This window comes from Lytechinus pictus, chromosome 5 (assembly GCF_037042905.1).
Source record: "Lytechinus pictus isolate F3 Inbred chromosome 5, Lp3.0, whole genome shotgun sequence".
Lineage (NCBI taxonomy): Eukaryota > Metazoa > Echinodermata > Echinoidea > Temnopleuroida > Toxopneustidae > Lytechinus > Lytechinus pictus.
Window position 1 is genome coordinate 27,504,511 of NC_087249.1, and position 250,023 is coordinate 27,754,533.

Consider the following 250,023-nt stretch of genomic DNA (forward strand, 5'->3'; position numbering starts at 1 on the left):
TACTAATTTGTAGGATTTATGCATTTTTTCAATCAATATTAAAGGAAATCTGGACTTCCTTAAAAAATTGTATGAGCGTGAGTGGAGCATATACATTCATTCATCTATCAGAAATTAATGCTTTCCCGCTGTTTCATTATTTTCATACCAATCAATAATGACCCTTCTGTTTACCCGCCGAGCCTGCGTACGTTGTTCCCCTCCAGTGCTCACGGTTTTTAGTTTGTTCCCCCCCCCCCCTTCCGTTTCACAAAAGGACCCGAACTGCTTCTTATTGTTTACATCTCTGTTTATCGATTCGTATTTGGCGGGCCATTCAATTTAGCTACCCCCAATGCATAGGATATCGCCATAATATCGGTGCAATGAGGGAATGTCTTCTCCGTTTATAGATTGAGATTTCCCGGTAAAAAGATACCTCGGAATGGCGCTTCTACTATATTTAGTTTTCGAATAATAATCCTGACCAAACCAATCCATTATGTTCCTTTTTTTTATTTGAAATATGAATATCCATTATGGCAATGAATGTTAACAGCTATCACGCTTTTATAGAGAGGCTCTTAAGAATTAACCCAACCCTAAGTTTACACATTACATAGATTAGAAAAGGCACTAAAAAATGACATTAAGACTAAAGAAAAAAAAGAGGATAAACAATTTGAATTCTTTCTTGAAGTTTGGGTGGCTCTGATAAGAGCCGTTGGGGTGGAGCTGAAAAAGCTCAATACACCAAGTGGCGCTAAGAATTTACTTCTTGGCTGCCTTCTTGGCGGCGGGCTTCTTGGCTGCCTTCTTTGCTGGCTTGGCGGCCTTCTTAGCAGCAGGCTTCTTGGCGGCCTTCTTAGCTGGCTTCTTAGCGGCGGGCTTCTTGGCTGCCTTCTTGGCGGCGGGCTTCTTGGCTGCCTTCTTAGCTGGCTTCTTGGCCTTGGCGGCGGGCTTCTTAACCTTTTTGGCGGCCTTCTTTGCAGCCTTCTTGGCGGCTAGTTTCTCCTTCCTGGCCTTGGTCTTAGCAGCCTTCTTCTCCTTCTGTTCCTTCTTCTTGGCAGCAAGCTTGGCCTTCTTGGCGGCAGCACGGGCCTTCTGGGCCTCGGTCTTGCCAGCCTTGACCTTGCCGAGCTTGAAAGATCCACTGGCTCCCTTTCCTTTGACTTGGACGAGGGTACCATTGGCAACACCAGCCTTCAGGGCACGCTTGATGAAAGTAGCCTGCTTGTTGATGTCAACCTTGTAGTTGGCAGCGATGTACTTCTTGATGGCCTGGTTTGAGGAACCACCACGCTCCTTCAGGGCTGTGATAGCAGCAACTACCATCTGAGAGGTAGGTGGGTGTGCTGGGGCAGCACGGGCCTTCTTTGCGGTTTTTGGCTTGGCGGCAGACATGGTGAGTGAGATAGATTCCGGCCGTGTTGTCACTGAGCGAGAAACGTAATGTTCAATTTCCGCGCTATCCCATACATATATCGCCTTTTTGCGGACGTGGGGGAAAACAATGCAGTCAAGTCGCCTATAGGGTGTGTACAGCCCGCTTGTTTTGTACATGTACCGTGTATTTTGGCAATCGTGTTTTTGGATGTGTTAGTAAGGTGTTGGAATATATCGTTTTTCTTTCTTGTTCGTGCTACGGTAACGAGAAAAAATACCATCAAACGAAAGAGGAGCTTTCAATCTTTCACTTGACATCTTAAAAAATAACCATGGTTATTCTATTGGAGAGTAATTCACCTCGAAACTTACACTTTGACAATGGCACTTTAAAATCCAAAAACAAACGCTGAAATCTTGTATAAAATAATATTTTCCTAGAAAAACAGATAGATAACATCAGAGAACATATATTCATCTTTCATTTCATTTAGATATCCAGTTGTTATAGTGTTTTTTATTACGATGCAAGTCGATTGAAAAATAGCTTGCAACACAGAGCCTTCGCAAGATTCGCCGCTTCTCGAAGCCAGAATCGATGTGTGCGCTAACTGAGCTTTACTTCTGCCCAAACTATTGACATCAGAATATCACACAAATTTACAATTTTTTAATCAAAATAACACTTTAAAAGTATACATAAGACATTCACTTGATATGAAATGATGTGATATAAAAAATTTCCAGATAAAAATGGCATTTCGCTGTAATTTCCATAAATTACTATAGGAAAATAAAATGGCAAGGGTTTCAGGGCTAAAGCACTATAGTGACGTTATTTTGTTTGCCACCTCAGAGAGGTTCCCTCGAAAGTCAATTCGTAGCAAGACAAAATATCCTTAACATTCCTAAATTTTAATCTGTATGCAGATATTACGATTTTCATGTGTTTTGTTTCAATTAATTTCATTTCATATTTGATTTATTGTCTCAATTTCGACGCGTGAAAGACGACTACTTGATATTTTGACGAGATTTTCAGTGGAAAAATACAGAAAGTGTACAGTCGCGTCATTGATTGTCGCTCGATCGACTTGCTTTTCAATCGATGAAATTTATTTGTCCAAATGGGCAATGTCACGAAAATGTTAAAACAAAACAAATTTTTATCGGGGTTATAAGGTCCCATGGTATTTCTCTTTATTTTTTTGTATCAATGCTTATGTATTATTTTTATGACAATCCGGACAGAGGCCACAATTTGCTTATATTAGCCTATAGATTTTACAAATTTTATAATATTTCAGTAGTGTAGGTCTAGGGTGCATGTTACGTAAAATCTATGTCCTTTACAAATTTAATAATAGCGAAAGAAATTGAAAAATACGTGCATGGCAATTCCTTTCCTTAATTGTAGACCTAGATTACCAAATCTATGAAAAATTAATATAAAGATAGAGGAGAAGGATTCTACGTGAATGCCAAAATATAGAAGTGTAACCAATCAAAGCTGATCAACTATATGACATGATTAGATGATGGGTACACGGTTACGAAACCTTCATACCCACTATTATATATAATTCCTTGTGTAATTACATTATTTGAGTAAATTATGAAGAAAAAAAAGTTCCGTATGGTAAATATATAAACAAACAGGCTGAAGCATTTATTATGATAGTCTTGAATGATAAAAAAAAACTCGGAACACGAATGTGATTTTCTTCTATTAATATTTAACAGAACTTAACTGAAAAGTAAGCAGTTATCTTTCAAATGATAATAAATTTTATGTATTTTAATTCGTTGATAGACATCAAATGGCCTGTAGGAGAGGGAATGATATACCTCTTTTTTTTTTTGGGGGGGGGGGGCATTCGTCCCATTCTTATCATAGGCTTATAATGTTCTGGTATTCAAAAGAATAGACCATTTTGCACTTTTAGGCCTATATGCATGCAAGCGAGGACGAATAGTGAATTTTATTGTGCCTAGTCGATAGACGGAAGTAATAATAAAGGTGAAAATTCGAATAAATGTGGTTCTGTTCGTATTATTCATATTTTCAATTCTTTTTCCGTCTCATTGTTCTTTTCATTTCACGTTCTTCTCATTCTCATTCACTTTCTTCTCCTACTCCTCCTTCTTTTTCTTCTTCTACTTCTTCTTCTACTTCTTCTTCTTCCTCTTCTTCTTCTTCGTCTACTTCTTCTTCTTCTACTTCTTCTTCTACTTTTTCTCCTTCTTCTCCTTCTCCTCCTCCTCCTTTTTCTTCTTCACCTCTCCCTCCTCCCTCTCCTTCTTCTACTTCTTCTCCTTCTTCTTCCTTTTATTCTTCTACTTCTACTTCTTCTCCTTCTCCTTCTTCTTCCTTTTCTTCTTCTACTTCTACTTCTTCTCCTTCTACTCGGCTTCTCCTCCTTCTTCTCCTTCTTCTCCTCCTCCTCCTCCTTCTTCTTCACCTCTCCCTCATCCCTCTCCTTCTTCTACTTCTTCTCCTTCTTCTTCTTCCTTTTATTCTTCTATACTTCTATTTCTTCTTCTTCTTCTTCTTCCTTTTCTTCTTCTACTTCTACTTCTTCTCCTTCTACTCGGCTTCTCCTCCTTCTTCTCCTTCTCTTCCTCCTTCTTCTTCTCCTCCTCCTCCTTCTTCGATCTTCATCTTCTTCTTCTTCACCTCTCCCTCCTCCTTCTCCTCCTTCTTCTACTTTTTATTTTTCTTCTACTTCTTCTTCTTTTACTTCTTCTTCTTCCCTCCTTCTTTTTTTCTTCTTCTCCAGAATATCCTTCTTCATGTTCTTCATAACGATTACATTTTCTTAAACAAAAATATTTGTTCTAAGTTGGCTTTTTTGTTCACTAATAAATCGTACATTTTTTAAAGTTCTCAGATTATTTGCTGATTATTATATTTTCTTTATTTTATTACTATGAATGCAATACCTTGTTTTACGTTAGGCTTTATTTTGATAATTATGAAAAAAGAAAAGGGACAATGTATCGCCTATAGACCAAGAGGAAGAGTTAAACACTGTTTCACTAAACACATAATGACGAACTTATTTGTTATTTTATATTTGAAAATATCTAATCACATACATTGGTCGACCTGTCTTCCCCCGTCCCATCAACACAACAACGCTTTCTGAATAAACATAAATACAACAACCAATAGCTCTCTAGAGCATTCGAAAACGAAGATGACCGCAATATTTTTTCTATACGCACAAACTCCGATAATTCATGCAATATGGTGATGAAGTTGTTCCATTGGCTTTTGTTGAAAACACCAATCCTAATAACATAATAATAGGGGATGAAAAAATAAATAAATGGAAAGTGAATATATGACGCGAAGGTGCATCTCTTGTGGAGCGCATTAAAACAACACTTGGTTGGTCGATATTTCTCCTCATGTTACTGTCGGTTTTTAAAAACATAAGCGTTTTCTTTTCTAAACCGATAAATATCGTATATCTGATAAATCAGCACTTTTCAAGAATATATTCTCATTTACACATATTTACCTTATCAGAGGCCACAATCCAATTTCTATTATATTTTAGAGAGAAGTTGGTAATTTTAGTAGAAATTACTTAGTATATATATCAAGTCCTCCTGCGATAGAGTACGTGTATATTCATATTTGACATGCTTGAGTAGAGGGGTAGGCCTATATTGTTTTAGAGTGAATGAAATAGTTTGACACTGTTTGGTTGAATATTTTTATCATACCCATAACTATTACTATTGTGCGTCGAACAAAACAATCGAGCGAGCGAATGTACTCAAACTGAACGATAGAAAGCAAAGTGCACGTTGCCATGGCTACACTTCAGGGCCTAAGCGTCCCTACGCGATAGCGGGCGTCCCCTGCAACCCTTGGTGGTGTTTTTGATTGGTGCGTAGTTTCGGATTGGAATATCAATACCCCCATTCTCTGTCGCTCTCTCCCTCGCCCCCCCCCCCCCTCTCTCTCTCCCCCTTCCCGGGAGACCTCTCTCGAGTTCTCCCGCTCTCTCTCTCTTTCAGTGCACTATTTTTCTCTCTATGTCTTGATTACAAGTTTGAATACATTATTTTCTTTGCAAATGATGCAAATATTTTTCTCATGAGTTTATACGCATCTATGAAAACATTGACTGGATGGACCTGAAATTTTTTCTTGGTTTTGTCTTTAAGCAAAAAAGAATGATAGAGGGAAGAAATGAATAATCGGAAAGAAAGAAAAAAGAGAGAAAGAGATTAATAAAGAAAGAAAGAATTAAATAAATCAAAAATAACGAAAGAAAGGAGGAAGGAAAAAAGAAAAAAAAGGAGGATTTTTTTCGAAATAACGAGAGAATGAACAAAAGGAAAAACGAATAAAAAAAAGAAGACAAATTAGAAAGAAAATAATGAAAGTAGTCCTATATGTATGAAAGAAAGCTAAATAAACAAAGAATGGAAATGGTGAAAGGAAGGAACGAAAAGAAAGAGAGAGAAAAAAACCCGAATGAAATAGGAACGATCATCTTGATATTTAAAACCGTGTATTTTTCAAAATAAAAATTCCTGTTGTTCTTTTAACTTGGAGAACAAAACTTTAAAAGTCATATCGAAGTTTGTTTTTTTAGGTAATCTACAAACAGGGAACGCGGAACAAATTTGAGAGTGGCTGACCATGAAAAAATAAGCGGTCGTGTTTTTAGTACAATAATATCATTTACTCTTTTTCACCTTCTCGTACATGGTCACTGGAAAAAGCAAGGGGGTTGAAGCACCCCCTCCCCGGGCCCCAGTTTCGTGGCATCTGATAAGGTCAGTATCATAATGAGACACAATAGTCCATTCGTCAAGGTTTTGGATAACAGTTCACAAGGTGCATATATTTGCTGGTATATGCATTGAATATTGTAATATGATATGTGAAAGCAGAAGCTTATCAAAAACGGGTTTTCGTTTTTTACTTTCTATTTCCTTTCCTCAAAACGCTGCTCATGTCTTTTGTTTTTATCTTGCCTTCAAATATTGACATTTCAGCAAAGAAAATAATTTGAGCACAATTTTCAATTTTCAAAAACTGCAAAGTGCAGACATTCCGGGATTTTTTTTTTTAATTCTTACAATCGCTAATCCAACTGGTTCATCTATAGAAAACCCGTTTAACCCTGCTTTGAGATCCATCTATAGATCAATCGATTCCAAACAATAGCAATTACGTAATTGTTACTTTTGAAAGACGCCCCAGGCCTACTTCCTGCGTGTAAGAATGGCATGCTCTGATAAGCAGGAAGGTTGAAGAGGCTCGGTGACTGTTCGCTACCTGACAACATCATTGTTATGCATCATGCCTTTCTTTTGAAAGGAAAACAGAAAACAAAACATATTAACAAATATCAGACCTTTTGTGTATTATTCTACCTTACCAAAAGACACAGTGACTAAAGTAATGCTGGATTTAAAGAGGTATTCCCTTGGTAACTGCAGGTTGAGATGGATTGGACGTCCAGACAATTGGGGAATATAAAACCTCCTCCATCATGCATAGCACAGATCACATTACTTTCGAAACATAATTGTTAGCATAAATTCTGAAAACCTTCTCGTCTGGATTTACAACCTGTCTGAATATACAACTGCATTACACCCATCGTGTAGGACTACTAATAAGTGATGTAAATTTGATTTACCTTGATGTTGGGCATAAAGTGTAGGATAGTGTCAGTCCGGTGTATAGATGTGAAGGGATAGTATGTGAAAATTGTTCTAGCAGAAACCTAATCAATTTTCCAATTTGAAGTTATTACCACCAATCTCGCAATTAAAATATAGAAGGTATAGTGTGAACACCACCTGATATGCTGTGAAAGTTGTAGATGCATGCATCCTGGTATTGCTTAGGCAACAATTCCTAGTGTAATTATGCCATAGCTGAAACTCTTTTGGGGAAAGGTATATAGAGATACATCATAGGAGGGACGGGGTGTATTCGGATTTGAATCTTAACAGTGCGGAGTGGGGGAGGGAGGAGGGTAGTTATCCCCAGACATTTTTAAAACTTACGTTTTTTACTGAAAATTTTCACAAAAATCACCAAAAGTGTAAAGGAATCCTTCAATTTCACTGTAGAAAGTTCCAAGTGACCACCCCCATGACAAGTTCGGTAGCTCCGCTCTCTCACTTTTGAGTTTCTTTTAAAAGTTTATGCGTCTTGCTCGGAAAAAAAATCTGCGTACGGCCATGTCTAGGATTTACAAAAACGGGAAGCAAATTTTCATGAAAAGAAAATAGAGAGAGAGAGAGCTTAGATGTCATCACAACTGGAAGCACTTTCGCGTCGAAAAAAAAATCAGACAAGCCATGGAAGAGGGAAAATGAAAAAAAAAAGTGTTCTCACTGGGGGAGGGGTGTCCAATCCTTGTGGATCCACGTCTGACCAAATTGTCACCAAATCATATTCTTCACGCCTGCTCCCACTCTTAGATACTCTCTAAAGTTCTTATGTTGGAAATATAACAATGGATTGGTCACTTTAGTCCAGTTGAAAACTCAAGATAATTATTGTCGCACAGATTAATTAATTAACTCCTTTGTAGTTCTAATAATGGTGTGCATTTGAAAAAAAGTAAATATAAAATGGAAGCATGCACTGGGAGAATTATTTGATGTAGGAGTGATTTTACCCAGATGTCTCACATTGTCATACCCTATCATGCACTCGCTGGAATGACTTATCCCAAATCGATGACTGCTATGGTAATCATAATTCATAGCTTTTATGCTATTGTCACCTATAGAGGTCGATGCATGGGAAGATAATTTGTTGATGCGGAACATTGTGTGGTTTTCGGCCTTGCATGCAATCAAGGTATTTTCCAGGCCCTCCTCAATGTCAGTCTATTGTGTATTCATAATATTTATAGCCTCTTTGGGCGAACCTTTTTTCTTTTTTAATTTTTATAAAGGGGCAGTATTATCGTGCTTTACTGTATTCAAGAGCTCGTGACTTATTTCCATCTTTACGAGTACCATGCATGTTTTCTCAAAACAATAATTTGGTCTTTAAAAGGCGTTTGCTGATACCTGCTCAGTCGTGTCAGTATCGTTTCTGTCCATGAATGAGTCCAGGAAGAGTTCATTTTATTGTGATGACACAATTATTGAACTTGAGTTATATGACACCATGTAAATATCGTGTAATTTTACTAAGTAAACGCAGTCATATTTGCTCAATGTATAGACATGCAGAATGAAATTATGGCATAAAACACTGTGCCCAGATTTGGTTCAATAAATAACTTGGGTTATGAAGGTCACCACATAATGATTGAAGGGAGAAGTTTGTTCATTTTTCAACGGGAAAAATCAATCTAAAATAATGAAAAAGCAAACAAAAACTGGTTCCGTTTCTTTGGAAATCGTTCAGGCATGGTCAATGGTCGACGGATGGTAGACAGAATAGAGACACAAACTATGCTACTTCGTTCTTAATTTTGTATTCACTCTCTCGGCAGACATTTTGAAATATTGGCGACACGTTTTGGGTGTGGATAAATCTGATATGCGTGCACAATGCCATCGTTTCTTTTTTCTTTCATTATTATTGATTGTTGCTGAAACTAGACTTGCTTATTCAGCTCGCGTTGATTGATGGGTAATAATACTTTTTCTTCTTTACCGACGTCAAATCTTCCTCAAGTCACCCGCCATCATAATGACCTCAACTTTCTAGCAGTATTAGAATCATTAAAAATATCAAGCTTCAATAGGCTAACCATCAGTTTTCAACCAAAAATTAATTGAAATTAAAAACAACTGGAATATACTTTTTAAGAATATTATAATCGAAATGGAATTTGGAATCGAACAACTGTATGTGGAATGGATCTTAATTATTGGAATGGAACTGGAATGTTATTTTAAAATTCATATTCATAAATTACGAATTTACACCGAAACCTCCGGTAACTGACTTGACACAAGACTAATGTCTGATATTGTTTTTTTTTATTGGAACTTTATTTTGTATATTGTTTTAATTTACATTTTTACTGAGATGGTTACATAATGTAGTTCATAGTATATCTAACTGACGAATTCTGTATTCGTGGAAAGGTTTGATGAGAAGAAGTTAATAAGTTTCGTTTAGTTCTTTTGTGTGTTTTCAAAAGAATAGATACTCCATTACATCTGTATGAATGCTTTATAAATAGAAACAACATCACTGATGAAAAGGGTAAATAGCTAACAAACTACGTCTACATGATACCGATTTGTGAATTTGATACACATCTTTGACTAATAACCTTATTTCTTAAACGATATTTGTATGAGTATCATCATTGTCCAAATCTTATTCTAGACCTACTCTCTGACCCATATGAATAAAAGTATTGTATGTATGCTTATACGACTCACACTGACATAATTTCACTGAGGAAATTCATATCCACATGATGTCTATGGTTTTCCACAAAGCGACGTCTCTTTCTTATGCATGGGTATTCTTGGTAATTAAATAATGATCATGATGCGGCTTGATGGAGTCTAATTAATGACACTGGATAGAAATATCAGGCCTTTGCCTTGAACTCTACCGTCTTACAAGACACAGATTATTATTCAGCTAGAGTAATGTATTTATGGGCTACTGTTTGTTTACACTGTGTGCAGTCACTGTACAACCAGAAGATCAAGGTTTTGTTACCATCCGTGGATGGATTGCAGTAAATGCACTTGATGTCATCCGCTGATTGTACACAGATTCTTATTCAGAAATTGAATGAATTTCTTTCTTTCTCAATCATGCTTGATTTATTGAAGATTAGATATTGAAAATTAAACTTTGTTGCTTAAGATTTAAACACTTGTTTAAACTGTTTAAACAATTACTGTAAGGTTCATATAGTAAACAGCGTTGTATATTTTTTACTGTGTAATAAAACCCATGGTTGTTGATCTAACCGCAAATTTAACACTAGAGTCTGGAATTTAAAAAGCTGGTATGTGCACCAGTTAACACTACAATATAGGCTGCTCGATTCAATCCTAAATTCGTGAATTTGGTCGAATGTATAGAATCTTGATATGTATTCAAGTAAAATATTTGACCCAGAAACAAGAGTGCATATGCAAGGTGTAAAATGTAACCGCTATACCACTTTTCTTCCTTTTCAATGTAGGACAGAACTAACGTTATGGTTACAAGCGTGACGACGATAATGTATTTGTTAGTTTTCGTTGAACTTTATTGATATTACTGAAAAGGTGATAAAACGGCTGCTCGATATGAAATGGCAACATCGCCGTTTCACAACGACGACTGAGATGGATTGGGCATGTCACTAGAATGGACGACGGCCGTATTCCGAAAGACATATTGTACGGCGAGCTAGCGACCGGGACCAGGGCTGTTGGAAGACCTGTCCTCCGCTTCAAGGATGTGTGCAGGAGGGATATGAAGACCAGTGAAATCAACACTACAAACTGGGAAGCCCTAGCTGCAGATCGCCCCAAATGAAGACATGCTGTGAAGATGGGCATCCAAAGGAGCGAACAGAGAAGAGTAGAACAATGGGAGGAGAAAAGACAAGAGAGACAACTAAGACGACAGTTAGCCATGGCTCCAACAGCTCAGCCACAAGTGACATTTGTATGCAGCAACTGCAACAAGACCTGCCTCTCAAGGATTGGACTATTTAGTCATCGCATGAGCTGCACTTTATGAATTAGGAACTAAAAGAAACTACCAGCGCAAACTCTATTGTCTCTCGAGACAGACAGATGCCAATGAATGAATGAGTTTTTGTTGAACGCCAAGTGTAAACGGGTATACTGTATAGGAGCTTATATTTATTGTTTTATTCAGAAGACTCTATCATCATGATAATTGCTTTCAGTCTCTTCAAACTTTATTGATATTACTGAAAAGGAGATAAAACGGCTGCTCGATATGAAATGGCAACATCGCCGTTTCCGTTCGTCGCAAATATGGTGTACTTGGTATAAGGGACTTCTATTTCCCGTTCTGTTTCCGAGTTCCAAGTCAGAATCTTTGTGAAACCGACGCACGTAGAATTTCTCCTCATAAATTGAAGAGTTATTCTTGGTGACAAGATTTAGGACCGATACATAGTTTGCTTTCCAAGTAGTGTTCCAGTATGCTCGTGAACTCTTTCAAACAGAATGCCCCTCAGAATGCAAGCAAAAGTTCATTGACTCTATAACGGGGAATTCGTGATTTTGTCCCCCTCGTCATCCTCTTGGATGGAGGGGGCGCCTGTGTGCTCTAACAAACCTTAGAACTAAAATCATTCATTAATTTTTGCTATTTATCATTTACTCTTAATTCTTGAATAGATTTGGGGCTGACTGAGGACTCGAGACGGGACGATGAATAATTCATGACGATTGTTGTTTTCCCCCAAGGGGATTTTTACATTACGACCCCTTAATTTTCTAGCCTGTGTTGAAATTAAAATATTTGTACATTTTTTCACAGGTACATTTTGATTTTCTTGATTAGTGGTAAACTGTTTGGCGGTTTTATTGTGAAAATGTTGATAATGGTCACATGTTTGTCTCGTGATTCAGCTTGTGAAGGGAAGACCCTTAGCTTCCGGTGTATAGACTGTAACCCTGTTGGTAGGCGATGTCAAAACGATGTCCCTATTACTTGTTCATATGCTCAAAGAAGCATGAGGATTTTTTTTCTCGATGTCATCACCTATCATCTCCACTCTCTTTCCTCTCTTCGTGATTCATCAACTAAAATACAATACAAAATATCAACAGTATCAAACCCTTCTGAACTTCCACAGTGGCACAGCATTGTCAACTAAGGCAAATTAAAGTAAAAACACTTGTTAATAAATGACCAGTCAATAGGATTCACAGGTAACGTTTGCCATACTATTCGATATATAAATGGGGGTTTGCAATTTCATCACACTTTCAATGGCGACTCCATTGAATTACCACTAGGTGAACATAAAAAATACGCCCTCTTAATATAGGTCGTATAAGTACCTCAAATAGAATGCCCAGATAGATGCGGAGGGCTTCTTCATAATAAATCAAAGAAAAGATATCAATTAAAGTTGGTTTGTTTCCTTTCACTTGTCGTAGGGTATATAACATTGCACATAGCCTACCTTAAGAATATGTCTACTCTCGCAAGAACGATAAGAAGAACATTTTCTAAAATTCTAGTTCATTTTATCAAATATTAAGAGGGCAATCAGATACGATATCCGGTATACTTGTACGACCTATATATTAAAGGGATAGTCCGGGCTGTAAATTTATATCTAAATAAATAGAGTAAAAATCACAAAGCAAAATTATGAAAATTTCATCAAAATCGGATGACAAATAAGGAAGTTATTGAATTATATAGTTTATCATTTTTTTGTGAAAACAGTTATATGCACATAGTCATGAATATTCATTAAGCTGTTAAGTGGGCTGATGATATCATTTACCCACTTTCCTTTTTCTTATGTTATTACATGAAATCATAATTGTTCACTTTTTTCATAAATGTGTAAATGGTGTGTCTCCATCATGATGAAATAAGTTGCGGCAATAAATATCCAATGTACTTAATCAGTTGTCAATCCAATTATTTTAGTTAGGGTAGAATTTTTTTTAATTAACCTAATTTCATATCATAAAATACAAAAGTACAAATGGGGATATGACACCATCAGCCCATCTAATGAATATTCATGAAGACATGCCTAGAACTGTTTCAACGGAATTCTGCAAATTTTAAAATTCAATAACTTCGTTTTTTGTTATCCGATCTTGATCAAATTTTCAGCAATTTACTCTGTGAATTTTACTCTATTTATTGAGATATAAAAATCTCCAGCCTGGACTATCCCTTTGAGAGGGAATATATTTCAATAACATGATCATGGTGATAGCAGAGAAATAAAAAAGTCAGTATGGAGATGAGGAAATATGGGTAAATTCTTGTCTTTATTAATGGTTGATTCTATCGTATGATAGTTACTGATACCAAAATGTTAAAGGCTTCCTTCATCGAATTCATTCTACATCCTCTATTTCCAACTTCAAGAATAGCTTTTGAAGCTTTGCGACCCCTTATTGGTTTGAACAATGTTTACTAAGCTGGACACACATAGCATGCCTTTAAGGGCTACTCTAATCTCTAAACGCCCTTGCGCCTGCGCCATGCCCACCATATCCCCAACCAAAGTAATATGATGAAGATCTTTAGCGCATACACCATTATAGAGACATGGTCCTATATTGAATCCAGTAGCATATTACGAGGTATATTGCATAAATTATCAGTTAATTGCTCGGTTTCTTTCATCACGCAGTATAAAAGCTACATTGATAAGAAGTGATAGCATTCATAAGTCGGTGTAAACTGAGGCGAATCACTTTTTTTGCATTTCGCAGGCGACACTCTTATACCCCTGCATGCACTCTTAATGTTGCGAACCAACAAAATATTATATCATGTAGCCCCTCTGAACTTGGCATCTTTTTTTATTACAAATATAAGTTTTTATTATCATGATCACTATTGTTTATGCATTGACTGTCTCTTATCTTAGTTTTTTTTTTATTTGAACACAAAACAAAATGTATGTTTGGTCATCTTTCAGTAAAAAACCCCATCCCAAGAGATCATGAATGGTAATGAAAAATTTCAAATGCCATTGACCATCACATGAATAAATAAAAGTCTTCTATATGACAAAAATATACAAAGGTGTAATATTTCAAGAAGAAATAAACTTTTTGATACGAAATAAATTATTGTTTATTGTTTGTCTATAATGAAAGACAAGTGACGTGATGAGCCAAAATTTTGGGAGGCACAACATGAAATATGGGGGCAAAACTTCTAATGAAAAGTCGCCATAAAGCAAATCGAGAGAGCAAAATTGTTGACCTTTTTAAAATGAAAATTTGATTTTGTGAGACTTTGACTTAATACATATAATATAAGGAAATAATTCATTGTTTATCCCTTTTCATTATTTTGCTATCATTTTGCCTTGTCCGTATGTCCCTTTTTTATATATATATTTTCTTTTTAAATTAGGGGTCCAGTGCCACGAATCTCCCTCCCATTTATACGTCAGTATAAGTGATCATATACATGTATATTGTGTAACCTCTCTGTCTTGTATACATTCCATTACAATCGAAAGCACACATACTTTCCAGCAATTGCACAGGAATATGAATATATTAATCAAAATCAGGGCGAAGATGAAAACTCGAATAAATCGATACAAAGGGAACGAAACTGAATTGTAATTGAATAATGGGCAGGGCAAGATCTCTCGCACCATATAGGGTCCAGTCTCGCAGATTGCACTCCGTTCAGGATTCGCTATCTTTCTCTCTGTTTTTCGACGGCCATGACATTTCTTAATTTATTGATTACCCTTTTTTCCTCCACGTCACAATGATATTCCCATTTTTGCCTAGATATGCAATCAATCTATAGCCTCGTACACAGATGTCACGTTAGTCGAACCAGTTTGATTTCATGTTTAAAAATTCAAAATCCCCCCCCCCCCAAAAAAAAAAAAAACTCAGATAGTGTGCACTCTATCTCTCTCTCTCTTCTCTCCTTCTTCTTCTTCTTCTTCCTTTTCTTCTTCTTCTTCTTCCTCTTCTTCTTCTTCTTCTTCTTCTTCTTCTTCTTCTTCTTCCTTTTCTTCTTCTTCTTCTTCCTCTTCTTCTTCTTCTTCTTCTTCTTCTTCTTCTTCTTCTTCTTCTTCTTCTTTTTCTCCTCCTCCTGTTCTTCTTCTTCTTTTCTTCTTCTTCTTCTTCTTCTTCTCCTTCTTCTTCTTCTTCTTCTTCTCCTTCTTCTTCTTCTACTGCTTTTTCTTTTTGTTCTTCTTCTTCCTCTTCTTCTCCTCCTTCTTGTCTAATTTAATTATTCTATCTAATTCTTCTCACCATCTTCTTCCTCTCCCTTCTCGAGAGGGCAAAGCTTATGCAATTTGAAGATCAATTGTGGAATTACGTACGACCAGTTATCAGTTACGTATTTAGACAAATACAGGCGTTGACTTAAAAGATGGATCAGTCCAATTTAACATCCTCTGGTAATTGGAATTAAAGTATCCGACGATTAGGTGATAGTGACTTGATCTCATACAATTTCAGATGTTTACTAAACGAATTTTCTTGGCTTAAAAACTCGGTCGTACAGTTTGAATGTTTCATAATGATTATGATATATACAGTCATCGGTCCATCTAGCTCTAATTATCACACTTCTTATTAGTTCGACATGTGACTATTGTCCCACACTCTTGACTCACCAAGGGTCATAATAAGTCATAAAAATACATAAAGATAAGTACGGAGAGTTAATGTACAGGGGGTGAGAGATGAAGAGGGAGAGGCGGAGAATGGGTGGGGCAGACAGACGGATGGGAGGGGACGGACGGTTTATATCAAATCGATCTGAATAATACATTCTCAGAAGTATTTGCTAATTAAAAAGAATTGCTAATTTTCAAATTGTAAATGAAAAATGTTTAATCGGTATTCTAAAGTTTGATATAAAGAAAAAGTATGAATAAGGAGTAGCTTAGAATAAAACATGACACCACTTAACATGATTATTCAAATCATTTTCATTTTGGTTGAAATTATCAGTGAGGATTACAACAGATCATTATCTAAGCTTGGAATATCGACGTATATTTTTATTTATGAAGAAATTAATTCATGCTGTATTTAATCACACACTCAAATATATGAACTTGTTCACTTTTCTTAACGCACAAATGGAATTCGTGTCTTAACTTAGGAAATAGGGAAGTGACCTATATTTAGTTAAAGCATGCAGTATGACTGATATGACATCTTCATACTACGATATTACGACAAGCTTAGCATTATGTTATATCATAGAGCGATGTGTACTTAACTTTGTATAGAGATAGGCGATGTTAGCTTGGTTGCGGTATAGTCCAATACTCTAAGGTGACATTTTGATTATTTCAGGTGCCCAGTCAGCGTGACCTGGGTGTCAGTTTGTGCTTTCCGCCAGCTTAAAAGATCGTTCACATATACGCAATTCATAGAAAGATACTATCCATTTTCATATGCCCCTTCTCTCTTTTTCTCTCTCTCTCTCTATCTCTCGTCATACTACGGTTGATTCTTGATATTTTCTATTCAAGTATTAGAACATTAAAAGTATAATAAACATCATATCTTATCACATGATTATACACGAAATACCTAAATTATAGAGTAATAAAAGGAATGCTATTAAAAACATTATTGAGTGCATCACTAAAAACAAATCAATCAGTCCAGAAGATAATTTTTTTATGAATGGAGATAATTTTGAAGAGCCAATTAGATCAGGAGAAATATAGCCTTTACTGGTTGCTCCGGTCATCAAGATCATTTTCGACGTATAAGAATGTATTGAATGTATGGCAGTGGTAACAGACCTATGTTGGTGAAGGTAACTTGAATATTATTCGTCCATGTGGATCATATACATGTATATTTGTTAATCATTTTGAAAATTAATGAAGTCGTTGTTTTCCAGGTTTATGCATCAATATGAATAACAGTCTAGGAGGGCCTATGTTGTGTAATTATGGTAAATGAAAATGAAATTACGATTAATTATAATTATGCTATCAGGCTAACAATGTAGAGGAGCAGTAAATTGTTCTTTAATGCTGAACAAGCTTGATTTATTTCTTTATAACACGTGGTCTAAAAAGAGACACACCACTATTACTGTAAAACAGATATACAAATATACATACACGTATAGACATTTTGTTACTTCCACTTTTACCATGTTTACATGTTGGATGGTGCAAATTCCTTTCCTTCGATCAAAACTTGTAATTGATTTCACCAACATAATGGAGCTCTAAATAGGACTTGATCGTGAATGAAATACTGTGTTTTAAAAATCAACATCATTATTTCACTGTCAAAATAATGACTCACTTTCGCGCTATCAATCGAAAAGAGCATTTTGAAACAGTTACAGTATCATTAGTAACGTAATTCGTCATTGGGGGCGCTAGACTTATTAATTGACCAGTACCGTGATTTTAGGTCGGCATAATTACGAGACATCAAAGCCACCTTTTTAGGAAATGAAGATCACGGTATGTATCTGGTTTTAATAAAAACATCGAATGTCTCATAGCATTTGAAACACAATGATGCTGATATGAATAATTATTTTGAAAACTTAACCCAAGAAGGCCGTAATACGCATAAATACCTTTCGTTTACTTTTGCAAAATTATAGGTTGTTAGCATTACCATTATGTTCCCTTATCGTGGAATCTAACAAGGAAATACAATTTTTTCAAAGCCTTATGTTCATTAATTTCATTAATGAATCGGGTAGAGATGAATGATTTATTGTATTATGAACTACTTCATAGGAATATTAATTAAATCTAAATATAGTCTTTTACTACAATTGGGACGACATTGACGCCAGAGGCGCCAACTTGTGCATGAGAAGAACTCAATAAAATTCACTATCAGGTAACTCAAATCGTGTAGACACGTGTTGGAGTATTATTATAACTGAATATAAACTACTTAAAAGGTAAGATGATCATGTTTGGTGAAAGGTCGTTTCAACGCTCCAAGACAAACCTCCTTTAACACGAGAAAATAAAAAATCGTCCTCTTCTTCATTTGTTTGTTTGCCATTTTATAGAAGAGATATAAACAGATAAATATGAACTATACCATTAGATATTGCTCATCTTCATAATTATCTGACGAGTGAATTAATATTTTCGTATTCTAATAAAAAATGACAACCATCTTAGTGCTTTTAAATCAACTTCACACACACAACCACACACGGGTGTCAATCCCGTGTTTGGTTTGTAGTAGTGTTCCTGCAATTTAGAATATTAAGAAGATCTTGGTATACCTTAAACCATCCTGAGATTTAGAAGAGTGAGAGAAAGAAAGAGGGTCACTTATTACTATCAACATTTGAATTCTTATTGGTGTTTTTTTTTAAATAAATATGTATCAATATACATCAGGTTCAAGTTAAACACTGTTCATAATCCCTTGGAATTCGAATATTAGAGGATCTCTTAAAATTACTGCTCATGACCTTTTTACTATCTAGTGTACGCCACGCGGTATATTACCTGACAACATTACACTTCTTCGTGAGAGAATGCATCGCTCTACACACGGCACGGTAAGCAATAAACCGTGTGAATATTTCGTGGGAAAATCTCGATCTGAACTCCAAATAATCAACAGTGTCGCGTGAAATTACAAATCAATGATATAGCAGTGTCTTCATTTCGATATCGAAGTGACGAAGTGGTGGTGGGTGTTTTGTTTTTCCCCCCTATACCAATCGTGGTCGGGTGGCGCGACAGAATCCGGGATGCCGTCTAATCAAGGCTCTAGTTTGCTTGGTTGATCTTACGAAAAGAGGGCGGGAGACAGAGAGAGGGGGAGGGGAGGGGGAATAGAGAGATGTGTTGTGTGTGTGTGTGTGTTATGTATTTAGAGAGAGGGGGAAGAGAGATGAGCAAGGGGGAGGTGGTCTAGAAGGAACGCTATAGAAGAAGACGGAGAGTGTTTAACATATCTTCACCAATGGCATTATAATTGAATGAATAAATAAACAAAAATATTTTTTTTAAATAAATAAATACATACATATACACTCTGAAAAACAGCCACTGACATTTGAAGAGATAACTTATAAGAAGGGCACTTGAGAGAATTTTTATTTTAAAAAATGAAGACTTTGTTGTTAAAGTAACAAGAATTCTTTCATTTTTTGTGAATGTTGACATTCATTTTTTGTTAAGCTTACTTCATAATATTCCATATTGAACATTCTCTATACCACACAATTTTAATGGATCTTTTCAGTGGTAGTCTTTCAGTCAGCCACTTTGTATGCTTCGTTAAAAGAAAATTAACGGTTGTGTTGACACTGTCAAGTCAGATTGTTCTTTCGTATAGAACACACTAGAGTTTTCTGCTTCAAGTTCATTTTCCCGCCGTTTACACAGCCGTCGTCCGCTCCACTTATGTCCAAATGCATTCAGACTCTAGGTTGGTCTTCTAGCTGAATATATCCTTTTGAAACTTAACATTATATGTGCAGACCACCAGACCACTATTTTGTCTAGGCATGCGATTTCATTTCATTGTGAAAATTGAAAAGAAATATAAGGCGCTTTATATTTTTTTGAGATTATTCTGCAAAAATAATGTATGAAAAATAACGTTTTCTATTGCAAAAACTATTGCAAGAATGTTTGACAAATACATTTTCATTTGCCCCTTCCGAAGCTATATTTCATTTAACTTTCAATATAATTGTATTTGGGGTTTAAAAAAAAAGGAGTCTTTATAATAAAAGATCATATATAATGATATGAAAAAGAAATATATTCATTTAACATAATTGTTTATGTGGAAAATACAATAATTAGTATTGTAGATAAGTACTTGTATCTTGGTATAACACAGAAAGAAAGCTAACAATATCGACGTTCCACTTATTGAAAGAAACGATTGTATTATGTAAATCTTTAAACGTGGGAGTTATTCGAATGAAACATCATAACATGGTAATAAAATAAATAAGAATGTCATTGTCATGGCTGTTTGAAGGCCATGGTTAGGAACAGTATTACGTCTAAACCAGACAGAAGACTGGGACCATGTAAAAGGTCCCTGGTCTGTGCACTCGTATTCTATCTGATATATGCATTCACATTCCATCCATGCATTGCTCAATGTCATCCACACTCACTCACCTTGCAAGATATGGAATATGACATGATGATTTAAGAGAGAGAAAGAGAGAGAGGGGGAGATCAAGGAGAGAATGGAGAGAGCATGGGGGCAGGAGGGGTGAGGGAGGGACCAGGTGATAAAATATATTAGCAGTCGTAGTAGTAGTAGTAGTAGTAGAGTAGTAGTATTGGTAGTAGTAGTAGTAGTAGTAGTAGTAGTAGTAGTAGTAGTAGTAGTAGTATTAGTAGTAGTAGTGGTAGTAGTGGTAGTAGTAGTAGTAGTAGTAGGAGTAGGAGTAGGAATAGTAGGAGTAGGAATAGTAGCAGCAGCAGCATCAGTTATGTTGCAGAGGCAACATTAGCAGTATCGTAAGTAGTAAAAATAGTAACGGGAGTAGCAGGAGTAGTAGAAGTAGTGGTAGTAGTTTTGTTATCATGTTCAAAGTCATCTTAAACGTTATCATCATCTTTAACATTCAAATTGAAAAGAATAATTTATATCATTATGCTTTCTGTAGGCATATCTTTTTCATCCACACCAATTAAGGGATAATATGCCTACTTTGATTTTTTTTTAATTTGCCTTTCTCTAACACTATGAACATCGGTCTGCTCTGTGTACCCGGTGGCTGATCTGTCTTCCATCCGTCTTCCCGGTTCAGTGTTCTCCAAAATATATTTTGCCTGTTTTCTCCGTTACGTTACCTTATCCCTCTAAACTGCCTAACTTGAATCTGATCTGTCTTTATACCATGAACATCAAGACAGGACTATTCTGTATGTTAATGTTAAACAGCTGGTTGGGTGTAATTTGAAGGAGTGGTTCACTGGCAAGTTGCGCCTCAATCGATTACAAGTCAATATTTTATTTCTTTTGGAAAGGACGCCCTCCATTTCGAGGAGTTGGAATCAATTATTGTAAGATTGCATCCAGAGGCCCGACCCCTAAAAATCAATGTATAGATTTTCTTAAGACTTACTTTTCTTCCTGTGAGTAAGAAATGTGGTGCGTTGTCGAATATCTAATTACTTTAAGAAATCCTACACCTTCGAAGCAGTACAAGAATCATATTATCCCGTAGAGCCGGCCAAATCCATGAGCCCGTATACCCCAAGTGAACTTTTCTAATTCTGCGATTGCAAAGAGCCCAGTTTTATAAATCGTTTTCATCGATCATGATAATATTGATACAAAGGACAGATTTCAATGACAAAATCGGGACGAATTTCAGACAACAAAATGCTTATAAAATATAGAGTCGCAGAAAATGCCTATGAGTCTGCCTGCGTACTCAATGTTAACACTGGATATATGCTACAAAATAATTACTGTTGAATGCATTATAGCTGTGTGATTGAGAGATGAGCACTATAATGCATGGAGAGTTGGCCCCCTGCATTGAAAGGCGTTGGGATTATTAATGAGAATATTGAACTATGACACGATACTCAGACGTATTAATGATGTAGGGGCCGTCTTCAATATTTTTTTCTTTGGAATATCATTAGTTTTCCTGTCTCTGTCTCTCCTTTCTTCTTCTCAGTATGTCTGTCTGTTTCTCTCGCTCCCTCTCTCTCTCTCCCTATCTCTCCATTTCTCCCCTACCCATTGATTCATGAATACATTTTGTTACTGATTGAAGATCTCCTTTTCTTAAAAAGTATTCATGATTTAATTTAGAGTACTTGATTTGTCATTTTTTTCCTTTTTAGAAGTCCCAATTCGTCTATATTTTCTGTATTTGTATACCCCTACACTGCCCTAGTAGCATCTTTCACAGCAATTTCTGTGACATTAGAACGATAACGATTACATATCAAATAAATGAAGTCATGTGCATGAATTGTAATTTGATTCTATGCATAAACATCTCTCTTCATCGGTAGAGTCATATTCCTACGAAAAGAAAATTTAAAAAATCACCCTAAACTTTGATCATCTTTGTACAGTTGCATATAGCATTTGAAACCCGGCCCAGGGACCTGTCTTGTGTAGCCATCTTTGCTTACCAAGACAATAATCTTGATCAAATCAGAGTTCGCCTGGGCACCTCACCTTCAAATCATCCAAGACGAACTCCAAAAGTGACTCTTCGATCGGAAGCAAACAGTGGAAATTAGATAATGGCCATCAGGTTTTTACCAAAATAAAGGAATGCGTCTCCGCATGTTGGCTTATGGAAAGCCATAATGGGGTTGGAAATTGACGTGAATTAGCATGCAGTGGTTGAAGGCATAGCTATACTGGGATGGTTTTACGGGACACATACCATCTTAAAGCCCCATTACATTGGCTGTGAGGATGTTAGAGACGTACTCAAATCTACGAGTATGGCCATTCAGAGGATAATGATAAGTGGCAATCACAATAAAGGACGCCATGTTTAATTTCAAAAGTCTCTTTTTCCAAGTCGAGGAGAGCGATTCTGTTCGATGAGCAGCGTGTTATTGGACGTTTCCAGACCTTTAACTATCAAATGCAGTTAATAAAACAATATAGAGTTTGGCAGAATAGCAGTCTAGACTCGGAGAAGTCATGATGGGTAAACTCTCAATATATTTTTCGTTCTAATGGTTAATATTTCAAGATTATATGAAGAGCGTTCACATACTTTAGGTTTTTCATTATCTCCGGATTCTCCGAATATAATTCCAATGTCCTTTGAGATTGGTTCGAGTGCAATTACTGATATATAATATACTCTATATCATTTAAAAAGAAAAAGAAAGGATTGTCAATTCCTTTGCCGTATACACTAAATGGCTCCAGAATGATATTGTTACATACCATATTAGCTGGATAGATGAGGTAAAAACACATGCGTCATAAGAACGGTGAAAGTAAAGCAACACAGTGTGCTATTGATAATTGATCCCAGTAAAGAGATGAAAAATAATTTCATAAATCGTTTTCAAATGTTGCAACAATACTTTATCCACCTCCTGCGAGAATATGCCTTTCTTATGTGACTGTAATAAGAATAGAGGGAGATATATTTTTTTGTTGAACATCATTTTTTTAGATTTATTACACAACTTATACTAGGTAATTCATGCTGTGCTTAAGAGCCGTTCCATTTAAACTATATACCCCATGTGTGTTTTTAATCTTCTACTGTCGACTTTCTTTTTCGTCATAATTCTAATTCAATTATTAATCTTAATGAATGTAATTTACAATGCACATTGTCTGAAGCTTGAGGACCACTGAAATATAATCTTAAAACTGTATATCTATGTATTTCAGACAGAAAGATAGGGGTATACGATTTCAAGATTATATTTCAGTAGACTTCATGCTAGCTTGAAGTGAACAATGGTGTCCTTTCAAAGCTTCTTTGTCAATTAGATTTAACCCCCATCATAAAATCAAGAATTGACATTGACATTTTTAGAGCGCCCGCAATTCCAACCAGTTCAGTCACTGCTATACACGTAATATGATGTCGAAATTGAGTGACACACAAGAGACTTGAAAATATATATATAAATCATAAACATCTATAAAATTCTTACCTTATATAATTTTCATCATAATTTTTATCATGAATTTCCAATTACATAAATATATGTCTTATGTTTAAATCTATATATTATAAGACTTTCAGTTTCCAATATAATTTAATTCGTTCATGATCATGCTAACTAAAGATAATTATGTTTGTAATTTACACGTAATATACTATATACTTTTTATATGATTGGAAATTGAGATTGATTTGCACATCCGGTGATTTTTTTTTTACGAGGACAATAAGGCCTTTTGAAAAATTAATATTGGAACGAAATGGATCTCGATCTTACTTTCAATGTAAAAAAGAAACCTTCATAGGTTCTTATTTTTAAAATTATCAGAAAAGTTTAAGTGAGTATAAAAACAATTACCATTGAAATGATACATTTATACCTTTAAAGGGAAGAAGAATCCTGTTTCGAATCTGCTTTCCAAAGGCCCTAAAGAAGAATCCAATAAAAACTGGATAGAGCTGAGATGGAAATCAATGTTGTTTGCAATCTATAAATGTAATCATCCCCTCTCTACAAATCAATGATGCGAAGACATATGCAAAGAACATTGATTCCAGATATAGGAAGAAAGTGTCCTTCGAATACTATTACTCTTGAAATTGGAAATTATTTTGCATTTTAGATTGATTAGATTTGCACTATATGACAGCCAAATTTGGTTTCACTGTCTTTTTCTGTCATTTCTGTCCACTCTGTCCACCATCCAATGCGTCCTACCCTTCTTTCTCTCTCTCCCTCTCCAACTCTCCCTTTCTTTCTTCCCTTCTGTATTTTTTTTGTTCTTTTCTCTTTCTTATTCTTTCTGTCTAGTTTCTTTTTTTGTCATTGTTCTTTCTTTCTCTCTTTGTTTCTGCGTCTTATTACCGTCTATCTTTCGTTCTCTCTCATTATTCATTATTTTTTCTCACTTTTTCATATCTCTCAATATTAATTCGACCCCGCCTCCCCCTCCCTTTTCTTTGTCTCTCTTTATCTCTCTCTCTCCCTTTAGATGTCCGTCTCCGTCCCTCTATGTCCTCCTCTTACCCCCCCCCCCCTCCCTCTCTCTCTCTCTCTACTTCTCTTATCCATATCCTTTCTTCGTTGCCATCTTCCACCCTTCTCAGCATCCTATTTTATCCATGGGCAGCCCGGGGGGTGCGCCATTAGAACCCCGTTATCGGGGCGTTAATATACCCCTAAGTTAATTTGATGATAGTGTACTCATAATATCCTCCCCCTTCTAGAGTTTTCGATCAAGAAGCGGAGTACATTCTCTCAGTACCCCCACACACGATCAACCCGTCACCTGCGCATCCAAATAGCCCCAAGCCAAGGAAACGTATTTGTATTTCAAACATTATCTACATCTTTAAGTGGTGTTACCACTCCTGATGAATTTTGAGGTCGGGGTTTTTCTCGCTCCATGTCGTATAGTTATGAGAAATAATGCAATAATATTACTCGTATACTCAAATGCAATGAGACGCCACGATATGTATACGTGAATTACAAAATTATTATCATTATAACAAATACTTCTTATTCATAGATGATATTATTTCAGATAATCATGATCGTAATTATTCAAGTCTTCTTCTTTTATTTTTTTACATTATTTCGTATGATTCACTGTCCACAATCATGACAATATTTCGGTGGAATGACTTATCAACAAATTTTTTTTTCGGAATGTTTATCCTTTTTATTTATTATGCTCTAGAGGCATTTTTCGAAGAAATGAATTGAATTAACAAATTAATACTGGCCACTTGATTTCAATTATATTTGACATAATTAAGGTATTTGTATAGTTCCCATGTAGTTATCAATATATTCTCCCATCATTTTACGAGTATCTGATCTGTTGTTTCATTTTGTTTTAGTATAAAGTTTCAAAATTATTCGTTCATTCGTTTGTCTAAATATGATATAGATCCATTTATTATTATGATAAGTCATGTTATATGTAAATTTTTGTCTTTCTACACAATCATGATAAGGCTTTCCAATCTTTCAAATGGCAAGGCCGTGTTTTTTTTCGATTGAAAAATAACATAACGAATGCATCTATGGCATTTTCTAGAACACATAAAACAGTGCCAATGTGAATGTTGTTTAACCAGACATAATCGGCTGTTCTCTATTACAGTCATATCATATGCATCTGATACACCTAACACCTTTGCACTAAACGCATCGCTTACACAAATGAAAATGATATGAATCGGTATCGACCCACGCTACTCACTTTTCTATTCAAAGACATCATAAGGAAACTGACACTCGTTTGTATTATTAGAAGACTATAAAGTGTGTTTTAAGAATGAAATTAGGGCGCGGCGAAAACGAATTTGCAAGAAGCTGATTAATGTATGAATTAGGAATCACATTATTACTAGAGTCAAGTGCACTTTTTTACCTCTGGGCTATTCCTGTTTGAATGTGTGTTGGGCTGGCCAGAGACAATTTGACTATATATAGGAGTAGATAAAAAAGAGGCATTCAAATGGATTCTCATGGATGGAAAGTATCGAAGGGTTCCCTGTATATCAATTAAGGTGAAATGAGGAAATTTCTCTCCTTTTCAGAGTAAAACTAGATTAATCCTTTTAACCATAATTTGTTTGTCTTCTCTTTTTACCCCTTTCTCACTCGCAGTAACGTCGAATCAAGTAGAAAACCCTGGTAAGTATGACCAGTCTAGTCATTGATAGCAGTCGGGTGTGTGTGTTGTAAGGGTTTGCAGGTAGGTGCGTGATTAGAAATAGATGAGCTGAAAAAAAAAATTAATGTGCGGTAAAAAAAAAAATCTATAGCGTATTAGCGTAAGATGTTCAAGATATTATTCCGCTCTTTCCATTTATACTTTCATTAAGAATAAAAGAATAATCCGAATTATGCAATCCGACATACCATCATAATCCATATTTTCATTTTTTTTTCGATCCAAAATATGCATGCAGTATCATCAATATATATCTCAGAAATTGTCAGTACTTATGCATCGGCCCACATCACTGTAACAGTCATCAGTCTTTATTAGGGGTGGTTTGAAATGTGCTTACCCCCTAATCAGGTGGGTGTTTCATAAAGTTGTTCGTAAGTTAAGAGCGACTTTAATGATGATCCTTTCTTGTGGAAAATCGTGTTTATTGGCGATGGTTAATCGCGTAAGAAAGCATCACCAGTCGTTCTTAAAGTCGCTATTAACTTACGAACATCTTTATGAAACGGCCCCCAGGAGTGAATATACAGTATTATAAGATGAATGGGGGTTGTGGCAAAAAAAATATTCTTTTCAAGCTCCATCTCTTTACCTGGGTCCGCCAGTGTCGAAAAATTCCAATAAAGATAAATATAGGTTAGAAATAAATTTAGCATATATACATAGAATGTTTATTATCATTGTCTTTATATTATTAGTCTTTTTGTTATAATGATAATGCAATCATTGATATTTTTTCTCCAGAAATGAGGGCTGGTTACCATGAACGTAATCTACTGAAAACACTATTCGATGACTTTCCATATCGTGATTTAACCAGACCATCCAACGATCCATCTGAACCTGTATCGGTTCACATGGGAATCGCTCTCCAACAAATCATTGATGTGGTAAGATTAATGTAAAACATTGTATTAATCACAATTGATTTGATTGATTGATTTTCGTTTCACAGTTGTACATGATATATGATAAACATAAAGTTAAAAAATTAATGTTACAATACATTCTAACATAACATAATTATTGAGTTAAGGAACACAATTCAAAAATCAAATTACCTCTGATGATGATAAACAGGAGGGGCTTAATGAAAAACTATATGGTATAGTCACGCAGAGTCTGTTTCGTTGGTGTGACTTCGACATTAACGTCAATTTCATAAAGATGTACTCTCTCCTCTTTCCCTTTACCGCTTTTTCTTCTATTTCTTCCACTCCCTCCCCTTCTCCCCCTCTCTCTTCCTCGATCCCATCTATCTAATGCCTTTTTTTTTCTTTCTCTCACTCTTCCCCTCTCTTACTTCTTTTCCCCTCTATTTTTCTCTATCTCTCACTATCTCTCTATCTTACTGTGTACCAATGTGAATGCATTCATCGTTGTTTGAATTTATTTGTATTGTATTTTAGATATTTAATGTTATAATCGTTATATTACTGTATCAAACAGTAATAATAATGTATTATGATCGTAATGTATAATGTACTCTGATTTATGTATCATGTAATAATGTAAATTTAACCTGCCGGCCAACCTGATAGGTTGCCGGGCCTGGTTTTTGTTATGCTTGATCTTTAATAAAGACATGATGTACTACTACATTAAAGCATTGCAGAGTGATCACTAATAGATTTACTATTTAAAAAAAATATTATTTCTCTGACGCCAATTTTTACAGAAATTATAAACCCTCTCTTTACAGCCTCTGAAAGAACTATTTAATCACACATAAGTTCCAATGCATTGTTTAACCTTTCTCAGTACTATTGACGGCATACTGGGCAAGCTGGCGGCACATTTTTATTTTATTTATTTTTATTTTTTTGTCGAAGTTTCAGTCATAATTAGGTTTCCAAATCAATTTAATTTGAAATTCGAATGATCATGTTTCCTTCCCTTTATTTTTGTCGAATGCTTTTGATTACTTTTTTTAGTGAGAGTGGTTTTGGCTTTACTAGTCAATAATGTAACATGGAAAGATGGTTTGCACGGTATAGGAAATTTGTCCCTAAAATATCACATTTCGTCCGACTTTTATCATACCCCTGAACCCCGCTTGTAATAAAATTCAATATCTTATTAAGATATTTTATAGCGTTATACTTATCACATGAGCGTAAGGAACGTATATCCCTTTAGAAGGGGGAATTAAAGAGAAAAAATCTATGAAACTCTGTTACTATTACGTCGCTTTTTCCAACAGCAGAGGCCTCTAATTCAATGTACTAGACCAGTATTGGTCCAGCTCTTCAGACTCTATCCAACTCCGTCATCTTGACCTTGCTAATTTCTCTGCCTTCAGGCCTTTTATGACGTCATAGATGAACATTTTGGTGTATATTTACGTGTACAATATGGATGATGTATGAATCTATCCACCACGGATATGATGGATGAATTATAATGGCCTCTCAGTTATCTACACTGTGCCCACTGAGTGCATCATTTTGTATGAAACAGATGGCATATACACTCAGGCCTAAATAAACATAATTATACATTACTTTTTTTAAATAGCATTCACTCCGAGAGTTGATGTGTATATCATCAGAAAGTCTACCGAGTTTACATCAATAAATCTTTGAAAACTCCCTATATTCATATTATTGCATAATCATTAATCAAATCTGAATGTATGATGAAACTTGTTTTTTGATAAGTGTTCAGGACAGACATCATGTCAATAACATTGATAACAATGATGATTATTCAAAAAGCAGATTAAAATGGATGGGGAATCTTGAAATATAGTCGAAATAATACGAGCTGTGGACATGATAATTATGTGATTGCATCACAAACTTACTATAACATTGAAAAGAATTGTTAAAAAGCACTTCTCATCGTATATGCTATATCTTAATATTATTAACAAAGGATGTCCCATAGAACATAATGGTATAAAATAGAAGATATCTACGCGCACTGTTCTTTTAATGTCGTTTTTAACGCGAATTCGATCTATGATTATAATACCTTTCATAATCATGAAAGAAAAGTCAAGCAAGTCCGTATAAATTTACAATCTTACTTCCTTCTGGTATGTTTGAATAAGAATGAAATTTCATCTTTTCTATAAAAATCTGCAATTCCATTTTTTTGTCTCAATTATTTACATTATCCAGGCGGCGCCAGATTATTTATTATTTAGATAGGGGAGTCACCTATCTGTTATTCTTAGTTGAACATTACAGGGTCTAACAGCGAATTACACATCTATACCTTTCCTTTTGATGCTCTTTTTTTTAAACCTTTTTTCGGTAAATTGCCAACTCGTTCATTCATCACATGGTCTACCTTCATTTTGTCTAATGCCAGTCCGTCCATCGGCAACATTTCGTCTAACAACCATTTGGTCCAATAACCATTTGGTTCATTCATCATTTCGTCTAATCACCATTTCGTCTCATATCCAGTTGGTCTAATACCCATTTTCTTTTCATTCATTTCGCCCAGTTAACACTTGTTCCATTAGACCAAACGGTATATGGACTAAATGACTATTGGACCAACTGGTTATTAGACGAAATGGTGAATGGACAAAATGGCAATAAGACCATGTGGATAGTGGACGAACTGCTGGTAGACCAAGTAGACGAAACGGAAATGTAAGACTATATCTACATGATCTATCTTATTTTATATTAAGGCGACCTCACACCTTACGATTGGTCTGCGACCCGATTGCAGAATAAAATGTAGTAGAATTTGATGCTAATATTGAGACTTGGAATATCTTACTGTGTTATGTTCTAAATCATCGTAATAATACCTATGTTCAAATCTGTGACTATGCTATCATCCTTCTTAGAATAAAAGCGAATTTAATATCTAGTCGTAATGACGTCATAGCAGTCGTACGATTGGCTACGATTTGAAACTAATTTGGCCTTTACTCCAAAATAAAGGCTTGTAGTCTTTCAAAATGGTTATATTAGTATTCTTTCAATTAATTTCAACCTTAAATAAAATGATATGTTCCATTCATATTTTCAGAAAATGAGCAAAATGCGATTTGTTCCAAAATCGGATCGCGAACAGTCGTAAGGTGTGCGGTGGCCTTTAAAGACGCATTGTCTAAAAATCAATGGGTCGATTCTTTCTCTAGGCAAAATTAATTTTGTATGTGGATGTACATTATTGCTGTAGGGTATATTGTTAGTATGGGAAGAAATGATGCATCGTAAATGAAATTAGGAAAAATTATCTATAGCCAAAAAGTCTTAATTGTTTAAAATGTCATTTAACGTAATGATATTAACACCGAGGGATCGTAGCAGGGGTGCAGGAAGCACGCAGGGAACCCTCCCATGCCGTAAAACCACACCAATCTTGAAAGTCTTGATCTTCTTGCTTTTTTAAGATTAAAGTTCGTCTTCTCTTTCTCCTCGTTCTCCGTATTTCTTAATTTCTCCTTTATTTTCAACCTGAGTCTGAGCATGGACCTACAAGAGATGGTCTGAGCTATCACAAAGTCTGTCGGCGATAGCCCTTTCATGCCTTTTATTTGATATTCAACGCTCGCTCAAAATCTAACGTGCCATAAATTTACAAGTAAGCAACATGCTTACATGTAAATGGACTTTATTTCGTTTCGGAGATCATGCAGAAAGGCCCCATGTTTTCATTTATATCATATCATGGACTTTGCGGTAGTTCCATTATCATATCAATTCTTTATGATTTTCAAAATACACAAACTATGCTTTTTTTTTTAGAATTCAGAGTGATGAAAATAGTAGTAGAATATGTACTCTGAAGGTCAAGCTGGCTTAGCATGTCTGCACTTTCTGCTTTCTTAGTTATCGATTTGTGATCATGGTAATGTTACGCCAATAGCGTCTATATAGAAGTAAAAAAAGAATCCTTCATTACTGAACATCAAACTAAATAATGAAACATTCAATTTGGCGTATTCTTCACTTGATCAAAATAAGATAACGGACTTCATTTCATTGATTGTTTGAGTGTTCATTTTATTTGGCCTTTCGAAGTTTGTCGAAATGTTTGAATGTGTCTCTGATACTTTAAAATAGTTTTGATATTTGTTTTTACTACAGGATGAAAAGAATCAGCAAATGATTTCTAATCTTTGGATGACAGTGGTGAGTGCATGACAAACCTGCTTAGATATTCTTATGATTATGATCATGATGATGGTACACGTAATCTATAGATTTTTATTTTGTCATTTTATTTTATATAACACTAGAGGTGTATATTTTAGCCAAACTTTAAGGCGCAGTAAAGGAAGAGGGTCCTACCTTTACTTGTTTCAAGATCCAGTGTCATCGCGGCAATTATTTTTTCTTACGACACTAAACAGATAAAGAAAAGATTCATTCGAATCACTTTGGAGCGGCCACGCTCCCTGCACTGTAAAAACGCTGTTTAAAATTCTAAGCACGTTGTTTAAGCCCGTCACTCTAACTACTACTGTTTAAACTTTTTAAACAACTGTTTAAGCTTTTTAAACAAGTTGTTTTAACATATTAAACAATTTTGAACAAGTTTAAACAACTTTTTTGTTAGAGTGACAGGCTTAAACAACGTGCTTTTTTTTACTGTGTGTAAAAAAGAGAAATATACTATGTAATATTGAATAATCGTTATAAAGCATGTCGAGTATACGTTCTTTTCTTTTGTTTTTTTTTGTGTTTTCTCGTTTGCTTTTGGTTTGTTTGTGTGTGGGGGTACGGAGAGGGGATTAACGTATTAATGCTTTAACTCTATTCTATATTTCATTTTTGTCCGTTTCCCCTTGTTTTATTTTCCTTCGTACGAGACAGAGATGGGTGGATCCAAGTTTAGCTTGGAATAAATCAGAATACGGTGGACTAGATAAGATTCGTGTTAATCCGGACATGGTATGGCGACCAGATATATTGGTCTATAACAGGTAAGACCTGAAAGAGCCAAGGCTACTTTAGTTCCTTCGATAGACGTAGATAGTCAATGCAGATGCGCAATAGCGCAATGAACCAAAATAATATTGTGGGGCATAAGAAAGCGTCGACGCAAAATTTCTACAAACTCGTAAGCGAGCGGTTATATTTCGAACTTTTTAAGCTCAAACTCTAATATTGGGGGATAGATTTCGACATATTATTCAAAAATGATATCAACTTTTGCCCCTTCTCTGTTCATTTCCTTTAATTTTGTCTCTTTTCTCCGGTTTTTATTTTCTTGGTCGTGATTTTTTTCGAGGGGGGGGGGTCGAATGCCCCAATCCCTATATACGCCAGTGCAAATGAGAATGATATGAGATCAACAATCTGGTAGCTTCAGGAGGGGAATTATAATTTTGAGGGACTTTTATTTGATTATTCTTATGAACACTCCTGGCCTGGGACTAGGGGAGCAATGTGCGCCATTTTTTCGGCAGACGATTTTCAGTTTTTCTTGGGCAACCACCACGAAAAAATAATCTATTGCAAAATAATGTCTGATGTGAATTATATACATGCATTTTTATTATACTTTACTCATTACGATATAAGTTGATCAGCCGTTCGTGTTCACACTTTTACTGTCGTTCTATGTTACGTTTTTCGATAATAATTTTTAAAGCGCCGACTCCAAGTTCGATCCGACGTTCCACACAAAGGTCTCAGTGACAGACGATGGTGCGTGTGAATGGATCCCACCGGGTATCTTCAAGACTTCATGTCCTATCGATGTCAGCTACTTCCCCTTCGATATCCAGGAATGTGAAATCAAGTTTGGATCGTGGACCTATGGTGGTTTCACTGTCTCTCTTAATCTTCTAAATGATACGGGTATGAACGATACCAGTGAGTTCGTCATGAATGGAGAATGGAACCTCATTGGTAAGTCTATTAACTATAGGGCCCCGTAAAGCCAGGATTTTGCTTTCGGTGGATTCAAGTGTTCCCGAATCCTTGCTGAATTTTCTCGCATGCGCGGAGGAAGTACAGAATACTTCAGAAACCATGCGAATACGTGTATTCGGATGGATTCCCAGCTGATTCGGTTCCGGTGTAACCCGGCCTTTACACAAAGGTTAGCGATCAATCGTACGCCTGATTTTCATGATTGATTGCACATTGTAGTCAATGCAATCAATCGTAGAAAAAATGATCTACGAATACTACGGTCATTGCTAGGCTTTGTGGGACGGGCCCCTGAGCGCCGTAACACAAAGGTCAGCGATTAATCGCTAAATGAAATGACCAATCAAGATCATCTTTGTTGCATGCGCATTTTGCCAAGTAGACTGACTATGAACCAATCAGAATTGTCCTTTGAAATTAGCGATCAATTGCTAACCTTTGTGTTACGGGACCTCTTTAGAAAAGCGACACCCGGATATTTTAAAAGGGAGTTGAGGGCAAAACAAAATGTTGGGGCAAGGCGGGTAATTCAAGAGCGTGTGTAGCGTTGTGGCCCAGTGGATTAGTCTTCGGACTTTGAAACAGAGGGTCGTGGGTTCGAATCCCAGCCATGGCGTAATTTCCTTCGGCAAGAAATTTATCCACATTGTTCTGCACTCGACCCAGGTGAGGTGAATGTGTACCCGGTAGGATTTATTCCTTCAATGCTTTAGCGCCTATATGGCCGCTCAGCTACAGCCGGGGTAATAATAATATACCAAGTATATTTCAGCGCCTTGAGCACATAATCAATGTGGATTTGGCGCTTTATAAATACTCTATATTATTATTCTATTTTTTTTTCATTTTCCAAAAATGTATTGGGGCAACAGTTCCAACGAGAGGGGGTGGCTAATACCCCATGTCCACCCCAGGTGCCCCCACTGGCGTTTAAGTGTGCCTACTTTTCTTATTTTTACTTCGAACACTAGAAATTTTCCCCTTTATATGTGTTTTATTTGATTGTTGCGAACATAAGTATTTCTTAGTGCACCCTCTACTCACCTTTGTTTTTTTATAATCCTGGGGCCGCATATTCTAGAATATTTCGATATTTTAAAAACTTTTGATGAATATTAAAACTGATCGTTTATCCAACAAAAATTGGTACATTCAATTACGAATTCTAAAGCCCTCAATTGCAAATTCAACAAAATGAATTAGCAATAGCTGCACCTATATTTCATGCTTATCATATATGCCTGCATAAAATGTATAAGATTGTGTTTGTTTCTCGACTATTTGACATTGTTTTTTAGGCATGCCTGCGGAGAAGAAGATCAAGAACTACACTTGCTGCCCAGAAACGTATCCCTCCCTGCATTTCTACATCACCATTCGTAGGAGGGCGCTATACTACACACTCAATATTTTAGTGCCGTGTTTGGTCATCTCATCCCTTGCCTTGGTGGGATTTACATTACCTGTAGAAAGCGGAGAAAAATTATCTTTTGGTAATTTCAATTATCCATAATTTAAACTTATCATTTGTGATGATGACAACATATAACTTCATTTTATAACATACATGTGGGTATTCATTAAAACCTCTTGATTCTATTCCGACTGCAACACTCACCCTAAACTTGCCAAACGTCAAAAGGAAGAATTGCATTTAATATTGGAAAGGACCACGAATATAGAGAGCGATTCTGATCTAAAATACTTGTGACTACTCAGTGACCCAAAAAATGAAGATGGGTTCGCATTTAAGATCTGACTGCAATTTTTTAACTCATTGACCCTTTCCCTTAATCATTTGCCTGATGATCGACAACATCGTCTGCATAATTCGTTTCTTTATGTCGCCATCATTGACTTCAATAATAACCTTTTCCATGTTCTGCAAACATTTGAAATTTTCCCCCGCAATAAACATCAATAAACGACTTGCCATTAAGGAAAACTATCGCAATTAATATGATAATGTGCTGAGAAATGGATGGAATGGATTTAGTTTGAGCCAATAAACTAAAATAAAATGACTTTTATTCATATTTCCTTTGACAGGTATTACTATTTTACTGTCATTGACTGTGTTTATGTTGCTTGTTGCTGAAGCAATGCCTGCAACATCCGTCTCCGTCCCACTAATAGGTAAGGTTGGAATGGGGTCAAAAATATTAATTTTTTTTCAGTATTAATCATTATATTCAAATGTTCTATGACAGCCTAGGAGTTAGAAAAATATGATTGTTTTTGTGATAAAAGTAAAACAAATTTGAGAGTATATTACTTTACCAAAATGCACAATTTCAATGATAATCGACACTACTAAAACGTTTCCTTCTCGGCATGCAACAGTAATCTTTTGATATCAAACGTTTTGGATATCGGAGTCTCATTAATACTGTTAATAAAAGAAGAGTTGTAAGCTTCAATTAACGATGGCCGCCTCAAGAAGAACGTTAAGCACCCATTATGACCTACAATGTAGATAATAGAAGTGTATTGACATTAATTTTCCTTCACTTCTTGGAATGTTCCATAAAGGACTTACGATTTTGCTGACTTTTGCCATTATGGTATCTACCATGGTAGGTAGTATGGGTCAATAGTCAATAAAAATCCGATTTTTTTTCTTGGTATTTAGCATAATAAATTACCGTTAGTCTGTTGATTCAATCAATCAATCAACCAATCAATCTAAAGAGGGCCTGTTTCGATGTGTATTTATGATGCAATAATTGATTTGTTGGCTCATTTCTTTTTCATTGAATAGTTTTCTATATCTTTTAATAATACACTTGAATTATTAATGTCCCTCATTTTCATGCAAGGTAGTACCATGCATGTTCTTACCGGAATGAATTTAAAAGTCCCATTACATTTATTAATTTTAGTTACAACCGAGCATCGTATTTTCACTGGACTCTTATTTTATTTCATTTTTGTCAGGCCTTTCTTCTCTTTCCGTTGCAGATTCCTTATCCGAGCCAGTTTCTTTTCTGGCATTTTAAATACACTCCAAATCACAACCGTACAGTCATGCACTCTCTTGAGTGCATCCATACAGATTTTTATTCTTCATTTTTGGTTCCACTTGATCATTAAAAGAAGAGGCAATCTTGACGTTTATACAATGCTCCCATCAGGAGCATGGTATGAACGCAAACTGCTCAGGGGCCCGTTGCATAAAACTTTTTACCTGAGAAAACTCAGGTTGTTTTTACCGGAGTTTTTGCCCTGTGTTAAAGTCAATGGCAGAAATCAGACTAACCTTAGTTTTCAGTTTTTACCAGAGTTTTCTCAGGTAAAAAGTTTTATGCAACAGGCCCCAGGTGATAATCCTTAACGAGTATACCGTATGTGATCAGTATGAAATGATTATTGCGGTGAATTTCGCATAATGTTTTATGTTTGGGAAATAGAGCAACTTGGAACTATGATACAATTCATTGCCACTTTCACTATCCAAGCCTACGTGAATACAGGCTAGAAGAAATCTGTATGGACGCATTCTTCGGGTTCTTAATTTGGAAACAATTTCGTTATGAAACGTTTTCTCTAGTTTGGAAACAATTCGTTATGAAACGTTTTATTTGCAATCTTTATGAGCTACATAATTATTACGATGGACATCCATCTATTCTGACATATCGTTCTGTCGCTTCCACACTAACTATAGCCAAATATTTCGACTGTGTGCTATTGATGGTGGCCTTATCGGTGGTGTTTACGGTAATAACACTCAACATACACTACCGACATCCAAACTCTCATGTCATGGCGTCATGGGTAAGATACTCAACCAAAAAATAAGTTCGAGATGTAAAAAGAAGAAAAACACCCAATCCCGCCCGCTATTACTAACCCGTATTGTCTGAACGAGACGCGAATCTCCCTATTTTAAGCATTGCTCAGATAGATTGAAGTTTCGTGGGGAAAAGTTACTACGAGTTGGCTGATAAAAAGATATTAAGCCTTAAAATGTGGTCATTCTTTGAAAATCCAGAATTTGAAATGAAAATGGTCCCTAAATGTTTTTTTAAAGAGGCCATGTTATGTGATACGCATTAATACCATGACGTAACAACTACCATGGTTATATGAGAAGCGATTTTGCAAGTTTGTATCTTGGTCTGAATCACCCTTCCTTTATCTTAATTTACTATTTCGGAATCGTTGCTATGATCATAAATACAGAAACTTTAAAGTACCATCTATTTGACGACGTGGTTGTTATATCTTGTCTTACCAAGTAATTTTTATAGCCTTATCATATAATTCATATCGACTTTTCAACTTTGTAAATTGAGCGACAAAAAAGTTAAGGACAACGTGGCAACTTACCAAGCAATTATGTCACTATGGTAACATGTACATATTATAATTCGACTTAGAAAGGTACCTTTGTCGTCATGGCACATAACAAAGTTCACTAGTCGACAAGTATACTTTGCAAGATGAAATATCTTGCCATCTCGTTAGAGAGATGCCGCACTAAAAACTTCGGTAGTTATTTGATACGAATATCAAGTTAATATCATATCATTAAGTGGGGTAATATAGACCCTGAAACAGTTCGAATATTACATGATTCCTGAGCAATGTTCGGGTAAAGGAGATTCGCGTGTTACTCGATCGAATGAATTCTTTCAAAACAATCGCTTGTGTCCCTCCTCATTTTGAATGCTTTTTCATTTATCTCATGCACCCCATATATACACTGCATCGCATCATTATATGTTTTTTTTTTATTCGCATTCGGATCACCACTTTCATCTTCATAATTATCATTCTTCGTTGTCTTTCTTTTTTTTTACCTTTCATTTCACTTTATGTTGATTAAATTGTTTTTTTAATCGAAAGAACATGATTTCATGACTTTGCAGCCAAGTATTTCACCGCGGTACTATGTATGGTGAGCTTATCAGTAGTGAGTACGGTACTTACACTCAACGTACACCACAGACACCCAGAAACCCACGTCATGGCGAAATGGGTAAGGAAATCTCGCCACTCCGCTTCAAATCTATATAGCTAGTCCATGTAGGGGATACCTCGCGCAAACACATAAATCTGCACTCTAGCTCTCTCTTATCCACGCATAGCTTTCTTATCGTACTGTCCTGTCAATGTATTTAAGATTATGAATATAATACTCTGTGAAAATGATCGCAATGGTTATTCAACCTCCCTGATATACAATTTTAAATACAGGAACAAATGTGAGCCCCCCCCCCCGCATCCTCGGAAAAAATATACTCAGTAAAAATCAAGAATAATGCAATATTTTACTTCACAGTAAAGGGGGTATAGATCGTTTGATAGATAACGATCCCTATATACCTCATTCATTTAAGTGGCCGGGAATGGAAACGTTGGAATGTTTTATAAAATGGAATCAATTACAACGTGTAGTCAATCTCTTCTGCACCTTATTTCCTTTTCTCCTTTTATGTCCGACTTTCTCTCACACACGCTCTTCACATTTTATGCTGATATTTTGACCGATGGCCCGTGCCTAGATCCCTTGTGATTAGTGAATTGGAAAATTAGATAAAAAGTTAGTTAATTAAGCAAAATTCGACCGTACATTTTAATCTTTTTTTTAATCACTGAACCATGACTCTTTGGAACCCCTGTCTTTTCTATTTATTCTTTTCTGGGGCATCTCTTTAAGAAATTTGCAGGAGAATACATATATTTTTCTTTGTGCTGCTATTAGAAACCTTGCACTCGGAATGCAGACTTTCTTGCCTGATTATTGCGTATATAATTTTGATCTAAGAGCAATTTCACTTTGTCATTTCTCATGCATCTTGTTACCTGGATGACGTCACACCAATATTAGGAATGACGTCACTATGCACCATTACGGAAATATGCATAATTGTCTTTGATTTCTGCTTTCAATGAGTTTTCTCTACGTCGAAAATTTAGTTTGGAGTTTCTAAAGTAGTACACTAATTTAGAAATTCAATGTAAAATACAGGTAACATTGTATCTCCGTAACAACGATGTACAAAACGGTGAAGTACTTCTGTCTGATACTAATTTGTTTATATCTCATTCTATCTTTTTGGTTTATCATCTGCATTGCTTTTCGCATTGTGTTTTGCATTGTATCCCAAAATTAACAATCATTTTTTCCTCATATGGTGTTTTTCAGACTAACAACTTTTTATTGATATAATCTTTGTGGATTTAGTGTTCGTCATCTGGTTATCCTTTCTTTTGCAGATTGCCAAATTATTTTCATCGACATTGCTCAAAGTCATTTTCAATGTTGTGCTTTATATCGTGTGAAAATTGTATTTCAAACTAATCGCAATCAGTGTTAGATTTGTGATATTATCTAAAAGTCATTTTTTGGTGAACTTGTTATCTGAAAAAAAATATATGATTTGAATATTATTTTTTGTAGATAGATATATTTTGTTTTGGAAATATCGAGTCATATTTTGTGACAATTATATCTGGGGTTGAATTTTAACCTAAATTTGTTTCGATTATCAGTGTCATAACAGTAGTCATCGTCGTGGATTATGATTAGCAGCAACAGTAACTATAACACTGGAAGTAGTAATAGTAGTAGTAGTAGTAGTAGTAGTAGAAGTAGTAGTAGTAGTAGTAGTAGTAGTAGTAGTAGTAGTAGTAGTAGTAGTAGTAGTAGTAGAAGTAGTAGTAGTAGTAGTAGTAGTAGTAGTAGTAGTAGTAGTAGTAGTAGTAGTAGTAGTAGTAGTATAGTAGTAGTAAACATAGTAGTAGTAGTAGTAGTAGTAGTAGTAGTAGTAGTAGTAGTAGTAGTAGTAGTAGTATAGTAGTAGTAAACATAGTAGTAGTAGTAGTAGTAGTAGTATAGAAGTTGTTGTGATGGTATGAGTAGAAATAGTCGTGGTTCAGTCGCATGATACTATAACAATAGCTGGTCTAAGAACATGAAAGGTTATATAGAGGCAAAGATTGATTCCAAAATATTGGTTTGTTTCAGTTACCTTGTCAATAACGTATCTTAATTTGAAATTGAAAGGGATATTTTAAAGTAAGTATATCCTCTAACATACCCTATCTAATCCTTTAGCAACGCAGCCTGCTTCTAGAATGGTTACCATGGTTACTGTATATGAAGCGACCCGGAAGGGAATGGTCACCGTGTCAGCCAAAGCCATCTCGAGATGACATGGGACCACCGGTCTTTAGTCACGTTGGCCCAAGTACAGAGATACAACTAATGGATCGATCACCGAAGCGAAAGGTCGGCACCAACGGCATGGTCCCACAGGTGGGTAAACTATTTACTTCCCCTCTTTTTGTCTACTCAACAAAGTACAACTTATAATATTGCAAACTAATACTATCTATATACATTTTTGCAAATGAATGATTATTTGTATTTTTTTGTAAAAAGAAATGTATCTCTATTTTTTTCTTTATGTTGTACATTATGTTTGTTAATTATTTCTGTTGGAAAAATGCTGAAATAAAATCAAATCAAATCTAAAATTTTGTTATTATTATCGTTATAATTATAATCATAATCATAATTATCATTATCATTATCATTATTTTTATTATTATTATTATTATCATCATCATCATCATCATAATCATTATTATCATCATTATCATTATTATTTTTAATAAAAAAAAGAAAAAAAAAGCCTCTTTATTTACTATTTTTAATATTATTCTTATTATTATCTGGGTTGGGGTGGGGTATGATAGGACAGATGCGGTTACTACGACCTAAAATTAATTCTTGGGGTATACCGGCCACCCCAGATATATTGGTCAGTCTCTTGTTTCACATATAATATCACATTTATCAAAATTCTTTTGAGAAGAAAAAAGTTACAACTTAGTTAACGATCATTTCGAAAGAATATGTGTACAGTAATATCAGGAGATGTAACGGTTGTACGGTCATTGATGTTGGAGGCTGGTTTGATTGACGTGTTTGAGCTTTTTATACTAACATCAAAATAATGTTTAACAAATAAAAACTTTTCAAGTAAGAGAGGAGGAGTGATATAACATGGCTATAATTATATATACAGGCAAAGTTTGATTTTGATTTGTAGAGTTACGATTGATCACAAAGCTTTCGATCTGCTACAGGCCTCGGATCAAGGTCCCGTTTCATAAAGACTTGTTATAATAACAAATGAACAATATTCTACAACAAATTTTCCATCAAACAATCAGATGAAATTATTTCACTAGCTTTTATCTGTTATTGCAAATTTGTTGTCATAACAAGTTTTATGAAACTGGTCCCCGAAGTATAAATCTACTATCCAAACTTGTACCGTGATTGCACAAAAATGGGACAGGTCTTTTAAATGCGAACCAATAATCTCGTGGGTTTTTTTTTTCACATAACAAACCGAATGACTTGCATTGTGTGTTTCGGTCTATGCACGTTTTGGAACACTAATTCTAATACTATTTTCAAATAATTATAAAGGACAAGCATAAACTCCACAACAAAATTAGTTAAGCATGTGCTATTTCTTTTTTCGAATGTTAGCTCCCTAAATATATGCATATTACTTTTCAAGACAAGATATGAAGAATGTTGTTCGATCTCTACTTGTCTCACCTGGAATGACTTGGAGTTGCTAATACGAAAAGACTAACCAGATTTCGATTCTTTTTATGTCATGTTTCCACAAAGTTTCCTCAAGTAATTATTGGCAATACGTTTTGGAAGATGTGGTGGGAAAATTATCAAATCATCTCCATGAATGTACGTGTGATCATTCCTATATTATCAATAATAGCTTATAAACCATAATGAGATTAGCGTGAATCATTGAATGTAAACTATAGTCACTCTTTGATCAAGTATTTACACTATAAAAAAAAAAGACTCAATACGGATACAGTTTGGGAGTTCATGGTCATGGTCGAATAACTGCATTCCCAAATGGATTAATCCGTGTAGAGGATTGTTATCATCCAAATCGCACGTACATGAGTGAAAACTCTTTTCTCTGATTTGATAATTTTTCCAGGGCACATATTTAAATGACGCAAAGACGATAGGGATCAAGTACGCTAATTATGCACACGAGGAAAGCGAACCGATGATGTTGGATCATAAAGCATGCAAAGAGGGTGGTAACTCACGAGAGGTAAGGTTTGAATCCCTGTGGTTTTAGTCTGGACCCTATAATGGGTAGGACCATGGACCTGGTAAGACGGCCAGTCGAGTGTCCTCATTTGATACACGTTCCGCTTGGGTGAACACAAGCTACATCATGAAATGGCGTTTCCCATTCCTTCCAAAATTATTTTGGATTCTTCCTACTGTAGACATTCGTTGATATATTTATATACAATTTTTATATAGTATAAAGGACAAAAATATGACGCGAAAATCTTTATTACTACAGAAAACGAACAGACGGAAATTCCAACATTCTAACATAGATGTTCACTCTCGCAGAACTTGTCTCCTAAATGAGAGATATTCAATATACTTGGCAAGCGGTTTCATCCTTGGAATGACCTTTGACCTCACTTTGCACCTCTTTAATTGCTGGCGACACTCTTCCATAATTTCATCTTCTTCTGCAACCCATCTTGTTCGGCATGCACATCTGAATTTCGGACAATGTCTTCATTTTCTCTCTTGTTTTATGGTTGTTGTATTTTTAGCTATTAATTCTAAGTATATACGTGATATAGATTGAAGCAAGATTAAAGTTATATGACAGTTTCGTAATGCCGAAATAAGCTTCGGCACTTCGGCAATACATCGATGATGCACCGTCTCCTTCAAAGATGTGCAGCTGGGAATATGATTACCCGACAAATATGAACTTCAGTGAACTTTGATATTGTCGTTTAAAATACGTTGAAAATAATGCATATTATTATCAACTTCGCAGATGTTCAATACATACAAGGCATCGTATATTAACCTTTCTGCCTGTCACTTCACAGACTCATTACTATGGTAACTGCTTATATTCACCAGATTCTGATTGGTTGATCTTCAAGACATTAATCAGATTTAATCACATGGCAAAACCAGATTATCCTTAAAATAGATTTCATTTCCCTGGGGACAAAATAAAACCGGGAGCTGCTGGAACTATATGTGGTAGCAAGGGAGACACGGGGTGAATTAGAGAGGTAGAGATTCATCGAGATCGCCAGGAGGAGTTAAAACATGGTTAAACAAAGTGTTAAATGTAAAATCATATTTTGAAATAGTATACATGACAGAGTGAATAGACCCCTACTATTAAGTTTGAATGATCGAGTAGGCATGATATCTAATGTCACTAAAACATTGCATAATGACTTTGAAGTGCACATTAACGAGATTTTCATCTTTTTTTTCCCCTTTTTTGCGGTGTTCCCTTTCATCAATAGATGTTATGTCAATTTTCGCATCAAGTTGCATTTGACTTTCAGCTGGTATCTATATCGAATGCCCCCTTTCTCATTACCCCTCCGCCTTCTCTACCCCCCCCCCTCTCATTTTCTGTCTCTCTCCCTCTCTTTCTTTCTGTCTCTCTCCTTTCTCTTAGTGGTTTCTTGAATTGTTTTGCCTGTTACACTTATTTTCTCTCTTTCATGCTAGTGCACAATATTTTGCAACCTGATCATAATTATGATTACCATTTTTGTGTCGAGGATTTACAGCAATGTAGACTTATATTTTCATGATTTTTTACATTATCAGAATTTTGTTGCGAAATACAATTCATACTTTTCCTAGTTCAGACCAATAGTATGATTGATTGTTTTGGTTATAATTCCCGTCCTTTTTTTAATCGTTAGTATAAAATTATGTAGGCCTATTCTGTATTATCATGCACACACAAAATTCGGATAAACAATTTTGATACGGATAATCCAATGTCAACATATTCTAGAAATTTAACGACGTATTAAGTTGATTTATTTAGAATGAGTTTTCAAAACACATTATTTAAAATTGAAAATATTGTGTTCATTGTTGTCAGTCATAAACAGGTATTGATCACACGCTTCCTTTTCTTTTGTTTTGTTTTTTTTTTCAACAAAAATGGCCGATGGAATTAATGGATATTCTTAGTTATAATCGAAATCGTAGATACCAAACTCCCTATTTTGCATAGGCCTGTATCTTTGGTAAACTGAATGCATAAATCACATTATCGTAAGAGCAAAGCTAAGATTGAAACACTCATATTCAAGACTGTCATAATCACGATGAAAGGAAAAGGATTGAATACCTCAAAGAAAGAACGAAGGTGTAAAAAAAAGAAAACAAATAATAATAAATAAATTGATAGATACATCATTTAAAGCAATACGTCTCATCGCGCAGGTAAATACGCTTAATTCGCATGAAGCATGAGAGGTGTACTGTTACCAATCCATTGCCAAAGACTGACAAACTTACACGGCCACTCACGAGAACAGGCATGTCAAATATATCTTTTAAAATTAAATGTCCATTATGTATTAATTTGTCTTCTTATTTTCGTCAGCAGCTAGATATGATCATCAGGGAGATACGATTCCTGACCGAACGCTACAAACTCAAAGACATGGAAGACGATGAGATCCATGACTGGAAGTTTGCTGCCATGGTCATCGACCGGTTCGCCATGGTCTTCCTGACGATATTCTCGGTCGTCTCTACAGTCGTCATCCTCTCCGATCATCCCTAGTCAGACGACTAGGTGAACGATGTCGAGGATGACTTGGTGAGATTGGTTTACCATTGCTGATCAAAAGATTTACGATGAAAGGCAGGACCGTTTACCAAGTTGACTAGCGTGCGTCTTGATCTCTGCTTGCCATTGTCGAAGACTACTGCGGTTGATCGTATAATTTTTGTCGTTTGAACTTTTGTCGTTCGGGGCTCAATCGATCAGGACTTTGAAATGCTCACTTCATCTGAGCGCAGTGGAATCACTTGGGTAAATTTTCTTCACGAAGGCTGAAATATTCAGCGCTGCACGTATTCGACCCATTTACAAAGACTTCCATGTTGGCACAACCTAACTAGACATTGTTGAATCGGGTCTTAATGATAGTGGTCTTTGAACGATGTCATCAAGGACATTGAAGCTACTGCTTTGTCAAGGACCGCCCTGAGATATGACGTGTCTTCCAGGCTTCCTGATTGACGAATATTGACGCCTTGAAAGGATGGAAAGAATGGCTTCATCGATTGTTATGTACCTGATGATCTTTTTTATGGTTAAAGACCTCTATATTGCACGTAGTATTGCCGAGGATTTTTCCATTGATACCAACATCGAACTATACGGAAAGTCATTCTGGTAGAAAAATACTGTTGTGTAATTTTTAAATACAAAATGCGATGCATTGTAGAGAATGTATAAAGATTTGCATTGGCTAGTGCTAGATTATCAAACCACATTATATACCATAGCATCTCCACTAGTTTGATGGCTTATAAGATGAAAATAATCATGTCCGTATTGTTCATTGTCTCCTTTTCTACATTCTTCCAAAATGACGAACTTGAACAAAATTGATCTAGTAAAATGTAGAAAAAGAGCTTAGATGTTATGTGCATATCATCATTTGGATGCTGAGAATTATCTTTGTGCGTCATGAAATGTTTATTGTTATATTATACAATATTTCTGACTTCAGTCATAAATGATTATTTTTTAGGGTAATTATTCTTTATTATGCATTGTCTTTTTTTACAACGGAAAGTTTGAAATGATATAATGATTCTGGATTGCAAAAAATTATTGCATTTCCGTACGCTTGAAATGATTTTTACTGAGAAAAAAGTAATCTTCGAAGTGTTGATTTTCTATTGAACTGATTAAATTGTTCTTTGTATAATATATTACTAATAATTTTCATTGTTCTAGATATAGGCCTACAATAACGAAAAGTGCAGAAAAATCATGGGAGTTACAATTTTTTGACCATGCGTCTTATTTATTTTTCTATTTTAAAGTCCAAATTTATGTACTAAATTGACATTGCGTAAATGTAGTTCTTTCTAATGAAACACTGTAACATTTTATATACATGTAAACTTTTCAAAATTGGGAGATAAACTCATAAATTTCCATTTCGCCGGAAGCGATTAATGGACAAAATAGTCGGTGTTCGCTCAAGCATGAAGAAAAACTTAAACTTGTTTTAAGTCAGTCTGACATTTTTGTAAGAAATTTTATCAACACTAATTTGGTGATTTTGGAGGATTTTTTTTTAGTGTTTCATAATTATTTGATACGTAGGCTACTGTATGTTTGTGATGGTCGTCAGAGCGAACAAATTAAGTTAATTGCAAAACGTCTCTACAAATACTTCACTTAACATTTTTAATATAACTTGACAAGTGAAATCAAATGTTCGATAGTTTTGTTCATTTTCAATATCTTACACTTGGCTAGGCATTATGCTGTAATTTGTTGAAATAGGACGAAAGCAGCATTGTTTACGGTCTATAGTTAGTGATCATTATAATCATACTATGTAGTTCAGTATATTAGTTGCCTATATTCAGCAAGATGTGTCTATCCTTGATGATTGAGCGTAATTGTACTTCGTTATCATTCTACTTATAACCGTTCTCTGTATTCCAAAAAAAGATGTGTTTCGCTGGTCGAATATTGACTTTGTAAATGACATATTTTGAACGATGACAAATTATGAAATACAACCATTGTGTCTATAACAAAACGAATAATATTGTACTTGTGGGATTTAACAGAGAAATTTCAGACAAATAGAAAGAACTTTTACCTATATTTTCTATTTTACCTGAAATTATGATGTATGCGTTCTTTATTATGTTGGCAGGGGTGCTCTTGAAATGAATGAGACAATATCGCAACACCTCAACCCATCCACACAAAATAATCCTACCCCACCCCCACAAAAAAGTTGGCTTCTTTTTAACTCAAACGGTATGTCAGTATTTCCTGCGGTAGACTGTAGGACGCTCAGGTATATTTTTATTGAAACACAAATGCTACGTCATTAATCTGTGGTTGTTATTTTCATGCAGCAAAGAAGATATTTGGTTACAAATATTGGTAAAATGATTTTATTTTGCGCATAAATGATTCTCATGAATAATAACAAAAAAATATGTGGATTTTTAAAAAGGTTTTTGTAAATGTATTCGTTTATAGTGTTTTTGCAAGTCGGAGACACGGAAGGTCCCCCCCCCGAAATTGTAATAACTATGTTAATGAATCGTATGTTTTTAATTCATTTTGGACGTATTATAAGACGAACTGAATGTAAAAAATATCGACATTTAATGATCATCTTCTAGTAGTAAAAATTATAGAATGTTCTTGTTTCAAAATCGTGGAATTTATAGTACAAAATATGTCAGGTAAAAAAAAAGAGGTTCTTTTAGAAACTCAGTTTAGACCATCTTAGAAAAATATTGTAGCATCTCTCGTCACCGTTTCAAAATAATTGTTCACTTCTGATTATGTAAATGTGTCATGACCGTGTCTTAAATAAAAAGAATTAAAAGAAATTTAAAGATAGGAAAATGATAAAAAAGTTGTCATGTTTCGTTTGTAGAACGATAGAGATACAGGTATATCACGGCGTTTAAGACTTATAACAACCAATAATACGAAGTAATGTTAGATATTCGCCCCACCCCCTCCCCCTCTTCTATCTCTTCCCTTTTTTTCTCTATCTCTTTCTCTCTCACAATAAAAGCGCCACACCCCCTTTTAAATATATTCATCTCAGCTCTTATATTTCCCCAACATCTTTACTCTCTAAATTAAGGGCCCGGTACAGAAATGGAGCATCAAGAAAACGCAACTCCCAAACGTCATTAATTTTGACCTTGAACTCGATATAGTTTTGTAAAATAAAAAACAACTTGAAAATATGAATTTCACATTGATTCGGCAGGGTACAATGGGTTTAAAATTCGTTTGGTGGAATGTTGAGTTTTGAACAGATGTCTTAATCTTTTAATTACATCGTTCTCCCTGATATACACATACATAGAAGTATTATGGCATAATTATGCCTCCACATGGTCCAAATAACAATGTGCAAAGTTCGTTGCTAATCACACTGAATCAACTTTTACTTTGGAAATGCATCTCTTTTAGCCACTGGTCCTTAATTGCAATAGTGATACATTCTCATTATCATAATGTATAAACAAAAATATTCAGTTTACTTTTTTCAAACATAATCAAACTAAACAAAAAGAAATAGATTTTCACAGAATTAATGTTTTATTGTTAACCATGCATGCATGGGCAATGAACTTTGTTACAACTGTCAAATTAAGTTATCAATTATAAACCAGCTTGCAACCACCCCCCTCCCATAATGATTTCTTGATTACATTCTTCAATATATTGTGATCATCAACTGGTACTCATGGACTGAAAATCCAGAATAACTCTGAAAATAAAAACAAGAGTGTCGCTAAGGCGAGCACATTATACGAGCACATTATATGGAGTTATTAGTCAAGCAAGAAAATTAGAAGGTGGCGACTTCACCTCTGACCTTCTGACCTCAAAATCAATAGGCTCCCTGGGATCCATGCTAGTATCATACACACCAAATTATAGGAGCCTAGGTTAAGTTAAACTAAAGTTATCGCGTTTACAAGAACTTCAGGGTAAGATTAAAACCTGTCACTGCGACCTTCACCTTTGACCTTTTGACCTCAAAACCAATAGGCTTCCTGGGATCTATGCTAGTATCATACACACCAAATTATAGGAGCCTAGGTTAAGTTAAACGGAAGTTATCGCGTTTACAAGGACTGCAGAAGGTAAGGTGAAAACATGTCACTGTGACCTTGACCTTTGATCTTTTGACCTCAAAATCTAAAGGCTTCCTGGGATCCTTAATAGTATCATACACACCAGACTATATGAGCCCAGGTTGAGTTAAACTGAAGTTATCGCGTTTACAAGGACTGCAGAAGGGTAAGATGAAAACATGACACCGTGACCTTGACCTTTTGACCTCAAAATCGATAGGCTTCCTGGGATCTATGCTAGTATCATACACACCAAATTATATGAGCATAGGTTGAGTTAAACCATGGACCTACTACTCTATAGGTCCATGGTTAAACTGATGTTATCGTGTTTACAAGGACTTCAGAAGGGTAAGATGAAAACCTGTCACTGTGACCTTGACCTTTGACCTCAAAATCAATAGGCTTCCTGGGATCCGTGCTAGTATCATACACACCAAATTATAGGAGCCAAGGTTAAGTTAAACGGAAGTTATCGCGTTTACAAGGACTGCAGAAGGTAAGGTGAAAACATGTCACTGTGACCTTGACCTTTGATCTTTTGACCTCAAAATCTAAAGGCTTCCTGGGATCCTTAATAGTATCATACACACCAGACTATATGAGCCCAGGTTGAGTTAAACTGAAGTTATCGCGTTTACAAGGACTGCAGAAGGGTAAGATGAAAACATGACACCGTGACCTTGACCTTTTGACCTCAAAATCAATAGGCTTCCTGGGATCCGTGCTAGTATCATACACACCAAATTATATGAGCCTAGGTTAAGTTAAACTGATGTTATCGCGTTTACAAACTGAATTTATCGCGTTTACAAGGACTGCAGAAGGGTAAGATGAAAATATGTCTCTGTGACCTTGACCTCTGACCTTTGGACCCCAAAATCAATAGGCTTCCTGGGATCCAAGCTGGTATCATACATACCAAATTATATGAGCCTAGGTTAATTTAAAGTGAAGTTATTGCGTTTACAAGGAAAAGTTAACAGACGGACAGACAGACGGACGGACAAACACTGAGCGTGATACCATAATACGTCCCGTCTAGGAGAGGCGTATAATAAAAAGTGTCAAATACCCATCATCAGAAAATGGTTTCTTACATAACTCTGAAGTGTGAAATTAATAACAAAAAAAGGAAGAAAAAAAAAATAGAAATAAGAATGGTAGCAATGCAGAAATTGACATTTATTATAAACATGATATTCATTGATGTGCAACCCTGTCCTTTGTGGAATTGCTCAATTTCACTTTTAAGAAACTTGTTGTACAGAACATGATGTGTCCCTCTTGGACATTGTTTGTGTAAGTACCTTAAAATCTAACAATTTCACTGTGAATAGAACATCATAACATAATCATAACACTGTGTGTATGACACAATTGTATCTAAAGTACAAAAATACAAATTCTCAAATGGAAAACAGTCATCTTAATCAGTCACTATTCACAAGCCCTGTCATTCTGTCAATGAAAATAAGAGTAGTTGACTACATAATTTTGTTTCTCACTTAATAAAGTGGAGTTTTTATGATTAAGCAAATATTTTTCGAAGAATGCAGATGTAGTCAAGTTATATGCTTAAAAAATTTGCCATATTTGGGCGGAGATTTGGAAGCGTTTGTCTGTCACTATTTGAGGAATATAGGAACTGGCAACAAAATTGTCATTGTGGAATTCTGCAAAACTAAAGAAAACAAATAGTGACATTTCTGAAACCCAACGTGTTCAGCAAACATTTTGGAACAGAAAATGCGATTGTTCATTTTATAATATTTTTGGTATTCGCTTCCTTCGCAAATCATTTGCATGCACCGTGAAAACTGAACCTTATAGGTCGCAACTACCACACCAGGTGGATGTTCCATAAAGCTTTTCGTAACTTACGAGCGACGGGTGAACCTCTCTGAGGAAATAAATCAACGCCAATGGAAATCTGGTGTGTATCACTTACCACAAGAAAGGATCACCAATCACTCGTAACTTACAAATAGCTTTTATGAAACACCCACCTGGATCCTGTAACATGAAAGATATAATCAATCATTTAATTGAGCATAACTTTAAGTCAATGTAGAACCATGCACACAAGAGTTACAATAATAATATCTCATTATGTTACGTCCCAGGTGCATGGAACAAAACACCTACTCGAATCTGATTTTATAATACAGTATGAATTGTCACCAAAAGGGCAAGATATGGCTGAACTAAATTTTCATACACCACTTTGAAATGACAAGGAAATGTGAAACAAAATACATGTGAGTATAGCCACTACCATGAATTCCCACATTCATTTTTTCAAGACGTAATATTATGTTGTGCCAAGTATGTGGTCAAACGAAATAGGAGCCCACAACCACAAGAATCATTTTCAATTTAGTTCTTTTTACCACAGTTTATATTGAGACTATAAACAGCAACTGAATTTGACAAAATTATATATTTTTTGTGTGTTGTACTAGTATAGAACATATGTAAGGGCAAATAACAACCCAAGTACACATAAAGTAACAAATAGCAATTACTTCAGAAAGTGCCAAAGATACAATACTAATTCTTATTGCATATTCATGGCACAGACACATGTATAAAAAATAAAGTAACAGACATAGACACAAGATTATATCTCCCCCCACTCCCCCAAACTTAATAATAATAGTATTCCGCTTCTATATAGCGCTATTTCGGAACGACATGTCTAAGCGCTTAAAAGATATATTATTACCCCGGTTATCAGTCATTCCCGCACACGATGTATGCACAACCTCCACTCCCTGGGGAGTATTCCAGTCAGTCACTGGTGAGGCACACACAGTACTGGACAGGCTACAATGACTTTCACATCCTACCGGGTACCCACTTAGCACCTGGGTCGAGAGTGGCAAAGTGTGGATCAACGCCTTGCCACAGGACGCCAGACCGCGGTGGGATTCGAACACACGACCCTCTGTTTACAACGCGAGAGTCAAAACCAATACACCACAGCTTCTCCACTTGTGATTGCTGCTCAAATCTACTAGTATGCGAGAGAGTAGAGTTGTAACTGATTCAGACAATACACAAATCTTTTGGCCCTCATCAAAATATAATGAAAATCATCAGTTATTTATCACACTCTAAAGAACTAGTATAGCACTTATATTACTCTGGTCATCAGATTTAATCAATCTTGCCAACATTAGAATTCATGCAAATACTCCACTACTTTGGGAGAATCCCAGCAAGTCGCCATGTAACCCCATGACAGGGCTGGTCCAAAATGACTTTTGCAGATACCTAAAGATGTACTGCATCAGATGTTCTTTAAGCACTGAAAATATCATACAGATAGGTTAATACCTCAAAAACAGGTATTTTTCATGTTGTTTCACAAATTATGTATGGAGTATTTGTCCAAAACATTGCAGTACCATTTCACATGTGAAAAACAAACTTGCTAGAAATACATATCAAAGTGAAATATTTTTCTCTAGATACGTCTCAGTGTAATGAACTACATTGTAGCAAACTTTACCCCATCCCCATTCAATACCCACACCAACATCATCGGTCACCGAGCTCATACTTGATATCCAAGTTGAATAAAGACTTATTACATGTACATTTATTAAGAATTATAATATACAACAACATACAGTATATAAAATGCCTAATACACTGTTTCTAAACACTGCATGTTATTGTCCCAGCCCCGGGGGGGCACTCAGTATATAATGCATAGTGGGTATGTGCCGCGGAGGGGACCCCCATTTTTACACTCCAATTTCCGTTCCGAGGCATAGCATTTTTGTCTTATTGAGAAAAAGAACAAAGAAAGCCGCTCCAAAGCATAGCATTTTCTTCTTCTCGAGAAAAAAAGAAGAAAAAAATCCGCTCCAGGGCTTCGCATATTTTCCGTTACGCCGTTCCGGTCGCAAATTTGGTGAAAAGCGGCCGCAGCTCGCTTTCCGACCATCGCCTCTGCGCTAGCGCGCCCGGCAGTCGTGCTGCCGGGCGCGCGGGCTAGCTGCATGCACGTTCCATAGGGATGCATACGCACTCGCACGCAGGCGACCCGTTCCAAGGACCCCCGTTTTCACAAACATTTGTAGTTCCGAAGCCCGTTCCAAGGACCCTCCTTTTTACAATAAGCCCGCTCCAAGGCCCCCGTTTTTTGTCTCGCCCGCGGCACATACCTACTACTTTTTTGGTCGAGTGCCCCCCCCCCCCCCGGGTCCCAGCTTTAGCGGGCTTCCCTGATTGGGTGCTCCAGTATTAGAGGAATTGCTTCCTCCCGGGTACCCATTTAATACACCTGGGTGGACAGAGGTAAATGTACTTTAACGCCATGCCAAAGGACAGAGTCTGAAGATTTATCCACTGAGCCACAACACCTCTGCATATTGATTGATTAATAATTTTACATTCAATAACAATGCAAGCATCAATACATGTACATTGTACATGTAGTTCTAGTTCTCTTAATATCCCCTTAACCCCCCCTCAACAGGCAGCCAAAATCAGAAATTTGTCATTCCGAACCACATTTGTGGGTTAATTACACAACTGACATTGTTTTAACCAGATAATGACCATCAGGTTCATAACAGACAATGTAGTTAACCTGTATACATAGTATGACAGCTACTGAACAAAAAATAATACTGATACACTACTTGTACAAATGAGATAATGTGTCTAAGCCCTCAACAGTAGTTTCCATTCATCTGATTCAGGGGGCCTATTTCACCAAACTAACAATTTGAAACAACAGTTTACAGCTACTGAAATGATTAATTTTGATTGATGGATGAACCAGGACCTTGGTCTGTGCAGAATATACCCGTGCTCACATTCTCCACCCCCTGGTAGAGTGTTTAATACTATCTTCATAGGCATAACACTCACACAATAGTTGCTCCATAGGTGAACTTTAGATCAAAGATAAAAAGACAAACCAAATGCAATGAACCACCCCACCCCCCCCCAAAAAAAAAAAGACGTTTACAGAGCTGCCAAGTTGTATTTTGCATTTTCAGTATTCTTATCCCCCAAAATCAGTATTTTGACAAAAAAATCAGTATTTTTACCGTGTGAGATAAATATTTTGTATTTTTCCCCCAAAAAGTGTATTTCATAATAAAATGCTTGGCGCACTCGCCCATCACGGCGCTCAAGCTGCATGCAAGCTAAAATGTGCACTGCTCTTGCGGATGGAAAAAAAAAACATTGAAACTTGTGTATATCTCACCCTGGATTTTACAAAATGATTGAAAAAAAAAAACAAGTTACCTGAAATTACATTGATCTTATAACCATATTTGTGTACGTTTTATGAAATAGAGACATATAGAGATGATTTTTCTCAATAAATTTCGAACTGCCGTATTTTGGTTGCAAAAACGTACTAAATACGAAAAAATCGTACTACTTGACAGCTCTGCCTTTACAGGCATGTTATAAAGTTATAAAGATCCATTGCACATGAGCAGGTTAAAAACCATCCTAATCTCATACTCTTCTTCAATGTAAATGAATGGTTTCTTTGGACACCACTTCAATACTTATAATTCACACATTTTACTTCTTAATAATAATTCTTGTCCTTATTATTATAATTCACTTTTTATAATCTTTAAAAATAGCATACCTTCATTTCCCTTTAAACAATTCATATCTTTGGCTAATTTCCATTTTCTAGTACATGCAGTGAGGGCTGAAATAATTTGGTCATGCCCTGTACAGATATTCCAACATGTAAACATCTGAAAGCCAATAATGCAACAACACTTCGAACAGCACCAGTTCAAGGCATAACCTATTCATATCTAGTTGTTAGAAAATTACCCAAAATGCCACATTTTTATCACGTAGACTTGTAATACATGCCCAATCAAACGATAAGTAGTTTTTGCTACTCTTTACAACATTCATACCAAAATATTTGTCACGAACAAAAATGTTTACAGTATGCCTGGTTTTCAAAAAATATTGATCGGCCATGAATTATTTTTCAACCCGAATTCACAATATATTTCAGATTGTTTCTTAAAAGTTTTCATGATTTTTTTCCTAATGCACATACTATAGGTCAATGTCGGATTTACTGTGAGATAAAGCTGCATTGACTTCATTTCCCTTAAAAAGGCTCTCTCTGTTAACTTAATACTTCCAAAAAATATTCCTTTCCAGGATCTTGTTATGAATTGTAGACCAGGTTTCTTATACCTTTCCTGGCTAATATGGCCCAAGATTTTAATTCCAGTAATATTTTCAACCATCAATGTGCATTCCTGTGAAAAACAATGATAGAGCTCTTTGCTACAGAATCAGGCCAGGAATGCAGCGACAATAGCCCTTCACGTATATTAAAAGTGGCAGTGATGTTTAGCCAATTTCAGACAGTCACTCATACCTGACACTTCATTGCTTCAGATAAATGCTCATCTTGCTTCTAAAACTGGAGTTGCACTGCAACAGTTGAATGGAGTGAACAGATTATATTGTTACACACATTGAGAGTTGAACTACTTTATTAGCATAAAAGTGATTGGATCAAGATCTTGTAATAAATTTGGTATATTATTGCACTTATTCCTCTCCATTTTCAATTGGAATGTTTAGAACAGTGATGTTATCAATATTGATTGTATGAGCAGATAACCAAAGGAGCATTCTTAATCAATATCCAATAAACCCTACATTTAACCAGCCCTGCCCTACAACTCACACTACGCCCCCTTCCCCCATTACCCATCGAGCCAATGTATAAAGAAAACAATAACAAAATTCATGGTACCACCACCATCATCATTATCATTGTCATAGTATAAGAAGATTCATCAAGGATTCACCATCATCATTAGAATAAAAATAAAAATATAATAATAATAATAATAATAGCAATAATATTAATGACAATAATAATAGTAATAATAATAAATAATGATAACAATAATAGTAATAATAATAATAGCAATAACATTAATACAATAAACAATTCTATTGTGCTCTTACATAACTAAAAGTCATTTCATAGCACTATGCAAAGGAGTTACATACATATATGCATATTCATTTGAGAGATTTCTTGCATATTTTCATTTAAACGTTTTGTTTAAGTTTTCATACAAAAAATATATATCAATCTTGTAAAAGTTTTAATCATCAGAATATGTGTATGTTATCTTACATGAAGGATTTGTATATATTTTTTTTTATTCACCACAAGTGAATACTTGTACATCCATAAGATATCATACTAAGCTAATGAAAACTTAGCTCTTTTTTTTTATTAAAAAAAAAATATAACTCGCAATAATCTTTTAATGGCAATAACAAATATAATGCCCCAGTTTTCAGCCACAAAATTTTGGTAACAAATTACAATTTACGTGAATACATGTTAAGAATGCAGTCAAAAAAGGCACATTCTTCCTTTTTTCCATGCCTTTTAAAAGATCATCATAACAACCTTCTACATCACATTATGCCAAAATAGCATACGGTACTAGTTGTTTCGAAAATAATCCTTGTAGAGTTCAAATGACACTCTTCTAATATATAACAATTGGACAACAACGAAAAAAAATAAATGGTTACAAATATTGAACTTAATATTGGTTGCTTTGGCATCACCATGATACATTTTTCTATAAGCAAGATTTTTTAAATGACAAAAAATATATAATCTAAGGAGATAGATGAACATATCTCAGGTAAGAGAGTCAAACAAATTCAAGACAATTTCAACTTGCCTATAGACTTTTAGCTTCAAGTTCAAGGTTTTTCCATGCACACTTAAGCTTAAATTCATTCTTATTTTGTTGAAGTTGAAACATCAATGCAGAACTTGAAACAATGTGGAGCTTGACCCCCCCCCAAAAAAAAAAAAATCAAACAAAAAAACACTGACACAAAGCTGTATATTAAACATAAAAAACGCAAGAGAAAAATAACTCCGTATATCTAAAAAAATATAGTTTGGAGCCTTTATGGTTGACAAACCTCAGTTTGAAAATGCAGTAATTATCAAGTATGTAAACACAATTCTCTCAGAGTCAATTACTGTTTGAAATGTAAAAGGTGTAATTTCTCCACCATAACTTGCTTCTCTCTCCTTAATTGGATTAGTATACATTGTTTTAAAATATGATTTCTGTAATTCTCGAATTTTTTTCCCTGGAAAGGAACATGCATTTATCAGAGCAGAATTATCTGCAGTATCCAAAACCCTGATAACGGGGTATTGTAAATCACTGTGTATATAGCAAAACACTATTATTTTAAAAAATATTCCGGGAGAGGCATGCTTATGCTACAAATGTTTATCACATCACTGGTTATTGGACGATATAAAATGTGTAAAATTTCTATTTATAAGAAACATTATAATTTCCTTTTGCAGTAGAATAAATATCATCTTTTGTGATGATGAATAGTCAATAACAGAGAGAAAAAAGAAGAAAAAAAATGGGAAAAAATAAAGTTACTAGTATTACTTGCCTATTCATGACTGATTATGATTTAAAAGTAAATGCATTTTAGAAAGAACTTTCCATGCATATTTAAGCTATAGACATGTATCCTTTAACAGAAATAGCCAGATTTTTAGAAAAGAATATAGATATATTACAGAACTAAATTATTGATATCCAGGTGAAGATATACAACAAAGTAAATGTAATAGACTTTCTGTTTGACTTCAGTCACCAGGAAATATTGATTTAATATCTCATATGAGCTTTCACTGTCCATGCAATTTAAGCCCATTGAATTCATGTATAATTATGTGGAGAAATGTGGCTTATACACAGTGATTTACAGCATCCCCATGTTTTCCCATTGCACACAAACACATCTCACATCAACTGCTAAGAGACATCCAGGAGAACAAAGAGTCCCCGGCTAAAGGGGGACATGTAACGGATGCCGACATTGTCAAACGCCTTCTTGGGAATACCTGAACTGCAGAGGTACAACTCTCCAACCTTACTGGTGTAGTCAAGAGGAAGACCTACTGCGACACCCCACTGGCTTGGAAATGATTGGGTGTTGGAGGGGTCTACAGAGAGGATGGGTGCCTTGTTGGTGTCCGAGAGCCACTGCAGGATACCCCTATACCACGCTTGGTCTTGGGTGATGGTGTCATTAGGAGTATCCAAAGCACAGATCACCATGTCAGTCAGGTCAGTGCTCTTGGGAAGATCTGAAGAAGGGATATACAATATTATACACAAGATAAAACTTCTAGGAAGTGTTTCACACAGGATTGTAAGAATGACTTACAGTCGCATTTAATTCCATGTATAAAATGCACCACCACTTTGGTCAAATCATGCTAAGAGGACGCGTGCTACTGCGTATTGGGCCTTATATATCATATGTGACCTGCCACCCCAAAAACCAACAATAAGTCGACCAAAATGAATATTGAGATTTTTGTTGAACTTGAAAATTCATTTCCTAAGCTTTAAAATTATATTGAAATTGACCAACAATAACCATTAGAAGTACTTGATTGAATGCAGAGGAAATTCAGCAAGAGCTTAAAAAATAAGGAGAAAACAAGGTTTGAAGTTTGGGGTTCACTCAAGCATGAGATGTGCATACTGTGTAATCTCAGTGAAATTTCCAAGCAGTCTGAAAAAGTAGTGTCCAAGAAACTCTTGTATCTTTTCTTTTATTCAACTTCACAATTTTCACAGCATGAGGAAGAAGAATCGCTCTTTCAGGTAAGCTTTTTTTTTTTGGGGGGGGGGGGCTAAATTACTATTTTGGCTATTGACAGAGAACCTTACCTGGCGACTTATTGGTGGTTTTGGGGTGGTAGGGTCACATATACAGCGCATCCCCAAAAAATGTCCCTCTGACATAGGACTGAATTAATTCTAAAATGTGGTAGGATTCTCAAATAAATGTTCATGAGTAGAAAGCTCATTTCATGATCTAACTTCTATGAAAATTTCATAAGTCCTGCTTCTGCGGTTTTGAATACACACCCTGTTACGTAACAGTGGTGCATTTTAGCCCATTCCAAGTTTGCAGCATTGATGCATTTCTTCATTGTCTATGGCATGTTAACCCCCATTTTTACATCCAGGATCTGAGCAGGGACATTTCCCTAATCATATCCAGGCTCATCAAAATATAAACTTGAGCATGTTTAGAAGGACAAGAAACATTAAAAAATAAAGTTTGTTTGATGATTGATAAGGGGAATCAGTGCACCAACTTGAAAGAAAATGTGAATGATGGATGAGTAAAATAAGCTGAAAAAAGGTGAAATCCACAAGTTAATCACCCTTTGCGAAAAGGAACTTTACCAAAGAAAAATTTGACTTTCTTTCTTTTAAAAAGTTACATTGAATTAACTTGACCTCAGTAGCTTATTAACTAAAAACAAAGTAATGAAAACAAAAATGCAGTATTAGGCATGAATTAGGTATGAAACAGACATGACCTGTTGTCTCAATCACTGTGCATCCCCATTATCAAACATGAAATGAACTGTCAAATACTGTTTTTGCCCTTTTGAACATGCTCAAGGTTGTGATTTGATGAGCCTGGTTAGATCATGGAGATTTCCCTGGTCAGATCAGGGAATTCCTTGGTCAGAACAAGGAGATAGAGGTGATATCTCCTTGGTCAGAATGGTCAAAGGGGGTTGATATGCGAGAAAGTGCAGAACCAAAACAGTGCTGCATGCGTGCAAACTTGGAATTGGCTGAGAAGCACCACTGTTACATAATAGGCTGTGTATTCAAAACAACTGAAGCGAGACCAATGGAATTTTTATAGAAGTTAGAACATGAGATGGGCTTCCTAGTTCGATACATTTCTTGAGAATAATTTTTATTTTTGGAAGTAATTTAGCCGCATATCAGAGGGCCATTTTTTTTGGGACATGCTGTACACGTCACCATTAAAGCTTGACTCAAAGTCATACTTATATCCTTGTGAAACACCCACCAGTTTGTTTGTTTGAACTGTGAAAGGCTCTCTGAAACTGATTAGGAAAGGATATACAGGTGTATATCATGCACCCACGCACCAGTGTTTGCTGTAAATTATTTTAATCACCGAAATGATAATGACTTGGCTAAAAGCTGCAGTCACATACACTGCACAAGTAATGAAGGTATAGGACTAAATACAAAATACCGGTCAAATGGTCTAGCCATTATAAATCAAAATATGAATTTGAGGGCATTTCAAGAGTAATAGAGAGCTCATTTTCTTTATTTCCCCTATTAAAATGTAATGAAGAGAAACTCAAGCTCACACATTGTTTTTTAAATATCTTTCCAACTTCAAAGTGAAACAATCTTTATCATTTCAATCTGATTAGAAAAACTCAAAGGAGTTTTCAATACTCGCAGAGATAATAGGCAAACATTAACTATTGCTGAAAGTGATAGGATAAACTATCATTTGAGGCGATATGGATGTAGCTATCTTTTCAATGTAGTATCCAATGTGAGCCGAGGAAAGAGCATCTAAAGATTCATATCCCAGAGGAAGTGATTAGTTTGTCTCATCAACAATAACTGAAACATGATAATCTACTTTATATTCTACATCAATAATACATCAACAATACAAATGCCAAATGCCTCTCGCATTCTCGACTTTGAAAAGAGGCAAGATGATTTTTTTTGTTCACAATGGGAGAACAAAAAACACTGTGGTAGTCTTCATACCGCAGGCAATAAGGGGGGGTAGAGTTTAAAAACATCATGTACCTTTGTAGCTCTGTAGTTTGAGCCCATCGGTTGCATCAAAGAGGTCCATCTCCTGCCTTAGTTCTTCCAGCATCTTGACAAAGTTGGGTACAAAGAGGGTGACTGTACACCCATGATAGGTAAGATGACGGGCGCAGCTTACCCCCTGGGCACCTTCAAGGTGGGGACCACAAAGGACTACCACTGATGGTTCCGTGGCTCTCTTCTTGCTATGTATTCTGAGATGATGGGAAAAGAGAGACAGGTAATAATCCAAAATCAAGCAGGATATGGATGTTTCTGATTATTTACAAGTTGCTTCAAGTTATTTATACCTGGCTTTTAGAGACATGTTAATCAATTTCAGGGAATAAATTTGCTTGGTAAATTTGATTGGCTATTTTGGTCATAGGAGAAAAGCTCTGAACTAAGTTCTGTAACAGTCTTATGTAAAAATCTGCTTCACAACAGTATTTTGTATAGCAGTCTTTTAAACATGTAGAGCAAATTGTGATGCGATACAACAAAAACTATACCTTGCATATTTCTCTTCAAATCAACCAATTTAACTCGACAAAACAACAGGGGATCTGAGGAGCCATTGTGGAATCCCAAATGAATAAATCCTGCATGCAACAAAGCTAGAGTGTATATCACACAACCTTTGTAAAGCAAGGTGTCGTGAAAAGCGGTGTGAATTATTCAAGGACAACATATTTGCATTACAAGTGACTGACAAGAGAGTCTTGCAGGTAAACTTTAACATTTGTGATGGACAATGGATGGATAGTGGATCCATTGCTATTGCCTTCACATCCAGTGGGACAGACAAAACTAGCATTGTGATTCAGGTAAGAACGGAACTAAGTTTTACCGTCTTTGTTTATCAAGTAGCTGTAGTGCCACCTGAGCCGCACACAGTCCAACTGATTCAAGTCTTCTCTCTACAGTATGGCCAACCTTCGTGGCTGATGACATTAGTCTGGCCTTTAACTCAGGTGATATCCCGGGAATCTGCATGTCTGTATCTGCAAAAAAGAAGGATACAAATGACGATTTACACGGAGTTGCACACAAATTGAGAAAAGCCGTAAATATATACCAAATTTGAATTCTAATGGCTGAAAATGCCATATTTGAATTCTATGGTTGAAAAAAAAACATTCAATGACCCCTTCACTTTCGTAATAGTGGAACGTTGGATGATACTGGAGTATAAGTCACATTACTGATCTTTTACCAAAGGCTATAATGTATCACTACGAATTCTAATACAGTCTATTATTTTCATCCATTTATAGACTTGCCACTGCTCTTGTTGCAGGATCTCTATACTTTGTTTCTCCAAACCAATTAATTTATCTTCTTTTGAATAAATGTTATTGTAACCTAAGAGCAATCAATAGCATATTGCATGGATTTTGTCTTTCTCTTACCTGTATGATACCACTTGCCAGTTGGGTCAGGACATGTGATCCTTTTCCCCTCTTCGGATTCCCTCCTCTCTAAAATGTTCTCATCAAAGCGAAGATTCCTTGGTCCTGGTCTCTTAGGCCGATTATCCCCCATGGCGTCCAACTCCTCATAAAAGTTCTCCTTGTCAAACAAGGCAAAGTTTGAATCAAAGTCAAAATCATCGTTGAGGAAGCTTTCCACAGGGGCACTGAAGCATTCAGCGTTGCGTGAGTTGAATCCTCCTCGGTTGTGCTTGCGGGTATTACCTCCACTGATCTTGACAGGCGATGATCGTGTGTGGTTGCTCTCGTGGTTCCCTATATCAAAGAGCAACATATCAAGTGATGCAATTAGTATCATACTTGCAATGCACACACTAAAATGACTTTCAAAGGAGATTTACTAATCAGGGATGCCAGTGACATATGACTCCAGGGCCTAATTTTTTTTCAGATGGAAAATTATGCACGCAAAGTCCCTACAGCCAGGATCCAGCTCTAGGGTTATAGATGCTCTCTGGCAATCTGAGCATATTTTTTGTATTTTATTTTCCAGCTAATCTGTGGTGGGATCAAAGGGAGAAATGGAAAACACATAGCACTTATGTTAAATTTGAAAGAGACAGAAAACTGGCATTCCTGACTATTGATTTATGCAACACTTTTGGGATCACTGTGCATTAAATCGTCATGTTGATTGCATGATTGAGATTACAAAGCACCTTCAGCAGCAAATAAGAGCATACTATGGATGCCGACTTTATCAGCAAACTACAGTGTAGGACATGAAAACAAATCACTGATTGAGATCCAGAGGTAAAAATTGTTCATTATTTAAATAAATTATCTGTTGGGGAAACATAAATATCTATGACTTTATTATTTGTTTTTAATGTGTACAAGTTGCCTGGTCTCTAAACCAGTAAGACGCCATTGGCATCAAAACAAACAAGGAAATTCCTGGCATGGTATCGCCCAACAAGAGAAAAGATGTAGTCTTACCAGAATAGGTTCTTCTCCTTCCTTTGTCTCCTCCTTGCCTGTATTCTTCCTCATCTCTACCTGCATTTTCATTCCCACCTGATCTACTAAGTCCATCCACGCTATGGACCCTCTGAAACCCTGGTCTACCAGGTCTGCCACTATCATCCCCTTTCCCTTGGGGCATCGAAAACGACGCAGAGCGCTTTGCTTTGAACCCAACCCTCCCTTTCTCCTGGGAGTCTGTTCCTGTGGTTTCATTGCGGTTTGGTGAGTGAAAGGCAGAACGCTGGCTGTGATTGAGATGGTTCTGATGTTTGTTTTTCTGTCCACCTTCTGTACTGGATTCTTTGTACGTTCCTGCAGGGGTTTTTCTGTGGGGTGATTTGCTGTGAGCTCTTTCTGAATTTCCTGATCTCCTTACTGCAGTCAGACTGGGTTTACTCAGCTCCCCATTCAGCTTGTTGGTAGATGTGTCTGTAAATTGAACAGACAGTTTTTATATTGTGGTAAACTCCTTTTCAATTCTTTCCCAATACTTAAAAAAAAAACATACCATCAATCGGAATGATCAGACGAATATCACTTTTAACATTATCTCATTAAATCATATCTCATTAATAATAATTTATTTGCCATTTTAGTCATAAACATGTTAGCAGAAGCAAATATTTTTTGACAGTTCATCATATCAATATATAACATTTGAGCATCCTACAAGTTTTTAGAATAAGTCCACAATCTGGACAATGAGAACAAATATCATTCAATAGTCAATGAAAATCAAGGCTTTTGTATAAGTAACCATTATATGATCATTTTGGCAAGATAAACTGAATTCATGTAAAACAATCAACCTTAATCCATGAACCAAAAAAATCTTCTAGACCGCATTCTAAGCTTCAAACTTCATATAAATTCTTACATGTACCCCACAACTGAATTCAAAACAGATAATACTGTAAAAAAAACTCATATACATGTACATTTTCTATACATAATAGGATTTTAAAAATAACTATGTACAATGTATGTACCTTTGTTATTAGAGATAGCGTCTCCATTTACTGCTTCAGACTTTGATTTACAGCTGACTGCTTTGATGATCGCTCTATTTTTCTCTGCCTCTGCCTTCAAATCAGCACTTGTTTTCAGGATCTTCAGATCTTTGATGTCTGAAGCTCTGAAATAAGAGTGTTTATAATCATTCTTATATATCATTCTTATACAAACCTCGCAAATGCGTACTGGGAGTACCCATTATATCATTTTACATGTTGATTCTTCGTCTAAATTCGTCTAAATTAAAAGCATCCTTTCTATGTAATGTTATTACCTCCCATAAGATCAAAGGACCATTTTAGAATGGATTAATTAATGTAAAGGACCATTTAGAATGGATTAATGTATCAATCAGTATGCTTATGAACTGTTGGAATTTCATCAAATGGTTGAGAAGCGGTATTATACCAAAAAGAAAATAAATATTTAAAGCCTGAACATGATTTCTTTTCATTCCTGCATTTGATACTGAATTTTACTATTGAATATACAATTTTAGATCACATTTTCACACAAGTGCTTTATGAAGTACACGTAAGTTTTGATTGATAATGAATTCAATCTTATAAATGAATAATCTTTAGATTTACCAGTTTACTCCATAAATGCTTTAGAATAGAATATGATTTCATGAATATAAAGTTCAACACACTCATGTCAAATGATATCAAGTTATGTTTTTTTTTCATCAACTTATATTTATAAGTTAAGTGAATCAATGGAAATAACTATTTCAAAATTTCACAAATTAATGAAAACTGCAAGCCATGTCTCTTCAAAATGTTCAAAGTCATTTAAAATAAAGTAGAGACAGAAATTTTTATTTTTCTTTAAGGTCTTACAACAAACCTCATTGTTACTTCAGGAACACCATACTTGACTCCATTCCTGAATGCATTCTTAAGAGAGATAGTTTGTCCTTTCTTGCACACAGAAGAAACTTCACCTTGGAATGTCCCTAGGACCGGCCCGCAGTCTAAGGACAGATAGTTCCCAATGAAGCTTTCACTAGCCATACCTTCTTCCAAGTAGCGATCGACAGGGAACACTCTAAATGAATTCAAGCTCTTGTAGTCTGGCCAAGAAAATCTAGAAAATATCAAAGTAATTGAATAGAAATACTGCATTACTTTGTAGTTTCAAATGTGATATTTGGAAAATATAGATACATGTATTGCCGGGTAATCTTTGTAATCCAAAGTTTTTGTGTATTATAACCCTTACTTCTAGCTGTTATTTTAATATAAAATTCCCTTATTCCTCTATAACATTGATATTACATTGCTATTATTCATAATGATCCAGACCATTTCATATTTCATAGTCAGACACAAATATATATCTTTATTGTTATTCTTTCATCCAATTTTCTATTCCCAACTTGCCACGAATTAATTCATTTTTAAAGTAGAAATATATTGAAAATCATAAAAATGAAGAATTATATATCAAATTAAAGGGGAAAAAAGGAAGAACACGATGGTGTACATCATTTATCATGGAGACCTATGGAACTCACTTAATTGATAGTTTAAAGTTCTCTCTCTAAATGCTTCAAACACGCTCAATTACGTCCGCAAAATTGGGTTTTTTTGATGACGTGTATAAGTGTACGAGAGACGTGATTGGCTCTCCCACGTAAAGCTCCACTTGCATGCAAAACCTGTTGCGAGGGTACGTTTTCTCCACACTGTCACTGAATACTTCGATCACGAAATGAAAGAAAACCCAGAAGTTTATTTAGATTTTGGATTTTCAAATTGATGATTTTGAAGATGAAGAGAATGATGATGAAGTTTCTAGCTCTAGTGACGTGGATGGAGGTAAATTAGGGGTATCACGTCTATGATGATGAGTCTGACAATTCAACTTGCATGCCGATTCGCTACCAACTCATGCAGCTGCTAGTGCAGTGCTGGCTGCACGTAGGCCTTTTTTTTTCAGAGGCGAAATTGCAATCTGCAGCTGGTTTCGCACCGTAATTTTTGGTGAGCAGGAAAGCGAGGTCAAATTGGGCGCGCCCTTTTTTGAAACTTTTGTTCCTGAGTGTTGTTATGGTCGACTATTATTTTAACTTCGAACAATTTCGGATCTTGGAGCTACTTGACATACATGTAGCCATAGAATTTCTACCATGGTGAGGATAATAGCAAGACAAAATAAAATATGTATACATAAGAAAATAATAAGACATCAATTTGTTTATGCTACTGCAGGGCTTCTGGCTCAGCGATGACTCCTTATAACTCATGTTCCTTTTTTTTTAATCCCTCAACATTCATTGTGATAGTGATAGTACTTCCTTAATTTAATATTCACACATGCAAATGTACATTGGTCATTATTAAAACCAGGAAGTTGAGAGGTAATTCCATGGAGGTAAATCCCTGTAATAGAACCATGCAACTGTATTAGCCCGCAGATTTTCATCTCACCGGAAGCATGTACCAAATCAGGTCATTTAAACACGTTTACGATCGTGATCCTGTTTATACTTCCCCAGAAACCCTGATTCTGGTCAAATGTTTAGAAACGCACCTTTTCGTAAGTTTACGATCAGCGTTCTGAAACGTTGTTTAAATGAAAGTAAGAATGGATGCAACAGTGTTTTGGACTAATCACGTATGAAAATGCTGAGTCTGGCCTGAAAAAGTGGAAGCATAAACATGCCCTTAAACATTTTAATTATATACATGTACATGTTCTAAATCTCTAAATGTATAAATATTTGTTTATTTATGTTACCAAGCATTGCATAGGCCTACATGTAGATATTTTTTACTCAGATTTTGATCTTAATTTTGTGTATGATTTGATGATTTTTGTTGTAAATTTTAAGCATAACATGAAAAACACAAAAATGTAACAAAATAAAAATATATTTTTTCTAAATAAAAATTAAAAAGTGGTATATGCCTAGATAACAATTTAATTGAATGACAGATGTTACTGACTTCAACCCATCCTCCCGCTCTGAGTCTACTTCTATATCTACTCAGACCCAGTCCCTGAGACAGCATCCCAAGGCCACTCAAACTACTCTCGCCATTATCCCGCAAGATCTGAAAATCTCGAGGGCATCTCAAACCAGTCTCCCTACTAGCCAGAATACCCAACTCAATCCACTAAACCACTCTAAACAGGATGCTGCTTGTGACCCTCCTGAGGATATGTTACCAATTCCATCTGATTGCAAATGTACCAGCCTCTCCAAGAAGCTAAGGGACACCAAGGATAAACTCGATAACATCATCTTATCAAAAGATGTCCTCCTTGTGCAGTATGAACAAGTGGTATCCAACTTACAACAAGCCAGGTACGAAATTGAGTCTCTCAAAAAGCTCCGTTCAGCAGATTCCAATCACAAGAAGAAGGCACAAAAAACAATAGCAGACCTAACATCAGAGCTCAACGGGAAGGAGAAAGAAATTGTATCGCTCTTATCCTCAAATGATCATCTTGTTGCTATCTGCCTGAACCATGACATTGATGAGAATGAACTTCCGTATCTTCTAGAGGACAAGCGTGCTACTGGACATAGCAAGGTGAACAAGGTGACACACCATATCCCTCCTTATTCTCACCTGGAAACTTCCACCACTCACAAAGTTTCTGTTGCACGCCAAGGAACCCCTGTCTCCACATCGAATCGCTTTAGCATTCTTTCAGACCACCTGAATGACTCGCTACATGCTTCCTTTGCTGGAACAGAGGAGGAACATGGCAATTCTGTTAAGCCTCATCCTGCATCTAATTACTCACAACACACACATAGAAAGTCAGGCCAAATGTCAGCTGAGACACACAGACAGAAGAAGGATGATCCTGGCTACTTCAAGAAAACTGATCAGGATCTCCTCAAGACAAACCATCTTGGACCCTTTCCTAGTGATCCTAACCGTGGAAGCCATATCAAGCCAGCTGACTCTCCTTCTCAAAGGAGAGCTTTCCAAAGCCATCCTAAGCCATTGGACCCTAGAGATTCTTCTTCTAAAAGTCAGACTCCAACCTCTACTACCAAAGTCGATGTATCTTACTCGCCCAAGAAGCGTCTTGTACCTAAGTCTGCCTCCCCTGTAATCTCAATCCATGCCCAAACTTACTCGGCGACCAATTCCTCCCCCCTGAGAGGACAGAATAAGACCTCTACTGGACTGAATGACCGTACCAACCGGGGCAACAGTACCAGATATTCTCCCCAGAGACGAGAGAATAAGATCTCCAATGCACCAGGAGTCACTCCTGCCCGGAGCAACAGATTTAGAGACTCCCCCAATAGAAGACAGACTAAATCTTGCACTGGACAAGGAGTCACGGCTACCCGGAGCAACAGATCTAAAATCTCTCCTTCGAGAGAGCAGAATAAGTCTTCTACTAGCCCAGGAAGTCCCCATCCCCAGAGCAACAGACCCAAAGATGTCATGCCACCTAGGCAGAATGCAGATACCTTTGCACCCAAAACCACTTTCATTCCCAGACTTGATCACCCTACAACACCTTGCCAAATCCCACCTCTTATGGACATCAGAATTCAGAAGAGTCCTACTTCAGCAGCTCAAACGCAAATGGCACCCATACAGAGTCGTGCTTCTACCAATACCGCAGACACTCATAGTCCTGATCTCTTTGAGCCTACCAGTCCTCTTACACACTCTACCAGCTGGTCAAGGAATCCTTCAAAAAACAGTCAAAGAGGCTCGATTACCCCAGGCCAAAAAACTCCTCTTACCAGGTTGGACAACTCCATTACCTCCCAATGTAGTGAATGCTTTGTCCTGTCTCCTACCAACCCTCTATCAGCCACTTCACCACGCAATGTCCCTTCACCTACGCCACTCCTTCATGCAGGAAATGCTCGCCGCCCCTTTGCAGTGCAGTACCCACTACTCCTACCTCCTCTCAGGCTCCCTCAAGGTCTGCTTCATCATATTAACAGCCCCCCACAAACACTTCTCTGCCACATCCCAGTAGCAGTGCCTCTGAGCGGAACCCACCACATCCTCCTCCCGCCCAACGAGTGACAATCCATGCAGCTCCTACTTCATCAATGCACCGCCCAAACTCAACCCCTTCGGGTTTTCATCAGGGCAGAGCCTCGGCACTGACACATGCATCTCTCCTAGAATCACTCCAGTTTGCCGCATCAAAAGCTCTCTACCTTCTCTCCCACCCAAACTTTCCACAGGATCAGGTCGTTCTGTCCAACTTACACGTCCTTCACCATCAAATAATCCATCTAGCTCAAAGCAGCCGGAGTGCTCTACCTCCTGCACGATCAATGTAGTCACGTTCAACTCTCGAGGCAACACCAGTAGCACTCCTTTCATCCAGCACCTTTTATGCACCTCAGATGTTACCTGCATCCAAGAGCACTGGGCAAACCAACATGGGCTCCACTCCCTCTCCCGTCTAGACTCCCATTTTCTCACTTTAGCCAAAGCACATGAAGAGGAGACTTACCCTGGCATTCCCAAATTTGGAAGAGGCAAGGGAGGTCTCGCCATCTTCCTACGCAAAGCACTCTTCATAGATTCCAAAGATCTCAAAAGCACCACACCTCGGGTTCAAGCCATCTCAACCAAGCATGTTTCAACATCAACAAACCTCCTCATCATTAACTGCTACCTTCCTTCAGGTACCTCTCATGATGAAGTGAATGAATACCATTTATGCTTGTCCACTATCTTGTCATTTTTTAGTTCCGTGGACACACGTAACCACATTAAGATTGTTGCAGGAGATTTCAATGCTGACCCCATGCAGACCTCTCCCAGGAAATGCACGGCTGACATTCTCAAGAATTTTCTTGCTTCAGAAGATTTGTGCAGTCTTACTTCACTTAGCTGCTCTCCTAGTGATTATACCTTCATGTCTGATGATGGCTCTAAGAAATCCAGGATCGATGGCTTTATCATCCCCCCACAGGATATAGGGCTCTATTCTCAACATAAAATTATTGCAGAACATCCCCTCAACTCCTCCGATCATTGTCCTGTTCTCATCACAGCAGAACTCCCTACTTCCAAGTCTCCAGCTGGACTAAAGCGCATGCCTGAGGCAACCGCTAACCATCTCACACCAATCCAGAGATACTCCATCTTGTGGCCCAGTGATCGCAATGAAATTGCTTCACTTTACACCAACCCACTGGAACTAGAAGCAGCCACCATCTTCCGAAACCTACACTCACTATCTCTGGACCATGCCACTGTGGATCTGCTCTTTGGTCGTCTTCAAGATCAGATTCTAGAGCTCTCCTTGAGACTCCCTCACAAAGCCCATAAAGACAAGAAACAAGGCAAACCAGTGTGGACTCAGGACGTCAAATCTGCCTACTCCCACTCCTTAGCCCACTGGAAGAAGTGGAAACAGGCAGGTAAACCAGTAGATGGGCACCCTACTTGGAAATCCTATTTGGAAGCCAAAAAGGACTTCAAGAGAGCCCTGAGACAATCTGAAGCCTCCAACAGACTCAAAGTGCAAGGAAAGATAGAGATGGCAAATGACATGAACAGCCCCTTGTTCTACAGCCTGGTAAAGTCAAACAAAACAGGCAAACCCTCAACAGTGGACCTCCCATTCATGGTATACAGGGAGACCCTGTTCCAGGGCAAGGATGTCATCAAGGGCTGGAAATCATATTTTCAAGATCTCTCTTCAGATCCTACTGCTACCAACTACGAAGGAGCCAAACACATGACTGAGCACTCCCCTTACCTGCCCTCCATTCAATCAGAAGGTGCAGAAGAAGTCTTGCTTACTCTCACCTCGCATGATCTTGACACAGCCATTAGGAAACTCAAGCTTCACAAAGCCCCAGGCCTCGACAACATAACTTCTGAGCATCTGGTTCATTCAGGTCCAATTTTCCGTCGCCTTCTTCTCCTTCTCCTCCAAAACTCCATCAAACTGGCACATCTTCCAGCGTCATTGAAGGAAGCAGTGATCATCCCACTGCACAAAGGAGGGAGCAAACCGGTCAGCGAACCCTCTAGCTACAGAGGCATCTCCCTGACCCCAACTCTATCAAAGCTCTTGGAAATTGCCCTAAAACCTAAGATTGAGGACTCCTTGGTTGAAGTCAACACACCTGGCGAACTTCAGTTTGGATTCCAAGCCTCAAAGTCCTGTATTCTCGCTTCACTGACCCTTGAGATGCTTATTGAGCTGAATACATCTCGGAAGAAGCCAACATATCTTGCCCTCTTGGATGCTGCTAAAGCTTTTGATTGTGTCTGGCACCCTGGCCTCTTTCAAAAGCTAGCTGACACTCCTATACCACTGGAGGCTCAGTCTACATTGGTGGAAATGTACAATGGTGCATCCAGCAGAGTACTACGGAAAGGAGATGCCAGCTGCTCCTTTCCTCTTCAGAAGGGTGTGAGACAAGGAGGAATCCTCTCCCCTCTTCTCTACAACATCTTTATTGATGGCCTGATTAAGCTGCTAAGAGACAAAGATCTTGGATGCCACTGCCAAAACCTGTATGCTGGGGTAATTGTTCTAGCTGATGATGTGGCCCTCATAGCTTCCTCAGCCAAAGAACTTCAATGCATGCTGAATCTCATCCATACCTATGCAACCACATGGAAGTACAAGATCAACCCATCAAAAAGTGCAATCCTCGTCTTTAATGGGCAAGACCACCTCAAGCACACTTGGTACCTGAATGAAGAGGAAGTTCAAGAAGTCAGTCAGCATCCCCATCTTGGTGTCACCAAATCTTCAACATCTCAAGATCCTGCGCCGAACATCATTGCCAAGGGATATAACTCCATATTCGCTCTGCTAGGTGGTTCGGCTTCAAGAAACAACTTCTGGCCTCCAACCATTGCCAAGTTGTGGACCACCTACTGCATTCCTAGGATGCTATATGGCATTGCTGCCATTAGAGTTACCAAGAGGTCCAGGGATAAGCTAGACTCAGCGCAGGCCCTTCTCTTCAAAAAGTTCCTAGGGCTCCCCAGAAGCACAGCAAACGAGGCAGTCTTTCTCCTTACCGGAATCATCCCTCTCTCTATGCAGATCGACCTGAACACCTTGATGACTCTCGGGCAACTGGTTGCTTTACCAAGCGATAGGTTTGAGCACAGAATACTTCTAAATGCTCTCGCTGCCGATGTCCCTTTCATCTCCTACTGGAAGCAGCTAATCGCCAAATACAGCTTGCCTGCCATCCTGTCTGGCTCCCTGAGCTTCGACTACCTCACCTGGAAAAGACTGTGCCGCCAGGCCATCTTCAAGAAGCACAATGCTGGCCTAGTTGATGCCACTCAGGAGAAGCACACTCTTGCCTTCTGGAAGCAATGTTCAACGTTTCCAAGCCCTAGCAGTCTATTCCCCCCTGCACTACCTTCACACCTCCGTATTGCTGCAAGACTTCGCTCCCAACTTCTGACAGGCACCTACCTAACACAACAAAGACTGAAGACCATAGGCAAGTCTCCCAGCGCCACCTGTAGACTTTGCTCAACGGAGGAAGAAAGCTCCACCCACTTCCTTGCTTCCTGCCCAACCCTCAAACCCCAACGGTCTGTTCTCATTCAACATGTCCTATCTCTAAGCCTCCCTGCTTCAGTTAGCCAAGCCTTCACCTCTGCTCATCCCCTCATCCTTGCCACTAATATCTTATTACCCTCCTCGCACCTATCTGTCACTCTTGCTGCCAATGTCATGACCCACTGCCTCAGATACATTCTTAAAATTCATCATATTCGCTTAGAGAAATTGCTTCAACACAACAACCAACCTGCGGATAGCCGCTGATCCTCGAATACCGGGGGAAGAACAACAAAGAAGAAGAAGAAGAAGACATCGAGGCGACTTGCCGGAAGTTTTCATATCTCTTCTTGCTATGCATATTCATCAGAGTTAAACTGTGTTGTAAAGGCAGTGATGACATCTTATAAATATTCATATGCGCATGCTCAGAATCTTCTTTCACATGACCACAAAACATGGCAATCTTGCGATAGGGACAAAAGTCTGAAAATTAATGCTCTTTCAAACAATTCCATCAAATTCTCTTCATTTTAAAGATAACCTGGTTTAGGGACAGTTTATCCTAATCATAAGGTTTTTAATTGATTATGATTATCGGTTTTTATATCATATAATGCCAAACATCGCGAAGTAGTGTACTCTGGAGTCTGGTGATATTGATGAGTGGTTGCATTCAGGATAGTCAAGTTTTGTATTACCAGACACTATCATGATCCGGACGCGCATACTATATATTACTGTGTACGAAAACAATGTCGTACCATAGGACTTCCACAGTTCAATTTCACAGAGCAATACATAGAGCAAGATTTTTTTTTAAAAGGCGAAAAATCCAACTTTTACCTTATTTATCTCTAAAATGACTGAAAAAGCTCAAAATATAAAAAAACATAGTTTTGCATTAATTAACAATTGATATATTTTCTGACGAAAATATGGGCCTGATTTGCCAAATTTCAATCTCGTCCACTGAGTCCTTCGATCGAATGTTGAGGTGTAGGTGATCTGATCATTGACGGCTTGTTCTAAAGGTACCGTGCACGAGGTTTACCGTGATTTTAGAGCCATAAACGATCGACAGCGCATCGATAGAACTTGATGAGCGTCACGATACGAACAAGCATAATATTGGAGTGCCATGGAACATGTAGTTAATAAAATAAAATAAAATTAGTTAGCAAACACAAATTTATTACCAACATCTGCTCAGATTCGATATAAAAAAAGCAACCAAAAACTTAGAATTTAGACTGCTCATGATATGATCTATATAGAGAAATTTTTTCACATATAATCTTGGGTTTCGGTCTCATCTATCCAATGAAAGTAAAAGCTGTATCCTCTGCGCAAGCGCACCCGGGCCACCAGGCTAGCTGCATGCATGTACAGTGCATGCCCGTTCCAATGGGATGCATATGCACCCGTTCCAAGGACCCCCGTTTTCACAAACATTTGTAGCTCAGCTCCGAAGCCCGTTCCGAGGACCCTCCTTTTTACAACAACTTAATAAGCCCACTCCAGAGCCCCCGTTTTTTGTCTCGCCCACAGCACATACCTACCACTTTTTGGGCGAGTACCCCCCCCCCACGGATCTAATTCTAAATATAAAATAATTTTATCATATTCATAATTTAATAATAGTTTAATACTTAGTTAGGCTTAGCAAGTGCGAATATTTCTTGATTGTATTTCCTCTAGATCTAGTTGTCATTGTTAAAGCACTGAAAGAAAGGTGTCCAGCAATAGGATACACTGCCATACTTCAATTCAATTCAATTCAATTCATTTATTCTTTTCCATTAAAAAACAACAAAATATGTACATTTGAAATACACATGTATATACAAAAATAGATCAAATACATAAGCATAGTAAATTAATATTGTAAGTAATAGAAATAAATGGAAAATGGAACACCTGTAGAAAGCTTTTTTTAAAAAGCTTGTAAATGGCAGGAGTCCAAAAGTTAACAAAATACAAATATAATAATGATAACAATATTAGATGGCGCATGTATTTGAATTCAACGTCTTGCCCCCTATCCCCACCTGCCCCCTGTCCCCACCCCCCTGTCCCCACCCCCCCTATCCCCACCTGCCCCCTGTCCCACCCCCCTACCCCCATCTCTCTCTCAGGTAGAATTCAAAATTAATATAGGTTAAAATCTAAATTGAAATAAAATTAATATGACAACAAATAAACTTTAAGATTTTTTTTGAAAGTATTCAAAAAGACATTCTCCGTAATCGAAGTTGGTAATGAGTTCCATACTGTGGGCCCTGTATATCTAACTGTTTTTTGCATATACTGCTTATCAATATTCCAGATATGTAATTTTTTACTATTTCGAGTATTATATTTGTGAATCATAGAATTAGTTTCAAACATATTGGCAAGAGGAGGCAAAACGGTTCCTTTGATACACTTGAATACAAAAATGGCAATTTGATAAGTGTTCAATTTATAAATATCTAATGTGTTTAACTGTTTGAATAGAGGTTTAGAATGAGCTAAATAATGCGAGTTTGTACAAATACGCAAGCAACGCTTTTGCAGTAAAAACAGTGGTTTCAACTTTGAAGGGGTTGAATTTGCCCAAACGATATTACCATAGGACAAATAAGATAAAATTAGTGAATTATAAATAGTAAATAATATATTCAGTGGTAAATAGTGTTTAAGTTTTGAAAGTAATCCTGTAGTTTTGCTGATTTTTGAAGAGATCATTGTAATATGAGGCTTCCATGAGAGATTCTCATCTAATAGTATACCTAGGAATTGTATGTTAGATACTCTTTCAATAAGAGTTTCATCTATATATAATGGGGGTACTTCATATATTACTTGCTTTCTATTACTCTGTATTGTTTTGAAAAGAATACATTTTGTTTTTGCTAAATTTAGTGATAATTTGTTAACTTTAAGCCACAATGATACCTTTTTGATTTGTTCATTAAACTGATTAACTAATAAATGTATATTGTTATTACTCATAAACAATGAAGTGTCATCAGCAAACTGTATAAACTTTAAGAAAGGGGCAGAGTTACAAATATCATTTATGTATAAGAGAAATAATAGGGGGCCCAAATTTGATCCTTGCGGAATTCCGCATTCCATCAGCAATTGTGAAGAAGTACACCCATTATATTCTGTAAACTGATATCTATTAGAAAAATAACTTTTGATCCATTTCAATGCTATCCCTCTTACACCATAATTAGCCATTTTCTCAAAAAGTATAGAAAAATTTATAGTATCAAAGGCCTTACTCAGGTCCATAAAAACACCAAAAATAAACTGGTTTGAATAAAAAGCATTAACAATTCTATCATGAACAGATATCAAAGCAGAATCTGTAGAAATATTTCTTCTAAATCCATACTGATCATTATGTAATACTTTATGTTTTGCTAAAAAATCATATAACCTATTGTAAAATATTTTCTCAACAATCTTTGAAAAGCAAGAAAGGAGTGATATAGGGCGATAATTACCGATTATTTCTTTATCCCCCTTTTTAAATATTGGAATAATTTTTGATACTTTTAATTGCGAAGGTACTATCCCTGCGTTAAGTGAAAGATTAACTATATGAGTTAGGGGTTTTGCTATTGCATATCTAACATACTTAACAACGTCGGGACTAATGTCATCCCATCCACAAGACTTACCATTCTTAAATGAACCAATTATTTTGATAATTTCATCCTCATTAGTAGGTTTCAAGAATAAACAGTCTTTAAGAGGAGGACTCAAAAAAGAAGAAAAATAGTTATCACTGTAATTACTATTTTTAATTGAAGATGCTAATTTTGGTCCAATGTTATTGAAATATTTATTAAAAGTGTTAGATATTACCTCAGGATCGCTTAAAGTGTTTCCTTCATGTTTAAAATGTTGTGGTAAAATAGACTTTTGTTTATGAATTACATCATTTATCAATTGCCATGTTTGCTTAAGATTAGTTCTACAATCATTAAATTTTTGATAAAAATACACCTTTGCTTTTCTAAGTTCTGATGAAATATTGTTTCGAATTGCCTTATATTTCTTTTCATTTTCTTTTACAGAGTAGCAACGAAACTTTTTATACAGTTTATTTTTCAGTTTGATTTTTTTTAGCAAGTCAAATGTTACCCATGGTTTCTTTATTTTATTTTTCTTACTTTTCTTAACAAGTAAAAATGATTCATTGTAATGTGTTTGAAATTTAGAAAAAAAGAGATTGTATGCGTTATTAGGACATATGCTTTCATAAACATCTAGCCATTGTTCACAACATAGTTTGCGAAAGAATGATTTCTTTGTCTTGTCGTTGATTACCCGTGTTTTCTTTTGCATCTCACTTTTCTGATACATTGGCATGTTGCTTACTATGACGAAGACCGGTAGGTGATCTGAAACATCAGAGTAAATGATGCCACTTTACAAATCTGAAGTGTATGAATTAATAAAAATATTGTCGATTAATGACACAGAAGTTTTTGTAATTCTTGTCGGTTTACTTATCATAGGCCTTAAACCATTTGAATATATATTATTTAAAAAAGTATTTACCCTAGTATCAATAGAAGACTTTAATAGGTTCAGATTAAAGTCACCTAATACATATACATTTTTGTTTTCTTTTGCCAGAGACTGTAGAATATTATCCAAATTATCATTGAATTCTAATATATTTGAATTTGGTGGCCTATAGACAAGTAATATCAAAATATTTTTCCCACGTGGGACTTGAATTTCGAGAGCAAAACATTCTTGACAATTCGTTATCAGACTTAGATCATTCCGTATTGAATATGTAACAGTAGTTGAGATAAGAAAAGCTAAGCCGCCTCCTCTACTTGATTTTCGATCTAAATGAATAAATTCATAATCTTGAATGTGAAATATAGGGAGGGAATTATCCGAAATCCAGGTTTCCGTAAGCCCAACCACTGAAAACGGATAATCTAAGGAATGAATTAATTGTTCTATATTAGATGAGTTCTTATTTAGGCTTCGACAATTTATAAGCAACAAACCAAAGTCAAATTTATCATTTTTTCCTCTATATTTACAACAAAAATCTTCTGGAAGAATATATTGACAATCTTGAAGCAACGGAGTGAAATTCCTGTCCGGATCAAGACCAATGACATCATCATCCTCATCATTAGTTATGTCATTAAGAGTCTGTGTAACTTGTGTAATCAATTCTGTGTCATCATGTTCAACAGAATCAAGAACATTTTCAATAAATTCTATGTTGTCAGAAATGTGATTAAATGGGAAAATATTACATAGACATTCATAGCATATCCAATCAGTTGGGTATCTTTGATATGCATTTGATACCAATCCACAATTATCTGCGTGATATTTCAAACAGTTAGTGCACTGTATACCATTACCATCTATACAGTCACAAGTACATTCACTGAACGTTAAATTGTTGATCATTTACATACTGATCAAAGTGAATTATTATCCTGAAAGTACCAATCCCAATGGAACCTGTATGGCTACATGTAAATAGAATAAGAACTAATGGAAATGCAGTGAGCATTTTGGGCGAGAAACATCTAAAAATGGTAATAAAACCATATATAACCAAGTCTAGTAATAAAGAAGTGCACATTTTGAGAGAGAACCAACAACCATAAAACAATGGAGATAAAAACAAGAATAAGGCAGTCGAAAGGCAGTACTTAGCTTATAAGCACTACTACTACTACAGACTATTTACAAGTGAACAGGAATATGAAGCTGTTCTTCAGTCTTATGATCTTATTCAGAGCCTGGAGCCTTAAAGGCTTTTACACAAGTTGTTGAGTTGACTTAATGAAGTTATAAGTTTTTTTACTGGCTCACTTCCGTTCGTCTTCACAGTGGCAAAAATTCTTCCGTCATAAGACCATGCGTTTTCAACCATTGGATTTTTTCTCGCGGCCATTAGAAGTTTGAACTTTTCATTGACTAAGTCTTCTGCTAATGTTAGTCCTGATCCTTTCAGCTTCTTCTTGATTAGCATTATCTCATTTCGTTTTCTGTAAGAACAAAACTTTACCAGTATGGACCTTGGTCTAGGCTTATCAACAACCAACCAACCTACTCACACAATCACAATGCACCCTAGACCAAAAGCTACTAGTAGTAAAAGTACAAGTAACTAGTTAGATCCAAAATAGATAGGGCCTTTTTAGGGGCCTATACCAACCAACCAACCTACTCACACAATCACAATGCACCCTAGACCAAAAGCTTCGGTCTCTGTTATGTTGGTTGTTCAGCTGAACTCCGTTGCGTTGGCTTCACTCACCAAATACAGAGACCGAAGTTCTAACGCGATCTGTACAGGGGACTCAATGGCCATATGTTTATGGCCAAATTCGCTATTGTGCCCAAGCGCCATTAAAACTGCTCAGCCCAGTGAAAATTCTTATCGCTAGACGTGCGTAAGAGCATGTGCGACCGGTGTCACACATGACCGCACAATAACAAAGCTCAGTCAGCGGGATATCGGCGTTCAGTGAAGTGGCGTGTTAATGGGTATTTCAGCTGTGCGAGAGAGGGGCGGGGATTAGGGATTGGGGGGGGGGTGAAGGGGCACTAAAATATATTAAATCGGCGGGTTTTCAATAAAATACTATGTGCATCGTATTTTCGTTTTCTTTTTGTGTTTTCTGTATGATACATGGTGGGTGGATTTATTCCTCATTCATTCATTCCATCCAATTTATTCATCATACTGTACATTTCATTTCATATCATATTACATAACACTGTTTTACTAACCTTATTTTTTCTGTCCTTGATGGGAATCGAACTCGAACCTTTTGATCTGCAGTCCAGCATCGTAGTCAGCACGCCACATGAGATGAGCTGACAGCCGAAACTGGTTTAGCGCTCAAGTCGTACGGAGGTTTCCCCGGCGGCAGTTAGCAGGCCAGGGAATCAACGATCCGTGATTTAATTAATTAGAAAATATATATATTTAAGGATCCAGGGGCTATAGATAATGGTACCAATAATTCCAAACAGGATTTTGTTATTTTTTTCACTTCGTTTATATTATCGCTATGTATTTTAACACGATGTGCGTTTACTATTGAGTATATTGAGTCACCTGAAATAACACCCGGAACTTTTCTCTGTTTAGGCAACAGGGGGCCTAAACATGGAACAAAAAACTCACGCAACTAGTTTGCACTTGATGTTCGTAGTCGGCGTGTAGGCCTAAAACTTTATTTTAACATATATATAGCTTCCTTTTTTTCATTCTAAACTCCCAAGTTATCCCCTCTACAGCAAACATCATGTCGCTATCGGTCCGCCAATATACGATCTTCTCGGATATTTTCAAATAAATGTGGCATTTTGGTAGGCACGGCAAAATTGAAAAAAAAAGTATGCACAAGAAATTGTAAATAATTTCATATACTCACGTTTGCGTTATCCTTCTTGGTTATATATAAATGCCCCGTTATATTGAATTTTAACCTCCTTCACTCCTTCCGCCAAAATATTCCAAGTCAACAAATTTCCTCATTTTTTTTTCGCCCGGCAAGCTCATCAATCATCTCTCTCATTAAACCTTTCTTTCTTCACTCTAATCCTCTCAAACAATCCTCACTCTAATCCTCTGCGAAAAGTTGCGCCCTCCATGTCAATCGTGCCCCACTGACATCAAGATGTGTCTTGCCGCATCTCGCACATAATGCATAAACTTTTATGCATGATTTTATATATTCATGAACTTTCACTTTATGCTGTATTTTTATGTTGTTTCTTAATTTTCCTCCTTCGCGTTATTGCTTTATTCCGTAATTGTTAAACTCTATATAGGGCATTTTATTATGTCCAACATTTTTGCGTATCTTTTCTACTCTTCCATCGTCACCCTATCATAAATGGATTTTGTCAATGTTAGCTTATTTTTATTTTCCTCAAGAAAGAGCAAGACGGACTATTAATGATACAGATGTATATTCCAAAGGTGATTAGCTACAAATACGGAATAAAGGAAAAACATATGTTAAAACGCAATTTGATTTTTTTGATGGGCAAATTGATTAAGGTGTTAGTATAGTGACAAACTTCACTAAATACGGGATAAAGCTTATAGAGAAAACGGAAAACTTGGTGAGCATAGGGACGAATCAACCGAGATTCTAATAATTACTATTGACCGGAGGGCGGGAAAAGTGGTGTTCTGGGTTTGAAATGTCTGTCTGGGCGGGGGGTAGAGCGAAGGAAAAGTATATAAGGCAACAAAAATGGGAGGCATATTCGGGTGAGAGTATAAAATCTTCAACAAAATACGTAAAAACCGATATAGTAAAGTTGAAACGCAATAATAGATTTTTTTTTTTTTTTTTTTTGGGGGGGGGGGGCATAATTATTTAGGTGCTAATAAAGAGTGACAATTAAGCTTCACCAAAACACGGAATAAAGTAATAAAGAAAAGTTTGTGGGCATAAAGTACTAATGAATGATCGAGCCAAGATTCTTAATTCTCTATTGCTTTAGTCCGTATCAATTTGATGCAGTATAGAGTGACTGCATAAAAAATATACAGAATAAAGCAAGACAGAAATGTTGGCATATTAAGGTGCTGGTATAAAGTGACAAACTTATCAAAATACGGAATAAAGCGATATAGAAAATTTTGAACACAATTTAATTTTCTGTGGGTATATTAAGGTGCTAGTATAGAGTGACAAACTTCATAAATATACGGAATAAAGCAATATAGAAAAGTTGGTGGGCATATTAAGTTGCTAGTATACAGGCCCAAATTTCTTGAAATATGGAATAAAGCAAGAGAGAAATGTTCTCATTTAATTGATTCCTCAAAAATTGAATATGTTATTTTTATACAATTGTTTTACTAGTGATGATTCTGATTTTAATGTTATTGATATCGAATTTATTCACTATTTGTATATAGAACCTAAGTTACACTTTTATCTTTTTGTATATATTATTTCATTTTAACAGGACCATGTTTAAAAACAGTGAATCTGAGCTTGTTATCCTGTATAAAGATATTTAAATAAATAAATAAATTTGTTATATTTGTTTATAGTCTTCATTCTTTATGGTGTATATTGCTTTATTACGTGTCTCTGTGTCTTTTTTTTCTTCTTTTTTTCATCTGTTCATGATTTTATTTATTCATGAACTTTCACTTTATGCTGTATTTTTATGTTGTTTCTCAATTTTCCTCCTTCGCAATATTGCTTTATTCCGTAATTGTTAAACTCTATATAGGGCACTTTATTATGTCCAACAAACATTTTTGCGTATCTTTTCTACTCTTCCATCGTCACCCTATCATAAATGGATTTTGTCAATGTTAGCTTATTTTTATTTTCCTCAAGAAAGAGCAAGACGAACTTTTAATGGTACAGATGTATATTTCAAAGGTGATTAGCTGCAAATATACGGAATAAAGGAAAAACACATGTTAAAACGCAATTTGATTTTTTTGATGGGCAAATTGATTAAGGTGCTAGTATAGTGACAAACTTCACTAAATACGGGATAAAGCTTATCATGCTTATAGAGAAAACTTGGTGAGCATAGCGACGAATCAACCGAGATTCTAATAATTACTATTGACCGGAGGGCGGGAAAAGTGGTGTTCTGGGTTTGAAATGTCTGGCTGGGCGGGGGGTAGAGCGAAGGAAAAGTATATAAGGCAACAAAAATGGGAGGCATATTCGGGTGTTAGTATAAAATCTTCAACAAAATACGTAAAAACCGATATAGTAAAGTTGAAACGCAATAATATATTTTTTTTTTTTTTTTTTTGGGGGGGGCATAATTATTTAGGTGCTAATAAAGAGTGACAATTAAGCTTCACCAAAATACGGAATAAAGTAATGAAGAAAAGTTTGTGGGCATAAAGTACTAAGTGATGATCGAGCCAAGATTCTTAATTCTCTATTGCTTTAGTCCGTATCAATTTGATGCAGTATAGAGTGACTGCATAAAAAAATAAAATAAAGCAATACAGAAATGTTGGCATATTAAGGTGCTGGTATAAAGACAGTGACAAACTTATCAAAATACGGAATAAAGCGATAGAGAAAATTTTGAACACAATTTAATATTCTGTGGGTATATTAAGGTGCTAGTATAGAGTGACAAACTTCATAAATATACGGAATAAAGCAATATAGAAAAGTTGGGCATATTAAGTTGCTAGTATACATGCAGGCCCAAATTTCTTGAAATATGGAATAAAGCAAGAGAGAAATGTTCTCATTTCATTGATTCCTCAAAAATTGAATATGTTATTTTTATACAATTGTTTTACTAGTGATGATTCTGATTTTAATGTTATTGATATCGAATTCATTCACTATTTGTATAGAACCTAAGTTACACTTTTATCTTTTTGTATATATTGTTATTCCATTTTAACAGGACCATGTTTAAAAACAGTGAATCTGAGCTTGTTATCCTGTATAAAGATATTTAAATAAATAAATAAATTTGTTACGTTTGTTTATAGTCTTCATTCTTTATGGTGTATATTGCTTTATTACGTGTCTCTGTGTTTTTTTTTCTTTTTTTCATCTGTTCATGATTTTATTTATTCATGAACTTTCACTTTATGCTGTATGTTTATGTTGTTTCTTAATTTTCCTCCTTCGCAATATTGCTTTATTCTGTAATTGTTAAACTCTATATAGGGCATCTTATTATGTCCAACATTTTTGCGTATCTTTTCTACTCTTCCATCGTCACTCTATCATAAATGGATTTTGTCAATGTTAGCTTATTTTTATTTTCCTCAAGAAAGAGTAAGACGAACTTTTAATGGTACAGATGTATATTCCAAAGGTGATTAGCTACAAATACGGAATAAAGGAAAGACATATGTTAAAACGCAATTTGAATTTTTTGATGGGCAAATTGATTAAGGTGCTAGTATAGTGACAAACTTCACTAAATACGGGATAAAGCTTATAGAGAAAACTTGGTGAGCATAAGGACGAATCAACCGAGATTATAATAATTACTATTGACCGGAGGGCGGGAAAAGTGGTGTTCTGGGTTTGAAATGTCTGGCTGGGCGGGGGGTAGAGCGAAGGAAAAGTAAGGCAACAAAAATGGGAGGCATATTAGGGTGTTAGTATAAAAACTTCAACAAAATACGTAAAAACCGATATAGTAAAGTTGAAACGCAATAATATATTTTTTTTTTGGGGGGGGGGCATAATTATTAAGGTGCTAATAAAGAGTGACAAGCTTTACCAAAATACGGAATAAAGAAAAGCTTGTGGGCATAAAGTACTAAGTGATGATCGAGCCAAGATTCTTAATTCTCTATTGCTTTAGTCCGTATTAATTTGATGCAGTATAGAGTGACTGCATACAAAATATGCAGAATAAAGCAATACAGAAATGTTGGCATATTAAGGTGCTGGTATAAAGTGACAAACTTATCAAAATACAGAATAAAGCGATATATAAAATTTTGAACACAATTTAATATTCTGTGGGTATATTAAGGTGCTAGTATAGAGTGACAAACTTCATAAATACACGGAATAAAGCAATATAGAAAAGTTGTTGGGCATATTAAGGTGATAGTATAGAGTGACAAGCTTCATGAAAATACGGAATAAAGCAATATTGAAGAGTTGTTGGGCATATTAAGGTGCTAGTATAGAGTGATGAACAAGCCAAGATTCTAATAATTCGTGTTGGCCCAGAGGGCGAGAAAAGGGGTTTTCTTTTGGGGGTATATAAGCAGCGGACAGGGGGATTGAAATGTCTGAGGGGGGATAGAGCGAAAAGAGAAAAGTAGGAAAAGCAAATTTTATTCAAAATTCTTTTGGGCATATTAAGGTGCTAGTATAGAGTGACAAGCTTCATGAAAATACGGAATAAAGCAATATTGAAAAGTTGTTGGGCATATTAAGGTGCTAGTAAGTAGTATAGAGTGATGAACAAGCCAAGATTCTCATAATTCGTGTTGGCCCGGAGGGCGAGAAAAGGGGTTTTCTTTTGGGGGTATATAAGCAGCGGACAGGGGGATTGAAATGTCTGAGGGGGGATAGAGCGAAAATACAAAAGTAGGAAAGCATATTTTAATCAAAATTCCTTTGGGCATATTAAGGTGCTAGTATAGAGTGACAAATTTGATGAAAATACGGAATAAAGCAATATTGAAAAGTTGTTGGGCATATTAAGGTGCTAGTATAGAGTGACAAGCTTCATGAAAATACGGAATAAAGCAATATTGAAAAGTTGTTGGGCATATTAAGGTGCTAGTATAGAGTGATGAACAAGCCAAGATTCTCATAATTCGTGTTGGCCCAGAGGGCGAGAAAAGGGGTTTTCTTTTGGGGGTATATAAGCAGCGGACAGGGGGATTGAAATGTCTGAGGGGGATAGAGCGAAAAGAGAAAAGTAGGAAAAGCAAATTTTATTCAAAATTCTTTTGGGCATATTAAGGTGCTAGTATAGAGTGACAAGCTTCATGAAAATACGGAATAAAGCAATATTGAAAAGTTGTTGGGCATATTAAGGTGCTAGTATAGAGTGATGAACAAGCCAAGATTCTCATAATTCGTGTTGGCCCGGAGGGCGAGAAAAGGGGTTTTCTTTTGGGGGTATATAAGCAGCGGACAGGGGGATTGAAATGTCTGAGGGGGGATAGAGCGAAAAGAGAAAAGTAGGAAAGGCATATTTTATTCAAAATTCTTTTGGGCATATTAAGGTGCTAGTATAGAGTGACAAATTTGATGAAAATACGGAATAAAGCAATATTGAAAAGTTGTCGGGCATATTAAGGTGCTAGTATAGAGTGACAAGCTTCATGAAAATACGGAATAAAGCAATATTGAAAAGTTGTTGGGCATATTAAGGTGCTAGTATAGAGTGATGAACAAGCCAAGATTCTAATAATTCGTGTTGGCCCAGAGGGCGAGAAAAGGGGTTTTCTTTTGGGGGTATATAAGCAGCGGACAGGGGGATTGAAATGTCTGAGGGGGGATAGAGCGAAAAGAGAAAAGTAGGAAAAGCAAATTTTATTCAAAATTCTTTTGGGCATATTAAGGTGCTAGTATAGAGTGACAAGCTTCATGAAAATACGGAATAAAGCAATATTGAAAAGTTGTTGGGCATATTAAGGTGCTAGTATAGAGTGATGAACAAGCCAAGATTCTCATAATTCGTGTTGGCCCGGAGGGCGAGAAAAGGGGTTTTCTTTTGGGGGTATATAAGCAGCGGACAGGGGGATTGAAATGTCTGAGGGGGGATAGAGCGAAAAGAGAAAAGTAGGAAAGGCATATTTTATTCAAAATTCTTTTGGGCATATTAAGGTGCTAGTATAGAGTGACAAATTTCATGAAAATACGGAATAAAGCAATATTGAAAAGTTGTTGGGCATATTAAGGTGCTAGTATAGAGTGACAAGCTTCATGAAAATACGGAATAAAGCAATATTGAAAAGTTGTTGGGCATATTAAGGTGCTAGTATAGAGTGATGAACAAGCCAAGATTCTAATAATTCGTGTTGGCCCGGAGGGCGAGAAAAGGGGTTTTCTTTTGGAGGTATATAAGCAGCGGACAGGGGGATTGAAATGTCTGAGGGGGGATAGAGCGAAAGAGAAAGTAGGAAAAGCAAATTTTATTCAAAATTCTTTTGGGCATATTAAGGTGCTAGTATAGAGTGACAAGCTTCATGAAAATACGGAATAAAGCAATATTGAAGAGTTGTTGGGCATATTAAGGTGCTAGTATAGAGTGATGAACAAGCCAAGATTCTAATAATTCGTGTTGGCCCGGAGGGCGAGAAAAGGGGTTTTCTTTTGGGGGTATATAAGCAGCGGACAGGGGGATTGAAATGTCTGAGGGGGGATAGAGCGAAAAGAGAAAAGTAGGAAAAGCAAATTTTATTCAAAATTCTTTTGGGCATATTAAGGTGCTAGTATAGAGTGACAAGCTTCATGAAAATACGGAATAAAGCAATAATGAAAAGTTGTTGGGCATCTATATTAAGGTGCTAGTATAGAGTGATGAACAATTAAGCCAAGATTCTCATAATTCGTGTTGGCCCGGAGGGCGAGAAAAGGGGTTTTCTTTTGGGGGTCTATAAGCAGCGGACAGGGGGATTGAAATGTCTGAGGGGGGATAGAGCAAAAAGAGAAAAGTCGGAAAGGCATATTTTATTCAAAATTCTTTTGGGCATATTAAGGTGCTAGTATAGAGTGACAAATTTCATGAAAATACGGAATAAAGCAATATATAAAAATTGTTGGGCTTATTAAGGTGCTAGTATAGAGTGACAAACTTCCTGAAAATACGGATTTAAGCAATATAGAAAAGTTGTTGAAGTTCATGAAATACGCAATAAAAACGATCGAATGTTGACCTTTAGAAATAGCACCGAAATACTTCACATCCCTGATCCCCTAAAAAAAAAAGAACCATGATGAGATTCGAACTACAAACGCTTAGTTACCTACGTATTATGCACTGCGCCACGCTCACCTATTCACTCGTCGGAGTGAAATTAAGATTCATATATACCGCGTAAAGCTTTACCAACAACAAAAAATCCGGGACGGGCGCAAAACGCACACATATGAACACACACAGTGCTTCGCTTCGCGAAGCACTGTACCCGTGTGTTCATATGTGTGCGTTTTGCGCCCGTCCCGGATTTTTTACTTAGATGAGCGGTATTAATGGCGGCTGGGCATATTACTAATATGGCCATGTTTATGTACTTAAGATCGGATAAAACGGGGAAGTGAATTTGCGCGACAGCCGAGGTAAGTCACTGTTTTTGTCCTTTTAACTTGATTTTTCTCCGTTTTTGGGCAATTAATGCCAAGAGGGAATATTATTTATTAATTTGCATTTTGGTCGCGTTAATTTTCAAAATTTTTATTCATTAAAGACAAAAATTGAAGAGCCCCGACGGGGGGATTTCGCATTGCAAGTCCCCTAATGGTGGCTGCACGCTAGCGAGCCGTCTGTGTACGAGGAGAATAAAAATTTAAAAAAATGTTAAAAAACTCCTCGAAACAGACGGCTGCCAGCTGTCTAAATGCACCCTCACAAAGTCACACAGCTAGCTAGGCGGCGAGGGACGTGTAAAAATTAAAATGGCAAAGACAATAGTGCAGTATAGGGGAAAATACTTCATCAAATTTCTGAATATACAACGTTAAAAATCATTCAAAATAAACAGGATAAGAATGTGATGGTTTCTTTTCATAAGTAAGAAAAAGAGTTTCCTTACCGATAATCTCTGAACTTGAAATTAGGGCGATTAAAGAACACTGCCGTCGTGATCTCAGTCTCAGACTAGACTCAGCTCAGTCGATATACTAGCAGCTACCTGTTCGATAAACGAACGTAGAGGGCGTCATGTCTACTTTTTCTGGTGAGTTTAAATCATGGCATAAACCAATTAGATCAGTACTTTAGAAATTTGTTCCCTGGCAAGGTTTTGCTATTGTTTCTTTTGTTTTTGTTCTTTAAGATAGGTAAATATATGGGGTAATGTTTTATAGGTATTTCATTTACATTTACTTCCAGTAATTTTCGGCCCTGCCGCCCCTGTAAGATCAACCAGCATTAATGTTAAACTTACCCCATAACTAGGGCAGGTTTAACATTTTTATGACGGGAAACTACTTTGTATAGAAAGGAGACAAAATGTAAAAGCTGGGTTATCTTACCTAGCTGACTTTCCCCTACCGCCAGCACTTCAGCTCATCTCGGCTCTTTTTATTTCAACAAAGGGGCCGTGGGACAAAGGGAGCTCATAAAAAGAAGGCAATTTGGCGTAGGCCTATATCCGTCACTTATACCACCTAAACATCCCACTGGGCAATTTGTTACCGATTACCAATTTTACCGGTTATTACCGGTAATATCACCCGGAAATTTGAGTAACACCAAATATTACCGTTATTACCATGTTATTACCGAAATTATAATTCCTGTTGATACCTGTTACTGTTATCACCCTGATGAAACCTACATTTACCTAGTTACAACAGGGTGATGAGGGGTAATAAGGGTAATGTTGAATGACTTTGATTGGTTATAACATTGCAAACTTTAGTAATAAGAGCAATCTTACAGCAATCCCAGCGAAATTTTCAAAGTCCAAAAAATTACTGTTATCACCCTGATGAAACCAACATTTTACCCAGTTACAAACAGGTTGATAAGGGGTAATGGGTAATGTTGAAACGCTTCCATTCCCAGACAGCAAAGTATCTGGATCACATACGGTTCTTATCTGGGATATCTGGGTCCCATATGGGCCCACATGGAACCCAGATGAAAACATATACTTGAACCCACATGGTGCCCAGATAGGACTCAGATGGAAACGAGACCTCCAACCCATGCGGAACCCATTAATATTGGGTAAATGGAGTAATATCAGATGGTAATATCAGGAAAATGCTGGGAATATTAGTTACTCATGAATATTCATTACTACAATAAATGGCCAAAATTTTAGCTAATATAGCTGTAATAATTAATGTGTTTATGTTTATGCAATTATTCCACCCAGAAAATTTTCAGAAAAATGTGTAGTTTATATATCATATTAGTCATAATCATGACATTAATTTTAGAAAAATGTTTTAGGGTTGAATAATTGTTAACCATAATTTGTCAAGTGTTGTAAACTCGCTCAATATATAGAAGTAAATGACAGGGTTTGGTGGATAGGTGTAGGATAGGATTAGGATTAGGATGTAGGATTTTAGGATAGGATAAGATGATATGGCTTAGAGTATGGAGTTGTAAAAATGTGCTTCAATTACCCTAATGACACTAATTGTTTTTTTAATGAGCCGACATTAATTGGGTAATATTGGGTAAACAGAGTAATATGAGGTGGTGATATCATTAAAATGCTGGAAATATCGGTTACATCATACTGGGTAATATTGGGTAAATGGAGTAATATCGGGTCCGGGTAATAACGGGGAAAGATTGGTCTACTATTTCCCCGTTACTACCCACTGGTGTTACCGTGGTAATAACTACGTTATTACCTGTTACAACCCGGGTAATATCGGGTAAAATGCCCAGTGGGATGGACCTGGGCAACAGGGTCCGTGAAACTTGCCCGATAATGAAGGAGATAACCATCGAGGGGATGGAGCCCTCACCCCGATGCTTTGGAATATGAGGCATTTTAAAGGTAAAAGAAAGTAGTTGTACCAGACAATAATTATTTCATGAGAGAATCTTTTAAATCAGGGTTAATGTCGCCATATTATCATAGATCTAGATATGGTAGGCCCTACATTAACGTAGACTTATCTTTGTGAAATCATGAAATCTTAGCTCAAAGCCGACAATTCTGATGATAACTCTTGACTAACACAGAAAAGCATTGCGTGGATAAAGACCCGGCATTTGATAAAATTCCGTGCTTATTTTGATCATTTCTCAGCAATTATACATCTTCTTCCTGAGCCATTTGGCACATATTTTTTCAGTAATAGATCTAGAAACACTTGGGTGGTAATCTTATTGGATTCGGTTTAAACTTAATTTGATATCGGTACCAGAACTGGCATTTATCTTTAATTAGCCCCAAAACTGTTGTAGTAAATTATTCGACACAGCTTATACTTTAAAGAAAATAAAACTTTTTTCCTTATTAATTCATATCAGCTTTCATGTGCCACTTTGCTGTTCTTACTGTGCTAGACGCTGCATTATAGTTTGCATTACTCAAGTGTCGAAACTACCGGGAACGTAACATCCCCCCCCCCCTCACCTTCGGCCTGCCAAAATGAAAAAAAAAAGCTTGTAAATATAATTTTCCGAGAGCTAGAATGTAATGTTCAGGTTTGGAAGAAGGAAAATGAAAAATGTATATTTTTTCTTCAATTTAGAGTTTTTTGTAGTCCTGAGCGGGGGGTACCTACTTCATGGCGTACCCGGAGAATCTCGTCAAGAAGATTTCCAGGGGTGTAACTTACCTCATTATTTGTTTACGTTGGTGCTTTCTCATTATAATACAGTCTGTTGACAAGATATCATATTTGGGTGGGGCACTTTTATTCATATCGTTGTTGGAGTTGAGGCAAGTGCTCTTTAATCTTGGTTACAGATTATCTGCGCCAATAGCTTTAATTCTGTTCTAATATTGTCGACCTCTTTGCTGGCTCACCTCTGTGAAAACAAATAGTTTCCCACCAACGTTAATCAGTTAATAGCGTTTTGTATTATGCAAATCTTCTTATCGAACATGATAAACATGTAAAAGGTCATTATCATCTTTTAAAATAAAGTCATTACTCATTCACCGTTCTTTCAATCATGTTATTCGTCTTTGTTTATTGTTTGTGTGCGCGTAAGGGGGTCGATTCCACATTCCCATATAGAGCCAGAATGAATTCGTCTACCCTAATGCACCAAACACCATTTAGTCGTGATGGCGTCATCTGGACGGAATGAACTCGTTTCGAGTTCAAAACTTTCAATGGTGTTTCTCATCCTTGCCTTATTTCCAGGCTTTATACAGTGTCGTAAGTCTCAGATGATATCCTTAGTGTGTTGTAAGATATATTTTCAATCAAATGCAAATTTCTGTTGTATGCAATTTTATATTCTAAAAATCATCTTTTGTTGTAGCAAATCAGTTTACGTTCCTTGTATCAAGAAGCAAATCAGTAATCGATTGCAAATATTGTGATTGAATTTGAGACCTGAAATTGTCTTATGATTGCAATATTTTGCAACGCCTTATTATGACGCCGACGCAAAACTCTTTGATTTTTATAAATATATATATATATATATTACGACATGTTAACGTTTTTACCCAATTTATTCATATTACTTTTAGCCGAATATTGCAGCTAAAATGCGCTGCAAAATTATTTTGATATTACAAGCTTATGAATTTCCTCGAAATAGCTCGATCTTAATGCCAGGTCAACCATTGGCAGCAACCTCTTTTATTTTCAATAGAAAAACTTTGTGAAGTATCAAAGGAATGGCAGGGTTTTTTCTTTCCTTTCTCAAAATCTCACATCAACCAGTGCTTTGTTCTAATCGAATGTGATGGTATGCCTTTACATGGCAGAAAATATTTGAAATCTTACATTGAAATTACGGTTGAAGGATAATGGCTTACAAGGTGATTTTCGAAGAATTTTTTTGAGGACATAATCTTTGATTTTTATGGACTATAAACACCAGGTAAGAAGTTCATGATTCCGTTGTGATAAAAGTGTGAAATCATTAAGTGGCAATCATGGATATCTATAATAAACTTTCGTTTAGAGTTCGATTGCTACAATCAGCAAAAATCCCCTCAAAAAAAAAATCAAACCCAAGAGTGAATGCTGCCGAACAGTGTTAATACAGAGATGATTGAGATAATATAATGACCTTCCATATACAATTAAATCATCTAATAGCCTTTATAATTTTTTACAAAAATCTAAATAAGAAAATTCAGTTTTACACTGATCTGTAAAGAATAGTGTGACACGGCGGGTGGGGTGCAGGGATAGGTGGAGGGCAGGTTTCGGGGCGGGTGAGGGTGTCTTACCAAGTTTTTTTTCCATTGTTGTTGTTTTCGTTATTTCTTGTCAAATATCTCACTTGGATTTGGAATTTTATTTTTGTCATGTAGGCCTACATGTCACAACTTTTGTCATGTATGTTCTGGACCCCAGGGAAGAACAGCGTTGTTATATTAAAAAGCTGAGTAGATTTCTCCTGCCATTTCACTATACTTTTATTTTATTATATATATATATATACATGTACATTTACCTCGTATTGGTTTTTTAACATGGTGATATGGAAAATATATGCCAATACCAAAGGAATGGGGTACACAAAAAGCCTGAATATTGCTTCTAGGCATATCTCAGACTTTCTGTGATGACTCTTCAGGCCTAATTCGAAAAGCGCTTCTCGATTGATGTTTTGTTCAAACATGACTGTCTTCTGAATACTCAGAGCATGAATTTTAAGTTTAAAGGTAGTAAGTAAAGCGCGCAACTTTAAAATTTGGGGAAATTCAGCACTCGAAACGTAGATTTCAGGGGAGAAGTGGTAGAATTTGTTTGTATGAGAAGGAAATTTAAAACAAACTTAATGCCGTTCATTGCTTTTATTCAAAGGAAAAGGAGAATAGCAGAAAAGGGGAGATTATTAATAATCAAATGAAATAATTGTGATTGTTGTCTTATATTAGTAAATTGTGTTTTACGTCTATTATGATATTGATAAAACTAATAAAATTTCGAAGATATGTCAAAGGAAATGATTTTATGAAAATCAACAATGACTCGTCATACCCTTTCCTTAAAGCATGGGGTATATTATATACCACCCCTCCTCCCTGAAATCATAATTACATCGATCGTTACCATCCGAACAAAGGTTCAAGTATTCTAACTAAATTTTGAATGTTTTTGGAATGTCACAACCCAGAAGTGATTCACTATGATAAAATTTATCTTGACCATGGTGATGCAGTGTTTGTAAAACAAGGCCACATGCACAAATTCATCCCGACCAAAATGAAAAAAAAAACATCTAAAAGTATTTAAGGACTGGTCCATTTTAATTAATAATTATAACCATCAAAATGGTAAACAAATTATCTTCTTTTTTCTCTTGAAAAGCGTGTGAGTGTGTGTATATAGTGAGTAACAGTCTATGCGCCTCATTCCCCCTCCGAAAAGCGAGGTGGTAATATTCCCCATCGCAGCCCCCCCCCCCCCGATTTACGGCAGTGGCAATATCCAATGTATAATTGAAATGTAGCTCGGATTGGGGAAGGTATGATTCAATTCCAACTCTGCATGGAAGATTTTTCTTTTAGTTTTCTAAATCATTTTGAACTTTATATCTGGTTTATTCGTGTCCCACCCCCACCCCCACTCCACAACACTGCTTAAAGGGATGGTCCAGGCTGGAGATATTTCTATTTCAATAAAATAGAGTAAAATTCACAGAGCAAAATGCTGAAAATTTCATCAAAATCGGATAACAAATAACAAAGTTATTAAATTTTAAAGATTTGCATTATTTAGGTGAAACAGTTCTAGGCATGTCTTTATGAATATTCATTAGGTGGGCTGATGATGTCAAATCCCTACTTGTCCTTTTGTATTTTATGATATGAAATAAGGTTTATTCAAAAAATTTCTACCAAGAACTAAAATAATTGGATTGACAACTGATTAAGTGCATTAGATATTTATTGCCGCAACTTATTTCATCATAATGAAGACACGTCATTTACACATGTATGAAAAAATGAAACATTTATGATTTCATGTAAAAACATAAGAAAAGGGAATGTGGAGATGTGACATCATCAGCCCACCTAATTCATGACGATGTGCATATAACCGTTTTCACAAAATATTTATAAATTTTAAAATTCAATAACTTCTTTATTTGTTATCCGATTTTGATGAAATTTTCAGCATTTTTGCTCTGTGAATTTTACTCTATTTATTTAGATATAAATGTTTTCAGCCTGGACCATCCCTTTAACATGATCCCAGATTTTATAAATGTACTCACTGATTGCGGGGAACAATATGATACGTGTTCCATTACTTTAAATGAAATTACTTCTTAGTTTATTTTGGGGTAGATATGACAACAAAATATGATAAAGGTATCTCTTTGGAAGTAATACAATGTTCTCAGCGGGAGTAAAATGGGAAAGCACAATGTTTTGTTTTGCTATTTAATTGCATGTGAAGCGAGGTGACGTGAAAAGAATCATGTCTGTGTGCATTGTGCGTGCAACAGAATGTGTCCATTATTATGTGTGTACGGGTGCGCGCGTGAGTATGTGGGGTGAGGGGGGCAGATATGGGTGTGAGGGTGTGTTTGTTAAGGGAGGGATGAGATGTGGAGTCTGTGGACTGTTAAATTGTACGAAGCACTATAACGGCAGTGACAAAGGTAGGGGCACTAACATGACTAATAGAAGATGTTTGAATGTCATAAATAGACAAAGAGATAGATGCATCGTGGGGGATCTTGACTTTATTTGATAATCATTTCAGAAGAACATTTTGGATTTAAAAAATAGGAGCAAAATTCAAAGTGACGACGGCGTTAACGCAAATGTTAACGATGATGTTAATTGTGGTGATGGTGGCGATGATGAAGATGGTGATTAACATGATGACTATCAAGATAACCATGACTTTTTTTTTCTCAGAAGTAACTTCGCGATTATAAAATATCTTTTAAAACAATAGTTGGCTTTGAGCATTTTTACTTGAGCAATTTCTGGTTTGTCAAAATCTAAAGTAGATATAGAAGTACAGATTCGTCAAGGTGGTTGTTACAATCTGAATTTTAGTAAATTTGTTTGAATGGTCATCCTGACCTATCATCATGGGTATCAGCATTGGTGAATGAGAATTTCTTTGAAGATCTTCCAGGTAAGCAGAAAGAGGATTTTCCAGGCAAGCAAAATGGGTTCCCATTTATCACTCTTTAATCGTGATGATAAATTATTTAAAGGAAGTTATTCGCTTTAAATTTGACATCGGATGCCTTGTTGAAAGTACTTTCAAGAAATGGAACATTTATGATTTGGGCGAAGGTGGAGTTAGCACACTATACCACTTACCATTCTTACCCCATCGTGCACTCCGCGCATGATACTTTACTTCCATCAACCACGTATTGTAACTTGTCTCTTGAAAAATGATTCTGTACAAGTATTCAAAATGAGAGCTTGACATGCAAATTAACTTGGTCAACATAATTATGGTACAAGCTTATTATGATGACAGTCACAAGCAGGGGCCGTGAAACAGATTTGAAAATGGGGGCACTGAATATGAAAAAAAAATCGCTATATTTTTACGTATTTGTACACAATTTTAGCGGTGTCAAGTAAAAAAAAAAAGGCAAAAGTAAAATGGCAGACGTAATAATGGCATGCAGAGGTAAACATGGCTGAGGTAAAAATAACAGAGTTAATAATGGCGGAGATAAAAATGGCAGAGGTAATAATGCCAAAGATAATTTACCTCTGCAATTCTTACGTTAGCAATTATGCATTTGATATATTTATCTCTGCAATTTTTTACATCTGCCATACTTACCATTTTTACACTGAAATATCTCAGCCCCTCCCGATTCTGCGGCTCATGTTAAGGTAAAAACACACAAAATTTGTAAGGAGGCACTCCCCTTCTAATACGGTTACAAAATCCTTTTTTTTTTATTATTATTTCCCTTTTGTTGCTGATTTTTTGACAATCTTCTAGTTAACATTTTTTGTTTTCTTCTTCTTCATCTTCTAATTATCATTCTTCTATGACTTCCTTCTTTTTCTGTTGGGAATATAGAATTATACGGAGATATTCGCCTTGTTGGTGGATACACATCGTCTGGTCGGGTTGAGATCTACTTAAACGGTCAGTGGGGTACAGTCTGTGATGACGACTGGGATGATTACGATGCACAGGTAGTTTGTCGACAGCTTGGATATTCAGGATCTGCTTTAGCAACGACTTATGCTTACTTCGGCCAGGGGACTGGCACAATACAGCTTGATGATGTTTCCTGCGTCGGATATGAGTCTCTCTTGATTAATTGCAATCATCGTGGTGTGGGAATCCACAACTGCTTACATTATGAAGATGCTGGGGTTTATTGCTTGAACGGTAATTATCTTTAAAAACAACTTTGTACCTTTTTATAAAGAGGAACTTTACATAATACGATTCAGTACGCTAGGTCTTTTTGATAGTGGGAAAGACGACCAAAATGTGATGACCTAGAGGTGGCGTCAATCATTTTGCTCAAATGTTGCTTTTCTCTTATATACATCGTTCCGGCGCCCAAAGACGGAAAGTAGGCCTAATGTTAAATCAGCATTGTTGAAGTTTGCTATCCTCTGATTTGATACAGAATAATTTGCACTAATTTTTGGCTTGTCATAAATACGGATAATTTGCTTTAATTGCGTTTATTTAGGTGCAACATTCTTTATCGAAATTAGTACATACATCTTCCTACAGTACATATTACAGCTAATCTTGATAATGATAATGTATCTCCATTAATTAAAAGAGATTACTTCATTCATCAGCCGGGCAGCAACATGTACACGTACATTGTTATAGTGACCGTTATGAACAGTGATGAAATAAGTAGGTAGAACATAACGTAAGGGGGAATTTCCATTCATTCATTCATTCATTCATTTCGGTTTATTGTACAAAATACTTCCTTGTTAAAAACAGTCGGGAGACTGATACAATCAAAGATTACAATGTAAACATAAATTTCATAGTTACATAAGTGAAATGAAATAGTCAAATAATATAAAGTAACAATTAATTAATTGATGTTGGTATATTGCACTTACAAGGAAATTATAGATGAGAGCACGTTACAAAATATATTACAAAGATAATTCCAAAGATATTTATAAATAAAAGCTATAATATGGTAATGATAACTGAAATACATGCACTAAGTTCAATAAACAAATCTATAAGTTGTGAAGAAGGTTGAGATTGGGATATAAAATTAAATCGCAAAGTGGAAGGTTCACATTGAGAAATAAATATGGAATTATGTTTTTAAAATATAATTTTAAGGCTAATGTAGGACATCTGACATACGGAAAATAAGGCATAGAGCACTGTATATTGTATTATTATAGATTATATCATTATTATCACTGTATATAAAAATATCGTCACTACATGTATTATCATGCTATATTATTATAATCATTACCATTTAACAGTTATCATTTACATAGAGATCAATATCATTATCATAATCATCAAACACATAAGTCATGAATAGCTAGATAAACTACATAATGTAGTATTATATTGCATGTATATCCAATTGGCCGAGATAGATGTTATTCAAATTGATGAAAAATGAAACAAAAAGAAACATCTATATTCAATTAAATTCTCAGGAATTAAAGAATGTTATCTTCGTATTTAATTGTGATATTGTTTTACGGTGTTTAATAGCCATAAGATTTCTTTTTTTTATGTAAACTTGTTTATGAATACGGAATTTATTTTTATTTTTTCATTAATAGTTAGAAACATCAAGTGATAACTTATCTAGCAATCAAGCATATGAAAGAAATACAAAAATTGAGGGTAAAAACGTGTATTATTTCACCAAATACAATTATATATTTTTAGAGAAAAACAGAGATAGATATTCTTGGCAAACACAACATACTGATTATTAGCATAAAACTACATGTTGGAATTTAGCATTCTAGTTAAGGAGGGAATCGCAGAGTTCTTGTATCGTTGGGTTTTGCAACGTGGCAAGTGGAGTAGATGAGCATTTCTTAATCCTGAACTACGATTAGAGATGCTTTGACGAGTGACCGGTAGCATGACACGATGGCGATCAGATTTCAGGAGACCGCGTCCAAATCGCAGAAGAAGATCATTCCTGCGCTCACACAACATAGGCAACTTAAAAAGAGCAAGCCGTTGTGCATATGAGAGGGGAGACGGGTACACAATGAAACAAAGCGCACGTTTTTGGATCCGTTCAATTGCATCACTCTGCTTCTTCGTAATTCCTGAGCCCCAAACAGGGACACCAAACTCTACAAGAGGACGGATGTAAGCTTTGTAGATGGTCACAAGATCATGCTTGTCGATTCCGAATTTCTTTAGAACACACAGAATGTAAAGTCTCCGCGCAGCCCGTGATGTCATCTGTTGGACCTGATCGTCCCATTTCAGATCTGAACGAATCGCTACACCGAGTAGTGTCAGAGAATCAACGTGTTTAAGGTGAACATCTGCGATGGTGATATCCAACATGGGAGGAGGATTCTTCAAGAAAGACACCTGCATAACTTGACATTTTTCAGGCTTTGGCGTGACGTCATTTAAAGGCGCACCATTCCCCGAGTTCATCAACGTGATCCTGGATGTTACTTTGCTGATTTGTAGATAATACCTCTACCAAACTCAGGTCGTCGACATACTTCCATCTATATGTTGTAGATAGAGCAGCATCGTTAACAAGAGCATGGAAAAGAATCGGTCCCAACTTAGTACCCTGAGGCACTCCGCATGACAGGCTCATCGGATTGGATGTCTGTTCCTGGTGTCGGACCACTTGGTGACGGTCGGACAGAAAACTACAAACAATTGGTATTATTGAAGGATCAACTCCAAGTTGGATCAACTTCTCAATGACCTTCGAATGATTCACAAGGTCAAATGCTTTGGTGAAGTCAATAGTGCAGATGTTTGGTGAAGTCAATAGTGCACATTTCGAAGCTTTAAAAGCTCTTCTCTTGTATAGCAAATTGGAGTATTGTCCGGAGGGTGACTATTGTCCATGGCCATGGCATTCGCGGACACAACAATGCCGGCCAGAACGATCAATGTCAAGGGTCCGAACTGTCCAAACGCCGGGTTACAAACGTAGTTAGCGTATTGACGTATGTATATCATGTTACTGTACATTCGGGATATACTCACGACACAGCAAGAATGTAATGTCAAAAAATGATGGAGATGAAACCACAAAACACTCACAAAATATGATAGTTAGTATCCATAAAGTCCAATGAACATCAACATATGATCCAAAACTGAAAGTCCAATCAAAATGTTGAAAAATCCAGGTAAAAATATAACGCTGGTAAGAGAGATATAAAACCGGTGCTAGCTGCTTAACAGCGCCCTCACAATTTATAAGTATTATTATTATCATTATAAGTACTATTGGTATTATAAGATCTCTGTTAATTAATCAATTAATTTATATTCATTTATTCATTTATTTATTTGTTATTATTCGTTATCGTATAGTGTTAAAATAATTTATCAAATAAACACCCAAGACGACAAGCGCCTTCAAATAGGCTAAAGGCCAAATTTAAGGGGTTCCTTACTGGCTCTGAGACAGAAACAGGCTACAAATCTTATATCTTTCTTTTCTCCTTTGAAGCTGGATTACACACAAAAAACGAGAACTATTTTCCATGAGTAAAATTGTTTTTTACATAAAGAATTAAGTGCAAAAATTCGTAACGTATGTGTTTTTACTCGAGAATCTGGGTTTCTGTTACACCTGATCTTTTTTTTCAAGGACATTACTTATTAACTACTTTTCTTGAGTATCCCTGTCAGTGAAAGTATGTAAAACAATCCGTACAAATGAGTTTTTCTTCAAGTTTGTAAGGTATGATAGCAGAACGGGTGAAAAAAATCACAGCCAGGTAAAGCGATAATCTGACGATTAACTGCGCTGAGAAAATGAGTAGTATATGACTCTTGTATGTGAGTTTTGGGGTGTTGAGATCATGCATCCAAGTAATTTTACTCGGATCTCGCGTTAATTGCTTGCGCGCACACGTGATACCGGCCAAATGTGCAGAGCATGAAGACTTTTCTGGTAAGTTCTACATGTCTTTTTATTTATTTTCCCCCTTTTCTTCTATAATTACTTTTCTTGACAATAATAGCTTAGACCTACATGTATGGGGCAAACATAAATGCTATTTATGGTGACAACAGGGTGCATTGATCTACATTCTCATCCATCCGAGGCTCACGCCTCTCGGTTTGGGTAACCACACACCAGCCTGTTGTTGCGCCGCTACCCCGGGGCCAGAAGGGAGTGAAGGCCAGTGTGCCGCTACGATTGCTGGAGTCATTTATGAGGAGGGCAAATAAGTGACATCGTTCATGATTACCATGGACGATGTCACTTATTTGCCCTCCTCATAAATGACTCCAGCAATCGTAGCGGCACACTGGCCTTCACTCCCTTCTGGCCCCGGGGTAGCGGCGCAACAACAGGCTGGTGTGTGGTTACCCAAACCGAGAGGCGTGAGCCTCGGATGGATGAGAATGTAGATCAATGCACCCTGTTGTCACCATAAATAGCATTTATGTTTGCCCCATACATGTAGGTCTAAGCTATTATTGTCAAGAAAAGTAATTATAGAAGAAAAGGGGGAAAATAAATAAAAAGACATGTAGAACTTACCAGAAAAGTCTTCATGCTCTGCACATTTGGCCGGTATCACGTGTGCGCGCAAGCAATTAACGCGAGATCCGAGTAAAATTACTTGGATGCATGATCTCAACACCCCAAAACTCACATACAAGAGTCATATACTACTCATTTTCTCAGCGCAGTTAATCGTCAGATTATCGCTAAAACTAATCAAGTGTGTAATATGCTCACATACTCAAAAAGTCAGTAAATATACTTTAAACATACTCATTACACTGGGTTAAGTTACTCATTAGATTGAGTTATTCAAATTTACTCACTTGATGTGTCACTATAGTGTCAAATGAAATATACTCGACAAGATGAGTTTTCAAAGTACCTTCATTGAGTGAAAGTACTCATCAAAGTATGTCGCTATAGTGTCAAAATTATTTTGACATTTGAGTACGATTACTAACACATGCAAGTTTCTGTTTTTTGTGTGTAGAAGGCGATATTCGCCTTGGAGGTGGATGGGCGTCAAACCAAGGTCGGGTTGAGATCTATCACTTTGGTCAGTGGGGTACTGTCTGTGATGACGGTTGGGACGACTATGATGCGATGGTTGTTTGTCGACAGCTTGGATACACGGGCAGTGCCGAAACCAGGAGTCTTGTTTCATATGGAGAAGGATCTGGGCCAATACATCTAGATGGTGTCACATGCTTTGGATTTGAAACCAGATTGGATGATTGCAATCATAATGGTTGGGGTATACATGATTGCTCACATTATGAAGATGCTGCGGTTTATTGCTTTGACGGTAATTATTAAAAAAATCTATACTTACGTATGAAAGAAAAGAGGGACATGATAGGAGCTGTTCAAGCGAACAGTGGTTCAGTTGGTTGAAAAAAATAGATTGTATATTATCCTATTATATTCTCGCCTTGCCTTTGTTTTGTGTATATGCTTTATCAGGGGCCGCGGAACCGGGGGGGCTGGGGGGGCTTCAGCCCCCCCATTTTTTTCCAAAACCGTGTACAAAAACGTAAAAATTACCATATGATTGTGATTTTTAGCATGGTCAGCCCCCCACTTTTGGCTCAGCCCCCCCCCCCCCCCCCCCCACTTTGAAAACCGTTCTGCGGCTCCTGTTTATTGGTGGCGATTTTCGGCAAGGGTAGAATATAATCTCAATCTAGGGATCCGGTATTATTTTCCTTGTATTCGTAATCATCTTATTTTCAAAACATCGTTATCAGTATCAATTTGAACACTTTATCACTACATAATATGCCTATAAAATCTTCAACACAAAACACATTTATTGCTCTGCATTGTATAAACTTAATCTGTTAGATTGTTCTTACTCTTTTTCATGCGATAAGACAGGAAGACATTGACCTGGGAAATGAATAATTTGTAGATTCCAATTCCTCCATGTTCCTGTTGGCTATTATAATCATATATAAGGGAGATTCCAACTAAAGACCCCATCGAAAATCCAGTGCAACAAATGATCCAAGCATGTATGGGATATAGCTGGGTTTTTAAGAAGCAGATTCTCGAAAATTAGTGACTTCCATCATGTTCATGATTTAAAGGCTAAATGAGCACTGCTTTTAAAGTCTCGTATTCTGTCATCTTTATAATTTTGGATTTTTTTCTCTCTTCTTGATGTAAGATCTAAGAGCACAAATCCGCCTGGTTGGTGGGTCCACCCCGAATGATGGACGGGTTGAGATCTACTACAGCGGACAGTGGGGTACAGTTTGTGATGACGGCTGGGATGACAATGATGCACAGATAGTTTGTCGACAACTTGGATATTCAGGCTCTGCTGTGGCCAGGGGTGAAGCTTACTACGGACAAGGATCCGGCCCGATATACCTTGATGAAGTAGTCTGTTCAGGATATGAAAGCAGGTTGACCGATTGCAGTAATAGCGGATGGGGAATCCATAACTGTGGACATTTTGAAGATGCTGGAGTTGAATGCTCTGATGGTAATTGTAAACTTGTACCTTTTGATCAAGATGCAGGAAACATTATAAATTTCTATGTACATTATTCTTAAAAATATTGTACAGGAGGCGGGAGAACAGGGATTCCTATTCTCCCTATTCCTTTAGCTGAAAATGTATTTCATATTGTTACATTCTCAATTCTTCTGCTGTGTATACGTGGCTATGTAGGTGGGTGCGGTTGTGAGATTGTGAGGGTGGATGGGAGGGGGTGTGTGTGTGTGTGTGTGTGCGTGTACTTACCTATGTAACAAAGTGAGTTAAATGAAAATTGTATCGCCGTAAAGGGACCCAGAACGTATACTTTGCTTCAACGTAACCAATTGCACGCCTTAAGGACGTTCCACAGTTAAAGTGAAATCCATGTCATTTTCACCAAACTTTGCACATAGATATTTTAGAACCTTAATATTCGAAATATGCAAAAATTAACATAGGTCCATGTGCTTGATTTTTTGCTATAGAGCTTCAAAGTTCACCCAAATTGATGTTCTTAAGAATTGCGCATTCAAAATAATTTGGCATTTTTAGACCGCCCAAGATTACTACAATGAGTTTAAACCTCCATTACTCAGTCAAAATACATGAAAAAGTCATCAAATTTCGCAAGAGAGTTAATAATTGTATCGTTAGAATGGAGAATCTATTAATAGTGCTATTTGTTTGCAATTTTAAGTTGAACAGCACTGTCAGTTCTTAAAAATGGCGTAAAAGATAACAAAATCCCAATCTAAAAAATGTAAAATTTCAGTAACAAACTACAAACGTACAATAAATGCTGCACTTTATTCAAAATCCATGTCATTTTCACCAAAATTTGCAGAGTTGTAGAGGAAGGTATACCTAAGAGGTACAAACTTTAAAAAATAGGGGTTCATGTGCTTGTTTTTAAACTATCAGCATTTTTATTAGAGCAAATGTGCTTTTTAAAACACCCAAAATGGGCCGAATGCTTAGTATCTATGTGAAGAAAAAATCATAACCACTCTACCATTTATTCAAACTCGGGGTAATATTCGTGATTCTTGGCAGCACTGCAGAGTAAAGTATTTTGAAATTATAGAGAATATTTTTTTGAATGGTCCATGGAATAATTCAATTTTTTAGCTTCATGAAATAACGCATCGGATCTGCAGTTAAAGTGCAGAAGATGAGAAAAATCAGCTCATACCCGCAGCTAATTAATCACCTGTTCATCCATTGTGACGTCAGCGCGCAGAGTGTAAACTATGCGCAGATCATAATGCGCACAAATATAACTGTGGAACGTCCTTAAAAAACACATACGAGCACATATATGTACGTTTCCTACATCGTATGAAATGATCAATAAATTTCATCAGCCACCATTGGTAATGAAATAATAAGATACATGGGAACGAATCAATCAGTATTAATATTGTTACATACTAAACTGAAGATTTCCGTGAGTACCTACCAGTTTTCCGGGCTATTTGTAGTTTGTCTATCATGAAAGGAGACTTATCAATTTCAATACGAGACACAAATATATTATACTTCATTACCATCAATATCATTAAAAAAAAAAATGTTGTCTTTTGAAAAAATATCTAGCCGTAATAAATGTCAAAGCCATAGTTTTTGTATTTTTCTGCTTTTCTCTCTTTACATATAAGATGGAACAGTACAAATTCGGCTTGTGGATGGTGCTTCTTCAAATGAGGGAAGGGTCGAGGTCTTTTACTTCGGCCAGTGGGGGACAATCTGTGATGACCGTTGGGGTAGCACTGATGCGAGGGTAGTTTGTCGACAGCTTGGATACTCGGGTGATGCTTTGGCCAGGAAGGGAGCTTACTACGGACAAGGGTCTGGTCCAATACTCCTCGATGAAGTTAGTTGTTTGGGATCTGAATTGACGCTGAGTGAATGTGTCCATCTCGGTTGGGGTACCAACGATTGCCTACATTCTAAAGATGCAGGAGTGTCTTGCGATTTAGGTAAGTTCAAATTACCAAACTTCACTCTCTGTAACTGAAGTGACAATCCGTTTCATAGACTCGGTGGAAACTATTCAGCGACCTCTCCATACCATTCGAGAGAGGAGTATAAGCAATTGGTCTTGAACGGATGTATACTCTTAAAACATTGACCTTTTACTCTACAATTGATTGTGAGTAAAGTACTTTCAACGCGCCATTCTTATCAGTAGCCTATAATGTGCATTGTAGTTTGGCGAATAAAGACTATTTGTATTTGAATTTTAGTATCTCTGAAGAGGTCAGAGAATAAAGTTTTCGTTGCTTTTATGCTTTGATGGGTTTTGCTAAATTTCGTTATTCCACCAGCAGATTCTCCAACAGAGCCTACGCATTCGACTTACAATCTTGTTTGGATCATCATTGGATCCATAGGTGCATTCTTGATCTGGGTGGCTGTAATTGCAGCGATATGTTACGCTTGCAGTAAATCTACACACATTGTGAGACCAGCAAGGAATGACATCCCCATGGCGTCTACGACTAATAATACCTAGGTCACGGTGTATCCATCTCCTGCGCCCAACTTGTCAACACCTGTTTACACCGTAAGTGCAAACATTCCAGGCAACATGGCTTCTGCATCGATATAGCCACCAACTGGTATATAATCCACCTCCCTATTAGCCAACTAGTGACTTTAAACACCCTTCGTGAATCTCAAACAATATTCTCAAGGACCCATCTTCTGATCCGCAGTAACATTTTTTTAAGTACTTCCCATTGTCAAATTATTCCAACATAACCAATATAAAGTATTGAACACCCCCCGGCCAGCTAACACAGAACGTTATGATAACATTTTTGAAAGATCTTAGAAATGCTTTCCAAAAACATTCTTAAGAACATTTGCATAACATTTTAATAAAAACGTTATTCCCCTTCTGTTAAACATTAGATAAACGTTATTATGATATCAAGCATAATGTTTTGATGGCCTGACAAGAAAAGATTTATAAGACATTTTTGAAAAATATTATTAAAACATCAAAATGTCCAATCTTTATATCAAAATGACATGAAAGAAACATTCTTGAGAAAACAAAATAATATTTTTATAACGTTTTTATAATGTTACATAACTAATGTAAAAATAACATTTTCAAAACGTTCTTAAGATGTTATGGCAATAAAATATAATGTTATAAAAAAAAGCCATGAAGATATGTTCAGGGGCGTAATAGGGGTCGGTGGCCAGGGGGGGGGGGGCAAGGGCCAAAAGTTTCCCGGTCATATCATGGAAAAGGCAATGGCGTCATAAGGCAACAATTTGAGGGGGCGATATGGTGTATCGGGCAAACAATGTATATAAATGCGAGCAAAGCGAGCGAGCAAAAATTTTGACATTTTTATTGCAAAAAGCTAAATTTGTGATAGATTTTGACATAATGTTAAAAAGATAATATCATATTTCACCCTTTTCTCTTTCCTTTTCTCTTTCTCTTTTGTACGCCACGGTGAACAGGATTTTTGTTATGATTGTGCGCATCAGGGCGAAGCTCTATATGCTCGAGGGGGCCCAGTATGGCGCTTGTGGCAAGAAGTAGCTTAATATAAGTCCCGAGCGAGCGAAGCGAGCGAGATAAGAAAATTACCTTTTCATAAGAATCTAACCTGAAGATAGATTTTGACGTGATCTTCAGAAAAATATAACACACTTTTACTTTGCTGTTCTTTCTTTCCTCCTCTTTTTTGGTTTGGTTGTAGAACTTTTGGGGGCCATAGTCCAAACTCATCCATACAACATTGCTTTATGGGTGGGATCCGGGGTGGAGCCCCGGAACCTCTTGATATTAAAGTCAGTTTAAACCTTACAGATGGCCACTAATTTTAATCAAATTGCGTGTATATTTATATAGCTTTCACACAACACATAAATTCAATGCAGTTGTGAACCGTTATCATCCAAATATCTTTACGGGGCACACCATAGCAAATGTGGGAAATTGTAAAAAGTCGCCAGCAAGCGAAGCGAGCCAGAAAGAAATATGGCCTTTTGAAATGGAATTCTAATTATGTGATAGCTTTTATCATAGCAATATCATGTCATAAATTTTTTTCATTCATCTCATGTCGCTGCCTCCTTTATTTTCTTTTATTTCCCGTTGGCTGTGGAACCCCCCCCCCCCCCCCCACCGTTCGCTAGTGCTTCAACGCAAAGCTTGTTACAACACTGGATATGTTTTCGAAATATTTCAACAAAACATTTTTGAAAAATGTTTTTCTGATGTTCTCTAAAAAAAATTCAAAAAAGTATTAGAAACATAATCATTTTGACGTTTTTTCATAAAAATAAATATATCATAGGTGAAATTTTTAAGGTTAAATATAGAAAATTGTTATTAACCCTAATTTGCCAAGTATTGAAAACTCGTCCGTGGATATGTGTAGGATGTATGGTTTTAGAAATGATTAAAAACGTTTTCAAAACATTCACTTAAAACATCAGAAAGATATCATTGCAAGGTTTTATTAATATTATTAAAATACATTCTCACAAATTCTCAAAGTGGGACTGAAATTATGTACTCGGACTTCAAACGAAGAGTGACTTAATTAGATAATTTCTTCTATTTCATTCTAGTATATTTTATAAAGTATATTTGTATTCGCCTCAGGGGCGGATCCAGCCTTCGCCAATAGGGGGAGCCCAGAATTTTTCAGCCATATTTTCCCCGATCGGTAGGGGTAGTCCTAATAGTTACTTCTTAGCTTTATTCTTATAAATCAACATAAATATATAATATTATAATCCTTATTTATATAATGCGAGCGCGAAGCGCGAGGTAAATTTTATCTATTTTTCCTAAAACTTGAACATTTTGGGAAATGTTTGTTATCCTGAAAAAATGTGTATGCAACTAAATAATTACTACGAACGCGAAGCGCAAGCAGGAATGAACTGATGGAAAATATACCTGTTAAAGACTGCTTGCAGTAAGCCATGAAGACGTTACATATTTTAAAAATCAAGTAACTTATGCGAACGCGAAGCGCGAGCTGATTTTTTAAATACATTTTTGCCTAAAGAATAGGAATTCTAAGCATCTAAGCACTTTTGTAACTGAAGCAGAATTAACTAAACAATTGATGCGAGCGCGAAGCGCGAGCTGAAAATTTCGAGATTTAGACCTACTGAACGAGACACTATTCATGTTTTGTAAATCATGAAAAGGATGAGTAATTGGGGATCTTCCTTACATTAATAATGCGAGCAGAATTGTTTTAAACATTGTGAACTGATCGAAAATATGTACCTGTTAAAGGTCAAGTCCACACCAATAAAATGTTGATTTGAATAAAAAGAGATAAATCAAACTAGCATGACACTGAAAGTTTCATCAAAATCGGATGTAAAATAAGAAAGTTATGACATTTCAAAGTTTCGCTTATTTTCACAAAACAGTGATATGCACAACTCGGTGACATGCAAATGAGACGGTGGATGGTGTCCCTCACTCACTATTACTTTTGTTTTCTACTGTTTGAATTATACAATATTTCATTTTTTACAGATTTGACAGTACTGACCAACTTGACTGAACCATATAGTATTAAACAATGCTAATTCCCCATGTTCATGGAGAAAATACCCGTTGTTTCACGTGACAATGAGGAGAAAATTAGAATATTTCATATTTCATATAACAAAATACAAAAGAAATAGTGAGTGGATGACGTCATCAGTCTCCTCGTTTGCATACCGACCAGGATGTGAATATAACTGTTTTGCGAAATGAAGCAAAACTTTAAAATGTCATAACTTATTTTACCTCCGATTTTGTTGAAATTTTCAGCGTTATGCTTGTTTGATTTTTCTCCTTTTATTCAAATCAACATTTTATTGGGGTGGACTTATCCTTTAAGGACTGCTTGCACATAGCCCCGAATTAGCCATGAAGACGTTACATATTTCAACAATCAAATAATGCGAGCGCGAAGCGCGAGCTGAAACATTTTGACATTTCTACATAAAGAATGGACAATTTTAATCAATTTTTGTAATCGTGAACCGGATAGCTATACAACTAAACAATTCATGAACGGAAAAAATCGAGATTTAGACCTAAAAACGGGACACTATTCATGTTTTGTAAATTATGAAAAGAAGGAGTAATAATGGATCTTCCTACCCCAATAATGAGAGCATAAATTTTATGATATTGTGATCTGAAACTAAACAATGATTCAGATAGAGAACAAATTCAGTATCTGAATATACATGAGTGCGCGTGTTTCATAATAAGATCTAGAATCTAGGCATTCTAAATACATCTTTTATCATGAAAATCAAAGCGAGCGCGAAGCGCGAGCTTAAATTATTTGATATTCCGATCTGAAAAAAGAGTCAATTTCTGCTCTATATTTCAAGCACTTTGTAGGAAAATTGTGAGGTGGATATGGATCGCACCTAATAAAGAGCTCATATTTTCATTATTATTACTTTGAGTTTTGACATAGGACCGGGACATCCTTAGGACATGTCATCATATGAAAATGATGACTATCTTCCTATTCATCTTGCTAAGCGCGAGATGAAACAAAAGGGACAATTTGATTGTTAAATTAATGTCTTATTCATTAATGCCTAATGAGGGCGTGAAATCTGATGATGATATGTCCTGAAAACATTTCAAGGATAATCGAGATTTAGACCTAAAATTCAATCAAAATGTGAGCGTGCAGCGCTAGCTGATACGTTTCGACAATCAGAAAAAATGTAATCACTATTATCCTGATGTGTAAAATAAATATGAATTATGTGTGATCCAATTGAGTAAAACACTATCATGAATGACAATCGTTCTGAGTCCTTATGAAGTGCCGTGGCCGAGTGGTCTAAGGCGCCTGGCTATACATACAAAATCCGGGGTTCGATCCCCGGCCGCGGCACCTATGCCCGTGAGCAAAGTATTTAATGTACAATGCTCTTTTATCCTGCTTTCAAATAAATGTTAATGCTATATGCATTATTGGTAACTTGGTGTGCACTTGTTTAAAAAAAAAAATGAAGCTCGCAAGTATGTATTTTTGTGAATGGTAATAGATCAGCACGCAATTGGGAAATTTTACAGTAGGTTGTATGATAAAGTAGAGTGCGTGTGTTTGGATAACCTCTTTGATGAATTTTTTTCAAGGATTACCTACATTGGCGGAGACATCTCGAGAACTTTGTGAAGGGTTAATAAATAACAAAGAATGTCTAGAAATTTTAAAAGAATTGAAGCATAACAAATCACCTGGAAATGACGGTCTTTCTTTGGAGTTCTACTATACCTTTTTGCCGGATATTGGAGATTTAGTTAAAGATGCCTTAAATGAGGCATATTGGTCCGGGGAATTAGCTTCGTCGCAAAAACAAGCAGTTATTACGTTAATCGCTAAAGATGGGAAAGATCCTCTTTTATTGAAAAATTATAGACCGATATCCCTTCTTAACGTGGATTATAAAATTTTAACAAAAATTCTGGCTAAGCGAATCAAGAAAATACTTAATGAAATCGTTGTGGGGGATCAGGTGGGCTACATACAAGGTAGAAGTATTGGTGAGGCCATTCGTACTATAGATGATGTTATTTTTCATACATCCCATTTTAATCTACCTGGTTTTTTGTTAGCTATAGATTTTGAGAAGGCCTTTGACTCGTTATCACATCATTTTCTTCAAAAGGCTCTGACGGCTTTTGGTTTTGGTCCATCCTTTCAGAGATGAGGAAATTCCACCTGTTATTTTTAAATAAAAAGGGGGTGAGGCAAGGGGATCCCCTTAGTCCTTACCTTTTTATTTTGTGTATTGAAGTAATGGCACATAAATTACGAAAAGATAATCTGATTGAAGGAATTAAATTTGGAGATAAATCAAATAAATTAGCACTTTATTCAGATGACATGACAGTTTTTTCTCGTAATGTAAAATCAGTTGATATACTAAAAGTTTTATTTGCAGATTTTGAAAAACTTTCTGGATTAAAAATCAATAATGACAAAACTAAAGTATTAAAATTAGGTTCATGTCAACATTTGGATTATGACTTCTCCTTCGGCGAGATCGTTGATTTTCTTTAGGAGTATTTTTCACCTTAGATGAACATAAGAAAGAATATCTAAATTACAAAGAAATCTTAAGCAAAATTAAAACACTCTTGAACTTTTGGAAGCTAAGGGATATAACGCTTATGGGAAAGATTCAACTATTGAAGGTGCATATCTATTCTAAAGTCCTATATCGAGCGTCTCTTACTCCTGTTCCTAAATGGGTTTATGAATCATTGGATGAATTAACTTTTGATTTCTTATGAAAAAAGTAAGAAAGACAAAATTAATAGGAATACAATTTTTTTAGACTATAAGCAAGGAGGATTAAAGATGTTAAACTTCCCTGTGCAGGTAAAGGCACAGCGAATAATGTGGATTAAAAGACTTTTAAATATAGATGAAGATATGAAATGGAAACAGTAGGCCTACTATAATTTTGCCACTAAATATTTGGGTGGAGATTTGATATTTTCATGTGACTATATACCAGGTTTATTGAAAGTAACAGCTTCCAAATTTTACATGGACTTATTAGAAGAGTGTGTAAATATAGGACGTACTAGAAGTACAGAGTTTGGGAAAGTGGTGATTTTTAATAATAAGCTTATTCGATATAAAGGGAGTTGTATATTTGATAAGATTCTATACGATAAAGAGGTTTATATAAATTGCATCATATTTTGGATAATAACGGTAAACTAAAATGTGATACACATTTTCTTAATTTGAATTTAGATGCAAATGATGTTGAAAAGTATGCCTGTTTACCCGTTAGTTGGAAGAACAATATCGAAATAAGTGCAAAGCGTAACTCTGGAATCGATTTCAATTTGGGTAAGAAAACGACTAATTTAATGTTTTTAAAATCAAAAGAAATATACGAACAGCTGTTGAATAAAAATGAAATTAAACCTTCTATTTTCGACAGAATTAGAACGAATTATGATCTTACCAATAAGGAAATAGAAAGTATGTTTTTAAGACTAAGATATTGCACACTGAATAGCCGATTAAGGGAGTTCCAGTATAAACTCTTGCATAATATTATAAACACTAACCACCACCTTTTCCGTTTTGGTCTTGTCTCGACCAATTTATGCTCATTTTGTGAAAAGGAAGAAGAAACGTATGAACATCTATTTTATACTTGTGAATTTTCAAAATCACTTTGGGATCTGTGTGCAAGAAGTTTAAATTTTGAAATAAATAAATTTAGTTGGCAGGAAATTCTTTTCGGGAAGCAGGAGGAAAGTAAAGGTAAATATCAATTAATTAATCATGTCTTGATTTTAGTTAAATATCTTATTTACAAAAACCGAGAATTAAAAAAAACTCCTTCATTGAATGAAATAAAAAATAGTATTAGGGGGAATCAAAGAGAAGAAAAGAAATTAGCAACAAACAGGGGGACTCTTACAATCCATTTCTCTAAATGGGAAAACTTTAATATTAGACCATTCATTGGAGCCCAGAGCCAGTTCTCCACCGGATAGGGGATGGGGGTGTTTAAGGGAGGGTCGGGGGTAGGGTCCAGGGCTGAGTTTGTTGTTGAGATTGAATTTATTTGAGTGAAGAGGCCGAGGTGATGTTTTTTTTTTAAAGATATGCTGATGGCTTCAATTCGTTTAGGTTTTATTAAAGATTTATTTTTGTGTATTTGGAAAATCTCTCTTTTATATTTTTATTTGACACTGAAAAAAAATTCAAGTTGTTGAATTTATTGTAGAAGTTTCTTCTTAATGCATATCATTATCATCAATGTTGTTTATAATTATGTATTGGAAGATGTCTGACATTGTGTTTTATTGTAACATTCATGAAAAAAATGATGTTAAATTTACGAGTTGTCAAGGTATTTATCAATTTGTAAAGACATCAAACTTATATTTGTTATATATATTTTATTTTGTATATGAATTGAAGTCAATAAAAACTACTTAATACAAAAAAATTCTACTAACGAAAGGGCAAACGTGATTTCTGGAATTAAAAAAAGCTGAAAGTTTGCTGTGATTCTTTCAAGAGAAAATATATATTTTGAATCATACTTGACATCTGTAAATAAGGTTCAAAATGGAAAGGGTTTCAGAGTTGACTTAGCACAAATATTGTTGTTTCCGATGTACTGCATGTGACATGCATGTGACATATTAGAAAGATATCATTGCAAGGTTTTATTAATATTATCAAAATACATTCTCACAAATTCTCAAAGTAGGACATAAACTATGTACTCAGACTACAAACTAAGAGTGACTTTATTAGATAATTTGTTCAATTTCATTCTAGTATATTTTATAGTATAAATTTGTATTCGCCTATCTAATAATTGTCTTAAACACGTCTATGTAAATATTGTTTCTGCTGTTTTGTTTTGTTTGTTTTTCTTTTTTAATTTGCTTTTGCAGTGAATTTGTTGCAATACACAGAAGAACGTACTAAACAGAAAACGAATATTACACTGATTTCATTTTTAATAATATAAATATGCCAAAAATTTCATCACCATTATCCTGATTTGTAAAATTAATATGAATTATGTGTGATCAATTTGAGTAAAGCACTATCATGAATGACCACCGTTCTGAGTCCTAATGAAGCTCGCAAGTATGTATTTTTCTGAATGGTAATCGGTCAGCTCTATAATTATACTAACGCAAGGGCAAACGTGATTTCTGGAATTAAAAAAAAAAACTGAAAGTTTGCTGTGATTCTTTCAAGAAGAGAAAATATATATTTTGAATCATAACATACTTGACATCTGTAAATAAGGTTCAAAATGGAAAGGGTTTCAGAGCTGACTTAGCACAAATATTGTTTTTCCGAGGTACATGTGACATGCACCTGAATAAAGCTTTTTGATGCCGTTTGTAAAACACTTATGGTTATCTTATTTTCATTTTCGAATTAAACTGAGTATAAACCGGTATTTAATATTTTACATGATGTATAGCCAACCTGGGCGGTAAAGAATCTACTGACGATCAGACCTACTGCCCTTTCACACGGTAAAATAATGTAATTTGACTGATGATTCCAGTGAAAAATTAGGCTAATGACGAATATTTAGCACGTGTGAAACTAAACTAGAACATGATAAGAATCACGAACGCTTATCAGTCACGATTAAAATCGCAATCATTATTACAATGATGATTCAAGATTGACGTGTGAAAAGGCCCCGAGTTGAATGCTATAGCCTCAAGTAATGACATACCGCCCTTTCGGTAAAAAAAAAATCGTAATTTGAAATACGCACGTGTGAAACCAAACCCAATCAAAGCACTGCATCGCAAAAAAAAGAAACTACGACGAGGGCTACAGAAGTGCTTGAAAAGGCACATAAGCTCCGCCCCTCAAAGGATATTTTGGAGGTCAACCCTTTCAGACGTAAAATTCGTTCCGTAATTTGAGTGAAACTTAACTTAAATTCACCTCCGAAGTAGAAATTAAATTCGTGATTGTGATAAGCGTTCGTGTTTGGTTTCACACGTGCTAAACATTCGTCACTGGAATTATTTTTAACTGGAATCATCATTCAATAACGATTCTGGTACCGTGTGAAAGGGCGGGTAGACTGTTGAGTTGAATTGCATTGAATAAATTTATTGTCCGTAAAAGAAATTATTTTTCCACTGGTTTAAACTTTAAACACATGTTGATACAATTTACAATGTATTATACACAGAACAAGACAAAAAAATTGTGATAACATGTCAACTAAGGATTTTGTTTTGACTCAGGTATACAAGATTCACGTAAAATTGAATTACAAGTCCAAGTTATTTTAAAATAATTATATTTTGCAATTTAATATGCAAAGAAAAATAAGAGAAAATAAAATTCAAGGAAAGTAAAGATAAAACCCTATCCAAGGGTGCAAGTAAGGTGGATATGCTATTGGGCATGGGCGGTGATCCCTGGGGACGAGGGGAAATTTCGCATCTTATAAAACAGCAGCCTATGGTAGAGGGTCGTCTCATCGTCAAGAAGGGATCAAGCATCTCACAAAATTGCCGTACACGTTATGGTAATAGAAAGTTTTCGCATTTACCACGGGGAAACTCTCTACAACGCATCGATTCCTTTGAAAATGCAATCAAAATCACAATGGAGAGCTGAGAGGCTTTTGTCGGAAGTTGGTGGACTGGGACAGCAGATCACCCGAAGATTTGCACCGGACGAACAATTGCATATAATGTCGTCGTCCAGAGTCAGGAGATTCCGATGCTGTCCCGCTCGCGCCACCAACTTTCGACAAAAGCCTCTCAGTTCTCCATTGTGATTTGACCTGCATTTTCAAAGGAATTGGTGTGTTGTAGAGAGTTTCCCTGTAGTAAATGCGAAAAGTCCGGATTATGGGAATGACTGGAGTGAAAGTGGGATGAGTAGTAAGTGGGTGTATTTGTTATGGAAAGTGGGGGGGGGGGGCATGGCAGAAATAAATAAAGTGTGAAAATACAGAGAAAGTTTGCTTTTAAGCTCAAGTACGGTAAAGTTATAGACATTTCTGAACCATTTGGGACTCCAGCGCCAACTGTCCAATACTTTTGACTAGGCTTTAGCCCCATAGCTATCTGGCTATCGCATGTGATTAAAATCATCTTATTGTATCGCATTTTAAAAGCTTGCTTATGATTTTGGGTTAAATTAGATCACACTTTTATGGAGTTCCAGATATACACTCGTCTACCAAGGACAAATTATTTCAATCCTGCAGAGAATAAGTTTAGACATTTTTCATTTTCATGAGAATTAAATAAGCAATCTTATAGTAAGCATTCATGCTGTTTAATCTTGATTGAAGTTCAGATTTAATTATGAAACCCACTATATTTAGCCACCTGATTTCATCAACAGTCGAAGGGGTTGAAGTGAAGATTGAAGGCTTGAAACCTAACCCGGGAGCAGGAGTGGTAATATGCCCGGGGGGGGGGCACTCGACCAAAAAAGTGGTAGGGGTGTGCCGCGGGCGAGGCAAAAAACGGGGGCCTTGGAGCGGGCTTATTGTAAAAAGGAGGGTCCTCGGAACGGGCTTTGGAACTACAAATGTTTGTGAAAACGGGGGTCCTCGGAACGGATCTCTGTATCTCTGTGAGTGCGTTAGTTAAATATCTTATTTACAAAAACCGAGAATTAAAAAAACTCCTTCATTGAATGAAATAAAAAATAGTATTAGGGGGAATCAAAGAGAAGAAAAGAAATTAGCAACAAACAGGGGGACTCTTACAATCCATTTCTCTAAATGGGAAAACTTTAATATTAGACCATTCATTGGAGCCCAGAGCCAGTTCTCCACCGGATAGGGGATGGGGGTGTTTAAGGGAGGGTCGGGGGTAGGGTCCAGGGCTGAGTTTGTTGTTGAGATTGAATTTATTTGAGTGAAGAGGCCGAGGTGATGTTTTTTTTTTAAAGATATGCTGATGGCTTCAATTCGTTTAGGTTTTATTAAAGATTTATTTTTGTGTATTTGGAAAATCTCTCTTTTATATTTTTATTTGACACTGAAAAAAAATTCAAGTTGTTGAATTTATTGTAGAAGTTTCTTCTTAACGCATATTATTATCATCAATGTTGTTTATAATTATGTATTGGAAGATGTCTGACATTGTGTTTTATTGTAACATTCATGAAAAAAATGATGTTAAATTTACGAGTTGTCAAGGTATTTATCAATTTGTAAAGACATCAAACTTATATTTGTTATATATATTTTATTTTGTATATGAATTGAAGTCAATAAAAACTACTTAATACAAAAAAATTCTACTAACGAAAGGGCAAACGTGATTTCTGGAATTAAAAAAAGCTGAAAGTTTGCTGTGATTCTTTCAAGAGAAAATATATATTTTGAATCATACTTGACATCTGTAAATAAGGTTCAAAATGGAAAGGGTTTCAGAGTTGACTTAGCACAAATATTGTTGTTTCCGATGTACTGCATGTGACATGCATGTGACATATTAGAAAGATATCATTGCAAGGTTTTATTAATATTATCAAAATACATTCTCACAAATTCTCAAAGTAGGACATAAACTATGTACTCAGACTACAAACTAAGAGTGACTTTATTAGATAATTTGTTCAATTTCATTCTAGTATATTTTATAGTATAAATTTGTATTCGCCTATCTAATAATTGTCTTAAACACGTCTATGTAAATATTGTTTCTGCTGTTTTGTTTTGTTTGTTTTTCTTTTTTAATTTGCTTTTGCAGTGAATTTGTTGCAATACACAGAAGAACGTACTAAACAGAAAACGAATATTACACTGATTTCATTTTTAATAATATAAATATGCCAAAAATTTCATCACCATTATCCTGATTTGTAAAATTAATATGAATTATGTGTGATCAATTTGAGTAAAGCACTATCATGAATGACCACCGTTCTGAGTCCTAATGAAGCTCGCAAGTATGTATTTTTCTGAATGGTAATCGGTCAGCTCTATAATTCTACTAACGCAAGGGCAAACGTGATTTCTGGAATTAAAAAAAAAAACTGAAAGTTTGCTGTGATTCTTTCAAGAAGAGAAAATATATATTTTGAATCATACTTGACATCTGTAAATAAGGTTCAAAATGGAAAGGGTTTCAGAGCTGACTTAGCACAAATATTGTTTTTCCGAGGTACATGTGACATGCACCTGAATAAAGCTTTTTGATGCCGTTTGTAAAACACTTATGGTTATCTTATTTTCATTTTCGAATTAAACTGAGTATAAACCGGTATTTAATATTTTACATGATGTATAGCCAACCTGGGCGGTAAAGAATCTACTGACGATCAGACCTACTGCCCTTTCACACGGTAAAATAATGTAATTTGACTGATGATTCCAGTGAAAAATTAGGCTAATGACGAATATTTAGCACGTGTGAAACTAAACTAGAACATGATAAGAATCACGAACGCTTATCAGTCACGATTAAAATCGCAATCATTATTACAATGATGATTCAAGATTGACGTGTGAAAAGGCCCCGAGTTGAATGCTATAGCCTCAAGTAATGACATACCGCCCTTTCGGTAAAAAAAAATCGTAATTTGAAATACGCACGTGTGAAACCAAACCCAATCAAAGCACTGCATCGCAAAAAAAAGAAACTACGACGAGGGCTACAGAAGTGCTTGAAAAGGCACATAAGCTCCGCCCCTCAAAGGATATTTTGGAGGTCAACCCTTTCAGACGTAAAATTCGTTCCGTAATTTGAGTGAAACTTAACTTAAATTCACCTCCGAAGTAGAAATTAAATTCGTGATTGTGATAAGCGTTCGTGTTTGGTTTCACACGTGCTAAACATTCGTCACTGGAATTATTTTTAACTGGAATCATCATTCAATAACGATTCTGGTACCGTGTGAAAGGGCGGGTAGACTGTTGAGTTGAATTGCATTGAATAAATTTATTGTCCGTAAAAGAAATTATTTTTCCACTGGTTTAAACTTTAAACACATGTTGATACAATTTACAATGTATTATACACAGAACAAGACAAAAAAATTGTGATAACATGTCAACTAAGGATTTTGTTTTGACTCAGGTATACAAGATTCACGTAAAATTGAATTACAAGTCCAAGTTATTTTAAAATAATTATATTTTGCAATTTAATATGCAAAGAAAAATAAGAGAAAATAAAATTCAAGGAAAGTAAAGATAAAACCCTATCCAAGGGTGCAAGTAAGGTGGATATGCTATTGGGCATGGGCGGTGATCCCTGGGGACGAGGGGAAATTTCGCATCTTATAAAACAGCAGCCTATGGTAGAGGGTCGTCTCATCGTCAAGAAGGGATCAAGCATCTCACAAAATTGCCGTACACGTTATGGTAATAGAAAGTTTTCGCATTTACCACGGGGAAACTCTCTACAACGCATCGATTCTTTTGAAAATGCAATCAAAATCACAATGGAGAGCTGAGAGGCTTTTGTCGGAAGTTGGTGGACTGGGACAGCAGATCACCCGAAGATTTGCACCGGACGAACAATTGCATATAATGTCGTCGTCCAGAGTCAGGAGATTCCGATGCTGTCCCGCTCGCGCCACCAACTTTCGACAAAAGCCTCTCAGTTCTCCATTGTGATTTGACCTGCATTTTCAAAGGAATTGGTGTGTTGTAGAGAGTTTCCCTGTAGTAAATGCGAAAAGTCCGGATTATGGGAATGACTGGAGTGAAAGTGGGATGAGTAGTAAGTGGGTGTATTTGTTATGGAAAGTGGGGGGGGGGGCATGGCAGAAATAAATAAAGTGTGAAAATACAGAGAAAGTTTGCTTTTAAGCTCAAGTACGGTAAAGTTATAGACATTTCTGAACCATTTGGGACTCCAGCGCCAACTGTCCAATACTTTTGACTAGGCTTTAGCCCCATAGCTATCTGGCTATCGCATGTGATTAAAATCATCTTATTGTATCGCATTTTAAAAGCTTGCTTATGATTTTGGGTTAAATTAGATCACACTTTTATGGAGTTCCAGATATACACTCGTCTACCAAGGACAAATTATTTCAATCCTGCAGAGAATAAGTTTAGACATTTTTCATTTTCATGAGAATTAAATAAGCAATCTTATAGTAAGCATTCATGCTGTTTAATCTTGATTGAAGTTCAGATTTAATTATGAAACCCACTATATTTAGCCACCTGATTTCATCAACAGTCGAAGGGGTTGAAGTGAAGATTGAAGGCTTGAAACCTAACCCGGGAGCAGGAGTGGTAATATGCCCGGGGGGGGGGCACTCGACCAAAAAAGTGGTAGGGGTGTGCCGCGGGCGAGGCAAAAAACGGGGGCCTTGGAGCGGGCTTATTGTAAAAAGGAGGGTCCTCGGAACGGGCTTTGGAACTACAAATGTTTGTGAAAACGGGGGTCCTCGGAACGGATCTCTGTATCTCTGTGAGTGCGTATAAATCCCTATGGAACGGGCAATCGTGCATGACGCAGCTAGCGCGGCCTCCGCCGGGTGCGCTCGTGCTTAGGCGATGGTCGAAAAGCGCTCTACGGCCGCTTTTCACCAAAATTGTAGCAGATCAATGCGACCGGAACGGCGTAACGAAAAATATGCGAAGCTTTGGAGCGGATTTCTTTCTTCTTTTTTCTCGATAAGAAGGAAATGCTATGCCTTGGAACGGAAATTTGAGTGTAAAAATGGGGGTCCCCTCCGCGGCACATACCCACTATGCATTATATACTGAGTGCCCCCCCCCCCGGGGTAATATTTGTCTATAAATTTTCATGAGCTTATCATCACGACATAAAATTAAGTCTAAACGAGTTTAATAAGGAGCTAAATGAGAGGAGAGCCCCTAAAGAGTTCAGTATCCACTGTTGTAAGCCCTTCCAAATTAATCAGGAGTGGTGATCAAAACATTGGTGAGTGAGATAGAAATTGGACATATATTCTTAATGTTAAAGCTGGAATACTGATTTTTTACATCTTTATGTCGTTTATGGCCATTGATCTTTTTCTAATAAATGAAAAGTTCAAATACTTAGAATGTAAATGCACGACACCTTTTCGATACAATTTAGTACATAGTAGAAGATTTTTAGGGATGCAGTATGAGAGTAAATCATGCTGAGTGGCTGAGTGACACCTTTTCAAGGTTTTTTTTGTTGTCCTTTAGTCATGCCTTTATACATATTTCGTTCTTTTCCACATTCCCTCTATTTTTTGAAATATTTGTTTATCGAAGGTATTGCTGGGTACAAGTTAAGCAATATCACAAATCAGGCTGGTGAAATCACCAAACACCTATTGGCACAATGTATCAAAATAAATTGAAGGGTAGGACATGGCATTGGCGTCATAATTCAAAAGGGAAATAGTATTGATTAAAATAATGTTTAAGCCCCAAAACGAATTAAAAAAATTTGCCTTTGTCACCGATCATATTTATTTTCACCATAATCGAAATACCATATTTTCAAACTTTGGTGACAGAGATCACCAAATAGAAACACTTCTAAAATATGTTTGCATTTCATGAAAAATTTAATTATTTTATGGTGGCCTTTTTGACATCATATCCAACGGACAATTAGATTGTAGGAATTATTACATTTGCGAATGATGTGCAGATATTGTCCTACAATTACGAACCCAATGTTGATATTCATTGGCGGACGCGTGCAGTGTTCATTCATAAAAATCGTCATATTTCCTCTTCCATTTACCCCTTTTCCGACATTCTCTATGTCCACTTTGTCATTTGTGTTTGTGCACGTACGCGTTCGGTTACATGGCCACTTCATGCACATCGTGAGTTTGGACCAAAATGCGCCATTGGTATTGCACTTGAAATATGGCGTCACCTGCTCTAGTAGGTAAACTAGTGTGGAGTTGTAAGGTGTGGATCACATCTATCATCCTTCTCTTCTATCCAACCTCAATACAATGTCGTAAGTATATTAAATCGTTTTGTTTCCTAGATTAAATTCATGCACATTGATCTGCTACACCATACATTTATATTTCAAGTTAATCCGAATGACAAATAATTATATCACATTTTGATCTGTGATAACGGAACCCAGTGGAAGGGTAGGTCCTAGCATTAGTATAATTTTGACTTTAATGCCTGGCCATTTTCGACTCCCTCTTTTTACCCTTTGCGCGTTGATGTTGCAATCTTGTACATTCGTACAATCAAGTAATAATTAGTTTTCTCCCCTACCATCAAATTAGATAAGCTAATAAAACAATCAGTGGCGCTATATGGAAATCTTGAATTAAAGAAAATAACGTGGAAACAATTGTCATTATTTTCACCCAGAAAAATAATTCAGCGTGCAAAGAGTTAAAAACCCAGATCATGTGGTACATTCATCAATCTTTTTATATTTGTCGTTTATAGAGAGACACAGAGAGAGAAAATTATCTTTATTTAGAGTGGTAAGATGGAGGCCAAACGACAACAGAAGTGTAAACGAAAACACTATCGTAACCATAGCAACGTTGGTTCATCATCCCCAGAGTATTTTTGTATGTATTTATGTGTGCGGATAAACGGCTAGGAAAGCTTTGAAAATCGGTTAAATCATTGAAAAATGCAATCGAGATTTTAACAAATTATAATAGGATATCGATCCAGGCTATTTTGGGCTATTGCTGTTCCTTGTCCATAGGTATATGCTATATCTTCTGAGCCCAAATTCAAAATATTCACGATACCGCGCGATGGAATCAAATTGTCAATTCAGTGCATGCAATTTATTCGAAAATATGGGACCATTCAATTATTTTACTTTGATGGAACCTCCTTTACGCTTGGAAGAATTTATATCAAATTTTCCAACAAAAAGTCTTTATGACAGAAGTAATTCGTTAAGCTTATTTTTTTAAAGAAAATTATCTGTATGCCATTGCATTAGATATATCACATTTCAGACTATCAGAGAGTAACCCACACTACTGTTCATGGTTCGATTTGCCTACATCGTCATTGCTATATAGCTAGTAGCATGAGATATCATCATGCACGTATACTCGGTTGCATTCGCGGTTGAATGTTTTTTGACAAATATTAATTGAGGGAGTTTCGATGACGACACAATAAATACGGAATTGCATCGATGGCAATAGTATAATGAAGTTCTCAGCGGGAGGAAATGTGTATTGTACTTTTATTGTGTTCGATTTTAGTCATGATCATTAATTTATAGCAGGCTAACATAAAGATGCGTTTGATGTGTGTGTATGGGGGGGGGGGACGTATGCTTAATTCTGTGAACTTGGTGTGTGAAAGAACAGAGATTACCAAGATCGTTTATATAATTAGTTGGGATTTTGAAATTATATGTTTTTGATACATCATAATAATAATAATGATAATAATAATAATAATAGGCATTTATATAGCGCCATCTCTCTAGAAATATTATATTCCGAGGCACGTTGTTATTATTATCACGACCGCAGCTTTAGCTCGAGCAGCCTTTCAGCGCTCATACATTCAATGAAATGATCCTGCCGGGTACCCATTCATCTCACCTGGGTTGAGTGCGCACAATGTGGATAAATTTCTTGCTAAAGGAATTACGCTGGGATTCGAACCAATGATCCTCTGTCTCAAAGTCAGAAGACTAATCCACTGGGCCACAACGCTCCACATATATTGAAAACAGGAGGATAGAAAAGGAAAGGGTGAGGGAGAGGGTGTGATAAGAAAGGGAGAGGGAGGAAGGTATACAGATGGAGAGGGGGAGATAAAGAAACACAACACAAAGGGTTAGGAAACAGAGAGAGAGTGGGGCTTTTATCCTAATTGACTTTCGAGAGTTAATGATAAATTGATCTTCATGCAAAGACCTGTTAACACTCTGTGTTTAATAGCTCCATGGTGTGAGTGTTTGGACATTTATAGTGCAGGTTGACCTTCTCATAATCAGCTAATAGATAATCATTCCCAATAGCATATAGCAGGGCAGCATAAAAGCGAGCCATTTTTTAATTAGTAATGCCTATGGGTTGAGTACATTTCGCTGTCATCCGAAACATTTTAGCGCTATAATTTTGATGAATTTAATTCATTCTCGAATCGTTTTCCTCTAAATCTTACATTGACTATACGGTGTATTTCATTTGCATGTGTATATATAAGGCAAACAAACTTGAACATGGTATACAGAGAGATATAGAAAGACGTGCAGAGAGGGGAATAAAAGGGGAGAGAGGGAGAAAGGGAGAAAAGAGATTTTGTGAGTAAATGATAAAAATGAATAAACACCACTGCTTTGGAACTGTCTTGAAATATTTTCAACCTTTAAACAATTTAAAAAGATGGTACCTGACATAATTATGGGAAACCTTGGCACCTCAAAGCAAGATGTGTCACTGTCCAGTCACAAAAGGTAGGTATAACAGTGTCTTTTGCACAATTCATTGGTTATTACCAATTACCTTATGTAGATTTCTGCACGTTTTACGCTAAAAAAAAATTAACAAAAACAAATGTTGTACAACTCCTGCACTACAATTTCTTGACCGGTGTTTTTTTCTGAGCCTCGCCTGGTTTTGTATAATTACAAGTTCGAGATTGATTTCTCAAATAACGTAACAAATATACATTGTATTAAATTCTAAATCAAGAAAATAAAATCTATGGTAAAATAATATTTCAAATAACAAATGTAATTCATATGATATGTGTTCAGGCTATAAGATTTATTAAGCATCCACATGAGTTATGGGATTCATTAAGATTCATCTTATGGCAGATCTACTTTATTTTAAAAAAAAGTCGCACTTCTCGAGTCACTAAATAAGGCCTGTCCATCTGGTTTGGTCTCACTATTTGGGGCCTTTCCACACGAGAATCTTGAATCATCATTGTAATGATGATTGCTATTGTTATCGTGACTGTGATTAGCGTTCGTGATTCTAATGTTCTAGTTTGGTTTCACACGTGCTAAATATTCGTCATTATAGCCTTATTTTTCACTGGAATCGTCATTTAAATTACGAATTTTTTTTTACCGTGTGAAAGGGCAGTTAGTGGTATAACTGATTTTACGACAATGATTTTACTTTCTGTCATCACCTATTGTGTATTTAAAGGGATCCTCCCACTTGTATGTAGTCTAATGGCCTTTTCATACGTGAATATTGAATCATAATTGTAATGATGATTGCTATTGTAATCGTGACTGTGATTAGCGTTCGTGATTCATTAGCCTTGTTTTTTCACTGGAATCATCATTCAAATTACGATTTTTTTTTTACCGTGTGAAAGGGCGGTAATAGCCTGCTATACCGTATTCAGGCTTTCATAAACAGCCTGGTGAAGTTTTTCAGTATAAATCGACCTTTCAGATGTATGTAGTAAGATATCACAACAAACTGCAACTGTGAATAGCGTTCAAGCCTGACGAGTCGCTAATTTACTCTCCAAAGAGAACAGCCGCCCTTTCACACGGTAAAAAAATCGTAATTTGAATGACGATTCAAGTGAAAAATAAGGCTAATGACGAATATTTAGCACGTGTGAAACCAAACTAGAACATGATTAGAATCACGAACGCTAATCACATTCACGATAACAATAGCAATCATCATTACAATGATTCAAGATTCACGTGTAAAAAGGCCCTATGTTAAATAATCGCAAAGAAACCGAACTCATATTTTTATACATTTGTATTGTGTTCAAAAGATTAACACGGTCAATTAAATTCGTATTATAACTCGCAAGGTCGGGGGCAGGGGTTCACTTTTTCAACAAACTTGTACAAAACGTAAAAAATACCATCTGATTGTGGTTTTCTTTTGCATGATCAGCACCCCAAACACATACACGCACACATGCACATTCTTTCGGCTGCTTCCCGACCCACATTTAAAAACCGTTCCGCAGCCACTGTAAGGGTGACAGCAGCCAAAATCAAGAATGGATCGTCAGTGACAAGATTCGATCATTCTCAAAATCATTCATAACCTGGCTTAACCTACTTCAAATCAATCTCTCTATTTGAAGAGCCCACTTGCAAAAGGGTTTAGGTCCATTTTTCATCAAATTTGATTTTTATGTCTCAATGTATAGAGTTTTAGTAGCTCTATAAGATGATACCAAAGAAAAGTTGAAATTCCTATTAAAAAGTGAACTAAAATGGTAAAGAAAAATCACTTTTTTTCAAAAGGGGTTAGGTCCATTTCAGTTTAGTTGCAAAAGGGGTTAGGTCCACACAGATTTTTTTTAAAGAATATCTAAAAAATATGAATACAGGTAGATTTCTTTTATACCCAATATTATGTTCTTATGGTAGGGTATCATGAAAATTCAGTTTCGCATAAGAATATTGCAATATAGGAGAGTTAAAAAACTGATTTTCTTGGAGTGGACCTAACCCCTTTTGCAACTAAACTCTTCTGAAGAACTCATTTGTCAAAAGGGGTTAGGTCCATACTTCATAAATTTTATTGTTTTCTGTCTCTAAACCTCTAAATTTTTAGTCACTCTGATGATACCAAATAAAATTTGAAATTCAAATGAAAATGTGAATGAAAGTGGCAAAGAAAAATCACTTTTTTAATCAAAAGAGATTTGATTTATTTCAGTTTGCTTGCAAAAGTGGTTAGGTCCACAATGATAATTTTTTTTTTTAATATATAGAAAAAAAATGAAGACAGATATATTTCTTTTGTTCCCAATTTTATGTTCACATGATAGGGTAATGCATCATGGCAATTTAGTTTCTCATAAGAATATTGCAATAAGTGAGAATAAAAAACATGGTTTTTCTCGGAATGGTCCAAAGTGGACCTAACCCCTTTTGCAACTAAACGCTTCATTTCTTGACCGCACCTGTCTCTGTCAGAAACGGATGGAAGCATACGCCTTGTCAATGGCCCCGATACACACCAAGGTCGGGTTGAGATCTACCACGATGGCCAGTGGGGGACAGTCTGCGATGACAGTTGGGATGTCAATGATGCGAGGGTAGTTTGTCGACAGCTTGGATATTCGGGCAATGTTGGATTGGCCTGGTCTAATGCTCACTACGGACAAGGATATGGTCCCATATACCTTGATGACGTGGCCTGTTCAGGATATGAGTACAGCTTGGTGGACTGCAGTAGTAGCAATTGGGGTAACCATAACTGTGGACATCATGAAGATGCTGGAGTTGACTGCAGTGAAGAGGGTAAGCCATGATCCAAACAATATTTTACCATTTGGGTAGGGTGATCTATCTCTGGCCGTAACGAGAGTTGTCCTTGTTCTCACCCGTCTCCCAATCGTTAACCAATTATGGTTCACCACGTAGGCGTAGCACACGATCGATGTGCTAGGAATAAGAATGTCGAAATTTGACAAGTTCCAAATTCGGAAGAGGGCTCCTTAAAAGTCTTGCAACAATGGGGTCGCAAACATTATTGCGTTGATTTCATCACCATTTCATTGTCTGATTGAGAAATTATTAATAGGCCCAACAGTGGATGAATAAAAATACTATCATAAAGATGGTGATTCAATTTGGTAAATGTATATTTGACATATTAATTAATCTTTAAAAAATAAAGGTGGCTCAGATGGAGACGTCCGTCTTGTTAACGGTAACACCGACTACGAAGGTAGGGTGGAATTCTACTTTAATGGTCAGTGGGGTACAGTTTGTGATGACTTTTGGGATGAACTCGATGCAATGGTAGTCTGTCGACAGCTTGGATACTCAGGATCTGCTGTAGCCAGGACTAGTGCTTACTTCGGGGAAGGAACTGGACTAATACAGCTTGATGATGTTAGCTGCGATGGATCAGAGTTTAGGCTGACTGACTGCAGTAATGCTGGCTACGGCGTCAACAACTGTGGCCATTCTGAAGATGCTGGAGTTAATTGCGAAGGTAATTCGAGAGACAACTTAGATCCCCTTTGAATGAATTCAGAGATATCATTCATGTCATTTGAACTTAAAAGAGGTTGAATTTATACCTGCAAATTATTCGTTATACAAAACAGGTCGGCAGTACGAGTTTGAAGTGGAAATTTTGTTGAAATCCCACGTGATTTATTCGGATTGCCAAAACAAACATCTGCTTTTTATTACGACCAAAGCGTATCCAGTATTATTTTAATCTGAATGAACATGACTATTGAATTTCGGTGTTGTCAATTGGCCTCCAGATTATTTTGATATTTACAACGGGGGAACTATCTACGGGGAAACTCTCTGCAACGCATCGATTCCTTTGGAAATGCAATTAAAATCGCAATGGAGAGCTGAGAGCTTTTGTCAAAAGTTGGTGGACCGCGGCAGCATCGGAATCTCTTGACTCTCGACAGCGACATATTTACAATTATTAGTCCGGTTCAAATCTGCGGATGATCTGCTGTCCCAGTCCACAAACTTTCGACAAAAGCTCTCCATTGCGATTTTAATTGCATTTCCAAAGGAATCGATGCGTTGCAGAGAGTTTCCCCGTAGTAAAATGCGAAAACTACCTATTAGTTTAACGGGGAAAACTGATGAGCATATCAATCAATAATACGTACCTTCCATCTCCTTTCAAAGATGTAAGAGACGGAGATGTCCGAATTGTTGATGGTCCCACTGAAAACCAAGGTCGGGTTGAGATCTTCTACAATGGCCAATGGGGGACAGTCTGTGATGACCACTGGGACAACCTTGATGCGAGGGTGGTTTGTCGACAGCTAGGATACTCGGGCGATGGTGGTATAGCCAAGAATGCTGCTTACTATGGTCAGGGATCTGGGCCGATACACCTTGATGACGTCTACTGCTGGGGATCTGAGTCTATGTTAAGTCATTGTGGTAATGATGGATGGGGCATCAATAACTGCGGGCATAACGAAGATGCTGGCGTTAGCTGCGAAGGTATCCGACTTGCAAACTTCCTATTTTGTATATAGAAGATAGGAACAGAACTCATGTTACATATGTTATACCTCCTCATATTTTGAGGTATCTTGCGGGCTTATTTTCCTTGAAAATTATATGGAAATCCTTTCACATATCATGATCCATCATAAAGATCTATGAATGATGTATTACACATACACAACCTAATAGCGATCTTATATCATGTATATCCTGGGCACAATGACACAACATTCATTAAACGAGAGGTTTTTTTTATAATGTTTCATTTTATCCCCCCCCCCCCCCCATAATGACCTGACCGGTATTGACATCTTAGTTATTGATATAGGTACTAGTTAGGATATGTTCTTATTTATTTATTCAGTTATTTGCTTTGCTTTGCTTTGCTCTAATGTGAATTTTGTCACATTCTACCATTATAGCAGGGCCCAAGAGACCAATTTTTTGGTTATGGTAGTTAAAATGACAGAGTGACACAGTACGCGTTAGAATAAGGCGACTGTGGTATCTTCGGTACTATATCTGAAAAAAAAATGTTTAATTTCAGAATAGCCGACAGTATCAAACTACTGGTCGTCGTCTATTTTCTTCTTTTATTAAGATGGTGCTAATGGAGACCTACGCCTTGTCAATGGTTTCACTCCTAACGAAGGTCGGGTAGAGATCTTTCATGATGGCTTGTGGGGTACAGTCTGTGATGACAGTTGGGATGTGTATGATGCTAGAGTAGTTTGTAGACAGCTTGGATACTCAGGTGATGCTCTGGCCAAGACTGGAGCTCCCTATGGACAAGGATCGGGGCCAATATACCTCGATGATGTTGGCTGCACGGGATCTGAGTCTAGCTTAACTTATTGCAGTAATCGTGGATGGGGCGTCCACAACTGCGGGCACTCTGAAGATGCGGGAGTTTATTGTACTGACGGTAAGATTACAATCGGGAAAAAAAATCTAAGACACATTAAATATCCTTTTACCCTTCACTGCGAAAAAGTGGAATATCAAAATATGATAACAGCTTAAATGTATTCAAAGAAGTGAGTCAATTGAAGTGACCGTCTCTTCATTGCGCTCACCATGATTAATTTGTGATATTATAGTTTCCATTCATAGGACTAGTTTTATTTTCGATTTTCATTCTCGTTCCTAGTTATATTACTGCGGAGACTGCATCCTCACTATGTCACTGCGAAATTTCAAATATTGTATGACTAAATGATTTTTTTAAGAACAGCATTTGAAAATGGTCTACTTCTATAATTCTTATTATCAATTAGAGGCATGCTTCAATCAGAAATTTATAGCTACGCCTGGGGCCGACTTTTACATTTTAGCTTTACCATCCGAAAGACTTTACTCGGAGCTCGGACCCTCGACTCTATATTAAATGGCTTGTTACGGTCGTCTGCGTTCGCGGAGCGGGGATAGAGCGGGGATGGCCGCACCCTTTCGAGAAAACCGGGGGAGCTTTTCTCGAAAGGGTGGGTGAGGGAGGGGAGTCAAATAAACGCACCTTTTCGGGACAACCGGGGGAGCTTTTCACGAAAGGCTGTGTTTAATAGCTATCTGAACCATTCGTTTCTATGAAAATATTCATCAAATAGTAACAACAGTATAATATTAATAGACTTTTGGTAGAAGTGCACAGATGGGGGGGGGGGGGGGCTTGGGGCGCTTCCCCAAAAAATGACGACTAAAAAAGGAAAGAAAAGAAAAGAAAAGAAAAGAGAGAAAGCTGAAATATGATATCATTTTCTGAATTTTAATTTTTTTCATTTTTATGTCAAAATCTACTATACAAAATTTGATATTTAAAAAAAAATGAAAATACCGATTTTTTTTCTTGCTCGCTCACAACTTTAGTATATATTTTTCCCGATACGACATATCTGACCCCTCAAAATTATGGGCTCATTACGTTACTGATAATTAGGAAAAGAAGAAGAGACCTTGCAGTTTTTTTGTGATTTTGAATAAAATTGCATATTAATGAAGTAATTCTAGACCCCAACAATTCCACAAAGCCATATAAAACAATGGAATTATAAGGAGAAATAGCGTGTTCAATTCTGAATAAATTAGCATTTGCATGGAAGCGTGATGAAACATATCAGTGGCGTAATGAGCCAAAGATTTTGAAGAAGCTAGATATGGCGTATCGGGCAAAATTTAAAAAAAGTTGTGAGCGAGCAAAAATTTATACTTTTTTATCTTTAAAAAAATCCAATTATGTATGGCATAATACAGAAAAAATATATTTTACCCTTTCCTCTTTCCCTTTCTCTTTTTTCTTGGCCGTGACTTTTTTTGGGGGGGAGGGGGGGGCAAGCGCCCGAAGTCCCCCCCCCCCCCATTTGTACACCACTGAAGCAATTACTTTGAAACTGGCTTTCCTTCGCAAGCTGCTAGCTAGTACTATTATAATAGTTACCATGTACGGCGCAGAACCCGGTCGACGCGTGCACCGCCAAAACTATTGAAAATAAATAAGCCTAAATGAAAATGCACAAAATTTGTGTTTTTTCCTACTTTCCTTCCTTTTTTAATGCAAATATCCGTCGAAGTGTTCCAAAAATGATACACATGCACCCACACACACCTCACCTCATATGCGGCCTCCATACCCTCACACAAATTTACACAGACACACAAGTAACTGGTACTGGTAAAATCTACTCAGCACTGCCTTTCGTGAAAAGCTCCCCCGGTTGTCCCGAAAAGGTGCGTTATTTTTTACCCCCTCCCTCAACCCACCCTTTCGAGAAAAGCTCCCCCGGTTTTATCGAAAGGGTGCGGCAACCCCCGCTCCGCGAACGCAGACGATCGTAACAAGCCATATTAAATTGTAAATGTCAAAATGTTTCTTTCACAGACGCACCTACGATACCCGGTACTACAGGGTAGAGACGTTTCTATAAGCTCCAAGTTTCATGATTTATAGTTTTGCGTCTTTTATGTCCTTTTTTTGTGAAAAGCTGTCATAGATGGACGCATTCGCCTTGTGGATGGTTCTTCATCAAATGAAGGGCGTGTCGAGATCTACTACGCTGGCCAGTGGGGTACTGTCTGTGACGACTACTGGGACGACAATGATGCCATGGTGGTTTGTCGACAGCTTGGATACTCGGGCGATGCCCTGGCAAGGACAAGTGCATTCTACGGGCAAGGTTCTGACCCAATACTTCTTGATGATGTCAGCTGTTCAGGATCTGAGTCCAGGTTGGATGAATGTAGTCATAACGGCTGGAGTAGCAGCAATTGTGGTCATTCTGAAGATGCAGGGGTTTACTGCTATGACGGTACGACCTTACTGATAGGTTCCTATAAATTTCAGACCACCAAATTCATACTTCTGTGTAAACGCTTTGATAGTGGGACGTACACATGAAAATCCTCAAAATGATTTCAATATATACGAAGAGCGATGGAACAGTACAAGTTTAATTGCCAAAGCCAAGCAACCCTCAGTTGTTAACTCCACATTTAAAAAATGTGTGTACGGAAATTCCGACAAAGGTTGAACTTGAGAAGCGTGTATCGATTTATGCCATATTCCAGAATGGGGAAATATTAAAAAATAACAATTATTCGTATACGGTCATCATGACATATTGATCACTTCATCTTAGCTTTACATGGTAACCCGAGACGGATTATGACTAAGATTTTTGCAGAGTTCGTCTGACTCGGAATATTTAGGAGTAGCATAAATCGAATATGAATCTTCCTTAATGAAAGGCTCTTTTGTAATTGTGTTTCCTTATCGGAAGCTTCTATACATCATGTAGCTGTCAGAATTGGAGGAATGACTACTACAAGTACCCAGCTCTAATTACTTTGGACACCTGTCAACAGGATTGTAAAGAGAATATAAAATTCGTTTAAAATTTGAAATTAAATTTTAAATTCGTAACTCATTTTCATACTTTCACTGCTTCAAAACATATCATCATCAAATTTCATCTAATGGTATAATAGACAGCATTTCGTTACAACTATCTTTACATTTTTTAATGATAAATCGGAAAGGACCTATCAAATCAAGTACATATTTAAGATTCGGTTTATTTTGAATATTCTATAATGTCGAACAAATATAAGTCGTTCAAAGTTCTAAAGATAGTAATTATTTTCTATCTATTTCTCTCTCCGATCAGAAGGAACAGATGGACGAATTCGACTTGAGGGTGGTTCTTCAGCAAACGAAGGCCGGGTTGAAATCTTCTACAGTGGCCAATGGGGGACAATATGTGATGACGACTGGGATGACAATGATGCGAGGGTAGTTTGTCGACAACTCGGATACTCTGGCTATGCTAAGCCATTGACTGGGGCTTTTTACGGACAGGGATCCGATCCGATCCTTCTTGATAATGTCGACTGCTTCGGATATGAGTCACGGTTAACGGAGTGTAGAAGTCACGGATGGGGCGTCCATAACTGTGGACATTACGAAGATGCAGGGGTTTATTGCCATGACGGTATGATACAATTACAAAGGTCTTTTGACCGTCACATTTCTATCTTTATAACAATGAGATGTACATTTAAAACACATTTCCCAACCCCTACGGAAATAGATATATAACAGACAATGACAAAATGAATAAAAATGCTTTATTGCAATATGAATTACTGTAATATAACCCAAAAGACATAAGGACTTTTTTAGACGTGTATCCTTTTGTCGTCTCATTTTTTTTTATTTACTCCTTCAAAGTATTTAAAGAGGGGAAATAATTGTTTACATCATTATCTTTGATTACTGTTTCAATGTATCTGTAAACTATTATAGTTAAAGTACAAATCTCCTGCCAGTTTCCATAACAAGTGTATATGGTCAAACAATCGCGTATAATATTGAGGCGCCTGTGTATCAAGCGATTTTAACCAAAAAAATTAATAATTAAACAAAACTATTCAACATCTTTCAAGAACACATTGCAACCAGCAAAAGATAAGTTTTTCTGAAGTGAACTTAATATAGTTTTCAAGTCATTACTCTGGTATCAAAACTATCTCGCAGTCCTACTCCATTGAAAATACTTATGCTTCGGCTTATTTTTTCAAATTTATTTAAGATGGTATGGATGGACGAATTCGGCTTGTAGATGGTCCTTCTTCAAGCGAAGGCAGGGTCGAGATCTTCTACTTTGGCCAATGGGGGACAATCTGTGATAACAGTTGGAGTACCGCTGATGCGCAGGTAGTTTGTCGACAGCTTGGATGGTATGGTGATGCTGATGTCAGGAATGATGGTTACTACGGACATGGGTCTGGGCCGATATTCCTCGACGAGGTTGGATGTGTCGGTTATGAAACCAGTTTGATTGGATGCAGTCATTTAGGATGGGGTATCCACAACTGCGTAGGTCTTCATTCTGATGATGCAGGAGTCTACTGCTCCCCTGGTAAGTCGTAGTGTTACAAAAAATATTCATATTTTGGAGGAGGGAGGTCATGATTTACATCTTATTCCTGTTCACCTACTCATCGATGTACCTATAACTTATTATCAATGCCATGCAGGACCCTGGCATTTCTTTAAAGGCATTGGTCAAGAATACTATGTTCCTACTGTTATATTAAATATTTTTCATGTGGATTTATGACACTCAAAAACACTGAAAAGGAAATTTCGTTCAGACACTTTCAAGATATTTATGTCTAATAAAAATCATTGAATTTAGCTCCCAGAAAGTCTAATTGTGACAAAAGTAATATATGGAATAGATTTGGGATGGAATTTCTAATATTTTTTTTTCATTTTTTGTTGGAAACACTAAATTTTGTATTATTATTTTTAGGATGCAATTATTCAAGGCTTCATTTTGACATCATTTCAAAGATACTTTCAAAATAAACAAATGAAATAACATCTGTTTACTTCAATTCTATTCGAACAGACCCGAAGATATGACTTCAGGTGTCGTCTGTCTCCTTAAGGATTTGATTAATTTATAACATTGTTGACCTTCTTGGCAGATTCTTCAACTACAACGACAGAGTCTACGATGCGGGATGAACCTACGGCGAGGGTTGGAGCTGATACTGTCTTTGCCGTGATGTTCGCTGTGGGTGTGTGCTTGGTCTTCCTCACTGTTGTTGCTATCGTCGCGGTCTGTTGCACTTGCCTTAAAACAAAGCCCTCTGTGATGCCAGAACAATCAGAACCAGCGATTCCTCTCAACACCATGAACGCTCATCACCCTACAGGCACCGACGTCCCAGTGGCTTCTACCACGAATGCAACATCTGGTGTGGTGTACCCACCTCCTCTGCCTAACCTACCACCTGTTAATATGTACCCACCACCTATCCCTCCTGCTGCACCCGTGACGTAGCCACCTTCTCAAGACGTAACCTCTGCAACAATGTAATCTATTATTCACTAATGTATCTAAAGGTCTAGTCCACCCCAGGTAAATGTTGATTTGAATAAATAGAGAAAAATCAAACTAGCATAACGCTGAAAATTTCATCAAAATTGGATGATATGAACAACTCAGTTGCATGCAAATTAGACAGTCGATGATCTCCCTCACTCACTAGTCTTTTGTTTTTTATTGTTTGAATTATACAATATTTCATTTTTTACAGATTCGACAATAAGGACCAACTTGACTGAGCCATATAGTATTAAACAATGTTATTTCCACATGTTAAGGGCGAAATTAATCGTTGTTTTACTTGACAATGAGGAAAAATTAGAATATTTCATATTTCACATAATAAAATACAAAAATAGTGAGTGGATGACGTCATCAGTCTCCTCATTTGCATACCGACCAGGATGTGCATATAACTGTTTTGTGAAATTAAGCGAAACTTTAAAATATCATAACTTACTTATTTTACATCCGATTTTGATGAAATTTTCAGTTTTATGTTTGTTGGATTGTTTTCTTTTTATTCAAATCAACTTTTTGATATTGCTCCCTCATTTTTTTGGCTTATTACGCCACTGTCTTTCATAGTTTCAAATGCAATATATCGTGTGTCATCCGGTCTTAAACTAATGAATGTATTGTATGCCTGAATTCGAATGTATTTTAAAGATCCGCCAGATGCATGTAAAAAGTACTTTAGAGGTAATGCAGATTTTGACATATATGTGCTTTTGATATCGGAAATAAAATGATCCTGTCTCTTAAAAGTAACCTAGTTATTTGAATATCAAATTACTTAACAGTGAAACATTCATCGCTGAATGACCTATACGATATTTACACTGATGACTTTTGACTGTCCACAATGAAATAGAAAAATACATCATTCCAACCATTACCGATATTAAATCAATGATTAGTAGATTTTAAATTCATTCACAACTACTATTCTTTAATTTCGATTTGCTGTGTATATAATAGTGTATATTCATAAATACATTTTAGTTTTCATTTTCTATTTTCTAGTTGAAAGGAAATAAATGACTAAAGGTTATCATTCTTGTCTTCTCGTGCCATTTATTCAACCTAAGATCAGTGTCCCGTAACACAAAAGTTAGCGATCGATCGTACGCTTGATCTTTACGATTGATTGTACATTGTAGTTTATGGAATCAATCATAGAAAAATGTTCTACGATCATTGCTAAGTTTTGTGTTACGGGCCCCAGGTGATGTATTTGCCTTGTCACTGATTAACAAAATGACTTACAAACCATCATATAATGTATCTAACCCACGACGCCATGGATTATTTGTCACTCAGTCACCAAAAAACCCACCCCAGAATACGAATCGTATCAACATGCCCTTACCGTTTGTATCTTGGTCTCTCTAAAGGACAGAAGAGGAGAGCTCTGTTTCAAGTTCGCCACGTTGCTATCTTAGTCCAGGATAGGCCCCATAGACAATTAACCAAACCTCGCTTTTTTATATATACAATATTTTATTTATGGTTTCTTGTCAATTCGAAGGTGCTGATTACGAATCTGGATGATGCCACTCGTGTAACCTTGAACATTTTCCGCAAATTGGCAAAATCCAATATGGCCGCCAAAATATGCAAATTACCCATAAATATTATAAAATTGTCCGCACATTGGCTATGAAATGCATGAAATTGGGTGGTAGGAGTGAAATACTCTCTGAAAAAAAATGATTTTTGACAAAATATTTATTTTCCTGATATTCAAAATGGCCGCCATAGGCCATTGTATACTCCATTATGTACAATATGAATAGGGAAAACTAATTTTCACAAAAATTAGCATTATACTGCAAAAAATCGCGATGTATGAACGAAGTAATATATGCAAATCATCGTTACTAATGAGATATATCATTTGTTATGTCATATATGGGAACATTGCTGTATTTTGATATCTAAAATAGCCGCCACTGGCCCAATGAGTATTATGTACAATGGCAATGGCCGGGGCCAAAAAAATGACAAGAGTGAGCATTAAAATGCATATTATTAAGATAAACGAGTGGAATACTGACTAAACCTTCAATGAATATAACCTTCAATTCAATTCAATTATCGTTTCCTTTTTCATTCATATTTGTATTATAATAGAATGTATATCATGCAGCTAATCATAATAGAAGGGCTCACTGTTCAAGAGGATCATTATTCATTAGCATCCCTTTACATAATACCAGAGGACTGGAAGTAGGATACTATCCATAATCGACGAAGAGCATCACGAATCAGATTACAGAAAAAGTTTGGAAGCTATATTATAACATTATTGTCTATATTGACGATATGGGCAACGGATTATGCACAAGGTTCACGAAGGTCCCCATTCATATTGGATTTTAGGGGTTTAAATCATGAAGTATAACTATTCATAATGAAGCTCACCATACAACCTGCCCTTTTTCACATTATGACCAGCGATCCTCTTTTTTTATGATAAGCGAACCCGTTATCAACACTTTGATTGTGAATATCGATTCTTTTTTTCGTTTATAAATGAGAAATAACAATGTTATGTTTCGTCATGAAAGATTGGCAGTATGCTGGATCAGTTATTGCTTAGATGCAGTACATGTATGGGACAAATTATACATGTACAACAGCTTTGGAAACTCACATTTCTCACACATATATATTACATGGCGTTGATTTTGTGTGTTTGTGTGAATGTGAGGGTGAGTGTTATTTTGTGTGCTGGGATGAGATATGTTTGGATTACCGGAAGAAGTAGGTAAAAAGTTAATGCTTACTTTGGCAATAAAGAGAGATAGAGGGGTTAAAAGCGAGAATGGAGAGGGTGTCTGTGTTTGTGTGGGTGTGCATTTTCAAAAACATCATATGGTAGCTCAAAAAGGGTTTCTTGAGAGGTTCGTTCTTATTTTGGAGTCATTTGTCAGTTGAATATTCGAAGGACATACGTAAATAAAAACACAACATATCCTCATAAAATCCGTACACAAATTTCTAGAAATGTTCTATTTATTACAATAACAAGAAATATAATATATATATTTTATTCATGGCTATAAATACCATACATGTATGTGAACAAATTAATTATGCAGCAATGAAAAGAACATGATGAACATCGTTGAAAGACTAAAACCCTTTTCAGCTTCGTGGTTATATCAAAATTATTATTGAATATCTATAATCACTGTTTGGTGTGATCTGTGAATGTATAAAAGACTATATTTGTAAGTTTGAAATGAACGGTAGATGATGCCTTAGAAAAACAAATATTGAAAAGACATGACAACTAGCATGCAATGTATTTTTCCGATTTTGAAAGTCGAATCTTTACAAAATAGATTCGACTCCTAAAAGATTGGATACCATCTCCTCTGTATACTAAGGAAATAACAATGAACAAAATATCACTTAAATGTTCCTTCACTATATATATATATAAAGAAGTACAGAGTTGATTTCTAATCCATGAAAGTACAAACAGGTTTTTAAATTACTTTGATAAAGTTAGTTTTCTGATTTCGCCACTACTTAGTAAAGAAACTGATTTCATTTCATGTTCTCAAAGAAGAATAAGAATCAATAAAAATGGAGGAGTATTCACATTCTCCGAAAATGAATTAAAACCAAATAAAATTATTACTGTAATGATAACCGTGATAAATTATTAAGAATTAGCGTCAAAATTATTTTCATCATCATGAAAAGCATTGCTGCTACATACTGCTTATTCATTCTTTATAAATTCATTTTTTTTAGTTTAAATTGGTACAGATATAAAAATGAACTAATATATATCTGTGTCTCTTTGTTTTATTTGAAAGGATGTAAAGATTATCATTTATTTACACGTATTGCATTTAAGCATTCAGAATATATCAACAGCGAAACAATTCTTAGTAACACGCAAACGAGCTAACAACTAAATCATGTTAAATGACTTTTATCTTTGCATACAGTTACTAGCCAATTAGAAAGGAAAATATAGTTGTACGATATAATTTCGTGTTATAATTAATACATTTTTGTGATAGAACATACATAAAGGGGTACTCCAATAATGTAATATCAGACAAAGAAAACACTGATATGACATGATCGGCCCATTTACTGAGAATTCATGATGACGTGAATATAACTGGTTTTACAAAATATTGCTAAATTTTAACTTTCAATAACTTTTTTTTTTTTTTACTGCAAATGCATTTTCATTAATTCAATGTCAACACTTTTAACAACTCATCAACGCGATGCAATTTTTGTTGTTTGTCTTCAGATTTGGATGAAATATTTAGCGTTTTGCTTGATGAATTTTACTCAGTTTATTTAGAAATAATTATTTTCAGCCCGGAGTACCCCCTTTAATGAATGCACTGTACAATTAAAATCTTTTCAGAATAATCATTGCAAAACACAAATAGAGAAGGCACTCATAAAAACCATTTAGAAACCGGTTTCACTGTAAATTTGAAATGAAATTACAAACATTATAGTTATATAAACATCAACGTGCATATATCATTCCTCGATCATGTGTATATTTTAACTCACTTCTACAGTAGTTTCAAATTATATAAAGATATATATGTCACCAATGAACATAATTATAATAATAATAAACCGCATTTATATAGCGCTTAACGCATCGGAACGACGTCTCTAACCGCTTTACAGATATATTATTACCCCGGTCATCGGATCCTTGCATGCCCGCATACAATGTATGCACCTTCTCCACTCCCTGGGAAGCATTCCAACAAAGAGTTCCAAGACTCAATTGCTAGGCATACTACATAGCCTTTCGCATCCTACCGGTACCCATTTAACACCTGTGTGGAGAGTGGCAAATTGTGGATTGACGCCTTGCCAAAGGACGCTAGGCCATAGTGGGATTCGAACACACGACCCTCTGATTACAAGGCGAGAGTCAGAACCGCTACACCAGGGCGCTTCCACAACATGTTGTTGTGATAAGACTTCACAGTTGGAGAAGTAGAAGAACAGGAAATTTTCACACAAAAAAGGAACAATCATACCATGTTACAATACTAGTATTCTATTTATGTTTAAGCAAAACGTATGGGCAAGCTGAATATCATCGTAAATTCAAACCGTTTTTTTTTTTAAATTAGAAATGCTATTGTTTCATTATCACGTCAAGCTATTATGTACAAGTCTTTTCATTTGTTTACATTCATAAAAGTATGTATTAATTGCGTTATTTAATCATGAGTTCATGATGAAAACGAGTGACAACAGGCAAGAAAATGGAATAGACCGGATTAAATGATGAAAGAATCAGTAATTACATTACTGGCATGGGCTTCATTCCATCAGGAATCATACGTACGGGAAAACCTGGTCAGCTGATCTAGTTGCAGCGTTAACAGTTTTAAAGTGGCGTTCAGGAGGTTGTAATAAGAATAATGCATTGCGACGCTATGTATTAGAACATCTTTTGGGGCCCCAGTGTTATTCTATTTTCTAAACCAAACTTATTGCATGGATACATAGCCACCAAGATACGCAATTGGGTGGGCAGTGGCTTATCTCCGTAACCTTGAAATCACAACCTCTCAATTATAGCGTTTTTGGTTTTTCACATGATTACAAAATTTTTCTAATATTTTGCGGTCCTTGATGGTAAGGTCCAGGTAACGTGTCCCTCCTCCTTTTCTTATTCTTCGTCGTCTTCTTCTTCCATTGGGGTCAAGGATTTTTGCAATGTATAATGTTTTAGAAAACTGAATAATTGACGCTGAAGCTCTAACATACCCCCCTTTAATACCCAGCCAGGAAGGTAAAGTATATTCCCTGACGGACTCAAAACGGTAGAATGTTAACCTCTAGGAGCGTGGTGTCCATCAGTCTTATTTGGTGAGCATAGAATGTTGGTCAAATCAACAATGGCAGAATTTGATTTCGTCATGGAAGATTGCAGTTAAACTAGATGCTGTTTTCAGCAGGTTGTTGATCACTCAACCTATCTAAAGCAATCTCTGAGTCCTGTTCCAGAGGTGAATCGTGTTCCAGAGTTCTGAATGAAAACTGACTCTTTGATTGCCTACAGGTCCAACACACGGCTCCGATGGCAAGCAGTGTCAGCAAGAACAGGCACACACCTACGGATGTCAAGACACCCACGACACTTGAAGATGCAGTATAATGTGGCTTCGTCGAAGCATGGACCATAGGGTCCATGGTCGAAGGAACTGCAAAACCAAAGCAGCAATCAGTGATTCTTAGGTTGTTGGGGGTTTTTTTCTATGAAAATAGGTTGAAGATGAATTAATGAAATTACAATTTGCGTGATGTTTAAAGTAAACGGGATTCAGAGTTGTATTTTCTATGTCAGATGAAAGTCGTTAGTGCTCTAGAATTATCATAGCCTTGGCAGTTCATGAAGTAAGTGAAATAAGAATGAAGAATAAAAAGCGGGACTGGGCGTACAAAGACGTTTTGATTATTTTGATAGAATTGCCAATGTGAATTATTTCGTATTAATACAAAAGTTTGAACATAAACTATTATATAATTTTTGGCAAGGAGAAGAATAAGTAATCAATGAATAAAACAAATAAATTGTCTCTATACACCAGATATAAATTATACATCACTTATGAATAATAAAGGGCAAATCATGAAATGATGGCACGTTTTTTTTCTCATATTATTTCATCTAACTCACCATAACAGTACACTCCAGCATCTTCAGAATGTCCGCAGTTATGGCTACCCCATCCGTCATTACTACAATCAGTCAATCTAGACTCAGATCCTGAACAGCCGACATCATCGAGGTATATCGGGTCAGATCCTTGTCCATATGTGCTACGACCTCTGGCCCCACCAACATCGCCCATGTATCCAAGTTGTCGACAAACTACCCTCGCATCAGCGTCATCCCAACTGTCATCGCAGATTGTCCCCCATAGACCATTGTGGAAGATCTCAACCCGACCTTCGTTTTCAGTCGAACCATTTACAAGGCGAATATCTCCATCGTTTGCACTGATTGCTGTAAAAGATGAACAGAAAGAAATTCAACATTGCATATTGATGAAACTGTTAACAGAACATATATAGCCAGTTTTTAAAAGAAAAAAACAATTATTTATAATCCTCTCCCCCTCCGATCCAATCTGGTTCTGTAATTTGCAATGCTCAAGATCTCAAAGCTGAAAGAATGGAACTGATTTTTATATTTTGTTAACAGGATCCGTCTAATGAAAGCGTGAGATAAATGGGTGGATTCTGTTGGTATTTTTAGTTTATAGTTTTATTAGTTCATTAGGAATTTCAACAATCACACAAACTTACATAAGCACATTGTGCACCCCATCCATAATTTCTGATACACAGTCATACAAGTCAAACAATCGTTTGTATATAAAAACAACCGATGAATAATTCTGGAAACAAACAAAAAGCGGCAGAAACAAGAAGATTCTTTTTTTTTAACAAGTGCACACCTAGTTACCAATAATGCATATAGCATTTCCATTTATTTGAAAGCAGGATAAAAGAGCATTGTAGATTAAATGCCTTGCTCACTGGCATATGTGCAGCGACCGGGGATCGAACCCCGGACTCTCCATTTGATGCCAAACATACGATAATATATCGGCCTCAGATTTCTGATCCATCCGGAGTTGTTTGAATTATGTTTTTCAAGCTTTGATCTACACTTCGAAAACCAGCAACACATCAAGCCTTAAAAATTTAGAACATTCTAGGTAACGATTCCTTACAATAGCATGATCACAACTTGAAATTCATCATTTCGAAAGAAAAACAAAAGTAAAAGGATATAATGACCCAAACCCTAACTTAACATCTCCTTAAATTTCTAATAGTATCGCAATAGCACCGTCCCTAGTTAATTCTTCTCCTGGGGTAACGGAAGTGGACCACTTACTTTCACAGGATACCCCAGCGTCTCTGGAATGTCCACAGTTTTGACTTATCCATCCCTCAATAATGCAATCAATCAACTTAGACTCAGATCCCTCGCAATTATCGACATCGAGTATTGGGCCAGATCCTGGTCCGTATGTACCCCCAATCACAGATGTGCCGACATCGCCTTGGTATCCCAGTTGTCGACAAACTACCATTGCATTATTAACATTCCAACTATCATCACAGATTGTACCCCACTCGCCGCCATGGAAGATCTCAATCCGACCTTGGTTTGGAGTGGGACCATCGGCAAGGCGAATCTCTCCCTCTTTACCATCTATTGAGATCGAGAGTAAAAAGAAAATACAATCAAGTATTGAATATTGAATTTATATGGTCTTTCAATACCCGAAAGGGCTAAAGTGGCGATGGTATTTTTATTTTATCAAAAGGTAGAATAGTTGAATAGGTCCTCTCTAGGGACATTCTCAAAAATACCTGCAACAGTTTTGGAGACTTGCTTAATCAATACCTACCACCAATATTGCAGTACACTCCAGCATCTTCAGAATGTCCACAGTTGTGGTTGAGCCAACCGTTACTGATGCACAAATTCAATCTGTCTTCATTCCCCTCACAGGCAACATCATCAAGGTATATTGGACCTGATCCGTGTGGGTATTTACCACCATCCCAGGCTGTTCCAGAAAAAATGTAACCAAGCTGACGACAAACTACACTTGCATCAGTATCGTCCCACTCGTCATCACAAACCGTTCCCCACTGACCATTATAGTAGATCTCAACCCGGCCTTGGTTTGCAGTGGATCCGTTAAGAAGGCGAATATCACCGTCATTTCCAACTTTAAATATAATGTGTAATTGAGAGATTGACACGTTGTTATACACGAAAAAGAGAGCTACAATAAAATATATATATACAGGTATATGTTAGGTCAATGAGATGTCATTGGATATACAAAAACACAAAGACAACTTTTTTACATTGCAGGTGGGTGTTTCATAAAGCTGTTCGTAAGTTAAGAGCGACTTTAAGAACGACTGGTGATCCTTTCTTGTGTTAAGTGGTATACACCAAAATGTTCATTGGCGGCAATGGTTTAGCGCGTAAGAATGGTTCCCCAGTCGTTCTTAAAGTCGCTCTTAACTTACGAACAGCTTTATGAAACGGCACTCGGGGTAAAAGAGCAGATGCATTCTGAAAGTCATTGAAGGAAACAGTAGAAGCATAGACACAATGCTAATATACTGAACAGCTTATCATTATTATTGATTGCTACAGGCTTTCCTGAAATTTTCCCTTTAGCATACTTGCTATATGACTTAATATTCGAGTTTCCTTTATACCTTCAAAAGAAAACCAACATGATCGTTAGCTCACATGACGAAATCAATATCTTTGACCGAAGTACCATTCTCCTGAACATGATAAAGAAACCGACATTCTATTTGGTTGGGATCTTAAATGTGTTCTTATCTTGAAAGTATCAAATATTTTCGAGACCTTGATCAATTATCGCCATTAAAAGATATGAATGCTGTTCAATGTATAATAGGAAGTTTACCCATAATTTTACTGTCAACTCATGATCTGGGTGGACGTTTACAAAAGGAATCTGTGAAACCGAATAGAATCATTAAAGGTTTAAATTTGTTGGAATCGAGAAGGACGTACCATCAATGCCGCAGTAAACCCCTGCATCTTCAGAATGCCCGCAGTTGTTATTACCCCATCCACCATTATTACAATTGACCAGCCTGGATTCAGATCCAGCGCAGCTGACGTAATCAACATGTATCGGTCCATATCCTTCTCCGTACGGACTCTCTATCCTGGCCTCGCCAACATCGCCTGAGTATCCAAGTTGTCGGCAGACTACTCTCGCGTCAAGGTCATCCCAGCTGTCATCACAAACTGTACCCCACTGGCCATTGTGGTAGATCTCAACCCGACCTTCATCAGGCATGTCTCCATCCATAATGCGAACGTCTCCTTCATTTTCATCTACATCAATTTAAATGCAAAACTCGACGACTGATCTATATTTAGAGGTCCAATAAGACTGGCCTAAGATTAAGGTTAAGTATGGGATCATACAGGGTTATATCAGATGGTTTCCTTAAAAACATAAAAAATGCAGACAACATCAAGTCAAATCGGCCCTGGTCCCCTACCGTAGATGCAACACTTTAATTACGAGGTCTTAGAATACATGCCCATTCGAATAAATAATTTTCTGTTACTCTTAACAAAGCTCACATTGTGTATTTTTCTTTTTGGTACACTTGAATAAGGTAAAATTCCAATACTATCTTTCAGACGAAAATCCACAATATATATATATATATATATATATATATATTGTAAAGAAATGGATGAAGAGAACAATGGTAGGCGTAGCTTAAATCAAGCTTCCCCAGAGCTATCTACCCTTTTGGAAAATTGGTGATGCCGAAAAAATGTCTCTGCCGGGAATCGAACCCGGGCCTCCAGCTTTGAACGCCGGTGCCTTAACCACTAGACCACAGAGACGGGTTAGTGGCTAGGGCGACCCCGATCCGACTGACCGTCAGATAGACAGATTTTCGACAATGACTATACCAATTATAATTTCCTTTGTCGGGTGAAGGTGGGTTTCGTACAATGACAAGCCGCCATGCTTCAGCTGGATCAAAGCTATTGCTTTGATACAGTACACGTATGGGAGAAAGTATACAAATGTGTAAAGTTATACATGTACAACAGCTTTGGCAACTCTTTTATTTACAATATTTAAATAAAAGAGTTGCCAAAGCTGACGGTCAGTCGGATCGGGGTCGCCCTAGCCACTAACCCGTCTCTGTGGTCCAGTGGTTAAGGCACCGGCGTTCAAAGCTGGAGGCCCGGGTTCGATTCCCGGCAGAGACATTTTTTCGGTATCACCAATTTTCCAAAAGGGTAGATAGCTCTGGGGAACCTTGATTTAAGCTACGCCTACCATTGTTCTCTTCATCCATTTCTTTACAATATTTAAATAAAAGAGTTGCCAAAGCTGTTGTACATGTATAACTTTACACATTTATATATATATATATATATATATACACACACCCTCACACACATATATATACAGTGCGTCCCAGAAAAAACGAAACCGAGACTTAGCGATGATTTATCATAACTTAATCATAAATTCAATAGACAAATGACCTACCAATGTAAAGCTTAGAATCTTTTCTTTCATCTGATATGACTTATTATTATTTCTTATTCACGCATGAGTTAGCAAAAACAATTTGAAGAAAGGATACCAAAAACACATTTGGCGGGGGTATCTGAATTTCAAAAAGAAAATCACATGCCTAAAAAGTTCAATATCTGCTCTTTTATTTGATACCTTAATCCCAGAAAATGATCAAGAAGTAAAAAAGTTATGTTCCCTCGAAAAAATGCTCGTATTTCCATAATTTCATTAAATAAACGTGTCTTCACCGGCATGACCGGTTTCCCACAGAAGCTATCGCACGGTTAACAAAAGACTTAATGCATGGCTGATCGTCAACAAAACGGAGCGTCGAGTGAGTTTGAACGCTAGCCTGTAAAACCTTTTAATTTTATGAAATTATTGAAATTCAAGCCTTATTTCAAATAACCAGAACTTTGTTATATCTAGACCAATTTCTTTAATTGAGGTATCAAATTAAAGAACAGATATTTAACTTTTTTTAAATGTGGTTTTCTTTTAGAAACCCAGATACAGCCCGCCAAGTGACTTCTTGGTATCCCCTCTTCATATTGTTTTTGCTCACTCATGCGTGGATGAGAAATAATCTAAGTAATATCAGATGAAAGAGGAGATTATAAGCTTTACAATGGTAGGTCATTTGTCTATTGTATTTGTGATTAAGTTATGACAAATCATCGCTAAATCTCGGTTTCGTTTTTTCTGGGACGCACTGTATATATATATATATATACATGTATATATATATATATATATATATATATATATATATATATATATATATATATATATATTGTAAAGAACTGGATGAAGAGAACAATGGTAGGCGTAGCTTAAATCAAGGTTCCCCAGAGCTATCTACCCTTTGGAAAAATTGGTGATGCCGAAAAAATGTCTCTGCCGGGAATCGAACCCGGGCCCCCAGCTTTGAACGCCGGTGCCTTAACCACTAGACCACAGAAACGGGTTAGTGGCTAGGGCGACCCCGATCCGACTGACCGTCAGATAGACAGATTTTCGACACTATACCAATTATAATTTCCTTTGTCGGGTGAATATATATATATATATATGTGTGGTTGGGCCCCTTTGTTACGGTTATCCCTTACGGTCGAAAATCCGTGATTTGCATAAACTCATCTTGAGGCCACCGCACACCTTATGATTGGTCTGCATTGAACCCGATATTGGAATAAAACGTACTAGAATTTAATGCTAATATTGAGACATGGAATATCTTACTAAGTAATGTTCTAAATCATCGTATGAATATCTTTATTCAAATCTGTGACAATGCTAAAATCCTCAATAGAATTAAAGCGAATTAAATCTATAGTCGTAATGACGTCATAGCAATCGTATGATTGGCTATGATTTGAAACTAATTTCGCCTCATAAAGGCTTGCAATCATATAAAATGGTTATCTTAGTATTCTTTAGGTTAATATGGGTCTAAAATTAAAAAAAGATACTTTCATTCACATTTTCAGTAAATGAGCAAAATGCAATTAGTTCCGAAATTGGATTGTGGATCAGTCGTAAAGTGTGCTGTGGCCTTAAAGAACACTTCAATAGAAAGGGTATTTTCTATGAAGAATTGCGGATATTTCTGAGATGAGTGAAGATATTTTAAGTTGAATGAATGTTATGTGATATCACTGCCGCATCACTCCATTATACAAGAAGGAACAAATCAAATAACGATGGCACCTAACTCACCATAGCAGTAAACTCCAGCATCTTCAGAATGTCCGCAGTTGTGGTTACCCCAACCGTTGCTGATGCACAAACTTAATCTGTCTTCCCTTCCATCACATGCAACATCGTCAAGGTATATTGGACCAGATCCTTGTAGGTATCTACCACCACCCAAGGCTGTACCAGAAGTGTATCCAAGCTGACGACAAACTACACTTGCATCGGTGTCATCCCACTCGTCATCGCATACTGTTCCCCACACACCTTTATAGAAGATCTCAACCCGACCTTGGTTTACGGTGGAACCGTTAACAAGTCGAATGTCTTCGTCACCTATTAACATGATTCAGAGAAATAAAGATTCACTATTCAATTTACAATGCTATCAACCTATAACAATCATTCTGTTGAATAAAAAAACTATCATACCCTTTTAAAGAAATAAATCAAATGAGCCAAAACGCATTGGCCTTTTAAAAACTGACCGTAGAATTAGTCAAAAAGAAACAAAGTCTACAACAGTTCAGTTTAAATATATTATATTATTACTCACGAATGACATGGCAGTAGACTCCAGCATCCTCAGCATGACCGCAGTAATCATCGACACCCAAAGCGTTGCTGTCGCATGCATCTAATCTAGCTTCATTTCCGTCACAGTTAATATCGTTAAGGTATATCGGGCCAGTTCCTTGTCCGTAAGTAGCACGGCCACTGGCCACAGCGTCAACCGAGTATCCAAGTTGTCGACAGACTACTCTCGCGTCAAGGTCATCCCAACGGTCATCACAGACTGTACCCCACTGACCGTTGTAGTAGATCTCAACCCTACCTTCGTTCATGGTAGGGCCGTTGACAAGACGAATGTCTCCAGGCTCATTTGCAACTTACAAGGGGAAATAAATTATAAACAGAGAGTGTATAAATCATTCCATTTTCGGCATTAACTGAATTAATGTTTGACATCTTCCTGCAATTTTCTGATTGTAGAATAGGTATAAAGCTGTCAGCAAATGTTTGGAAAAAAAATCAGATGAAATATTTGTTCCGGATTCATGTACCGTAACATAATATATATTTATCTGACAAGGGTTTTTAGCAAAGTGTTATCAATCAGGACGCATGACCAATACCGTAGGATATTTATGCATCTTCAGACTAATCGCAGCTAATGCTCAGATCCTGAAAAAATCATCCGAGGTATTTTGGGCAAGACACTTTATAAGTACCCTCGCTACAGAGTCATCCAAACTACTGTAGCAAACAGTAAAGACTAGCCGATATGGTCGTTCTAAACCTGGTTTTGGTTTAGCTTGATCCATACATAATGCTAATTTCCCTTTTATTTTTGACGAAGAAAATAATGTTCCAGGGGAATTTCTTAAAGTTATATTTTAAGCTATCACATTATTTTTCTTTTAAAAAACAGGAAAGTATTATTTTTGTACATGAAAAAAGGTCAAATGTTCCAGAGACGTAATAAGAGCCGCTTTATAAAATATTGGAAGATAGGCATTGTAGTATTTGTTTTTCTCTTAGCAACAAGTGTGGATACATTCCATTGCATACCATCAATATTGCAGTAAACTTCAGCGTCTTTGGTGGGAAAGGATGATTCCAGCTAAGCTTAATTCTGCACACCATTTTTGGACAATAAGTCAAGGGACAGGAAGGGTATTCTTTGGAAATATTTCATCAGAACGATTCCAAATACTTATACTCACCATCAGTAGGGCAATAAACCCCGGCATCTTCAGAGTGTTCGCAGTTGCTGATGTACCAACCGTTGCTACCACATTCATCTAGCCTAGCTTCATTTCCCTCACAGAGAACATCGTCAAGGTATATCGGACCGGTTCCTTGTCCATATCTAGCAAGACCATTGGCCCGACCAACGTCGCCCAAAAATCCAAGTTGTCGACAAACAACCATCGCATCATTGTCGTCCCAATCGTCATCACAGACTGTACCCCAATGAGCGTCGTGGAAGATCTCAACCCGACCTTCGTTTGGTGTGGAACCGTTAACGAGACGGATTTCTCCTTCATTTCCAACTGTCAAACAAAAAACATGATACTATAAAAAATAGTTTAAAGGTATAAGTCTTTATAATCCTGGAATAAACAACCAACATCATCTTTAATGTTCAATATTTGACCGATATTGAAGATGGGATCAATCGATTTTGTTTAACTTTAAACCCAAAACTGTGGTGATAACTGATTAAGGTCTGCAAGCGTAGACTATACTATATGATTACACGTGACTACTTCCATCAAGAAGCACTCTTTTATACCAAGATGGTCGGAGGAATGTTGTTGCAGCTAACCTAATATACGTCTGTAAATAGTGTTATAAAGAACTGACTACTGGTCTGTTATTTGCCTCCAACCCCGCTCCAACCTAAGTTTGAAATATGGTGTCAGTCGTCCTGAGACCTAGCAAAGGTTGGCGATTTCCAGGAATGATCAAACATTGAACACTGTTTAATTCCTTTTGTACTCCCTTTGGACATAACAACAACCTCTGAATGGAATGTTAGTCTCATAGTAACCTGTTAGCTTCACTTTAGCTTTTTGTAGTTTTGGTCTAGGTTTCATTTTGTTATAGATTTTTTTCAGGGAGAATATTAGCTTGAGCTCCAGTATCTATCTTGAACTCAACTGGCTCATTATTGACTCTCAAATTGACTTTCCACTCTTCCTTGATTCATGTTCAGTTGATTCACAGGAACATGAATCAAAGGAAGAGTGGAAAGTCAATTTGAGAGTCAATAATGAGCTGAAAGAAGCTCTCATGATTCAACCAGTGCTGCATTTCTATGATTGCACAAAACCCACAAAGGTATCAGCTGACGCTTCAAAAAATGCAGTTCTCCTACAGCAACATGAACAAAATTGGCATCCAGTAGCTTACGCATCTAGAGCGACTGATGCAGAAACACGTTACGCTCAGATAGAAAAGGAATACTTAGCCATCACGTACGGATGTGAAAAATTTCATCAATATATCTCTGGTAAAATGAAAGAAGTTGAAACAGGTCATAAGTCACTTATCCCATTGTTTGTCAAGTCATTGGCTGATTGTCCTCTACGCATTCAAAGATTACTGATCAGAGTACAGAGATATGACCTCAAAGTGTAATTTACACCTGGAAAGTACATGTTCACTGCTGATACACTGTCACGAGCGGTAGATCCAAAAGCAGAATTGAATGTTGAAACTGGAAAAGATATCAGTCTATGTAGATATGATTGTACAAACAATGCCAGTAACATCAAACAAAAGACAAAATGTTGAAGAGACCAAAAAAGATGGAGAGCTTCATAAGTTGCTAGTCACCATCAGAAATGGTTGGCCAGAAAATAAGCAACAATGTCCAGCAAGAATAGAACAGTTCTGGAACATTAGAAGTTAACTTTCTGAAGCAGATGGAAATAGAATCATCTTCAAAGGTTCCAAAATAGTAGTTCTAACTTCCATGAACGGTACATACTGATCCGATCAATCGTAACTCTATGGAAATCCATCAATGTCGTAATTTTTTTACGAAAAACTTGCACAGTATCCTCTGTATGCAAAGAGAAGCGCAGTGATTTTCAAGAATACAATGAATGCATGAATATACATCATAGTTAGAAAATATTTTGAACATGCATAATAATAGATGTTGACGTTGCTAGCCGTCCATAGTTACGATTGACAGGACCAATCGTAAATCTTTGTAAGACGGGGCCCTGAAAGGTTGTGACCTAGGATCCATCTGTGCGATCCCTGAAAATTTTTGAGGAAATTGAACAACCTTTCCACTACAAATTTACACCGCCGATCTGTTTTATAAACAAATAATTCATTTTTTTATCAATGGTATTGTCGACGATACAGGTATCTCAGGTACTTGCAATAACATGCAAAAGCACTCGGCGCAAGCGCTTCGTGCTTTCGAATACTGCAATACCCTCAAATGCAATACACCGCTACAACACGCACCTAATAAATTAGCGGGGGGGGGGGGTTGTATAATATCATAATGTTAAGACTGACCATCATTACTGCAGTAAACTCCAGCATCTTCAGAATGTCCGCAGTTATGGATACCCCAACCGCTGTTATCGCATTCATCTAACCTAGCTTCACCTCCCCCACAGAGAACATCGTCAAGGTATATCGGGCCAGTTCCTTCTCCGTAAGTAGCACGACTTCTGGCTACAGCGTCACCTGAGTATCCAAGTTGTCGACAAACTACCCTTGCATCAGAGTTATCCCAACTATCATCACAGACCGTCCCCCACTGCCCGTTGTAGTAGATCTCAACCCGACCTTCGTTCATGGTGGGGCCGTTAACAAGACGAATGTTTCCGTCATTTGCGCCTATCAAGGTGAATAAATTAGAGTCGGAAAAAGTCATTCCATGTTCTGCAGCATTTGGTCAATGAATAAAAAAAATCTAACAGCAACAATATTCATAGTACAGACAAATTTTAAAAGTCTCAGCACATAGTGTTTGGAAAACAATCATAAATGAAATATTTTTCCGGTTACAGTTACAATGAAATAATATGAACACATATCCTAACAAAAAGTAATATCATCAAGGTATAACGGGCCAGATCCTTGTAAGTACGCATGCCCCCCCCCCTTTCTCCCTACATTCCTGATTTTACCAACATCGATTCGTCACCAAGGCTAACTAGCATTGGTTGAACTTTATCCAGATGCTAATTTTCTATCTTTTTTTACGAGCAAAACAATGTTCGAGAGGAATTTCTGCTAAGTAATATTTATATCGTTAGATTATTTTTCTGAAAAAGACCACATAACATTATTTTTCACACACTGCTTGAAAAAAAATCAAATGTGCCAGCAATGAATTAGCAACCATATTGTAAAATATTTGAAAGGTATATCTTGTAAGAAATTTTGTAACATCACTCTTTGTAACAAGTTCGAAGACATCATTGCATGCCATCAACACTACAGTAAATTCCGCATTTTCAGAGCACGCTGGCGGGCAGCGAGGGATAATTCCAACTCATACAACTCTGACTATAGATAAGAGTCAGCTTTTCTTAGGAAGGGTGTACTTCTGAACCACTACACCAGGGCGCTTCCAAATACTTTCACTTACCATCAACAGTGCAGTAAACCCCAGCATCTTCAGAATGTCCGCAGTTGCTGTTGTACCAACCATTGCTGACACATAAATCTAACCTCGCTTCATCTCCCTCACATCCAACATCATCAAGGTATATCGGGCCGGATCCTTGTCCGTATATAATGGGACTCCTGGCCTCACCAACATCACCTACGTATCCAAGTTGTCGACAAACCACCCTCGCATCAGCGTCATCCCAACTATCATCACAGACTGTTCCCCACTGATCGTCGTGGAATATCTCAACCCGCCCATCGTTTGGAGTGGAACCGTTTACTAGGCGGATCTCTCCTTCCTCTCCAACTTTCAAGATAACAAAAATAAATTGATACAATAGTAAGGTATAAGTCTGTAAACTCCTCGGATAAACAACATTCCCATGGAGATTCAAGATTTGACAGACATTGAAAATTGGATGAAACCACTTTGTTGAACATTAAACCCCGAGCCCCCCCCCCCCCCATTATTCCCCGATTGAAAGTTTGACTGAAATTTTTGTTCAATCCTACTTAAGTGACCAAGTAATTGTGAATGAGTTTTATAGACATCTCTAACAGTTTATAGTTCTAATAAAAGTTGGAATCTAACATTTTCCTTTACCATTGCCCTACATAGGCTCATTACAATTTTCCATACAATTAACAATTGGGGTGGTGTCAATCTTTTCCTTCACAATCATTCGACATAGATTTGACGAACAAAAACTGACGAAGTAGCATTCCTCCGAAATATTTTTCTTTGCTCTGATATGAATAAGACCATCTACTTGTATACCAAGTGGGCACAACCCAAATATTCACCCAATGTCATGATACAAAGCTCTCTGTCATTTTTGGCATTGTTTTAGACTGATGATTAAAAAAAAAGAATCCCCATCTTCAGATTTTAGCAAAATGAGGACATACCATCACCGCCACAGTAAACACCAGCATCTTCAGAATGTTCGCAGTTATTGATACCCCAACCATTGCTGACGCATGCATCCAATCTAGCTTCATTTCCCTCACAGAAAACATCATCAAGGTATATCGGGCCAGTTCCTTGTCCATATCTAGCAAGACCATTGGCCTTACCAACGTTGCCCAAGAATCCAAGTTGTCGACAAACAACCCTTGCGTCTTTGTCGCCCCAATTGTCATCACAGACTGTACCCCACTGACCATTGTGGTAGATTTCCACCCGACCTTGATCAAGAGAGTACCCATCCACAATGCGAACATCTCCTTCTGATGCACCTATAACAGAATGTCAAAATCAAAGCAGCGGTCATGTTTGAATGAAATAAGGCAAGATGTGTTGGTCCCCTTTCTTGATTTCATCTCGCAAATATACTTTTTGGGAGTAGTCATATATGAAATCTACAATTTTGAAATATATATATATTCAAATATCTATATAGTTATTCTATTATCGTGCTGCAGATAATGTGAGATTATGCCTAATAATCAGTACTCTGAATATATTTTTGTGATAAATTACCATCAGTAGGGCAGTAAACTCCTGCATCTTGAGAATGTCCGCAATTGTCGTTGTACCAACCGTTGTTGACGCATAGATCCAACCTTGCTTCATATCCCTGACATCTAACACCTTCAAGGTATATCGGGCCGGATCCATGTCCGTATGTAATGGGACTCCTGGCCTCACCAACGTCGCCCGAGAATCCAAGTTGTCGACAAACCACCCTCGCATCAGGGTCATCCCAACTATCATAGCAAATCGTCCCCCATTGACCGTCGTGATAGATCTCCACCCGACCTTCGTTTGGGGTGGAACCATCAACAAGGCGAACTTCGCCATTCAAGCCATCTATTGAGAGAGATCGAAACACAGCATTCGCAAAAAATATTCAATGTGTTATCGGAGAGATACAAAGTGGAATCGTTCCATTTTGCAATGTCATGATATTAATATTAACTCCTATCTACACAGGGTCGTTTCAATTGTGAGCTGATCTTCCAAGGGGCCATGGATAACGAAACATATTGCCTTTCTTCATTCAAATTCATCGAGCGCCTGATTAGAAGGCAGAAGGTCCCTTTTTAAGCGTTAGGCGTTACTCGGCCAGAGAGCAATCCTACCTCTGCTTCATGTAATGGGTGCTCTTCCATCAGGCACCATTTTTGCTAAACCGGCTTTGAAAAGTAGTTTTAATTTCCCAAAGAAAGTTATTTTCGTGTCTAATACTAAATTTGAAAATAATTATTCAGCATTATCTTTCAGTTCTATGACACCCCCCCCCCTCCCAAAATCGAACGATGGTGAGTTCTCGAAAAAATATTAAGACCTACCACCAGCATCGCAGTAAACTCCAGCATCTTCTGAATGTCCGCAGTTGTGGTGATACCAACCGTTACTGTTGCATAAATCTAACCTATCTTCATTCCCATCGCAGTTAACATCATCAAGGAATATCGGACCCGATCCGACCCCATAAACACCAAGAATCCTCGCATTAACATCGCCCGAGTATCCAAGCTGTCGACAAACCACCCTCGCGTCAGAGTCATCCCAGGAGTCATCACACACTGTCCCCCATTGGCCTTCATGGAAGATCTCAACCCGACCTTGGTTTGCAGTGGAGCCGTTAACAAGGCGGATATCTCCTTCATTCCCAACTTTCAAAATAAATAATGAAAATATTAATAATAAAAGCTTACAAACTCAAGTAACAATCTTTGCTAGAAAAAATGCATGCGATATTAAGTAATGTTCAAATTACACGAATCTATTCCTTGTGATAGTGTCGGAAATTAGCAAGGTTGTTTCATAGAGCTGTTCGTAAGTTAGGAGCGAATTTAAGAAAGACTGATAAACCTTTCTTAAGAGCCAAATAATCACCAATGAATAAAAAATGGTGGATATCATTCACCACAGGAAAGGATCACCAGTCGTTCTTAAAGTCACTCTTAACTTACGAATAGCTTTATAAAACGGCCCCGGTGACGTTTTAAAACGGTGATGAATTTGAAAAATTATAATAAAGATAAGATCTGAATTGTCGGAAGAGTTTGAAGTTAAAGCGAGTGTGCATCAAGGTTCCGTGATGTCGCCTAGTATGTAAATGGAAATGGGACGTTTTGTTTTAGTTCAAACGGAAAGGGGATTTGGAGTAAGAGAAGAATAATGCGAGCGATATATTGTGTATTCAATGACCAAGGTATGGAAGCTATTTTGAGGAGTTAAGACCGCGGGTGTTGGGTTTGAGTGAACAGTTTAGTACTTTCAGATGGATGACCAGAGTAGACAAGGTAGAAGGGCAACAGAAGAATACATGAAAAGACAATTGTGGAGAGTACGAGGGTCGGGTTGATGAAAAAGGGGTACACCAATTTTTTTGAAGTGGAGGAGGTAACAATAGCTTTTCAACAATGAATCAAAATTGGTTTAATAAGATTTGATGAAAGATCTCCAATCTAAAGAATATGACAATAAAACATGCTTAATCTAAAGAATGCAACAATTAAACATGCTTACAACTTACCGTCACTACCACAGTAAACTCCAGCATCTTCAGAATGTCCGCAGTTATGGTTACCCCAACCGTTGTTGAAGCATGCATCTAATCTAGGTTCATCTCCCTCACAGCCAACATCATCAAGATATATCGGATCTAATCCACGACTATACACACCGCCATGCCTTGCAACACCAACGTCGCCTGAGTATCCAAGCTGTCGACAAACTACCCTGGCATCGTTGTTATCCCAGGCGTCATCACAGACAGTACCCCATAGACCATTGTGAAATATTTCAATCCTTCCATCGTAAGGACTGAACCCATCAACGAGGAGGATATCTCCCTCTGTTTCACCTTTGATTGAAACGAAAATACAGTGCTTATAATTGATGTTATCGGTTGTGATGTTATTTTTTCTTACTGATATACTGATTGTGTCATTGTCGTCATTAATGGGAGGAAACAAATAGGCCTAGTAGAAATAAGACATCAAAATTATTCCCATTGACCTCCCAAAATAATGCTCGATATGATCATGATTCTGCATTTAAATGGAAAGTGCTCTAATCAATCAAAGTTTATGGCTACGGATGTTTCACCATAATCGGATTACTCAGAACATACCAATAAAAGCGCAGAAAACCCCCGCATCTTCAGAGTGTTCGCAGTTGTGGATGCCCCATCCACGGTTACTGCAATTCATCAAGCTAGACTCAGATCCCGTACAGTCGACATCATCAAGGTATATTGGCCCCGATCCTTGCCAATAGTGAGCATCACTCCAGGCCTGAACATCTCCTGAGTATCCAAGCTGTCGACAAACTACTCTAGCATCATTAACATCCCAACTATCATCACAGACTGTACCCCACAAGCCATCATGGAAGATCTCTACCCGACCTTGGTTTGGAGTGGGGCCATCAACAAGACGAACATCACCTTCCGTGCCATCTTTGAAAAGAAAACGAATAGCCGTTTACAAACGCAACATATAATATATTCTAATCAAAGATTCCTGATTCACTTGAAATTTTACCTTCCTCTCCCAAATCCCTATCAGTTTACAAGACATGACGACCGAATAGCTAAGCTTTGCATTTATACTTACCGAAGCCATGTGATAAAACCACTTGTCTAAAAACTTTCTTTCCTATAATAAACTACTACAGGTGATCTAAATAACAAAAAAAATAGGGACACTGAAAAAAATATGAATAAGAGAGTCAGTTACAAACATTGACAAATGACACCAGCATCTTCAGAATGTCCGCAGTTCTGAATATCCCAACCGTCGCTCTGGCATAAATCCAACCGAGTTTCGTTTCCTTCACAGCCAACGTCATCAAGGTGAATAGGACCAGATCCTTTTGGGTATTTTCCACCGTTCCAAGCTCCGCCAATGTTATTTGAGTATCCAAGCTGACGACAAACTACTCTAGCATCATAAACGTCCCAACTATCATCACAGATTGTACCCCACAAGCCATCATGGAAGATCTCTACCCGACCTTCGATTGGAGTGGGACCATCAACAAGGCGGACCTCACCGTCTGCGCCGTCTTTGAAAGAAAATGATTAACAGTGTATCCATTCATGATCACTTCTTTCACCGGATTCAAATCACACGTATAAATTGCCTCGACGTGATAAGGTGGGCATCAATGATTGAAAATGGCAAACATGTATATATGAAACCAATCTTACAAGGTGTTAAGGATTATTCATTGTATAAAGAATCATGTCTGCATGTAAACGAATCATGGTAAATACTAGTCTCACACATACACAAACATTGCATAACTTTTCAAAATTAAGAATAATGGAATATTTCAAGCGTCAATCTAAGATTAAAAATATAATGATCTTTGATTCCGTCCCAAATGCAATATTGAAATATAATGAGCTTTAAACCAAGAACAAAATGACGCAAAATAAAATGATAGTTTATTGAAAAAAGATGGTCTAAGAACAAACCTTGGCAGATAACACCAGCATCACTCTCGTGTCCACAGAAGTTGTTATCCCAACCGTCGCTCTGGCATAAATCCAACCGAGTTTCGTTTCCTTCACAGTCAACGTAATCAAGGTGTATGGGGCCAGATCCCCTCGGGTATTTTCCACCATCCAAAGCTCCACCAATGTTGTTTGAGTATCCAAGCTGTCGACAAACTACTCTAGCATCATAAACATCCCAACTGTCATCACAGACTGTACCCCACAAGCCATCGTGGAAGATCTCTACCCGACCTTGGTTTGGAGAGGGGCCATCAACTAGGCGGATATCACCTTCTGTACCATCTTTGGAAAGAAAACGATTACCAGTATATCTATTTATGATCATTATTTCTTTACAAGCATGAACTCGAATTGTGTGAACAGGTTTCTTAATTTATTAACGAATGTAATTCAATAGAATCACATTATTTTTCGCAGGTGATGGGTAGTTCTATTTGTAATCTCTCTCAGTGTCGATATGACATTAGATTGTAAGTTTAAAGTCCGCCACAAGAGACGTAGTTAATATTATCACGAAACATAACATTTCATCAGATGAAATAAGATTTTAATCGTCAAATGAATTCGTTTATCAACATGAGATCCAAGGTGTTTATTTCGCAGTATAACAATTAAAAAAAATACTTAAAGGACAAGTCGCAAAAAAGGACAATCTGAGTTTCGGAAGGGTATTGAAAAAGGAAATAAATGTATCACGAGCTAAAAAAGAAGAAAAAAAAAAACCTTGGCAGATAACACCAGCATCACTCTCGTGTCCACAGAAGTTGTTATCCCAACCGTCGTTCTGGCATAAATCCAACCGAGTTTCGTTTCCTTCACAGTCAACGTAATCAAGGTGTATGGGGCCAGATCCTTCTGGATATTTTCCACCGTTCCAAGCTCCACCAATGTTGTTTGAGTATCCAAGCTGTCTACAAACTACTCTAGCATCATAAACATCCCAACTGTCATCACAGACTGTACCCCACAAGCCATCGTGGAAGATCTCTACCCGACCTTGGTCTGGAGAGGGACCATCAACTAGGCGGATATCACCTTCTGTACCATCTTTGGAAAGAAACGATTACCAGTATATCTATTTATGATCATTATTTCTTTACAAGCATGAACTCGAATTGTGTGAACAGGTTTCTTAATTTATTAACGAATGTAATTCAATAGAATCACATTAGTTTTCGCAGGTGATGGGTAGTTCTATTTGTAATCTCTCTCAGTGTCGATATGACATTAGATTGTAAGTTTAAAGTCCGCCACAAGAGACGTAGTTAATATTATCACGAAACATAACATTTCATCAGATGAAATAAGATTTTAATCGTCAAATGAATTCGTTTATCAACATGAGATCCAAGGTGTTTATTTCGCAGTATAACAATTAAAAAAAATACTTAAAGGACAAGTCGCAAAAAAGGACAATCTGAGTTTCGGAAGGGTATTGAAAAGGGAAATAAATGTATCACGAGCTAAAATAGATAAAATAAAAACCTTGGCAGATAACACCAGCATCACTCTCGTGTCCACAGAAGTTGTTATCCCAACCGTCGCTCTGGCATAAATCCAACCGAGTTTCGTTTCCTTCACAGTCAATGTAATCAAGGTGTATGGGGCCAGATCCTTCTGGATATTTTCCACCGTTCCAAGCTCCACCAATGTTGTTTGAGTATCCAAGCTGTCGACAAACTACTCTAGCATCATAAACATCCCAACTGTCATCACAGACTGTACCCCACAAGCCATCGTGGAAGATCTCTACCCGACCTTGGTTTGGAGTGGGGCCCTCAACAAGACGGACATCACCTTCTGTACCATCTTTGAAAAGAAAACGATTTGCAGTATATCCATTCATAATGGGCATCAATAATTGAAAATGGCAAACATGCGTACATGAAACCATCTTACAAGGTGTTGAGGATTATTCATTGTATAAAGAATTATGTCTACATGTAAACGAATCATGGTAAAAGTCTCACACATAAACGAACATTGTATAAGATTGCACTAACGTACAGTATCTCTTTTCAAAATAAGAATGATGGAATATTATAAGCGTCAATCAAAGTATAGAAACATAATGGTCTTTGATTCCGTCCTAAATGCAATATTTGATCCATGAAATGTAATGAGCTTTAAAATGAGGACAAAATGAGAAAAAATAAATGATAGTTTATTGTAAAGAAAGATGGTCTACAAACAAACCTTGGCAGGTCACACCAGCATCACTCTCGTGTCCACAGAAGTTGTTGTCCCAACCGTCGATCTGGCATAAATCCAACCGAGTTTCGTTTCCTTCACAGTCAACGTAATCAAGGTGTATGGGGCAAGATCCTTCTGGATATTTTCCACCGTTCCAAGCTCCACCAATGTTGTTTGAGTATCCAAGCTGTCGACAAACTACTCTAGCATCATAAACATCCCAACTGTCATCACAGACTGTACCCCACAAGCCATCGTGGAAGATCTCTACCCGACCTTGGTTTGGAGAGGGACCATCAACTAGGCGGATATCACCTTCTGTACCATCTTTGGAAAGAAAACGATTACCAGTATATCTATTTATGATCATTATTTCTTTACAAGCATGAACTCGAATTGTGTGAACAGGTTTCTTAATTTATTAACGAATGTAATTCATGTAATTCAATAGAATCACATTAGTTTTCGCAGGTGATAGGTAGTTCTATTTGTAATCTCTCTCAGTGTCGATATGACATTAGATTGAAAGTCTAAAGTCCGCCACAAGATACGTAGTTAATATTATCACGAAACATAACATTTCATCAGATGAAATAAGATTTTAATCGTCAAATGAATTCGTTTATCAACATGAGATCCAAGGTGTTTATTTCGCAGTATAACAATTAAAAAAAATACTTAAAGGACAAGTCGCAAAAAAGGACAATCTGAGTTTCGGAAGGGTATTGAAAAAGGAAATAAATGTATCACGAGCTAAAAAAAAAAAAAAAAAAAAAACCTTGGCAGATAACACCAGCATCACTCTCGTGTCCACAGAAGTTGTTATCCCAACCGTCGCTCTGGCATAAATCCAACCGAGTTTCGTTTCCTTCACAGTCAACGTAATCAAGGTGTATGGGGCCAGATCCTTCTGGATATTTTCCACCGTTCCAAGCTCCACCAATGTTGTTTGAGTATCCAAGCTGTCGACAAACTACTCTAGCATCATAAACATCCCAACTGTCATCACAGACTGTACCCCACAAGCCATCGTGGAAGATCTCTACCCGACCTTCGTTTGGAGTGGGGCCATCAGCAAGGCGGATATCACCTTCTGTGCCATCTTTGAAAAGAAAACGTTGAGCAGTATATGCAGTATATTCACTCATAATCACTCTTTTCACCGTATTCAAATCACACTTTAAAATTGCATTGTTGTGATAAGAAAGATGGGCATCAATGATTGAAAATGGCAAACATGCGTACATGAAACCAATCTTACAAGGTGTTGAGGATTATTCATTGTATAAAGAATTATGTCTACATGTAAACGAATCATGGTAAAAGTCTCACACATAAACGAACATTGTATAAGATTGCACTAACGTACAGTATCACTTTTCAAAATAAGAATGATGGAATATTATAAGCGTCAATCAAAGTATAGAAACATAATGGTCTTTGATTCCGTCCTAAATGCAATATTTGATCCATGAAATGTAATGAGCTTTAAAATGAGTACAAAATGAGAAAAAATAAATGATAGTTTATTGAAAAGAAAGATGGTCTAAAAACAAACCTTGGCAGATTACACCAGCATCACTCTCGTGTCCACAGAAGTTGTTGTCCCAACCGTCGGTCTGGCATAAATCCAACCGAGTTTCGTTTCCTTCACAGTCAACGTAATCAAGGTGTATGGGGCCAGATCCCTCTGGATATTTTCCACCGTTCCAAGCTCCACCAATGTTGTTTGAGTATCCAAGCTGTCGACAAACTACTCTAGCATCATAAACATCCCAACTGTCATCACAGACTGTACCCCACAAGCCATCGTGGAAGATCTCTACCCGACCTTGGTTTGGAGTAGGACCATGAGAAAGACGGACATCACCTTCTGCGCCATCTTTGTAAAAAAAATCGAATAGCCGTATAATCGTTTACAATCTCAACATAATTATATTATGTTCTAATAAAAAGATGATTCCTGATTCACTTGTAATTTTGCCCAAGATTGCCAAAAGACAGAGGATAAATCAAGTTTCCTCTGTTTTTAAGATGATGTGATCAAAATCCTTCCCCAAAAATCACGTTCAGTTTACTTGACTGACGACACCTAGACAAACTTGAGCAATTACCCATGAGAGACTACTATTGTTAATATAATACGTAAAGGAGCACCGAACCCCATTTTCAAAGTACATGTATGAGTTTTAGGACAGGAATAATCATTGCAACGATAGTCAACAAATAGGGTACTCAAAAAATAAAGATGTATGAGTGTCAGTTACCAACCTTGACAAATAACACCGGCATCTTCCGAATGTCCGCAGTTCTGAATATCCCAGCCGTTGCTCTTGCATAAATCCAACCTAGTTTCATTTCCCTCGCAGGCGACGTCATCAAGGTGTATGGGGCCTGATCCCCTCGGATATTTTCCACCAGCCCAGGCTCCACCAATGTTGTTTGAGTATCCAAGCTGTCGACAAACTACTCTAGCATCATAAACATCCCAACTGTCATCACAGACTGTACCCCACAAGCCATCGTGGAAGATCTCTACCCGACCTTGGTTTAGAGTGGGGCCCATAACAAGACGGACATCCCCCTCTTTTTCAAATTCTGAAAAGAAACGATAGAAACCTGCTTTTCACTGCATACCTTATCTCAGGACTAAGAATTTTCCCATATCAAAATATCCTGGTGCAGCCCCCTATCAAAATATCATGGTGCTGCCCCTATCAAAATATCATGGTGCAGCCACCTATCAAAATATCATGGTGCAGTCCCCTATCAAAATATCCTGGTGCTGCCCCTATCAACATATGTTGGCGCCGCCCTTTAAAGGACAAGTCCATCCCAACAAAAAATTGATTTGATTAAAAAGAGAAAAATCGAACAAGCACAGCATTGAAAATTTCATCAAAATCGAATGTCAAATAAGAAAGTTATGACATTTTAAAGTTTCGCTTAATTTCACAAAACAGTTATATGCACATCCTGGTTAGTATGCAAATGAGGAGAGTGATGAGATCATCCACTCACTATTTATTTTGTTTTTTGTTCATATGAAATGTGAAATATTCTAATTATCTCCTCATTGTCAAGTGAACATGTGGAATAAGCATTGCTTAATACTTTATGATTCAGTAAAGTTGGTCCATATGGTCAAATCTGTAAATAATGAAATATTGTATAATTCAAACAATAAAAAACAAAAGAAATAGTGAGTGATTGACATCATCGACTGAGTCGACTGACTCATTTGCATGTCACTGAGTTGTGCATATCACATAATTTTTATCATAGTTGTGCATATTACATGATTTTCTTTGGTCCTGAACTCTCTCTCCCCCTCCATCTCTCTCTCTCTCTCTCTCCCTCTCTTACCATGTTCTTTTACTTTCTCATTCTGAGTCTTATTTTTATGTGCATATATGTCTTCTTTACTTATGTTTTCTTTATGTTATGAATTGTATGTTTTTAGACAGGCAGAGCCCTGTGGAAGACCAGCGATTTTTTTTAATGAACGTTTTAATTGTATATATTGTGTAATTTTACATATTTGTTTGTACAAAGCTGAACAGGCTCCACTGGTTAAAGATTTGAAATAAATGAATAAAAATAAATAAATAAAATCACTGTTTTGTGAAAAATAAGCGAAACTTTAAAATACCATAACTTTCTTATTTTACATCCGATTTTGATGAAATTTTCAGTATTATGCCAGTTTGATTTTTCTCTATATATGTATTCAAATAAACATTTTGCTGGGGTGGACTTGACCTTTAACAAAATATCCTGGCGCCACTTCGTTTTTGTAGGGCCTGTTACAACCGATAACGTCGCAGCAACGCATAATAATGTCGCAGGGAAATGGCATTATGCGATGATCATCCAACGCATAATGTCGCAGCGGTATTCGATTCGATATGTTTTCTTTCAGTAATTTGTTTAAAGGAGAATGAAACCCTTGAAACCAGCTGAATCCATATCAATGAGAAAAATCAAAGAAACATATTGTTGAAAGTTTGAGGAAGATTGAATGAATGATAAGAAAGTTATGAGCATTTGAATATTGAGATCACTAGTGCCATGTAGATCCTCCCATCGGCAATGCGACCAAGATCTGTGATATCACACACGTACAACTCCCTCATTACTTTAGTACTTATTTCACGTATATTCTCACTTTTATAGAGTCTATCACAAGGTGAGGTGTTCTCTTTATGAGATGACAAGTACAGAGGTTTCACAACATTATATCATTGATGAATCGTTTGTCATATGATTAGAATGAGCAAAAAGAGATGTTTTGGGGTATATTTTCAGTGTCCAAATGGGGGAGTTGTACGTGTGTGACATCACAGATCTTGGTCGCATTGCCAATGGGAGGATCTCCATAGCATTAGTGATCTCGACATTCAAATGCTCATAACTCTTCTATTGCTAGTCCTATTTTACTCAAAGTTTTGTTGATCTTATTCTTTGATTTTTCTGCTTTCACAAAAGCTAACTTGCTCCAAGAGTTTCATTCTCCTTTAAGCTCTGTCATCTGAACAATTTTAAACTGTTGGTGGGGCAGGCGCAGATGCAGGAGAGGGGGCAGTATCCAATTCATTATCTGGAGGAGGCGTTTGACTAAAAAAAACATGTATTGTGTGGACTAGTGAAACGCAAGTATACGCATACCACCATTTATCTGCACATATTGCTATATACATGTATGTAATTAAGCACATTTCCATGGTCTTTTACAGACAATTTCAAATACAAATTTAATTACAATTCATTGTTGTTCATGAGATTTTAAGAAAGAAATTATATTTCGTATTGTTACTCGGAATTTACCATAAGAAATTCGGCGCGCGATTCTCACTCGCATATCTTTTATATAGGTCTATAATGCCCAATACTGCTCAGAATGTTCAAATTTTGGGTCTAAATCGCCGGCGGGCGTAAATCCCGGGGGATGGGGGATACATTCCCCAAACACTTTTCGGAGAGGGGGATGGCATGTACAATCATCCCCCCCCCCCCACTTTTCAAGATAGAAAAAAACAATTTTAATCATCAAATGGTTAATACCATGTTAATATGTGAATTCATCTTTAAATGCTATCAAAGTGCTTAAATTGGCCAAATTTTCCATTCTAAAATTGCAAAATTTCTCGCGCGGTCGCTCCGCTCCCGCAATCAATCGATTCTTACAAGAATTTGGCCATGACAAATCTTGAGTTCAGCTTATAGCAAAGGTTATTTCCACTGCATCATGGGAGTTAAGTTATAATTAGTCCATTTCTGAATATGTGATTCCAATTACTTTTAAATATGATTATAACTTATCATAACGAATAAAAATATCCTTTAAATACACTCTCGTGAATATGGGGGGATTACCTGGTATCTTTGTGGAAGCGGGGGATTCTGTTTAAAAAAATATTTGGCCTAACGTATTCTTCAAGTTAAGGGTACGATGAGTCATTGGTAATATTGATCAAATCAATGCCGTTGATAAAACACTAATATTCGCTCAAAATATCGAATGTTGCATCATCTCCCAATATAATCTTATAGATTATTCGAATCTTTCCTTGTCATATGCAATTTCATTGTGATATTACCACTTTTTGGAAGTTTATATTGTGGCCTGTGATGGCCTATGATCATTTCAAATGGCACCCTTATTTTTGTTTTCATTCTCATCTCACTTTATCCAGTGAGCAAATAAGTTTTCATTGAACAAAACTCGACTATTTAATCCCTAATAGCTCTCTTTATATTATTTTTTGTTCACATTCTTCTAAAGTTTACGTTATTGATAATACCCTTATCATCATCATTTTAAACGACTGAAACTACTTTTTTAAGGCTCATTAACTACGCTCACCGCCTCAATTTCTCCCATAATTACACTCCTTGATTTTGTTATCATTCTGTCTTTCAAGGGCTATGGAAAATTTGCTCGCTCGCTTCGCTCACTCGCATTTGGACATAACTGTAATTCAGTAGTATGCATCGCAACAAATCCATTACGCACTATGGATATGTAAGCCCGAAAATGTTCCACGCTTATTTTTGGAAACGATGCAATTGCAAATATAATTTAAGTTGCTATATAAATTTCGTTATTTTTCACTCGTGCACAAAAAGGCTGTATTTGCATTGCAGTGTTTTGTTCGCAAACATGCATGTACAAGCACTCATTGACATGGTTGATGATCTTTGACAAAATGCATATATATCCCCCACTGACATTGACTGAGTGAGACCTCTATCTATTATATTATCTCTCTCCAAAACGGGTCATTACATCAAAGGCAGTAACTACAGTATTTAGTCTACATGTATATGCAAAGACTAACTTTGATCATCTAGAGGGTTTTCATGCAGAGAAGCCTGCATGGAGTTTCTTCTTGTTTCACACAGAAAAAAGTAGAAGGGAGGAGGAAAAAGAAGAAGAAGAAAAAGAAGAAGAAGAATTAGAAGGTGATGATGATGATGATGATGATGAAGCTCAGAGGAGGAGAAGGAGGAGCAGAGGGAGAAACGGGAAGATGAAGACGAAAAAATCAAATGCGCAGTAAACACTATTATGCTTTCCAGTTTGTCTATAGCAGATTGAGTTTTAATTTTATTTCGCCCAACAATGGAAGTGCCGGATATGAATTATCTTCTTTGATAGATAAAATAAAGTTGTTCATTATTTTATTGGATATAAAAGGATCTGCTTCTGTTAAAAATGATGTATCCCAAAAAGTATGTCCCTATAGATAGAAATCTTTATCAATTAACATCGTGACACAAATCATGTATGAATTTAAAGAGATTGGTAAGTAAAACCATTCCAATAGCCCGGATGGATGATTTACCGGACTCTGATTCGAAAATAAGTTTGGAAGGTAGATATGGATAAGATCCACATCCTGACAATAGAGAGTTTTCACAACTGCAATGGAGACAGAATCAAGAACACGGTAAATATATTGGGAATGCCCGCCAAATGACAAAAAGCAGCTGGGAGGTTTTTGTCGAGAACTGGTGAACCGGAACGGCAGTTTCGCCCTAAGTTTCGGAACTGACGAAAAACTGCAAATATGTCGTTTGTCCAGAGTCTAAGACGAAACTTCTGGGGGGGGGGGGGTTATTCATCAATTATCGACAAAGATTTTTTGGTTGTGGCATTCGACAATGCATTGTTTTTTATCCTTCGTGCATCGAGAAAGCAAAAACTACCTAATCTTACTACTTCGTTTCCCCGCAATCAGGTGCGCAGGTGACGCCGAATTATGCTTATAAACCCATGAATTGAATGAAAACGAAAGCTTGGACGAACATCCAAGAGGAATTAAAATATAGAAGAGGAGGGAGACGGTGTTTTCAATTCAGTTTTTGCACAAGATATTCATAAGCAAATAGACAAAGTTCAACCAAATATTGATCCATGCTAATGATGCTGCATGCATTTGTGCAATGCTGCTGAACGTCATCTCTAAAACTGTGAGTCTCTGCAACATGCAATAAGTTGAAAGAAACGTTAGCTAGAACTAGTAGAGTAAAAAAAAACGACGTTCGCTAAGTTGTGGACCTATAACAAGTCGTGCCCATATACGCAGGACTATTATTTTGCATGGTGGTTAGCAATTGGAAAGTAGAATTTATTAAAAACAATTAAAAGACCTCAGCCACAAGTCCTCTTTCTCTCAATATTTTTAGGAGAAACACTTATATTTTCCTGTCTTCCTGCACATTCAAACCTCCTTTGTCTACGTTTAGTTCCTACTATGTATTATTATCTGCATATGTAACACTATTTTGTTGTAAATGTGAATACTCTAATGGTAAAATAAATTAAACAAAACAAAAAGTCCTTGTACCCGGACTATCCGTTTACTAAAGCGTTTTTTTTTCTTCATAAATAGATTCCTGAGGCATAGTAATTAGAACATATAAACCACAAGTCACAGAAAAATGATAGATTACATTTTAGGTTTCTGCAGCATTTCCCCCATCATGACCCACCTCCGCATTGACGTTTACAATATTTATGACAACCACATCTTTTCATAGTTTACTAATGCGTAAATTTGGTCCAAGCTGTGAGAATGATAGCAATATTGAGCAAAATATATTTGGACAACCAAAAATCACTGCTATACAAACACCTCTCTATGTTGTGTTTATAGTTTAGGCATTGTAAGAGATGTGAATATTTCTTTTACAATGACATTAAGTGATATAAATATAAATATATATATATATATATATATATATATATATATATATATATATATATATATATATATATATATTCGGTAGATATTCCACGTGTTGGAGTAATATTAAGAGAAACAAGGTTGAAACTTTCATGCTTTAATCCAACAAAATTAAGTCCACAAATTTTCGACGAGTACATACCGTCTTTACCGTACTTTATCGAGTACATACCGTCTTTATCAGTTTCACTTGATAAAGACTGTATGTACTCGTCGAAAATTTGTGGACTTCAATAAATTTTGTTGGATTAAAGCATGAAAGTTTCATACTTGTTTCTCTTATATAACCATGTATATATATATATATATATGTATATATATATATATAAATAATTCATTGGTTGGATTGCTTAACTAAGCTAGTCGTACAGACTGTTTCACCCTAAGGCTCATCAGCGAATCACAGTCGAGCACTATTAGATATTGCAGTATATCACTATATACTTACCTACCTATATATATATATATATATATATATATATGAAATTCATGAAATTTTCTGTCTCTGATTTTTGGTTCTTTTGACAGTCTGTAATGCTGTCAAATGACCATGACTTGGCCAGTTTATTAAGTGAAGTAAAACTTTAGAAAAATGGGGGTCGGATGTACAAAAGGGCTGATCATTTTATGGAATTGCCCAAATATATATATATATATATATATATATATATGATATTTTAAAAAACACGACCCAGATATCTATCACAAAATTTGATTTTTGTGATAACAAATTTCGAATGCTTTGCTCGCTCGCAACTTGTTGTTATTGTTACCCGATACGTTTTATCTAGTCCCCTCAAATTTCTGGCTCATTACGCCACTTTTAAAGTGTGAGAGCGAAAAACAAGCGAGCAAACTGTCACTATCTGATAGGGTCTATGGTGTCAAATTGTATCTTGTACAATGGGTTTGAGCATTAGAGACTGAAAATATATTTATTTCAACAAAATCTAGTAAGCACCATCCTAGCGAGTGTTGTGAGCTAACTTAAAAGAATTGCTGGGGGGGGGTTCAAATTAGGGGGAATTATGAGGAAGAAAGGGGATACTTAGCAGGAAAATGATCACTCGGGGAGGGCCATTGACTCACTTAAGATGAATTGGAAGACGGCAGACCCTATACTTTGAGAAGGAAAGATTGGATCTTATCACCAAGAAAATGGTGCCCCTATTTGATTATAACTAGGCATTTGGGGCACTTATTATAGAGATCATAATATAATCCTGGAAAACTAGGAGCTGCACCCAAATTAAAACGTGTAGCTCAACAGTGTGACAAGTAAGGAAGCATACGATATTATGTAGAAAGTTGCATTTTATCGTATCTACCATGTCTACAGAGTATCAGTGGAAATGGGGTAAAGGTATGAAACTTAATGATGACAATGATGTCTCAGTTGAACAATTTCTTTGTCGCTGACACAAAAAGGATTGTATTTCTCTTCCTGATACCATTAAATTGACCTATTTAACTCGCAAATATGTGGTCTGCACCGCTGTCTTTTAGATCTATTTAGTCGGTCATGCTTGTCATCAGTGGTACAGTTAACTACTGTAAATGTAAATTAAACATGTTTAAGAATTTGATCTGGCACACTGTTGTAAATTTAGCTATGAATATCTACCCTTTAGATCTAAATTGCATTTGTGTATCTATATCCTCAAGCTAACGGTGTATGTATTTAGTAACTGTTCACATGGCTAGTCTGAAGTGTTTTTTTTTATAAACAAGTCCACACCTTGGCCTCCAAGAATGCATATAGCATTTCCATTTAGGCCTTATTTGAACATGCAGGATGAATAGCACTGTCGATTAAATGCCTTGCTCATGGATAATACTAGGTGCCGTGGTCGGGGATCGAACCTCGGATTTTGTCTAGTGGGCGAATTAAACCGCTCGGCCACGGCACCTCCGCGGCGTTTTATTTGGGTGGTGTTTTTTTTTGTAACAGGTAAGGAAGATCAATCGGCTCCTAAATTTTTGGAAGTGATGTAGCGTTTGTGTTTTAAAAGGGGCAGCACGACATAGGCTTATATGACTTGCTACATTCCACTCAATGTGATTTTGCCGTTCTTCTAATATTCTGTTTTATCAAAAGCTGAAAGGTCTCACAAGAAATTGACCTAAAATAAAAATATTATCGGAGCAACCCAGATATTGGCCTATATCTATTTTCATAGCAGTATATATCAAATGATAAATCGATATATGACTATACAGGTCTCCATGGTGGCATATATATTATATATATATCATAACCTTGTTCATTGAATGAGTGCATGGTGGTGCTCATCAGGAGATATCACTATTAATGGTACTGTAATTCAATGACAGTACAGTGAAAATTGAGTGAACTGTAAATCCAACAGACCTCAATCCAGTTAGAAACTCGTGTGTTACTTACGACATTGTACGAAGGTTGGACAGAAAACAGCGATAAGAGGCAATATCCATAGTTGACTTCTCCACACTAGTTTCCCTCCAACGGCAGGCGACGCCATCATTTCACGTGCAATGTCAACGGTGCCATGCGATCAAACCCATACGTAGGCGAAAATTAGCTCTCGTAAATAATGTATGGGATGGTTGCATGCACATTTGCAATAGAGAAAAGGAAGCAGAGGAAAGCCGTCGGTCGACTGTGTTTATACAGTAATCAAAGTATTTTTTTTCAATACTGAAAATATTCTGGTATTGTGTGACGTCATAGCTTTCACGGTTGTTGGGTCCAAAATGGGGACCGTCATGCCAAACTTTCTTTCTCATTAAAAGGCGTTGGTAAATAATGATGGAATATTCCATCATTAGTCTCTGTCATTTTTCAGAGTCGATGTGCCTACACTCAGTAAAAGATTTACATGAAAAATACTGGTAATTTAGCTAAATTCCTTTTCATGTATGCCCAGGAATGTCCCCAGCTTAAAGCAAAAAGGAAATATGGCTTCACAATCATGGTGATAAATACTCATATTTTCAACAAAATTATAAATTAATGCAAAGAGCAAAATGATCATTTGATTGTTAGTATAATCAGACTGTTTATTTTACAGTGTCGATTTCCCTTATAATAGCGCGAAGCAATTTTGGACACTCTTGACAAAAATGCGATTATTGAGGGCGCTATATTTAGAAGTAAATGTTACAGCATTGGTCGTATATATGATACCGGTTAACAAATCCAGCGAACTCATAAATACATGTCGTTCCATCTGGCAGAGTAGCGTAATGAGCTAACAATTTTGAGGGGGCCCGGCGTGTGGGGCAAAATTTCTGAAAAGCTGCCAGTGAGCGAAGCGAGTGAGCAAAATTTTGCACCTTTTCAATACCAACCTCTAATCTTGTAATTGATTTTGACATACTTATCCTCCTTTTCTAACTTCTTCTCCCCTTTCTTTTCTTAGTGGTAAAAAGTTTTGGGGTCCAATTTCCAAAGCCCGCCCCTCCCCCTTCTTACACCAGTGATCAGGCCCTCTGAAGTTTGAAGAATATGTATCAACCTCTTATCATTCATTATTGCTGCTGGATTAATTTTTGATATTAATACTATTTGAGGAAATATTAATTATGCCAGTTTGTCTAAAATAAAGTTTTTTTGTTAGCAAAATTTCATTTCAACGCCATGTTTATACCATCAATTAAGTAAAAACAAAAGCAACGTTTATTCAAGCACATTACCAACATTATGAGAAAGAAGATATTTTTTTCAAGTTTCAAGTTTATTTCATTTCTCAACTCAATACAACATAAGAAATAATTACACAGATATAAAATGATAACCATACAAATCAATACAAATGAATATACATTGCAAGCAATATAACTATACAAGAAAAGTTAAATGTTTATGGAAAACACTAAATAACGTTATAATCACATTAACCAATAACAATATATGCAATGGAAATAGAACAAAATGTATACCATTATCAATAAAACAATTTGCAAGGCTACATTTATAACTCCCTTTTTTCAATAAATAAAGTTGAGTAAATGGAGGGATCCACTAAAAAGCAGGGCTTGTTAAGTGTGGACCCCTCGAAGAATGAATCAAAGATATCGCGTCACTGTGTGTAATTCAAAATATCCGCATTTGTTTTGTCAACTGATTATGTCATATTCCTTTTACATTGACAGTTACATTTACATTACGCATTTCAGTTACATCTACGTTTACATTTACATTTATATCTGCATTATACATAATTATACAGTTTTATTTACACTTTGCAACCTACGATAGTCCTTTGAAACTTTCATTTACGGCTATTCATGATGAAGGAATAGATTTTTTTTCATAGAAGTGCATATGCATTAATTTGTCTTAGATATGTTACTGCACTTTTTGGTAAATTGCACATTTTGGTAAAAGAAGTTTGTTACCAAAATGTGCCGATAGTGCGCCTATGCCTGACAGGATTTTTGTTACCAAAATGTGTAGATAAAACGTAATGTGCCTGCATATTTTGGACAATATGCACACTTCGGTAAAAACTTAAAAAACAGATTTGACGGTTAAAATAGAGTAAAGATTAATAATGTTGGGTTAGAGACAAAGTCATGGGTAGTATTTGTTTGTGTGTGGGGGTACTCTTGTGTGTGAGGGAGGGGGTGTGCGTGCGTGTGTGAGGGTGTGTGTGTGTTTAGGGGTGATTTGCCTCTTCGTCCAATGCCATTTCGTCCAGTGACCATGTCGTGTAATGCCGTTTGGTCCAATATCATTTCGTCCGAGAGTCAGTCTATGAGCAACTTCGTCCAAAAGCCAAATCGTCCAAGAGCCACTTCGTCCAATAGCCAGTTCGTGCAAAGTCACTTCGTCTGAGACTAATGTCGTCCAATAGCCACTTCCTCTGAGAGCCATTTCGTCTAAATGCCGCTTTGTTTAATAGACCCTTCATCCAATATCAATTTCCTCCAATAGCCAGATCGTCTAACTTCATTGCCTGTTTGTCCAATCGCTATTTGGTCCAATTGACAGTTGATCCAATATCCCTTGGTCCAATACCCATTTGGTCCGATTCTCACTTGGTCTAATAACCATCACTGGGGTCAGCCGCGGATCCAGGAGGTGAATGCCCCCCCCCCCCTCACCCAGTAAAAGGTTAGAAGAAGAAAAAACATACCACAATATAGGATGAACGTTTATCATTTAGACACAAATAGCGATTTATTAGCCTGATTTTGATAGCCGTCTCTGCGACGCATTCAGCTTATACCCAGTTTTCTCAAATTTAATCACTTTTGGTGTTGCAGTCTATTCTCATCATAAATATAAAATCATGTGAAATTTGTCCAACAAGACATTGTGAAACCAAATCTCATGCTTTTGCGAATTATTTTGACACTTAAATTTGAGTATACCCGAGGCTTAACTCTTGTAATTTTTAAGAACAACAACAAAACAAAATAATGTATATGTTTTATTTCTCCCCGTCCTCTTACGTTGTTTTCAGAGTTCTCCAATGAATGTAATCAAATATTGGAGATTCCATTATTTGTTTTGCCTCATTAGATTTCTTTCACTATAGGGGTGTCTTTTATGACTCTGATATTAAAATAAAACCCCAGGAACTTTGGCAGAGTAATGTTAATCAAATATTGAAGAGCTGTAGTTTGGGTCTCCTTTGTTTTGTGGAGTCTTTTTTTAGTATTTGTTTATTGCTCTATTGGACGAAATGGCTCTTAGTAGAAGTGGGTTTTGGACGAAGTGGCTTTTGACTAACTGGCTATTGGACAAAATGTTTATTGAACGAGAGGCATTTAGATGAAGTAGCTCTTAGATGAAGTGGCTATTTGATGAAATGGCTCTTAGACAAAGTGACCTTTGGACGAAGTGAATCTTACACGAAGTGGATTTTGGACGAAGTGACTCTTAATTTAATTAGACGAAGTGGCTCCTAATTTAATTAGACGAAGTGGCTTTTGGACGAAGTGGCTCTTAGACTAACTGGCTATTGGACGAAATGTCTATTGAACGAAATGATATTTGACTAAACAGCATTAGACGTGATGGTCATTAGACAAAATAGCATTGGACGTCGAGATTGGACAAAATTAATGGTAAACCCATGGGTTTAGCCAATGTGGTTTTAGAAAATAGGGACCAACTGAAATTCCCTCCTCGTGTATAGTTACAGGGTATTTTGTATATATTTTTAATGTAATGAATGAGTACCGGCAACTGAGCGAATAATTCCGGAAGTTAATTACCAAAATGTGCCGTCAATGTCCTGCACATTTTTGTAAATTTACCAAAAAGTGCTGTTACCAAAATGTGCAATCTACCAAAATGTACCGTATCAAGATATTCAATGCAAGAGTGAAAGGATTATAATTTTCTGGAAAAAAATCGAGGGCTCGTTTAATGAATTATAGAAAAACGTAGGCCCATGGAAGTACGCAGCTTTATTCCGACGGTTCGTAATTCCGAAACACGTAAATTGCCTATACCTCGATGTTCGTTAATCCGAAAACGTAAAAGGGTTCGTTAATCCGAACATTTGTGGCGTTATTCCGAAGGTTCGATAATCCGAAAACGAAATAAGGTTCGATGTTCCGAAGGTTCGTCATTCCGAAAACGAAATAAGGTTCGTTGATCCGAAAACGAAATAAGGTTCGTTGTTCCGAAGGTTCGTTAGTCCGAAAACGAAATAAGGTTCGTTAATCATTAGTTTTCGGACGAACGAACCTTCGGAATTACGAACCTCATTTCGTTTTCGGATAAGCGAACCTTCGGAATTACGAACCTCACTTCGTTTTCGGACTAACGAACCTTCGGAATTACGAACCTCATTTCGTTTTCGGACTAACGAACCTTCGGAATTACGAACCTTCGGAAATACGAACCTTCGGAATAACGAACCTTCGGAATATCCGAACCTTTGGAATAACGAAGCGTCGGAATTACGAATGTATGCGGACATGGCAAACGCCAAATGCAAAAACAAATATTACTGTTATTTTCTTTAAACATTCGTTGACGTGCTTTCCTCACATGTATATAATTTAGTTTTAGTTCCCCCTTAAAAGCTTAAGTGTATTTTTTTTTCTTCAATCTTCCACACGAATTAGCAATGATTGAATAGGAGATAAATAAACACATTTAAAGATCTGTCTTACGACTTTCAGTTTCGGAACTGATTTGGAAAAAAATAATCTCCTCATACATCGGGTATTTGATAAATACAATCATTAATGTTATTGAGGAGACGAGACTTATAAGAGACATGCATGTGCACATGTCATTTTGGTTCATGCTTAATCACAATTAATTTCTATAAATCTGTTGGCCTCCTGGAAGAAACGCATTTTCTTCTTTTTAAATCTTTCGTTTCTTTCTTTCTTTTTTGAGGGGAATGCGTACTTTCGAAACAGTCATAGTTTACGCAAGTGGGTAAAACAATTCATGAGAACATACTCTAAATCCAAATTTTTGATATCTCTAGGGCTTTATTTTCTTCCACTATTATTTTCTCCAATCGTTTACAATCATGTAGACTGATAAAGTTAACTTCAATGCATCTCAACAGTCACCTGTCCTAGGTAATCCGGATGGTTAATGAACAAAATATCTGAGAGTGGCATTTCAAGTTCATCGTTTGACGTTGCAATAAATTTTTTTATTCTACTCCAGTTATACCCGACTGATTTCATATCACTCTGTATGAATACCGGCACCTCATCTGCATATCAAAAGGACCCATCGCTTGTTCATAATTTGACAGAAGCTCTCCTATTCATGACGCAACAATGGCAGCGACGTGAAAGGTGCGATCGAGAGCTTACAAGCCGAGCCCACTGCCTTGCATTGAACAACCCTTGAACTGGGGAGACCTGGCATGCATGAAAAGAGGCGAGGATAGCGAGCATCCTAGCATTAATGCAGCCGCTATATGGGCGGCGGTCACAACTCCCACAACTCCATCGGAGCGTAACTAAAAAAGCAATTGCCTCACTGGAAGAAAAAAAAAGACAGACATGAAAGAAGCCCATGGATTATAGTACATCTTCAGCGTTTGGATAGCTTTTTTTTTAATTATCAGGTTTTAACACATCCTCATTAGTGAAGGTAAGTTATGATTTTCTTGGAATAGATATTTACTATGATTTAAATACAAACATACATATATCATTGCTCTTGAACTCTCGGAAGAATACCGCGAATGGTTGTTTGCAAAGATGGCCAAATATGCATACAGGACTATATTATGGACAGGCTAAATGGAATGTCCGTGAATAACGATGCTTGCATTCATTCATTAAATAGAAAGTACTAATGGATGTACTAAGCAAATAATGTTTCCTACCACTTAGCCCAAGCGAATCATATTATTTACCCTTCTACGATGAAATATTCACTAAAAGCTTGCAATTATGTTTAGCGTAGTTATCATCGTTCAGCAATGAATCAGTATATATTGCTCATGAAATTATATTTATCGGCAATTGAATGTTATGCTCGCATCTCATTATTTATATTCTCTCCCAATGCAACAGTCAACAGACAATCCGTATATTACCACCTGCAGTATTACATGTACATCCTGTGTTGATGCGTAAAAGCACCTGTTGTACTGCTACGGTGACGCCAGGCCATCTCGCCAACTATAGGGCTTCAGCGTTAGAGGCGCCATGTACCGGGGAAATAGCCGTGGGAAATAGGTGTTGAGGTGTACATTGGTGAGTATTCCACATATCATGGCTTTGTTCATAAGTGATGAATAAAATTTGACTATTGTGATGTGGCTTAACTTGGCTAGTCATGACAAGCTCTATTTGCTACAGTATGATAATAGCAGGGCCCGCTGGGAGAACAGTTTTCAGAACTGAAGTGGCTACCCTGGGTAAATATACCGTTATCATTATTATTAATATTATCATTATAATTATTATCATTATTATTATTATTACCATTATTATCATTATTATTATCATTATTATATCATCTACATGATTATACCCCCCCCCCGCCCTCTTTCTCCCTCCTACCTGTTTATTTCGCCTCTTCAAACTTAATATTTTGATATTGCAACCGATGTTGTATATTGTAATAGGAACTGTAAATGCAGTTAATCACTCAGCCTAAATGATTATCCGACTGTTCAATCATTTAAAAAAAAACATTGTAACTCCATTGTATATACATGCAGGTTAAAGAAGTAGGCTTAAACAGAATCTTCAATTCAAAGCGGGAACAGGTAGAACGCAAAAATAAGTAAGTTTCGTCGTATTATTTCAGAGGCATTTTGATGGCCATAGTCCGACTACTGAAGCCTTCTTTAAGAGTGACAATATCACTTGGAACCCGTCTTGACATTGATGAAATCAGACACAGCTTTTGCTAAACACCGCTATGTGCTGGTGACTATCTCCTGAAAAGCATTATGGGAGTGTTGAACCCCTGTCCCTCCGATATGAACCTTACAGACGTCTGTGGTTGAAACAATGAATCGGCAACCGTTTTGGGGACATAATTAGTTTAGTGCCATGCTCTGTCAATCAGGAGCCCTTGTCTCCAGTCCCTAGGCCAGTTTTTACCTCTTCATCAGCATTTAGGCCTCCATGAATTATATAGGAACAAAGTTACAATCCGATGGAGTCACTTGTGTCTTTCAGATGGTGACACGAATTACCAACATGTCTATCTATTTTCTGTACTGATTGACAAAATACAGATCTATATTCTGCTGGAACCATTTCCCAATCGCACGAAGACTCGTTTGGATGTGATTGATAAGAAACTGATCAGAGAATGGAAGGAGCCAGTGGCGAGACAACCTCAGTAACTGACGTGGATGTCGGTGTCAAAAGGACGTACCGTAAGAAGAGTGAGAGCAGGAAGGTATCAACGCCATCAGAAGGAACAGCAGCTGTGGTAAGATTTTTTTTCATCTAATTTATGAGCTTTGTAGTATAGACGCATTCTTTATCTCACATGTGTTTTGTTTCAAGCACCAGTTTACATTCTGAAATTCATGCAAATTCCATTAATTCGAAAATTTACTTAAAACATCCGAAAATCATATATGTCGATACACTCTTGGTCGAGTCACGGGAACGTCCCTCCGTCTTCTGAATTACGAAATATAAATGAGTGTATTCTTGCAATTATTAATTTGGCACTTTTTTACATCTTCCAAAAAACTTATTCAAATATATTTTGTATTTATAGAAAAGGTTGAATTTCTAGCTTTAAACTAATTTGTCAGACATTTGGGGGTGTGTGTGTGTACGTGTTTCTGCTATTCAAAACTTTTTAACAATCACACGCTATCTTCTAAATGATAATACTTCATTCGATGGTCTCTCCTCCCTGTATTACCGGAAGGCATTGCCGCACCCTTCCCATTTGAAATACATCCATCATTGTTAAGCTATTTCAGAATCAATAAACACATACATTTGCATCGACCTGTGGAAAGAATAATGAATAGGAGATGCCCTTGACGTTCTTTATTAGTGTCTCTTACTGCTGCGATAGGAAACAAGCATGGCTGCCGTTTCGGTTGAAGTAACAATGTCGGGGTAATAAAATAATAGAGAGACGTTAGTATGATTTCTCTGTCTTGTTTTGGTGGGTACGCCAAATAGTTATCGGTGGTTTTATGGCGGGGTTTTAAGAAAAGAAAGGAATAAAAAGCGCAAACAGCTCTGGCTATGTGATTTTCGAATTGGCTGTTGTCTTTGAAAATTCCACCCTCCCCCAACAAGTTATAGAATTTCTTTAAAAGTCAAGAACTGAAATTTTTATAAAAATAAGAAAGTTATGAAGTTTTTATTATTTCCACAAACATGATAATCATTGGTGATATGAAAATGACGGAGCAAATAATGTGACAATACCTTATGTGATACAATATCTGTTGCATTATTTATGATACATGAAATATAAATGATTATTTTTTCATATTATGATGGCTGGATTCGTCATGGAACGTATCAAGTCATTATTATTCAGTTTACATTGCTATCTATCGCCTAAGCTATAAAAGAAGTAAACTATTCGACAATACAACAGAAATGGTGATTGTGTGACATACTTGCATACCGCCCATGTCCATATCACTTTTTTGTACATATAAGCCACAAATCACAACTTTTTTTTTCATCCTATTTAGATGATTTTTTTTTCAGGTTAAGGTTCTTGTCTGAGTTTTCTCAAGTCATTCAAGTCATTTTTTCAGGGTGGACTTCACCTTAAAAAGGAAGCAAATATTTCGAAGAGAGAAGCGTGCACGTTTTCTATATACGATCAAGCTACTGTGCATTCCATGGTCTGTGACTTTTACAAGAAATCAATGAAAATGGGCGTAGCTTAAAAGACAAATGCAAATATGACCTCAAAACAAACAAAAGAAAGATATTTCTATGATTTGAGATATTAACGTCAACATGACTGTCAAAGTTTGAGAATATGGTATCAGTCTTCGCTTGAATATTTATTTGTTGCGTAGTTGAAATGTGAAACCAAGACATCAAAGGATATTTAGGATTCGTTAAAATATGAAATTTTTTGCTTTCTTTTACCGATTTTCAAATCATCTTTCAAAGAAATCTTCTTTCGAAGAGCAGGGCCCCATGCCCTAAAGAAATATAATTAATTATTTAATTCCTTTTGTTTTGTACATGATTCGTTATTACAGTTAATACTTTTTTTCTTTAGAGCCCCCTTATTTGTCAAGTCGCCTCGTCATTTTGACCATATTTCAAGCAAATCTGTTATTAGTGACTGGGAACCCTATATAGTGAACATGTACGCTTGCAATAATATAATGTTCTACAGCTTCATGTAGATTTCTCTATATTTTAAAGTGGATTTATCTCATAAAACATTGATTCGATAAAATCATTCAACAAAATAAATTGATGTAAACTTCCCCGTGCTCCTCTTAAAAGGATCTCGCTTGGAAGCTCAAATGTTGTTTCCTTAAACTTCACACGATCTGCGTCCACGTTCTGAACTGAAGTGGCCGTTAATGAACATAAAAAGGGAGGGTATACTTAAGGAGTTTTGTATCAAACAAAAGAGTGATCCGTTCTATTGAGCTGCGAAAGCCTATCTTTATTCCAAACTGTGTCTGGTTATGTAACACATGGTGTATCACACGGCTAAAGAATAAAGGATAGAGGGGTGGGTACACTTGTGATTCTTTTGTCGAAACACGTTTTTTTTTTCAACTGAAGTGTGACACGATGCTGTTTTATTAGATTTTTACATGTAAATACAACTCACAACTTCATTTACTGAGAAATGATGGAGCCTATCTAGGCCCACATTCAATTTTCGACTTTAAGAATCTGATATCTTATGAACATTGCAACCTACAATACGCGGTCAAGAAAATCATCGAATATGCATGCGTGATATTGACTTAAAATGCAACAAGTCATGACGATGTCAAGGCAAGGTATTAATGTTCACATCTACAAACAAATTATAAGCCATGATTTAACCTTGGTAGAAACCCCAACACAAGCTGATCAGAAAAGAGTACTAAAAAGTTCCCTTTCATGTCTGTTTAAACTGTAAACTAAACCTGTACACTTTCAAACAGAAGTTGCATTCTTGGTGAGCTAAGCAATGTTTGACCAGTTTCTGTTCTGGAGTGCTCTTCGACAAGGATTTACATATTATACCACCCCTCCCGCCATTAGTCAACCAACAGTCATTCCGTATACACATTGTACATGACTGTATTTTGAGAAATCCTTCAGTTTAGGTTTACACACCCGATTTTACATCAGGTACACAATAAATTGTTGTAATTTGGATACATTGGTGAGAAAGTACATGGACCATTATCATATAGCGACAATATTTCCATGATCTTCAAAATGTGAGTTACTACATACGTTATAAGGAATGAAAGCTTCGTACTATCGCTGATTAGTGGATCATATACACGTATATCATTTTGATCGAAACTTTGATTGAAATTACGCTGTATGGGAGCGATAGTTGATCGATAATTTTGTGATTTTTGCGATTATCTTTATGTTTAAATGTTTATTCACTATTTGTGTCGGATGATATTGTTTTCATTCACAATCAGTATTAAGTTGGTATTTTGATTGGATTGAATATGACCAGAATTGTAATCCTCTCGATACTACAATGTATCTTGTGAATATCGGCTATCCTTGCATGTTTCATGGTTTTTAGAGGAAAGCGGTTGGGAATGAATTATGATAATATGGAAAATGAGCACTAGCCTTGCACTCTATTCGGTCAATAAAAATAGATCATAGATTTAAAATTGAACGCCCTTTCCTTGAGCAATTCGCAATTTGATCCACTCTCCACCACTACATACACATACAAGTTGAGCAATACAAATATTCACTCATGCGGCCTTCAAGAGTTTCTTGAATTAAAAGAAATTAAAAAGGATTCTAAGACACAGAATGTGTCATCAATGTTCATACCCAATATTATTTTTACTATAGAATTTTTAGCATTACTTCTATTCGTAATATGAAGGCGCTGAATATTGTTTAAAAAAAAAAAAAGAGTTCAAGGTAGAATAAACACCTTATTGTTGTATCCCTATTTAGGGAGTAGGTCGGAATACCGATCTATTCACGAAAACAAATCTATTTAATAAATTTGAGATACGAAAGTATGAATAGAATGCTATGAATTCACATTTGCCCTTGACCTTCGAGGTTAAATTCAAGACCAAAAGTGAAAAATAGATTTGTATGACTATACTGTTATATCTGCTTTTTTTCCACACAATATACGACTATTAAATTATTGCAAGATGCTTTTTAATATTATTAATTGATTTACAAAATCGACAGGGATTTTGTCATCTGTGTACTAAACTATTCATAGTAGTAGTAGTAATAGTAGTATAGTTATAGCAGAAGTAGCAGAAGTAGTAGAAGTAGTAGTAGTAGTAGTAGTAGTTGTAGTAGCAGCAGCAGTAGTAGTAGTAGTAGTAGTAGTAGTAGTAGTAGTAGTAGTAGTAGTAGTAGTAGTAGTAGTATAGTAGTAGTAGTAGTGGTAGTGGTTTAATATTATAGTTGTGATAGAAGTAGTAGTCATGAGTCGCAAAATAGAGGGGCTTGGGGCTTACCCCCCCCCCTTCAGTAACAATCATTAAAAATGATTTAAAAACATTGTTTTGCGTCCTCTGGTAGTTATAATTGTTTTGGTAGTATAACGATGGTGGTTGTGGTGGTAGTGGTCATGGTGGTGTAGTAGAAGTGGTGGAAGGCAGTGGCCTAATTTCCGGTCACTGCATCTACATGTATGATTTGGTCTGATGATCGTGATTTTCAGACCACATTATACGCGGACATCATGAGGAATTTATAGAGATTAATTTTTCTTTAAATCAACAGCGAGTTCAGCTCAATAAACTAAGCGAGCAAGATGTCGCAGACGCGAAAATGGCTTCAGTCTTCGGCGATACGGCATCGTCAACGAAGGCGCCAATGAGAGTCAACCCCCTCTACGAGAAGAACGGTACCGTGGAGGTCAAGGCAAGCGAACTAAGAAGAAAACGCTTATCAAGTGAGTCGAGCTCGACGGCAAACGGGAGTGTGACGAGGATTGGTCCACCGCCCAACGGTTCTGTCAGCACAGTCTCGCAGGTTTGATCTCTTGACTGAATATTATTCCCAAACTGTATAACCTAATCTAAATCTTTTTGTAAGCATTTACTTTTGTTATTTTTGTCACATGCTATTGATGCTAAGGTGTGGTTATTGTGCCGGGGGGAGGGGTGAATGCCCGCTATATTTGTTTTCAAGTAGTGAATAATGTGAAAAAGGAAGAAATTGGCAAAAAAGGGTAGAGGAAATTTCAGAAAGAAGGAATGAGAAAATATCCAGGCGACACCCTTGTTTCAATATAAAAACGAAGTTGAAAGAACACACATTTTGTTTTATTTTTTTCAAGCCGGTTCTTCAATGGACGAATTTTTGATCGCATGATTTCAGCGCCAACAAGAAGCCGGGGTTGGTATATATCCATTTGGTATACAAGCAGTTAGTCTTCTTCTCAGACAGTCTAATACCACATTTTCTTATTAAAACAGCTTGCTCTACTATCAATTCGGTTGATTTAATGTTCGGTACACTTGGTAAAATACCCAATTACGTTGGTTCAATCGTCGGTAATCTATTTTCCCCCCTTTTTCAGTTTCCATTCATGGCCAAATAAGTACACTAAAATATATTTCTTGAAATTATATTAGGAAATATTATAATAGGTAACAAATGAAATTTGCCTATGTATTTTGAAAAGGGAACGAATGTCAAATTCAACTGAAAAGAGACAATGTGCTTGCAATGCTTTATCACTTTGCTGTTGTTGATATGAATACAATACATGAAATCAATACAATCGATGAATCGAACAAAATGCCTGCATGGACACAATAAATGATTGTTTTACACCAAACCGCTCTTTGATGGCGTATAAAAAGAAAACGCAAGGTTAAACAGGAACGTTTTCGATTTCAATGTGTCTACAAAAGTAAAAGTAAGGACCTTCAAACTTCATCTATTCAAAAGGTATCCAGCTGTGCAGTAGATATAATGAGTTCTTGAAATAGAATCAATGCGATTACAATACTGTGGTGTCATTGTGGGTGATTATATGGGTATTTTCAGTTCAATAAAATGTAACATCCATCCATGCACACCTTGCTCCAATTTAATTGCACTTGTATATCTAACTGGAAAAGAGTAATCTGTTAACCATTTCAACGTTGGGCGCCAACGAGTGATAACTATATACATTGGGAGTATACTTCTTTGGATTTTTTGTGGTAGTCTTCCAAATCACAGAACATAATATTGCAAGTTTGTTTCTTTCGGCGTCAATAATGACTCTGTTTGCGTATTTGTTTGACTCGAAGAACGTACCGATGGAGGACTCGAGGGGTGCGCAGAGCCCCCCTCCAATCGCTTACGGGGGTAACTTCCAGTTGAGAGGGGAACGTGATGGGGCCGCACAGACCACACCCAGGAGCAGTGTAGGAGGTCCAGCCGATCAAGTGGTAAGCCAAGAATTTGGGAAATAATAATTAAAATTTACACTTGGCGTAGATGGATATTTGTAAAACAAAAATAACAATAATAATAATAAATAAATACAAGAATGAAGCTTGAATTGATAATGGAAGAACTTGCATTTTGCATCAATGAGGCAAGTTGAATATACTCAGAGACGCAGTTGTATCAAAAGTGCATTGAACATGTCGAATACTTGAAATATTTTTTTAAGGTTTCTTTCAAAATCGCTGCATTGAAATTTACCTGGATAATATAGGCCTACTCTTTTTTGGCCTCCAATATTGTTGTAATATATGAATGACGACATGCGAATTTCTATACAAACATAAAGACGCTTTTCAATTTAAATATGGTCAGAGCGCTTTCCAATGTGAAATAACAATGGATAAGTTCTACTCTTCAATTGCTTATAATATATATAGAAAATAATTTGGTTTTATGGAGTTTTTTTTTCATTTATGTGATATAAACATTTAAATGATGTATTAAGCTGAACCATGATATGATTGTCATTAAAAGAAACAAAGTGTTTTGTAGCAATCAGATTTAGGTTAACTGCAATGTTAATTTTATTTCCTCTTCTTTTTTCCCTCCTCTTCCTCCTTCTTCTCCTCCTCCTTCTTCTTCTCCTTCTTCTTCTTCTTCTTCTTCTTCTTCTTCTTCTTCTTCTTCTTCTTATTATTATTATTGTTCCTTTTCTTCTTCTTATTCTTCGTCTTCTTCTTCTTATTATTATTATTGTTTATTATTATTATCATTGTTCCTTTTCTTCTTCTTTTTCTTCTTATTCTTCGTCTTCTTCTTCTTCCTTTTCCTCTCCTACTTCTCTTCCTATCCTTCTTCTCTTCCTCCTCCTTTCTCTTCCTCCTCCTCTTCCTTCTTCTTCGTCTTTTTCTTTGTCTTCTTCTCCTACTTCTCCTCCTCCTTCTCTTCCTCTTCCTCCTTCTCTTCCTCTTCCTCCTCCTTCTTCTTCTTCTTTGTCTTCTTCTTCTTAGACTACCCACGGCGTAGTTATGCCAGCAAGGGTCCAGAAGGTATGAGAGAATACTATTTCTTGCCACTTTGAAAAATATTATTGTATGCTTGCGAAAATTACAGAAAAAACTCCCCTCATATCATATAGTAAAACCAAATTTACAGAAGGGCTTTCCTCAAGTTAACATTGTCAGAATTAAAAGACCTATAGTTAAGACCATGAACCATCGTTTCTATATTCTATCATAATAAAGTGAATAAATATACCTGATTGAAATGTAATACAAGTAAGTTGAATAAAAAATATAGTGTATTTTAAGAGAGTCAGATGTACCGGTTTTCTACATCCTCTTGTTTTACATCGTGGTTTGTACCTACCAACATTATCTTATATAATCTCGAATATAGGCCTATATGCTTGTAAAATCACTAAATTTTATTTTAAAACATACAGATCAATTTACTTTTTGCGGGGGTGTAATAAATTCAGGTTCTGCACTTTCCTTGTAGTGTTAAGAATTGGTGGGAGAAGGATTTGATTTTTTTTGTACTTCTTGTATTTGTTTAAAGAAGAAGACCTCAGTGCAAATTCAAACTTCGGGAATATAAACAACTGTCTATCCAGAATGCCTACTAATCATGTTGATTTTGTCGACTTTCCCTCCAGAATACCTTACCACGTAGTTACCTACCGCCGACCATTCCCTCAGCCAGCCCGTTCGTGACACCCCGACAGTCAGTGACAGACATCACACCAGTCGTATCTCAATCAATCGACAAGGCCGAGGTCGAACATCTGATGAGACGGGCTCGAATACGACGATGGTGGCGCTGCATTCTTCTCGCAATCCTTACCTTTCTCGTCTTCGCCCTCATCATCATCCTCGTCATCGTCTTCTTAGCCAGATGATCGATCGACCGCAGTGCAAAGTTGCCAAAATTGAAATTGTATACGGAAAAGACAGAGACTGAAAATGGACAGAAATATTTTTCTGTATTAGACATAGGCATTGATATAGATTTCATTGATGCTAAGCGATGCTGAGTCTATGGCATGCCGGAACCGTCTCCAGTATGACGAGATCCGCCATGTGTGAACTTACGTTAATCGATGACATGATCTTATAGAAACCCTCGAAGACATCCCTCACGCCCGGGCTTTCATGCAGATAAAAATTGTGAGTTTTCGCATGTAATACAGGGAAACTCTCTACATGGCATCGATTCCTTTGAAAATGCAATTAAAATCACAATGGAGAGCTGAGAGGCTTTTGTCGAAAGTTGGTTGACTGGGACAGCGAATCGTCCGAAGATTTGCACCGGACAAACAATTGCAAATATGTAGTAGTCCTGAGTCAAGAGATTCCGATGTTGTCCCGGTCCACCAACAAAAGCATCTCAGCTCTCCATTGGGATTTGGCTTGCATTTCAAAGGAATTGTTGCGTTGTAGAGAGTCTCCCCGCAGTAAATGCGAAAAGTCCAGAATGTATTTTGTTGAACATCCTTTTTTTAAACCTATATCATAACCAAGGCATTTTTTGGTAAAATGTACGTACATGTACTAGAGGCCTATATGCATCGGTAAATATGAGGTAAGATACGTTTGCCCGATCTACCGACTACTGATTTATACAATTTACATTCAGTATAACTGCAATGTGATTTTTTTTATAAGTGGCTTTTAACATACATCTCAATTTATAATACGTATTATGATAAATACTTTCTAAACTTATTGTCGAGTTAACTTCCATGTCTTTTTTTTTAAGAAGAGGTGCGTTTTATAGAAAATATTAATACTGGTAGTCGAAAAAAAAAAATAATAAGACAGTGGTCATGCCAAAGACTTTGGAGTCAGCTTAACATTTTTACAAAAAAACTCATATATGCCCTAATTTGTATAAATAGAAAGATGGCAGATAATGTTTTCAATGTAAATTCTCACACACCGTTATTTTAGCAAATGTTTCTTTTTCTAGTACTCTTAAAATGTGGTTGATTTCTTTAAAGAGAAACAGGAGATATAATTCAATACATTGTTGTTTTTCCCAGTCGATTGTACATCTTATCGCATATGCCTGGACTTCTACAACATTTCCTGGATCAATTCTATGTTTTGCATATTTCTTATTGATTTATGGCATATCGCGGTGTTGTAAACATGGCAATATTTCAGATGTATAACCCTTTTCATCTTTCAAATTGAAATCATTTATTTTATCAAAATAATGAGTAAAAGATTATGAAATAGGCCTACAATGATCTTTGGATTTTAAACAAATCCTAACAAAATACCTACGCACGTATAGAAAAAGTAAGCTATTTATTTTTTGCAAATAAAAAATCATTATTCTCATCGTCCCTCGAATGACTGTATAAATATAGGTCTAGCATGCAATAAGATAAGAGTAAAGATATGCATTCTGTTTTTAAAAATATATGTTTTGTTATATATGTAGGAAGTCGATTCAGATATATTCGTGACTTTTCAAAGGTTGCACGAAGTCAAAAAACACTAGGCTCTGTAAGCTATGGCGATTTTCATTGACCATCCGTACAAGTGATGTCACTGTTATGTATGTGAAGGACAGCTCCTCCAATTGCAACAATTAATTTAAAAAAAAGATATTTTCATTTTAAAAAAGCTTAGAATTGCTCTTTTCTTTGATAAAGATAAATATTATGTACTTTGATTACCACCATGATCACTAAGGATATAACCACAAATTTCCTATAATAAATTATAATTAAACTACATAAAAAATGGAGTTGTCCCTACCATTAATCTTCTTACCGAAGTGTTAATTTAACATTTCAAAAGTCCGAGAATCCCATACCTGAAACGGCTATAACTTTCTTGTTCCTTGTTCGATTTCTTTTAATATTTTTTACCAAAGTGATAAGTCTTTTCAACTGTTTGTATTTAGAGGGCGGCAATACTCAATCGGTTTGAGAATATTTATGTAATCCTCGAAACAAGTGATTATTTCTGCCCTCTTAAAATACAAACCATTGACATGACTTTTATCATTTTAATTATCTTACATATTTATAATCATTCTCAAAGAAATGCCGTGAAAGACACTATTGCTGCTTCCTTAACAGTCGAATTATGTCATTATTTCATGTGGCAATTCTATTTGAATATCTCAAGAGAATTTTAGTAGTAAGTCGTAAAACGTTGTAGAATGATACTGGAAAAGAAACTTTCAACTTGGATTTTACTTTGTTATAAATCATTAATTTGCTGGGGGTGATTTTTTATTTTAAAAAATACAACGTGCCATTGTGACTGTGAAAATACTGTTGTCTTTCACTTATTTTCAAAGATTTGATAGTGCCTGTTCAAGTTAGTTTATTACCATGTCTTTAATTATCTCTTCTTTCTTCTCTCTCTCCCCCTCTATCCCCCCCCTCTCTCTCTCTCTCCCTCCCGACACTATCCTTTTAGCTTTTCATTTTTCTGTTTATTTTCTCCAATCCATATCTTATTGTTATGTAATACAAAATCATTTGAGTAAAGGTCATGTGGTAGATAAAATCATTTAATATTCATATGGAAGCTACTTTGACATTGATGATGATACATTTAGACTGCTGGTTACCATAGAGATGAAGTTCACCATTTGTCTTTTAATGCACAATTTTTGATACATTCACAGAAAAAATGAATATTTTCAAGTGAATGCAATATCAAAGAAAATATTATACATTGTGTAAAAAAATAAAACTGTATAGAACTACCATATAAGGAACATGTGTCTAATAGTCATAATTGTCTTTTATCAGTTTCCAAGCTTAATGATTCATCTTCATATGCAACTAATACAAATAATACAAAGTTTCATCCATACAGTAGGTAAATTGAATCAGGTAATATCTCACATGAGATAAAGTACAGATAAAAATGGCAACTAATTATGGATTCAAAACTAACAAAAAACTTTATTTTCAACTAAACACTAAAAAAAAATTGTGAAATTTAATGGAACATAAAGTTTCAACTTAATCACAAGGGTCAATTGTTGAATGAAAACACAGAAAATATTAAACACAAACTTTTCAACCAAATAAAACTTTATTTTCAACTAAACAGAAAAATAAATTGTGAAATTTAATGGGACCATAAAATTTCAACTTGATCACAAGGGTCAATTGTTGAATGAAAACACAGAAAATATGAAACACAAACTTTTCAAAAACAGGAATTATTTTATAACTCTAGCTTAAATTGATATATGGGCTCTGTAATACAAAATTTGGTTATTGATCACATCACTTATTGAAGTGGTTGATTGCAGAAAAATCAACCCTACAATCCAGCACTAATATTTGTGCTACAGGGGTTAACATCAAATCCATGTATTGCTCTTTACACAGGAGACTTCCTCTCAGCTAATTCATACAAGTAAAAAAATTCCCAAAGGCTACCAAGTTAATAGCTATGAGGTCATTCGTTTTTATAAACGAAAGCTGACAGCTCATATAATTATCTTGCAGGCCTTGATATGAGCCAGATAAAATTATATTAATACAATGAGATACTGGCATTGCATCAAGTACATGACATCACTTTGTTGATAAAGGTGATAATTTGGTTTTAAACGTATGCTTGGTGAAGTATAATTCTTAGAATTAAATTGAATATGCTTTAATTAAAATACTTACCCAGCAAAGATATATTCTTAATTTTAAAACTCCAGGTATTATTTACTGAAAATGTACAATAATTGGATGATGTACAGTGACCATGGTTTAATGATATCACATAAGAATAGGCATATGTATATAAAGAGTAATAAAGACAGTTAATTTGTTATTGTTAATTTTATTAAAAGATTTTTCTTAGATGAAGAAAAAAAACTAAAACAAGAAAACATTTGACTCTGCAGAGATCAAATTTGTCAAAAATATTGTTGTAAATACTGCACTTTTCCTCCTACTCAGAGTAAACAATTAATGAGAAGGAAAAAGCTAATATTTAAAAATATGAATGAGGAAAGGGGAAAATGTAAAAATATATATATATATATATTTCACCCTATAAGTATTATCTCTTTAGTTTGTAAATCGAATCTTGTTTCTACACCAATGTAAGATATATTCTCTTGATACAAATCAAATAAGATTATTACAGAAGATCAAAGAAAAACATGATTACAAGTCAAATGTTATCAAAAAAATATTTGTCTTTTTTAATTCATAATGCACATATCTATGTATGGCCAGTGATGACTTGTAAGTAAATAATTACTGCTGACTGGTCTTGGTTTTAAAAGCATCCCCAAAAAGGGATTTATGCATATCTTAAAAAACAACACCTTTTTTATATGGCATCATCATATTTACTCACACTATATCGCTGTAATAGAATATATCTAATGATGTGACAATACATGCACTTCATTACTTTTCTAAAAAATTAAACTTCAATAAGAAGCAACAAAACAATTAATGAAATGATTGTGGACATGTTCATATTATTCTTAACTTACCAAAAATAGCAGATGATTTTTAAACCGATTGTACCATGCGGAATCATTTGAATAATGCTAAGTACTGCATTTTTGTAATTCTCATAGGCTTTGTACATGAACTACCCAGCCCTAACAGGTTATCAATTAGAATAAGTTTGACATGATTTCAGCTTCTTATATTCCAAGCAAAGAATAATAAGTCAAATCAAGTAGAAATTACTCCCCTAGTACTGAAATGATCTTGATAATAGTAATGATAATCTGCTTGGAGGCAAGAATAGTATTTTTTTTAAATCATGGGTGAGCTTTTAGACATAGTCAATCAAATGTTATCAAAATTACAAAATCTGATAAAAATATAACTGCATGGAACCACATTATTCCTTTGATTACCAGTACTGCAATAATTTGGTGCTTATTTGCAGGGAAGTAGTTAAGGGCGGTACTTTCAAGTCAAGAGGTGGCTGGAGAAAACCACTGTACACACAAGACTTGGGCCAAGGCCAGCAAAATCTGGCCTTGATGCTGCCCTTGACTATATCCCTGCTTATTTTGAATCCATGTCAATCATTCAATTTTATCATCCAGCAACATGACAGAAAGAGATGAAAGAAAAAAATTATCATGTTTCTCTTTCTTCAAATCCTGAGCAACCCCATCGATCTTTCAATTTTCTAATCAAAATACTGTTGAGTTTTAAGAGTATACCTTTGCTTTCTCTAAAGCTTAATCAGTCATCCATGTCTCCATAGAGCACGTAGTCTATTGTGACATCATTGTCTGTGACAGGTATACTCTCGCAGATCTGTTCCTTGAAAGCCAAGGCGATTGTAACCGGTTTGATTCCAGATTCCTCCAAACATCGCTTCTGGTAGATGTCATAGTATCCCTTTCCTCTCCCAAGACGATGACCCTCTTTGCTGAATCCAAGGCCAGGGACAATAATCAAATCCAGACCTCCTAAAAATTAATTAAATTAATCAAAGATTGAACTATTGAAGGCTATTCGTTGGATGTACAGTTCATGTAGTTAACACTTTCTTAGAAATGTAAGACAGGAATTATTAAATTATTATTATTATTCAGTTACATTCTATAATTTTGAAAATAAGGTTTTACTATCCATACAAGATCTTGAGGCTATTCAACATGTTTATTTAGCCAAAAAAAATATAAAACTACAAATTTCTTCACTAACGATCTGGTGGATGATACATGCCACAAAAATGATGCATATTTTCAAGCGAAATTAATAATCAAACTATAAAGAAATGGCGAGATCCTGAAATCTTCAAAATGATAATACCAGATATATGTGTTTGAACAAACATTCGCTTGCCAATCCTGGAAGCCTCTAAAACAGAGACCAAGGGCTATATCCTAACGGGGAATTCCAGAACTTCATAATGTTTTAAAAACATATTTTAACAAAGAATATGGCCACACATAATTCAACGGATATCAGTTTACCTTCCCTATCCTGTCCTGTAAAATCAAGAATTAGAGAAAAAAAATATCACAGGACAGGCAGACAAGCAGACAACAATTATATCAATTTTAACAGGAACAAAATACTATGTGATTTTATGAATTTTTCTGAGGGTAAGGAAGGTTCTTAATTTGTTTTAAAAAGAGATAAACCAACCTGTTTTCAGAGCATCTTCCCTCTCATCATCATCAGCCGGCTGCTTGATCTTCCATTTTGTTTCTGGCAGAGCTTCATAATCCTCCATAGAGGTCATCCTCAGCATATTCATCTTGGGTCCAATGTACTGAGGAATGTAGCAGGATTTATTCTGGGTGAACATGTTCTGAAGGATACCAGTCGTGTCCACTTCTTCTTTCTTCATGGCCAGGTAGACTGATATCCGCTGACTTTTCTGGTAGGCAGGGTGTGACATTAGCTGCATCGAAGATCATAAGTGCAAGATGTATCAACAAAAGTAAAGTTAAATTACAATGTATTCCAGCAGTCAAAATAATAATTTAGTCTGTGGTCAACCACCAGAGTGATTAAAAGTAAATGAGCTCAGCTAGATTATACAGACCCTCTGTAGTATACTAGTATACTCACAATGATGGTGAGTTCATGGCCGAAGTAGGGGGGTTGAAATCTTACATATTTTACTTAGACTTTTCACAAAATTCACCAAAAAAGTGCACAAAATCCTTCAAACGATTTTTTTTTAAGAAAATGCCAAAGTGCCCCCCATGGCAAGCTTGGTCACTCCACATAAGGCCCACTTTCGAAAACTTTTCATATAATTCATTCTCCCTATTGCAAATGAAATCACTCTAAAATGTGTCCTTGCAGTGTTTTGCTCTCATTATTTCATAACATAGGGAAAATAACATGAAAAGTTGTACTTAGATATCAGGTAAAGTACATCTATGTAATCTTATGTATCTAATGTGGTGGGAGGGGGATTTCTTTAAAGAATGTCATTCATTGAGTCAAAAATACATGAATTTCCAAATAGTCTAGATGCTTCTTCTTCTAGTGTGAGTAGTGCTTCATCCAATCGAAACTCCTCAATACATTCTGAGGAGTGCAGGCACAGTGCTGCCTTGAATATGAGGAAAACACTACTACTAGCGACATGGAAATTGAGACTAGGGCTGAGGTTAATGGTGAAAATAGTAAATTATACTTGATTATCATCTAACATTCCAATCGTAAATGTGAAGTGATCACTGAATCTTTCTCTGGGGGTCCAGAACATTCAATGTGCAGTGTTTTAATTTAACTTTTGTCTGACATGGTGTAAAGGCTTGGTCTGATGGTAGATTTAATGGCAGCGGGGGAAGGCATAATATCAAGTTTGGCTAAAAAATCAAGCCCTTAGCATATCCCCTAGATCAACATAATGTCGAGGCAACAAATTGTTGGCACACAAGTTAGGGCACTTTTGCATCTGGCGATGAAATTTCAGTCACATGGAGCATCTTTTTCTTCTTCTTACTACTTAGAATACTTAGGGAATATGCTGAACAAAATCATTTTGACTCTGTATTCAGTTCCAAATTCCTTCTTCTTCTTCTTCTCCTTCTTCTTCCTCTTCTTCCTCAGCTGATCCCGGAGATCTACAGACGCTAACGTTGGCGAAGGACAATAAGAAACAAGATGGCGGCGTAAACATCGAGCAAGTTTCCCCGTCTTTTCATAATATTTTTCTTGTTCTTTTACTGAATTTTTGTTTAAAACTGACTGAAATCGATATCGTAGAAATGTCGGGGATCTTCATGAAAATATACCACATTTACATGATTTAGGGCTAGATCTTTTAGAAAGAAAGTAAAAATCACAGCATGCTCGGGGCGAAAGTTCCTGTTTTTTCGCAGTACACACACATGAATGGGACGCAATCCCTGGCTCCGTGGAGAGTAAGCCTACGTTAGTAAATGATTTTTACTCTCCAGGAACCTCCTGATTGATCTGATGGATCATTGTTTACTTTCAAACTGTCAACATGGATTTTCTCCAAATTGGTCCTGTATGACACAGCTCTTATGTGCAATGGAAGAAATGACACACACACTTAATGCTGGAATTCCTATTGATGTCATTTATTTAGACTTTTGTAAAGCAATTGACTCTGTTCCTCATGAGAGGCTTCTCAAGAAATTAACGTCATATGGTAGTATAGTTGGAAAATTACATGCTTGGATAAGAGCCTTTGTAACAGGAAGGGAACAGAGAGTGACTATCAACGGTGAAAGTTCTGATTGGAGTCAAGTACCTTGGTAAGCAGCGGCATTTCGCAGGGGAGCGTGTTAGGACCCATTCTCTTTGTCATCTTTATAAATGATTTACCTAATATTTTGGACAATTCTGTGTATATTTTTGCCGACGATACCAAAATCATCAATGATGTCAGCTCTGATGTTAAACAAAAGACTCTTCAAGCTGATCTTACTCATGCTGTCGAATGGAGTGAAACCTGGCAACTCAAGTTTTCAAAATGCAAGGTTCTACATATTGGAAAGACCAATTCAAGAAGTGTTTATACTATGAATGGAGATGAATTAGAACCATGTAAGCAGGAGAAAGATCTCAGTTTTATTATGGATGAAGAGCTCAATTTTCGCCAACATGTCTCAGCAGCTGTTTTGAAAGCTAACCAAATACTTCTTCTTCTTCTTCTTCTGGAAACAGTACAGTCCACCGTCTGGTGTATTGTCGTACTGGTGAAGTGCAGCGTGCAAGTGTATGTACATTATTCGATAAAAAATTGCTTACAGCGTGCAAGTAAAAGCAACCACCGTTATTAACGGAGCTGGGTCTTTTGTACCTCTTGTTTAAAGATGTGTAGAGAGGTACAATTAACTGTGCTGTTGGGGAGGGAGTTCCAAAGTCTGGAATAGTACACAGAACCTTTTCTCAAATAACCCCTGAAATATTGTTTGTATCTCTGATTCGACCTCATCTGGAATATGGGAACATTTTATGGCATGTGAGATTTAAAATGGATGCAGACAAAGTAGAGAAGGTGCAAAGGAGAGCTACTCGCATGATTCCTGGTCTCCAGAGCTTACCGTATGAGCAACGTCTAGAGAGACTAAACCTTCACTCACTGTTTTACAGAAGACGAAGAGGAGATGATTACTGTTTACAAACTGTTAAATGGAAAGTTTGGGATCTCGAGTGACACATTCTTCACACCAGTAATCCATTCATCAACTAGAGGTCACAAGTTCAAGCTTTTCACAGGACGATCTCGGCTGGAACTTAGGAGTAAATTTTTTAGTCAAAGAGTAATTTCTGACTGGAACAAAGTGCCGACAGAAGTAGTGGAAGCTAAATCAGTGGAAATGTTTAAACATCTGTTGGATAAATTTTGGTGGGGGGAAAGATTTAAAACCTCCATTTCTCAACGCACGTAAAGTCTCACAAGTTTAAACTGTCTAGATAATGGTCAACCACCGGAAGTAAAGATCGGAAAACCTACAGGAGAAGTCTTTCATTTCCTAGACAGGAATAACCGTCGTTTCTGGGGATTTATCTAACAATTTCTGACATTTTACTAATACTATCATGAGCCATCATAGTTCAGCGGAACAACCAACATTTCAGAGACTGAAGCTTTTGGTCTATTCATTTCCGTACCTGATGTGATGTGATGGTATTGATCGGCCATTTTGTTTTTAATTTTGACAGAAGGAAAACGAACGAGACGGAACTTTTCCTTTTTTAGAGGGTCCAGTTTGTGCCTCGATGTCAAGATAGCTGTGTCATGACACTCATCCTACGAACGATAGCCAATATGATAGACCTTCATCCATATAATCGAGGTAAATGCATAATTTATTTTTCCCCTTTTAATTATTTGAAGTGCTATTCCGACCCCATTTTGGAGAGTATATGTTTGAATAGTATTACACGGACGACTCTCTGGGTTAGGAGAGTCGTTGCACGTTGCCGTTGGAAAATAAATTCAGACAAACATTGACATGATAATAGTCAATACAACATGTATAATGGCATAGACGTGTCTTATATTAATTAAAGTTGACATGAATTGCAGCATCTGGGACCGAAAATTAAAATGCGTCGTCTGCTACAATCTCAGGTAAAATATTTGTCTTTTCCCTACAGAATTGAACATGATTTATCGGTTCACTAACCTTTTTTGTTATGTAAAGAGACTGCCTGACCTTCTCTGGCTCAGAAAGAGCTTTCAGTCTCTTCTTTAGCTCTTGTCGAAGAAGGTTTTTCGCTTGATGGACAGCCTCCATGACTCTAAACCGGATGTAACTCAGAAAAGTGCATGATGGGATCGTTAAAACATGTAGATGGCGCTAGACCAATGTGGTGCGAACTGAATTAACTTTGATAAATAAAAATCTGGGTGCAAATATATATATATTATATATATATATATATATATATATACCTGTTGAAACGTCTGCTACGAACTTGCTCTGCTATATGGCCTGAACAAGCGGGCTTCTCATTTTTACAGAATGTAGGCATATGTCATTCTATAAAGTTTTCTAAAAAACTTCAAATTGAGCTTTGGTGCTAAAGCTTCTCCTTCTCCCTTCACCATGTTCGCAAGCAGGCTCCTGGATTGTGCCGGGCTGAAATCATTCAACAGTATATTATTCCCACTTGACACGTCCATTTTTATTCACAAACTTTAAATGGTAGAAGTTTGACTTTCCTCGCTTTGCGAGAGAAGGGGAAACAAAAATCAGGCTTTTTGCGAAAACACAATGCTATAGCTATAGACCTATTCCTCAAAATAGAATTTTCTTACCTTTTGAATTACAATCACATGAAGGTTGGATTTTTATGAAATATAACTTTACCAACAAAAAATGATGAAGCTTCATTTGGGATATATATATACATATAGCTTTTACACAACAGATTGATTTAACGCAGTTCCGTAACTACCAAATTTTAGGGTGTACACTAAGCACAGGGGCCGCTGAACGGTTTTCAAAGTGGGGGGGCTGACCATGCTAAAAATCACAATCATATGGTCATTTTTACGTTTTTGTACACGGTTCCGCGGCCCCTGATTAGCAAATGTGGGAAAATTTGTAAAAAGTCGCCAGCGAGCCAAGTGATCGAGCCAGAAGAAAATTGGCCTTTTGAAATGAAATTCTAATTATGTGATAGATTTTTACATTAATTTCAGGAAATAACATATCATCATTGTTTTCCATTCATTTCATTTTGTTTTATTGCCTTCTTTACTTTCTTTTATTTCCCCTTGGCTGTTGAACCAAGAACCCCGCATGCAGGAATTAAGAGTCCTTAAAGGGATGGTCCGGGCTGAAAGTATTTATTGCTTAATAAATAGAGTAGAATTCACTGAGCAAAATGCTGGACATTTCATCGAAATCGGATTACAAATAACAAAGTTATTGAATTTTAAAGTTTAGCAATATTTTGTGAAAACAGTCATCATGAGTCACATCCACACTTGTTCTTTTGTATTTTATAATATGAAATTAGGTTTATTCAAATTTTTTCCTCCAAGAACTAGAAAAATTGGATTGACAACTGATTTAGTGCATTAGATATTTATTGCTGCAACTTATTTAATTATCACTCTAAAAAATGTTTACCCAATATTGGGTAAAATGGGAACATGCATGTTGGTTGGGTAAAAAGATACCCAGTATGGTGTCAATTTAACGCAATGTTGCGTTGAAATAGCCCAATATGGGGTAAAAAAAATACCCAGCAAACATGCATGTTCCCTTTCTACCTAATAGTGGGTAAAATTTTACTCAGTGTTTTTAGAGTGATATAAGGGAGACATGTTATTCACACAAGTATGAATTAATGAAAAAATTATGATTTTATGTAATAACATAAGAAAACGGAAAGTGGAGATGTGACATCATCAGCCCACCTAATGAATATTCATGACGACTGTTTTCGCAAAATATTGCTAAAATTTAAACTTCAATAACTTTATTATTTGTTATCCAATTTTGATGAAATTTTCGGCATTTTGCTCAGTAAATTCTACTTTATGTATTAAGATATAAATATTTTCAGCCCGGACCATCCCTTTGATAGAGCCATTTTAAGGTAGATGAACTAGTTTGTACGGTATAACCCTTGCCATGCATGCAGTGTAAAGCTTTATTACGGTAGGGTCATAGGCCCTATCACGTAATAAGGGGATGTGTACGTCTAGCCCTTGGGATTTTTTGTCCTGATTGCGACCTTATTGTATAAAATTTAGCAAGCTAATATAATAATACAATGTTCCTTCACTTCCCGCTTTTTTTTTCTTTTTCAAGATTTTTTTATTTCTCAACTCATTCCATACATAGGTATCACATGCACAGATACAACATAATAAAAAAAAAATAGCACACATTTCAAACAAATTCAAATAAATGGTTCATTTTGTATACAAAATATCTTTTGTTCGATGCACGTTTATCAAATTACGTTTAAAAGCAATAATTCTCTCAGTTGTTTCGATTTTTTTCCAAACCAAGCATAAATTAAATGAGTAAAAGTGGGTTTGATACATGAATAGATGACATATTTTGCAAACAACACAATGATATTGGTATAAGATGAAAGTTATTGAGGGTTATAACTCCAAAAATGTCAATGTCACTGAAATATGTACTTCTAATATGCTTGGCCTTCAACCACTCGTGAACTTCGTACCAAAATGAAATTACATATTCACATCTAAGAAATAGATGAACAATTGTTTGAACGTGGTTTTCACAGAAATTACATAAAGGAGAATCTTTTACTCCAATTTTAAATAAAAAATCTTGTATTGAAATTCTTCTGTAAATAAATTTAAATTGGAAGTTTTTAATTTCCCGATGAAATCCACCAGTTGGGGAGCCCGCCAATTGTGATTTTTTGCATGGTCAGCCCATCCCCCATCCCCCCCCCCCCCCCCACTTTGCTGCCCCCGGGGCTGCCCCGGGCCCCTGATGCGGGCCCTGATGCATGCCCTGCATGCCCGTTGATAGATCCGGTATACGGATCCATATCCGTATGAATCCTATCTGGAGAAGTGAAATTTGTCAATATATACATATTTAATTGGCTTATTAAGACAGTTTTTTGAACAATTGTCCTAGTTGATAAAGTCACTCTTACGTATACATGTGGAAATCTACAAAAGTTTTACAGTTTGTATGAATCATCGTATTTCGTAATAAATTCTTCTCGCCCGGGTTAGCCTTACCTACAGACTGAAAAAGAATGAAGGAAAAACTAGAACTGATATAGGCTTATTCATGCGCTTGTGTAATAATCTTATTTCAGTTATTTAATATTTTAGTCTTATTTTTTTCTCCACGGATTCCACCGGTTTCTTTCTGTCTGGTCAATACCCCCCGCCCCCCCCCTCCAAAAAAAAATAATTCTCGCCCGATATCGTTGAGGGCGCAATTCATCGAGTTATTTATAGAATCGACGAAGGCGAGGGTGGGAACGGAAAAGTTTATTGTCAAAAATATTGACAACATACTTACCAGAAATACTATTTGTACATGGCAACAATATATGGTCTCCCCGAAATGCAGGTGAGTTCACGATGTACTGAATAAGTTGATTGATATGACTTTTTGTAGTAAAATTCAAATTTTTTTATGAGTCCTCGCCAGAAATTCCGGTAGGCCTACTCTCGTCGATTATGCTTCCCTGCCGCTGCCCCCGCCGTACCGCTCACGGGTTTAACTGCCGACCGCTCTGGCTGATATTCATGCCAAAACTGGTGTAACGTTAGGCCTAACTTTAGTTAGAGTAGACTACGCCGTGTACACTGTAGGCCCTGCGTGGAATGTTGCAGGATCAGTGTGGATGTGCATGGTATGGTGAAGATCATTTAGCAGGGTTTGCCGGCCATTCCGTGCGTTTGGGAACTGGTCAACAAATCGAATTTATATTATAAAAAATTATTTCACCACGATATGTAAAGAAACTTTGGCGATTTTGAAAGTAATTGATGCGAAAGGCTTTGTAGTTTGTTTACGATGTGAAGCTCCTCACACAACTGGTTCCCTCTTTCCTCATGCAATATTTATGATCGGGCTCAGATTGCCATGGGTGGACAAGTTTCAAGACCACTCTGCCACTTTCACAATGTTGACCAAAAAATTATTACAAAATCGATTCATTAAATAAATCACAAGATATACCGGTAGGCTATATATTATGGGGATGAATCACTTTAAACTCTGTATAATCATATTGAATGAATTTCTGATCGCGTTAAGAGGGGGCATCTGTGTCCTTTGGACACGTCAAATTTCTAGTCCTTCCTAAATCTCTTATAGATTTTATGTTAGATAATTCTTGATAAACCTCCATATTTTTTTTTTCAATTTAGTGGAGGCTGGAGGGGACATATGAAACTGGAAGTCTTGCCCAATAGTCTAAGGGTTAAAGTGAAAAAGGGCAGCAGTTTCAGAACTTCTAGATCTAGATCCAATTGATTTTTGTTAGGCTTAGACTAGACTTTAACTTTATCTAGATCTAGGCCTAGATCTACATGTAGTTTAGACTGAGGCTGAGACCACTCAAGGTTCCAACTCAGGTGTCGTGCACAGGAAAGTGCAAGGCATAACACCCGTGAAACTTCCATGGAATATTTTATTATGTAGACATTAGTCAGATTAGACATCCCTAGTGAAATAATTTTTTGCTATGCCGCCCTCTATATGCATCTTGTAGCTTAGTTACTAACAGAGATAAGATGTGAAAAAATTCCCATTTCTACCACATATATACTGTAGTTTAAAGTCGAGTAGGGGGTGCTTGATATAAAATCATTTTCATTAAAATGAAACATGATCACAGAAACTATTCAATATATTATTTATTTCTTCATTACTTCCACTAATCTTGAATCTATAATTTGTTCTTTCTGTCTGTTTTTCCTTTTTTTTTTCTCTAGATCTATTCCCTTTTTTCTTTTCTTTTTTGTTTGTTTAAGGCCTATCTTTTTATTCTTTTGCATTTATTTTTATTTTCATTTTCTCTTTTATTTTGAGGGCTTTTTATTCTACTTTCTCTTCTCAATAGTTTTTTCTCTTCTATATATCCGTTTTTTTCTTTGTTATTGTTCTCCTTATTCTTTCGTTTCTTCTTTTCATCTGTTTCAATTGTTTTTTTTTTTCTCTTTCTCTATTTTTTTTTTTTTAGATCTCCTTGCTGTAGAAGTTTATTTTGAAGACAAAGAATTGACTGTTTTTATTTCCTTTGACTTTACGATTTGTTTTTTCTCACCACTTTATTTGCCTCCTTTATCTATCTCATGCTTAACATTAATATCTGATTACTTCTCATTCCTTTTACATCACCATCCCTTCATCTCCTGCTTTGCATTCCTTACACAATAGGCCTACTATTTGCAATGATCTTTTGTCCCTTCATGTTCATTTCATGGTTCAGTTAGCCTGCAGTTACTGTCTTTGCTGTTATGCTGAACACAAGCGATACGTCTGATGTGGCAAAGACTACAAACTATGGATGCAAAGCATCCACCGCCTATAGACACCCGTCTTGATTTGGATTTTGTTTTTTAATATTGACAATGAAATAACGCTGGTTTTTCGTACGAAAAATTCTCATGCATATGTTAAGCCATGATGTCACTTTCTTCATCCAAAATGGCGAGTACGAGTACACGTGAAAAACTTCTATGAGAAAGTTTGGATTATGGAGCTGACAAATTTGGCATGCCTAGTTAAAGTAGTTATTGATGACGGGAGGATATATTTGTCGCTTTACCAACAGGATATAGAAAAAGCGCTATCTACCAGGCAATCCCTCTGTGTTATGATTATCTTCGCAATCACGTCTTTTATGATGGAGATGTCTTAATTGTTGACACATGACCAGGAATACAGGTACCGGTTCCGGTACCACAACATGTCAAATGACAAGATCATGGGAAGTACGAATTAATAATCGTTAATTTGACAACGTCATGTCTCTCAAATATACTTGAAGACTATAGTTTAGCAAAATATTTAATCTTTTATTTTAATGGTTGTTAAAAAAAATATAAAACATTGTTTTGCAGACGTTGAGTTTATGTATCCCTATCTCCTGATTTGTTTTACCCCCATTAAGTAATGGACGAGCAGAATCTTTTTCTTTGCAACTTCATGTATCTGATGGTTGAACGTAACTTTGGTAAGCCATATTAGGCGTGGTTGTGGAATTATCCATAAATTCGTCATTTTGAATAAACTTGAATATTTGTTAGGGTGTCTATAGGCAGTGGATGCTTCGCATCCACAATTCGTAGTCTTTGCCACATCAGACATATCGCTTGCGTTCAGCAGATTAGCAAAGACAATAACTGCAGCCTCCGCTTTAGATTATAGGCTATGGTTCAGTTGATTTACATTGAAAGGTTTAGCCTATATGATTATTTAGTGAAACTTACCCTTATTCATAGAAACTCATTTAAATTTGTTGTAAACTCATTTATTTTCATATAATTTCTTTTATATGCAAACTTTCTTATTTGAATATTTAATATTTACAAATTATTGTTAAACAAAGAAATAAGCCCGCAGATTGAGATATTAAGTACACCTCCGCCAGGCAGATTATCACAGGCAAGCAAAGAGTGAACATTTGTATATTATTTAACTCTGTAGGGACATACCACACCTAGGTGACCACATAACAACTACCCTGCCCACAACCTTTACAAGCAAAAAAATCACTCTTGGACTCCACCTTGATGCAGCCAGGGGGGGGGGGGGGGACAACATTTTTAATACACTTTTCTATTGTCTCCTTTAAACAAAAATGCTGGGGGATGCTGGATCTACCACTGGAGGATACCATAACACATTGTCAGAACAGATGATCCATGCATCACTGAATAGAATTTTACTGGGTCTTTTTTTTTGCATGCAGTGAGTTCCAGTAATGAAACTAGGAAAACTCTCAATTATGATAATGTAGATCAAGGAATTGTGATAGGACTCTGAGCAGCTAGCAAGTAAAAGTTGTTGTAAAATCTTACCTTTTTTTTAGGCAAAGATGGCAAGGAGTCAAGACTACATTTTTTTTTAATGAGATAAGCTTCATTCACAAAATTGGTACATTTTAACATTTAATATTAGGCGTACTACTCCTCAAGTATTCTAGTTCTAGGGAATTGTAAGTTTCTGTTGGACCTTATCATGCATACCTTTTTCATGGGGTAGTCCCGGACATGTGATGCTTGTGATGAAGAGAGTCAAAGAGAATAAAATTAGGTTGCATTATTGAGGGGACAATTGGGGTTTGTCCTTACATCCTCTTTGAATCAGAAAAATAATAGATTTTGATTTGGTTGTGTGTTCCATGACACATTGCTCATCTCTATTTTGTTTTGTGTTTGTCTTTTTTATACAGGGGGAGGCCCCTGGAACTACCCGGATCTTGAAAGTGAGAGTTATAGAAGGAAAAGACCTGGCTAAGAAGGATATATTTGGTGCAAGGTATGTTTGAATAGATTCTCATCATGCATCACGTTCCTAGGAATCCTCCAAGTACTGTTGATTAGTTAGTGGTACATGTAGATGTGTATGGTTTATGAAATAAAACATGATTTAAAATATTGTAAGCCAGTCCAGGATGGGAATGAAATATGAATGCCAGTTATACTTACATTTGTAATATTAACCCATCTGTTTATGTGGTGAGTGCTGAGAAGCATTCATCGTAAGTTATTTTAAATTTGTGAATCATCTGTGTGTGTGTGTGTGTGTGTATAATGTGCTCTAAAGAAAACTCACAAATACTATTGGTATTATACACATAATACTGTATATTATACATGTACATGTATGTACATACTACATAAATACATGGATTGTTCTAACATTTTGATGCCTCAACAAGAAATGATCTAATTTGCTCTTATATATTAAAGTATAATAGGCTACCAACATGTACATGAATGTTCAGAAGCAAAGATCTTTGTGCATGAAATCTTTAATGAATGTCCATATGTTTCAAGAGTGTGGTAGAAAAAGAAATTGACAATGTTACCAGTGTTAATTTGAAAAAACTAAAATTTCTCCTGATGGATTTGACAAAAATACAGCTCTAGCTGAAATTGAGAGATGAGAGTTTGAGAGGGAGAGATTGAAACTAGGTGAAGGTCTGTGAAGATAGAGACTATTCTTTGACTGATCAATAATTTGTGAAGTCTCAGTGAATTCGAATTGGTAGGCCTGCCTGGCTGGGTTTGAGGAGAGAGAGTATCGCTGTTGTGACTTTTTTTTTTTTTATCACCTTTATTCAAAACAAAGCAAATGGAAATTACAAACAACGAAAATAAGTCCAGGTTACTCGGTTTTTTAGGACGAAGTACAGGTCTAATATAAGAATTACAATACAGATACACAATATATAACATATCACAATCAAATTTACATAAAACGATTATACATTGGTGATTGCAGAAAAGAAAATTGAAATAGATCAAGCACACACCCTTACAACTGAAATGAAGAGAGGATAGAGGGGAGATAGAAAGAGTGAACTTGATGAAGAGAGATAGGAGGAAGAAAAAGTGTGACGAGTGAAAAGAAGGGGAAACAGGATAAAAGGATAAGACAGAGAAGGAGAAAGAAGAAAAAGAGGAATATTTGAAGCCAAAACAACAACCTATATGCTGTTAGAAGTAAGAACGCTTATAAAGAATAATGCATTTTCATCGCTTAAACTGGGAATGCAACCCAAATAAAAACTTGTTTTTAGAGGAAAAGGAAAAATCAGACAAGTTGATAGGTGAAAGTTTGAACAATATTGGACGAATAATAAGGAAGTTATGAATTTTTAAAAGTTGTAAAAATTGGTTAATCACTATACCCATGGAGACTACAAATAAGCCAGTCTGTAGTTCCACTCTGCGCATGATCAGAAGATTCTGCGCATGATCAGAGGAAGGTCATTTGTACTAAAGTGACATGGTGGTTTAAAATTAGTGAGATAAGCACCAACTTCGATGTCTTGATTATTCATATATTCTTTTGAATTGTGTTTTTCATTCACATCCACAAAAAAAACAATGCATCCATGAATGACTGGTATATTTAACAGTTTGCCAAGTACATTTACATCCTCTAATAGCATTCAAAGTAGAAATGCAACAACTACCTTCAAGTGTTCATTGATGTGCTATTCTAGTCATCTGGTCTATTCAATTTCGTCATCCCGCTATGTAAGGCATGCATACGTAATATCTTGCTTTGAAATCTGCCTATCTTAATGAAAGAAATGAAAGGTCATTTGACCAAAATTGTCCATGAAGTAACTGCGAACTGGTCTATTTGCTGCATATGTGATGTAAAGGCCAAGGACTACTCTTCCATGTACTCCCATACATAAAATGGGTAAAATGTAATTTTTTCAAAAGTTTTACTTCAAATTATATTTTTCTTTCATGAGGACATAAAAAAATATAGGCCTACTATCTTGATAATATTTAGATTACTGCCCCAGGGTAAGGGGTACTTGGTAGAAAGCCACAAATCCCTGATAATTAAGTAAATGGCCTATGAGAAAGTTGGCCTTGCCCCTTGTCATACCCAGTTGCCAATTTTAAATCTACGTCTAGTCTAGGAAACCAAAACCCAAGAAGAGGAGAAATCATATTAGAGTAAAATGAGATGAACAATTAAAAAAAAGTTTCATCAAAATCGGTTATGAAATAAGCAAGTTATTTTAAATGTTTTAAGTTTTAAAGTTCCTAAAGTGTCACACCATGCCTCCCAAGAAGAGAACACAAAAGGAGAAGGGGACAGGAGAGGGGAGAAGAACACCAAGTCTACGGCCACTGTACACTCGACGTACAGCTGCTGTAGACCATGGCTACGGCTAGTCTAATTTCTATCAAGCGTAGAAATGAAAAAAATAACTATAATTCCGCGCAATAATGCTTCAGCCACCCCTATGGCCTGTAAAAATAGGAATCCGCCCTACATTGACCCTGCAGGCGTTGCAGATATTTACAGCCACCGTACACCCATCGTAGAGCTATAAATTTGACTGATTTTTATATCAGAGTACTGTTGGAATTGAAAATTCTGACATTTTAGGTCAAAAGGCGTTAAAACTCTTAATAAGTTGGTTAGGACTCCAATCTAATGCAAACTATGTACAATTTTGTGATCCCTTCCCTGGTTTAATATTCAAAATACTGTACAAATATAATGCCATGTGATATATTTTTTTTAATCTGTGAAATATCAAATTTGTATTTAAAAAGAAGACAAAAATACTGTATATCTTACAATATTATTTATGATTTATTCCTATGTAGTGATCCATATGTGAGGATAAAGCTTTTCAGAGGAGATAGGGAAGAAGGAGTTATATCAAGTGTTCAAACAAGGACAATTAAGAGGGTAAGTTAAAAGTAGAGGATTTCCTTTAATATTAAATCCACTGTGATGTGTCTCAAATGTGGGATGAAATAGCACTCGTACTGGCAAATAAATGGAAAATGAAATGAGAACTGTTTCCAGCATTAGTGTCATTGCAAGTATCCTGGTCGCCTCGCTATGTTCACAAGTGGAAATATGGTATGTTTTGCATTTAAAATTTCCAGACATGGAAAATACTTACAGGATCTGAAAGAAAATACCGGTAAATGCCAGGTACAGAAACAGTGAGATTGGTGTAAAGAGGAAGTACTTAATAATTTTCTTTACCATGTATCGTATCAAGTTTACTGTTCTTACAAACCATAGGGATTTGAAAAAAATGATGCTAAATTACATGAAACTCACTTCAAAGGTATTTAAGTGTTGTGGTGATGTACATTAAAATGAGAGTGATTGTTTATGGGTCTTGAAGCTGTAATGGTCTCGGTTTTGTCGGCATATTTTCAGAAAATATTCCAGGTAGAAATACATGTAAATGTAGGTTATACTTTCAATGGTGTAGAAAAAAAACAGGTGGATGTGTTGTACCATTTCAAAGATTTTGTCTTTCATTCTAAAACTTAGATATATGTTGTTTGAAAGTATTGCTCTATATTAAAAATATGTTTGTCCAGGATGATATTTTAGATTGAAGAGATACCTTTTAGCATTATAATTTCATTGTTAAAGGACAAGTCTACAGTACCCCAACAAAATGTTGATGTGAATAAAAAGATAAAAATCCAACAAGCATAACACTGAAAATTTCATCAAAATCAAATGTAAAATAAGAAAGTTTTGACATTTCAAAATTTCGCTTAATTTCACACAACAGTTGTATGCACATCCTGGTCGGTATGCAAATGAGGAGACTGATGACGTCATCCACTCACTATTTCTTTTGCATTCTATTATATGAATTATGAAATATTCTGATTTTCTCCATCTTGTCATGTGAAATCAAGTTTTATTCCTCCTTGAACATGTGGAATTAACATTGTTTAACATTATGTGGTTCAGTCAAGTTTACCTTATTGTTAATTCTGTAAAAATTGAAACATTGTATAATTTTCAAACAATAAAAAATAAAAGAAATAGTGAGTGATGAACATCATCGACTCTCTCATTCGCATATCACTGAGTTGTGCATGCATAACTGTTTTGAAAAAATAAGCGAAACTTTAAAATGTCATAACTTTCTTACTTTACATCCGATTTTGATGAAATTTTAAGCGTTATGCTTGTTAGATTTTTCTCTTTTGATTCAAATCAACATTTTTCTGGGGTGGACTTGACCTTTAAGTTGTTTATCTTTATTAAACTATAAAATGAAAACGATTTTCGGCAAGATACTCTTCACCCCAGAATGGGTACTAGCAGGAAGGAATCTGTTTCACGCTGCAATTCCACTCTTTACATGTACTTCCCTGATATTTAATTTAACCGCGTGGGGCTTTGATTCCAATGTATGCATGTATGCGGCAGATAATGTACATGTACTGTAGTTTGTCTGTTTGGTGTGTGTGATTTATGAAATACCAATATTTATATTTGTTCTGAAACCAAACCCAAGTTTTTGTGAGTAATTCAGTTATGCACTTTCCAAGATGTATTAAAACAAAAGAACATTAATTTTTGTGGGACATTTTAAGATTCTGGCCCCTGAGGGACGTTTGTTTGTTTCTGAAAATACCTTCATTCATGCATTTGTAGGGTGTCAAATAAATTCATACCATACATTACATGTATGTATTCCCACTAGTTTTCTTTGAGAATTTTTCTTTAAAATATTCCACTTTTCATTGTGCTATATCAGAATGAAATCTCTATTACTTTTCAAATATATCATTACCCCAGATATTGGAATCTGGCTCGCTCACATACAGTGTAGCACTCCACTCCCTGTGGAGTATTCTAACAATGATCAGTCTATATGAGCTGTTAAATAACATTGGTATTCACATCCGAATTGGTACCAAGTTAAGACCTGGGTGGAGAGTGGCAAAGTGTGAATTAATGTCTTGCAAGGATGTTACATGTAGGCCTCAATGGGATTCTTTAAAGGGATCTTTAAGGTTGTTCAAATATCGAGACTGATATACTAAAGGCAAAGGATGTACCTTTAATTAAAGGACAAGTCCACCCCAACAAAAAGTTGATTTGAATAAAAAGAGAAAAATGCAACAAACATAACACTGAAAATTTCATCAAAATCGGATGTAAAATAAGAAAGTTATAACATTTTAAAGTTTTGCTTAATTTCACAAAACAATTATATTCACACCTTGTCGGTATGCAAACGAGGAGACTGATGACGTCATCCACTCACTATTTCTTTTGTGTTTTATTATATGAAATAGGGAATATTCTATTTTTCTCCTCCTTGTCAAGTGAAACAACGATTAATTATTCTGTGAACATGTGTAATGAGCATTGTTTAATACTATATGATTCAGTCAAAGTTGGTCCTCATTGTCAAATCTATAAAAAATGTAATATATAATTCAAACAATGAAAAACAAAATAAGTAGTGAGTGAGGGACATCATCAACTTTCTCATTTGAGTTGTGCATATCACTGTTTTGTGAAAAATAAGCAAAACTTTAAAGTGTCATAACTTTCTTATTTTACATCCGATTTTGATGAAATTTTCAGCGTTTTGCTAATTTGATTTTTCTCTATTTATTCGAATCAACATTTTTCTGGAGTGGACTTGACCTTTAATAATTCAAAAGCATGTACCCCTTGTAAGATTTTTAATGATTTTAATATTATCCCAAGAAGTGTAGATTTGTCACTTATCAACCAATGAACTATTCCCTATTTTTCTTTTCTTTTCTTTTTTAACTTGGCAACAATCTTAGAGTCCCCCCCCCCCCTCTCTCTCTCTGCTTTGGGGCCTGTCTTTTGCAAGATTGATTGAATAATCGAAAGATCATGAATTATATATTTATCTTGATTGATATAAATCAGTCTTCCTGCATTCAACAATAAGGAGAAAGAGAATTCTAGGTACATACATTTTTTAAAGTATTTTCATGATTGAATATGTGCATACATGATGTCTATTGTTCATGTACATTTTCTGTTCATGAGATTTCTAAAGAAATTAATGAAATGAACATGTATTTTTCTATTTGTTTTCTTTTCATACAGACTCTAAACCCCAAATGGTATGAGGACTTCCTTTTTAGGGTGAGTTTACATCACATGTAAATTTGTAAACATTAGAGTCTTTTAGAGATATGAAATACCTACATTCATGCTCATGCTGTGTTGGTCATCGTTGATTTAATAGTACTCCATTTATGTACATGTATTTGCCTGTATAAAATGCATGTTACAGTTTTCCTCTATTAAGTGGTAAAACAGATAAATCTATCATCATCCATTCCCCCGCAACCCCCCCCCCCCCCATGATTTTAAGTTCTAAACTGAATGATTTGAAGTAAAATTGTATTTTGACATTCAAGAGAGAAATTATGTTTGTGTTTTATGTGGACCCATATGAGAGAGGGTTTCCTATAATTATCCAGATAATGTGCTTCTTTTAGAATTAATTATTTATAACTAAACATACTGTAATTCCACTTACCGGTAAATTTATTTATCCAAGTTAAATGACTACTTTAAAAAAGAAATCGAAAGCCATTTATTACCCCTAGCCATAACCGTTGAATGTCAATGCAAATTACTTTGAGACATAGTGAGTTTGTAGAATGATTTGATGTTCAGACATTGTTTATCTTCCATGACCTTTCAGTGTCTGTCTCAGCCCTGATCTCAGTGTTCTGTAGTGATGAATGTGGCTCTTGGTGATAGTGACCTTGTTGATTATCCTAGTGCTGTCCTCCGCAGATGCTCATTAGTAGCATTCTCATTGTAGCTACAGTGTCTTAAGGAAATTTAATTTACTTGCTCTGAAGACGTTCATGAGCAGCATGTCTAAATATGCACCTTGGGAGAGTTTTGATTTGAGAACGGATTTGAGAGGAATAATGTTTCAAACTTCATCACCTGGCAAGCAGAAGGGCATACTCAAGTGCGCTCTACACAAGAAGTGTAGGAGATGCCCTTTCCAATGCCCTTCTGCATGTAACAGCCAGGCTTGCAAGCAAGGAGGTGAACATCCTCATTGTAGAGTAGATGTTGTAGCTTTGAATTGTGCAATCCCATGCTGAGTGCTAGGGTCAAGCATACATGTATCTAACTTTGATCAGTATGACCATGTTGATAATTCGTTTATCAAATTTTTATTCATGTTTTGCCATCCTTTATTATATTACATGTAGTTGTTTGCTTTCTGTTTCCTTCATTCTCTGGAACATTGATGAATTGGATTGGGATATTGAGGATAATGGGGGGGGGGGGGGTTAGGATTTCATAATTTCTTGTGTGAAACATACATCGTGATTACAATCTCAATCGATAACATTATTGTGAGAGGCGATATATCATGGGCCAAATATCACAAAGGCACCCATTTATGCCTAATTGTTAATTACATGACATAGGGCATATGAATTGGGGGCTGCTGAACTACTTTGAAAGTTGGAGGGCTGAACATGTACATGTATGAAATCACAATTTGACTGTCATGTTTATTTCTTTGTATACATAAGCTGGAAAAATTGGGAGGGGGCCGAGTCCTGTCAATACACCCCCCCCCCCCCTCCTTCCACCTCTTCTCCCATGAGCCATGACCCCTGTAAACTCTATAGAACTCAATTTCCATTGAAAAATTCCTTTGATATGATATTCACTAGCTTGAATCCAGATCACTTTAGGGCACCCGGTGGTCTAGTGATTATGACACTGGTCTAGTAATCCAGAGGTCATGGGTTCAAATCACGCCCGGTCTGCCTGTGAATTTGTTCACATGCTGACTCACACAGCAGTTGCGTGTGTTACCCTTCTTCTGGTATTGTTGGAGACAAAATTAATTTATTATTTGTCTCTATCGCCCAACAATTTATTATTCGTTTAAAGTTTCCGATGGTTTGACAAAGATCCATCAAAGAATCTGAGGGATGTGGGTTTTATTCCCAGCCATGGCGTGTTTTTCTTCAGCAAGAAATTTACCCACATTATACTGCACTCAACCCAGGTGAGATAAATGGATAACGGCAAGAAGTAATTCCTCAAGAAGCTGTGAGCCCCGGAATCGATACACTAACTTAGCCGGGGTATATAGGAGCGCCTTGAGCACCTAACAAGGTGGATACTTGCGCTATACAAGTCCTATAATTATTATTTATTTTATTTATTGACTGCACAGGCAAAACCACCATCAGTTTTCTGAGAAAATTGCATTTCATGGATTTATATCGCATGAGGTACATTGTTTGGTTGATCATATGTTACGTTACAAAATTTAATCTATTTCATACTTGGTTATTCTTTGACATATTTTGTGTCGAATCCTCATTATTATGTATCTTTTAACTTTCTGCTTTAGCTGTATGTCATGGTGAACTTCCCCTTTAATCTTAAGATTCAAGAAACCCCCATGTCTATCAGCCCAGGTAGAGAAGCCTGGAATGTAACCTTTGGATACTGAACATGCACTTTTTCTCTTCTAAAGTGTCAACTTTATTTGAGTGGAAAGCGTGCATTTAGTTTGTATCATTTTTTTAAGTATCACCTTTATTCAATATAACACAAAGGGAAATAACATACAATGAAAATAAGTCTAGGGTATTCCTTTTTTAATCGAACCAAGTACAGGACTAATGATAAAAAAAGGAATTACATATACACAATATAACTATGAAATTAAAAACTATTATACATTGATGATTGCAGATTATCCCAAGCAGAAAGACCAAGACTTGCATCTTTACTTCAAAGTTTGCTGGACATTTCCAAATAATACACCATTTTTGCAAAAAAATTGACCAGGGTACATGTGTGTCATCTCAAGGTGAAACCTACAAAATAGCCTGCTTTTTACAAATTACATGCATGTCAAGATTATTTTTAATCAAGATAATTTCTAATTTGCCTGAACAGACTTTAGTAGGATAATTTGAAATTATGGGTAAATGGGGTTGGACCTAAAGAGCATGATGAGTGTGGCTGAAGATCTTTCCTACCAGTCTATTGGGATATCGGGATGTAGGAGGTCAGAAAGTGAAAGTCTTCAGTATCAGACTCCATATAACATCTGAACATGACCCTCTTTTATCATTAGCAGAACTCAGCTCTATTGGTCCCTTTTAACCGTCTGTTTCTATGCTTAGAGCAGCTAAAACAGAGAAATAATGGTATGGTGTAGATTTTGTCATCTTTGCATTCTTGTTCTTCAGGTCATATAAAGTTGCAATGACTGACATAGGTCTGAACAAGTCTACTACCAAAGGAATTTTCACTGTATAGAAAGCAATAGAGATGCTATTAATAATATGATGTATTGGAGATTGCAGGGCTGTCATCCCATTCATAACTCAGCATCCCATTTGGTAGTTGGACAATTTTCTACGCAACATGAGTACCAGAGGGCTTCCATTGACTGATCATCTTTTGAAATAACCCATGTCTTGATATTGTTTATTTCTCCATAGATGCAATTTGCTCTGGCTTACTGTATTATTAGCTACAGGCACGAGACCCACATTTTCATAATAATGAATTAATTCAGAATTTTCATGACTGAATTTATTCAGCAAATTCATGATGTTACATATAGGTTTTGTTTTCATGTCCACTGTGGCCACCATGCACAATATCATCAATTTTGGTCAAATTTGAATCTAGAGCAAATAAAAATATGTACTGTACAGCCATGATGTTTGATCTGGAATAATGATTCTGGATTCTGCAGACAATGGTGATGGTGATGGTTATGATGATGATGACGATGATGATGATGATGGTGATGGTGATGATGATGATGGTGATGATGATGATGATGATGATGATGATGATGATGATGATGATGATGATGATGGTGATGGTGATGATGGTGATGATGATGATGATGATGATGGTGATGATGATGATGATGATGATGGTGATGGTGATGATGGTGATGGTGACGATGATAATGATGATGATGATGGAGATAATGATCGATGATGATGATGATCATCATCATCATCATCATGATCAAGATGATTGTAATGATACATGTATAATAATGGTGATGATCGGGGAAGGTGGCAATTTTTTTTCCCATTTCCAGCCTGGAGTTTGGTATGATTGTATCATATCTATTAAAGTTTCCATAGCTGTAGGCCTGTGTCATTTCTGATTATGAGCAGTAAAAAATAAAGCCTTTAGAATGAAATAAAATGAGACTATGACAGGTGTATATGTACGGTAGGCCTATGCTAATTTGTGATGGTTCAATGAATTTTTACAATTTTCATTCACTTTGATGCAGAATGTTGTATCCTTCTCTTCTTAAGTTATTTGAAAAAAAAATCATTGTCAATTTGATGAGAGAAAGCTACATGTATCTGATTTAAAACTTAGAATACAGTATGTAATGTAGGTCTGTGGCACATTTCATAAAAGTTTTAGCTTAAATTGTAACTTGTCATTATTTCAGGGCTCGACATTAGCAGTTGCCCGGGGCAACCAAAAATGAGGGTCTGGCCACCAAAATTCTGTAAGAGCCTGCACTTGGTGGCCCGGTTGGGCTATCAAAGTTTTTATAAATTGTAATATGTTTTCTATTGTTTAAGGGCCACCAAAATATGAAATTAATGATTTTGGTGGAATAATCGGGCCACCAAGAAAAAAAGTCAGTGTGGAGCCTTGATGATTGTAACCTAGCATGCATGGTGATTCCATGACATTTGTTCTGGCGACAATTGCTCTACTATAATTTCCACACACTAATCAAATGACTAACCTTGACCCTGGATTTGAACACCCTGAAACCTAACCCTAAACCTAACATACCAGTAAAACCCTATTGCAAGCCCAACCCTTACCCTACATCTTAGACAAAATAAAGCCCTTGTCTGTCGCAGGAGCAAATGTTGTGTCACGGTGTCATGACATGGTAACGTGGCTAGCAGCCAATCATAATCAAGGTTTAGAGCCTAAAAAATATACATAGTAGTTATACAATAGTGGCAGTTATTATAGTTGTAACTCGACCCCTGTACCAGTGTGATCATGGTTAAATTCCTCTTCAGGTGTCTGGGAATATTAACCGACTTGTCCCTCATATTAATTCCGTGGAAAATTAACTTATTTGAAGACTGTCTTGACAGTATTTTGGCCTACTACCTCAATGCTTTTTTATGTGAACTTTGAAAATATAATATTACTGAACCTCATTCTGGAATATGAACATGCTTTTAAACAAACAATGATTATCAGCCTATCAGGGACAAAAGTTCAAGAGCTATTAAAGACTTGATGATTTTGATTACTTTCATTTTTCACAATTTGTACAAAGAATCACTGTGTGTTCATAGTTACGGAATAGGGTGAATGTATCTCTCTGTATGAACAGCACTTTGAGGAAAGAAAATGTCAGGTAGGGAAAGGCAAAATGAACTTCGGTCTCAAAATATGAAAATAGCCTCTACATGTTCAAAAGAACTCTACTAATTGTTGCTGGGCTCAGTTGTAAAAGATGTAAGTGGGCTAAACCAAGATTTAGAGATAGCCCAATTTACAGAACATAGCATATCATCTCCCCCCCCCCCTCCCCTTATTTTGAAGTGGTTTGGCTGAGGAAATTCCCATACTAGCATAGATAATAAAATTGCTGGAGTATCTTTCTACTAGCAGAAGATTGGTGAATCTACTCATGAAGTGGCTCAGATTCCACTGAACTTGATAAACCGCTATGGACTGCAGCAGCTGTCGTCTATATGTGTGTTACAGAATTTTCAGGCAACTCCTTGATAATGATTTATTGCATTTGACATTTGAAAATGCTATACTACCTTCCATTTTTCCTTGTTAAATGTACGTTGGGCCTACAATGTAGTGTAGATTGTATGTTTGAAAAGATGTCCAGCTATTGACCTCAGAGAGGCTAATACATACTTTTTTTTTATTTGTTTTAACTTGTTTGAAATTAAAATGGCCTCATAGGTTTTTGTCCCCCCCCCCTCCCCCCCCAAAAAAAAAAATAAAAAACATATAATTACTGTAAATGCCAGCTTACATGAATGTTTCGGAATATGTGATTCCACCTCTAAATAGCATTTATTGAATATGATGCATCTGTTCCGTTGATTTTGACTAAACTTCTATTGTCATGTTATTGTCCTTGAAGTTTTATCTTGTATAATATGTTATCAGACAGAGGCATGGAAGTGTGAACCAATTAATCATTCATTACCTCAGAGATGGGGGGGGCTAGGGGTAAAAAAATCCATGAATAAAAACAAAGAGAAAAGGAAAACTGAAATATGTTGTTGTCAAAATATAAAATTCGCTTTTTGTATTAAAAAACATCAAAATTTTTTCTTGCTCGCTCACGACTTGCCCCACACAATATTTGGGCCCCTGAATTTTTTTTTACTCATTACGCCTAGGGCTGTAATCACTTATCCGTAGGTCAGATCAAATCATTCTGGAGCTACGTTACTGAGAACACATGTACCCTAGTCCTAGATAACTCCTTTGCATGCAGCCCTTCTAAGACAAGTTCATTCCATTGTTTTTGTGTTGTGTAAAGGCAGAAGACAACAAATGACCACAAGACCGTCACATTACCAGGCCTCAACCAACCTTCACAATCATGTGATGATGTAGTGAGGCATGAACGTAAAAAGGAAATGATATATTTGTGATTCATGATATGTATTCTCTTAACTATTTTCCTGCTGCATAAAACAGTTATACTGAAGATCTCATTCTCCTGTTGAATGTATTATTTCACCATACAGATTTCATCGGGGAAGAGATTGAGGGTTTCATAATCATAAAATGTGATATTTGACAATAGGTTGCAGAGCAGATCAATAGTTTTAGAGAGGGTCATCTCGTTGTCCCCCCCCCCCCCCCCCCATGGACCCAAATTCTCATGGATTCCCTGCCTATGGTACCAGATTAATATTAACATGCACTCTATTTGATTGGAGTATGGAAAACAAACATGAAACACATACATCCTTTCAAACCTGGGCTGGGTTGCAATGTACTTGCAAATTATTAGTTTTTAATTAAATTTACGCAGTCCAAGCTTGAAGAAAAAATTAATGTACAATAGCATGTACAACTAGAAAGCCACATTAGCTTTGTGATTTGACTATCTGTAAAGTCTGTATCCAGTGACAAATATTATCAAATTTGGTGTCTATTAACTGAAGTGTTATGTAAATATCGAAGCTCAATTAAAATTACATTGTATGCTTGCTTAAACATATGTACAGTATGATGTGCAGTCTAATGTGTGGGCGTAGAAATTCAGTTACTATTAATGTAAACCATTCAAACCAAGTATAATGCTGATGTACATTGTACATGTTCTATCTTTGCTATGAAGAGGAAATAGGAGCAATGTAATAGTGTTAAAGGTGGATATAATTTTTAAAGTGTAAATACATGTGATGTGTGTGCCTACATGTACCTGTTTGTACCGCCTATCCTCAAATTATTAAAGAGACATTCTGAACAATAATGATGATTATAAGTTACGTAACAGATTTTTCAATGGCAAGTTCAATTTGTACTTACAGTATGTAAATTAAAAAGTACATGTAGGCCTACATAATTTTGAAGAAAAAAATGATTGCAAAATTTGTGAAATTGATATAGAGACAAATTGGATCACTATTTTTCTTTAACTGTACTTGTACTTCTTTAGCATCATGAATAATCTTTTATTACCTGTATGTACATGTCCTGTAGATTTATTCTATAGTTTGTACATCATTGTATAGCACTCACACTGACTCTATAGATAATGACGTTGTGAAGATGTGATGTAATTACAAGAAAAGTGTGACATTCATGATTATGTTCAGTTGAAAGATTCTCACCTGAATATATACACTGTAGGCCTAGTACTTTTTTATTTATGGAAAATATTCTTGAACATTTGTAACATCATTGCGCTAAATCTGTATACCCTACACTGATTTTTTTTTTTTTTTTGGAGTAAATATTGCACTTTGAAATTCTGTTCTGCTGTTTATATCCACCAGACAATTTTGTTGGTTGGTTTCTCCATTAGATTTATATTTGCACACTAATGTCATTGCCAAATATAGCCTTTTTTTCTGGGAGGTATGGTCTAGTAGAGCTGTTCATGTAAAATGGTTTTATAGTTACAGATTTATACTTATTGCATTACAATTTGTGATAAACAAATAATGGGAATAAATATCAACAACAGTTCAATTGCTGAAATGTTCATACCATGATAATTCAAAATATTGTCATAATGTTAGGAGCTCCTACAAGTTACTCAAGTGAATTTCATAAATATATTGTTGTACACATTGTGTGTGAATTGATTATTGAATAACTTCAATATGCTCAAATTCAGAGTTATTTTAACTGACCATTTTACTCTCTTCTCTGCATCCACCCCCCCCCCTTCCCCTTGTCCTTCTCTATTTCTCTTATTTATCCATTCTATCCTCTTTATCTGTCTCTCTCCTATTTTGTCTTTTTACCAGGTAAATCCAAGAGACAACAAGCTACTATTTGAAGTATTTGATGAAAACAGACTGGTATGTAAAGATATTTATTTTGTATGTATTCAAGTGATGTGTATTATGTCCTCTCTAGTTGCTGTATAAATAACAAATTTAGCTCATATCACTTACATTTTTCCACTAACCATTATAAAGGGAAGTAATCAGAGGATAGTTCCACAGAAGCATGAATATTTCAGTTGATGAAAAGAAGGAAGATGGTCTAATTGGCAGACAGTCTTAACGCTATCTTAGTTGATTTTCCTGGAAACACCCCATCATATCCAATGACATGGGACTACAGGTTCAAACCATTATAATAGATACTCGGTATTGACTCATGCAAGGGGTGTCTAAAGCCCATTTCAGACAAACAAAATCTATTGTACATGCAGGTATGACTACATGTACATGTGTATGTAACTCTACTTTATATTTTCCTAGTCTTTTATAACTATATAAGACTATGTGTAGATCACAGAACTCCATTGGTTTATAAATTCTAATCCTGCCAAAGTCAAATTTGCCGCTTTCTACGCTGTTCAAATAACCACTAACAGTTTTGTCATCATATGAAAAGAAAATATGCAAAAGTTGCTGAATAATCACATTTTACATTTTTGCATCTATGAAATGCTCAATTATTGTCCACATTTACATGAAAGTATTTTGGAAATTTCAGTCGATATTCATGTGACATCAATGTGTACATGAGGGGTCAGTGTTAGACTATCACATTCTGGCAAAACCAATAAAAATTGTCATTCTTATAAGCATAGAAATGCATTTGATACCAACATACATTATAATCAAATATTAATGTATAAAATCATTTATTTTTATCTTAATCATGTTTTGGGGCTCCTTTTCTGGACTTGAAATAAAAAGATCAAACCACTGTGGGTAAAGCAATAGTAAATCGATTTGCCCTTCGACTACGTCTTGAAAATTGATTTGATATCCTTTGTCACTTTCCAGCGTAGACTAATACTGGATGATCTATAATTATGTGGTAACAAATAACCTTCAGTTGAAATACATTTTGTTGATTTGTGTAACATTCACAGCTGACTTTTTCAGTTTAGGTTTAATCACATAGTAAATATCGTCTTGTCAACTAACATTTTTCATCTTTTCAATGTACAAATTGTGATTCCTAATAGTGAGTCTACCCCTGTTGTAATGTTTTTTCTTTGATGTTGCTTTAAAGTATTGTGAAAATTTTATCCTGTCTAAAAGCACCATAGCTATTGATTGAATAGAGTATGAATGTTGAAAAAAAAATCTGTGTCCGGGAGGGTTGAATTCCTCAAGCTATTCACTCATTTGAGTTTATTTGACTTTGAAGAAAAGAGCAGTGAAGAACATTATGTGCAACGATGCAAAAGAAGTTTGAATTGAAATTCAAAGCATGATTCTCCTCTGGGGCGTTAATGGTAACCGTCTGTGCTCACGTTAGGTTTGTAGTGTTGTCTTGGGCATGCAAACACACTTTAAGGCTTTCACACTGGCTTTTTTTTCTCAATAGCCCAATATTGGTCTGACATCTTAATTTATAAGATTAATTTATAAGATTGTCTGTTGTTGTTATTATGTCCAATTTTTCCTCCATATTGTACATGTATTTCCCACATTCTTCTCTCCTACAGTTTTATCCATTCACTTTTATAATAAACAATAAAGTATTACTTGCAAGGGCCTCTCCATACCTCATGAATGTCACCTTTTTTTTTTCATTTATGTTATTGTTACTTACTTTATTTGTATGTTTATTTCAATAAAATGATCATGCATGCCTCTTATAATTATGCTTATTAGGAAATTTAAACTGAAATTAGTTGAATGGGTAGCAGTGCTTTCAGGGATAGACTAATAATATTGGCGTTTGATGATCAAATTAACATTTTCCCTGTGTTTTCACTTTGCTTATTTTTTGTATTTCAGACAAGAGATGACTTCCTTGGTGTGGTTGAGATCCCTCTTCAAAGTCTCCCTGTAAGTTACCGATAAGAACAACCTACATTTGTCTTTTTTTTAATACATTTTTTACGAATACTATAAGGAGTATCTAGACCAAGAATTAGTATAACACATGAAAATCAGCATGATAAGACACATCACAAAATGAAATTTCTTTTTGGAAGTTTATCTATGTGACCTTGTAGATAACATCACTGGTGATATGCATGTCATTTTAGGCATGATCACATCGTCCACAATCAATATCTCAAGGAGAAAGGAGAGGGGTGATTGAACCCCCCCCCCTTCAATATTTCACAGAAGAGCAAAAAGAAATCCTAATGAAAAGGAAAAGGCTTGAAAAGGCTCAGCTACATTTTTTTTTAATAGTCAATTGGATATCATTGAATGTGACTCATTACATAATAATGTAATCATATTGGTATCAGTATTTATACATGAATCACAGTACCTTACTGGAATCATGATTTTTTTTTTAGATTTTATTTAATTATTTGTTATAATAATTATTTACAACTCTCTTATGATAAATGTATGTATGATAATTTTCATGACATTATATATTTTGTATTTGATTTTCTTGAAATAAATAGGTGTCATGATACTTTCTTTTATTGACCTATGGTCACAGAATTCATGGATTCTTTTAAATCTTTTCTTTCCACAGACGGTCGGACCAGGTCAGGAACTATTGGAAAAGGGCTTCCTCCTGCGACCAAGAAGGTAGATTTCTTCTGTGTTTTCTTATATGAACAGAGTTTAGGTGCATTTTGATGACTCAACCATAGGTTTCCTTACAAGAAAGTCAAGAATTTGTATCTTGATAGTGAAATAATGATGAATAATATGTGAGGTAGTTTAAAATCATATATGCAAAAAAAAGAATTTCATTCTTTCTGAAGTATGGGTTACTTGCTTCCAAGTTGCATAGTGTATACTTAAAGGTAAAGTCCACCTCAGAAAAATGTTTATTTGAATCAATAGAGAAAAATCAGACAAGCATAATGTTGAAAATTTAATCACAATCGGATGTAAAATCAGAAAATTATGACATTTTAAAGTTTCGCTTATTTTTCACAAAATAGTTATATGCACAATTCAGTCACATGCAAACGAGAGAATCGATGATGTCCCTCACTCACTATTTCTTTTGTTTTTATTGTTCGAATTATACTTTATTTCAATTTTTGCAGATTTGACAATAGGGACCAACTTGACTGAACCATAAAATGTTAAGCAATGGTAATTCAACATGTTCAGAGAGAAATAAAACTATGTTTCGCAGGACAATCAGGAGAAAATTAGAATATTTCATATAATAAAATACAAAAGAAATAGTGAGTGAGTGATGTCATCAGTTCCCTCATTTGCATACCAACCGGGATGTGCATATAACTGTTTTGTGAAATTAAGCGAAATTTTAAAATGTCATAACTTTCTTATTTTACATCCGATTTTGATGAAATTTTCAGTGTTATGCTTGTTGGATTTTTTTATTCAAATCAACTTTTTGTTGGGGTGGACTTGTCCTTTAAGATTCACATTGCTGATAGAAACCATTAACTGGCTGCATTTTGACATTTTTGTTTAAATTCCTCAGCCCTGTTTAACTTAAATAGCATTAGATACATGTACAAGTGTTAATTATACCCTACATGTAAAGTAAGATTTTGTGTGAGGGATAGGTGTGAGTCAAAGTGGAGCAGTTTATCTGGAAACTAATTCGTCAAATGATTTCCTCTCCATGTGTTTCAGTCCCAGGTCGAGGGTACGTGGTAGTCTACGGATGGCCATAGGCTTTGTACATGAGGAAAATCTTCCAGATCTGGAGGTCCAGCAAGAAGATGAAGAGGTATGGTCTTCTCATTTGTTCTATTACCTGAGATTCTAAACGACACTTTATTTGAAAGATGGGGACACTCTATTGATATGGTAGTCGTCAGTAAATAACAACTTGACTGTAAGACAACTGTCCCTGATAGAGAGGGTGAAACAAAGCTGTAAGATCTGATATTGTTAACTAAGCACCGCCAAGCCCAACAATTTTTAAATAACTCTCAGCAGTTCTGAGATCAGGGAGAGGATTGATATTGCTCAAGAGATCTTGAAAAGATCATTAAGGGACCAAATGCTCAATATTAGTCAGTCGTAGATAGATTACTAATATGGAACGCCTTGGCTGCTGAGTATTTATTGAGTCTGATTGGAGATATTAGAACACTCGTTTGGAGCCTGATGCAGAAAGAATTGCAATCAAAATCCACAACTCTCTAGAAATCAAAGCTAATATCTTTAGGAGATGGTCCAGAATCTTGGAGGGCCTTCTTAGAGATCATCTTGATACTCTGAGAGAATAACTTCACAATGCTAAAATATTTGTGAAAGATTTCAATAAACAAGTTTAAAATTAAATGAAAATAATGAAGACCATTTAGTTTACAAGAGATGAAAAAAAACATTTCATTCATTCAAAGATTTTTCTTAATTAATTCATGCTTCATTATATTTTTTTATTTGCATTCTAAATCCCAAGAATAAGCATCTGTTTTTATTCTATTCATATACATATATGTAGAATTAAACTAAAAAGACTTTAAGCCCTAATAGGAATTGATACATTATTGTTTATCACATCTTATACATCTATGTACTTGGGAAGCTTTACATTGAAATGCTTCATGCAGACATATCTATTCAAATTTAATTTCATATTTCACAAGTAAGAGATAGAAGGTATCTTTTTTATGATTATACTGTATATCACATAATTTTGTTGGTTTTTTGGGGGGGCGACTGACTGCATAGCTTTGGTAGTTGCTTTTTAATGAATTTGTTACATACCAACTGACCAGCAACTGCACAACTTTCTTAATTTTTAATGTTTCAAAACTTTATCAAAACTCTTTTTTTTTAGATCAGCTTACATCGTGAATCCCCTCAAAACATCGGCCTTACTCGGGTTGGTTATATCCTACCTATTTTTTTCATTTGCTATCATGCTGTTCATGTGACATGCTAAATATTGTTTGCTGTCATTTCAGCTAATTCAAGAATGTACATGTAATGTGGGATTTCTCTCTGTATTTATAACACAATCATGAGTTTGAATGGTTTTGTGCATGTAAGGGCTGAGTACTACTTGATACTAATTATTATTTTGTTGATGTTTCTTGGTTTTTAATAGCATCGTTATATTCTTATGATATTATGAGATTAAATAGCGAAGCAACCTCCCCCCCCCCCCCCCCCTCTTCCTCATTTCCTCTTTCTATCAACTTAACAGCTTTCCAATTTTCTGTGGTCTGTCTGTATGACAATATCTTTATGAAATGTAATTTAACATGAATATGAAACTTCACACATGCATTTGCTTGAAAGTACAGGAAAAAAACCGAATGCCCATTGCAAGTATGAAAAATATATTAATCTATAGAAATGTCTTACATTTCACAGCATAAAAATTTCTTGCATTTTTTTTTCTGGGAAGAATAAGGTACAAGCAGTCAAAACTTGATTGTATATAATGTGAATCTCATGCAATTTTTATCACTCATTTTTTAAAATCATATTATTAACATTTTTGTCTCACCTGCATAGCAGAGTGAGACTATAGGCGCCGCTTTTCCGACGGCGGCGGCGTCCACACCAAATCTTAACCGAAGGTTAAGTTTTTGAAATGACAGCATAACTTAGAATGTATATGGACCTAGTTCATGAAACTTGGACATATAAGCTTAATCAAGTATTACTGAATATCCTGCCTGAGTTTCAGGTCACATGACCTAGGTCAAAGGTCATTTAGGGTCAATGAACTTACATGTAGACCATGTTGGGGGAATCAACATCAAAATCTTAACCTAAAGTTAAGTTTTTGAAATGTCATCATAACTTAGAAAATATATGGACCTAGTTCATGAAAATTGGACATAAGGTTAATCAAGTATTACTGAACATTCATGCGGAGTTTTAAGTCACATGACTAAGGTCAGAGGTCATTTAGGGTCAATAAACTTTGGCCAAGTTGGGGGTATCTGTTGAATTACCATCGTAACTTTGAAAGTTTATAAATCTGATTGTTGAAACTTAGACATAAGAGTAATTAAGTATCACTGAACATCCTGTGCAAGTTTCAGGTCACATGATCAAGGTCAAAGGTCAATGAACTGTGGCCAAGTTGGGGGTATTTGTTGAATTACCATCATAACTCTGAAAGTGTATGGATCTAGTTCGTAAAACTTGGACATTAGAGTAATCAAGTATCACTGAACATCTCATGCGAGTTTCAGGTCACATGACCAAAGTCAAAGGTCATTTAAGGTCATTGAACTTTGGCCATTTTGGAGGTAATTATTAGATTGCTGTCATAACTTTCAAAGTTTATAGATATAGTTTATAAAATGTGGATATAGGGGTAATCAAGTATCACTGACAAGTCTTAGGTCGCATGATCAAGGTCAAATGTCATTTATTGTCAATGAACGTAGTATTGTATCATTATATGAATGATGTTTTTGTGAATAATTATTTTATAGTAGTTTTCAAAGTCAACACTGCTGCTATATTGAATCACATGATGCAGGTGAGACTGCCAGAGGCGCTCCACTTGTTTAGTATTAGATAATCATTTAAGAATGATTAACTTTGCCTGATTTAATTTTGAGACTCATATTGTTTTCTTTCAAGTCTGAATAACTCAAGATATACATGTACTTGCTCTAAAATTATTAGAGGCAGTCGTGTCATTTTATGATTTTTGCAGAGGATCTTTCCTTTCTATTTTGTCATTTGGTGATCATGTAACCAAAGTCAAAACACTTGTTAACAACTTTCATGCCACCTAGTTTTTGAAAAATATCACTACCAGGAAATTGATTGTAAATTATGGAATATTGTGATGATGATGGAATAGAAGCTGGTAGTATCAATTCAAAGAGAAGGAAGATGGTGATAATGTTTATGATGATGTGATGATGATAATGATTGTATTAATGATAGTGATGAAAATTGTTAGAATGATGATAATGCTATAACAACGAAAATAATGGTGATGTGATGTTGGTGATGATGATGATGATGGTGATGGCGATGACGATTATTATTGAACTCCATCAGAGTAATGATACCAGTTCAAACTATGACCACTACATTGATGTTGCAGTTCAAGCAAGTCGGTTTTGCTAGGCCATTACGTATAGCTCTTTCCATTACCTTTCTGGGGTCAATTTCATAAAATTTGTTATGATAATAAATTTATGATAACGGTTAAAAGCTATTGAAATCCTTCAATCTGATTGGCTGATCGTAAATTTGTTAAAGAAGACCCTGTACTGAGTGTGGCAGATGTACGTAGGCAAATTTGTTTCACAAAATAAGTGCGTTTGAATTATGCAGGATTTTTGTTAAATCATAATCTCAAGATTTTGTTGTTTAAGGGAAAAGGGAATGTTTAATATTGACATTTCTATTGATATGTTGCATTCTGTAGAGAGATTGGGAGATGGTAGAAGGGAATGCAGAGAACGATGCCTCATCCAGAGAACAAGGTCAGAGCCGATCCCAAGTTCCTATCGTTCCTCAGGGATGGGAGGAGAGAGTAGATGCCAATGGGAGAGTCTACTATGTAGATCATATCAACAGAAGAACACAGTGGGAGATGCCTACAGCACCGTAAGTCAATGCATTTTAGTTTTAACCTGTTGTATACTGGCTTTATTTATATCATTGACGTTGCCTTTGGACTGGGGGGATCCACTTTTCTTTTCACTTGTGGCTCAGAGATGTATTTTAAAGCTGGAAGAGCCACATCCTTCTTGCCACTTGTTAGCTTTCGGCATGTTCCCAAAACTTGACATACTGTACACAGCTATAGTATGTCCATTGAAGTACCTAATACTTCATTTATATGTTGTGTGTATTTTGTTTCTTGATTTTTGTCTCACCTGCATAGCAGTGTGAGACTATAGGCGCCGCTTTTCCGACGGCGGCGGCGTCAACATCAAATCTTAACCTAAGGTTAAGTTTTTGCAATGACAGCATAACTTAGAAAGTATATCGACCTAGTTCATGAAACTTAGCCATAAGGTTAATCAAGTATTACTGAACATCCTGCCTGAGATTCATGTCACATGACCAAGGTCAAAGGTCATTTAGGGTCAATGAATTTAGACCATGTTGGGGGAATCAACATCAAAATCTTAACCTAAGGTTAAGTTTTTGAAATGTCATCATAACTTTGATAGTTTATGGATCTGATTCATGAAACTTGGACATATCACATAATAGTAATCAAGTATCACTGAACATCCTGTGCAAGTTTCAGGTCACATGATTAAGGTCAAAGGTCATTTAGGGTCAATGAACTTTGGCCGAATGGGGGTATCTGTTGAATTACCATCATAACTTTGAAAGTTTATGGATCTGATTCATGAAACGTGGGCATAAGAGTAATCAAGTATCACTGCACATCCTGTGCGAGTTTCAGGTCACATGATCAAGGTCAAAGGTCATATAAGGTCAATGAACTTTGGCCAAATTGGGGGTATTTGTTGAATTACCATCATATCTCTGTAAGTGTATTGGTCTAGTTCATAAAGCGTGGACATAGAGTAACCAAGTATCACTGAACATCTTGTGCGAGTTATAGTAGGTTTCAAAGTCAGCACTGCTGCTATATCGAATCACGTGATGCAGGTGAGACCGCCAGAGGCATTCCACTTGTTGTTGATTTAAAATGCTATAGTACATGATATCCAAGAGGGAAAAAATACAGTAGGCAGTAAAGCACTATGATACATGTAGCTATCCCTACGGCCTGTATAAAACAGTAGTTTACCGCAAAAAGAACATTGGAATGCAGGTATGAACAGATGGAGAAATGCATAAGAATACAAATTCATATATCTATAAGTTATTAATGAACCATAACATTTGTAATTGAATTTGAAAGAAAGACCCTCATTGATATCAAACGTTTGATTTTGTATCATTTGCTAGGAGTAGCAGCACCACCCCAACCAGAGCTGGTTCACAGAACGACCAAGCACGAGCTCAGTTCCTTGCGAGGAGAGTAATCAGCATTGAAGATACCATGGAAGGTGGTGGTGATGACGAGACTGGAGCTGTAAGTATTTACTGTATGAGTATTTTCATGTATTGTGGTTGTGCAATTTTTATCATATATATTTAATGCTATAATTTTGTAATTTATTGTATATTATTTATTGTATTTTGTGTATATACAGCCAGAATACTATTTCTATGACATTGTTGCTTTTTTTTTACTAGTACATGACAATGAACTTAGAGTATGTTGAGTTTTAAGGAAAGGTACTTTCTGATATATACAAGTGTATAAGGTGGACCCGCCATGGCCCTTTTGCTATGACCAATATTAAAGAGATTTACCAGAGTCTTAACCTTCATAATACAGAAGAAGGGATCATTTGCAAGAGTTTCAGTGACCAATCAAATTCATTATTGAATGCACAGTTTTTTCAAACGATGATGATCAATAGTAACCACCTTTCTTCAGTTGCTTGACAGCCAATCTGAATTAAATTACTCACAACAAGAAGTTTTATGCAGTTATCCTTTTTCTGACTCTATTAATCTACTGTCTGTACATGGTAATTGGAATATTGAGAAATTTAAAGGTTATGCTACAGAGCTGTCCCACTTCACTTGTTTTCAGAACTATCACATATTGTGCAATGAGTAAATAGGTTTTATGTGAATATTACAAAGGATATTCCTTTCTCATTTTTTTTTCATATAGGCTCCAACACAACAGGCACAACCAGTAAGTTCTACATATTAAATAATGAATTTATGGGGAGGGGTGGTTGGATATTTTGGTTTTATTGTTTATTGTGCATTATATTGAATAGAACCATAACATTTCAAAGTTGTTTATACTTTTATCCATAGCAGAATAGTTGTCTATCATATGATTATTTTTTGTATTGTGTGGTTAGATACATCCTTTTGCATGTAAGAGGATTTTGTACATTATGATAAGACAATTCTCCTGTGGTGATTTGAATTGCATCTGTGGTGTACTTTTCCCAGTCATATGGAGTATGAAAAAAACATCTCCTTTCATGTAAAAAAAATTAAGCTTTATATTATCTCACCTTATCATATTCAAATCACATTGAATTGGAGGACAACATAAATATGTAAACTACTAATTTGAATTAAATATGAAAGCTAGAACTCAATATCCAATTATTCATTCATTTATTTATTCATTTTTCCAACAAAATTTATAATGCAATAATTACAATAAATAAAACATAACAGCAGAAAATATAAATGACATGAATATTCAAATAAACCAAATATAAAGAATATACACCTGGTACAGAAGATAATATTTCCAATTCGATAATAACAATATGCAAGGACAATAGGACAATTAACTGTCCTACACAGTATGTTTCATTTATTAAATGTTTAAATCTGGTCCTAGGTGAAACAGTGCATCCATATAATAATTTTAGGTCCTGACAAGGAGTTTTAAATGAATAATTAGAAATGTCAACTTGTGCCCCAAATTTGTTCAGTTTGTTATTGTGCCTTTAACTTGGTATCATATTGATATTCTGTTCTTGTTCATGTTTTGATGATAGGTCAGTGCTCCTCAGGCAGTCCAAGTTGCTGATGATGATCCTCTTGGACCGCTTCCATCAGGATGGCAGATTCAGAAAGCCCCTAATGGGAAGAAGTTCTACATTGACCATAACACAAGAACTACTTCATGGGTCAGTAATTCTGTCAAGATTCATCTTCTAAATACATATGGATAGTAGTAATAGTTGTTGTGGTGGTGGTGGGGGTGGTGGTGGTGGAAGTAGTAGTTCTAGTGGTGATGATTTTGGTGGCAATGGCAGCAGTAGAAGAGGTTGTGGTAGTAGTCGTAAAGTAGTGGTGGTGGTGGTGATGGTGGTGGTGGAAGTAGTAGTTCTAGTGGTGATGATTTTGGTGGCAATGGCAGCAGCAGTAGAAGAGGTTGTGGTAGTAGTCGTAAAGTAGTGGTGGTGGTGTTGGTGATGGTGGTGGTGGAAGTAGTAGTTCTAGTGGTGATGATTTTGGTGGCAATGGCAGCAGCAGTAGAAGAGGTTGTGGTAGTAGTCGTAAAGTAGTGGTGGTGGTGTTGGTGATGGTGATGGTGGAAGTAGCAGTTCTAGTGGTGATGATTTTGGTGGCAATGGCAGCAGCAGTAGAAGAGGTTGTAGTGGTGGTGGTGGTGCAGAAAACCCAAATGAACAGGAGTCCATCCATTTTGCCCTAGACACCTGGACATGTACATGCGCTATGATCTCAAGTAAATATAGGCTATTTAGCAATGTTCAAGGGAAGCTGTTAGAAGTGATGTATTGGAGGACTGATAAGTGGCACAGTAGAGACACTATTGAATCTAAATCTGTTTACACTCAGAAAACCTATTAACATAAGCATTAACTGGTAAACCCTTATGTAAGCTTCATTATACCAAGTTGTTTGGTAGAACAAGAGTAGGTTAGGTGAGGTGAGGTTTAAGATGGAGGACACATTGAATCTCCTACCACAGTGGAAGGAGTTGGTTTGGTACATTACTGTAAGTATGGGGTTCATAAAGCTTCCCCTGTCCTCAGGAACAAAACTGGATTCAGAACTATGGATTATTGCTAGTTTGTAAACTGTGCTGTATTTCTTTTGATTAAAACTTAGAAAATCCTTCAGGAAATATATTACAGCATTTTGACTATTGCATGTCGTAAAATAATAACTTTGATGATATCAGTATTTTGATAATTTTGACATCATTTGTTGAATATTTTTCTTCTTTTTCACCCATTTATAGGAGGATCCTAGAAGGCAGAGGCAGCAAGATGAACTAGGTCCACTACCGGTAAAATCATCAAGTTTATCTTCATTTTGATTGAGAGCTTGTGATATTTTCTTCATTATACGATAATGATAATGGCAATACTTTGCTTTTGTATAGCGCTTACAACATCCATGCGACATCTTGGAGCCCTTATCATATCATGTATAAGCAATGTCCAAAAGAATAAGAAAGTATAAAGTTTCTTTATTATTGAGTATTGAAATCAAATTAAAGTAAATATGGTTCTTGAGCACTGCAATGTCACTGAATGTAATCATTGTGGAAGGGGAGAAAAGTGATATTTTGGGGATGTCCTTTCTTTTTTTCAGTGGATAATTTTGTTGATAAATGTATTAAGTTTGTTTTATGTTTATTTACAGTCTGGTTGGGAGATGCGTGTTTATACTGATGGACGAGTTTTCTTCGTTGATCACAGTAAGTTCTTGGGACTGTCTTTCCTCTTTTTTGCTTGAGAGTTCTATTATGTAGTTAATTGGGTCATAAGGTTTCATAGTAAAGTTTCTTCCTCACTATTGTCTGTAGTTTCCTGTTCTTTTATCGCATATTTATATCTTATTGTATAGAGTTTAATTCATTCATTCAATTAGGGTGTACCAACTGACTAAATAATGATAGCATAGTGTTTTGTAATTAAAAACCAACGCTTTCAAACAAAGACTTGAATCCATTATTGTTGGTTTTTCTATAATGTACTGTATGATATTCAAGTAAGTTTAATGATTGTATAGAAGAAAATGGGTCACTGACATGGGATTTTTCATCAGAATTGTGATAAATTGGTAATCCACGAAAGTATGTACAGTATGTCTGAACCCATATATTTAAGACCTTGCTTAAATCGTTTGTTTCTCTTTTTTAGTTCATATGAAAAGTCATAATGCTCTCAAATTATCGTGGATTGAACTATTTGTGAAGTGAAGTAAAACAGGAAAAAATGAAGGAATATAGGCTTGGATGTACCACAAATGTCATTTATGGAAATGCCCAAATGTATGTTGGGACATGAACAAGAAAGTTTGTGAATGAATTGCTCATTTATGATATTAGTTTAATATACACTATAAGTAATTTGAAAGTACACCAGGGCCCCGTCTTACAAAGAGTTACCATTGATCCAATCAATTGTAACTCTATGGAAATCCATCAGTGTCATAATTTTTTCTACATGAAATTTGCAAAATGTCCTTTGTAAACAAAGGCGAACACACCAACATTTTTAAGAAAGCAATGATTTTATGTAATATACATCATATCTAGAAAATATTTTGAACAAACATGCATTTTAGATGTGGGCGTTGCTGGCTTTCCATAGTTGAGGTTGATCAGATCAATCACAACTCTTTGTAAGACAGGGCCTAGAAGTCATTTGTCATTTTAATGATATCTTTGTTTCAGCGACCCATTCTACACAGTGGGAAGATCCCAGATTGCAGAATCCAGCCATTGCAGGACCAGTGAGTATATTGTTACATTTACTTTCATAAAAGGCATCTTATATTTATTGCATACTTCAAAAGAATTTTCTAAGAATAACTTTGCAAACATAATCTAAGAGAAAACCTCTTATTGAAGTCAATCAAATGATAGGAACTTTTTTTCTATAGTTTTTAGTAATTGTTAAGAATTGTTATTACTTACTACTGTGGTGTTATATATTCCATCAAAATTATAATCTTATTTTATTGTAATTATTTTCATCATAATTATTTCAGTTTTGTCTAATTTGGGGCTCTTTTATTCATACTTTATATCTAACTTGGCATCCATGACAATACGAGAGTTGTATATAAAATTTGTTCTATGTCAAAAAAATATTGTACCTTTATTGGAGGTTATGTAAATAGCTATTCATAAAAATTGGTATTAATACAGAAGTTCTCAGATTATAGAAAGATATTATTATCATGAAATCATCTTCTTGTTATCAGGCTGTGCCATATTCTAGAGACTACAAGAGGAAATATGACTTCCTAAAGATGCATCTGAAGAAACCGGTAAGTGAAAATACCCCCCCCCCCCCACCCCCAGCCAAATTCTATTTTCATTTAATTTTCCATTGTGTATGGTGTTGAGTTAGGATATTCGGGATGCCACTTTTCAGAAGGAAGGTTGAATAACAGTTTCAGACATAGATATCACCTAGATTGTGTACCATAGTATCCATACACTTGTTTTATATATTAAAAAGGTATCACCATAAAGTGTACAAAGTCCTACTGTGTTTAACTGCATCAAAGTGCTACTTGAGTTTGAACATAACTTGGTTTTCAACTGATTAAATTGTAGATTTGGGGATTGAACGTGTTGCACTTCTTTTTTTCAACTGCTAAAAGCTATTAGAATTTAAATGTATCATCACATTGTCTATTTTTTATTTGTATTCTAAATATCATCACTGGGGAAGAAAATAGCACAAACTATATTAAAATGAAAACCTTATAGCACAAGCTACATTAATATGAAGACCCTGCTTTCAACAGACTTGTTTTGCTGCTCTTTTTTTTCTTTTTTATGCACTTGATTTCTCATGTCAAGTTATGGCATTTTCGAGATGCAGATTATCATGGGAAAATAAAAGAATAGAACTCCAAAACTGAAAAATTGCTGTATTTTTTTTCTCTGCAATTTTCAATTTATTACAATCACAATTTCTTTCATCTTACTGCAGTCACATTCTTACTCAATAGAGTATTTTGCGTATTTTATCATTGGAATTGATGTGCAATGATTAGAATTTAGCTTTAAGACCTGCATAGCTTTAGGACACATTGTAATACATGTAGGACTGTACGTTTTATGTGAATCTCATCTTTGTGCTTGCAGAACAACATACCAAACAGATTTGAGCTGAAAGTTCACAGGAATAACCTATTAGAGGACTCCTACCGTGGAATCAGTAGTATTAGGAATGCAGACCTGCTCAAAGCTAGACTATGGATAGAATTCACTGGAGAAACCGGTCTAGATTATGGTGGGGTAGCTAGGTAGGTAAAACCTTTATTCATTCATTTGAAAATATGTTTAAATACATAAAAAATAATATTCAGTACGATTGTGATGTGTTGTATTTTTGTCACTTTTTTAGAGAGGGAGATAGCATGTGGTAGACAATTCAGGAAAAAAAACGTCTAGAATATGTCAATGTAGTGTAATTATTTGCCGTCATCTAATACCAAAGACATTTTATCTGAAAGAGCAAAAAAAATATTACCAGTCCTATTTTCGACTCTAGTTTTACCAGCACTTGATATTCAATGGTGTTTCTAAGAGATTTATACATATCCATCCTTATATTTATATGATTGTATGTTCCTTTCTTGCCTTTTTTTTAAAACAGGGAATGGTTCTTTCTTCTTTCCAAAGAGATGTTCAATCCATATTATGGGCTATTTGAATATTCCGCCATGTAAGTAAACCTCTTGTGAATACAGGCATACACCTTTGTACGAAGTAGATAGTATGAATTGTTTCCTTTGCAATATGTCATACGTCACCAGACCTGCCAACCAGTACGTTTAAGCCGTATTTAGTACGTTTTTGCAACCAAAATACGGCAGTATGTTTTTTTCTTTAAAAAATACTTTTTTTTTTTACGAAATCGTAATTTATTGAGAAAAATCATCTCTATATGTCTGTATTTCATAAAACGTACACAAATATGGTTATTAGATCAATGTAATTTCAGGTAACTTGTTTTTTTTTTCAATCATTTTGTAAAAACCAGGGTGAGATATACACAAGTTTCAATTGTTGTTTTTTTCATCTGCAAGAGCAGTGCGCATTTTAGCTTGCATGCAGCTTGAGCGCCGTGATGGGCGAGTGCGCCAAGCATTTTATTATGAAATACACTTTTTTGGGGGAAAATACAGTTTTTTGTATCACAGCATACAGTTTTTCATTCCCAGAGGTTGGCAGGTCTGCGTCACACATGTGTGCATAACTTGTGTTTACTTTTCTACATATGGTGTAGAATGGGAGTTGAAAAGATACTTTATTTTTCATTGAATTTCATGGATGAATTCTCACTTTACATGAATGCATAAAAGTCATTGACGGGACTTAATGAATAAAAGCAAATGATCAACAAGTAACATTACTACCTATCATTTCATCAAATTGTACAAAGTACCAACAATATTCAATGTCTATGTGATCATCATAAAATTCATTATCCTCATGGTCAACATAGATAAGTTGCTCTGTGTTGTCTGGTTTGTCTTGTTTGGAAACTGTCTAAAGCTAGTTGCAACCCACTATATTCTTGAACTTGTACATATAGACCTACAAAATGAAAAATACAAACAGCTAGCTTGGGGTCACTGAAAAATTAGTGGTAGTGCAGTTTTCAGTAGACTGCATTGATCTAGCATTTCCAAATTTTGTTGTACGTAGGGACAACTACACGCTGCAAATCAACCCAGACTCTGGCATCTGTAACGAGGATCACATATCGTACTTCAAGTTTATTGGTAGAGTAGCAGGAATGGCCGTATTCCATGGGAAACTTCTAGATGGTAAGTCACTTAGAGTATGGTAGCTCAGAATTGAAAGCAAAAATGTAAAATCAGTATAGAAGTGTGGGAATGGAGATGTTTCATGGAAGTACTTCATAGCCGTTTTTATGGTAGCTCAAAAAAGATGCTAGGAAAAAAATGCGGGATCTTAATGGGAATGGACATATATCTCAAGAAGGTACTGCTAGATTCAATTCTACTAGACAAGAAATAGTCTAGTCTTTTATTTCTATTTTGTAAACATCTCTAGTAGTTGAGGGTTGATATTAGTAAGCTATTAATTAGAGTTTGCTCTTTTCATTTTGGATGCCCCACCAACCCTACAGTTCATTAGTAGAATACATTTAATGATTACCCAATGGTAAGATTCCATTTTCTGTTATCTACACTCTTGAACACCCATTCCCGCTTCCCCTTAAAAAAAGAACATGCAACGGTATTCAAGATATTGTTATGTATCATGAAGTTTATTTACTTGAACATTTTATTATTTCATATTGTGATTTCTTCCCCGACAGCATTCTTCATTAGACCTTTCTACAAGATGATGGCTGGCAAACCAATTACATTACAAGACATGGAGTCGGTGGTATGTACACCTCTCTTGATTTTCTTGCTTACATATTTTTTTTATATGTATTGTTTGTTTTCATAGTCTATTGATTGGAATAAATATATTGTTAAGTCTGGTCAGTGCCCCTGAAATGATACTACAGATACTGCAATGCAATGCTCCAACAAACCCAGTCTCTCTCCTATTACCTATTAGTTGTAAGAATGGTTTGCATGTCATGCAATGTGTTGGTTGTATTAGAAGTGAAAAGGCACTTTTGAAGATGTTAAAAGGGATAGTCCAATAACAATAATCAGTCTAGTTTATGATCTATATTGGGTGCTATGTCAGGCAGGCTAAAAGTAAATATTTAGAGCTGTCAATAATGACACCTACATTATGAATATTAAATGGGACTCATTGGCCTGTATTCTGAAGTCGGGTTTAACTTAGACCATGGTCTAACTCTGTGCTAAAATTATGGGAAGCCAAATGTTTCAAAATTTTGTTTTACAGTGAATGTTTCTCATGAAAACTGTGCTCTTCACTAATTATTTAATGGTGAAGACAACTGTCATACTTATCCTTCCCAGGCAGTTAATAATGTTTGGGAGTCTAATGAGCTGATACATTGAACCTCTACTGTTAGAGATTTATGTATCAACTGGCTTTCCATAGTTAAACCACAACTGAAAACCAGAGTTTAAATTCAACCCGACTTCAGAATAAGGGCCATTGTATTTAGATATAATTTATGCAATAGTGAAAAAGTTTGAAAGCAACAGGCTAGGTGGATCAGTGGAAGAATGCCCGCTTATGAAAAAGGGGAAGGGGTTGTGGGTTTGATCCATGGCTGAGCCATACCAAAACTAAAATTTGGACCTTCTACCTTCTAGCCAGGCACTTGGCTTGTTAGATGTGAGAAGGGTAATAGTAACATGTTATTATATGCAGGACCTGCTTGGAGAACAGTCTTATAACTTAAGTAGCTAGCCTGGGTAAATAAGACATTAGTTTAGTTCATTAGTTACATAAAACAACACTCCATTATAATATAAGCATATGTTTCAGTGATATCGTTTTATTCATTCTTGTTTATCTTATTTTCTTTTTTAGGATTCTGAATATCACAGCTCATTACAGTGGATTACAGACAATGACCCAGTTGACCTTGATCTCACCTTTGCTGTGGATGAAGAAAGCTTAGGAACGGTAAAATTCAAATCTATATCTATATATTTGCAGATATCCACCCTTTATCTTTCATTGTCTGTATCATAGAAATGGGAATGAAAAGTTTATTAGCATGTTATTTATGGAAGTCCATAAAATAATCAGCCTTTTTTAATGTCTGATTCCAATTTTTGTTCCTTCCTGACTTCACTTCATGAAGTAATAAACTGAAAGCATTACACCCTTTCAGATAAACTAGAAAGTATACAACTGTTTTCATGAAGCAACGATTTCTCTCGGATCGTAGAAATTGTAGCAGATTTGAAATATCTGGAACCTAGGAACCTTTCTGACGCTTCTTCCTATCTGTATTTCTAATTATTTATTTTTTTAAAGACCAAAACAACAGAATTGAAGAGGAATGGTGCCAATATACCACTAACCAATGATAACAAGGGAGAGTACATCCAGTAAGTTGACATTCAGTTATTTTTTTATAAGAGGCTATTGCTGTATATTGCTTAAATGCCTCCCTTAATGTAAGTATAGATTCAAGTTAATTTCTACATTATATGAATGTATATTTCCTAAAACTATGATGGAGTGGATGGTATGCAAATAATGCACGTAAGTGCGTGCATGCAGGGCCAAATAATGAATGATGTGCGAGAAGAGCCAATGGATATACCGCATCGAGGTCCGCAGGACCGAGTGCGGTATATCCATTTGGCGAGTCGAGCATAGAGTTCATTATTTAGGTCCTCTATGCACAAGAATGCGTTTATTGTTTGTTTTATACACCCCTCCCCCATGTTACTAAGTTGCCCCGAATGCTATATTTGATCTATTCTAGGTAGTTCCAGACCTCACACTATCTTGCACTCTGACATCAGAGTGCAGGATAGTGCATTTTGGATGCAATAGTGCAATTAGCTCAATATCATGTGATCCGATTTGGACCAATCAGATTACAGAACATTCTTGGGAGTTGTATAATATGAAATAAGATTATGTTTGAGAACTAGAGAATATATTTTAGATATTACCTAAAAATTTATATTGGTCGGGATCCCAACCTAAATGTACTTAGTATTTTTTTTTTCATAAAACCATATCTCAATAGTGGAATGAATTTCAAAATTTCATGATGTAATCTTTGTAGCTTTCTGATATCCAATCACTAAGTCTTCAAAGAGGCCATATTTTTAAAACAAAATAAAAGTATTAGTGTTATTGCTGAAAGAAAAAAATTAACAGTCACTACACATTTGTAAATTTCAAATGTTGGATGATACTTTGTATAATTTACATTATTGAACGTTGACAATGCTTTAGACAGGCCCTAAATGCACAGAGTATGCGTCATGCATCATTACTGCACATACCTTCTTCGGTGCTTGCAGTTTCTCTTTTCATTTAATATTCTTCATTCACATTCATAGTAGTATGTTTGGTGATGATAGTAGCAGTTAAGAATGAAATAAAATCTTAGTCCTTCTCTCCCTCTTTTTTTTTTAACTTTCAGACTTGTCATTGAGTGGCGGTTTGTCAACAGGGTTAGAAAACAAATGGATGCCTTCATGGATGTAAGTAGCTTTTAAGAACCATCATCAGTATATCTTGTTATTTTTCATTTTCTATTGAGGAAATAAAATCTCAGATGTACATGTGATCTGAGATGAATCTATATCAAGTCAAATGATAAAGTCACAAAAGTGTTAAGATTCATTGAAATCGATTTTTTTTTTAGCTCAGATTCCTCTTAACTGATGAAATTTTAATTTTAAAGATTAAGTACTATACACTGATATTTTAATGATGGTTTTTCATTTCATCTATATTTTACAGGGCTTCACTAGTTTAGTGCCAAGAGAACTACTATCAATGTTTGATGAAAATGAGATCGAGGTAAGCAGATTAAAATGTAATTTAATAATTTTATGTAATTGAATAGTTTCACTCATCCGTATTGGATTCTAAAGACTTCATATAGTTTTCCCTTTCTCTGTTCACATTCGGTACTAATTTCTTTGTGATTATTTGCTTAAGCTTTTGTACCAATGTGTTGGCTCAGTTGGTGGAGCATCGGCCTCACTACCGAGAGGTCGGAGTCCAAGTCCCGGCCGCATCAGACCAAGAGACGTTAAAAGATTGGAGTTGCTCCTACCCTGTTTGGCATTTAACAGTTTAAGGGATAGAGCAACATCGATCTGGTGCTGCACAGTGGCTGCAGGGCCCACGATCAATTGGGAAAAATAAATTTTCAGAGTATTTCTATTTCAAAAAGTAAAATATGGATTTTCATTTTCGTATATGTGACTTTGCTGTAATCAATGATTGCTTTACTTTTAGGGTATTACAGGTCAGCAACTATGATATATCTGAAGGGATGATTCTTGCATTCATTGGTAGTTTTGTAAAGTTATCAAGTCTCCTGGTTATTCCTGAAGATATTAATAATTTTAATCTACGTAAACTATACAAATTTAATTCATTACCTCCACAGATGTGTGTAATCAAGAAAGATCTTGCTTATTCAGCTCTGTAAATTCTATCAAATTTAGGGAGATTCATTATATTAATTTATCTCCTACTGAGTCTTCTAGGTGATCATTTACTTCCCTCCATGTTGATAGAATATCAAACTGCTTTTATAAAATCATATTTTTATCAGTTAAGCTTCTTTCTATTCCATGTTGATGTGATAATATTGTATTGAAATTGCTGTATCTTTTATTACATTTTGAATCAAATTAGCTTCTGCTGAGTGGTCTAGGTGATATCAATGTCAATGACTGGAGATCTAATACAGCATACAGAGGAAATTACCATGCCAACCACATTGTCATTCAATGGTTCTGGAAGGTATGTTGATATAATCAATGTAGATTGTGTTTTATTTGTTTTATTTCTTTATTATACATTTTTTTTAAAAGTTAGCCCAACCATTGTTATATTCTTGATACCTTTGATTTTTTTTAATTCATCCGTGTAAAATGCATCTACTCATGTAAAATCACTATGCTTTACATTCTGTTCAATTTCAAATATTACTAATGTAATTGTGCACAGCCGAAGGCATCATGTTTTGGGGCTGCCCCTTCCATCTACCCAATGTAACTAAATATCTGGGGGGTGTTTCACAAAGATTTAAGTATGACTTAGAGTCGCACTTAAATACCAAGTTGCGTACGGTATGAAAGGCTTGACCGCATTGGTCAGATCGTGTCATGAGGTCGCGCACTACTGCGTGTCTATCAATAAGATCGCGCGTTCCATATCATGTACGCGTAGGCATTTAAGTGCGACTTAAGTCATACTTAAATCTTTGTGAAACACCCCCCAGTTCTAGGAATCAACTTCAAAATTGATCCAGTCATACAACTAGATGCAACAACACTCTTATTAGGTTTGAGGGATATCAAGATCTAAGAGGTCACTATTGAATTATCTAATCCCTGTTATAACTAAAATGAGAATTGAGAGTTCATTGAGTTCTATGTTTCATTTTTCGAAAGTCGAATTAAAGCACAAATTGTTTTTTAACTAAAATTACTTGTTTGGCATACCTTTACTTTACATTAGGAAGTATCGATAAGTCGTTGGATAGCTTGGTCAAAAAGAATGTTGCTACTTTGAAAATTGAAAAGCAATCAATGAAGTTATAAAATATGAATCTCTTAGCTTAGCTTTACTACCCATGTAAAACCTATGTGGCTATAAAAATATCATTAATGTCCATTAGAAACTATTGAGACACTTTCATTACTGATTAAAGAGGTTTCAGTTTAGTAGCTAATAGTGTCTGCTTTTTTAGTTTAGATTAAAGTTTTGTAGCAGTGCATAGTTGAATTCTATATATATCATTTAAGCACACTAACTGTCTTCAAATTCCTGTTCAAGATTGGTAAAGAAGGAAATTGTTAAAATTCTGATTCTGATGTACAAGATTGTGATGAAAGCTATCGAGAAGGGGTCAATTTTTCCTTTTCCCAAAGTTTTGCCCATTTTATTGATAAGAGATTTTAAAAGTGGAGCGTTGTGGCCCAGTGTATTAGTCTCGGGACTTTGAAACAGAGGGTTGAGGGTTCAAATCCCAGCCAGTAATTCATCCACATTGTGCTGCACTCAACCCAGGTTGGGTGAATGGATACCTGACAGGAATTTATTCCTTGAAATGCGTGTGCGCAATAATCTGAGTAATTATGGAAGCCCATAGAGACATTATTCATAATGTGATAAGCGCTATACAAGAACTGTATATTATTATTATTATTAAAAGTGTCCTAAAATTAAGATGTTTTCCGATGAATATTCCAGTTCATTCCTCTAGTTTGTCTATGACGTCTCGATTTTCCCTCAAGAAAATCATTTTTAATTTGAATCAAGTGGTTCTGTCTCTCACCTTTCTGTTAAAGGGTTTTGGGCTTAAATCCCATCCATGGTGTTATTTCCTTCAGCAACAGATTGATCCAAATTGTGCTGCACTCAACCCAGGAGACCTGGCAAGAATTCATTTTTTGAAATGCAGAAGTGCATAACACTTACTCTGCTAAAGCTATTATGCTACAAAGTTGTAGAGCGCTTAGAAATTTGATAAGCACTTTATAAGTGAGTTTTCTAACTATACCTTATCTTTTTTTCTGTACCATCAGGCTGTACTTGCTATGGGTGCTGAGATGCGAGCCAGGTTACTTCAGTTTGTCACTGGTACATCTCGTGTTCCAATGAATGGCTTTGCTCACCTCTATGGTAGCAACGGACCACAGCTCTTTACTATTGAGAAGTGGGGCAGTCCCAATGCACTCCCCAGAGCTCATACGTGGTAAGGGTTCCCTTTTTTTTGTCAGCTGTATAATTGCTTCTTCTTTTCCTCCTTTTATTTCATCTTAATTTTTCCCTTTGTATTTCGATGGAATTATCCTCAGCTTCAGTTCATGAGTAATGGTTTTGTATTTTTTATTATCTGAAATGTATACATATTCAGGCACAAAGTAAAACTGTAAAACAGGCACAATGCAGCCTTTTGGCTGCTGTGCTTTTTTTTTTTTTAAGCCAATATTGAATTTGATATCCTCCTTCTCTTTCTTTGCTTGTTCTGGGAAGGTCTGCTGCTGGCTTATTATCATACCTTGATCTTTTCAAGTAACAATTGCATTGTGCAAGTAAATAATTACACTGATTCATTGTAGCTGCATTTGTTTATCTCAGCACAGACCCAATGTACTTTACCTAAGATATTAATTTTTTGTTTTGTTGCTTACAGTTTCAACCGTCTAGATCTGCCAACCTATGAATCCTACCACGTCCTCCGCTCCAAGCTACGAACTGCTGTAGAAAATACTCAAGGTTTCGAGGGTGTGGATTAAAGCTGCATGGATGGGTTCACCCTTCCCATTTTCTACGTTTGCAGTGACGTTAAAGTCATTGAATATATAAGTATATCTATTATATTGTATAATTGTGAGTTTGAACTCCCTGCATAATTTCCTGTATGTAACATAGTCATGGGATGTGATAATGCATTCACTATATAAATGTACATTTCTTTAGCTACTTTGTGTCTTTCATAAAGCAATGATGAGACTGAGATATTTCACATTAATTTCTTCTGATGTTATAAGTTCTCAGATGTAGCATTTCTTCTTGCAAATGATTACATAATCCAAATATTGAACCATTATTCAGAATATGTTAAAATAAATTTTGATCAAATGAGAGTGGGAATTTATATCCCAATTGAGAACCAACACAAATACTAGTAGACACTTGTAATCAGCACCTTAGCAGCAAATACATCACAGTTTCTCATCGTGACATAGATAGATGTATGCATCACTTGCATATTGCCCATTACAATCCTGAACATTCCACTTGCATTGTTCTTATGAAAGAAAAATGGCTGCCAACTCAGCACGTGAGTATTCTTTTATGGAACAACATCCTGCGAGGTGTTCTTTCAAGTCACCTGGGTTGAGTGTGGCGAATACAGACTAATGTCTTTCCAAAGGAAACAAAGGATGTTTGTACATGGGTGTAGATATATGGGAGGTCTTAGAGTTCTGACTTGCTGGCTGGGAAATTATCAACTGACAAATATTTATATCATATTGGATGGCTCAGAATGGAATACCAGAAATATTCCAAGAGTTTGGGCTAATATTCCATGGATTGCAGATGAGTGGAATATTGGCCGTAATGAGTGGAATATTTCTGGTATTCCATGAAATAAAGCCATCCAATCTAATTATTATCATCTATCCCACCGCCCCCCCCCCCCACAAAAAAAAGGAAGAAAAGAAGGAAAATTTTTATTGAACAAGCCATTTCACTTACTACATTCTAGCATTATCACTTTAAGATTATATTTGGTCATTGTGCTCTATGCTGCGCATTGCATTGCTTTCATTGTTGTACACATTGTATATTTCACACATTTGCGCATGCGCACTAGACTGTTGAATACAGTCTCATTTTCAACAGCAAGATTTTGCACAGGAGCCTATGGGATATTCAGTCGGATTTCGGTCCTTATAGGGATATGCCCTGGTATTGAACGGGCAATTGATGCAGACCAAAATATGCGTTTTTAATGAAGAAATACTTCCAGGCTGAATTCAGATGTGATCCAGAAAATATTTTGAAATTAAGATATCACCTGTCAGAGATTTCATGCTGTCATGTTTTTAAGCAAACCTCTGAAATGTTTGAATATCTCGGTACAATTAAATTACATTATTCATCTATCAATTCATATTTCAGCAAGCATTCAATCATGTTTTACAATGAATTCTGCCTTGGTCGAGTGAGAGTATACTAAGGTACCTGGGGATATGAAAAATAGGTCACAATGATTGAAATTCCAAATGATGAGGTGTATTTCACCAACCATCAGTAGTTATTTACTGATAGATTTGCATCTTATTATCATTTAACACTGGTATAATTGAAAATAATGTTATACCTGGGCCTTTTTTCATACAACTTACTGTCAATGTCAACTGCACTTTGATGTCATTTTTCTACAGTCAATAAAAATCAAGTATTGTGAGTTAGAGCAAAATTAGCCACCAATTTTACATGCTGGTTCCAACTTGTGAAGGTAATGTATTTACAAGCATTAGCGGCCACCATATTCCATTGTGGGCACTGTGCATATACAAAATCATTCAATGCATCAATTACATTTTACTCGTTGGGATATTTGAGTTCTAAATGCAAAATGAGTTCATTTTTTTCCTTTTTTTTTTTTAAATGCATCATTCAAATATTGTTGCTAAACTTGACCTGTATGATTCAAGTTATTTCATTTTGAATGTCACCCTAATCTCGTGTGGTACTGTCTCCAAGATCTTTTTGATTTCTGAAATTTTCAACTGACATTATACTTAACCAAGAATCCTATTCATTATTTAACAGTTAGATTGAGTGGAATATGCAATGGTTCTATGTACACACTGCATATATGATTGAGATACGTACTTGTGTACATTTCATATGTATTTACCATGTAGATCTCCTTATGTTCTGTAGAGAAATAAAGTATACATAGTTTGTAATGTAGCCGGGTAATATAGGAGCGCCTTGAGCACCTAACAAGGTGGATATGTGCGCAATATAAATACCCTATATTATTATTATTATTATTAATATATCCAAGATAATGTATTGTGGGTGACATTATGTTCCATCATTATAGTGCCTATGGTGAATAATATTTTTTTTTCATTTTCTTATAGTTGTATGATAGTGATAGGTGTAATTCTTAATATCATACATAGAATAACATTTGCATTGTATAGAAATTCAATAAACATGCATTATGCAAAGCAGCATTTATATACCTTAATATGATAATGATATTTGCGTATTAATGTGAAATTATGTTTAATTTTTATTCTTCAGAGATCCATCTTTTATTTATTTTTGTCTTATAGATAATACAATATTAGTACATATGTATTTTATAACTGACATTTAAATAACTTAAGAGAACTTATACGGCATTTATGGCCTATATCATAAATAGCAAAAGAATATGTCAATTATGCTAAAGTTATCATTCGAACATTTTGAATTCATATTAATTGTGAAACCATACATCTGTATGCAGATAAGATATCTAGGATGTTATTTTGTACAATTATTGGCCTTTCTTTTCAAAGAAAAATAAACAATACCATTAACTTTTCTACCAAATTGTTTAATTGAATATTCTCTGAATCTCACATTCTGTTTTGTCAGTTGGGCTGTCATATACTCACCTAATAATGTATGCAGTAGTGTGCAGCTTAATTGATCACAAACATATCTCGACTTTGACATACAAATGACTTTGTCAAAGTCAAATGTTTTGGGACCACAGAATCTGTTCCACTAACAAACATTTGTATTTCATAAAATAACAATTTCAGTAATAGTGAAAGAGTAGATCTGTTTCCAGAATATTGTACCAGACCATTTTAATGTTTCTTATTTTGAATGTATTTTCTTCCAATCCGTGAAATATATGAATGGCATATCATAAGTAGAAGTACTCAAATTCATTATTTTTAATTGCTGTAGATTATTGTTCAGAATGAAAAATATAATTGTTTTCATTTGTAAAGCATCATGAACCTTATATATGTAAGACTTTGATTTTGTTAAAGATATTTATTTTTTATATTCTGATAAAATTTGGTTGCTTTATTTAGCTTACATGCCGGCTCCTTCCTTTCTATCTCTCTCTTTCTCCATCTTTCTCATTCTTTTTTTTTAAAGTTCATTATTCCTGTAGTAGAAATGAGATTGATGTTAACTGATCTGATATACCCCAGATAGCATCACATGATTTCCAACCTTCATTTTCATTGGGTATATCTTAAAGCTGTTCATTTGATTGCAAAGAACAGCTGATATTGAGAGCCAAATTGCTTTAAGGCATCAGCAAAATAGAAATAAGCATATATGCTGATGAACATTCTTACATCAACATGATTTTTTGCTGTGAAGTATTGGGGTATTTTCAATATCAATATTTGAAATACAGTGCTACATGTTTGTAAGTCTAGTAAATGCTTTGGCTCATATTTAGCACTTCATATGTCAACCATTCATGAAAATATGCATAATCTTATGAACAGCTTTATAGCTCTAATCTCTTAATAAATCCATCTCAATAATATGTCAAACCTGAACAATCCCTTAGAATACTTCTATCCTTCTCTCATCATTTTTTCCCTTCTTTATTACAATGCACGTGTTGATTTTCTTTGTCCGCTATTCTGCCATATTTGGTAAATACTGACTGCTCTTTTTAAAGGTCAAGTCCACCTCAGAAAAATGTTGATTTGAATCAATAGAGAAAAATCAGACAAGCACAATGCTGAAAATTTCATCAAAATCGGATGTAAAATAAGAAAGTTATGACATTTCAAAGTTTCGCTTATTTTTAACAAAACAGTTATATGAACGAGCCAGTTACATCCAAATTAGAGAGTCGATGATGTCACTCATTCACTTTTTCTTTTGTTTTTTATTGTTTGAATTATACAATATTTCAATTTTTACGAATTTGACGATTAGGACCTGATTGCCTGAACCACAAAATGTTAAAATAATGGAATTCTACGTGTTCAGGGAGGAATGAAACTTCATTTCACATGACAATAACGAGAAAATCAAAATATTTCATATTTCATATAATAAAATACAAAAGAAATAGTGAGTGAGTGATGTCATCGGTTCCCTCATTTGCATACCGACCGGGATGCGCATTTAACTGTTTTGTGAAATGAAGCGAAACTTTAAAATGTCTCAACTTTCTTATTTTACATCCGATTTTGATGGAATTTTCAGTGTTATGCTCGTTGAATTTTTCTCTTTTTATTCAAATCAAGTTTTTGTTGGGGTGGACTTGTCCTACGCAAGCACTACCGGTATACAAATTTTGAATGAAGATTCTTGTGTTGACATTATTCATTATATTTTCACTGTCCTAGATATAAATATCGTGTTTCTATGCCGACATTTTTAATACATCAATTTTTCAGTGTGGATTGTATGTTCAATGATTATGGTATGTGGTTGCAAAGTAAATACTTTGTATTGGGAAAAATGAATGCTATAAAAGTTGAAATAAGTCTAATGTATTGAATATGGGATCAAAGCAAATAAATGTGAGATCCGTTATGTGTGTAACGATATATCTATTGTTTACTTTAATGCAAATAAAGGCAAGATTACTGTATTTCATAAAGCAACATATTAAAAGAGGCCTTTATTTAGTTGTGTTTGTATGAGTGTGTTAATTTGCGAAACGATATGTAGGCTACTGTTTATGTAATATTAATTTGATAATGCTTTGTAAAGCCCCTTTTACACCTTCAAGGATGCAGCAGGGATCATCACAGATCTCAGTCGAAGATGATCCTATATTTTTCTAGCATTACCGGAGTGAATACGGATTTAACTGGGTATTTACATCGAAATGTACAGGAAAGTATTGTTTCTTTAAGGATAGACAAGGTAGCACTAGGGATCTGCTTGATAAGCTACCGGGAGTCAACAAGGAATACACAGATGTTACTGGGTTCTTACACGGACTTTCACGGAGGCTTACGGTCTATTACTGGGATATCTCTAGAGCATTGGCCAAGATTGAAGTTTCTTTCCTTTTTGCAACATCTGAAGCGTACACATACCTGGCCATGAACACGGACTAATGTTCATGCCCGGGGGGGCCACTTACATTGATGAGTGGATACCATGCGCGACCAAAAAAACACGTTAAAAGGATGTCTTTTTCAAGATAGGGCACGTTACGTACGTAACATAATAAGGGTGTCAAAAACACTAAAATAATGAAAAAAGGGTAGCTATTTCGCTTGGAAATTTACGTGTTTAGGGTCAAATTTGCGAGGGTATAAACAAGACTAAAATGTTTTATAAAGGATGTACTTTTTGCCCCAGGAGTCAACACTACGTGTTTAGAGTACGAGTTGGGCTGTACTAAACCCAATGATAAAGGTAAAACCGACGTCCGTGTTTGAAATATCGCTGTACTTGTTTAGGGTTACAATTCAGGGAATCCTTGCCAATAGTATCGTTTTGTTTCCAATACTTGTTAATGGTAGGATTTTACACGCCAATAAGGCCAATAATTGTTAAGTGCCCCCCCCCCCCCCCCGGGTGTTCATGTATGCAAACATTTGAAAAATTTAGATCCCGGATAAAGCCGGTATTAACAAGGACCTCCCGTTTCCTATAGGGAGCTTCCCGGATGCATTTGGTAGTTACACTGATGTACAAGGTGGCTACAAGGATGAACACGGACGATTATCCGTCCGTGTACTCCGGAATAAAAATTGAACATGTTCAATTTTTCTCCCAGGTATGCTGGTACACCAAGGATGGTGCTGGACGAGTAGCCGGTGTGTACATGGTAATCACGGACTGTACACTGATGACCCTGGATTGGCAATCCGAGATGATCCGTGTTGCATCCGTGAAGGTGTAAAAGGGGCTTACGGGAAGTGTCTTCCATGGAGCTCAATCAAACAAATATCCTACAATAGGCACACGTGATTTAGTGTATTCTTGATACATAGACCTTTTCATGAACACTTTGAAATGTATTGTAAGATTATTTTTAATTTTCATTATTTTCATTTAATCTTCATTGAAAGGCTTACAATTCATTTGGTCTACACACAGTTGGCCTATTTCTCAGATAGCATAATACCACATGGGCTACGAAACCTGGTGGGTGTTTCATAAAGCTTTTTGTAAGTTAAGAGCGACTTTAAGAACAACATACTGGTGATCCTTTCTTACACGCTAAATAATCACCAATGAACATCATTTGCCACAAGAAAGGATCACCAGTCGTTCTTACAAGTCACTCATAACTTATGAACAGCTTTATGAAATGGCCCCCAGTTTGGTATGTTGGTCCAATTGCCATTTGGTTAACACTTTACTTTGGCAAAAAAACAACTTAATCTGATTTTGATTTAGTCTCTAATGTCCAGTTGGTCCAATTTTAAATTGTCTACTCATTATTTCATTTACATTGACAAATGTAAATTTGGTTCATCATTACTTCTAACCATATATACTAACTGGTGCTAGATCAAGTGGATATGAGAGAAAATTGGTATAGCCCAAAGGAAACCAGACAAAATGTTCAAGGAGCTATTAGACCAAGCGGTTTGATGGTGAACTGAATGTAGAAGAACTGTGATTAGACAAAGTGAGATGAGATAAAACGCAAGCAGATTGGCAATTGACGTATTGAACACAGGCATGCTGGGAAGTTTATTGTACTGTTTCCTGGCAAAATATTGTAGTAGGAATATGTTGAAAAAAAGTAGCTGCTAATTATCCATCCTTCTCGTGGGCACGGCACACTCATATTATAAGACTACATAGTTAGAATGATGCATACTGGGTAATTATCCAGGAACTATATGAGTATTTTACGCCTTAGTGAGCAGTGCTGTTCAAAATGGTTGTGGCCGGGGGTGTGGCGAAATGGCTTAGAAAGAGAATTCACTGTTTTACTACTCAGCAACATTAACCTATTCAACCTTTTCTATTTCAATAATTCACCAGTAAAATACAATTATCTCCCACAAGGAGAATAGACTTAGGTATTAAAAGGGAAGTTCAACCTGATGAAAAGTTAATCAGAACAAAGGGTTGAAGGTTTGAAGAAAATCGAATAAAGATAAGAATTTTTTAAGAATGTAAAGTTTTTTATTTGTGATGTCATACTGTATACAAGCAACTGCCCCATTTTATTGTCAAATGCATGAAGTTCCATTTTCAATGTTTCATGTCTGAAATTTGTTTCTTTTAGGAGGGGACAAAAATTATTAGTCTGTTATTTACTTAAAGAGAAATTCCAGTAGTTGCAGTAAACACTGATTTCATGAGAAAGTCTGTAAAACCAGGCTTAATTGTCAGTATATCATCGAGGATCTAGATCTGGTACAGTTACATAAACTGAACTTTGTGAAACCTTGAAATCTACGCTGAAAAATGTTCAGACTGAACTTCCCCAACACAGATAAGCGCACGTGCGACTGTCGTATAATTATTGCTTTGAGCGTCGGGCCCGACGCTCTACCCGAATCCTGTGCTTATTTGCTGATTTCTCAGCAATTACACAATTTCTTCCAGAATCCTTTGACACATGTGTTTTATTTATACAAACAGACACTTTGGTGGTCATTTCATTGGATTCTGTACGAACTCATTTTGATATCGTTACCAAAACTAGCATTTACCTTTAAGATACAATAAACCCCATTTTCAATTTTTAAAGGAAATTATATGGATTTTTTTACTACATGATATAAGAGTAAGCTCCTCACATACATCACAAATCAAATATTTAAAATTCAATTAACTTTTTCTTCTTTGATGGATTTCCTTCAATCGTTCACCAATATTTTTTTATTATGCTATTTTTACAATAAACTTTTCTAAAAAGGTGTCTTTGGGATGCTATTGATATGCTTATGTGTCTGTTCTATATATATATGCCATGATTGTGGGGGCAAGGGGGCATGCA

At 36.0% G+C, this 250,023-nt stretch overlaps 9 protein-coding genes across 19 annotated transcripts in view; 5 read left to right on the top strand and 4 right to left on the bottom strand.

Annotated features, from left to right (window-relative positions):
- Positions 1–1,416, bottom strand: part of LOC129260346 (late histone H1) — a 2,121-nt gene extending 705 nt beyond the window's left edge. The window contains exon 1 of the mRNA XM_064099402.1: positions 1–1,416. This exon is cut by the window's left edge and continues 705 nt beyond it. Coding sequence (XP_063955472.1) covers positions 751–1,383 — 633 coding nt within the window. The 5' untranslated portion in view covers positions 1,384–1,416 and the 3' untranslated portion in view covers positions 1–750.
- Positions 1,417–26,313: 24,897 nt separating this feature from the next.
- LOC129262189 (neuronal acetylcholine receptor subunit alpha-7-like) lies at positions 26,314–48,495 on the top strand. Of its 6 annotated transcripts, none has more exons than XM_054900263.2 (11): positions 26,314–26,336; positions 27,121–27,266; positions 31,437–31,481; positions 32,166–32,275; positions 32,947–33,206; positions 34,529–34,723; positions 35,280–35,366; positions 36,898–37,007; positions 40,297–40,497; positions 42,233–42,352; positions 44,708–48,495. In XM_054900263.2, the coding sequence occupies exons 2-11, from the start codon at positions 27,123–27,125 to the stop codon at positions 44,888–44,890; spliced, it is 1,455 nt and encodes a 484-aa protein (XP_054756238.1). In that variant the 5' UTR covers positions 26,314–26,336; positions 27,121–27,122; the 3' UTR covers positions 44,891–48,495. The 6 variants fall into 6 exon arrangements, with proteins under 6 accessions (XP_054756238.1, XP_054756239.1, XP_054756240.1 ...); XM_054900264.2 differs by lacking the exon at positions 36,898–37,007 and adding an exon at positions 38,105–38,214 and having other exon boundaries at positions 44,708–47,731; XM_054900265.2 differs by having other exon boundaries at positions 44,711–47,724.
- Positions 48,496–56,044: 7,549 nt separating this feature from the next.
- Positions 56,045–65,296, bottom strand: LOC129262188 (enhancer of mRNA-decapping protein 3-like). Its single transcript, XM_064100136.1, has 7 exons — positions 65,033–65,296; positions 64,159–64,304; positions 63,143–63,598; positions 62,123–62,458; positions 61,561–61,714; positions 60,708–60,925; positions 56,045–58,171 (listed from the first exon to the last, which is right to left on the bottom strand). Exons 1-7 carry the CDS (start codon positions 65,197–65,199, stop codon positions 57,837–57,839), a joined length of 1,812 nt encoding a protein of 603 aa, XP_063956206.1. The 5' UTR covers positions 65,200–65,296; the 3' UTR covers positions 56,045–57,836.
- A 35,889-nt stretch (positions 65,297–101,185) lies between these two features.
- Positions 101,186–105,442, top strand: LOC129261608 (scavenger receptor cysteine-rich domain-containing group B protein-like). The gene is made up of 4 exons (XM_064100140.1): positions 101,186–101,468; positions 102,333–102,653; positions 104,309–104,629; positions 104,981–105,442. Exons 1-4 carry the CDS (start codon positions 101,267–101,269, stop codon positions 105,163–105,165), a joined length of 1,029 nt encoding a protein of 342 aa, XP_063956210.1. The 5' UTR covers positions 101,186–101,266; the 3' UTR covers positions 105,166–105,442.
- Positions 105,443–120,801: 15,359 nt separating this feature from the next.
- On the top strand, positions 120,802–135,492 carry LOC129260345 (deleted in malignant brain tumors 1 protein-like). The gene is made up of 9 exons (XM_054898339.2): positions 120,802–121,110; positions 126,025–126,351; positions 126,731–127,051; positions 127,720–128,043; positions 128,651–128,974; positions 131,025–131,348; positions 132,207–132,530; positions 133,131–133,460; positions 134,035–135,492. Exons 1-9 carry the CDS (start codon positions 121,014–121,016, stop codon positions 134,391–134,393), a joined length of 2,730 nt encoding a protein of 909 aa, XP_054754314.2. The 5' UTR covers positions 120,802–121,013; the 3' UTR covers positions 134,394–135,492.
- Positions 135,493–137,424: 1,932 nt separating this feature from the next.
- LOC129262186 (deleted in malignant brain tumors 1 protein-like) lies at positions 137,425–170,971 on the bottom strand. Of its 3 annotated transcripts, XM_064100141.1 has the most exons (24): positions 170,776–170,971; positions 162,391–162,717; positions 161,678–162,001; positions 160,898–161,221; positions 160,123–160,446; positions 159,412–159,735; positions 158,650–158,973; positions 157,885–158,208; positions 157,146–157,469; positions 156,535–156,861; positions 155,935–156,264; positions 154,742–155,068; positions 153,930–154,259; positions 153,356–153,685; positions 152,424–152,753; positions 151,340–151,666; positions 149,020–149,349; positions 147,849–148,181; positions 147,317–147,628; positions 144,049–144,378; positions 142,889–143,215; positions 142,369–142,689; positions 141,139–141,468; positions 137,425–140,662 (listed from the first exon to the last, which is right to left on the bottom strand). In XM_064100141.1, exons 1-24 carry the CDS (start codon positions 170,873–170,875, stop codon positions 140,397–140,399), a joined length of 7,545 nt encoding a protein of 2,514 aa, XP_063956211.1. In that variant the 5' UTR covers positions 170,876–170,971; the 3' UTR covers positions 137,425–140,396. The 3 variants fall into 3 exon arrangements, with proteins under 3 accessions (XP_063956211.1, XP_063956214.1, XP_063956213.1); XM_064100144.1 differs by lacking the exon at positions 157,146–157,469; XM_064100143.1 differs by lacking the exon at positions 159,412–159,735 and having other exon boundaries at positions 170,776–170,970.
- Positions 170,972–175,862: 4,891 nt separating this feature from the next.
- LOC129262184 (uncharacterized) lies at positions 175,863–189,103 on the top strand. Of its 3 annotated transcripts, XM_064100145.1 has the most exons (8): positions 176,115–176,436; positions 176,865–177,047; positions 177,518–177,582; positions 178,043–178,242; positions 182,718–182,969; positions 184,241–184,381; positions 185,393–185,431; positions 186,040–189,103. In XM_064100145.1, exons 4-8 carry the CDS (start codon positions 178,120–178,122, stop codon positions 186,280–186,282), a joined length of 798 nt encoding a protein of 265 aa, XP_063956215.1. In that variant the 5' UTR covers positions 176,115–176,436; positions 176,865–177,047; positions 177,518–177,582; positions 178,043–178,119; the 3' UTR covers positions 186,283–189,103. The 3 variants fall into 3 exon arrangements, with proteins under 3 accessions (XP_054756225.2, XP_054756227.2, XP_063956215.1); XM_054900250.2 differs by lacking the exon at positions 177,518–177,582 and having other exon boundaries at positions 175,863–176,436; XM_054900252.2 differs by lacking the exon at positions 177,518–177,582 and having other exon boundaries at positions 176,112–176,436; positions 176,897–177,047.
- LOC129262183 (5-formyltetrahydrofolate cyclo-ligase-like) lies at positions 188,903–196,623 on the bottom strand. The gene is made up of 3 exons (XM_054900249.2): positions 196,476–196,623; positions 192,496–192,754; positions 188,903–191,810 (listed from the first exon to the last, which is right to left on the bottom strand). Exons 1-3 carry the CDS (start codon positions 196,584–196,586, stop codon positions 191,581–191,583), a joined length of 600 nt encoding a protein of 199 aa, XP_054756224.2. The 5' UTR covers positions 196,587–196,623; the 3' UTR covers positions 188,903–191,580.
- Positions 196,624–199,746: 3,123 nt separating this feature from the next.
- On the top strand, positions 199,747–243,406 carry LOC129261607 (E3 ubiquitin-protein ligase NEDD4-like). 2 transcript variants are annotated; one of them, XM_064100146.1, is made up of 28 exons: positions 199,755–199,877; positions 203,716–203,801; positions 206,633–206,717; positions 209,892–209,930; positions 218,333–218,386; positions 220,295–220,345; positions 220,998–221,053; positions 222,086–222,182; positions 223,245–223,289; positions 225,816–225,997; positions 227,324–227,450; positions 228,105–228,128; positions 228,961–229,092; positions 230,175–230,222; positions 230,582–230,636; positions 231,618–231,676; positions 232,151–232,216; positions 233,046–233,206; positions 233,560–233,628; positions 234,615–234,736; positions 235,255–235,325; positions 236,406–236,501; positions 236,859–236,932; positions 237,988–238,048; positions 238,311–238,370; positions 239,220–239,327; positions 241,118–241,287; positions 241,729–243,406. In XM_064100146.1, the coding sequence occupies exons 1-28, from the start codon at positions 199,845–199,847 to the stop codon at positions 241,829–241,831; spliced, it is 2,334 nt and encodes a 777-aa protein (XP_063956216.1). In that variant the 5' UTR covers positions 199,755–199,844; the 3' UTR covers positions 241,832–243,406. The 2 variants fall into 2 exon arrangements, with proteins under 2 accessions (XP_063956217.1, XP_063956216.1); XM_064100147.1 differs by lacking the exon at positions 223,245–223,289 and having other exon boundaries at positions 199,747–199,877.
- Positions 243,407–250,023: the final 6,617 nt, after the last annotated feature.

Excerpts from the sequence above, each read along its gene's own strand:
- LOC129261607 (XM_064100146.1), top strand. The coding sequence starts at position 199,845 with ATGGCAACAATATATGGTCTCCCCGAAATGCAG. Across the intron at positions 206,718-209,891 it reads AAACAAGGACAATTAAGAGG|ACTCTAAACCCCAAATGGTA; the intron begins GTAAGTTAAAAG and ends CTTTTCATACAG. Across the intron at positions 233,207-233,559 it reads GATTATGGTGGGGTAGCTAG|GGAATGGTTCTTTCTTCTTT; the intron begins GTAGGTAAAACC and ends TTTTTAAAACAG.
- LOC129261608 (XM_064100140.1), top strand. The coding sequence starts at position 101,267 with ATGGTTGTTTGTCGACAGCTTGGATACACGGGCAGTGCCGAAACCAGG. Across the intron at positions 101,469-102,332 it reads TGCGGTTTATTGCTTTGACG|ATCTAAGAGCACAAATCCGC; the intron begins GTAATTATTAAA and ends TCTTGATGTAAG. Across the intron at positions 102,654-104,308 it reads TGGAGTTGAATGCTCTGATG|ATGGAACAGTACAAATTCGG; the intron begins GTAATTGTAAAC and ends TTTACATATAAG.
- LOC129260345 (XM_054898339.2), top strand. The coding sequence starts at position 121,014 with ATGGCGTCACCTGCTCTAGTAGGTAAACTAGTGTGGAGTTGTAAGGTG. Across the intron at positions 127,052-127,719 it reads TGCTGGAGTTAATTGCGAAG|ATGTAAGAGACGGAGATGTC; the intron begins GTAATTCGAGAG and ends CTCCTTTCAAAG. Across the intron at positions 128,975-131,024 it reads GGGAGTTTATTGTACTGACG|CTGTCATAGATGGACGCATT; the intron begins GTAAGATTACAA and ends TTTTGTGAAAAG.
- LOC129262186 (XM_064100141.1), bottom strand. The coding sequence starts at position 170,875 with ATGATGGCGTCGCCTGCCGTTGGAGGGAAACTAGTGTGGAGAAGTCAA. Across the intron at positions 154,260-154,741 it reads AGTTTACTGCGATGCTGGTG|ATGGCTTGAATGGCGAAGTT; the intron begins GTAGGTCTTAAT and ends CTCTCTCAATAG. Across the intron at positions 144,379-147,316 it reads TGCTGGAGTTTACTGCTATG|ATGAAAATGAAGGAGACGTT; the intron begins GTGAGTTAGGTG and ends AAATTGATGTAG.
- LOC129262183 (XM_054900249.2), bottom strand. The coding sequence starts at position 196,586 with ATGGAGGCTGTCCATCAAGCGAAAAACCTTCTTCGACAAGAGCTAAAG. Across the intron at positions 192,755-196,475 it reads CTCTTTACATAACAAAAAAG|CTAATGTCACACCCTGCCTA; the intron begins GTTAGTGAACCG and ends TCTTCGATGCAG. Across the intron at positions 191,811-192,495 it reads GGAAGATGCTCTGAAAACAG|GAGGTCTGGATTTGATTATT; the intron begins GTTGGTTTATCT and ends ATTAATTTTTAG.
- LOC129262189 (XM_054900263.2), top strand. The coding sequence starts at position 27,123 with ATGAGGGCTGGTTACCATGAACGTAATCTACTGAAAACACTATTCGAT. Across the intron at positions 31,482-32,165 it reads CTAATCTTTGGATGACAGTG|AGATGGGTGGATCCAAGTTT; the intron begins GTGAGTGCATGA and ends CGTACGAGACAG. Across the intron at positions 42,353-44,707 it reads AGGGTGGTAACTCACGAGAG|CAGCTAGATATGATCATCAG; the intron begins GTAAGGTTTGAA and ends TATTTTCGTCAG.
- LOC129262188 (XM_064100136.1), bottom strand. The coding sequence starts at position 65,199 with ATGGCTAGTGAAAGCTTCATTGGGAACTATCTGTCCTTAGACTGCGGG. Across the intron at positions 62,459-63,142 it reads AAGGAGAAGAACCTATTCTG|GGAACCACGAGAGCAACCAC; the intron begins GTAAGACTACAT and ends TCTTTGATATAG. Across the intron at positions 61,715-62,122 it reads TGGCAAGTGGTATCATACAG|ATACAGACATGCAGATTCCC; the intron begins GTAAGAGAAAGA and ends TCTTTTTTGCAG.
- LOC129262184 (XM_054900250.2), top strand. The coding sequence starts at position 178,120 with ATGGAAGGAGCCAGTGGCGAGACAACCTCAGTAACTGACGTGGATGTC. Across the intron at positions 184,382-185,392 it reads GAGGTCCAGCCGATCAAGTG|ACTACCCACGGCGTAGTTAT; the intron begins GTAAGCCAAGAA and ends TCTTCTTCTTAG. Across the intron at positions 185,432-186,039 it reads TGCCAGCAAGGGTCCAGAAG|AATACCTTACCACGTAGTTA; the intron begins GTATGAGAGAAT and ends CTTTCCCTCCAG.